The sequence below is a fragment of the Acinonyx jubatus genome, chromosome E1 (genome assembly GCF_027475565.1).
Source record: "Acinonyx jubatus isolate Ajub_Pintada_27869175 chromosome E1, VMU_Ajub_asm_v1.0, whole genome shotgun sequence".
Classification (NCBI taxonomy): domain Eukaryota; kingdom Metazoa; phylum Chordata; class Mammalia; order Carnivora; family Felidae; genus Acinonyx; species Acinonyx jubatus.
The window spans coordinates 56,178,232-56,422,759 of NC_069397.1; the positions used below are offsets into that span (position 1 = coordinate 56,178,232).

The 244,528-nt window shown below is 52.7% G+C and overlaps 3 protein-coding genes and 1 non-coding gene across 14 annotated transcripts; 3 read left to right on the forward strand and 1 right to left on the reverse strand.

Moving 5' to 3' along the window:
* Window positions 1–23,287: 23,287 nt before the first annotated feature.
* On the forward strand, window positions 23,288–23,372 carry TRNAQ-UUG (transfer RNA glutamine (anticodon UUG)). The gene has a single exon. It is a non-coding gene; the product is annotated as a tRNA-Gln (tRNA).
* Window positions 23,373–62,780: 39,408 nt separating this feature from the next.
* On the forward strand, window positions 62,781–203,419 carry TNRC6C (trinucleotide repeat containing adaptor 6C). Of its 3 annotated transcripts, none has more exons than XM_053211721.1 (23): window positions 62,781–62,922; window positions 107,436–107,535; window positions 108,310–108,331; window positions 127,424–127,750; window positions 148,816–151,434; window positions 162,938–163,153; window positions 164,894–165,060; window positions 168,460–168,540; window positions 169,873–169,930; window positions 177,562–177,704; window positions 179,123–179,272; window positions 180,704–180,850; window positions 182,382–182,501; window positions 185,454–185,537; window positions 185,770–186,001; window positions 189,162–189,329; window positions 190,459–190,650; window positions 191,120–191,263; window positions 193,441–193,557; window positions 195,488–195,682; window positions 196,460–196,530; window positions 197,008–197,147; window positions 201,658–203,419. In XM_053211721.1, exons 2-23 carry the CDS (start codon window positions 107,473–107,475, stop codon window positions 202,016–202,018), a joined length of 5,817 nt encoding a protein of 1,938 aa, XP_053067696.1. In that variant the 5' UTR covers window positions 62,781–62,922; window positions 107,436–107,472; the 3' UTR covers window positions 202,019–203,419. The 3 variants fall into 3 exon arrangements, with proteins under 3 accessions (XP_053067696.1, XP_053067697.1, XP_053067698.1); XM_053211722.1 differs by having other exon boundaries at window positions 127,424–127,735; XM_053211723.1 differs by lacking the exon at window positions 127,424–127,750.
* Window positions 203,420–206,786: 3,367 nt separating this feature from the next.
* On the reverse strand, window positions 206,787–224,526 carry TMC6 (transmembrane channel like 6). Of its 8 annotated transcripts, none has more exons than XM_053211734.1 (21): window positions 223,445–224,526; window positions 221,029–221,167; window positions 220,712–220,851; window positions 220,450–220,545; window positions 220,050–220,208; window positions 218,704–218,809; window positions 218,450–218,546; window positions 218,007–218,267; window positions 217,597–217,787; window positions 215,875–216,019; window positions 214,913–215,068; window positions 214,447–214,598; window positions 214,263–214,344; window positions 213,948–214,045; window positions 213,067–213,162; window positions 212,731–212,806; window positions 211,808–211,941; window positions 211,523–211,699; window positions 211,320–211,398; window positions 209,559–209,626; window positions 206,787–208,831 (listed from the first exon to the last, which is right to left on the reverse strand). In XM_053211734.1, exons 2-21 carry the CDS (start codon window positions 221,082–221,084, stop codon window positions 208,777–208,779), a joined length of 2,424 nt encoding a protein of 807 aa, XP_053067709.1. In that variant the 5' UTR covers window positions 221,085–221,167; window positions 223,445–224,526; the 3' UTR covers window positions 206,787–208,776. The 8 variants fall into 8 exon arrangements, with proteins under 8 accessions (XP_053067709.1, XP_053067706.1, XP_053067708.1 ...); XM_053211731.1 differs by lacking the exon at window positions 223,445–224,526 and adding an exon at window positions 222,971–223,205; XM_053211733.1 differs by lacking the exon at window positions 223,445–224,526 and adding an exon at window positions 222,921–223,205.
* Window positions 224,527–225,874: 1,348 nt separating this feature from the next.
* On the forward strand, window positions 225,875–233,641 carry TMC8 (transmembrane channel like 8). Of its 2 annotated transcripts, none has more exons than XM_027052179.2 (15): window positions 225,875–226,035; window positions 226,228–226,376; window positions 226,729–226,878; window positions 227,171–227,253; window positions 227,759–227,895; window positions 228,216–228,363; window positions 228,718–228,888; window positions 229,183–229,322; window positions 230,738–230,861; window positions 231,165–231,262; window positions 231,447–231,630; window positions 231,801–231,931; window positions 232,026–232,184; window positions 232,614–232,692; window positions 233,078–233,641. In XM_027052179.2, exons 1-15 carry the CDS (start codon window positions 225,875–225,877, stop codon window positions 233,333–233,335), a joined length of 2,172 nt encoding a protein of 723 aa, XP_026907980.1. In that variant the 3' UTR covers window positions 233,336–233,641. The 2 variants fall into 2 exon arrangements, with proteins under 2 accessions (XP_026907980.1, XP_026907982.1); XM_027052181.2 differs by having other exon boundaries at window positions 231,873–231,931.
* The last annotated feature ends 10,887 nt before the right edge of the window (window positions 233,642–244,528 follow it).

Below are 244,528 nucleotides of genomic sequence, written 5' to 3' on the forward strand. Positions count from 1 at the left end.
TCATTCTTTTTGATCGCCGAGTAATACCCCATTGTGTATAGATACACCACATCTTTATCGATTCATCCATCGACGGACATTCGGGCTCTTTCCATACTTTGCCTATTGTTGATGGTGCTGCTATAAACATGGGGGCTCCCTTTTGTTTTTTTAAACGACCTCTGAGTGTTTTCCCTGATTATCCAGGTGGTATGGGTTGTATGGCCCAGGAACACTGGTGGGAGGGTATGTTGTTGGGGGGGGGGGGTCAGAAGTCCAGGGCCAGGCGGTGGGCCTGCTCACCACGTTGGGGACTGCACAAGGAGAACTAAGCCTAGAGAAGGAAGACGCGTCCTCTCCAGGTGGGACCAGCAGGAACGCACTTTGGAATTCTTCATTCTGCCTCCGGCCAGGAACGTTGGGAAAGGGTTGAAGTCCCCAGGCCGGCTCTCGGGTCCTCGGCCCAAACGAGGCATCGGCCTCGGGGTAGACGTGACCTCCGGCCCAGCACGGAGCATGGCGAGAGGGAAGAGTCCTGGAAGGGAATGAACAGGAGGAAGAGAACGAGGAGAGAGGCAGGCCGCGGAGGCAGAGGAGGACCGTGGGCCAGCCACGTCCCGTGGCCACACAGGTCCTTAGAGGAGGCCTCCGCAGCTCACCGGACTTGCTACTCACGAAGTCACTGATCACCAAGACCCGCCGTGCAGTCCCGGGCCTAGTCTTTACGTGCACAGGCCCCCTCTACTTCCCCCTTCTCGAGATGACGTCGCCGGGGACGCTTGCAGAGGCAAGCCCCCACGCTTCCAGAAGCCCAGCCTGCGACACGTGCGGCCAGCCCGGAGCCCGCATCGAATGCCGGTTTTGTGAGCGAGGCGTCCTGGGGGCTCTGGCGAGGTCAGGCTCACACGGGACGGCCGCCCAGCCAGAAGGTCCACCCTGAGCCCAGTCAACTCCCAGAATCAGCAGATGAGCACACGTCTCCAGAGGCGTCATCCCAACAAGGCTGATAACGGTGTGGTGGGGACAGACCCCTTCCGAGGGGGATAAAGCGCGACAGGTGTGTGTGCGTGTGCAGGGAGTGGACGCCGTGTTTGAAAGCTCCCCACCGAGGAAGCTGACCATGAAGGGAAGAGAGGGAGGGGACCTGCGCGCTGCCCTTCCCCCGACTCCCAGTTTCTTTCCTCCGGGTCCCAGGCCACAAGCCCACCCCGGAGGCCCGCTCACAGCCTCAACAGGGGATCCATCATGGGGACTGGAGCCACCTCGGAGACGGAGCCTGGGGACGGCGTCCCAGCCCCAGCCAGCCCTGCCACGTAAACACCTGGGCCTCAGTCTCCACCTCCCTAAAATGGGGCTAGTGATTGATACTCGACCTGCCGTTGTTTCGGAGCTATCACTGGAAAGAAAATGAAGGATCTAGAAACTCTCAGGGCAAAGGCCACCGTGAGGGATTGTTATTATGACTGTCTAAGGGGAGGTGGGGCGGGGGTCCAGGAGCTCACATCTCCCCACAGCGAACACGACACATTTACACAAAAGCAGCTCGGGAAGATCAAGGTTGCCCGCAGGGCTCGGAGTCTCGGCACCAACGGGAAGAAACCCCTCCGGGGTGGCCCAGACTGTCTGCAGAGAGCCCGTCCGGCCTTTGGCCTCAGTGAGGGCTTCTCAGATTTGCAGGTAAACTGAGGACTGCTTCTGCGACCCAAAATGACAGCCTCTTCTAGAACATCTGCTAGAGGCACGGGCTCCTTCTCTGTTTATCATAATCCCATTTTCTGCCTCTTACCTCTGTAGCTGAAAATCAGTGCTGCCTCCTGGGGTGGAGGAGTGAGCGCCAGAAAACGAGGCTGAAAACATCATAAAGTAGGAAAAAAATCATTAGCACCTTTTTCCCGCTGACCTGCAGGCAGCCTGAGAGACGAAGGGAGAGGGGGGACGAGACCCATAAAGGGGGGAAAATAAATAAAAGTCACACATCGCGCTGGGAGAGAGTCCACACGGCCGACCAATGGCGGCGGAGCGGGCTCTCTTGATGGAGGCAGCTTTCGGGCTTTCCAGTGGTTTCCATGGTACCCGTGCCTTCATAATCCTCACCCAAACAGCGCTCCTTCAGCTCACCTTGTGTCACCGAGCCAGAGGAGATATGGAGTCAGTGTGACAAATACGCTGATATAGAGAAAGTCACGGGTGTGTGTGTGTGTGTGTGTGTGTGTGTGTGTCTGTGGGAAGGGAGACAGGCAGAGCCAGGGTTTTCCTCCAGAATAAGCGACCTCAGTCCTTGCCTGGGGCTCCGAGGGCATTTCTGGAGCCCAGCCCAAGCAGACTCTGATTTCAAGACATCCATGGACTTAAATACAGATGGGGTTTGGAGGGGAAGGTGGCCGGTGCCCCTCGCGGTGGATGGTCAGGTCCTACCCAGCGGGTGGCTTACGGGGGCGGAGCGCTGAGCCTTTCTCAGCCTCAGAACCCCCCAGAGAAGGAGGTGTGGAAGCCCCTCCCCCCCACCAGAAGAGTCTAACCACCCTCCGTCCGGTGATGTTTTTTCTGTCATTCGTTCAACCAGTACGTTGTGCCTTCATGGACCGGGCTCAGCACACTGGCCGGTTTGCAACGAAATCTCGTCCCTTGTGACATCCGCCACCTTCCCGCCATCAGATCAGCTGCTGGAAAGGATTCCGGGTTCTCGTTCCCCCTTTCATCCCGTGGCTCTCTCTCCCTTTTCTGGCTTCTTTTTAAAGATGCTCTTTAATGGTGGGAAAGAGGCCCTTCCTCTCTGAGCCCAACAGCTGGGACACGGGTGTCCCCTCGCCCCTCCTGATGGCAGAGGCAGGCGATGGGTCAGGGTGGGCACCCGGCCTCGTGGCACCAGGTGAGCACAGGACCGTGGGAGACGGGCATCTGCCACTGGGTCTCTGTGGACGTCTGATGCGGCCACGTTAGGGTCCCTGAGAGTCAAAGTCTCCATAAGGCATGCTCCTTCTCTACCCAGAGGTTCCGGCTGCAGCTGCCCCCTCCTTTCCACCTGGTGCCTGGCCACGTGTCCCACTGCCCTCTGGGAGAGCCAGTTGGGCACCTGCCATGGAATCCCCCGGGACCCCAACAGGGTAACCCCCTGGGAGACCCTCCTCCCACCCTCCCGTACCCACACCAGGACTCTTGTCTACAAAGGAGCCAGCTAGAGAAGGCCCACCGTGCGTCTCCCGCGTCCTGGAGAGGGGGCTGGCCGCCTACCGTGCAAAGCAGGGGTCTGGGCCAGAGTGCCCACAAGGGAGGGGGCTGCTGGAGCTTGTTTCTCTAGAAACACTGGAGGGTGTGATGCAGGCAAGCCTTGAGTCTCAGGAGAAAGGCTGGATTGCCCCGTGGTTAGGGCATGGGCTCCGGAGCCTTCTTGCCTGGGTTCAGATCGAATTGAGTCAGCTTCCCACTGACTAACCTGTGTGACCAGGAACACCCCCGTTTTCCCGTCCATACACTCACTGGGGGCAGAAATAGCGTCGTCTCTGTGAATCCGCACCGGAGGGACACGGGAGGTGAGCAGCAGAGACCTGGGGACAGACGCACGAAGCAGAGCTCTGAGTCCAGCCAGGCCCCGAATGAGCCCTCCCCTCCGCGCCGGGCACGGTAATCCCCGTCCCCGCTGGCAGAGTCCAAGGTTGGAAGATGGGTGTTCTCCCCACAGTCAGACCCAGGAAGGCACAACCTCCCAGGGGTGGCCCCGTCCCCTGGCCTCAGGTCCCTCCGCTGTGCCGGGCAGAGCTTGACTGAAGAACCAAAGCGGGCCGTGGGAACGGGGCTGAGCGGCCGCCTCGGGGCCACCCCACTCGGCACACCTCCGGGGCGTGCCACGTACATCAAGGGGACACGGTGCCCCCTGCCAGGCTGAGGGCAAACCCTACGGGAGCCAAGCGAAGGCTCGCTGGAGGCCATCGCAAGGCCCGGAGGACGAGCGCAAGAAGGGAGAGGCAGATGTGGGACAAGGAGTGCAGGGGGGGCCCCCGGCCTGGTGGGGGGGACACGGGTTTTCCCTTCTCCTGGGGCCTGGCTTTGTCCTTGGGACTGAAAAGGGACTGGGAGAAATGGCCTGCCATGTTCCTCGTCCACACCGTCTCACACCCGGCCCCTAAGACTGGTGACTCTCACGGCCGCAGCCCAGGGCAGGAGTCGCGGGCCCGCTGAGCGACGCTGCGGTTTCCTCTCAGCCTCTGCCCCTTGGAGACCTCCGCTGGGCAAAAGCGCCGGGGAGGGGTCAGCCCACCCTCACGAAGCCTCCCTGAACCGAGAGAAGACAGACGGACAGATGGGGGACAAGGCCATGCCCCTTCCGATGGGCGTGGGGGAGGCAGGGGACAGCAGGTGGGGAAATCACAGGGACAGAGCGGCCACTGGGGATACTCATATAGGGTGTGTGCAAACGTGCCCGCGTTTGTGTCCGTGCCCCCGCGCGTGGGGGAGGGTCCCAGGGAGAGAGGGAGGGAGCAGAGCACAGCATAAAGAGCCCCACGCGCCCACTGCCCAGCAGAGCTGGCACACAGGAAGCCCCAGGAAGCAGGACTCACTGGGCACACAGCCAGCTCCGTCCCAGAGCCCGGCACACAGCAGGTGCACGGTGGCTGGCTTTTGACGGCCCAACAGATCGCACAGGTCATAGATGCCTCCCGGTCCAGGATGTGCTCTCACGCTTCCTCCTAAGTCCGCTCCCCCTTTGCCCTCGTGTCACCAGGCAGTCACCCCAGGCCAGCAGCCCCTCCCCCCCCCCCCCCCCGGAGGGAGCCTTCTCCCAACGAGGGCTGGCTTCTCCTCACCCAGGAACAGGGGGGATTTCCTGCCTGTCTCTTCAGGCTGGGTGACGTAAGCTGTTTTTCTCGTGTTCAGCCAAAGAACCTTCCAGGCCTTCATTTGTCTAAATGCAGAGGTCTTTGGGGACTAGCTGAGCTGGCTTATTTCCATCCAGCGTCTTGGAGCCGTCCAGGCTCGTGCTGCATTTAGATCGCTGGGATGTAAGAAAACAGGGCCCGGCCAAAGGGCTGGAGGGACCAGATTCTTCCGCAGGCCAGATGCGCCTATAGAGGTGGACAGCTGGGGTGGGAACTGAGCCCAGTCGCACCTGAGGATGGGAGAGACCCCCGCCCCCCCCCCCCACACACAGACACAGCACCAGCCCCAGCCCTGGTCCGGGATCAGCGTCCCGAGCTGTGCAATGGTCCAGACACACAGAGAGAGGAGCAGAGAACTGACCTCACCACAGAAAACCCCCCGCGGGGCCTTCTCCTCTGGGATCTCCAAGGATCTCGCCAGCCCACTCCACGCATCATCGCCCTCAAGGTCAGGAAACCATCTGGGGCCCCCAGTTGTGGTGGGGATCACGGTACGGGGAAGTCCCCCGTGGAGCCAGCCGCCAGGATCAGGGCTGGGGTCCCCTTCCTGTCTCTCCAGCCGCACCTTTTTGAGCTTCGATTTCCTCACCTATAAGGTGAGAAGCAGAGGTGAGGATGCCCGGCTCAGGGCCTCGTGAAGGTCAGGTCCACCCTTCAGCCAGGGCCTGGCCTGAAGTAAACCCCTTTCCGTCCTAAATCTGGACCCCAGGACAGGCCTGCCTTCCCTCTCCACACCCCTCGCCTAACCTGGCTCCAGGCTCCAGGCACTGGGGGCCCTGCAGACCCCACTCTGTCTATCTCTGTCTCTCCCTCCCTCCTTTCCCTCTGCAAGGATCTCTCGCCCTCTCCCTCAGGAAGCCACAAAGCCATTCCTTCCTCCTGGATGCCTTTCCTGTTCCCAAGTCCTGGCTTGGCTGCCTCTCCTGGGGGCTTACATCGTGCCCCAAACATCCGCTACCATAGCACCGATCCCACTGGACAGGAATTACCTGATCACCTGCCTCACAGGATGCATAATCTCTCAGACAGCGAGATGGGCCCATAGCCAGTTGTGCACCTGTTACCCGGCACAGAGTAAAGGTCCATGAACTGCCCGTGGGATGGACAGATCTTCCCAGCACAGAGCAAAACCCCACCCTGGAGCCCGTGACCCAACAGATGGGACCAAGGTGGCACTAGGAACATCTTCCAAAGGGCTGCTGGGAGAGTGGCCCATCTCCCACCCCCACCCCCACCCTCCGGCTCCTGTCCCCCGCAGTCCCTGCCATCTCCCGTTGCAGACTCATCAGCTGTTGCCATGGAGACCAGCCAGCAATCAGCTCGGTGCCCTCCTGCTGCACGGGGCGGGCAGAGCAAAGGTGGCAGCCAGCTGTGCTGTGAGCAGAGAAAACCTGCCCGGCAAGGACGGGAGCCCGGGTCCGGACTCAGACGAGCCTGGGTTCGGGGCCGGCCCCCGCCCACCCCCACTGTCCTTCCCACGGCAGCGCGAGCTCGGGCAAGTCGCTTCACCTCCCTGAGACACGCAGGTTTTGAGGGATGGGGTGGACCACGCAGGGCAAGTGTCGCCAAGGGTCATTTTGGGGTGCCGGCCTCTACATCAGCTTTCCGGGGGATGCTTCCAGAGTTTTCTGTCCCTTTGGCCTTTGTGTCCAATTCTCCCCAACTCAGGTGGGGCTGGAGGAGGAAGAAGAAGGAGAGACTCCAGCCCTTGCCAGCAGTAAAAGATCAGGTGTGACATTCAAAGACTAAGAGGAAGTCTACAGGGCCACTAACGTGGTCTGGCCCCGGGGCCACCAATGTGGGTGCCACACCAGCCACGTGCTGGATAATGAGCAAACCCACCCAGGGCAGTGGCCTTTGCTCTCAAACAACTTCCGGTGGCCTCACACTTGCCTGACAGCCTCCGTGTCTCGCTAGAGCAGGGTTAGGGACCGTCACCCGGTGTCCTCATTGCTTCCGATGGTGCCTATTGCTGGGGACAGCTGAACGTCCCCACGCCCGCCGGGAACTTGGGGACAGGACATGGGGAAGAGCTGCAAGTGACCCGTGGCCCCGAGGAAGAGGGCTCCCCGCCCCCACCCGGACAGCCTGGGCCGGCTCAGACCCTGCTCGGAGCTGAACACCTGCATCTTGGGCCAGCCTGCACCTGACACAGAACGGGGCCACCCACCGCCATCCCCCGGGGAGTCAACCAGCCCAGCTGCTGGGGACAAGCTTGGCCTTGTTCCCCAAAGTGGGAGACAGGAAGTGGTCCTTTTGCTTAAATGATGGACGGATGGGTGGACGAATGGCTGCCTACAAGGACTGGAGGAAAGTAGTGAATAAAGGGGGCCTTCTTGGAGCAAAGGCCCACAGAAACCGTGAGAGCGGGCGGGAGCTGGTGGGGGGCTCTGAGAGCCAGGATCACAGAGCCACCAGATTCCAGAGTCCCGTTCTCTGAACGTTTCCAAAGAAGGGCGCGCACAGCTCTGCTCCTTAGTCTCATTCCCCTGGAGCTCTCTAAACCCTGAAAGGCAGGGCTATCCCCTCACCCCCAGACAGGGATCCCCACCCCAAACCAGCCTGTCACAGTGCCCCCGCCCCCGTGCCCACCGGCTACACTCGGACACTCACACCTGCCAGAACGGACGCAGAATGGTGTCCTGACCTCACTGCCAGGCCCACCGGGATGAGATGAAGGAAGGAAGGCGCCACACAGACTGCCCCAGATGTATCTCCCCGCGAGCACGCTTCAGCAAGGCCTTAAAACAGAGATAGAGGGTCAGAGGGCCTTTGTACGCTTCATCAGTCTGGAAAACGCGTAACAGTGTTGAAGACAAAAATGAGCCACTGGGACCTCATCAAGACAAAAAGCTTCTGCACAGCGGAGGAAACCATCAACAAAACTAAAAGGCAGCCGACGGAATGGGAGAAGGTATTTGCAAAGGACATATCTGATAAAGGGTTAGTGTCCAAAACCTATAAAGAACTTATGAAACTCAACACCCAAAAAAAGAAATAATCCAGTGAAGAGATGGGCAGAAGACATGAACAGGCACTTCTCCAAAGAAGACATCCGGATGGCCAACCGACACGTGAAAAGATGCTCAACACCGTTCATCATCAGGGAAATACAAATCAAAACCACAATGAGATACCACCTCCCACCAGTCAGAACGGCTCACATGAACACTTCAGGCAACAACAGATGTTGATGAAGACGCAGAGAAAGAGGCTCTCTTTTGCCCCGCTGGTGGGAATGCAAACTGGTGCGGCCACTCTGGAAAACAGTGTGGATGTTCCTCAAAAAATTAAATATAGAACTACCCTATGACCCAGCGATTACACTACTAGGTATTTATCCAAGGGATACAGGTGTGCTGTTTCGAAGGGACACATGCACCCCCATGTTTATAGCAGCACTATCGACAATAGGCAAAGTATGGAAAGAGCCCAAATGTCCATCGATGGATGAATGGATAAAGAAGATGTGGTATATCTATACAATGGAGTATTACTCGGAAATCAAAAAGAATGAAATCTTGCCACTTGCAACTATGTGGATGGAACTAGAGGATATTATGCTAAGCAAAATAAGTCAATCAAAGAAAGATAAATATCATATGACTGCACTTGTATGTGGAATTTAAGAAACCAAACAGATGAACACAGGGGAAGGGAAAGAAAAATAATATAAAAACAAGGAGGGGGATAAACCATAAGAGACTCTTAAAAACAGAGAACAAACTGAGGGTTGCTGGCAGGGTGTTGGATGGGGGGATGGGCTAAATGAGCGAGGGGCATTAAGGAGGGCACCTGTTGGGATGAGCACTGGGTGTTATGCATAAGTGATGAATCACTAAATTCTACTCCGGAAATCATTATCAAACTATATGTTAACTAACTTGGATTTAAATAAAATTCAAACATTCAAAAAAAAAACGAAAAGGAGGGGCGCCTGGGTGGCTCAGTCGGTTGAGCGTCCGACTTCGGCTCAGGTCATGATCTCACGGTTCATGGGTTCGAGCCCCACATCGGGCTCTGTGCTGACAGCTCGGAGCCTGGAGCCCATTTCGGATTCTGTGTCTCCCTCTCTCTCTCTGCCCCTCCCCTGCTGGCACTCTGTCTCTCTCTCTCTCTCTCTCTCTCTCTCTCAAAATAAATGAATAAATGTTTTAAAATTTAAAGAAAAAAGGAAAGTTAGAGAAAATTCCGAGAAAAAGCAGCTATTAACAGTTTTGGGTGAGAATAATAAAAAAAAAAATCATACAAAAAAAAGAATACCCTAAACTCCTAGAAGACCGGACCGTTCTCTAAGAGCTGTATTTAACCCTGCTGTGAGCCGTGAGCCACATCTAATCGCCCCATTTCACAGAGCGGGACACCGAGGCTCGAGCAAGTGCGACTTGCCTGCACGTAGGGCGCGTGAAAAGCAGCGGCGTCCGTCGGAGAATTGTGAGCCTGATTAAGTTATTCCCACAGAGCTCGGGGTCTCCACCGTTTTACGGGACGCTGTCGGGTCTGTTATACCATGAAAAACAACACCGAGGGCATCAGCGGGACCGACAGCCTGCGTTTGCTGTCCGCCTCCAGCTCCCAAAAAGCAGACGTTTGTGTCGTGATTCCCGAGGCGCTTGAAGACACGCTCACAGGAAAGGAGAGGTCGATGGAGTGAGAGGGGCCGTTCCTCTTGACGCCACCGCGTGTGGCTCTGGAAGAAGCCACGGGCCAGGTGAGACTCAGCTGATACGCCAAAGGGCTTCACACCAGCAAAGGGTGTGTGCGGCTTCGTCTCCCAGGACAAGGAGGAGGGCCGTGCATCCGGGGCGGGGACCGGGTCAACCGAGGCCAGGGGACCCTGGGCTGGTCTCCTGACCTCTCTCTCTTCAGAGGTGAACACGTGAAGAGCAAGGTGGGGCCTAAGATGTCGTCTGGATCTGGTATTTGAAGAAAGGGAGAAAGGAGAAAGACCACTGCTCACCCTGGGACCTCGGGTGGGGCCCGAATTCAGGGGCCAGGCGGTTGGGGAAATGGTTACTCTGGACCCGGATACGTGACACAGATGAGGAGAAGCAGTGCAGCTCTGGGTGAGCAGGGGGGCATTACTGCCCGCTGAGGGTCCCTTTCCCATCCTTTCCGGGCTTTAAACTCTAAAGACTCCCTCCTGTCCCAGACTTTATCTGGTCTCCCCACAGCTTGAAAGCCTTGCCTCTACTCTATTGCAGGGTCCTTGAGGCCAGGGACCATCTAGGGACACCGTCTTTCCATCCCCAGCACCGAGCAGCCTTCCTAACCAATGGCAGCCACTTGATGTTTGTTGAGTGAATGAATGACCTATGAACCAGTCAGCTATTGCTACAATAATACTGCGTAACAGATGGTCCCCAAAGTCTCCATAACTTACAAGAGCAAGCATGGACTTTTTTTTTTCTCATCCACGGTACAGGCCGGTGGGACAGTTCTGGGATCAAATGTCTCCTTTCTGGGATCAGCAGCTACAGGCAGCTCACGGTGAACAACAAAACACAAGAGCCCAGTCGTGCCTGCGCATTTGAAGCCACTGCCCGCGTCACATCCACAAACATTCCACGTGTGGCCACACCCAGCATCAACAGGGTGGGGCAAACTCCGCTCCCCTAGGGTGGGGGCTCTGCACAGTCACCCGGCAAAAGATCTGAGAGCCTATTTATTTTGAGAAAGAGAGAAAGCGTGAGCGTGTGCGCAAGCAAGGGGGGGGCAGAGGGGGGGGGAGAGAATCCCAAGCAGGCTCCGCGCTGTCATCTCGGCGCCCGACACGGGGCTCAAACCCACGCGCCGCGAGATCATGACCTGAGCTGAAATCAAGAGCCGGACGCTTAACCGACTGAGTCACCCAGGTGCCCCGCAAATGGGAAAGTCTATGCAGAGAGGGAAGGAAGGAAGAATTTTGGAACCAAGAATCCAATCCGCCACAGATGGGGGAATGAAAACAATAAAAAGGCATGTGTCCTGGGGCGCCTGGGTGGCTCATTCGGTTAAGCGTCCGACTTCGGCTCAGGTCATGATCTCACAGTTCATGGGTTCGAGCCCTGCATCAGGCTCTGTGCTGATGGCTCAGAGCCTGAAGCCTGCTTTGGATTCCGTGTCTCCCCCTCTCTCTGCCCCTCCCCCACTTGTGCTCTGTCTCTGTCTCTCAAAAATAAATAAACGTAAAAGAAAAAAAATTTTTCTTAAAAAAAGGCATGCGTCCTTTGCAGAGTCATTGAGCCGGGACATGTATAAGCGCTCTGTGGGCTACAAAGCACCAGTTAACGTTATCACCCTGCGATGTCACGACAAAACGTCCCCTCCACTGGACAACACGGGGACCATAAAGAGGCCTCATTCCTGAAGAGGGGCATGGGGTGCTGGGCAAAGGGATTCACCTCGCAGTGGGACTGAAGTGCCGTGTGGGGCTTGGTGACACGACTTTAACGAGCCCCCCGGGGCCATCGCTCCTCAGAGGGTGACCGCGGGCAGGACGGGGGAGCCCGCTGGGCTGGCATTTCAAAACCTGTTCAACTAGAGAAAATAGGGGGGTACCTGCAACCCTTCAGGGTCTGGGATACGTGTGGCTGGCACCAGATTCGGAAGGTTCCTGCCTCCCCCTCCCACGTGCACACAGGTCCACGCAGACACCCGCTCCCTGCGGGCTCCCCACACGGACTCATTTCACAGGGGTAAATACACCGAGTCGCAGACCTCAGAGCCACCGCGAGCATCCCCTGAGCAACTACCAGAATACTCTGGGGGAGGCCGGCTGCCTCGGATCCCGGGAGAGAAGGGAGCGCCTGTCAGCCCCGCTGATTTTCAGAAGTTGGTCCGTTTTCTGGTTTCCCGTTTGCCCTGCCTCCCTTTCCAAGGCTCCGCTCACCCAAGAGAAAAACGCAAACATTCAGGATGGCGTTTTAATAGTCCCAGGGGCATTGATCATTATTATGAATTTGACAATAGCCGTGTTACCAGCGCCCGACAGCGCAATCACGCAGCTCAACACGCGTCGTAAAATCGCAAACGCCCCGTGCTGCCTTGATTTTCCAAGCACTTTCTCATCTGTTGCCTCAAAGGGGAGGAGTTAACCTCCCAGTTAGGGGGATGGGGAAGACAGGGGGTCAGGAAGGGTGGGACCACTGGCCAACTGGGCAATGCTGCCAGAAGGGATCAGAACCCGGTGGCCGCCTCTTCTCCCGGTAGAATCTTCCAGGCTTCATCCTCAGCCCCTCCGACCACCTTCCCCTCTCCCTGCCTTCCAGGGTCCCGCCCCGGCCCCACCTGTGCCACCTCCCGGTCTCCCGGTCTCCTGCAGCCTTTCCCTGGCCAAAGCACCAGCCTACCTCTGTGCACAGATGTGTCCATGCCGAACCCCCACCCGCACCCCCGGACAGCCGGCTCCCCATCCGGGTCACCCTCCTGCAAACACACAGATGCCCCCTGTCCCCTCCCGAAAGCGGAGGCAGCCAGGCTGTCTAGCAGGTGACCCCAGGCAGGGCAAGGGGGGCCGAAGGGGGAGATAGGGAAGGAGAGAGGGCAAAGAGAGGGTGCTCGAGCCCGCGCAACCCGGATGCCTGGGGGACCATCCCGCCGGGGACCTCCTAAGGAACAAGTACAGTGAGTCTCAGAACCGGCCCTTGGAAAGAGCCGAGCACTGGGCAAAGCTACTCCACAAATGGCTTTTAGCTTTGCTGTTCCACGGGACAGTGAAGACGGGCGCTCCACACGTGGCTGGAGCCCTCAGCACCGGTCGTCTCCCTTAGACCCTGGCCGAGCCCTCAGCTTCAGGGCCTTCGCTGGGCAGCCTGGTCCACACCCGCCACGTGGGTGACACAAGGACGTGCTATGGGTCACCCTGGGGACCAAGCACCGATGCTGGATGTCTCAGGTACCCAGTCTGGCCTGGGGGTCAGGCGGTCAGGTGCATGTGCCTCCATCCACGCTTCCTGGGTGGGTGCCCTGCCCGAGCTGGGGCCTGGGCCTGGGCCTCGTGATGGGACCCCCCCTCCCAGCTCCACAGTGCCCCCCATCTCTCCGCCTGCCCCTGACCACTTCTTACTTCCCGACCTTCTCCGGCCACTGGCTCTTCCCCTCCATTTCCCCGGCACTGGGAACCAGCCTCCAGTGCCAAGGAGAGCGTTTAAGGTCAGACGAACCTCCTTCCGCTCCCAGCCCAGGAGAAGGGAGTGCTGGGGGGGTAAGCGTCCATAGTCCTTCAGCCCCTATCCCGAGTGGGGGTGGGGAGGCCGAGACGGGCGCTTTGCACACACGCACCTGTCAACTCACTGTCCTTGGATCCTAGGGAGCGGGGCTTATCATTCCCATTTTGCAGATGAGAAAACTGAGCCCCAGAGAGAGCAAGGAGTTTGCTCAAGGTTCCTCAGTGTCTCCGTGAGCTCGGGCTGCGTTAACGAAATACTATAAAGGGGGGCCTTAAACAGCAGGCGTGTATTTCTTGCAGCTCTTAGAGGCTGGACAGCCAAGATCAGGGTGCAAGGAGATCCAGCTCCTGGTCAGGGTTTTCTCCCCGGCTTGCAGACGGTCGCCTTCTCACCGTGTCCTCACGTGGCAGGAGAGCATCCGGTGTCTCTCGTCTTGTTGTAAGGGCACAAATCCCACCATGAGGGATCCAGCCTTATGACCTCATCCAAACCCAATGGCCTCCCAAAGGCCCCGTCTCCTAATATCACCTTGGAGGTGAGGGCTTCAACAAATTTGGGGTGGCACGGAATTCGGTTCACAGCACTCGGCTAATAATGGGTTTAGACCGAGGTCTAAACTCAGATCTGCCAGAGGACGCCCAGCTGGCCCGGTGGGTAGAACGTCTGACTCCTGATCTCGGCGTCATGAGTTCAAGCCCCATGTTGGGTGTAGAGATTACTTCAAAATCAGTAGGGGTGCTTGGGTGGCTCAGTCGTTGAGCATTCGACTCCCACTCAGGTCATGATCTCACGGTTCATAGGTTCGAGCCCCACATCGGGCTCACTGCTGTCAGCACGGAGCCTGCTTTGGATCCTCTGTCCCCCGCCCCCCCCCCCTTCCCTGCTTGCACTCTCTCTCTCAAAAATACATAAAACATTAAAAACACTTTTTTAAAGAAGTCAGTAAACTTCAAACTCAGGTCTGTCAACACAGAAGCTTTTCCCCCTCTTCACTCTGCTTCTCAAAAGACAACCAACACCCCCTCTGCTATAGACAGGCTCACCGCCCAGGACCCTGGGGATAGGGGCTCCGGAGGACTGGCCCGGAGACCGTGGCTGAGGACTTCCTTCTTGCTCTTCGTGCGCAGGCTGGCCAGGGCCGTCCCTTCCGGATGAGCCGTTTTCTCCAGCAACCCCTAATGCCTTGCTCGCTCTCAGGAACGCCCACCGGGGCATCATCTTCCAAGGTCGTTTGTCCAACCTGTACTAGAAGCCTTGCCCTTCCCACAAAGGGGGGTTTCTGAGCACTCAGCCCTGGGCTCCTTTCCCCCAAGTGCCTGGTTGCTGTAGAAACCTGAGAGCCCAGGGGACGGCTCCATGGTCTCCAGGACAGTTGAAAATTCCAGAGCAGTCATCGGACCAAGGCTAGCATGGGCCGGCCATCCTTGGAGGTGCCACATTGCTTGTCACCGCGCCCCGCTCCACTTGGCCGTGTCCCGGAGCGTGGGACTTGGGGGTCGAAGGTGGGCAAGAGAGCGACAACAAGAAGTCTGGTGGGTTGAATCGTTGTGGGCCGAACCCCCCGAAAGGTCATGGTCAAGCTCTAACCCCAAGCACCTGTGAATGTGAACGTCCCTGGGAATAGGGTCTTTGGAGATGGAATTCGTTAAGCAGAGGTCATACGGATTGGGCCCTAAAGCCAATGACCGGTGTCCTTCCAAGAGGGAAGTTCAGGCACAGACACACACAGGGGAGAAGTTCAAGCGACCACAGAGGCCGAGACTGGGTTGATGTGTCTCTGCAAGCCAAGGACCACCAAGCACTGCCTCCAGAAGCCTCCAGAAGCCAGGAGACAGGGAGGGACCGTCTCTCCCCTAGAGCCTCAGAGGGAACCGACTTTGCCAACACCTCGACTTTGGACTTCTGGCCTCCACAACTCTGAAGGAGTAAACACCTGTTGTCTTAAGTCCCCCAGTCTCTGGGGATTTATTCCAGCAGTCCCCGGCAACTAAGAGAGTGTCCATTTCCCTGAGGCCCCAGAAGCCCTCAAAAAGAAGCAGAGTTGGGGTTGCCGTCAACATACCCTTTCAGGGACACCACGCGATATTGTGATTTAGAATAAAAAATAGATACGTTTGGTTTTCATCCCTCTTTCTGGCCCAGAGCTCCTAAAGCCCTTGGAATTTCCTAAGTGGGGAGCACAGTAAGGGTGATGGGATGTTGGCTGAGGTCGGGGGCTGGTTGCCTTGTGCCCAGAGGATAGAAGCTGTCAGTCCCACCCCCGACCTCCGGGAGGGGACAGCGGCTGGAGGGTCAAGCAATCACCAATGGCCGATGATGTAACCCATCCTGCCTTTGTAGGGAAGCGTCCATAGAAACCCAAAGGAGCCTGTTCGGGGAGCCTCCAGGCTGGTGGACAGGACGGGTTGGTGGAGATTTGGGGACGGTGGCGTGCCTGGAAAGGGTGTGGAAGCCGCCCCCCTCCCCTTCCCCACACCTCGCTTTATGCACCTCTTCCCTCCGGCTGTTCTGAGATACATCCTGTTGTAAATAATCCAGTGACATCGAGTGGAAAGAGTTCCCTGAGTTCTGTGAGCCACTCTAGCAAATGAATCGAACCCAAGGGGGGAGTCGTCGGAACCTCCAAACTACAACCCGTCATTCTAAGGGGGGGGACAGTCTCGTGGGACTGAGCCCTCAACCTGGGGGATCTGACACTGTCTCCCGGCAGATGGTGTCAGGATTGAATTTCACCGTAGGACCCTGAGCCGGTGTCAGAGAATTGCCTGGTGGTGTGGGAGGGGGGGAAGCCACACGCACATTGGAATTGGGTCCCAGAGACTCGCGTACCACTACGGGGGCAGTCACCACCCAGCAGGGAAGGCAGGACTCGAGGTCCGAGACAGCTGGCGCTGCCCTTGGTGGGGCAGACCCTTCATGTCCTGTGTCCGGGGTTCTCCACACCCACCTCCCAGCGTCGATTATAACACCACTAAGGGTGCCAACTCGTTCTGGGCACCTGCTAGGCCCTCATGGACCTAATTTCTCACACCCTCCAAGACCAGTGTGGTCACTGCGGATGAGATGACAGGCCGTGGGGAAGCTTCTAGAACAGGCGTGGCACACAAGGGTGCTCGGTGTGGCTCCCGTCTTTCCTCATGGGGAGGCAGGGAGCCACAAGGCACTCTTTCAGGCAGGCTCCTAACAGAAAATCAACAAGGGGGCAGACACTGAAGACCGGGGCGTCAGGCCTTGCGGCTATGTGGCCCTTGCCCTCCCGGCTCCTCTCCCCGCAGGCCCACCCCTTCCCAGAGGTGAGGCAAGACCTCCTCACTCCCGGCCAAGGGTTCTGTTGTTGCCCCCGACACCCGGTTTCCCCTTAACTATGCCCTGGGAGCTACCTGCCCATCACCATTGACTAAGCCCCCACCACACACTCAAGCTGTGCCACACTGCACCACGGAGTCCCAAAGTGGCAGACGCTGTCCCTGACCTCGGGAAGCATGCCTGGCACGCTTCCGAAAGACACCCCAGGCCTTGAGCGATGGGAGAAGCCGCGGGCCATCCTGACTCCCCATGCCCGCAGCCACCACTGAGGGACCGCCCGGAAGCTCCGACTTCTCCAAGCGGGGGCCCCCCCACCCTAGGCCAGGGGCGAGGGGCGGGACCAGAAGTCCCAGGACACATTCCAGGAATCAGCTTACTCAAAACCACTGGGTGGGGAGGGGGGGAGGGGGAGTCAGATCATCCAAGCGGCCAACGATCTCAAACATAATGGTTCTACAAAGGCACAGTGGGGCAGGGAGCGGGCGCCGCACGGTGGCACCAGGGAGGCACCGAAGCTCCCCCCGTCCGGCAAGGGACACGCAGGGAGGACACTGGCGCTCATTCTTCTCCCGCCACCCTGTCAGGCCCGGTCCCCTCCCGTAGCCGCCACATAAATCCATTTAACCTTTAAAGGGCCGGGTGGCAGCCCCAGGGAGGGAGAGCTAAAACTCCCGGCCCGACGCCCCCTCCTCCGCTCCCGGACTCCCCCGTCACAGAGGGAAGGGGGTTTAGAAGACGAGGAAGAGCTCCCTGCCGGCCCTACCCATCCATCAGAGTGATGGGGCTCAGGCCGCCAAGCATCCAGGGAGGTTTCCCAAGCAGGGACAAAGGCCAAGGAATGATGTCGCTGTGAGCGAATGAGCCTATCTGTCTAACTTCCCTGGAGGGCAGCCGTGTCCCTGATGACAGGGCCTTTCCCACCAAGGGGGCAGGCGGCCCCGAGGCTCCCCCAGGGTCCTGAGGGCCTGGCGGCAGGGGCTCCGCCTGGGGCCTGACACCCTGGCGCTGTCTCCCCCCGCCCCTCACCTGGCACCGGCCCCACCATTCGCTCAGTGGAGCGTCTTCCGCATTCCGGGCAGGGCCGTGGGTACCCAGGAGGCGCGGAGGGGGCAAGCAAAGGTGTTTCTGACCCCGTGGTCTGTGGGGGCGGGAGGCAAGTTTGCAGGAAATCATTTTTATAGGCATGAGGGTAAATCCTAGGATGGGGTAGGGAGGAGGTGCCGGGGAGCCCCAGACGGCCAGAGAGAAGACAGAGGCAGCACCTCTGCAGAGGGGACACTTGGTCTGGGTCTCACTGCGTGAGTAGGAGTTCTCTGGGCAGACAAAGGGAACTTGGATGGAGTGGCTAGGACGTGGGTGGTGATGAGATGGACGCCCAGGCTGGGGTCCTAGGCCACCCCCGAGGGTCAGCGAGACTAGCCCAGAGCAATGCCACAAGCTGGCAGACGGTGGGCTAAGCCCCCCAGATCCCCTGTCAATGCTGGACGCACGCGCTCAGGGATGGCCTCGGCTGCAGAAAGGCCTCGCCCTTCCCTGGGGTGGGGGGCTGCATCCAAAGTCCCATCGATGGAGGGCACGAAGGACCGGCGGGCTCTGAGGGTCAGACTCTCCCTCCAACGGGCTCCTGCTTCCCTCCCTGCATTCGCTCTCTAATCAACATCCTGCAGGCTCCATATGCCTCCGGGGAAACCGTACCTGGAAGGCAACGTTAGGTGAAGGTAAGGGCCGTAATTTAGAAATCAGTGGTCGGGGCGCCTGGGTGGCTCAGTCGGTTAAGCGGCCGACTTCGGCTCAGGTCATGATCTCGCAGTCCGTGAGTTCGAGCCCCACGTCGGGCTCTGTGCTGACCGCTCAGGGCCTGGAGCCTGTTTCGGATTCTGTGTCTCCCTCTCTCTCTGACCCTCCCCCGTTCGTGCTCTGTCTCTCTCTGTCTCAAAAATAAATAAACGTTAAAAAAAAAAAAAATTGAAATCAGTGGTCAATAAACCAGATCAGAAATAAAAGCTCCCTACCAAGAGACAGCACAAAGTGATTTTAATCTCATAATCAAGACTCACTCTGCTCCTGAAACACCCTCCGAGAACCACGGAGTCGGCCCGGAGCCACACAGATGCTGGGTCCTCCGCGTCCCCGGCTCCCCGAACCAAGACTCGGCCCACGAAGGATGTTCATGTGTGGCGGAGAGAGTGCGTGCTAAAGAAGCACCGTAGCGTCAGAAGCAGCGCTGGAAATAGCGCGTAGCCAGACGGCGACACGGAAGGAGCAGAGGACGTGTTCCGGGACGGTCAGCAAGGGCGCCAGGATATCGGTGTTCCGAGCAGCTTGAAGCTGCTCCCGCAAGAACAGCAGAGCTGCTGGAAACCTCCGACGTGCGCACCACGGAGACGAGACGGGTCCGCACCCTGGCCGCCAGGCACTCCCCGCGCCAGGAGAAGGGGACCCCGAGGCGCCTGGCCGACAGATGAAGAAGGCACCTGGGCTCTTGGGAATGGCAAATCGGGAGGTAAGAAGCACAACCCACCTCCTCCCCTTCTCCTCCCCGGATCCCCTGGCTGAGAAGCTCAAGGTTGGAGACAAATTAATTTGCCTTAAGGTGCTTGAGTTTATCCATTAATTACACTCGTCCTCCCAAGCAATTTTCTACCTGCTTCCCACAAACATCCTCACGCCTCTGGTGCGAGTGCCAACCTCACACCCGGCCTCGAGTGGCTGCTGAATTGCCCTCGTTCATTTGTTTATTAGGAGGACGCTCCGTTGCCAGGGATTCGTTGAGGAAGACACTGAGGTGTGGCATTCATTTATTCTGACCTGCCTCGCTGTCTCTATCCGCAGCTTAGGGAGGGAGGCGTTCTGTCCTCTGCTTTTCGAATGTGCCTGGCCCATGCGACCTGGTCCCCTGCCGGACAGTGTGCGGGTGAGCGTGCATTTTCCCCTCTCACCTCCTCCCTGCCAGATCTCCGGGGACCTGCGGGCTGGGGGCTTGGGGCCGCTTGGGGTGGGGGAGGGGAGGACCCCCGAGCTGGAACCAGGGTGCAGACCCACCCCCTAAAGCATGAGGGTGGGGGGAGTGACCTGGGTGCCGGGCGAGGTTTGTGACTACGGCACAGCAGATGCCTTGGGCCTGGGGTGAGGCAGGGGTGAGGCAGGGGTGAGGCAGGTGCCCCCCTCCAGGGGCAGCCCTGAGTCAGAGGGCGCCTAGGAGCTGAGTGGACCCTGATTTCCTTAGAGCCGGAGAGTAAGGCCAAGTGGGAGCCTAGGAAATGCGGGGGACAACACAGAGGGGCCACAGAGGACCACGAGGGCCCGGGGGGGGGGACAGAGCGGGATAGGACAAGGTCCCTTGTGCGACAGGTGGCATGAGCTGCAGGTGCAGCAGCCCAGGGGACCGCTGTAGGAAGGACACAGGCGGGACTGGGCAGGTGGGGCAGAGTGAGGGCAGGGCCTGGCCAGCCGGGCCCACGCGTCAGACCTGAGTCTGGGCCGGGTCCCCATCCCCAAGGGGGCGGGGCCAGGCACGGCCACCAGGAGGCCCTGCGGCAGCAACACGGGTCTCCAGGGAGGCCACCTGCCAGTTCTTCTCACATAGCTTAGCCACCGGAGTTGCCGACCGCCCAGCCCTCTGCGCACTGGGGCCCTGTCCAGGTGGCCTTGGTACGCTAACCTCTGGGAACCAGCCGAGACCGGCCTGGGTTTCAGGGTTTCATCTAGGTCAAGTTCTCCGCCAGGCACTCAGAACTTATACATCTACTAAGCTGACCTGCGCCTCAGTTTCCTTGCATGTAAATGAGGAAGGATAATGATCGAAACTACCTCATAGGAGCGCTGCCGGAATTCTGACAATGTCACTAAAACCTTGGATTGTGAGTCACTTGTGCTGCGAGTATTTTGCAAGACAAGCAAACATTTCTAATAAATTTAAAAAAAAATTTTTTTTTTAACATTTATGTATTTTTGAGACAGAGGCAGAGTGTGAGCAGGGGAGGGGCAGAGAGAGAGGGAGACACAGAATCCGAAACAGGCTCCAGGCTCCGAGCTGTCAGCACAGAGCCCGACGCGGGGCTCGAACCCACGGACCGCGAGATCATGACCTGAGCCAAAGTCACGTGCTTAACTGACTGAGCCACCCAGGCACCCCTCTAATAAATTTTAACTTGATAAACGAGCGAGGCCTTGCAGTACGAGTAGTACGTGACATTGAATGTCACATGATCACAACTGAGTCCAATGATTCTCTCTCTCTCTGTCTCTCTCTCTCTCTTGCTAGCTTGCTCACTGCGGGATTGTGGGTAATCATCTCTCATGCTTGGATGCTTGGCCTCAGGCCGCGGTGTTTGGCAGAAATCAGTGATTTTTCAGAACATTGGAAGGTGCCCACAACTGGTACCAGTGTATTTTTGTCACTTCAAAGGACCTCTGGACAGTCCTTTGCTTTGCCAGACAAGAGTGAGCTTAGGAAGGCTTTGCTTCATTCTAGGGCATTGGATAGGCTCCTTGTTAAAGCTGCATGAAAAGAAAGAGATTCCATTGAGCCAACAGACAGCAGTGATTCCGAGAGTGACGGTGAGCTCCACCAAGCCCGGAATCTTCCAGACTCTGAGCACTCCTGCGGGAGGGGCCTTGATGACAGCTTCTGCCCCTCCCGCCACACTCAAGCAGGGGACTGGACTTTAGGCCAGCCCTGCCCCGACAGTGCCCCCCACCCCCACCCCGCTGCCCTGCCCTGAGCCAGCAGGCAGCATCCCCACCTGCTCTTCGGAGCCCCCTCCCCACCCCGCCTCCCCTGGGCGGCCCGTGCCGGGGACAGGGCTAGAACTTACGGCCTTCGTCATAGACCGCAGCACAAAAACACAATAAAATAAAATGAATGTTTTCTCGGTGGAAATCCATTAGATGAGTTACTGTTGTAATTTAATAATAGGATGGGAAGCTGTTGCAAATTATCGAAGTATGTAATTAAAGTAAATCTATTTTAAAGTCCTTTATTGCTGGGTGTTTCCCAGGTCTCAGCTCCCCTCCCCAACCCCCCTTCCCTCTCCGAGTGTGGGGAGGGGGACAGGTGCCATGGGCTTCTTTGGAGCCGTGGGCACCTGGTAGGAGGGAGGGCTGAGGCCCCAGCCTGGCCTCCCCTTTGGCAGAGCAAGGGGAGAATAAGTGACAGGCACCAGCTGAGGTCAGATCCCAGGACCCACCCCCTCTACAGCCTCTGGGTGAGGGTTGATTTTTGCCCTAAACGCTGAACCAGTTAAACCAGGAGGGGGTGGGGTAGGAAAGGGGGAGGCTTATGCCCTGAGAACACCCCGTCCGGAGGGGCAGTTGCCACTAACCCCTGGACCTCAGCTTTGCTAATAATTATCGATCTCAAGATGGTGTCGTGCTTATGGGGCAGCAGGAAGCTAAGACTCAGACGTTCAGGGGCCCCTGGGTGGCTCAGTTAGTTACATGTCTGGCTTCAGCTCAGGTCATGATCTTGTGGTCCGGGAGTTCAAGCCCCATGTCAGCCTCTGTGTTGACAGCTCAGAACCTGGAGCCCGCTTCAGATTCTGTGTGTCCCTCTCTCTGCCTCTCTCTCTCTCTCTCTCAAAAGTAAATAAATATATTTTTTTTAATTTTTAAGAAGACTCAGGGAGGTTCGGGACCGGCCCAGGGTCACAGAAGGGCAAGGGGCAGAGCTGGGATCTGCCCTTGTCAAGCCCTGGACGCAGGACCAGCCGCCTCCCCTAAAGCTCCAGGCAGAGATGGCTGTTTGCTGGGTGTCGAAGCCCTCTCTAGTCACCTTGCTCAGCTACTGTCCATTTTCCAAAGAGGAAAGACAGGTGACACACACAGCTGCCTCCATGGTTGTTTCCCACCTTCCAGGACTGAAGTGTCACACACAAAGTTCAGTCCCAGTCTCTCTCCGCGTTCGAAACCTGGAAAGGGTAAAAGCTTCAGACCCTCTGGGATGAATCTCCCCCATCAGGAAGCCCGGGGTAGGTCCTGGGGGGCTCCCAACGCCCCCAGACCCTGCGTTCTGCCTGGCCTGCCACAGGGAGGGGGCGTGCAAGCCGGCCAGCCTGGCACCGGAAGGGGCCGGCTGAGCCTTCTGTCACCTGTCGTGATGGTAACGAAAGAATTTCTCTAGAAAGAATTCCATTCAAACCCAGGACAATGCGTCTCCCCCTTTTCTAGAGCACTCAGGACCGCTGTGCCCCTGGCAGCCGCAGAAACCGAGTGACCCAGAGAGACATTAAGCCACAAGGGCCACTTCGTTAGCACAGTGAGCTCTTGGCTTAAGAGAGAAAATGATCCCCCGGAAAAAAGAGGAACTTCCTGCCCACTGGCAGTTTTCCAGGGAACTTCAGGAGGCCGATCCTTGCCCCTGCAGCCCTGGGCAGGGGCCCCGTCCTCCTCCTGCTGGCCTCCCTCCTCCTCCCCAGAGGACAGAGCACTGAGGAGCCCCCCACCGTCACCCCAAAGAGGATGAGCAGGAGGCATGGGCTAGGCAGGCTGCGGTCCTATGCAAATGAGATGCAAAGTGGATGCAAATCCGAGCTCTCTGAATCTCCTGTTGTCATCTGGTAGCTGAGCCCTCCCTGCGCTCTGAAGGCCACCGTCTCCTTCAAGTGCAACAAGGACAGGGTGCTCTGGCGATGGGACAGGGAACAGGGCTTCGTGGAAGGCAGGGGGCTGCCCACCCCCCACGGGCCTGACCGGCCCTCGGATGCCACGTTTCCCGGGGTTCTTCTAAGCACCTACATTCTCCTGCTCATGGAGCTGTAGACCAGGGTCGACTGCAGAGATTTGCAAGTTACCTTGATCATTTCTGGTCGTGATCTGCCTGTGCTGGGGCTCCACAGCAGATATCACCTTTATCCACTGCATAAGCACTCGGGATGCACGGTGACCACCGTTTGTTGAGGGCCCTCTATGTACCCCATGCTGTTCCAGGTGTTAAACAGCAGGCATGCCCCATGTCCATAGAAAATGCACAAGAGGGGCGCCTGGGTGGCTCAGTCGGTTGAGCGTCTGACTTTGGCTCAGGTCATGATCTCGCGGTTCGTGGGTTCGAGCCCCGCATCGGGCTCAAAGCTGTCAAGACTGTCCGCACAAAGCCTGCTTCAGATCTTCTGTCCCCCTCTCTCTGCCCCTCCCTCACCTGCACTCTCCAAAAATCTGTAAATATTTAAAAAAAGGAAAGAAAACATACAGGAAAGCATAGCTCTAGCTACATCAGTAAAAATGTAATCTGCATTACAGAGTTGCAAAGTATGATTTTTTTTTCCCTATCTTACACAGGAGGATACGGAAGTCCAGAGAGGTTGAGGGACAAATTCAAGGTCACACAGCTAAGCAAAGGACCACATCCCACCCCCCACCCACCCCCCACCGCCCTACAGGTACACACCCCAACTGGTTTATAATGGTGACAACCGTGGCATTCTCTGAGCCATCAAGTCGAGCAGGAAGGATTTCCAGGTGCTCCTCAGGGCGGAGCATCCCCTCAGGGCAGCGGGGAGCGTGGTTCGGACTTCCTTTGTTGGTTTTTTTTTTGTCTGCCTCCTACAGCCCAGAGCTGGCCAGGGCTGGAAAGCCCCGCGGGGCCGACCAAGGGCGCACCTGCTGGGCGGGCGGGCACCTGCGGGTTGAGCTGGGGGCCCCCAGGGGGCAGGCAGGCTAGGCAGGGTCGCCCAGGACTCACTGCGGCACCCCAGCCCTTAGGAGTGCATAACACCAGTGGGTACACCACGACCTTTACCAAAAGGAGGGACGGATGGGTTGATAGTACCAAGGGGGCTGTTCAGACTGGCTTCCACTCAATGGCTGTTTGTGGGGAGCGGGGCGAATGGGGTGCAGAACTCACTCTCCTCCCCAAGCCTGTCTCGTCGTCGCAAAGGGCTGTGTCAAGGAACACACGGTCCGACGGGCTGGGGGGCCGGGTGCGCTTGCCCCCCCCCCTTGGCCTTGCTTGGGAAGAGGCCGCGTCTACGGAAAAGGCCGGCGTGCTGGGGCTGTGAGCAAGGAGGGCGTTCAATTTCCCCTGGAGCCTAGACCAGCCTTCCAAGCCACAGCCCTTAGCTGTTAGGAAGAAAGAAAAGGCTTTTGTTATGAGAGCCCTCTTTAATGGGAAGGAAATGCAGTCTTGTCAAAAGCCCGGGATGGTAACACTTGCCTAACACAATACGAGCTGGTGACAACGTCTAATGAAGACTTTTATGATAGGAATGTAATTGTAAAAAAAAAAAAAAAAAAATGATTAAAAAATTGGTCTCGGTGCTTTGTGATCCAAGAGTTCATATGCGTCCTCATTCATGCACTAAATAAGCCCCTAATTAATCTTGAACCTTGAAGAAAGGAGACTAGATTGGCGTTTTCTCCATAAGGACGCACTTCACGTTTTGGGAAGTTTGAAGAGGCTCTTCAGCATTTTCCTTTAGTGGTATTTTATCAGCATTTTAGAGAGGTCTCATTAGGCTGCCGAGGTTGCTAATTGCATTACCATATTTTTAAGCCTCGTAGGTGAGGGTCAGGCTCTCAGGGCCCCGAGTTCTCCGGCTCATTCGCTGGTTTGACACGTCAGAGATCGGGCATTCATTTTGCCTCCTGGAAGAAGGGAAGACAGGCCCCGGGCTGTGGGCTGAGCGGGCCCCTCTCGGCCACTGGCTTGTGGTAGCAGAGGAGAGAGGCCACCTCTCCCACCTGCAGGGGCCAGGCTGCTTTCTCTTGGTGGAATATTTAGCTTCAGGAATCATTCTGATGCCATCATTTCTAGGGAGGAGGAAGGAACATCCAACTTGCCAGCCAAGAAAAGCAAAGCGAAAGGAATGTGTGTATGTGTGTGTATACATAGATAGATATGAATATATGCGGGGACAGATAGATATAAATATACATGCATATATAAATATATGTATATGTGTGCACGGATAGATATGAATATATGCACATATGAATATATATGTGTACATAAATAGACGTGAGTATGCTTGTGTGTATGTAAATGTATACATATGGAGGTAATATAAATATGTGTGTATGTAAATATATGTATATGTGCGTGAAGAGATAAGAATGTGTGTGAACGCGTGCTGAGTGATGCTGCTTATGTTTGCCTGGATAGCTCCCCTCTATTTAAAGGCAATTTTGATGGAAAAGTCATTCCCAAACCTAAACTCCTGGACGGATAAAAGCGTGCCCTCCACTGAGGGTTTCACGTATATTTGCTTAATCCTCACTACAACCCCAAGAAGACTTGACCGGTATTTCCCTCGTTTTACATAGCGGGTAATGGATTCTCAGAGATCCCAAGTCACAGGTCTCATAAGTGGAGGAATGACCATTTGAAGCAAGGCCAGCAGATTCGGAGGCGTGAATATCCCCCCACCCCCAGAGTCAGGAACCCAGGAGGCAAACGGAACTGGGTCCAAACCCCAGCTCTGCACCCCCGGGCAAGCGTCTTAACCCCTCTGAGCCTCTGGTAGCCATGTGTCCAAGAAGTGCAGAGATTAAAAAAAAAAAAAATGCAATGAGATCAGACACGTAGAGCAATAAATCCTGGCCTGGCCACTAGCCTCCCAGGCCACTGCAGGCCCGCGTGGGCAGCCGGACACGCCGAGCGGAGGCAGGGACCACGCGAGCAACTCGCAAACCCACGTCTCACCCACCAGAGCCACTCAGAGGCTTGGGATGGGGAAAAGACCTCCCTCATTTCTCCTCCCCTCCAACCTCATCAGCAAAGTTGAAATAGACCATGTGCTGGGTCAGTTTCTCCTGGACAGTGGGAGGCTTTCTCCTCTGGGCTCTGTGTTGCTGGCTTCCCATAGACTTTTCTTCTAAGCATGGCAAAGGGTTATTTATTTCCCGTGGCTGGCTATTTTTTTATTAAGTTTATTTATTTTGAGAGAGAGAGAGAGAGAGAGAGAGCGCGCATCTCAAGCAGGTTCTTTGCTGTCAGTGCAGAGCCCGACTCTGGGCTCGATCCCACAGAACTTGAGATCATGACCTGAGCTAAAATCAAGAATCACACACTTAACTGACAGAGCCACCCAGGCGCCCCATAGGCTTTTTTTTTTTTTTAACATGAGTGCCTGGGACCCAGCAGCCTCTTTTCATTAAGAGCCCCTCATATGCCTTCCCTCCCTCTCCCAGCCAGTCCTAACCCCACAACCCGGGGTCTCCCTGCAAGCTCATTCAGGCTTGGGGGGTCCTGCTCCCTGGTTGCCCCCTGGGAGGCCCCGGCAGCGACCAGGAGAGGGTTTTAATGCCCCCCAACAGGCCCTGGAGGGAGTGATGTGCCCCGCTCTGTGTTAGTACAAAGACAACCTCTGGAGATGAGCAGTCCCCTCCCGGCTGGGGATCCTGGCCTCCAGACCAATGCTGCTGAGGGGCCACCCGAGTCCTTGTTCAGCACAAAATAAGGAGACCCTTCACCTGGACCCCAGGCTGCCAGGCAAGGACCACCGGTGTGGAAGGAGGAAGTGGGGGAGAGTCTCCGGGACCAGACCCAGCTGGCTCCCTCCCGCTTGCGGCCAGGACACGCAGTGCCAGCCGTGGCCCCTCGCCAGCAGGCCATGGCCCCTGCTCAGGCTAGGGGGACTGTCTGCAACGGGCTCAACGCTCCGGCCGTGTCTACCTGAGCATCGTCTCAGACAGACTGGCAGTATCTGGCAGTAAAGTCGAGGGCTGTCCGGGCTGCTCTGTAGGGTCCCTCCGCGTCCCCAGGTTTTGGAGAAGGAGGGAGGCACATGGTGGGGGGGGGGGGGCGGGGGGGGTCAGGGAGGGCCCTGCTTGCGCAGCCAGGAGCCAGCCAGACATGGGCACGAGTGCGCCAGCCCGGCCGCATCCCACGTGCGTGGCCGTCAGCAGGTGACTCTCCGTCCAGACCTCTGTCTCCTCCTCTGCAAATGTAGCTTAAATCGTCACCACTTCTGGGGGCCTGGGAGGCCAGACGAAGACCAGTCCCTCAGCAAACATTTACGGAGCATCTGTCAGACACCAGCCTCCTCACGTCCAGCCGAGGAGACGTGGTGGGTGAACAGGAAAGAATGGATGGGGACCAGTGGCGTGGAGGGGAGGGAGGGCCCCGTGAGCGACAGGAAGGAGGCCTGGGGGTCTCTTTTCCACCAGGAAACCCTTTTTCATTCTAGAAACTCGGGCCAAAAGAGAATGGCTCACACGACCCGGCTAGGAAGTGTTTCCTGTCCCAGGTGGGCCATCCGTTCTCTCTCTCTCCATCTCTCCCTCCTCTCCCTCTCCTACCCTCTGTCTCTCTCCCTCTCTCTCTCTCCCTCCCCCTTCTCTCCCTCTCACCCTCTCTCTCTTTCTCTATTTCCTTGTCTCTCTTCCTCCCCCTCCCCTCCCTCTCTTCCCCTCCTCCTCCGTCCTCCCTCACACACACACACACACACACACACACACACACACACACACGGGCCAGACATAAGAAAAAAAACACAGGGTTGCATCCAACCCCAAAGATTCAGAATGACACAATCCACTCCCACACTTGTTACCACTCTGTTCTTCATCAGCGTGAAGGCAACACGCACACAAACAAAACCGTTAAAATGCTCACCATATAGATTTACCTGGAAAGCGCACACACATCCATACGTATATGTATACGTGTCCTGGCCAGTGGAACCAGCCAGCTGTTGTCCCGATCAGCAGAAGGGGGCTCAAGGCCCAGTCACTTGGTGACTTCTAGTCTTAGCGCAACCCCCACCTGAGGGCAGGGACCACGCAGTCTCCCCAGGACCCCCCTGGTGTCTCTCCTACGGCAGGTGCTCAGGCAACGTTTGTCGAAGGAATGCCCGCTCAACGCCCAGGTCGGAGGAGAGGGTTACTGGGGCGCTCGGGCCCTCCCACCTAATTCCGTCACTCTGCCTAGAAGCCCTGCTCACTTGGCCGCGACCCCCTCGAGTCCTCCACGTGGCAAAACGTCCAAACGGGAAAGTCCGGAATGAATCTGGGTGGCCAACTAACTGATTCTCTGAGTCGGCACAGTTTCTAAAGCGTGTGCCAGCCGAGGGCACTGTTATTTTATAAAATAAGGGATTTCTTAACACCACAAGGTGCAAAGGACATAATCCCAGCATAGAAGGTAGCTCTTTAACGGGACCACATGCAGCATTTGGAAGGACTCAGAACTCTTGAGTTTTGCCGCCTTGGAGAACCAGCATCAGACATCAGACCAGGAGGGCTTTGAGGGGGTTGGGAAGGGGCTGAGCCGGGACGACAGGAGGGAAGTGGGGACCCGTGGGGGGGGGGGGGGAGGGGCGTTCACGGTCAGCGTGAGACACACACACCGGGTTCCAGGCGGAGCCCGAGACCTTGGGAAGGAGATGCGGGGGGTCCCGACCAGGAAGCCCACCGGGCAGAGAGCGGAACTCCGGAGCTGGGAACCCGCCACGCTTGGATAGAGTTTCACCTGGAAAGCCGATCGGGGAAAGTCAAAGTCGTAACGATTCCCTCTGGACACTGAGATTCCTTCAGCTTCTCAGCTAAAGAGCCAGGGACAAATTGGGTTCAAGGCTGGCTCTCCGTCAAAGCTTTAATGGTCCAGAGACACGTCTTCGTTTCTCATGAACCTTCCCTGTGAAACCAGGGGCCAAAGTGAACAGAAGCCCCACTGCCTAAGCCCCACCTCCACCGCGCAGCCACACGGCGTGATAGCGTCACGCAGGAGGAGCTCGAGAGGCCCATCCCCCTCCGCCCCGCCCCCACACACGCCCTGCCCCCACCCACCCCCAGCCCCAACCTCCGCCCCACCCCCACCCACCCTCTACCCCCACCTCTGCCTGCCCCCACCCACGCTCTGCCCCCACCTCCGCCCCACCGCCATCCACCCCATATCCCCACCCACCCCCTACCCCCACCTCCGCCCCACCCCCTACCCACCCCTACCTCCACCCACCCTCTACCCCACCCCCACCCACCCTATATCCCCACCCACCCTATACCCCCACTTCCAACCCACCCCCACCCACCCCCTACCCCCACCTCTAGTCACCATCCACCCGTTTCACTCCACACCATCACTGAGCACCTTCTCTGTGCCCAGGCACAGGTAAGGTCCTCATCCACCGAAGATCCCCCAGCCTGTGGCCCTTTCGTCATCAAAGAGGAAGGAAAGAGAATTGTCTCTGAGGTGCCCCCCTAACCCTCCTGCCTCTCTCTCCCCCACCCTCCCGCCTGCCTCTTCTGTTTTGGTTCTCGCTGCTGCTCGAGCAAACCTGAGGTCCACGGTGTGGACGCACAGGGAAGGGTTAGCCCCAGGATCTCAGCTCTGGCTGCACAGTCGAGTGCCCAGGGGATTGTCAAACTGCTGAGGCCCAGGCCTCACCTAGAGACGGTGACCTCGCGTGTCTGGGATGGCCCAGCTTCCCTTCTGTGCTTCCAAAGCGTCCCGGGGGGGATGCTAACGCGTGGTCCAGTGATAACCTCCGGAGCGAACGGCCACGTAGGGCCGCCGGGTTAGCGAGTTCCCCCCCACCCCCAGGTCCTGTCACCTGGACGGAAGGAGGAATGAACGGCGAGGCTTTCCATGGCTTGGAGCGGAGCGGGGAGAAGCCAGGTCAACACACGAGGCAGGTGCGGAAGGGAGAAGACGCGGGCCCCTTCCTTCACCTACGCGTCCATCCCGGGCTCTTCCCTCCCTCCCTCCCCCGGTGGCTCAAAGCTGGGGCAGCGCTCCAAGCCATTTCTCCCAACCTGGGAGCCGTCTGAATGGCAGCTGGGCGCTGGCCAGCCTCCAGGGCCGCCTCCCCTGGTGCGGGTTGGGTTGTAAGGGCGGAGCCGCGGTCACCCTCTTCCTTCACCGGCAGGCCGGCCCTGCCCGGCGTGAGTGGGTGCACAGGGCATGTGTGACGACAGCGGGATTTCTCTTTGACTTCATCCCTCCCGCTCTACCCATCTCAGCTCCTCTTTCTCTGTCCCCCGCTGCAGTCGCCAGTGCTCCCCGCTGGCATGTCGGCTCTGGAAGCCACGTCCCCAGCGTGTCACTGCAGTGTCCCGGCGCCTCGCACAGAGGAGTGCTGGGCGGAAGACGGGGTACCCGGCCAACATGCAGGATGATGGTGTAGACACCTGCACGCAGGTGTTCATCCGCCTCTGCGAGGCACCCCCCTCCCCGGGGTCGGTCTGGCTGGACCCCTGGGCACAGCCCCTCACCCTTCCATTCCCCTCGCCAGGTCAAGGCAGGCGCTGTCCCTCCCATGACGGCTACCCCGGCCTCCTCCACTGGGCCATGCTCCCAGCTGGCCTTAGAAGCCAGAACACCCTGGTTCATCTTAACCGGCCGGACGATGGGCTCGTGCAATCATTTACTAATAATTGCATTTCCCCCGCATGATTTGCTTTTTAGAATACAAATTCGAATGGCGTCAGGGTTATTTATCCCTCTCCATGCGAGACATCCTCCCTCCGGGACCTCCTATCCAGCATGCATTCCTGGGGCGCCGAGAGAGGAAGGATACAACTCCACACCTGACCAGGAGAGTGTGGTCCGCGAGATAGATGCTCCCCTGTCGTGCAGGACCCTCTGCGTGTGCCTCGGTTTCCTCATCTGTAAAATGGGAGAATAACAGTATCTCCCTGATAGGGTTGCTGTGTGAAATGAGCGGCGACATATAAAACTTGGAGCCCACCTCCATTCGTTCTCCTCATTCCAATGCGCACGCACAGAAGGGGGCTGAGAACTGCCCTCCTGCACCGTAGGCGGTAATGGCTGTAAAGCTACACATCTGGTCACTTCTCTCCCCTCATAAAAACCTCTCCGTGGCTCCCCAGTGCCCTTGAGCGGAGCTCTTCGAAATGCGGTCCCCGCTGACCTCGACAGCATCACTTTGCAACCCCTTCACGCCCCCCCCCCCTTCCAGCTGTACCTACCAACTCATTGGAGGGGGTGGCGGTCAGGAAGCACAGCTCTAGCCCTGAAGAGGGCTTGTTCCCAAATCCATTCAAAGCCGCGGAGTGAGCTCGCGCTGCATCTGATCAGAATCCGCCTCCGGCGGCGTCCTCTGGTTTAAGGGCAAAATGCAAACGATAAATTCTGAAATTAACAGCCGCCAAGATTCCTTATCGGGTTCAGGAAGCTCCCCTTTCTGCAGCCAAATGCTGCTGGATGGTGTCTGCAGTGTTTCCCGACTGCCGTTTGTGTGTTCCTGCGGGGCCCTTATCTCTTCCCACGTTCTTAGTTTTTAGAGGATAAGAGAGCAAAGTCAGCTGTTCCCAGAATTATCAGCCTGCAGTGGCACCCACCTGTACTCAGTACTCACCACGGAGGCAGAAGAACCTTCTAAGACCTGTAAAACCAATCTGGAGGGGTGGGGGGGGGGGGCAGAGAATACAAAGGAAAGAAAACCAGCTGAAGAGCTGAGGAGTCAAATATTATCTTAATGAATTGGGAGGAGGGGGGAGTTAAGGCACTAAGGTTAACAAATGTTCCGGTGTTCTTCCCTTTCTTCCTTGCAAGTTGCGGTCTTGTGTGTTTCGTGACGCCTGGTGTCAGGGCGTCTCGGCTTTCAGAGCAAGGAAAGTCAGCAGGTTTCATCTGTTCCTTGGATGCCAACAGAAATAAATCTCAGCAGTCACGGAGAAGGCTGGTCACACTCCCAATGCCGTCTGGGGAACCCGGCCGGTCACATCCCCGGCGGGCAGGCAAAGCAGATTCAGGGTAAGATACACTTTGGCCTTATTGATCGCGAAGCTTCTTCATTACTTCTGTAGGGCTGCAGATCAATAGACGGGCCCACAGAAACAGAATAGATTTTTTTTTTTTTTTTTTTTTTAGAAAATCAATTAAACAGAATACTTCTTACAGAACTGAGTTTACGTGGCCGCTGTGTTTGGGGCACGACGTAACGTTGTGTGCTGGCTTCTTCCGAAGGGCTTCCTTCCAATGACCAAGTGTCAAAGCTTTGTTTGAAAGGTCAAATTTTGGGGCGCCTGGGTGGCTCAGTCTGTTGAGCCTCCGACTTCGGCTCGGGTCATGATCTCGCGGTCTGTGAGTTCGAGCCCCACGTCCGGCTCTGTGCTGACAGCTCGGAGCCTGGAGCCTGCTTCGGATTCTCTGTCTCCCTCTCTCTCTGCCCCTCCCTGCTCGTTCTCTCTCTCTCTCTCTCTCAAAAATAAACAAACATTAAAAAAATAAAAGGTTAAATTCTTTTAATGATTTTTAATTCAAAAGATTTAAAACAACAAAAAAATAAAAGGTCGAATTCGAAAGAAGAAAGGATTCTCTGGGAAAAAGCAGAAGCGCCCCGTTGAGCCCTGAACCCCTGGCCTGACACGACCAGTGTCGTTGCTAGAAAGCAGTGACGTTGGCCACCTCGGCCACTTCCCGCACATCGTCATATGGGCGATATCTGCCAGCATGCCTCCTCTCGGGCTGAAAACGTGGATCTGAAACTCCGTGGAAAGCTCGGGTTGATGTCTGAATTTCCCCATTCTGAAAGCGGAGGGAAGCTTGGCAGGCATACAGGTAAAAAATACGGCTGGGCTGCGGCTGCCCAGATCGGCCGGCACTGTGCACCCCCCTGTCCCCCAAGGACACGGAGGAGCCGCCTGAGGCTCAGGGACGCTGGGTTCAGGCTCCGGAACAACATCAAGAGGCAGCTACAGCCTGGAGCCTCTGCCAGCTGGCCACACACATTTGGGCTCCTATTTGGGGAGTGTGTGTGTGTGTGTGTGTGTGTGCGCGCGCGCGCGTTTTATTTTTTTAGTTCACAGATACACAAGCAAATTCCCACCCTGCCAGAGGGAGCCACTTGTAAATGGGCAGTGGCCCCCCCCCAAATCCTGATCTTAGCAGGTGGAGGCAGTCCCCAGCATCCCAGTCTCCCTGCATCTTTCGTTCTGGCCTGGCAACATCCCAGAGGACATCTATTTTTTTTTTTTTTTTTAATTCTCGGGGCACCTGGGTGGCTCAGTCGGTTAAGCATCCGACTTGGGCTCAGGTCACGATCTCACGGTTCAGGGGTTCGAGCCCCGCGTCGGGCTCTGTGCTGACAGCTCAGAGCCTGGAGCCTGCTTCCCATTCTGTGTCTCCCTCTCTGTCTGCCCCTCCCCGGCTCACTCTCTGTCTCTCAAAAAAATAACTAAACGTTAAAAAATCTTTTTCTAAAAATTATCCTTGCGCTGCTGGCACCTCTAGGAACCGACACAGTGGTGCGGTGTGGAGCCCAGCGGGACGACCGAGCTGAAAGTCTGCCCGCACCACCGAGCATAAGGAATTCTACGTTCCTGACACTACATAATAAATAATAAAGCTGTAATTCCATAGAGGAGCCTGGTGATGACATTTAAAAATCTCCCTTAGCTTTGTTCTTGTGGTTGGCGTCATCAGAACACCAGGATGGAATCTCAGCCTGAATTTATGTCCATTTCAGCAGATGGGTGGCAGGGGGGTGGGCGGGGGGAGTGTTATTTAACAACATTTCCTTTCCTCTGTGTCTTGTCTTGGGCTTGTCGATCAGTAACTCAGGGATTCCATCCGGGCCTCTGTTCCTCCCTGCTCCTCCCAAGGGCAGCCGGAACCATACTCCAAGAACCTAGGTTACTCCCCTCGCTAAAGGGGCATAAGGTGTTGGCTTTGAGATTCTGAACTGGATTAGGAAAGCGGAAGTATGATGCTCTGATCCTTTGTGGCAGGGTCACAAGAGAATCAGGAAGATCCCCAAATTCATCTAAAGTGGCAGGCTGCATCTCCCTGGGACCAACACCTGCCTGAAAACGGAGCCGCTGTTCCCTGCGACGCAGAGTTTCTGCCTCTCTGGTTCCTTAGCCTTCCTGTCTCTACGGAGAGCAGGGCTGGGGGACGGGGAGGCGGGAATTGGAGAATGCCGGAGCAGCGTGCCTTGCTGAGGCTGTCCCCAAATTGAACACGAGTGGCCGTCCCTGGGCTGGGAACCAGCAGCACGCCTGGGGTTTTCCAAACTGACTCCCACAGAGAATACGGGGTTTATCAAAAGTTAAGTCACAGAAAACGTGACTCCCCCTTAGAGAAGGGGGAGCATCGGAAGGCAAAGTTGGGGCGCCTGGGTGGCTCAGTGGGTTGAGTGTCCGACTCCTAATTTCGGCTCAGGTCATGATCTCACAGTCGTGGGATCGAGCCCCGCATCAGACTCCACACTGAGCGTGGAGTCTGCTTGGGATTCTCTCTCCCTGTCTCTCTCTCTGCCCCTCCCCACATGTGCTCTCTCTCCTTCTCAAATAAATAAATAAACATAAAGAAGAAGGAGGAGGAAGAGGAAGAGGAGAAGGCAGTGTAAAGTTAGCCAGAGGGAGGTTTTTTGCATCCAGTGAGTTGGGTCCTGTTAGATTTCATGGTACTTAATACGTGTCTCGGCAAAATCGTGAGTGACCGTGGAAGGATCACCTCTATACCTTCCAGATTTAGTTGTTCAGAAATTCACCTCAGATCCACAATAGACACTGAATTCTAAGACTTCTTTTTTTCATGTTTATTTATTTTTGAGAGAGACAGAGACAGAGTGCAAGCGGCAGAGGGGCAGAGAGAGAGAGAGAGAGAGGAAGACACAGAATCCCAAGCAGGCTCCAGGCTCCGAGCTGTCAGCACAGAGCCCGACGCAGGGCTCAAACTCACTGAGATCATGACCAGAACCGAAGTCAGACGCCTAACCGACTAAGCCACCCAGGTGCCCCCAAATCCTAAGACTTGAAGCAAACAGTGAAGGAGAAACAACAGCATTGGCCCAAGAAACAATGTGGAGGTGAGAAAATCCGTATACGTCACCTATTGGGACATTTGTACTTGAAAAGCCATAACTCCAAACTCGTGCTTCTCAGAGATGGACCCGACAGGACTTCAACTCATTTAATAAACGAGAAGAGTGCCAGCCCTCTTTCCGGGTAGTGCCTGATTACCAACTACAGGGCCTGCCCTCAGGGAGATGTGAGGCAGATGAACAAATACGGATGGATGGGATAGAAACTCCAGAAGCACAGGGATGGTCTGTGTGTTCACTGCCGGATCTCTAGAAGAGTGCCTGCGAATAGTAGGTCTTCAGTAAATCATGGACCAGAGTCAGTCCATATTATACACGTATATGTACGTCAGGTGGCAAAGACTGTGTGCCACGAACACATCCTAAGAATAAATCGTAAATGTCCTACAGGGGCTGAGCTCAAATATCCTTGACCCTGGGGCGAGACAGATGCACGGCCCTATAAGCAGCCCCACGTTCGCCCTTCACATACCATCCAATCAATCAAGCCCACGGGCCACACACACACACACACACACACACACACACACACACGGCTTCAATGCCCACGCGGAGTGGGTGATTTTTTAACCCTCCACGCCAGACAACAAAATGATTTTGGGTAACTGTGGTAGGCTGAAAAACAGCCCCCCAAAACATCCTACTCCCTAGAATCTGTAAAGGTTACCATGTATGGCGAGAAGGGCTCTGCAAACGTGACTAAGTTAAGGATCTGGAGACGGGGAGATGATCCTGGGTTAGCCGGGTGAGCCCTAAAAGTGATTGCATGGGTCCTTGTAAGAGGGAAGCGGAGGCAGATTTGAGAGAGGAGAAAAAGCTATAGAACAGGAGACTGGAGTGCTTTGAAGATGCTGGAAGGGGCCACGAGCCAAGGAATGCAGCAGGTCCTAGAAACGGGGAAAGGTAAGGCGAGGGGCCCTCTTCTGGAGCCTCCGCAGGGAGGGCGGGCCTGTCAACACCTTGATTTCGGCCAGTGACGCCCACTTCAGACTTCCGGCCTCCAGAGCTCTAAGGTGACAGACATGTATTGTAGTAAGCCACTATATTTTTTAAAATAAAATGTTAATGTTTACTTATTTTGAGAGAGAGAGAGAGAGAGAGAGAGAGAGAGAGAGCACGAGCCAGCCTGCTTGTGCGAGTAGAGAAGGGGCAGAGAGAGACAGAGAGAGAATCCCAAGCAGGATCCACACGGTCAACGCAGAGCCTGATGTGGGGCTCGAACTCACGAACGGTGAGATCATGACCGGAGCCGAGATCAAGAGTCGGACGCTTCACCGACGGAGCCCCAAGGCCACTGAATTTTTGGCAGTTTGTTACAACAGCTGCGGGCAACTCCGACAGAAATGGGATGTGTCCTCGTCGTTCTTTTCCTGATTTGTGCTTCAATGCGATCATTTTAAAAGAAGAAGTTTTCACCTTGAAAAGTCATTCGAATTCGGCGCGACGTTTCATACGTGCGCTGGAATGGGTACTCGCCAAACGTAAACAACATCTTGTCCCAGTTCCTACTGTGTCACTGCTTTAAATTTTAAACACAAACAAAAACTATACGGAGTCACCCAGGAGGACTGAGTCAAGTCAAGTTTTTTTCTTCATCCCTGCGATCAGCGAATTGCCAGGGTTTACTCCAAACCTGCTGTTTAAATGCAGGACAAAGCGGGGCGCGTGGGTGGCTCGGTGGGTGAAGTGTCCGACTTTTGATTTCCGCTCAGGTCATGATCTCACGGGTTTGTGAGCCCGAGCCCCTCAGAGCCTGCTTCACAGAGACTGCTTGCAATTTCTCCCTTTCCCTCTGTCCCTCTTTCCCTCTGTCCCTCTGCTGTTCACGCTCACATGCTCTCTGTCAAAATAAATACATAAACATTAAAACATAAATACATTGGGGCGCCTGGGTGGCTCAGTCGGTTGAGCGGCCGACTTCGGCTCAGGTCACGATCTCACGGTCCGTGAGTCCGAGCCCCGCGTCGGGCTCTGGGCCGACGGCTCGGAGCCTGGAGCCTGCTTCCGATTCTGTGTCTCCCTCTCTCTCTGCCCCTCCCCCGTTCATGCTCTGTCTCTCTCTGTCTTAAAAATAAATAAATGTTAAAAAAAAAAAACATAAATACATGAACTCTGTGGGGGTTGGATTCACAAACCGCCCCCAGCACGATCTTGAACCATCCCAGAGTCTTACAAACTACAACTATGTCCCCAAATTGAACACGAGTGGCCGTCCCTGGGCTGGGAACCAGCAGCACGCCTGGGGTTTTCCAAACTGACTCCCACAGAGAATACGGGGTTTATCAAAAGTTAAGTCACAGAAAACGTGCCGGTATGAAGCTTACAGATGCATTTTTAAAACCCCAAAGCGAAAACAATTGTTCAGAACTTAAACCAGCGAAAATATTTTTCAGGGACGTTGTTGTGAATTGCGGGTTGCCTGGTGTTAACAAAAAGCAGACCAACTTTTGCTGGTATTGTTGTTTTTAAATTCCTAGCGATGCTGGGCAACCTCATCGCCCGCACATGGGACAGACCACTCCCACCACCTCTCTCGGGTCCCTCACTATTCCTCACGGTCCAGGAAGAGGGAAAGCCAAGACTTCCTCGGACACCCCGGCTCCCTGACCCGGCACCCCACCCCATTCCAGGGGGCTGAGCCATATATCCGGGGCAGTGCATGGTGTGAAAAAAAGAGCTTGAGGGCAGAGGACCGGGAGAGGAGGGAAATCCACAAGAGACCCCAAACCCTGGCAATCATGCAGAAGGAGGATTCCCTCCATGCTAAGGCTTGCGAGAGAGTTCCAGAAAAGACTGACCTGGGCAAAATTGGCACATCGTGGGTGCCCTGGGCAGCCTCGTCTCTGATTTGGGAAACCTGTCCCGGGACACCCCAGCCCCACTGAACCTGGCCTCCCAGAGAGCCCTGCCCGGCCCTCCCCAGCCCTCAGGACCTCCCTACACTGGCCTCACACCCTCCATCAGGAACTCACCCACCAGGCCGGCCAGTGACTGTTGACATGGCCAGGTGCCACGCCCGGCTTGACCGGCCTGCAAATTGGGAGGACCTGGGAGTCTCCTGTGTCAGCCCGGTGGAGGGGTGAAGTCATCAGGAAGCAGAGGAGCAGCGGGAAGGAGGAAGCGGCCTGGATCTCAGCCACCCTGCCCAGTGCGTCCAGCCGGCCCTCGACCCGGTCACAGCCTCCGGGGGTGAGGCGGTGGCCTGTCTGGTCACCACGGCTCACCCCCATCTCCCCTGATGCCCCTGGGGTGCAGGCACCTCCTTGGGACCTATGCGTTTGGGAGTCAGCAGATCTGGATTCAAATGCTGCCAGTCACGGGCTGTTTGCCCAGACAAGGCCTCACCTGTACCTGGGACCAGGATTGGGGCGTCAGAGCAGCTGTAAGCACCAGACCCGAACATATAGAGGGGGCACCCGGCACAGGGGCAGGCGGGCGGCCTCGGCTTCCCCGTTCCTCCTCCCGGCCCAGTTTTTATCGGAACACCCACACGGGAGGGCTCAGTGTCGTCTGTCCCAGGCCCCCTTCCCTGCCCCGATGACCAGGAAAGGTCTCCCTTGCCCCTTAGAGCAGCAGCTTTGACTGATTTCAACGGGAGCCTTTTGGAAACTAAGCGATCATTTCCTGCGGGGCCAGTGGGGGCGGCGATCGAGGGCTTTAGGGCGCCACTCAAGGTGGCCGCGGGGCAGGCCGCCCCGCTCTGAGATGTGCTAGAGTGGGCGCAGGGGAGGAGAGGGGAGGGCTGAGCAGGGGAGGTGAGCTGAGAGGCACACTAGCCACCGTCAGTATGCAAATCACTCGCCTCCAAGATAAACGATCCGGCTGGAAGGCAGGCAGGGTTCCCAGCGGGAGCCATTTGTCATTTCTACTCCCTACCCGGGAACAAGCCCCAGAGAGCTTCCCCAACCCTCCCTCCCACCCAGGTAGCTCAGCCCCGGGCACAGGTGCCCAGAACAAATAGAACAAATAGCGGCCCTCCACCTCCCCACGGCCTTGGCCTTGGGTTGCCCCAGTAGGACGCTAGGGAAAGCGCTCCTCAGAGGCCGGAGGAGAGGACCCTTGGTCTCTTGGAAGGACGATGTGGCACCACAAAGCTTTCTCCCTGGGCAGTCAGCTCTCCGGCCAATTGACAAGTGGACGTCCTGCGCGTGAGCTGCTGAGATTTTCCATGACGTCAGCAGAGCCCAACGATATGTGGGGTTCACCCAGCAAGCCTGGCACCGAGGAGAGAAAGTGTGGGGCCGGGCTGTGTTCCAGCAAGAATTTGAGTCATGCTTGGAGCCATAGCCCCGTTCGTAAACGGTTGATGAGAGAAGAGATAGACCAGACAATCCTGGAGACTTTGAAGTTGCCAGAAACCCAATCCAAGTCAACCCACCCTTTCCTTTTGGGGCTCCTCATCTCGAGCGCAAAGGCTTGAGAACATCGCGCGGGGCAAGACTCAAAATGCCACCTGGGAGCAAACAGCCCCCAGGGTAGGGGCTGGCAAAGGAGACTGACTACAGGTCACGTGGACTGAGCGCGGGCTCCGTGCTGCGCTCGCCGTCTCGCAGGCGGGTCTTCTTCATCTTCACGGCCCCGCAAGGCAGTACTCTCCTTGCGCCCATTTCACAGATGACAAAGTTAAGACTCAGAGGCCGAGCCAGTTGCCCAGGGTCATGCAGGTAGGGAGTCCCGTTGACTTTAACTGAGCTCAGCTGCCTGAGAGTCCAGGTGGTTCTACTGACCCAGGTTGGGACACGGCAGGGCAAGGGAGCCAAGAAAGGGCGCCTGAGGATAAAGAGGGTGACCGAAGCCTCGCGAGAGAGGCCCAGGCTCTCCGGGACGGCTGGGGGGCCCTGGAAGCGGCCCCCCCACCCCGATCCTGGAGACAGTTGAGGAATCGGGGAGGAAGCGGAAAGGAGGAGGGGAGCCGTGGGGACGGTGAGTCCCAGCTGTGCTGCAGCCAGGTGGAGAAGGAGAAGGGGGAAGGGGGAAGTCAGGGAGTCGTCGGCAGGATCGCCAAACAAGGGCAGCGAGGTGGCAGACCACAACGATTTTCAGTCTGGAAGCATCCATGGGAGGGTCTGTCTGGGTGTCTCTTCCCAGCGGTGGGTCCGCGAGGAACAGAGGGGCAGGTGAAATCATGGGAGGCTGCCTGGAGGAGGCGTGGTGCACGTTGCTATCAGGGAGATCCAGGTTTCTGTGAGTTCAAGGGAGAGGATGGATGGGCCTTCCCAGGAAACACCGAAGGATGTGGCAGGAACCGGTCCGCTCAGAACGAAAGGGGATGGGATGGAATTGGCAGAAGGACCTGGTGGACAGGGGACAAAGGAAGCTCAGCTGCTCCCCAGGCATCACGCGCTGCCTGTGCACAACCTGCCCTTCGGCGCGGGCCCCAGAACCGGCATGCCCCCGGTTGTGCCTTGGCCACCTGCCCCCACGCCCCTGCCTGGCACCGTTCTATTCTCCAGGGGACCCACAGGGCACGGGACAGCCAGTCAGTGCTCTCTTGGAGCAAATAAACGTGATGCCTTCGTTGCTAGCGGTGATGAAGAAAAATAGGCAGGGGAGGGGAGGGAGGGGGGAGGTTCCTCAGGCCTCTCCCACCCCCAGCCAAGCAGTCTGACCCCCTGGGTTTTATTCTGAGCCTGGCCCCAGCAGGTAGCAGCAGGGCCCAGCAGGGCGACCTGAATCCCACGGAGAACTCTGTCTCTGATCCTGCCTCCCTCGCTGTGACTTTGGGGAAAAAAAAAAAAAAAAAAAAAGGCAACCAGAAAAAAAAGCAAGCTGGGGAAGCAAAGCTCCTTGTCATTTCCAAGTTTAACGGAGGTACCGAGACAGAATAGTTGTCTCAAGGATCCTGAGCTAGGAGGAAGCTGGGTGCACAGGCAGGGGGGCCGGCCAGGCTGTGCTGAATACAGGGGCCTCTCCAGTACATCCTGCCTCTGCCACCATCTGAGCGGGGCTTTTGCAGTTCTCAGAGAGGTTAAGTAGCCTACCCAAGGTCACACAGCTCCTGTGCACAACCCCTGGCTGATGGCCTTCACAGTCTGTGTTTACCCTTTGCAGGACACTCTACTGTCTTTCTGAGGCGGCCCCCTCCCTGTTCCGGCACCTTCCCGCAGTCCACAGGCCTCTCCTGTCGGCCTCCCAAGGCCTGAAGCTTTAGGCTGGACGGTCTGTCCTTCAGTGCCAGGAGTCTCTGCCCCTTGGGATTAGGAAAGGGGGTGGTGGTTCTGGGCAGGTTGCAGGGGTGGAGTCAGGGGGCTTTGGGGCTGGAAGTATTGAGACCAGGAGGGAGAACGGGAGCCCTTGTGAAGTCTGAGCACCTCCTTCCCTTCGGTTTGCGCCCCCCTCTCCGCCGCTCCCCCCTCCTGCCTGAGAGTCTGAGGTCTCTCATTGGGAACTTGGGAAGCTGTCACTTCCCAATGTCCCCACTGGCCTCCCTTCTCCAGGCCCCAAAGCTGATGTCTGCTTCTGCCTCCCCCTCCCAGGGTCCCCAGACCTCCCAGCGAACTGCTGGGTGGGGCCAGGTGCTCAGTTTTCACCTCCCCTGAAATCAGGCGGTTGGCAGCCACCCAGAGCTGTCCTCATGGCGACAGGGCCTGGCCTTCCTCCGCACTGAGAGTGGGGACCCGCAGGGGAAGGCTGTGGGCAAGGTGCTGCACGGTGGCCAGCAGCGGTGGGAGCCAGATTCCTGGGCAGGAGGCAGGGCCCCTCGCCATACCCCTTCCCAGGAGGAGCCCCAGCTGTGAGCCTTTCCATTGGTTCTTGGCGGGCCTCAGCCTAGGAAAAAATCCACCCAAGGCCAAGGTGTCTGGGAGCCACTGAGCATCTAGGCATCCACTGAGGAGTCAGGGAGTCGCTGTGGCTGATGACAGGCATTATGCTGAGCAGGAACCCCAAATGTATCACCAGGACATCAGAAGGGAGCCAGAGACCGGACTCTGTGTTTTATAAAAGGAAGGCTCTGGACCCAGGGCTGAAGACCCAATTTGGAAGCTTCTCTGCTCCTCACCCTTCTCTCTCCACCCCCAGCCCCCTTCCTGGAGCAAAGGGAAATCCCGGGTCAAGGGTAAAGTCCCCTGCCTTGCCTCAGACTCCTGTTTTGTCAAATAAACAGTCCTAAGGCCCACAATTAATGAAAAGCTTGGAATGTGGTGATTTCCTAGTCCCTGGATTTGAACCCTCCCAGCCCACGATCCTCTGCTAGAGGGAAGGCCTGCCAGGCTCCCTCCTCCCCTGCTCCCTCCTCCCTCCACCTCTCCCCCTCCTTCCATTGTCCCTCCTCCCCCCTCCCCCTCCCCTCTCCCTCCACCCATCCTCCCTCCCCCCTCCCCAACTCCCTCCTCCCGTCTCCCTCCTTCCCCCAAGCCTCACCGTGTTCTCTGGGCCTCCTAAAGTCTGGTCTTCTTACACGGTGGATGGCTACGGCCTGGGCTGGCGGAGATGATAATTACTGCGTTAGCCCAGTGGCCTGAAGAAAGATGGGGGGGGGGGGGGGGGCGGGGTGTGGACTGAGAACAGGAGGAAAAGAAGGTTCTTTATTAAATGCAGATGTTTTTAAATCACTGTAATTAACTGGAATGGATACCGAGAATCACAGGCAGAAAAGCTAAATGGGCTTTTGTTTTAACTGTTTGTCATATATTTGAAAGGGTCATTGGAGAATATAACACAGGGATGCCCTTGCCCTCTTCCTGTTTGCTTGTGCCCAGCACAGACTTTCTCTGGGCACACGTGTCGGTGTGCGCGCGCGCACACACACACGCACACATGCACTTGCCCAGAAACACACATACGCAGGCATATACACGTGCTCACACACACATACACAGGCACACGGTGCAGCCAGGCCTGAATGGGTCTCGGCTGGAGGGGCAAACGGGGCTCCACTCATGCAGCTGTGGAAGCTTCCTCAGGCCTGGGACTTCCTGCACGAACTCAGTGGACAGAGACAGGCTCGCACTGAGCTGTCTGCGTCCGGTCACCGCGGTGAAGGGGTGTGTCCGTGGACCCTTGCAGCCCTCAGGCCACAGAGCCAACCGGGCGCACAGTGAGTTTTCCCTTCTACGCCCTGTGCCTGTCCTTCTTCTCCAGTCCCATCACGAGAGCAAGGGACGGGGGATGGGGTAGGTGTCCCCAGATTGGGGGGGAGGCTGATGATCAAGAGGTTTCTGGAATGCTCTCCAGGAGCCAGAAATCCGCCCCCCCTTCCCAAAGAAACCGGGTTAGGGCACCAGGTTCCCCAGTGTTGTATCTTACATGGCAGTTTAGCTACACTGAGAGTCCAGCCAGGACCCAGCCTCACTGGGAACCAATGCCCCCATGGAGTGTCACCTCCCAGCACAGAGCCCTCTCGGATCCTCTGTCCCCCTCTCTCTGCCCCTTCTCCACTCTCTCTCTCTCTCTCTCAAAAATAAACATCTTTTTGATTTTTAAAAAGAGAAAGAAAAGAAACACTTTCTTCACCTTCTAATGTTCTCCAAATCGCAGCCCATCGTGTAATCAACCATCAGGAGAAACCTGCCAGCTGACCGTACATCTTATAATCACGGTGAATTAAAAGAGAGGAAAAAAACTATTGTGGTTCAAGGTGTTCCCCGAGGCTCTCAAGGTGAACACCGCCTGCAGCTCTCTAAATTTGGTACAGCCCGCACGCAGGTGTGGACTTCTGTGGTTTGCTGTCGGAAGGGCTTAACATAACCTGGTCACCATGCTCTTAACCACACTGATTTATGAGGAAGGAAACTGGGGGGCCACGGGTATATTCCTACTTGCACGGTCTCCTGTATCTGTTTTCAAAGACACGTTCCCAGCAGCAGCTGGGGGATTTCTTTGCACGTAGTTTTGTTTTGTTTTGCATTAGCAATGAACCCAATACACCCCCTTTTCTTGGCTCTGGTAGGTTGTTTTCAGTGTGCAATCCTGGTAATTACAGAGAAGAGGCCCCTCAGGTAACTGCTGAGAAAGGTCTCTTAATTTGACCCAATTTTCAATAAAATGCGGAACCTCAGCTCAGTCCCTTGGGAAATCACCGCAGGCCATAATCCCCAGATCTTTCTATTGGAAAGGCCTCGCTTCTGATCTGTTTGCATCTAGCCAGCAGCCCCTCTGTCTGCTGGGTATTTACCGACGGTGGAAACCAGAGGGCCTCCATACCCATGGCAGTATCAGTCAGGTGCAGGGATCGCTTCTTCCTTCAGCTTCCTCCTTCTGATAAGAAGCATTATTTGCATCGAGTTATTTGCGATGATCTGCTTGAACTTGCCTCTCCTCCCGACTGTCAGTGGAAACCCAAAGCAGGATTTGATGGTTTATTCATTATTTACTCATTTATTTATTGAGTGGTATTTCTGTTGCGAACACATTTTTACCGGAAGCAGAAAGAAAACACACTCCAGCCTCTCAGCCCCCAGCCCCCCTCCCCTGCCCAGCTCTTGAGATGCCGTACGTATTCTTAGGAATCCCAAACCCGCCTAGATTTCGCTGTGAAACTCCCTCCCCGGCTGCTTTAGTCCCAGCTTTGCCTTCTGTCCCCCGGTTTTCCAGCTTGAAGCTTGATCTGGCAGTCTGGAAGCAGACAACAGGAAAGCTCAGTCTTCCTTCAGGGAGAATTTCCTCCCATGGAGCATGAATGTTTCCACTCGGGTACCCAGGAAATGTGGGCGCTTTCTGGAGAGCCGCCACACAGACTTCAGCATTTGTGGTCCCACGCCTGGGCCCTGGAGCCACAGGGATTCAGCCCTGCCCCCGGCTGCTTTGCACCACGTGTTCAAACCACACTAAGATGCTAACAGCTCCCCACGCTTTGCCCTGTCCACTTGTGTGAAACTCAGCTCAGGCACCCGCTCCTCAAAACCCCAGGAGTGCAGGCCTGGCCCCCTAATTTCCCTCAGGTCCCTGTGCCAAACACCCCATGCTCATCTGAAGTCATCAATCTGTGTCCCCAACAGGACAGAAGGCTCTTCGGGTGTATTGGAGAGCACGCCTGAAGCGGTGAAGGACAGAAAACCAAGCCAATGAGATGAACCACAAAGAATGTGCTAGGTCCCGGGGCTGAAGGCAGGGCTGGCTTCAGGTGCGGCTTGATGCAGGAGCCCAGACAACGTTGTCAGAACTTGTTGCCGTCCTTCTCTCGGCTTCCCTCCTTTGGCTCCGTTCCCAGCCCCGCTCTCCCTGAGGTGCTCTCAGCAGCGTATCCAGGGGGGAGAAGTCTAGTTTCCCAGTAAGTCAGATCAAAATAGTGGAAGAGTGGCTCATTGGCCTCACTTGTCTTCCCTTGATCGAGTACCCATCTCCCGACCAGACCCTATGACTGGGAGGATGAGGTGTGTTGATTGAATCCAGGAGGTCATTGGAACGTCACTGTCATCATCATCAGCATCTCACTGTTAGGCATCTAAAAGGAATGGGTAGGTCCTTAAATAAAAGCTGGGATGGCTATTATCACAAAAAGGGAGAAGTAGAGCTGAGCCACCAAACCGCCAATGTCTGCTGGGGCTGGCAGGGGCTGTGCTCAGCCACACTTGCCCAGGAGAGAGAACATTCTAAGAATATAGGAAATTTTAAAAACCCAAAACACTTACCAAAAAAGAGCTCACCACTCAAAAGACAATTGTTAGCATTGGGGGGGGGGGGGGGCTTTTCTATATGTAGGCTTTTTAAACTTTCTAAAAATTATTTTAAACAATTTTTTTTAACATTGATTCATTTCTGAGAGACAGAGAGAGCACGATTGAGGGAGGGGCAGAGAGAGAGGGAGACACAGAATCCGAAGCAGGCTCCGGGCTCTGAGCTGTCAGCACAGAGCCCGACGCGGGGCTTGAACTCCCAAACTGCGAGATCATGACCTGAGCCAAAGTCGGACGCTTAACAGATTGAGCCCCCCAGGTGCCCCTTTTTAAAAATTATTTGAGAGAGAGAGAGAGAGAGAGAGAGAGAAAACGAGTGCAAGTGGGGGAGGGGCTGAGGGGGGTTGGACAGAGGATCCCAAGAGGGCTCCCAGCTGACAGCAGAGAGCCTGATGTAGGACTCAAACTCACGAGCTGCAAATCATGACCTGAGCCAGTCAGACGCTCAACCGACTGAACCACCCAGGCCCCCCTAAATGTATGCTTTTTTAATGTAGCTGTGGTCATATTATCGACGTGTTGGATGTCTTACTTTTTTTCACTTAACACTACAGCATTTGTGATACGTTGGAAATGATGCATTCTGATCTATTTGATCATTCTGGAACAGGTTGCTTTTTAAATATATGCTATGATAAAAATACAACCTGAAGCATTTTTAAATTTTGCCTTGGGTAGACGAGGTGATTCTTTAAAAAGTGGGTGATCTCTGGGGCGCCTGGGTGGCTCAGTCGGTTGAGCGTCCGATTTCGGCTCAGGTCACGATCTCGAGGTCTGTGAGTTCGAGCCCCGCGTCGGGCTCTGTGCTGACAGCTCAGAGCCCGGAGCCTGTTTCGGATTCTGTGTCTCCTTCTCTCTCTGACCCTCCCCCATTCACGCTCTGTCCCTCTCTGCCTCAAAAATAAATAAACGTTAAAAAAAAATTTTTTTTAATAAAAATTAAAAAAAAAAAGTGGGTGATCCGACCTCAGGAACCCATCCTGGTGACCCTCGATTTCCAAACCCTGCCTCGGTCCGCGCTCCCCAGCCGTGGTGGGCAGGGCATTCTGTTTGGCATCCCAGATACACCCAGCTTCACCCAGGGAACCACACTGGATTCTCTGGTGATAAATTCATCACTGGGATGTGGCCACCCTCCTAAAATTCTCTTCGGGGAACGATTTTCTGAGGTCTCACTTCGTGCCTAATTGACAACTTTCTTTAATGGGCTGGGATGATAACTCTTTCTTGACGCCACAAATGATGATTAATGGAGCTCCAACAGGACACGGGCTTCGCTTTATTCTCACCTTCATTATTTTAATCTCTCTCTGAATGACCGTCTAATGGATCTGTATTGCTGTCACACTGCGGGAATGGTGGGTGGGTGTCCATAAATCCTGCAAAACCACGAGAGGGCCCCCCGCTGGAATGCCGAGGCCACGGACAGACTCAGTGAAGAGCCTGCCCAGCCCTTGGCTGCAGGAGGGGTGAAGGCAACAGGCAGAAATTATTGTAAAGTGGCCGGGTGGCATCAGTGTCCCCAGAATGGCACTGAGAGTTCAATTATAGTCACTCCTTGAGGGAAGGGATGGAGAGGCAGAGGTTGAAATGGCAACTTGCAAACTATCCGGAACGCAAAGGATGGTGGGAAATTAAATAATGAAGCTGCGATTCATTCATTCAGTCCTTTGACATTTTACTGAGTTCATTGGTCGGTGCCGGGCGCCGGGAAATCAGCAAAATTGGAGTGGCCCAGCCCTCCAGAGGCTCACAGCCTCCATGTTGGAAAAGACCTACAATCCAACAATGGCCATGAGCAAAGTGTTTCGAAGTGACGTAGGTTAGCAGGGTGGGGTTCACAGGCACAGGACCTGTGCAGTCCCATGGGCCGCCCACGTAGAAGGACCTCGCACTTGGGTTAATGCTCTGCTTTTGTTAGCCTTTAAACTCATCCATTCTGGGGGCGCCTGGCTGGCTCAGTCGGTAGAGCATGCAACTCTCGATCTCGAGGTCGTGAGTTCAAGCCCCATGTTGGACGTGGAGCCCACTTTTTTTTTTTAATTTTTTTTAACGTTTATGCATTTTTTGATAGAGACAGAGCGTGAGTGGGGGAGGGGCAGAGAGAGAGGGAGACACAGAATCCGAAGCAGGGTGGAGCCTACTTAAAAAAAAAAAAAAATGCATTCATTCTGCAAAGACTTATTGAGTGCCTACTATGGGCCAGACACACCTCTGGGCGCTGAAGACGACACAGACACAAATCCAGGACAGGCAGCAGCAAATAATTATGGAAAACTTGTAAGATGCCAGATGGGAGTAGGTGCCCGGGAGGAGGGCAAGACTGGAGACAAGGTAAGGGCAATCCTAGGATGCTCGTTTGTGCAGTCTGCAAATACAGAATGACCGCCTACTATGTGCTATCACCTCGGGCACTTAGGCGGCTGGGATGGTTAATTTTACGTGTCAACTTGGCTTGGCTACACTACGATATTCACTTGTTGGTCAAACGCCAGTCTAGACGTTTGCTATGACATTTATCAGATTTTTTAGACGCAATTAGCATTTAAATCGATAGGCTTAGAGTAGAGCAGATTACCTTTCAAGATGTAGATGAGGCTTATCTAATCAGTTGAAGGCCTTATGAGGGAGAGAGAGAGAGAGAGAGAGAGAAACTGAGGTCCCCTTGAAGGAGAAGGAATTCTGCCTCCTTACTGCCTTTGGACCCATCAACCCTTCCTTCCCTGTGTCTCCAGCCTGCCGCCTCCCTGCAAATTTCAAACTTGCCAGCCCCGGCCAATTCCTTCACATCGCTCGTCCTCTCCCTCCCTCTCCCTCTCATTCTTGTTCTTTCTGTATACCTTTTTAACCTACCTCTCTCTCTCTCCCGTTGATTCTGTTTCTCTGCAGAACCTGAACCAATACCGCAAAGCACAAGGCACGGCTACTGGTTCCCCGTTGCTCCCTAGCTGCCAGGGTCAGAATGCAAAGGGACGGAGGTGCGTCCCGGCCCAGGGACGCGTCTCAGGACTCCCCTCCTTGAAGTCTCTACCGCAAAGAGCGTGGGAGCTGCCCCTACCCGTGCCAGTGGTCAGATCACAGGTGCCTTCCCATTTCCCCCTCCCGGGGGTCTGGGGGCGGGAGAGCCCCCCACCTTGCCCCTCGCCAAAGTGCCCAGCGGGCCCTTCGTGCAGAAGAGAGGCTTGCTTTCTTCCTGACGGCTGCTGTGTTCGGCCTGAGTTGAACCGACTCGGGATGCACTCACCTTGCGGCAGGTACGGCCCTTAAATCAAGCCCAATAAAATCTCGCAAAAGCCACTGATCACTGCAGTGGCTGGCACTGTGCACGCGGTCATCTGCACACACGGTCCCCACAGATGGACTGTGGCCTGCGAGTGGCCGGAGGCTGCTGCTGCAGCCATCTGGACGAGGTACAACAAGGTCTTTTAGTGAGAAGTACAGGATTCTCCGAAGAGATTTTTGCTGGAGTGCCAGGCTCTGCTCCTTTTTTTTTTTTTTTAACATTGAAACGCGTGTCATTGTTCCAGAACGCTGTTGTCTTCTGGGAACAAACACAGAGGCCCATTGTTTACACTGCCAATTAGGAGCGGTGATTGACCCCGACGCACAAAGGCCGGGTTGTGTCCCAACGGCTGAGGAGAGTGTCTCCGATTCACTGACACAGGTCCTGGGACGAAGGAGCCCGGGCTGGTCACTTACGGGATCCTGCCGAGCCATTTTCTCAGGCTCTGGAGCTGGCGGTGCAGCCTGGAGCTGGGGGAGGGCCTTCAAGCAGTTCCCCCCCCCCCCCCCCCCCCCCCCCCCCCCCGTGTGGCTGCAAGGCCCGATGGGGCTCTCCAAGGTCATATCTCACCCCGGGGGCAGCCGCTGACCCTGAGGGCATGGGGCAGTTCCTCCCTGAAGAGCTGAAGAAGAAAGGTGGATTAGAAGGAGGAGCTGGTAAACTGAGGCTTCCTTGGGTGGGGGGGGCGTGTGGATGCTCCCAATGGACGAAAATCCTTTGCCACCACACAGCCAACCCGGAGCCACCGTGAGCAAGCCACTTGGCGTCCGGGGGCTCCAGAAAGAAGCTCTGTTGGGGGGGGGGGCAGAGTCACCCAAAGGCAACGACCGTCTGCTTGAGTTTGACTTCTGTCAAGTAAGCCAACCCAACTCTTTCACCTGCTTTAAAACTAAGACCGGGGCGCCCGGGTGGCTCCGTCGGTTGAGCGTCCGACTTCATCTCAGGTCATGATCTTGAGGATGGTGAGTTTGAGCCCCGCCTCGGACTCTGTGCTGACGGCTCGGAGCCTGGAGCTTGCTTCGGATTCTGTGTCTCCCTCTCTCTCCGCCCGTCCCCTGCTCACGCTCTAACTTTCTGTCTCTCAAAAATAAACGTTAAAAAAATTTTTTTAAAGATAAGACTAACGGGGGGAGGGGTATCTGGGTGGCTCAGTCGGTCGGGTGCCAACTTCGGCTCAGGTCACCATCTCCCGGTTTGGGAGTTCGAGCCCCACGTCAGGCTCTGCACTGACCGTTCAGAACCTGCTTGGGATTCTCTCTCCTTCTCTCTGTCTGCTCCTCTCCCACTTACACTCTCTCCCAAAATAAATAAATAACTTCAAACAATAGAAGACTAAGCGGGGGGCAGCCAGCTGTCTCAGTCAGTGGAGCAAATGCCTCTTGATCTCAGGGCCACGAGTTCAAGCTCCACACTGAGCATAGACCTTATTTAAAAAAAAAAAGAAGAAGAAAAGGAACGGACATAAGACTTTCCCAAATAAATGCAGCAGTAACTAAAATCTGTTCTTCAGGGGTAAATATCAACGATCAAACAGGTGGAAGAAAGCAAGGGGAGCTGCTTTTTCTATAAACAGCACTGACCCCTCCACATGGCATCTTTCCCAGAGCGGCAGCCCCCAAACAAGACCGAGAGCCCCCAGGTCCCAGCAGAGACAAGGACCTAGATCCGAGACCCTTTTGTATCTAGTAGGAGATTTGTTACGCAAATTATGGCCTGTTCGTTTGATAAAATGGTGTGTCTGCCATTAAGATGGTTTTTATAGAGTTTGCTGTGATAACGTGAAAAATTACGTGAAAAAGTTTCTTCCTCCTAGACTAAACACGTTTCTTTTTTTCCCCAGAGAGTAATTCAAAAACAATTCGTGGACTGTGAACATGTCCACGGCTTTTTAAATTACGCTAAGATAGGAGTCTGGAAAGAAACACTTTTAAATGTGAACATAATCTCGGGGCGCCTGGGTGGCTCAGTCGGTTAAGCGTCCGACATCGGCTCAGGTCATGATCTTGCGGTTCCGGAGTTCGAGCCCCGCCTCGGGCTCTGGTGCTGACAGCTCGGAGCCTGGAGCCTGCTTCAGATTCTGTCTCCCCCTTTCTCTCCGCCCCACCCCTGCTTGGACTCTGTCTCCCTCCCTCTCTCAAAAATAAACATTAAAAAACAAAATGAAATGTGAACATAATCTTTGAGGACTGGGACAACGTGATATTTTTCTTCTTTCTACCTTTCTGTATTTTCTACCAGTTTTCATAAAGAGTGGGTATTATTTTATGTCTGCAAAGAATAAAATAAACATAAAGAAACAAACAAGTGGCTGCTGTGGGAGAACAGGGTGGCAAGTCTATTATCTAGCTTTTGCCTTGTTCCCGTATCACGTTTGCCCGTGGGCTGACAAGTGACAGCTGGGAGCCCTGCCCAGGCCTCCTGGTCAACTCCTGACCACACCACATGCCAAATTTAGAGGTTTGGCAACATCTGAATTTTATCAGGTTTGGGTTTGTTTTTTTTTCCCCTCACTCTGGCAACACACACACACACACACACACACACACACACACACACACAATCTACACATTTTGGCTCATGGGGCTCAAACACTGCTTTACAAGAAGCAGGTTCACAGGGTACTCAACACAGTCCCCTTACGGGAAGATGACCCCCTTTCATCGAGTCCTGCTTTCTGTTCTCCTCCAAGGGACACTGACCCTGGATGCCTGGCTGTGGGTGAGACAGATTCCCAGGGTCATGCTTTCCAACACAAAGGCTGCATTCCAGAGGTGACTTCTAGAGTCAACACGGGGTACCTCCCTGAGCTTCCTGCCCTGGGTCTAAGAGCAAGACCAGTCCCCATGGCGGCCAGAGTCATGTCTCTCTGGAAAATGCCTCTAAGTCTTTCATCACGGCCACCACCTTACTTAATCTCCACATCCTCAACGTCTGTCCTTCCTTCCTTCCACAAACATTTCCTCAACACCGTCTACAGGGTGCCAGACACTATCCAAGGGCCGGGGAAGATCAGCAAGCAAAGGAACAAGCACTCTCTGCTCTCGCAGAAAGGACAGTCTAGTGGAAGGAAGGAGCGCTACCAATGGTCCTTTTGTAAATGTAAATGAGGAAGTCGAAGGGATAAATGAGCGGATGAACGAATGCCTAAAAGGCCAAGGACCTGGACTGTCCTATGATCCTTACTCTGTTCCATTCCACTGTGGTGCTGCCTGGAGAAGTATCCCCTGGTCCTCCCGCTCCCTTCTTCTCACGTCACTCCCCTGCATAAAACTCTCAATGGCTCCCTACTGCACACCAGATTACATTCTAACTCCCAGCCTGGTGGCTCTCCGTGCTCTAGTTCCAAGCTACCTCTCTAGCTTCACTTCCTTTGAACCCTCCAGGATAACCTACGTACTATTATAACTGTTGCTGTGTTTATTTTGCCTGTCTAGAAAACTCACCTCTGCCGTTGAAATCTTACTAATGTGAGGGAGGGGAAGTATGCAGGATACAGGATTTGGTGAAGATCCAAATACTCATCTTCTAAAGTGGGAAGTCCAGGGGCGCCTGGGTGGCTCAGTCAGTTGAACGTCGGACTTCGGCTCGGGTCATGATCTCACGGTTCGTGAGTTCAAGCCCCGCGTCGGGCTCTGTGCTGACAGCTCAGAGCCTGGAGCCTGCTTCGGATTCTAGGTCTCCCTCTCTCTCTCTCTCTCTGCCCCTCCCCCATTTGTGCTCCGTCTCTCTCTCTCTCAAAAATAAATAAAATGTAAAAAAAAAAAATTTAAGGCATGGATTTGTCTGTTTTAAAGCATTTTTTAAAACCCTTTTTTAAAGTGAGCTCTATGCCCAACGTGTGGCTTGAACTCACGACCCCAAGATCAAGAGTCACATGCTCTACTGACCGAGCCCAGCCAGGCGCCCCTAGTTTGGTTTTTAAAAGTTGTTTTCTAAAAGAGATGTTATTCTTGACGTCTCTGGAACATAAGCCCTTTTCGTTTTGAGGCTCCTCCACCCCATGGAGCCCTGAGATCCTCTCCACCCAGGAAGGGGGGGGGGTGGGGGGAAGGAGCAAGGGAAGACATAACTGCTTCTCTGCTGTCTCCGTGTAGAAGTGAAGCACATCACTTCTGGTCACGTCCCATTGGCTAGAAGTAGTCACATGGCCTGACCTAGATGAGAAGGGGATGCTGGGGAATGTAGTCCCCGGCTTCACAGCCTCTGCTCAGGGGAGACTCACACTGCGGAGGGAGGGATGCATTTCGATGGAGGCATCTCGGCCACCTGCAGAATGACCTCCAGAATCTTCATTTACTTATCCAAACTGTGTGGGTCCTGCCTCCCAACAGGGCCCTTCTGTAGTCCCAGCTGCCAGTCTTGTTAACATCTCTCCCAGTTAGTTCTGTATGTTCATTCCATGGGGCCATTCCATCCTTCTAGGGGTTTTTTCAAATACAAACTCCCTCTCCTCTTTGAAGACTTTTTTATTTCTTTTTATTTTTTAATGTTTATTTATTTTTGAGAGAGGCAGAGACAGAGCATGAGCGGGGGAGGGGCAGAGAGAGAGGGAGACACAGAATGGGAAGCAGGCTCCAGGCTCCGAGCTGTCAGCACAGAGCCCGACGTGGGGCTCGAACTCACAAGCTGTGAGATCATGACCTGAGCCGAAGTCGGACACTCAACCGACTGAGCCACCCAGGCGCCCCGAAGACATTTTCATTTCTATAACCCTGCACTGACTCACTGAAACTGAATTTCTGAGTTATGGAGTTTGAGAGTTGGACAGTTGGCAATATGGTCCACCCGCCTGATATAAGAGAAGGGAAACGAGACCCAGGAAGGCTGAGGGAATCCCCAAAGCGTGGCATTCAGAGCAGACCTGTTTGCCCTGCATGTGAACCGTTCAGCAGGAACTTCGAAGGCAGCGACAAGTCACGATCTGAATTTTGCTGAGCCGGGAATTTGAATTATATATACGTACAGGGAATGAGCCTGGCTGACCTCCAAGCATTGTGTCTCCTTGTTGTGATGGGAGCCAGCCTCCAAGATGGCCCCATGGGCTCTGTCTCCTGATATTCACACCCCATGTAATCACTTCCCACACTGAGCCACGGTTGGTCTGTGTGACCTGCAACATCTGGCAGAAGACACGGGGTGGTTGCTTGTAATATTTGACTATAGAGGACTTTGGCTTCTGTCATGGTGCCCCCTCATTCTTGGATCACTCGCTTTGGGGGAAACCATGCCCTGAGCAGCCCTATGGAGAGGTCTATGCGACAAGAGAGCTGAAGCCTCCTGCCAACAGCAATGAGAGTGAGCTTGGGACAGATCCTCCGGCCCCCATCACAGACTCAGCCAGCACTCGCCCCAACCTCATGAAAGATTCTCAGCTAGGACCACCTTCTCGGCTGCTCCGGGGCTCCTGAGTCTCTGAAACTGTGCGACGCAGCACGGTTGCTGTTTTAAGCTGCTAAGTTTGGGGGTGATTTGTCACTCAGCAACAGATAACTAACACAGCCATTGTGGTTTTCTACTCAAAATCTCATATGCGTTTTGGTTTACCTGGGAGGGGGAGAAAATCGAAAATCATAAAATATATTAAAGGTCTCTCTTTTTTTAAATTTGGGTTCTACAAAGTTCTCATAAAATGCCAATTGTAAATGCCCAACACTCTGGTATTTCTTCTGTGTGCTGCCCTGAGTAACCAAATAAACGGAGAAAGAGAAAAAAAGAAAGAAAGGAAGGAGGAAGGGAGAGAGGGAAGGAGGGAGACTCCTATTCGTATTTATGGAGCACCCAGAGCCAGCACCCAGAGCCAGCTCTGCTCTGGGTGCTTAAGATTCATTAGTGAACAAACAACACAGAAGGATTTTGCACTAATGGAGCTCACATCCTAACCGGAAAGAAACAATAAACACAATAAAAAGTAAGCTGTGTACCACGGAAGGTGATAAATGCTGTAGAAAAGAGTAAACACAGAACAGGGAGATAAAAGTGCCTCCAGCTTGATCTTGTGTCCTCTGTTAGGGGCTCAGGAGGAGTTACCGGTGAACTTGAAACGTCTGCAGTGCTTTCCGTCTGCCAGGTGCTTGCAAATATTTGCTCAATTCGTGCAAGGTTGAAGGAGCTAGCCCCGGAATGAGGGGTTCCCGCAGATGGTAAATCCAAGAGTTACTGGCTGCTGAGACACTCCTAGGCGACCATCAGATCTGTGAGCAGATTTGGGCCACAGAGAAGCCCAGCTGGGGGACAGCCTGGGAGGGAAAGCTTGCTTCTGTCCCCAGTGACAAGAGTCTCCTTTCATTCATTTCAACATGAACCACCTTCTGGCTCTCCGGGACACCAGATTGCCAATTTGACAGAAGAGGACGGAAGAAACAGCAGCGCCCCCGGAAGACTTCTGCTCAGTATCACGGGACCCAGACAAACGAGGCTGTTTTACATCCCCGAGCCCCTTGCAGAGGTGACATCCTCCTCGTGACTTCATCAGTCTTATATTCTTATAGAACATCTTACATTCCATACTCAGGTGACCTCGCAGATTGTCACCCCTGAGTCTAGAAGGAACAGACACAAGTAGAAAGTGAGCATTTGTGAAGTGCCCAGGTGCTGGGCACATGCAAACCCAAGGCTTGCCTCCAGAACATTCCAAATGTCACATTATGATTCAGACCCAAAGAAACAAAGGCAAACAAAATATGCCTCCCATGGTTTAGGTATGCGGTCCCCTATAGCTTGGGGTTTGGGATTTGTTTTAATAACAGGCAAAGATAGGAGGAGTAGGTCTTCCTAAGGGCTTAATACACCACAGACAATAAATTAAAACACATTACTATTAATGTAGAATAAAACAGTAATTTGTGTTTAAATAGCTGTGGGTTCCAAAAGATCTAGAAAGAGAATTTTAGACCCATAAGGAATCTTAGGCTACTTTTAACTTTATTTAAAAAAAAAAAGAAAGAAAGAAAGAGGGGCGCCTGGGTGGCTCAGTCGGTTAGGCATCCGACTTCGGCTCAGGTCATGATCTCACAGTTTGTGAGATGCTGTGTCTCCTTCTCTCTCTGCCCCTCCCCAACTTGTGCTCTTTCTATGTCTCTCAAAAAATAAATAAATATTTTAAAAAATTGAAAGAAAGAAAGAAAGAAAGAAAGAAAGAAAGAAAGAAAGAAAGAAAGAAAGAGGGCTCCTGGGTGGCTCAGTCGGTTAAGCATCCGACTCCGGCTCAGGTTATGATCTCCCCACTCGTGAGTTTGAGCTCTGCGTCGGGCTCTGTGCTGATGGCTCAGAGCCTGGAGCCTGCTTGGGATTCTGTGGCTCCGTCTCCCTCTCTCTCTGCCCCTCCCCTGCTCATGTTCTGTCTCTCTCTTTCTCTCAAAAATAAGTAAACGTTAAAAAAATTAAAAAGAAAGAAAAAGGTGGCATGCCTTCCATTTTTGGCAAAACACACCCTACTCCAGTGCACACGTGCGTGCGTATACACACACACACACACACACACCACACACACACACACACACACACACACACACACACACACACCTCTAGTCTCAGTAACAGAAGTGCCCCCTCCCCTGCATCTGCCCAAGGCCCTTCTTACTCCAGGCTTAACCCTTTCCAAACAAACAAACATCCTCTTTACTGGCTCTTTCTTCTCGGCATAGTCACACACTTAAGTGTCTCCCTTTAAAAAAAAAAAAAAAAAAAAGCAAACAGAAACAAAATGACTGAAAAACCACTCTCTTGGCCTCAACTGCCTCTGTAAGTCACATTCTCCCTTCCACGGCTTTAGCAGCGTCCTGGCCCTGCAGATGTGGGGTAGCACGTACTTGGGTGGCTTAAGCAACGGAAATTTATTGTCTCCCAGTTCTGGAGGTCGGAAGTGCGGGATCCCGGGGTGCTGCTGGGGGGTTGCTGGCCACCTTTGCTGCTCTTTGGCTCAGGGATGCATCCCCCCCCAATCTCTGCCCTCATCTGCACATGACCTTCTCCCTGTGTTCACATCTGCGTCCACATGTCTTCTCGGGGTAGGGCCCACTCAAATGACCTCAACCTGACTGTATCTGAAAGACCCTGTCTCCCAAGAAGGTCCCATTCTGAGGGAGGTGGTGGGGTTAGGACTCCAGCAAATCTTTTGGGAGGGGAGACAATTCAACCCATAGAACCGCCAAACTTAAAAAAAGGGGTCCGCCCTTACTCTTCCCGCTCCCCGCTTGCCCCACAGCCTGCTGCCCCCTGGCTCCTGCACTGCCCTTGCTAAGGACTAAATGACCTCATGGTTGCCCAATTTGGTAGAACTTTCCTGACCCTAACAGGTGGACCTTACTGTCACACGGTGTCACACTCCTGCCTCCTTTGGCCCCTCCAGTTCCACCGGGATTCCATATGTCGGGCTGGCGTGTCCTCCTCCTGGGTGTTCCTGGGCTTGGCACCCAGCCACCCCAGCTTCTCTCCTAACCCCCGCCCCAAGCTAATCCTGTGTGCTCCTGCCTTTGACCTACACCCCGCCGAAGGCCATCCCTGACCTCGTCAGCCCAGATGGTTCTCCCAGCTTGCAGATCTGACCATCTTTCCTGGCTATTCCTCTGGTGCCTCTCAATCAAATGTACTCCACCTGATCCCCACCCCACCCCCGGGGGTCTCATCTAGGGCCTTCTGCAGCCCCTGTCTTACCATCTCCCGCCTCTAAGAAAACCAGGATCATCCTTTACCACCTCGCTCATGCCTCATATACATCAGTTCCAAGTCCCCAGGAGCGAAAACTCTTTCAAATGGACCCTTGCCGTGTGACCTCTGTTGCCACTCTGATCATTTCTCTAGGTTCTAACTTCCTGCCCCATGGCTTTGCTCCCACCCTGGGCCATCACCTTCTGTCCCACCTTCTGTCTCGTCCTCTTCTGTGTCATCTACCATGATGTCCCCACAGTGATCTCTTGGACAGCCAAACATGGTGTTTAGAATCATTCAAGGGCTCTCCATTGCCTTCAGGATGAAGTCCAAACTCCTAAACGTGACATGAGATGCTCCTTATAATCTGGCCCCTGGTCATTTCTCCCGCTTCCTTTCCATCCATTATATGAGGGCTGTTTCATCCCTGCTGACAACTTTGTTACCCCCTGAAAGTGCTGTACTGCTCTTTTATATTTCCTTCATACCCACTGTTCCCTCCGTCTTCCGTGCCCTTCCAACAGCTTGTGGCAATCTCCCCTCTGGCATCTTTCAAGAATCAAACCAGAGGTCCTTCTGGGGAGTCATTCTGAGCCCCCCAGAATGACCTAGGTCTTTCCTCCTGCCTTTCTTAAGCACCTTGTCACATATTATAATCCTGGCTCTCAGCTTTAAAGCCCTAGTCCACTGCCTGATGCATAATACAGCTTCAATAAACAAATAAATTGACGAGTTATATCTAACTCACTGACGGATACAAAGAAATCTGAAGTCCTCATTCATCTTTTGAGGTTCTTGTCTCTATTCTAGGATTTTCCTCAGTGTAGTGGGAGGACGATAGCACCAGAATCCCTTGGGGAGCTGATAAAACATGCAGCTTCATGGACAGCACCTTGAACGTGATGAATCCGTATTCTAAACAAGCTACCTTAGTAATTCATGTGAACAGGGTTTGAGAACCAAGGCTCTGGAAGGCCTTTCAAGCTTATCATATATATTTTTTTAAAGTAACCTCTATGTCCAACATGGGGCTTGAAGTCATGATCTGGAGATTAAGAGCCATGTGCCCTACCGACTGAGCCAGCCAGGTACCCCAAGCCTATCACATTTTAAAAAATGTTTATTTATTTTGAGAGAGAGAGAGAGAGAGAGAGAGAGAGAGAGAGAGAGAGAGAGAATCCCAAGCAGGCTCTGCACTGAGTGTGATGCAGGGCTCAAAATTTGCCCCCAAACCTTGCATCCACTGACCCTAAGTCTGCTTCCTAGGATCTCACAGAATTTACCTGTGCCTATTTGTACATGGGAGTTCTTTAAAAATTTGAGGACAATCACCCTGTCCTGCCTGCTTCTTCTTCCCTATGTCGACTTCTTCCACTACCTCAGCCCTGCTGCATGACCAGAGGATTTCCATCAACGACCTGCAGTCCCCCTGACTGTCTTTAAGCTTGCCCATTTCTTTTGCCTACCATATAGTTAGTGCTCAGAACTGGCCATGATACTCCATGTGGGATTTGGCCAGCTCAGAATACACTCTCTTGAACTGGACGCTATTTTTTAAAATTTTGTTTTTACGTTTATTCGCGTGTGAAAGAGAGAGACAGAGCACAAGCAGGGGTGGGGCAGAGAGAGAGGGGGACACAGAATCAGAAGCAGGTTCCAGGCTCTGAGCTGTCAGCACAGAGCCCGACGCGGGGCTCGAACTCACAAATTATGAGATGATGACCTGAGCCCAAGTCGGATGCTTAACCGATTGAGTCACCCAGGTGCTCCGACTGTATGTCTTGTAACAACCCATTTTACATGGTTAGCCATGTTGAGCATATGGTCACCTGAAACTAGAATTTCTTCTTTTTACATGAGCTTGTGTCTAGCCAGGTCTTCTCCAGATGTCATTAAGTGGCTGACTTTTTAACCCAAGAGCTACATTCAACATTTAATCGTCTTAAATGTGACCCTGGGGGTGCCTGAGTGGCTCAGTTGGTTGAGTATCTGACTCTCGATTTTGAAACATGAGGCATCTCACGTGTTGTGAGGTTAAAGCCCTGTGAGGTCAGGCTCCATGCTGATAGTGCAGAGCCTGTTTGGGATTCTCTTTCCCTCTCTCTCTGCCGGCCACCCCTGCCCCCTGGATTTCGTGCAAATGCACTCTGTCTCTTTGTCTCAAAATAAATAAACTAAGAAAAAACGTGATTCTGTGGGTTTTGCCCATTAGCATAGATTATTAACTCACATCTTAACTATGAGATGGTAATGACAGGGCCCCTCAGGGGATGGAGACCCCAGATAGGCACTTACTCATTTTATAACTTTGCTTGGGGTCTTTACTCATTCTTTACTCAGCTCAAACAGCCATGAATGAGTGACTGCGTTCTGCAATCTCCACACTCATGGCATATGCCTCAACGTTTCTGGGTCAACCCTCATTTTATTTTATTTTATCTTATTTTTAAAAAATGTTTATTTATTTTTGAGGCAGAGAGAGACAGAGCATGAACGGGGGAGGGTCAGAGAGAGAGGGAGACACAGAATCCGAAGCGGGCTCCAGGCTCCGAGTTTTCAGCACAGAGCCCGACGTGGGGCTCAAACTCACCAACTGTGAGATCATGACCTGAGCTGAAGTCGGACGCTTAACCGACTGAGCCATCCAGGCGCCCCATCATTTTATTTTATTTTAAAATGTTCATTTATTTTGAGAGAGAGAGAGAGAGAGAGAGAGAGAGAGAGAGAGAGAACACAAATTGGTGAGGGACAGGGAGAGAGGGGGAGAGGAATCTCAAGCAGGCTCCACACTGTCAGTGCAGAGCCTGACTCAGGGCTCAATCCCAAAAACTGTGAGGTCATGACTTGAGCTGAAATCAAGAGTCAGATGCTTAACGGACAGAGCCACCCAAGCACCCCTGGACCAACCCTAATTTTAAATATTCTTTCTGGTGCCACAGGTCCTCATGCCAAACTGCGAGTCTAATTTTTGGTTCAGAAAATATGGTCAATATAGTGCTGCCTCTCCACCAAGTGTTTATAGTCTAAGATAATAGGAGGAGACAATTGTTCTGTCTGGTTTAAGCTGAGGGAGGCAAGCAGTAAAGAGAACAAGACAGTGGAAAGGTGAGAAGTTACAGCACAAATTTCACATCAAGAACAAACACTAAATAATGTAACTTTGGTTCCATTTCCCCCAAATTTCTGCTTACTACAATGATTGATCTACCCAAGTACCTGGATTCCTCCATTGATTTAGCAGTCTTACTTAGTGGATGTTGCATATTTTGAAGATGTTATTATTTTGCACTCCCTCCTGGAGCATGTGGTAACACTTCTGTTTTTGAGAAAGACGAAAAAACGCAGGTTCCTCTGCAGTCAAGGATTAAATTAATGTAAATAAAATCTGACTTCAGATCCTTCTAAGGGATGTGGGTGTGGGGGAGGGGAAATCCACCACCCAGACATTTGAAGAAAGTGGTTTGTGAATCTGGCTCAAAATATGGCAGTAAGAAAGAGTGCATGACGCTCACGAGACCCTGATGGGAAACAAGAGCGGAGAGTTTGTTGTGTCTCTTTCATCCACGGACTTGCAAAGCATGACACTTGCGGTAACAAAATTGCATTGCCTGAGTACTGTGTCATTATCTGCTCTTCAAGATGGGGACACGTAGACAGGGAATGGCCTCTTCCAACGCGAGCAACTTTCAAGGAGCACCGCTGAGCTTCCTTCCACCCCCACGACGGGGAAAGCCGGCCTGCTACCACGACCCTGCGCGAAAACGGAGAAAATTCTTGGTTGTAAAAACAATTCCTCGTCATTGGTACCGAAAGTTGAAAAGAGACTTTTAAATTGCACATCGCTCCTGGCCCTACCTACGGTTAATCACTACTGTCTACGGAAGAGGAGCGGCGGCCTGGAGAACCACCACCCGGTACCCAGCGCCGGGGCGTCAGGGTCCCGCCCTGTCCCGGGTCGGCGCGGTGGGGGCGGAGTGTTCGCTCTCGAGGGCACTGCTGTCCTCCCCGGGAGGCTGTTTCGCGGGGAGGTTCGTTCGGCTCGCAGCAGGGAGCTCCCCGGGGGACTGCTGCGTGCAGGGGCAGGCTGGGAGGAGGGCGGCGAGCTGGATGCTCCGGGGCCCGGGTCGGCGCGCCTAAGTCTGTGCACGGTGGGGAGGTGTAGTGCGTGTGCACGGCACGGGCGGGACGCGCGCCGGAGCGGCCGCCGGTCGCCGCTGCACAGAGGGCCGGCGCCGCCGGGTGAAAATACCGCGCAAAACCGGGGCCCGGACGCCCCAGGGCGCCGGCGGGGGGGAACTGAGCGGCCTCGCAGGGTCGGGCCCGGGCCCCGCCGTCCAGTGCGCTGACACCGAGCCGCAGCGCCCACACATCTCGAAGGTCTCCAGGCACCGCAGGCGGAGCGCGGGCCCCCGAGACCTGCACGCGCCCGGACAGGGGGAGCGCGCGCACCCGCCGGCGCCCCGGCGCGCTCCCCGCGCGGTCTGCGGAACCACAACGCGAGCGGGTATTAAGGGGGAAGGACGGGGCGTGGCCTAGGCGGGATGAGCCAATGGGCCGGGGAGGGGCGCGTGGGGGCGGAGCTCCGGCGCGGAGCGCCGATTGGCCAGTTCGCCCTCCGGTATGCAGATGCGGCGGAGTCACGTGGCAGGGGCCGGGACGACTTCCTGTTGGAGGCCAACGCGGGGCGGGGAAGGGGGCGCGAGCGCCCCGTCTGGCTGGAGCGGGGGGAGGGGGGGTTCTTGTCAGTTAGAGCAACAAGATGGCCGCGGTGGCAGCTCCGCACCTCAGCGCGACGGCCCCGGGAGCCGCAGCCGCCGCCGCCCGCCCCGCCGCCCCGCAGCCCTGAGCGCCGCCCCGGCCGCCCCTGACAGGGCCGTCCCCGTGCCCGCCGCGCTCCTGCCGCCGCCGCCGCGGGCCCGCCCGAGCCGGAGGCGGAGGGAGCGGAGCCGGCCGAGCGCCGAGCGTCGCCGCCGCCACCTCGGATCCCGGGCCGCGCCGGAGCCGCCGTCCCGCTCGCGGGCGCGAGGAGGGCGCGTCGCGGCGTCGCCGGGGCCGGACCTGGACCTGCCGGGACGCGCCGCCGCCGCCGCCCACCCGCCCGCGTCGCCGCCGCCGCCGCCGCCGCCCGCGCCGGGACCTGAGCCCGCGGCGCCGGCGCCGAGCGGGCCCCTGCCGCCCGAGCGCCCCGCAGGCCCCGGGGCGGCCGCCCGGGTCGTCGTCGCCGTTGCTGTTGCCGCGGCCGCCGCCGCCGCCAGGCCCGCGCTGCCGGAGCCCCGCCGAGGAACCGCCGCCGCCGCCGCCGCCACCGCCGCCGCCGCCGCCGCCGCCGGGGACGGAGCCCAGGTGAGCGCGGGCCGGGCCTCCGAGCCGCCGCAGCTGGCCGAGCTGGCGGCGTCGCCTTTGTTCGGCCGGGCCTGGAGCGCGAGGGGCCCCGGCGGGTCCCGGGCGGGAAGGGATGCGCGGCGCGGGAGGAGCCGCGGGCGGCGCGGGGCCGGGGCGTGCGTGCGCGCGGGGAGAGAGGTTCGCGGAGCGCCGGGTGCGGGGGAGCCGGCGGGGTCGCGACGGGTGGCGCGGCCGCACGCCAGATGTGTGCGCGTTCCACTCGCGCGGTTGCTGGAGCCGGGTTCCCCCGGAACGGTCACCCGTGGGTTTTTGCATCTCTGATGGCACGCACGAGCCCGAGGCGTTTTCGGTGGAGGGCCTCCCGCGCCGTTGTTGGGGGGAAGAGCGAGCCCCGGGCGTGCTTTGGGGGGAGGGTGAGGGCTCCCCTCGGCCCTCTGCGGGTCTGGAGTCAGGTGGGCTGCTAGCGGTGCTGCACACTGCGGAGCCGTGCGCACGAGGAAGAGGAGCCGCGCCACGGCCGCCCTGCTAGCACATCACGTAACCCGAGCGCCCCAGTGCCACCTCCGCTCGAGCGACGCCTCGCTTGCACCTTTGCCTTGTGGATGACACTTAACCAGTTGATTCGTGGCCGTTCAAACGTGCGTGTGCGACTGGACGGGTTCCCTGCGTGTTAGCCGGGCCGGGGAACCGTCCGTTTGCAGGTCACACGGGGCTTTGGGAAGCTCCCCGAAGATGCGCGATCGGTGCCGCGGGGGGCGGCGGCGGAGGAGGAGCCGCACATCCCGGCTGCACCTTCCGCGTTTGAAGGCACTTGACCGCATCAGCGGTTCTGTACAAGATGAATGGAATTGCCGCGAACCTTTGCCTCCCTGTCGGATTAAACCTCCATTTGAGCCGTCTGCTCGGTGATGTCTAGGCATGAACTGCAGATTCGGAACTCAAAATGGTGCTCTGTGCGTGTCCAACTTGAGCGCCTGGAAGGAGTTGCGAGTTGGAGGCATCTGGCTGGGTTAATCCATTGTGTGGCCGACGGTCGGATTTTCCCCGGACACCGCGGTGCTGCGGTCGGTGTAGGTGGTCAGTGCGCGGTGATCGCTGTGTAGAGACGGCTGCGTCCCCGAACGTAATCTGACCCGCAGAAGGCTTATTGTATGCAACTTGTTTCCTGCGTTTAGAATCCAGTAACTGTGAGGATGCGTTGGAGACCCTGGAAACGAGGCTTGAGTGATCTCCGCGGACAGCGGACGGTTTGAAATATGTAGGGGTGTTGACAGTTCTGTGCATGGATTCCAGACTTCCTTCGGTCCTGGGAGACAGTGTAGAGGAAAAAAACTTAGCCCCGGGCCAGATGAACTTGGTTGGCTGAGGGCACCTTGAAGACATTTGCATTATCCGCCCCCCCCCCCAACCCGAACCATGGAGGTGGTTCGGGTCTTTGAAAGCCTTTCGGTGCAGCGCTCCCAGGATGCTTTGCTGGGGGGAAATGATGCTAAATGAGGTTTTAAAAATGAGCGGCCCAGTTATGTTACCCACGCTACTTTTATTGTTGGTATTTACAGAAGGTAATAATGGTCTAAGTAGCTGCTACTTTATTTACCTACCCTGAAAGTTAGTTTTTTCTACAGAAACTTTTTGATGTTTGCGTTTCATAAGAATAGAGGTTCTTAGTTAGAATCTGTTCTTTTCACACGTTGGGTCATGGGAAATTGATAGCTCAGAAAATGGTAAAAGTATTGGTTAAGTTAAACTTTACTTCCGGTGATGTAGAATAATTTCTTAAAGTTAGCATTTCCTTAAGCAAGAGAGAATGGACCCATGGGTCCCAGGTGTTTTGTACATATATGTTCAGACTTGATTTTATTACGAGGATCTAGTTTTCAAAGACTGATTCTAAGCCTTACGTGTTTCTTGTCCAAACGGAAGACCTTACCGATGGGCACCTCTGCTTTACTATTAAACCATTAAACTAAATAAGGTGGACACTGAGGCTGTCATAAGGCTTAATCCTCACTGTTTCATTTTGGAATCTGGCATTTAAATATTTTAGTAGTAACCTGGGTACATGTAAATGTTGACTTTAGGTTTTTCTTCTTACAATGTTTACTATTGTTCTTTTTCAAGTGGCATATGTTTTAACACTTTGACAAAGATTATTTTGTAGCAGGTTTATATTTATACTTAGCTCAGGAGTTTTGGAACAAATAGTTGCATTAGCGTGCTGATTATGAGGGAAAGTAGGGGTGCACGGTTTCATTGGACCCACGGGGATTAAAACAGAAGTAAGGCATGGGGGAAATCTCCTTTCAAATTACAGTATTTCTCACCACCACCACCACCACCACCTTTTGGTTAAACAGCCGGCTCTACTGAGATAAATTTGTGCTTTTCCAAATGCTGTCATCTGGCTCACTTCCAAAGCCAAGCTGGAGGAGGAGGAGGTCAGGGCTGGAGTGGGGCGGCCTTTTTCCTCAGTGAAGAGAGCTTTCAGTTGGAAAGAAATGGAAGATAAGATTCCTGGAGCACTGGCTGCAAATGCAATGTTTGCATTACTGCCCCAGCTTCAAGTGAGGGCCAGGAGGTCTGAGTGTAACCTTATTCTTGTTTGACTCAAGAAAATGATGCTAATCTTAAATTTTTAAAAATAGAGTACTGGTGGAGATTAGTTTATTTATCCATTATTGGATTGGAGTATACGGAATGTCTTGGCATCCTAGAACTTTCCTCACAACATTTTACGGCTTATGGGCCATTTTAAAGACTATTTGTGGGTCTCTAGGGCCTTCCCCAGTAAGCATTAGATCCATGAGATTACATCGCACGCGTATGTTTTAGATGACCCTACCACTCAGTCAGGGTTTATTGTGCAGAGGTTGCTGTCTGAGAAGATTTTATAAGGAAGAAAATGATTGTCAACTCTGAGACCGTTCCCCATATCAGAACAATGTATGAGATCATTAAGATTTGGGGATGCAGCAAACACAGATTATCTAGCCATCGCAACCGAAGCCCCAGGGGCGGGGGTGGGGGAGCATGAGAAACGGAGAGGAGACAAGGGACAGATTTATGGAAGGCCTTGGAACCAGGAGGAGGATGGGCTGAGGGAGCAGGAAGTGGAGCCTGGAGCAGGCAGAGCCTAGAAGGTCTAAGTAGGGGGAAAACCAGGCAACTTTGTTTTGTGTTTGTTTTCTTTGAAATTCTTACGGCTCCTTATTCATGGTTTTGAGAGAAGTGGGTTTTTACCTTTCGTGCCAGCTTTATTTCAGAGGGTCTCTTGGTGTTAAAGATGAGCTGTAAGGAAGTCTTTTGAAGGAGCATTGGTGCTGCAATCTGTTTTGTATGATGACTGGATTATTTGCTTAATTAAGACAGTTAGCATCTTAATTTTGTTTGGAGACGTCATGCATAGATGTAAGTAGAGAGAGCAGAATATCAAATGAGAACTGGCCCCTCCCCCCCTTTTTTTCCAGGTAGATTTTACAGATTTTCTTTAAGCCAGTCTAATCACGGATATCTAAGTTTTTACAGATTAGCTTTAAAATAATCGTGTAGTCAGTCATGAGGAGAGCATTCTTTGCTCTGCAAAATAATAGACCGTAAGCTTTCTTTGGATAAATTTTTAATGCAATAATGATGTTCTCAATTATAAACATCCAGCTTATAAACAACTTTTCAAGAATATAATTACTTAAAAGTGTAAAGATTACCTGTCAGAAAAAAACTATAACCTTGTGTAGAGATTGCACGTGTGATGTTGAAACCAAGAAATATGTAATCCTTGCCCAGTGAACTTGTTTGAATAACTTGATTAAGATAATCCTGTAAGTTTCCTATTGTGCAAAGCATGCGTTTCAACAGTAACTTACTTAATGAAAAGTAAAATACGTATTTTTAAATTCTCCAACTGGGATGTGACAAGGTTTGCATATTAAAAACGTGGTGAAAATTCATACCCTTTGTGCCATTTTTAGAGTTGACTAAAAATGAATTCTTTTCTTGGCCACGGATGCTTTCAGAGAATGAAGAAGCTCTTGCAGGGATGGAGAGCTGTTTGTTAAGAATGCCTTCTCCCTCTGTAGCCCTCCAAAGGCTGCAGAGCTGTGCGTGGAGCGAGACAATCTGGGCACCCAGCCATAAAACATCACTGCTGAAGCACAGATAGCTGTTCGCGCCCTCCTGAGCCCTCCTGGCTGCAACCACAGCAGAAGGAATGGCCTTGGCAAAGCAGTGTTCGCTGCTACTTTGAACTCTTAATACTCCATGTGGCTCTTTGGAGCTTTCGCCGTGCACTGGGACTTTGGTATTCGAAGATACAGTAATGATTAAGGATGGGCAAGAATACAGCTTCTGAGATCTGTCTCTTCTAGGCCAGTAGATTTACATATTTGCTCTAAGAAGTAGGAGTAGTGGGTTGTCTGTCCCGTGGTCTCCCTTTCTTTATTTGCCTCTTTGTCACAACACTCCTCTCCTGTGGGAAGAACAACCTGCCTGAAGACAGGTAGGGTCACTGGGCCACTGGGTCACAGCACCCAGGGCCCAGAGGGTCATCTGGAATCTGTCCTCCAGAGAGCTAACCAGAGGAATTGGTCTGTCATGGCCCGGTTCCCACTTTGCTTCCTCATAAGCCTTTTCACACACACACACACACACACACACACACACACACACAAAATTGAAAATTAAAAAAGTTTTTGTGCAAAAATATGACACTGGAAGAGTGTGCAGATATATCAGCTCATCGGCATTATAAGGTTACAGCATTTTCTGTGACCAACATCTGTTCATATAAATCCATGTGATCCCCTGTGATCCTCTAAAATACAAACACCTGAACAGCTCTTTTCTTCTTTAAAGACCCTCTCTGTTGCCGTTCTTTGGAGCGTTTGAGAAATTAATACTCTTAGGTCTTCATAATGCCCTTCCTGCAAAGGCCTGAACTGCAAACCTGCAGTATCACAGTGTCCAGCCGGATTATTCTCAGCAGGGGGGTGACCCCTGTCTGTGGTGGAGCCCCTTGCTAAGGTGCAGACTGGCCAGCGTCAAGGTGCTTTTTGGGGAATATGTGCTTTGCTGGGTTCATTTTATGTGTACAGCGTAGCTCATTAAGAAGAGTGTCTTTCTCGCAACTAAAATCAGTTGCTTGAGTTGAGCCTGGCAAAGGTATTGTTTACTTTCTATTCCCAAAGATAATTTCTTTTTAATTACTCTTTTAATAAGCAGGGAGAATCTAAGTTAAATTAGCAACTGGGAATTAAAGTTAAGATCTGCGATTGGGAAATGGCAGCGTTGGTACAATTTACCACCTTTCCAACCATTCGTGCTGTGAAAAGATGTTAACGGAGTTGTTCAGAAATAACGGGGGGGGGGGATGCGGAATTGCTCCTTTGCATTCTGTTTTCTCACACTGTGTACGAAATAAATGCGAAAAAGGAAGGGAAAGTGTGTAGGAAGGGAATTTAACAGGGTTTGTTCTTCAGGAGGGTGATGTTTTAAATGAGCGGGTTTGGGTGGGGAGACGATGAGGTGAGGGAGGAAGGTGATGGCTGTGTGGAAGGAAGGATGTTTGAGTCTCTGGGGGACAATGGAGAATTGGGGATGGGGAACAGGGGCATGTGCGGGTAACCAGGCCTCCACTTAAAATAATCTTCAGGGGCTGCTGGTGGCTTAGTCAGTTAAGCGTCCAGCTCTTGGTTCCGGCTCAGCTCATGATCTTGCGGTTTTGTGAGTTCGAGCCCTGTGTCAGAGCCTGCTTGGCATTCTCTCTCTCGGCCGCTCCCCCACTTGTGCTGTCTCTGTCCCTCTCAAAATAAATAAACTTTAAAAACATAATAATAATCTTCAAAAAGGTGCAATTAGTACTCGAGCGCTTATTGTGTGACACGTACCAAGGACAGGAGCGATCTCTTACTGAATTTTCACAACACAGCATTCCTGGAAAATGGTTGCTTTTATTGTTCCCAATTTACAGACCAGGAAAGGGAGGCCAGAGAAAGATCCTACAGCGTGTAGGAAGTAAAGCCAGAATTTAAACTCAGACGGTCCACTTTAAAGCCCTCACTCGCGGATAAATAACTGACTATTGGAATAGCTTTTTAATTGGTCTCTCTTCTGGTCTGTATCCTCCCAGTCCATCTGCTAATATTAACTGGATGCCTTTTGGGCACTTTGTGTGTGAGATCCATTCCTGCACAGTAAGTTGTAAGGTAGCTCATGTTACTGCGTACATTTTCTAGATGGGGAAGCTAAGGCCCACGGAGGTTGAATGACTTACCCAAAGGCAGGGCCTTAATGATGCGTTCAGTCCTTTGATGCAGGAGTCTGAGCTCTTTGTCACCATCCCCCGCCCCCCACGCTGCCTTCTAAACCCCAAGCCTGGGCACAGCATTTCTTTCTTTATTCCACAAAAACTTCATGTCTTTTCTGAGTGGTGGCCTTGGTAAGGATCAACATCTCCCTGCCCTCCTGGAGTTTGACTAGTGAGAGGGGCAGGCACCAAACAAAAAACAAAACAAAACAAAAACGGAAAAACAATTAAATGTTGTGACACGTCCTTAAGTTAACAAAAACTTCTGGCAGCATATAATTATACATATTCCATATCTGCCCTCTTGAAGATGCACGTGAACATGCTGGGTGCTCCGAGAAGCCCAGCAGAAAAAAATGATTTCCTTTGTTAGCCCAGTTTTCCCCAAATGTATGTGACCGCCAAACACTGTTTTCACTTCATACTGCCTTTTGCTTCAGTGGAACCAACTTCGGGAATGCAGAAATAAATAGAGTGCCCGGTCATTCAGAAGAGGGAGAGGACCCAGGAGTCCCAGTGATGAAGGCAAGACTTCACTGGAAACAGGTCCTGGAAAGTTGATAGAACTTGGCTGGATGGGGGAAAGTTTTAGCGAGTCCCTAACATAGCAGCTGGAACTCAGTATTTTTACTGAATAAGTGACACTAGGACCTTCTGTAAATGGGAGTTTTGTGTTGGCACGTAGGCTTAGAAGGGGCTGTATGGGTACAAACTCCGTTCTTCGGCTGCTTGGGAACTATCGATGGTTGTTGATGGGCATGACATAGACCAAGTGTTAGATTAGAAACTTCTTTTGAGGCCAAATGTAGCAGATGGTTGGAGGAGAAGTTGGAAGGGTGAGGACCATGGCTCTTGTAGTTGTCTGTGTAGGTGACGCAGGCTTGGACAAGCTTGATGGCAGGGTCATACTGAAAAGGTGCCAGGAAGAACCAGCAGGACAAAACAGTACAGAATGACTGGTGTGGACCTTTGGAAGGAGTAAGTTCTCAGAGGTAAGACATGCTTGCTGCTTTTCCTGGAAGTTGCAGAGAAGCTTTAAATTAAGTAAATAAAGAAGCTAAAGTTAAAATATTTGGTAAAATATATATAATGCATCCTTTTAAAACACTGATTGGGGAAAGATGACACATAAGATAGCAGCTTTAGGGGAGTTTATTATTTGAGGTTCTGGGGTATAGATTTGACTCACAGCATAAATCCCAGTATGGAATGAGCCATGTAATAATAGGGTTCTGCTGTTAATTAGGGTGAGTATTCTCAACGAAGTCGAATTTTCTTGGTATCATACCCATAAAAATATCTTAACTCAGACTTTATGTAACAGTCCTAGATATGTCATAAATTTTATGGGAATAGGATATTGACAGAAAAGAGAGACAACAAATCTTCAGTATTTCCAGGAAACATAAGATCAGATTATGACATAACAGATCAGTTTATAACATAAATAGCAGTGTTAGTAGTTAGGCTGTGTTGAAGTTACTAGAACTTTTTAAAGGTTAGATAAATGTAATAGAATCCTTAAACCAAAGTGATTGGAGATTCTGTTCTTTACAAATAAAACAACTAAAACAACAAAATGGGCTTTTTTTTTTAACTGTACACCCCTCGATAGAGTGGGGTGGGGAAGCCTTAAAGCAGACAAGAATCTTATTTATTTACCACAGTCAGGTGATGAGTAAGAACCTTAGCCACAGTCGTACTTTTGTATATATTATGGTTTTGTATTTAATTGATGAGCATGAGTCATTCTTGTTCATTTCAGACTCTAAACCCCAGCACAGCCCTTTACAGATTCATGCTTTACAAAGAAATGAAGGTTTCTTCATTACCATCATTTCTCTCTTAGATTTTGAGTTACTTGATAGCAGGGATGATGGCATGTTCATCTTTGTAATGTCTACAGTATTTTGGGGACACTAAGATCAGAATTTTTAGTTTTGTTTTGAGTCGTCTGTTTCTTCAGAGATGTTGCCCCCACCAGTGAGAGTAGGGAGAGAGAAGAGGCTGAGAAATGCGTACTTTTCCTCTGTGTTTAGTCTTTTTAGGATAGTGACCGACTGACCATATCTTCAGCTAGTCGGCCCAGCCTGTTGGTGTGTCTGTAGTTGTGGGGAGAGCTTCAGAAGTGAGTCCACCTCCATAGTCGGCCGTGGCTCACTTGCCCTGGATTTTCTTTCTTTCTTTTTTTTTTTTTTTTTTAATTTTTTTTTTAATGTTTATTCATTTTTGAAAGACAGAGAGACAGAGCACAAGCAGGGGTGGGGCAGAGAGAGAGGGGGACACAGGATCTGAAGCAGGCTCCAGGCTCCGAGCTGTCAGCACAGAGCCTGACGCGGGGCTCAGACTCACAAACCGCGAGATCGTGACCTGAGCCGAAGTCGGACGCTCAACCGGATGCGCCCCCCAGGCGCCCCTGCACCGTATGTTCTCTTGGCACCCATGGCAGCGGGCTGTTACCTTTCCCAGGGGCCCTTGGGCTCCTCCAGGAAAAGTACCGCCAACCAAATGATGATATTTCTTATGGGCATTTGAATTTTAGGAATGGTAGATAAATCACAAAATAACTCTGGGTTTACCTTTTACAGATTTAGTAACTATCTTCAGATACTAGCCCATTGTAAAAATGAGTATTTTAAGTAATGGACTCATTCTTGCCAACCCAGAATATGTGGTTAGTATATATTTAATGTATTATTTTATTCTCCATCAGGGGAACTCTGGAAATTAGATCAGATTTTAAAAGGATGTTGTCGAAATTCTTTCTCTTGAAATGAGTTTATGTTGACTCATAACTTAAATACTCCTTTGGCAGAATTATTGAATGTGGTTCTTAGGTTACATACATGCCTGATTTTACTTTCAATGGCAGAATTTTCATTGTGCAGATCCAATGGCCTAAAAAAGATGTCTTTTCTTTTTATTAAAAAAATTTTTTTTTAATGTTTATTTATTTTTGAGAGAGGCAGAGACAGAGCGTGAGCGGGGGAGGGGCAGAGAGAGAGAGGGAGGCACAGAATCCCAAGCGGGCTCCGGGTTCTGGGCTGCCAGCACAGAGCCCGACGCGGGGCTCGGACTCATGAGCTGTGAGATCATGACCTAAGCCGAAGTCAGACGCTCAACCGACTGAGCCACCCAGGTGCCCCTGTTTTTTCTTTTTAAATTGTGATTTTCTAACTACGTCTCAAGTCAGTGGACATCAATTTCAGAATTCAGCCTTTAAGATCACTCAGAAGTTTTTCTTTTGTTTTTCCCATAACCTCACCCCCGACCTTTTCATTTTATTTTTCATTTCTCTTTCCTGAAACTGCACTTTGGAAATGGGGGTAAGGCCTGGTTTGGCGATAGGGTGAAGAGTCCCCTTTTTTCCATTTCAGTGCACTTGTGTTGCTAAGCCTGTTTGCTCCGAAGGTATAAATTCACAGCTGGAGAAAGGATTCCAAACTTCATAATAGCTATGGTGTTTTGAGGGCTTATCACATGCTACGTATAGAAAGCCTACTATAATCTCATTTATTTTCATCGATAGCTGAAACCCCGAGGTACCTTGGAGAAGTCGGGTCTGTCTGACTGCAGTAACTGTGCACCTGACCATCCTGTTGCCCACTTCATTCAGATGGGCAGGGTGATTTTCAGTATTTTTAAAGATCTAAGAGATCCTTGGGGCCCCAAATTTGAACTGTGGCATCTGACCTATTTTAATAAAGCAGTTTTATTAAGTGTCACATAAATAACCTGTGTCTAATGGGTTTGTAGTTCCAGATAGTGTCATTGTGGGCTCTAAGAGTATACTAAGAGAAAACTGACATTGATGTGTTTATAAGAAATGTTGTTTATATTTGAAACGCTTGATGATGGATTCTCTTTTCTCTCTGATTTCTAACCCTGGCGTCTAGAATGAAGCTAGGCAAGAAGGGTGTCTGTGAGACAAACACACATCTCATGGATTATTTCTTTTTTCTGCCACAGCAGCAGGTTTTTCTTGAAACATTATTTGAAAGTTAACATCACTGGAAATTTTAAGCCTATTTAAAGGGATTCTAGTTTTGAGCCACATTATTAAAAGTGGGAAGACATTTCTGTAAAACTCTGTGTCACCTTGAAACTAGAATGGTTTAGTTAATGGGTAAGCTGGAAGTAAGCTGCCTTTGATATATAAGAGCAGCGTACAAATGGGTGATAACTGTCTTTCTTCTAATTCACCCACTTCCTATTCAATCTCAAATCTCAGTTGGAAAGCAATTTCCCTCACTTGACCCATTTTTCTTCAGTATTATATCTTTCTTCCGATTCTTCAACAAAAAAAGTTTGCAGGAATGGAGTGTTGTAAACCCTTGAAGACTTACATGGTAACAAGATTCAGACACTTGCTTTGGAATAAGCATGTTATCTTTTGTTTTGTCATGTGGTTGTCTGGCTGGAGGGATAACAATTTTGCTACTGCTTCTTTCTTTTTCTTTTTTTCTTTTTTTACTTTGCAATGGTTTACTTGCCAAATAGTTGGAAAGGACTGTTGGTTTAAGAAGAAGCCCCAAGTCAGTACAGCTTTTATTGCATCTTTTAAATATCTCAAGGGGCACCCAGGTGGCTCAGTCAGTTAAGCGTCCGACTCTTGATTTCGTCTCAGGCGATCGTAAGATCGAGCCCTGCGTCAGGCTCTGTGCTGACAGCGTGGGGCTGCTTGGGATTCTCTCTCTCCTCCTCTCTTCCTCTCTTTCTGCCCCTTACCCGCCGGTACTCTCTCTCTCAAATTTAAAACAAAAAGTTTAGAATAACACAAATAGGTCTGAAAAATCATCTGGCATCCTGCTGTTTCTGTACAACTGGGCACAACTTAGATCTTGGTCATTAGCCTACTGAACTGTTCCTTTTTCAGAAAAATCGATACCATCCAGAAATTTTCTGATACCCTTATTTTGAACTGTCGTGGCTTGCTGAATCAAAGCAGCTGAGTTTGTTACAAGTTCAATGTCATTTCCTTCAAGAATTAACCCATCTTTTGGGGCTTGAGATACTGAACAAGCAACACCTGGCCTCTTCCAGACCCTGCGGATGTCTTTTTCATCCAAGAAATTTCAGATTTCCACAAGAGGACCATTCTCCTGAGTAGCAACATTGACGGGGAAGTGAGCATCCACCGACCTCATCTCGTAGCAGAAGCCCAGGGTAACACCCTTGACCATGTTCTGTAGGTGACTGCAGGTAGTACGAGCAGCAGTCGTTCCGTTTCTTTTCTACTTCCCCATCATTTGTCAGCTCAGAGCCTCTCCGTTTTCTTTCCAAGGAGACTGAGTTCTACATCGATGTGATTGAAGTCCCTCTGGGGCCTTTCACAGTAACAGTGTGTCCCTTCAGAGTGACATTCCTGAGAATGGTCTTCATTACAGCAACAATTCTGCTCCTTTGATTTCACGGTTTTCAGAAGAGACATATGTTAAATGACTGGTAGAGATACGGACAGAAAAGTAAGTGTGTGAGGTGAAGACCTTGTTTTAGGAACATGGACAATTTAAGGGATGTTATCATTTTAGCAGACATACATACAGTAAGCCTGACGTATGTCTATTTATAGGAGATCTAGATCTCTTAGTATCATTATCTTCAGCGCCTCCATTAGTCACAGATGACGACGTGTTCTTATGTGACAACATTTATTTTACATCTGTGGCTTACAGAGTGCTTGAATTGCCTTGTCCTTGCTAGATCAAATTCTAAGTGTCCTAACATACCTAAGTTAACAACAGTCTCCTTCACGAAACTGTCTCAGACTTCACACATGGAAACTTTCTTTTCTCTGTGGACGTTCACACCTTTGGTAATTCAGTCCTGTGACTTTATATACCACACATGCCCTGAAGACTCCTAAGTTTTATATCACCAGCCTGGACTGCTCCCCAGACTCAGTATTTGCGTATCCAATTGTCCATATCCCCACATGACTGTTGCGTGAGAATATCCACCTCACATGTCCCGGACTGAACTGCTGCTCTTGCCCCTACGTCCACTGCACCTGCGCCTGCGCCCCCCCCCCCCCCATCTCCAACAGCACTTCCCTCCTTATAATTGCTCCGGTAAAAAGTTTTGGAATCCCTTTGGACTCTGCTCTTTGTCTCCATGTGTAGTCCATAAGAAATGACGCAAGAGATTTCTGAGTAATTGGGTCAAAGAAGAGATCACAAGGGAAAGTCAGAAAGTATTTTGAACTGAATTAAAAATAGAAAACACAACATATTAAAATTCATGAGGTGCAGCCAAACTGTACTAAGAGGGAAATTTATAGCTTTAAATATCTATATTAGAAAAGGAGAAAGATCTCAAATCAAAAATTAAGGTTCCACCTTATGAATCCAGAGAGTGAAAAACAAACTGAAAAAAGCAAAAGGAAGGAAATAAATATTAGAGTAGAAGTCAATGAAGTAGAAACAGAAAAGTAATAGAGAAGATCAACAAAACCAAAAGCTGGTTAATTGAAAAGATCCACAGAATGGACAAACCTGTGGCTAGATTGATGAAAACAGAGAAGATATAAATTACTAAAATCAAGAATGAGTGTTGATCTTACGGAAATTAAATAGGAACTATGAATAACTTTATACCAACAGATTACATAGCTTAGATGAAATGATAGTGATAGAAATGGACAAATCACCAAAACTTTCAAAAAGAGTGAAAAATCTGAATGGGCATATAACAAGAAAAGACATTTATTAGTAATTACAAATCTCTCTGTCTCTCTCTCTCTTTTAAAGTAAGCTCTATACCCAAGGGGGGCTTGAACTCATGACCCTGAGATCAAGAGTTGTGGGCTCCGCTGACAGAGCCAGCCAGGAGCCCCCATAATTACAAATCTTGCCACAAAGAAAAACCCAGGTCATCTTGGGTTCACTGGTGAATTCTAATTCAGAAGTAAAGAACTAATACCAGGACGTCACAAACATTTCCAGAAAATACAGGAGGAAGAAATGCTTCCTAACTGATTCAGTGGGGCCAGTATTGCCATGGTACCAAAGCCAAAGACATCACAAAAAAATAAAACTGCAGCCCAATATTTTTTGTGAATGTAAACACAAAAATCTTTAGCCAAATATAAGGAAGCTGAGTCCAGCAAGATATAAAAACGATTATGATCAGGTTCCCCTGGCTGGCTCATTCAGAAGAGCGTGCGACTCTTGATCCTTGGGGTCGTGAGTTTGAGCCCCATGTTGGATACAGAGATTACTGAAAATAAATAAATAAACTTAAAAAAAGGGTGGGGGGGATTATGACCAAGTGACATTTATTGCAGAACTGCAAGTTTAGGTTAACATCCCAAAATCACTTTATGTAGTACACCATATTGATTAGAATAAAGACTGGAACCACATGACCATCTCAATAGATTCAGAAAAAGCACTTGACAGAATCCAACACTCCCTCATGATAGAAACTCTCAGCAAATTAGATATTGAAGGGAACTTCTTTTTTTTTTTTCCAGATTTTATTTTTCTTAAGTAATCTCTACACCTAATGTGGGGCTCACACTTAGAACCCTGAGATCGAGAGTCAGGGGTTCTGACTGAGCCAGCCAGATGCCCTTAGTAGGGAACTTCTTTAACTTGATAAAGAGCATGTAAGAAAAACATACAGAACACAAGAAGTTAACATCATACTTAAGGGTGTGTAATGAATGCTTTCTTCCTAAAATAGGGAACAAGACATAGAATGTCCATCCTCTTAACGTCTACTCTACGTTGTGCTGGAGATTTTAGCATGTGCAGTCAGTTTATAAAGGAAATAGGGGCACCCGGGTGGCTCAGTTGGTTAAGCATCCGACTTTGGCTTGGGTCATGATCTCACCATTCGTGAGTTCGAGCCCTGCATCAGGCTCTCCGCTGTCAGGGCAGAGCCCACTTCAGACCTTCTGTTTCCCTCTCTTTTTGCCCCCCTCCCACTCACAGGTGCTCTCCCTGTCTCAAAAATAAAACAAAATGTTGAAAGGAAAAAAGAAAGAAAAGACATCTACATTGGAAAGGAAGCAGTAAAACTGTTCTTATCCACAGATAACATGACTCTGTATGTAGAAAACCCTAAGGAGTCTGTAAAAAAACAACAACAAACTGAGGGGCTCCTTGCTGGCTCAGTCAGTGGAGCATGCAGCTCTTGATCTTGGAGTTGTGAGTTCAAGCCCCACGGTGGGTGAAGAGATTACTTAAAAATACAATCTTAAAAAAAAAGCTACTAGAACTAGTAAACAAGTTCAGCAAAGTTGTAGGATACAAGATTAATATACAGAAATCATTTGTATTTCTATATACTAGCAGGAAACAGTTTGAAATCATTTTCTTAATTTCATTCACTATAACATCAAAAAGAAATACTTGAGAATAAATTTAACAAAAAAGTGAAGGATTTTTACACTGCAAATTGCAAAACATTGCTGAGAGAAATGATAGAAGATCCAGGTCATTGTAGGGATAGCCTACATTCATGGATAGGAAGACATGATGTTGTTAATGTAGCAATTCCCCTTAAATTGACCTATAAATTCAATGGAATCCCTATCAAAATTCCAAAAGGCTTTTTTTTTTTTTTTTTGCAGAAATTGACAGGCTGATTCTAAAATTTATATGGAAGTGCAAAAGACTTAGAATAGCCAAAGCCATTTACCAGATAAAAAGTTAAAGAAAGGACTTCAAATTCCCAATTTAAGAATATACCTTAAAGCTAAAGCAGTTAGGACAGTGTGGTATTGGCACACGGACAGACATCTTGACTAATGGAGCATAATTGAGTGTTCAGAAATAAACCTTTATATTTATGGTGAACTGATTTTTGACACTGTGCAAGGCATTTTAATGGGGAAAAAAATAGTTATTTCTTTTTTAAGATTTTACTTTTAAGTAATCTCCACATCCAACATGGGGCCCGAACCCACAACCTCGAGATCAAGAGTTGCACGCTCCACTGACTGAGCCAGCCAGTTTCCCCAAAATAGTCTTTTCGATACATGTTCTGGGACAGCTGGATATCTGTGAATCCACAGATACACCTTTTTTTTTTTTTTTTTTAAGAAGAAGGTGATTTAGACCCTTGTCTCACATCATACACAAAAATAAACTCAACATGGATCATAGACTAATGATTTAAAATGCTACAACTGTTAGAAACGTAGCAGAAGACCCTTGTGACCTTTGCTTAGAGTTCATAGATGTAACACCAAAAGCAAGATCCATCACTTCATCAGAATCTAAAACTTTGTACTTCAAAAGACACCATTAAGAGGCATTAAGAGCATGAAAAGACAGTCCACAGACTGGGAGAAAACATTTGCAAATCATAGAGCTGATAAAGGACTGGTATTCAGAATACATAAAAAGAACAACTCTCGTAAGTCAATAAAAGACAAAGTGCCCAGTTAAAAAATGGACAAAGGATTTCCATAGACATTTCACCAAAGAAGATAACACAGATTGCTAATAAGCACATACATAAGCGCTCAACATTGTTAATCATTCAGGAACTGAAAATTAAAACCAAGAGGTAACCACTCTGTACGCACTAGAATGGCTTTGGTTGAAAGGCCAGGTGAGAACACGGATGTGGAGAAATGGGGAACCTCACGCATTGCTGGTGGGAATTGCTTGGTATAGGTGCTTTGGAAAACAGTTTGGCGGTTTCTTAAGTTACATGTAAATTTACCATATGACCTGGCCATTCCTCCCTGAGTATCTATCTCTGCAGTGCAGACAAGAACGTCTGCTGACACAAAAACGTGACCATGAATGTTACTCAAAAGAGCCAACAAGTGGAAACAATCCCAGACCATCAACTGGTAAATAGATATTGGAAATGCGGATTAGCCGTACAGTGGAATATTATTCAGTAATAAAAAGAATGAAATTCCGATACATGCTGTAGTGTGGATGAATCTCAAAAACATCATACCAAGCGAAAATAGCTGTGCTTAATTTATGGGCTGTTTCCACAAAGGGCAAAACCATAGGATCCAAAAGCATGTTCGGAGCTGTCTGGAGCTAAGGGTGAGGCTACAGACTGGATCTTTGTGGGTGATGGAAGTGTTCAGAAACTGGATCGTGGTTCTTAAGGCTGCTCAACTCTAAATGTACTGACTCCTTAGAGAAGGAAAAGCTGTCCTTTTATCTGAAGGCTTTGATACGCATCAAATATGAATGTATTCTGTAGACATTTTTTTTTAATCTTGTTTTTTTTGAGAGACGGAGAGACAGAGCACGAGTGGGGGAGGGGAAGAGAGAGAGGGAAACATAGAATCGGAAGCTCCAGGCTCCGAACTGTCATGTCAGCAAAGAGCCTGACGTGCGCTCGAACCCACGAGCTGTGAGATCATGACCTGAGCCGAAGTCGGATGCCTAAACGACCGAGCCGCCCAGGTGCCCTTATTCTTCAGACACTCTTACTGTATTTTTCGTTAAAAGTATGAGGATTTTGTGTGTGTGTGTGTTGTGTTTGTTTTTTTTTTTTTTTGCTTAGTTTTATTCGGAGTTTATATTACTGTTGCTATTTAATGTTCTCTATAGTCAAGGTGATAATGCGTTAGCAACAGCAATATTATTATCAGCATTATATTTTGTGTGCCTGCTGTGTTTTTAGGAATAAGTCTTAATTAACGTAAACTACTTAAAATTCATGGATGTTTGGGGTTTCTAGGGGAGAAAACTGAGATCCAAAGAGGTGGTATGACATGCCGAGTATCAGACAGTCGTGGGTTCAAACCCAGCTCTTGGAGAAAACTAGTTTTTTTTTATGCCTTTTGGCACAGAAGAGCAAAAGGGAAGACAATTATGAAACAGGTCGGTGAGCAAACATATTGTAAAAATTAATCTTGCCAATAATCAGAGAAAAGCAAATTAAAGAAACCAGATTCGGAGGGAACATATTCAGCTGGCAAGGTTTAACTAGAATCCTCAGGACGATGAGAAGAGAAATTCTTCCACTCCTGTGCTGCTGGTAAGAATGTGGCCGTGAAGATGGTCATCCATGTCAGGGGACTGAAATACATTATTACCTGTGAGCGTGTCTGTTGAGATTGAGCGGTAGAAGTGGGGGGTGGGGGGAGCAGGGCAAGGAGATGAGACCCCGAGGGACCCCTGGAAAGACGGCAGTGCCAGGAACGGGGGTGCCTCCCTTAGAATTTTGCCCGTCAAGGAGGCTACACACAGCAGTTTTAAAAAATGTTTGTCATTCTTGTGGAGAAGTAGGTATCTCCTAAATATGATTTGATCAGACCTTTCTTTTTGAGGGCGAAATCTGTTCTTTTGAAAACACAGAAAGGCATTGTGGTTCAGACTTCGTACACCAGTACAGTTGCAACACAGAAGTGGAAGCCGGCCTTTGGTTGCCATCTTTTACGTGCCACGTGAGACACTCAAAAACCACTGCCATCCGCTCTTCTCATTATAAAGGAAAAGACACTCCCGTGCAAAGAACTACGAAGGACACCAGCTTCGAGGAGAGTCCTGTAGTGAGTGAATGTAGCTTTATGAAAAGTTTACCTGACGTCATCCTTCTTTTTTCCTTCTGTGGAGTTATCTTGAGTAGCGCGCGCATGTGTGCGTGAGTGAGTGTGACAGGGGTACACGTAGAACAAAATTCATTGAATGGTACACTTTAAATATGTGCAGGGTATTATTCTCGTCAACTGCTAACCAGCATTTGGGGACCACTGGGGGAAGTGTGGTCTTGGGAATTGTCGACACAATTCTAGGCTAGGTTTCTAGGGATGCTCCTTACAAGCTGAGTAACTTTGGGTTTATTTTTTAATTGCTCTGGGCCTTTGTTTTCTTATCTGGAAGGTGGGAATACTAATGCCTACTACAGGGTTATTATATGTTTTAAATGAGAGAGTGCGTAAATTTGACACCTTGTAGGTACACATTATCTTCTCTGTGTCCAGGCCTGCAAAGTCTGTTCCTCACTAGCACGTGTTTGCATTGTCATTATCTATTTGTGTGTGTGTGTGTGTGTTGCTGTAATTTCAGAGGAGTGATTCCGGTGTAGAGGGTGGCGTTATTTTAATCCTGCCACAGACATGGCCATGTAATCGCTTTGGCCTGATTTATAAGGTGTGTGGGGTGGTCAGGGCGCAGGGTGTGTTACTCTAAAAACTCCACATAAGCTGACATAAAATTATCGTGTGAGCAAAGACATGGGATAGAGATCGAATTTGTATTCTTTGTAGACTATTAGGATTTGTTCTTGTGACGATCATATTGTCGGTTTAATTTGCTGGATTTCACACAAAGAAGCCCCAGTCAGTGTCCCAGAAATGCTTATAAACTGGTCTCCTGTGGCATTTAATTACCATAATGCGTAAAGCTTTATTCACTAAGATGAGATACTTAAGAAATATACAGTCGCTTAGTCACTTACCTGTAAAGCGTGGTTTCCTCCTTCGTTTTAAAGGTATGTTAAAGAGGGAAAATAGAATGTTTAACTTGTTGCTACTTGGCATACAGATTGTATGAATTATTGAATGACAGGTGATTCTGGTTGGTAGCTATCTTATGGGACGTGGACTTTCTACTTTTTATGATGATTGTGTATGTATGCAAGTTTTCTTCTATTAGGTTATAAACTCCTTGAAGGCAAGATTCAGGTTTAACTTTTTTCATCTTTTATAAAACTGAGCTTATTATAGAGTATGCACTCAGTAAATAACTGCTTGGGCGAATAACTAAATCTTCATATGTGTTAGATTGCTGACTTCTAATGGCACCAGCTCTCTCCCCCCAAGTTCAATGAGATTCCCAGCAATAAGGAAAGTAAGGTGATACAGTTTCGCAGTATCTTTCCCACATCCGTGCTCTCCAGTAATGGTAAAGCTTCAGGTCATGAAAAGCAACTCCCTGACTCAAAATGGTAGATATTCATGACCTGGTGCAAAACAAAAAGAGAACTTTTTAGGTCAAAAGGAAACAGGAATTGTTGAGTCTTAGCTTTGTGCTAGGACAGGACCTTAACTTTTTAGGTAGTCACAGACCCTTGGAGAATCCAGAAAATCTAAGCAGAACAGGAAAGACATTTTAATTATAAAAGAATTTCTCTCCAGAAAATTTCTCCTTTTCAGATAATGTCAGTAAAAATTAATTCTTTCATATTTTTAATATTTACTGTGTGAATCGTCTAAGAACTTTATTACCTTTTTTATTTGAAAGAGAGAGAGAGACTGTGCACGTGTACGAGCAGGGGAGAGGAGCAGAAGGAGAGAGAGAATCTCAGGAAGGTGCCACACTCAGCATGGAGCCCGATCCCCCAACCCTGGGGTTATGACCTGAGCCAAAATCAAGAGTCAGACGCTTAACTGAGCCACCCAGGTGCCCCTGAGAACTTAAAAAGGAGGGAAAGGTGTCCTCTTTATGAAGCTAGCATAATTATGATACCAAATACTTGAAAGTGATAGCAACAAAGCTAACTTAAATTCCTGTTACAGAAATATAGTCTGAGAATCTTTTTTTTTTTTTAATTTTTTTTTTCAACGTTTATTTATTTTTGGGACAGAGAGAGACAGAGCATGAACGGGGGAGGGGCAGAGAGAGAGGGAGACACAGAATCGGAAACAGGCCCCAGGCTCTGAGCCATCAGCCCAGAGCCCGACGCGGGGCTCGAACTCACGGACCGCGAGATCGTGACCTGGTTGAAGTCGGACGCTTAACCGACTGCGCCACCCAGGCGCCCCTATAGTCTGAGAATCTTAAACAGTTTACCAACAAGTATAATTTGTCAGTATTCATACTGTTTCTTTAAAATCTCTAAAGAAAGTTTGAGATAAATGGAGCAGCATATTAATCAGGAGAATGGTAAGACCAAGTAAGGGTTACCTTGGGGATGCAAGAAATCTAACATTTCACTGCACTAGTAGATCAAGTAAGAAAACTCCCGAGGTGATCCTAATTGCTACCTGAAGAGTTACTGAGTAAAATCCAGTACGATTTGAGACTTCCATTTCTGGCTAGGGCAGACAAGTTGTGTCAGACCAGCACTGCTGCCAAGAACGAAAAGTACTAGGTAGACCAAAGAGCAATGCTTTGAAGGCATTAGAGGCGGCCAGGGCATTGAGGACTGTGAGGGGCCAACACCCCTAGAAGAAGAGAGGTCTGAGGAGGCAGGATCAACATTTGGTGCTATTTGACCCCCAGAGGCATTGCCAACACAGAAGCTGTGACTGAAAAGCTGAACAGAAGACAAGTTGAGACGCTGAGCAGAGTGTTCAGCAGACTTACGAGCATGGGAGACACAAAAACTGGAGTTCAGGAATGACAGCAGAGGAAGGACCCGGTGAACATCCCAGGCTTTTGGTTGGGACCTCTCCCCGCACCTCAAAAAAAGTTTCAGCATAGGAATAATGATGATCGTAAGGATGATCCTGAAATCCAGTTCTCAGAAAAACTAAAACTTAGTTTTTAATGGAAATACATTAAAATGATTTACCTCTTCTCTTTTTCTGTTTACTTATTTATTTTGAGAGAGCGCGCATGCACAAGCAGGAGAGGGGCAGAGAGAGGGAGAATCCCAAGCAGGCTCTGCACTGTCAGCACAGAGCCCAATGCGGGGCTCGCTCTCGCCCACCGTGAGATAATTACCTGAGCCGAAATGAAGAGTCGGACGCTTAACTGACTGAGCCCCCCACGTGCCCCTGTCTCTACTCTTGAGTGCCTGTAGAAGGAAAAGTAAATCCTCTCTGGAGGAAGATTCCATCTTTCAGAACCTCAGGTTAGCTCCACAAATTTTCACACACAATAACAGTCAAAACCCAGGCATATATAAAAGATTGAAAATCAGGAGGAAAGAGAGGCAACAAGGACACCCACAGAAGATCCAGATATAATGGTCATCAGCCTTGGACTTTAGAATAACATTGATGAGGAAAAAAAATAACTGATGAATATTCTCAGAAAATTAAAAATGGAGAGTTTCAGTAGAAAACTGGAACTATGACAAATACTGAGTAGAAATTCTAGAATTGAAAAGTACAGTAACAGAAGGGTTTCCTAGCAGATTAGTCACAGTTGAAAAGAGCATTAGTGAACTGGAAGATAGATCCGAAGAAGATATCCATGCTGGAGCACAAAGGTTGAAAGAGGAGAAAAAGAAAAACACACTAGAGACAAACGGGACACTATTAAAAGTCTAAAAAGAATTGGAGACTCAGAAGGAGAGGAGAAAGGACAGAGGCGATACTAAAAGAGATGGTGGCCGGGAATCTTCCCAAAGTGACAAAAGCTATCAAGCCACAGATTTAAGAATCACTGTGGACCTAAGCAGGATAAAAATAAAACAAAACAAAAAGAAGGGGAAGGGGGAGAAAAGGAAGAAAACAGAAAAGAAGGGAAGAAAAAGGGAAAATTGTTAAAAACCAAAGAAAGCCTTAAAATTAGCCAAAGGAAGAAACAGACGTTACCTTCAAAGGAGCAACTAACGCTTGACTTTGCAGGAGATGGAAATCTGAAGACCAAAGAACCAAATCTTGAAAGTGTTGCAAAACAACAACAAAAACTGCCAACCTCGAAATTTGTATCAAATGAATCAAAAAATGAAGGTAGAATATAGACATTTTCAGACAGACAAAAACTTGTGCGAATTCATCACTGACCGATTCGCACTAAATAAACTATAAAGAGAGTTCTCAAGGTAAGTGGAAGATTATCCAAGATGGAAGCGTGGAGATACAGGAAAGAAAGAACAGTGGAAAAAGGGTAAACGGTGAATAAATCTGAAGTAATATTAAATGCGTAGAACAGTAAAATTAATGACAACAGTAGCACAGAAAGCAGGAAGGGGCTAATTATAGTTTCAACATCCTAAGGTCCTTGTAATTTATATTTAGCAAGATTAAGGAGTCTGGGATAGAAGATACAATACCTAAGGCAGCCCGTCTCTACCGTGTTTAGTGAGAGAATCATGTCCTAATGCCCAAAGACAGGGGATTGACAAGCTTCTGCCTGTGGGCCAAATCCGGCCTGCTGCCTTTTTAATAAATAATATGTTTTTTAGAACACAGCCGTGCCTATTAGTTTATGTACTGTCTATGGCTGCTTTCACGCTCTCGTGCCTGAGTTGAGTAGTTGTTGTGGAGACCGCGCAGCCCACAAAGCTCAAAATATTTACTACCTGGCCCTTGCTAGGAAAAGTTTGCTAACTTCTATCTATGCTAAAGAATCCTTTGTATCTAATGAATTAGCTTATTTGCATCTAGAAGGGCACCGGTTATGTATCAACCTTGGAAAAATTAACAGAAGAGCCACTCAGATTGTTTTCTGTAAGACGGTTCTCTCATGGAGCTTTAATTGCGAGAAGCTGCTCTAGCATAACCACTAAAAGGATAGAAAGGATTTATAGCTACCATGTTAATAGAGGAGGAGAGGGGAAATGAGATAATAAAAACTACTTACTCGTCAAAAAAAAGACAAGAAAGGAGAGAAGAGAAAAAAAGAAATGTGGGACAGATAGATAGGTGAGACAAGTTACAAAATGAGTAGTAAGATGGTCAGTTGAAGTGATGTTAGGCCAAGTAGACTTCAAAGCAAAACATATTCATAGAAATGAAGAAGGAAATTTCATAATGAAAAATGAGTCAATCCACAAGGAAATTTGTATGCACATAATAACATAGCTTCAAAATGCAAACAGCAAAAATCAACAGGATCAAAAGGAGAAAAAGAGGGGCACCTGGGTGGCTCAGGTAAGCGTCCAGCTTTGGCTCAGTTCATGATCTCACGGTTCATGAGTTCGAGCCCTGCATTGGGCTCTGTGCTGACAGGGCAGAGCCTGCTTGGGAATCCTCTGTCTCCCTCTCACCTTGCCCCTCCCCTGCTCATTCTCTCTCCTCCCCACCCCCCTCAAAAAGAAATAAACATTTTTTAAAAAAGGAGTTGAGGTGTTTGGGTGGCTCAGTTTGTTAAGCAGCCAACTTTGGTTCAGGTCATGATCTCACGGTTTCTGAGTTCTGATCCTGTCTCCCTCTCTCTCTGCCCCTCCCCCACTTGCTTGCTTTCCCTCTCAAAAATAAGCATTAAAGATTTTTTTTTTTTTGAAAAGAAAAAGATAGATCTGCTATTGCTGTTTCTTCTATTAGACACAAGTTAGGAAGAGTAGGGTATTTGTTTAATGTGGTATAAATTCTCAGACCAGCTTTCCACATCATACTTAATGGTAAAACCCTAAAAGCAATCTCTCGCTCTTATTGTACCTAGTAACCCACTTGCAGAATTTCTGCTTTCCATCCTAGCAACTTTGAGCTTGTTGGTTTGGAGTTCTTATTTTCCCAGCTGGGGGGAGTGCTTCTCCCAGAGGATACAGGAGAGTTCCACTGAATTAGAATGCGAGGCTCCCACCCATTTGCGACTCTCTTACCACTGAACCGGAGGGGCTACTTTACTGCCTGGAGTGCTTGGTCCTGATACTAAAGGAAAATAGGGGTGATGCTACACAGTGGGGACAAGGAAGGCTATGCTAACTCAGGATTCTCTGGGGTGTCTCTCGGTAAGTATGCACTGTATTGAAGAGTAATGAACAACTGCAGTACCCCCAAAAAGGCAGGTCTGATGGGTCAGATCCTTTAAGAATGAGGGGTAGTGTAGGGCGCCTGGCTGAGCCAGTTGGTTAAGCATACAGCTCTTGGTTTCGTCTTAGATCATGATCTCATGGTTTGTGAGGTCGAGCCCCGTGTTGGGCTCTGCGATGATGGTGCGGAGCCTGCTTGGGATTCTCCCTCTCCCTCCTTCTCTCCCTCTCTCTCTCTCTCTCTCTCTCTCTGCCCCTTCCCTTGCTTCTCATGAGCTTGCTTTCTTGCTCTCTGTCTCAAAATAAATAAACTTAAAAAAGAATAAGGGTTAGGGTTATCCTGTCATGTTGAGAACTCTGACTACGTGAGGTTCTGATTGACGACACAGGAGATATGGGACAGGAAGTGGAAAAGGAAAGTTGTGGACACCATCAGTGACCTCATGACCAGGTGCAGAAATGAGAATTGTAGTGAATTAGCATTTTTTTCTTTGTTATATCTGTGTGTTGAACTTTTATTTTTCTTCTTCCCCGTATTTTATGTAGAAATTTGGGGGATTTAATTTGACAATTTAGTCTTTGGAGAGGAGACTGTTTAGTGGAGCTGTACAGAATTTAAGAAGTAATTAATATAGCCAGTGATGGATACAGTGGCTGTTAGGACTGTGGCTCCTTATTTTGGTGAGAAGGTGAAAGCATCTTCATTTATAGGAAGATAGCTGCGTGCTATTCAGTGGAAACAGTTGTTTGGTGCTGTATGTAAGTTCAGATGTGCGTAGAGGGCATATGTGGAAGCCGAGTAGCCAGAAGGATAGCGTGTGCCTATTACCAATTCATCCCGCATCTTCTAATCTGTGTAGATCCGACCCCCTCTTTGCCTGGCCTGTGATACTAGAGCTGGGCGCTGTGAACATTTCCCTTTGGCTGGCTGACATCATGTTAGTCTTTGTCGATAGAGGGCGCTGGAGAGTAGAAGTGGGGAGAGAGGGACAAAAGGGGCTCTGGTTCAGGCGTGCTTCCTTTTTTTTTTCTTTTTTTCTTTTTTGGTGCAACAGTCAGCAAGCCAGCATCTGTAGTCCTGGTAGTTCTCATCTCAGTGACGCTTATGGCAGCGTGGTCTACCTGTACCCTCGGGACCATTAGCCGCCACCCAGTAGGGCGCCTGCGTGGACCATCTCTGACCTGAGCCCTCTGTTAGGTCTCTTTGCTGCTGATCGCCCGTGTGTCCTAGGGCAGCCACATCCTTCATGGTCCTCGTGCAGAGCCCCGTCTCTCAATTCTTAGCCCATTATTTATATGCCCTCAGACCAGAGATAGATTTCTGCTTTCTGCTTTGCTTCTTCCAGACCACTTAAAGACTTTTCCCCTCTCTTAAAAGTTAGCCAACTTGTACTAGTTAACAGATCTTTCCGTTAAGTCCACCCTGTTCTCATGATCTCGTGGGCTCATGGGATCGAGCCTTACACTGTCGGCACAGAGCCTGCTTGGGATTCTCTCTCTCCCTCTCTCTCTTCCCCTCCTCCTGCTCACACGCACACTCTCTCCCTCTCTCTCTGTCTCTCTCAAAATAAATAAACATTAAAAAAAAAAAGTCCACTCTGTTCAAATTATTGGTGTGGTTTCTGACTCCAACTATTCCCTGACTGCTAGGACTCACTCACATTGTTATCTAGTCTTGTCTGACACTGCCATCTAAGTTCCTACCAATTAAGTAAGATAGGTGTGTTGGTTTTCTATTGCCGCGTAACAGGTTACCACAGACTTGGTGGCTTCGGAGAACGACCAGTGTTAGTTTAGTTCCGACCAGTTCTGCAGACTGGGAGTGCTGGGTCTCTACTTGGGGCCTCACAGGCTGAACTCAAGGTGTCAGCCAAGGCGAGTTCTCCTGCAAGGCTCTGGGGGGAAACATCTGCCTTCAGGTTCATGCTTGTTGTGGCAGAATCCAGTCCCTCGTCGTCGTCGTGGGACTTGCTGGCTGTCAGCAAGGGTTGCTGGCAGCTCTGAGAGGCTGCCGTGTTCCCCGCCGTGTGCCCTCCACTTCAGGCCAGCACCTGCGTGTTCTTTCCTTCTCATACTTTGAGCTTCTGACTTCCTGTGTCTCTGACCTCTAAACCTACAGGGTTCCTGCACCTGGATGTCTTAAGGCCAGCTGATTTGGGACTTCAGTTACATGTGCAGAACCCCTTCGTGACAGTGCCTGCACTCGTGCTTGACTGAGTAACTGGGAGAACATATGCATACGCCAGGGCCCAGAACCTTGGTGGTGGGGGCGGGGGGGAGGGAGTCTGAGAATTCTGCCCAGCACAGTATGAAATAGAAATAAGAAATAAAAAGGTGAAAAGATATTTTTGGTACATTTTATACCCAGGAAATCCAAGATGATCAGCTGAAAAGTGATTTGATGCAACAGAGATAAGTCAGTAAGCTGACTAGACCCCTACCATCGGTAACCATTTAGGCCACACGTGGAATGTTTGATCGTATTATATCCTACACAACAATAAAATAAAATACCGTAAAATACCTAGAAATGAGCTTAACATATATATAGGAAATAGGAAGAAAATGACAGTTTCACTGAAAGAGGAAAGAAGTAGATTTTCTCAAGCAGGAAAATTAAATCCTACAGAGCTTTCAGTTAATTTATAAGTTTAAAACAATTCTTTTTTTTTCTTTTTAAGATTTTATTTTTAAGTAATCTCTGTACCCAACATGGGGCTCGAACTCACAACCCTGACATCAAGAGTCACATGCTCTACCGACTGAGCCAGCCAGGTGACCTGAGTAACTTTAAAAAAAAAATTTTTTTTTAATCTTTATTTATTTTTGAGAGACAGAGAGAGACAGAGCACGAGCAGGGGAGGGGCAGAGAGAGGGAGACCCAGAATCCGAAGCAGGTTCCAGGCTCCGGCTGTCACCACGGAGCCCGATGCAGAGCTCGAACTCAACGAAACGCGAAATCATGACCTGGGCCGAAGTCGGACGCCCAACCAACTGAGCCATCCACGTGCCCCCTGAGTAATTTTTTTAAAAATAGAAATGAAGACAGGCACCTGGATGGCTCAGTTGGTTAAGTGTCCGACTTTGGCTCAGGTCATGATCTCACGTCGGGCTCCCCACTGATGGTGCAGAGCCCGCCTGGGATTCTCTCTCCCTCTCTCTGCCCCTCCCCCACTCATGCTCCCTCTCTCCCTCTCTCTAAAAGTAAATAAACTTAAAAGTATGAACAAAATGAGTGGTAGGTAACAAAGATTTTATGAAACTGGACTAAAATCGCGTGGTCCTAGCAGAAGCACCTACTTATTCATGGAGCAGGGTGGTCTTCAGGCCCATCTGTTACATGTGACTTTGATGTATAAAGATTCAGGGTCACAACTGAGTAGTGAAAGGAAGGGTCATTTAATCTGGGGCACTAAATGATGCCCATACATTCTGTTAGCTATTTGGTTCAAAAAGAAAGCAAGGTAAATCCTAATGTCTACCTTCCACCTAAATAAAATTTAAATAAAGCATCATCTATATAAAAAAAAATTGAGAAATCTAGAAAAGAAAATAGCAAACGTAAAATATGGAAGCTTTCTGTGGGATTTTATGGAAATTTAAAACTTCTGAATGTGAAAAATAATTAAAAGGCAAACCAAAAATAGTAGAAATGTTTATAGCAACGTGATAAATGGTTAATCACTGAACATATATAAACTCTTATAAAAGGATAGGGAAAAAGCCTACTGAGAACCCAAGGGATAGACCTAAATATAGAAACAGTTCATAGAAAATAAAATTTATGCAGGTTAACAAATATAGGGAAATATATTCATTAACAATCAAGGAATTGTAAATTAAGGCCAATGAGATACTTTTTCTATTTGATTATCAGCAAAGATTAAAAATTAAGATACTCAGTGCTTGAAATAAGCATCTTATACTCAGCTAATAAAAGTACAGATTATTAAAATACTTTTTGGGTAACAGGTTATAAGTATTCATACCCTTAATTATACCCTTTTGTTTTAGTAAGTCTGTTTCTGGATATCTCTCTTAAGGCAGGAATCACAAATTCAGAACAAACTACACAAGAGGGAATTAGTGATGAACATAGTATAAAATGGAAACTCCTGAATAAGCACGGGGGAATTGTTGAGAAAATTATGGTCTACGTACACAATGAAAGTATTGTGTTGTCTTTAAGAATGATATTTATGAAGCTTGTTTAGTGTGAGAATACCTTGTAAATGAAAACAGAATACAAAATCCTATATAAAGGATCATTTCAGCCATGTCCTTTTTATAAGTTTGGGAAATTCTCTAAACTGAACCGAGTACTTGTGAGAGCGTGAGTTCAGATGGTGGTCGGCGGTGGCTTGCTGCTTTACGCTCTGTTTTCCAGTATTTACCACTTGTTTATTCTTCGTTTGCATCTTCCCAACATCAGAATTTCTCTGCACTTGCCTGTCTGTGAATTCATTCTCACAGGAGATCGAGGTCGCTCCTGAACATGAATGGTTCCTTGGTGAGAAACTCACAGCTCCCGCCCTCACCCCAACCTTTGCTTTTCTCTTTTGAGCACATTTAGAGTCCAAAACGGCTCAGTTACAATTAGCATCTTTTCCACTAGGTGCTACTGTATGGTGTATATTTCTTCTTAGACTGTAAAAACTTCTTTGGTGGGATTTGAAACTACACAGTTGCTTTTCCAATGTTGGATGTCATTCGTGCTGAATGTTTAAATTTATGTTATGGCACGTGTCGATAAATGACCGTTTTAATGGGGAAAATAACATTACTTTTCAGAAAGCCGTTTATACTTTGCCCAAGAGATACAAGGTGCATAGATTCAAAATATAAGAGCCACACACATTCTGCACCATCTTCATTTCAAGTTGTTGTGTATATACTACAGTGTTCTAAACTGTGAGCTCTGTGAAGGCAGGAAGAACACCATCCGGCACGTAGAACACTCTCAGTAAGCCATGCCGAATGAAACAGTTGCCACTTGGTCACTTGGTGGAAATGTCTGGCGACTGTCACGTGTCGCAGATACCGTTTCTCAGAATTTGTGTCATTTAGCACAGTGTATACTTTGTTGCCTTAAAGCAGTAGTTCTCAACAGGGGTGGTACCGACCCCTTTGAGGGGCGTTTGGAAATATGGACATGTGGTTAGGGGTGCCACGTGATTGGCGTCAGCCACAGTGGCATTCAGCGGGTAGGAGCCAGAGATCCTGGATCTTTCCTAGTGCCCGGACCAGTCCCATATAATACAGACTCATACTGCGTCCTTCCTGACTCGGATATCCCTCTAGATGCATGTCTAGGTAGGTGAAAGTGAAAAACCAGTTTATTTTAGTGCAGAACCTATCTTATGTGTATACTGTACAGTTTTCTGTGCTGTTGTGATAATATACACTGAATTTCCCGGGAAAGCACCTCTGGTGTAAGTTGAGGAAAGATTGTACTCTGTGTGGGATTTTCTCAGTAGTCACTTATCATTTTGGAAATCTTATCACTGATTTAGTGCCATTCATAGTATTTGAGTTGCAAAGCCAGTTTTATTTTCTTCATAACACTTATCACAAACTGAAATTACCTTGGTCGTTGACTTGGGTTTTACACTAAACTGTAAGCTCCTTAATAAATGGGGATCTTACATATCCTGGGTATCCTAAGGATACCTAAAACAGAGTGGCACATTGTGGCCAGTTATTAATAATTGATGCATAAACAATGAATGGACGTTTGAATGACTGTCTCATCTATCTGAGCCTGACCTTTACATGCTGATGTTCCTTAAGCTTCTGCCCCAGGCCCTCCTTTCTGCTGCTCTAACCCCCTTCTCTACTGACCACAGCTATGAGCATGGCTTTGATTTGTATTTCTACACTGACATCTCTCTAGATTTTTCTCCAGCCCGAATCTTTGCTCTGAATCCAGAATTGCATATCTGTCTGCCAGCTCCCTTCCCAGCTTCATGCTCACACATCTCAAAGTCAACATGCCCTTCTCCAGTGTTTATCTCGGCGAACGACGCCATTATCTTACTTAGTCACCCTGGTGGGAAACCCAAGGGTTATCTTTGATGCTTCCCCTTCCCTTATGCCTATTTCTACTTAGTCACCAAGCCCCATTCATTCTTTCTCTTAAATAATTTTCAAACCCTGCTTTCTAGCCCCAAACCCCCTACCCCGAGACACCCCCTAATTTGGAAATCCTCAAATCTAAAGTACCAAGTCTAAACTCCCTCTGACTGACAGCAGGAGCCTACTCATTGGTTTCCACATGTCCATTCTTAGCCCCTTATAATCTGTTCTCCGTAGTAGCCGGAATTGTGCTAGCCATTTCTTCACTGCTCCCATGCTTTAAGCCTGCTAATCACTTGCTGTTTCCCCAACTTGTCTTATTCCTTCCCCGCTGTAGAGCTTCCATGGTCCATGCTGTGTCCCTTGCCGTGGCAGCTGGCTGTCCTCTGGAATTTCACTCACTTCCATAGGTGACCCTCCATACTCTCCTGACGAGGCCAGAAAGCCCTCCCATCCTGTGCTCTCACAGCACCCTGTGCTTCTTAGCAAATTGTAATGAGTGTGTTTGTTATAAAGGTAGCTGTTTGTCTTTCCCATAGAATTGGGTTTTGTTTTGTTTCTAATTCCTGATGTATAGGTATGGCCTCAGTATATTTATATTATCATCATAAAGGATGGCCTAATAGCAACTATAACAATTTGTCTTCTAAAATTTAATTGGTTTTTATCCAGTGATTTTATAGGGTAGATCAATTTGATACGTTTTTTCAGGGGCATACTCTATTTCAATGGTTCTAAGAAACGTTTTTCTCATTTTCACCACATCTGAAATAGGCACACATCTTGTAGATAACGGCATATTATGGTGCATTTGGCAGCATCTTTCTTAGTGGCACATAAATTAATGGTGCATCTTACATCTGAAGGCCTCTTAGATTAGACACAATTTGGTATTTTGTAACAAGTTCATTGTGGAAGATTTACTGAGAACCTTGACGTGCTCAGTCATTCCATGGAAGCATTGCTAGGATTTTCCTGTAGCCGCTAGCAGGTAACTGGTCACTGATCCGTTGGAAGAAGTTTCTGCCTATAGTCATTTTGGTCATACTCTGCCGAGTTGAATGTTGGGGACTTGATTTGTGTATCATTCGCTGCAAGTAACACACAGATTCAAATTTGTGTATGTGTGTGTGTACCTGTTTTTTGGAAGAACTTTTTTTGATCTCTGTGTAGAGGTGGGCCGGCCATCCGTCGGTTCCCGAGGCTGTCGATGATCCCTCTGGAATGCTTTCTGTCCTTCCTTTTGGAAGAAGTTGTAGCTGTGCTCAAAGAGACATTTTCCGCGGCCCTCCTTGGATCTAGGCACGGGCACGCGGGTAAGTTCTGACTGATCGGATGTCAGCAGAAATGAAGCGTGGGCTGCCTGGGAGTGAACGGAAAAGGAAATGGCTTGCTCTCCAGTTCCTCCTTTCCCCCTTCTAGTGAGAAGAACGTGGGTCCCTTGGTGACCTCATGCAACAGTGATGCCTGGCCAGCCTGTGGGCCGCGGGGGAGAAACATCTTGAGGACGTTGTGCTTGTGTTTGGGGGCCTCTTAATAGCAGCTTTCCCTGTGCTGCACCTGATGATCATCGAAGAGACCGTCCCGGTCGGGCTCTTCTGTTTCTAACAACATGAGGTCAGCCTCACCATCGGTGTGTCTCAGGTGTGAAGCAGGTGGCTCTCACTCTTGGACCACAGCGAAGAGTATATGTGCTCTTCGGGGACGCAGTGTGGCGTGATGGATGAAGCACATGCTTGAGATGCAGTCAGACCTCCGCTTGAATGGCAGCTGTCGCTTACTGTCAGTGTCACGGTGGGCTACTCACGGACGTCCTCTTCTTCTTGTTTCTTTAAGTAATCTCTGTGCCCAGTATGGGGCTCGAACTCACGACACCCCAAGGTTGAGAGTTGCGTGCTTTACCGACTGAGCCAGCCAGGTGCCCCTCAACGAGATTCTCTTGAGGAACGAATGAGATCATCTATTTAAAAGGCCTTCCTAGCCCAGTGCTTAGTAAATGACAGCTATTGTCATCGTTAGTTTTTCCAAAGACTACAACCCCAGGCTGTCTGCTGCCTTAGTATTTTTTCCGTTGGGCTTGGTATTTATGGAGGTTTGTCTGATCTTCTAGGTTATATCTTTGGATTAAGCAAAATCATCAGAAACCTTCACGTTTGGACCATGTTGCCTTGGTTCCCCAGAGAACTGCTGAGGTTTTGAGAGTTTCCTGAGATTTCCCATCATGCTTTTGGCTATGGGCAGGTTGTGAGAGATTGTTTGATCAAGCCTGCCCTGTGTGTGCCCCAGGGCACGAAAGAGGCTGTCCAGGCCTGGACTCTGTCACCTATGCGAGGTATCCCCTGAAAACCTTCTTTAGACCTGAGGGCCAGGGAAACTTTTTCTACCATTGTAGAACTGGTGTGTGTTGTCAGGGTTAATGAGAAGCCATAAAGGACAGAGAAAGGAGTTGAATCATAAATAGTAACATAATTTGGGAAATTGGCAGTTGCTTCCACTATAGGGCAAATTGTAGGTTAGCTCTGCATACCTGTATTAATCCTGACTAGCTGTGGTTCCATTAAAGTCCTTTAAGGAGGTAAATTCTAGGCTTTTTTTTTTTTTTTTTTAAATCAGAAAGCCAGAATGTTGGCAGCTAGCAGAAAGGTAACTTTATGAGCGTAATAGGAAATACTTGCTTTAAAAAAAATTTTTTTTAATTTTTAAGTTATCTCTACATTCATTGTGGGGCTCAAACATACAACCCTGAGATCAAGAGTTGCCTGCTCGACCCACTGAGCCAGCCAGGCATCCCAGAAACATTTGCTTTTAAAAATGGGTAGATGAACGTAGTGTTGGATACGCAGTTCATACCGTTTCTGAACTTTGAGTGTTAGAATTGGGGGGTTGTGACAGTAATTCCAAGATAGCAATTTAAAGTGCAGGGACAGCAGCCTGTGACTGGCAAATACTTGTTAATCTACAAAGCATGGGACTGAGCAGGTCAGGGCCTCAAACTGGCACAGTAAGCAGTTCACCTTGAACGACTAAAGACTAAACCTGGATATATAAGAATAGTACATACAGCAAATTATAGAATGCTTTCTTCCTTAACCTAGGTGGTAACCGTAGCATCTGTCTGGAGTGTTTGTTTGTTTGTTTGTTTGTTTCCATATGAACTTGGCATGCATTTAAAAACAAAATAGAAAATTAAAATTTCAGAGGCGCCTGGGTGGCTCAGTAGGTTAAGCCTCCGACTTCGGCTCAGGTCATGATCTCACGGTTTGTGAGTTCAGGCACCATGTCGGACTCTGCTGACAGCTCAGAGCCTGGAGCCTGCTTGGGATTCTGTGTCTCCCTTGCTCTCTACCCGTCCCTTGCTCTTGCTCGCTCGCTCTCTCTCTCTTTTTCTCAAAAATAAACATTAAAATTTTTTTAAGAAAATTAAAATTTGTTTATATAACTGAGATTTTCGGGTAGGTTTTCTTGTTCATCATTTCTGAAATACAAGTTTCTACATTTCACATTTTTGATGTGAAATATTAACAATCCTTTTAATACCTGTGGGATGGTTTTTTTTTTTTCTTTAGCACATATAATTGGTCATTTTTTTCTATCTTATGTTTCATTATGAAAACTGTTTAGGCGGCATTTGACTCCTTTACCAGCTTGTGAGTCCAGTGCATATCTGTGAACCCTTCTTTTCTGCTGTCCTTCCGTACAAACCCTGAACTTCACAGATGTTTCCAGATCAGAGGACTGGCTGAATGGTGGTATCATCTCTTTTTATATTTGACTTTCCCCGTGTGCAGATTGTCATAAAGCTATTTCTGCTCAGGTCTTGTGCACTTGCCTGCTCTCCCAAATTAGAATCCAACCCTGAGCACAAGTTAGCTTAATGGCTTCCAAAACTGAATCTACAGTGAACAGTCTTTTTAGTTCACAGAATTGCAGAATTTCCTAATAGAAAGTTACCCTGGAGATCATCTGCAGCCCAGAGCGCTCATTGATAAGTGCCCCAGGCGTCGGCTTCGTGGCTTCAGGGAGTGCCCCACAGTCGTATGGCGCTGGGACTTTGTCCTTTCTTTCATGATCATGAAGGAGAGCCTTTTCTGAATTTGCCCAGATGTACCACAAGTTTTAGAACACAGAGGTATAATGGAGTTTAAAAAAAAAGGAAAAAAAAACCAACACAAAACACTGGACAGATTGAGGCAAGTGGTCTTTTCCACCATCCATCTCTCAGGTTTCATATTTGAGGTTTGTGTTATTATTTGTTAACTTGTAGTTATATATTTCAGTGCCATTTATTTGTCATTTAGACACATCTGTGGTTTCTATTTGCTGGTGTGACCGTATCAAAAAGTCCAGTTTATTGACAGAATTGAAATAGGCTCTGATTTAAGGATTCTTCGATCAGTGAGGAGAGAGAAACCATGCAGCAGTGTGAACTGGGAAAGTTTAAGGAATCGCCAGCTATAGCAGGGGATTGAAGTAAAAGGGACTGGCTAGGTAGAAACAGAGTTTTTGAGAATGTGGGAATAGGGGGGAGAAGCAGGACCGCTGCCCCCAGGGCTGAGATGAGGCGCCCTGTGAGAGCCTCCCAGGCTGAGGTCCAGACCTCGTTGGAGAGGGCACAGCTGTGGCTCATGGGATAGAGGCGAACTCACTGAGCAGGGGGAGCAGGGGAGCAGCTAGGAAGGAGGTTGCTGGGTGGCCGGGAGCATTGCAAGGAGCCTGCCAAGGAGGGAAAAAGAAACAAAAACCCAAAAAAACCACCACTCTTCTTCTGCCGTATCTCTCCAGCGCCCTCTACTGAACAAGCGTAGCGTCATGCCAGCTGGCAAAGAAAAAACGTTGAAAGGCCCCAGATCAGTTTTCACAGAGCGGGCCAAAAGCTGAGTGTGGAGCTAAGAGGCAGGAAGTCAATAGCCAGCTTAGCTCCCTACCTCCAGATTCCTTAGTATTTGGAAGGAGACACTTGGGGAAAGCATGCTTATCACTGATTACACACAGGGCGTATTTTGAAAATTTGTAGCGAACAATGAAATCCTGATCATTAGTAACAACCACTTGGTAGGTACACACCAGGACGTGGCGGCAAGGACCACTGTGTCTGAGAGGCTGGTTGGAGATTCGCTTCTGTTATTTTAAGCATGTTTAAAGTACACATATTCAAGTGTCATTATATAAATTGACTCTGAAAACGGAGTAGCGTTAAAAATGGTAGTGTCGTTTTCATTTTGAGGCTGCTTTAACTCAGAAATGAAATAAAAGGTTTTACAAAATGGCACTTGTGACTCCTGTACCTGTAATTGACATGTTAATATGGTAATACGAAAGCAGCTTTTATAGTGGTTAAAATGTTTACTGAACCTGATTCGTTTTGAGACAAATCATAGTTAAATAGTGCTGAATCCAGTCAACACTTCCCTTTCTACGCAGGCCTAAATTAAATAGACTATTGAAAAGTTATTGTGTCTATCGGTTCTTTGATTTAAGGAGGGAAGGGAAGGGGGACTTCGGGGATGCTAGGAGGCAGCTGACATCACTGAAGGCAACACCAGAAAGCTCTCGGGACCTGGGTAGCCAGCGCCAGTGGACGGCTTTGCAGGAAGCAGCCGGTGAGACGCATCTGCCCCAGCTGTCTGCCACTCGGTGCAGGATTCACATTCCGAGGAGGGCCCAGGAGGGTCAGGCACGGGCAAGGCACTGGGGTGCCAGACCAAGGAACAAGCTGTTTCTGGGCTCCAGGGACATAGGTCCTGGTCCTGGAGACTCCATTGTCACTCCGTTTCTCAGCTTCTCTTCCTCGGTGTTGGTTTCATTTCCAGGCCTTCCGTGGTTGGGAGATGTTCCAGCAGCTTCCATTCCTCTGATCCTGTTAGGTCCATCCCTGAACCTTAGAGTCGTCCCTGAATCTAGCGGATGGCTCGGCAGTGTGGTACCTTTTGATTGGAGCCACTGCCCTAAAAAAGTCATTGGGGTTCAAGGAAGGGAGGGCCTGGTGCTCCAGGGGAAGTTGAGGGGTGCAGTTACCAGTGGAGAAGTAGAGGGAGCTGCCTGGCAAAAATAACAGACGGAGTAACCAGCCTGATGGTTCAGAGAAACGCCAGCCGAAATGAGGAACATCCTTTTGTTCTGTGATAAAAAGCCAGCGGAAGAAGATAACAGAATGTAGGAAAACATTGGTGAAACCAGGAAACGGATGTGCCTATGTGGTGGACAACCAGCACCCTGAAGGTGAGAAGCGGAAGAGGCTGTTTCTCAAGTCTCTGCTCGGTCAGACTTCAGTAGCCGCTGCTGAGGCGCTGTCGGGTGGTCTGGTTCGGTGTTGTAGACACAGCAGCACGTCTTGAGACCTGAATCCTGGGGCTGGAGGCCTGTTAGCACTAAGATGAAAATTAGGTCGGAGTTCCTTTGAAATGCCTTCAGGCCTACTGATTTTGCCATGGTGCTTCTCCATCCTTCCACAGTGCAGGTTCCTGCAGGATCTCTTCCGAGTCCGTTTCTTTGTCCTTTCCTCCAGAGCTTCCCTGTGTGCCTTGTGGCATTCTGGTCCTGTGGGAAGTGAAAACCCTTAACCCTGGCCCTTGTCCCCCCCTCCCCCCCCCCCAACCCCATCCGTTTACTTCAAACCCTTCCTCTCCTCAGACCAGGAATGGAGGGACAGGGGGACACATGAGGGAGGGATTCAGCATTCTCCAGAACCACACCCCCTGCCATGACCATTTCTAAATCATTATTTCTTTGCTTTCGCTTTTTTTTTTTTTTTTTGCTTTCGGTTTCGTTGTTCTTTTCGCTTTTTAAAAGTACATGCAGTAGAATTCACTCTCTGGTGTCCAGTTAATGTAAGTCCCAACAAATACATGCAGCGTATACGTAATACATACATGCACATAACCACCCCCACCGTCAAGATTTATTGGGAAATCCCGTCACCCTTCACAAACATTCCCTTGCTCCGCCCCTTCGTAGCCAGTGTCTCACTCCACCCCGGGCCCCAGGCAATCCCTGGTCTGTTTGCTGTTCCTATGATTTTTCTTTTCCCAGAGTGTCACATAAATGGACGATACACCGCATGGCCTTTTGAAACTGCCTGCTTGTACATGCTTAGTATATGCTATGCCCCAGTATGTACTTAGTATATGCTATGCCTGAGTGTGCTTTTCTTCTAGTTTATCCCTATTTGGAGTTCACAGAGCTTTTTGAATCTCACCAAATTGGGGAGGTTTCCCACCATTGTCTTCTCACACGAGTCTTTCTCTCCTACTTCTAGAGGTCCAATAACATGAATATTGGGCCTTTTGATGATATCTAAGGGTCTGTGAGGCTCTTCATTTTTTTTTTAATCTCTTATCTTTCTGTTCTTCTTCTATAGTTTCTCTTTATCTGCTGTGAACTCCTAAATTCCTATTTGTTTCAAATGTATGTGCCTTTATTGCCTCCTGGAGCAAAGTTACAATAACTGCTTTAAAGTTAATTCCAATCGCTTCTCGGCCTTTTGGCTAAGATCAAGTGTAAAGGTACTTCCAGCACCCGGGTCATCTGAGAGCCAGCTTGCTTTGTCTTTTGTCCTGGCGGTGGCTGCGTTTTCCTGGTTCTGTGTATAAGGAGTAATCTTGGATTCTATTCGGGACATTCTGAATGTGTTGTACAGATTTTGACCCCTATTATAAACTCCTCCAGAGTATGTTGGTTTTTGCTGCTGTTGTTTTCTCAAAGCCTTTACTCTGCTGTTCTGGATCTGTCCCACTCGTGGGTGACTCGCATGGGAGCCCAGAACTGGGAATGTTTATACACCGCATTTAGAGGTCTTCTCCGGCCAGTTCCTCTCTGGGATTCCCCCACACTGTCTTGCTCTCAAGAGCTCCTTTTCCTAATCCTCCGTTAGAAAGAAGAGGTTCTCTCAGGGCGCCTGGCGGGGCTCAGTCGGTTGAGTGTCTCAGTTCAGCTCAAGTCATGAGCTCCTGGTTTGTGAATTGGAGGCCTGCATCAGGCTCACTGCTGTCGGCACAGAGCTCGCCTCGGATTCCTGCCCCCTCCCCCCCGCCCCTCCTCGCGTGCACTCTCTTTCTCTCAAAAATAAAATAAATAAATAAACATTTTAAAAGGAAAGAAAGAAAGGTGGGGTTCTCTCAGTTTTAGCTGCCTGTGCCACCGCTGCCCCAGGACAGCTCTGTGACTGGGACCTACCCGTGGACAAAGTAACAGGCGCGAGAGAAAAGGGGAAGAGGAGAAACTCACCCCCATACGGGTCACCTCCCCAAGTTTGTTTGTTTGTTATTTTATTTTATGTTATCATTTATTTTTTGAGAGAGTGCGAGCAGGGGAGGGGCAGAGAGAGGGAGACATAGAATCCGGAGCAGGCTCCAGGCCCTGAGCTGTCAGCACAGAGCCCGACGCAGGGCTCAGACTCACAGATTGCGAGATCGTGACCTGAGCCGAAGTCGGACGCTTTACTGACCGAGCCACCCAGGCGCCCCTCTCCCCAAGTTTTAAGTCTGCTCCCTACCCCACCTGCTTTTCACTTTCTTTTCTTGCTGTGTTTTTGTATTTACATTGTACTTCATCCGGTTTTTTTATTATAATCAGCAGCTGAGAGAGGCTCTTGTGGGCTTCCTCCGTCTCGGCCAGCCCCAGAAGTCATAAATTACTACCTGCAGTGGTTTTCCATGCCGCATAACAGATCACCACAAACCTAGTTAGAGCCTAACACTATACATTCAGTATTTCACAATGTCTGTAGACAAGGAGGCTGGGCATGGCTTAGCTGGGCCTGCTCTAGGCTGCAGTCCAGGCCTGGGCTGGCTTTTCATTTTGGGGGGTTGGGGGGGGGGCTTGACTGGGGAAGGATGGGCTTCCAAGCTCACTAAGGCTGTTGACAGAATTCATTTCCTTGCAACAGTAGGATTCATGGCAGCTGTGTCTTCAAAGCCAGCACCCAAGAGGGAGACTAAAACCCGTCTGCTAAAAAAGGGGGAGTCTTAAATAACGTAGTCAAGGGAGCAGCATATCATCACCTCTGCTATATTCTAATGGTGAGAAGCAAGTCCTGGGTCCCTCCCACACTCACAGGAGGGCATTTATACAAAGGTGTGAACATCAGGAGACCTCAGAGTCTCTATCAACTACTTTATCCTTTGATCCTCAAATAAAAACTCTCCCTCTGCTCTTAACTCATCAGAGCCGTGGTTCTCTTTTCCACCCCTAGTCCTGGTGTAATGCCGAGTGACTTCCTGGTTCTTCTAGACAGTCCATCCAGCACCCGGACCTATGAGTTCTTGACCTCCTGTATGCTAGTGACCTTTACTTTAGAACCCTGTCCTGAAATCCCAAGCATATGCTCTTTGCTACATAATTCTGTTTATTTCCATCATCTATCACGTATTAAGGGTAATTCAGGTCTTAACTTCACTTTCCTATTTATTAGATTCTCTGTCCCTTGAGGTCCAAGTCTGTTTTTATGTCCCCTCCCTCTTGTATTGCCCACAGGATCTCCTGAGTATTTCCTGCACATAGCAGGTATTCAAACACATGTTGAAAAATTAAGAACCTTAAATATTTCAGTGACAGCTGGACAGGATACCACTTCCTTCTTCCCTTTTGAAATTTGTCTGATAACACCTTGTCAGCCCTTTCTAACCTAAACACTGCCAGGAAATTCTAATTGGATTAGCCAAACTTTGAAAATAATGGGATGAACACAAACACACGATGAATTGGTGAGTGCTTTAACAACTAGGCATTGGAGTCCAAGCGGGATAACTTCAGAGTATAGGCTGTGGTGGGTCTTGTAGGTTGAAACTCAGGATGAGGACTGACTGCAATTTCTGGAAACTAAACCTCCAAGGCAGAGACAGGCCCACCCTCTCTTACTGAAGCCTGCTCTTGTACAAAAAGAAGAGTAATCAACTAACAGAAAGGCTGGAAATTTGGAAGGTTTTGCAACCAGCATAGTTTTGCATGGGGTGGCTACATTCCCAGTTTCCCTACATAATTGTATCTTTTGAATCCTGGTGTCTCTGGGAAAATGTGAGTTTAACCAGGAATACTGAGATGATTGGTACACATGGAGGCTTCAATTATGGGGATTCCCCTACTTCCCAACTCTCCCTTCTGGCTGCTTTGAAAATAAGGGTGTTGCTCCTTCCTCCACCCAAGGCCCGCTAGTAAGCCAGTGATTGCTAAACTATTTGAGAATAAAAGAAAGGTTAGATTCTTAAAACCCAGATTATTAAAAATACTTTGTTTCTAATCCAACTCAGTATAGTGGAGGCCATTAGAATATGCCTTGTCATGCAGAGTATAGGTGATTTATTATCCAGTTTGGCCTTGGGTTCAGTTTGACATCCAGAAGTTGAGCCTCATATCAGATTTTCTCCTTATCCAGTTTTCACTGCTACTGAAACAAGCTGTACCACCAGTCAAAGCAATGCTGATTTCTTGAGCAGAAGCTGCACAGGAACGCGGGAGTTGCTGGTGGTGGTGGTAGTGAACCAGAGGGGAAGTGCAGGTGTACGAACAGAAAGGGATAGGATAATGTTCCCACCATGGCATATTATGTCGCCATTAGAAATAATAGATTTGGGGCACCCGGGTGTCTCAGTTGGTTAAGCGTCCGACTTCGGCTCAGGTCATGATCTCGCGGTTCTTGGGTTCGAGCCCCGCGTTCAGGCTCTGTGCTGACGGCCTGGAGCCTGCTTGGGATTCTGTGTCTCCCTCTCTCTGCCCCTCCCCCACTCATGCTCTGTCTCTCTGTCTCTCAAAAATAATACATGTTAAAAAAAAAAAAGGAATAGATTAGATCTATCCGTTGGGGGAGGGGATGAGGAGATTCACACATACGTACTGAATGAGAAAAGCAAGATGCGAAAAAGTTTGTACAATGTGTTCCCAGTTTTACAGAACTGACCAAATGAAATGCTTCATAAGAAATGTGTAGGTAGGTGTGTTTCCATACAGTCCCAGGAGAGTGGGGAAAGGCCCAGAAGGGTGCGAACTAGGTGGTTAATGGGGATTATCTGGAAGGGCAGTGAGGGCGAATGGAGCTTTGCTGTGGTTGTGGAGGGAGGAGGAAGGCCAAGCCAATGAGAAACTAAACCGCAGGGTACGCTGGGAACAGTATAGGATTACATTTACACACGTGTATACAGCTGTGTATTTACATGTAAGATTTAAAAGAAAAAATTGAAATTAAAAATTAAAGTTACGAATGAAGTCCTCCCAGCCTGGCCATCCCGTTTCTTTCTGCTGCTTGCAGCTTAATTTGTAAGTCCGGCTCGTACTTGTCCCACGGGAGAAAAATACCGAGCAACTCTATACGGTTGACCCTTGAACAACAGGAATTTCACCTGTGGGGCTCCACTTACACATGGGTTATTTTCTTTTGGTAAATACAGTACAGTCCCATAAATATATTTTTTCTTCCTTATGATTTTCTTCACATTTCATTTTCTCTAGCTTATTTTATTATGATAATACAGTATACAATATATATACAGATATGTGTTAATCGACTGTTGATGTGATCAGTGAGGCTTCTGGTCAACAGCAGACCCTTAGCAATTAAATCCGGGGGGAGTTAAAAGTTACATGTGCATTTCTGACTGCTTGGGTGTCCCTAAACTGCACGATATGCAAGGGTCAGCTGTATAGTCGATACTTGATACATGTTAGTTTTTTCCTCTTCCACTAGGTCAAGAAACTTACCAAATCTAAGGGTGGTTTTTCTTTTCTTTTTAAGTAATCTCTACACCCAACTTGGTACTCAAACCCATGACCCTGAGATCAAGAGTTCGTGCTCTTCTGTCTGAGCCAGCTGGGCGCCCCTCCAAATCTAAATTTATAATCTTCTCACTAGCCCTGAAAGGTAGATAGAATCTTATTAAGTATTGCTTGATCATTTCAGGTAGTAATAAGGTGTCCCTTGGAAAGAGAGTATACTTATGGAAGATGTCTTTTTAAAGTAAAAAATGTGATTTTTAAATCACATTTAAATCACATTTAAAACGTTGATTTAAAAAAAAAAAAAAGAAGATTTTTAGCGAGAAATGGCCGTGACTGTGTGTTGGAGTCAGAGGTAGAAGAAGTTACTGTTAATTGGGGGAAATTAGATAAAACTGTACTGAAGACCATATGTGTGAATTGCGCCTTGTCATACACACACGAGCTCTGGCAGGTAGGGATGGGATACCTCGTGGCTACTTGGGCTCTTTATTTACAACATTTTACTTTACTGTTACGGTGAAACCTTAACTGTGCAGCTGGGGGAGTAGCCGGCTCTAATTGCTTTAATTGTCAGAGCAGTAGAATTAAGCAATCGTTTTTTTTTCACTTCGGTTGAATACCTTTTACAAATGCACCCATACTTGCCTACCTTACTAAGTTTAGTATCTGAAGATAATTTAAGGCTTTCATTGTGCTGCAGATTAAGAAAGTGTAACAATAGAGGTAGGCAGCCACGACTCGGTGTTTATTTGTTCACTTTGTTCCAAGAAGTGTGGCAGGAGGCGCGACGATTAGAGCTCTGCACCCATCACTCACAGACTTGCCTGCGCCTTGCACGAATGTGTAGATGCAGGTTTCTTGGGGTCTCTGCACTTTTGAACGTCAAAATATTCCTGGGAAAATGAATAATAACCATTTCCCAGACTGGATAAATGTACTATCCTTCTTTAAAAGCAATATTCTCGGGGCGCCCGGGTGGCTCGGTGGGTTAATAAGCATCCGACTTCAGCTCAGGTCGTGATCTCACGGCTCAGGAGTTCGAGCCCACAAGTCGGGCTCTGTGCTGACAGCGTCTCCCTCTCTCTCTGCCCCTCCCCCGCTCACAGTCCGTCTCTGTTTCTCAAAAATGAATAAAAATTTAAAAAATAATAAAATAAAATAAAATAATAAAGAAGAATATTCTCTAAGGACACCCACCCACACGGTGCTGACTTGAATTATATTTATTATGGTAGTGTTTAAATAGGTGCACACGGACAGTAGGTTGAAACTCCTTATGCGTGTAACTGTATGTATATAAAACACACTTACGAATGAAACTCTCAAAACCAGTACTTTCAAAACAACATTAATGTATGCTTGGATGAGGTTTCCCTGAGGCTTCTGTGCCCGCTGCTCCCTGTTTGGTCTGGTGAATCCTCTTTCCCGCCAGCACCGGCGCGGGCGGCCCAGGCAGGAGACAGGAACGGCACGGTCACGCACAGGGCAAGTTTCCCCACAAAGAAGAAGGAAGCTGTGGTGGGAGAGGAGCCACTGTAGAAACTGCACGGTGCCTTGGCTTGAGGGAGAGTGCCCGAGCGAGGCCGGGGCCCAGGCTCCCCGAGGGAGGTGTAGCTGCGGCCCTCTGGTGGCAGAGCGCCTCCCTGGCGGCGCGGGTGCCGGGCCGCAGGAAGTGCCCCTCCGCGGCACGCGCCTGGCGTGGGAGAGCCATGGCCAGTAGCCAGGCGTGCGGCTGCACGGGAGCACTGAAAGCGCGGCCCTGGTGGCAGGCCGGCCGCGTGGACGTGCTGGGGAAGGAGTATCAGTGCGGCAGGAGATGGGGAGCACGCGGGGTCCCGGCGGGAGGGCCGTGTCATTGGCGGGACCATAAAAGACGAATGTAGGGGCAGGGTAATTGGCAGGAGGCCTGGAGCACACGGTGTCTGTGTACAAAGAGTCACGGGCAGGTGACACTAGACCACGTGCTGCAGGGTTGCCTGAGGGACCGCCCTTTCTGGCCCATGGCTGGGGTCCTCACTGGCGTCTTCACAGCGAGCTACATGCTCGGTTGTGCCCACTGGAAAGGAGAAGTATTGAAGGAACCCGCCCAGGTACGCACAGCAGTGTGTGTTGAAGGTTGAATTTGGAGCTGCCCAGCAGTAAGTTGGTACCTGACCCACCAGGCCGTGCCAGCCGGATGCTCCTGCAGTGTTCGAGGCCTAGCTTACGGGGCTCACCCTTCCGAGGGCCGTGACTCTGCGCTGTGTGTTCCCGTGTAGCCTTGTAGTGGCTCTCCACGCTGGGTAGGAATCTTTGCTTAACTGCCTTGGGGGTACCTGGGTGGCTCAGTCAGTTACGTGTGCAACCCTTGATTTCAGCTCGGGTCACGATCTCACGGTTGGAGACTTCAAGCCCCACGTCGGGCTCTGCGTTAACAGCACAGAGCTTGCTTGGGATTGATTCTCTGTCTCTCTCTCTCTCTCTCTCTCTCGGCTCCTGCCTTCCTGTCGCTCTCCCTCTCCCTCCTCCTCCCTCTCTCAAAAATAAAGAAAGAAAAACTTAAAAAAAGAATCCTCTCCGAAGGTTCTGATTCGGGCTAGGGTGGAACCCAGGAATTTGCGTTTTTGATCGGTGCCCTTGGGGGTGCTGACGGCGAGGCTCCTGAGCAGAGGGACGCAGGCCTGGGGCCGGGCTGTATGAGCAGTCTTACTGCAGGCCGTGCCCTTACCGCCTAACACACTGCCTTCTGGAAGCATGGCGTTTGACACGTGGGCTGAATGAACAGCCACGGAACCAGTAGTGCGCTCAGGACAACTGGCCGTGGCCCCAGAGAAGTGGCCCCGTTTTTAGTGCCTCTTCTCAGAGCGCCCTTCTGCATACCATTTGGTTTAAGAGGGACTTTATACTAATGCCGTCTTTTCTTTATGTTGAACAGGGAGAAAGAACAAGAAACACAAAAAGAGGAACGTTTGATGGAAGAAAAGAAAAAGAAAAAGCAGGAAGAAAAGAAAAAGAAGGAAGGTGCTCAGAAAAAGGTTTGGCCAGAACTACCACCCCATTGAGTGTAATCACCACGTGCCTCATTTGCCCCGTCACAGCCATTATGTTACAGAGTTTCGTTTGATGACCTCCAAAAAGCAATACGCCACATCTTTGATGAGCAAAAAATAGGTGTCATACTAGCGAAACGGAAATGGGGTGACAGCCACAGAGTATCTGTCTTCAGGGGCTAGAAGTGGCAGAGCGGCGTTTGAAAGGAGTCTGGTTTTCATTGTTGCCGCTAAAGAATGTGCTCGCTCATGGCGCCCCGTCCAGGGCAGTCGTGTCTGAGAAGTGAGGAAAGGGCCGCGTAACTGATTTGGTTAGGGAAGCTAGAAGTCAGTTTCGCAGATTTGGCCAAGGTTCTTTTATAAATCCTGTTAGTAAATGTTAAGAATTGAAAGTCCTACTGTAAATCTTTCGGTCGCACTTGAATTTTATGGCATTTAACACACCAAGTTATGCCATTTGTTGTTCTTGCCTAGTTTAATGTATCTTGTGATTTAAACTGTATCCTTTTTAGTCTGTATTAAAATACAGAGCTCGGATGAGCTTCCAGATAGGTGGTTGTTTTGGTCTTGAGATCACTGTTGGCATGTGATAGCATGTAGGCAATTACACATTTTTCTCATTAATAAATTTTAATAAATCACCCGGGCAAAAACTCATTTTTAAAATTTACAGTATTAAAGTCTGTGTATAAACTTTCATAGATGTGCACACTCTACACATTATTATTCCTAAAGAGTTTCTGATTTTTTCTTTTTCAGGCTGCTGATCAAAAAACCAAAGGTAAGTTTATTTTATTTGCGGGTGGTACATTTTACTGCAGCAGCAGACTTTTTATGATGAGGGTAACTCTCGTTTTAATTGGTAGTCAGAAACAAAGACTCTAACCCTTTGAATCTTTTGAATCTTCTTTTATTATTCACTGTGAAATTCTTCACTTATCACTCTTTTTCCATCTGTATTTCATTGGCATTTGTTTGACCTAAAAATGCTTAAAGAACGTTGTATTCGCTTTCTAAGAAATGCTTTTTCATTTTCCTTTGGTTTGCTTTCCACCAAACAAGGACTAAGCTGATAATGTTGATCCGGTTTGAATAAGACTGAAAGATACTGAAATTTTTGAAGCTTCCACTGTCTCTTTGCTGACTCTTTATAATAAAAAGAGGTCTATTCTTTTGTTATTCCCTCTTTGCTTACTGATACAGAAAAGATTTCTTTATTATTTTGAGTCCAGACTTTGCTTATGACTGCCTTGTGGGTGTTGCAAACGCACGTAGTTCCCTCAGGAACCTGGGCATCCCTGGGATCTGCTGGAAAGGGAGCGAAGCGGCAGCCACGCCACGAGCTTCACTCCGTGCGTACTCTCGTCGGGGACAGTCCGGTGGCGCGTGCGCGTGCGGGATCCGCACACACCAGCTCTGTAATTTGGGGCCGGCGACCTCACTTGTCAACCTCGAGCACCTCGTGTTTAAAATGAGAAAGCTGGTGAGCGCATGGTTCCCACCTCGTAAAGCTGCTTGTGCAGATCCAGTGAGACCATGTAGGGAACGGGCTCAGGGCCCGGCATACAGTTGGTGCTCAGTAAGGGTTAGCTGTAATGAATGGTTACGATTGTTAGAGTTTCTGTTGGACCGTCAACGTGTGCACAGTCACACACGCGAGCACACGCAAGCATGTACACACGCTGTAAACACTTAGCGGGGTGCCATTTCGGGTGATACCACTGTTAAGACCCTACTTTTGTTTGGCGTCTTAGCTTCCAAAGCAAAATCTGTGTGTATGACTTCACATTTGAACTGCATGCCTGAGCAGAGCAGGTGTTAGTTTACCGTGAAGAAACAGGCTGATGGCACGAGTTAAGTGGCCCGCACTTGGCCAGCAGTTCGTGGACAGAGCAGACCGGAGAGGGCCTGGGCTTCCGACCCCCGTGCAGCAGGCCTCCGAGTCCCTGCACCAGGGTCGCAGTACGCCTGGGACTTCCTATCGAGTCAATACTGAGCGGCAGCCTGGTTCTCAGAAAGGACATTTTTCTCTACTCTGAGAAGCAGTGGGAGTTTATATCACACTTTTCCAGAAGGTCCAAGGGGTTGTGGTGCATAGTTGTATTGGCAGTGACCATCTTGAATAAGAAACAGTGGTTTCTTAACACTCACCTCTTGCAACTACAGGATCGTTGTTCTGAATCCCCCCACTTCCCCCCTTTTTTTTCTTTTTTAAAACATTCTGGGAAGCTTTTATAACCCCACTCAATCTCGGCTGTATTCTGTTGTCATCGTTGTCTCTTCAGATAGTAACAAACCGCTTTTGGTTGTGCAGTGATCGTGAGTTACGTGGTCCTGCCACACTACACGGAGTTATCATTTCCCGTTACTGTTCTGATGAGTATTGCCATTGCATACTCCAAACTCCGCTGGTATTTTATGCTCTCCTTTTCTCTCCTCTAAATTACTGCTCCTTTGGGTCCAATTTGTCATCAGCTGTACTAACTATAACTAGCCTCGGCACACATAATAGTAATGGTTATTAATGTCTTCTAAACAACGAAAAAAGGCGTTTTAAATTATAAATAATCTAACAGTGCTGTTAGGTAATTCATTAATGAATATGAGCAGTATCAAGGTTTACATTTTTCTCAGGTGCTCCCCTATTACTGGTTCAAATGGAAATTAACTGCCTGCAGGAAGGTGGTTCTGAATCTCTGACTGGCCGTGCGTGTTGGGCACCACAGGCTGGGCCTGCCCTTTCCCTGATGAGCACTCCCCTCGGCCCCTGCCCCTCAAAGAACTGCACTCAGCACTTGGAAAACCTTCGTGTGAGCCTGCTCACAAGCAAAATTGTTTTTTGTAAATTCTGTGAAACGCTCTCTTTGCATTATTGGTGACTAGAGGGAGAGGGAGCGGAACACAGTGACTTGTTACGCCTCGGTGAGACTCGGGGTGCTCTCGTAGCTGGGGGCTGGCAGTCAGACATGACCCTGTCGTGAGATACCACCAACCTATGTATCGTATTTCTGCCATCTGAGCACCTGACGCTTTTTAATGGGTTTTGCTTCGGTAGTCAGTGATCTGTTTTCTTTATTTTGGGCGCTGCTCTTAATTTGGGCACAGATAACAATAGCTTTCTATGTGATGTGATGACTTTGTGAGCCCAAATTGTCTATTATTGTGTTCTGGGTCTTTTATGAATTTAATTTTTTTAGGATTAATTATAACATCCATAAATGTGAAGTAATTTAATTTATTGGTTTTAGCCAGATTTCGTAAAGTTCATAAAATAGATAAGTTTTCATACAAGAAGCTCAGTTAATTATATCATGTATGAAAGCGAGTATCTTGATGACCCAATATGGCTCAAACTCCATATGATTAATGCTTTATGGTTTTGAGTCATATACTGTAATAAATTCACACATTCTGATTAGTCTCCTAATCTTGCTTCAAAGGATGGACTATAATTTAAGTTTTGCGATCGGGTATTCAACTCTGCCATGCATTCAATTTGTAATGCTAATTTCACGAAAATCTTTATGAGCTCTTGTTAACGTAAATCAGTTGAAACCGTATGCTCTCGGCAGCCTTATGCGGAGTGACAGAGGTTTTGGGGGGGGGGGGTCACAGATGATACGCACTGTGCTGTAGTCCTGTTAAGGCTCGTTCTCAACGTGTGTTTCTCTCAGTACGAGTGCAGGTGAGAAGTGAAGCTGGAAGCGTGCCTTCCCAGGCTCGTAGTCGGGTGTAGATACGGACGAGTGGAAGTGAGAACCCAGCCTCTGCACCTCACCGGTTAGCTGGCCCTCCTCTTCGGCGGCGCTGGCCGATTGCGGTTCACTCGGTCCTGAGCTATTTGCTCAGCACAACACTCAGCGGTTTGTTTTTATCAGGCGTCATGTCCGTGTGTTCCTGAATTACACGGTGTGGTGAAATTGGCCAGGTTCCCTGAGTTCACGTGTATTCACGTTCACATCCACATAACCAAAGCAGATATTATTTTGAGTGTATGAGCTACTCTTAGAAGCAGTAGCTAAAAGTCTAGTTAGCGTGCTCGGCATAGTATGGTTTATAAAACATGGCGTTTTGTTTGCCTGTCTACAAAATTAATAAAATCTTAGGGGGTGAGGGATCCTTAGAGACTCTCCAGTTCCTTCATTGATTAGGAAATGAGGTTCAAAGAGGTTAAGCACTTAGTCTATGTCTGGACAGCTGTAATTAGGGGCAGAACACTAGAACCTCATCTTCCGGCTGCCAGTTATATATATATCGTACTGTCCTGTGAGGGACACATCAGCATCGTATATCCATGGTCAGTGTAATCGCTCATTTTAGGAAGTAACTTAGGGTCTTGTCAAGTGAGGCTGAAAGAAATTCCTAAGGGATTCAGTTTGTGAGGGATCTTTATGGGATGGTATCTTACAGGATTTTAAATATTAGATATCTCTCTTTAGCCATGTTACCGTGTTTAAGGTAATTGTTTAACTTTTCTGTTAAATCCCTGGAGAAGGAAGATATAATAAATGCATTCCTATTTTTTCCATGGGAATGAAAGAAAGTGTATTAAGGTGTGGTACTTTTCCCCTAATACGTAGGCAGCTTAAAAGGATAGAAATTATCGGGGGGAAGACAGCTAAGCGGGTACATGCGTAGAAGTTCCCCCTCAGACTTAGAAGGAAGGGAATATCCGCCGGTGGCTGGGAAGCCGCACGCTGCTTCTGTTACAGGCCCTTTGACAACATCTCCTTGCAGGCCCTTCTGATGAGTCTCCGACGAAATGAAAGTCCACATCCCCGTTTAGCTTAACTAAGCCAAACGTTAAACATAAAGGCAGTTCCAAGTTTAGCGAAAGTTACAGTTTATAGCTCCAAAGGAAGCTGACAGTCTGCTCTCGGAGAAATCACTTAACAGATTACTTTCTTTTTTTTTTTTTTCTTTTTTTTTTAAAACAGCTTTATTGATTTAAATTGGCACACAGTAAACTGCGCGTGTTTCGTAAGTTTCAGTGCGTGCGAGCCTGGAAACCATCCCCGCAATGAAACCACTCCTGAAGGTTTCCCCGGCCCTTCCTAGCCACTTCTCATGCCCTCCCCGCCTCCATCGGTCCGTAGGCAAACGTTTGCTGATTTGCTTCCCGTCACTACCGCGGGTTTTCTTTTCGAGACTCTCGTTAGGGAAACGGAATCACACGGGGTTCCCTCTTGGCTTCTTTCCCTCAGTTATGCTTTAGAGATTTCGTCCCTGTCGTGGATATCAGCAGTTCACACCTCTTCATTGCTGAGCAGAGTTCCTTTGTTTGGGTACATCACAGTGTGTCCATTTACCCATTCGTGGGCACGTTGAGTTGTTTCTAGTTTTTAGCTCCCGTGAATAAAGCCTCTACGAACTCTGATATCGAAGTCTCTGTATGGGCATCTGCTATGACTGCTTCTGTGGTCGATGTGTAGGAATAGAACGGCCGATCTCGGAGTAGATACGGCTTCACCCTCCGAGGAAACCGCAAAACGTTTCAAAGTGGTTACACCCCTTCCCGGTTCTACATCTTACCAACACTTGGAAAATCAGTCTCGATTCTGGTAGCCATTCTAATAGGTGGGTGGTGATCTCTCACTGTGCCCTTGATTGGATATCCGTAAGGGCTGATGGTGTTGAATGTCATTCCTGTGCTTTCTTGCTCTCCACGTGTCTTTGGCGAATTAGTCAAACATTCTGCTACCTTTTAAAAAGCTGAGTCATTTGCTCTCTTATTCCTGATTGGTTTCTAATATTAAATTGGCCTCTAGAGCTGGGCAGAGAGACTCATCATGGCAGCTTAGCTTTCTTCATGCCTCAGTCGTTGCCCTTTCTTTCTATGTGGGTGGTCATTTGTAATACAGTAATTTCAGAAAATACAGTAGTTGTGATCACGTTCTATCTAGCTTTTAACACGTCTACTAAAGATTGCATTAATAAAGGAGTGGTTAGTCACCTTTTGCTACCTAGAGTTGTCAAGTTAGTTCATTAATTAGACAGTGAACAAATATCCACCAGACAGAGATAAATTCTCTGCTCTCAAAGAGATAGGTTAGATATATAAGCAAATGAACTCAGTAAAATGTTCCGGGGTTGTGTTTTATTTATCCCACGTCTTGTTCCTGAAAGGATTTAAGTACATTCCACTTTTCATTCAATATTTATATCCCTGGAAGAAAAGATGGCCTGTTTTTAAAAATAAGTGGGAAAACTGGGGGAAAGGCAAATAGTGGTTTAGCATGAGATAAACACAGGCTGGGACTGGCCTCTCTCCCGGTTGTCCCCAAGTCAGCTGTGCACATGACACAAGGTGGGGGGGTGCCTTATCCCAGCCATCCTGAACCCACCCATGAGGCCCCTCTCACCAGCCTGCCCTACCACGAGCAGTGAGTTGAAACTAGAGAGGTGGAGGGCAGGGAGGCCCACAGGGCCCATGTTGGGACTCCAGGTGTGACCTTTTAGACCAGAGGGCGCCACTGGAGATCTTGAATGGGAGAGTGACATCATGAGGTTCACATTTTAGAAGGATCACGGAGCATGCCAGATTGAAGATGAATCCGACGGTGGCGAGAGAACTGGGGGCAGCGGGTCCATTTAGACCGCTGCCTACTTGATGACTGTGTGGCGCGGGGTGGGCAGAGAGGAAGGGTCGTGGTGCGGGGCAGACAGAGCCTGGAGACTGACCGGGCTAATCCGTTCCGGCGGATACTTTACCGAATACCTCCTGTGTGGCTGGCACTGTTCACTGTGCGGGGAGAGATTTAAAGACACAGATAGGCTTCCCACCCTCCTGGAGGGGAGAGTCTTACAGGGAACGGGCAGAAACCTCAGCCGCAGTGCTGTCCGTGTCGTTACTGACTGGGACGGCTGCTGTGATGGAAAGGAACGTTGTTTAATGAGAGCATAGAACAGAAGAATCAGAACCGGGCTGCGAGGGGCCGAGGCATCCTGAGTGAAGCTTGAATTGAGATCTGAAGGATGGAGAGAAGGCAGCTAGCTAGGCCGGGGAGAGCTGAGAGGGGACTCCAGGGCGCCCACAGAGAGAGGGAACGGCATTTGCAAAGGCTGGCCGGCTGGGGTGGCATTCTCCGGAACCAAACAAAGAGCTGGCACAGCAGGTGAATTGTCGGCCGCGGGGGAGAGTGGCGTCACTGAGGCTAAGGTGGATGGGGACCCGGTGTGCACAGGGCACGTGGAGGTGGGATATTCCTTTTCAAAACCCATGTGCAATATGGCCGGTTTGCCTCCCCTTCCCCAGCCTTCTCCCACTGAATGTTGGCATAGTCTGTCTCGGGCTCCCTCTTCTGGCAGGTTGTAGGATTCTGCACTTCTGGAGGATAAACGTCCCAGGATCGACGCTGTTCCACAATTTGTACATTTATTACAGAAAACACACACACGCAGGCACGCGCCCGCGTGTGGTCCTGCCACACGAGGCAGTAAGCATGCCCTAAGAGAATACATTTCAGACATAATTCCACTTAAACCTTCTGTGTTTCATGAGATTTAGGATCTGCTGTTTTTCAAGAGCTAGTTCAGTTCCAGATGATTGAGTATGGAAAGAGACGAGGTCAGGCTGGAGGTGAGAGAGCCGAGAATCTCTGTGCTCAGGGGACTCTGTTCACCCTTCATGTCTGTCCAGTGTGTTGCCTCATCTGGGGACATATTCATATCCCCAGTGTTCCCTATTAAAAGGTGATAGAAAAGCCAGTATATATTAATGCTGTATTGTTTACTTGGCTTTAACATATGCTGTTATCAAATTTTTCTACTTGGATCTTCTAAATCTGCTGGCTGTTGCTTAAAAGAGGTTGGAAATATTTGCCTGTATGATAATTGCCTGTATGTTCATTTCTTGAGAGTAGAAGAATCCAAGGACCAAAACAAAGTAATCTTCTAATAAAACGATTCTTACTGTTAGCAGTCATTATTAAAGCAAATTTACTTTAACATTCATATTATCCAGTCTGGTGTACTAAGAGTAGCATTTAATTTAATTTCATGCTTTTTTAGAGAGGTAACTGTAATACATTAGAATAGAAAATATCTCTAAACGGCATTCTCTCATTAGCAACAGGCACTAAGATAATGTAGTTAGTAGTTAATGAGTTTGTGCTCATTTTGAGTTGAGCTCCCCAAGTTGCCATGGTGACGGATCGGCCAGAAGCCGTCAACAGAACACACAGAAGGCCAGGGCTTGGTACCCTGCCGGGGCTGCCAATAAACACAGCAGATGGACCCTCCTGCACGTAGCGTCTTCCCCTCGCCTCTTGTTCTAAGGAACTTCTTGCTGCCGCGTTTGCTGCTGTGTAGGTTGCAGAAGAGATCGTAATAATGAAAATCTTCCTTGGAATCACAGATTCTTTTAGACCTGGAAAATAGTTCTCTTTTATATAGATTTCAGTAAATGTAAATTAAAATTTTTAAGAGCTCTACATCTTTGAGTATGGATTCTGAAATAGCTAGAATTAATGCATGATTTTTGAGTATTTTTCTTTTGCCATTATGTGGTATCTGTATGGAAGAGAAATTCTATGCTTTATCATGCAAAAAATTTCTATGTCTTGACTTCTTTTTTTTTTTTTTTTTTTTTTTTTTAATGTTTATTTTTGAGACAGAGCATACACATGCAAGCAAGCAGGGGAGGAGCAGAGAGAGAGAGAGGGAGACAGAGAATTCAAAGCAGGCTCCAGGCTCCAAGCTGTCAACCCAGAGCCTGACACGGGGCTCGAACCCACAGACTGTGAGTTCATGACCTGAGCCGAAGTCAGACGCTTAACCGACTGAGCCACCCAGGCGCCCTTATTTCTTAACTTCTAAGATGCCACCAGTTCTGGAACATCATTGATCTGATAATGTCTTCCATACGGGTGCAGTTGGAGGGCTAATGAAACTATATTAAATTTATACACTAATTGTAAGGTGCATCCAAATTTCAGAAATAAGGTATGTTAACATGTCCCTCTAGCTTGTTTATCTATAAAAGGTTACTTTCCATGCTCACCTGCCAGTGTGCTTTAGGGTGATTGTGGTAGCCCATGAGACTCTAACGGAGGGCGTGTGTAAGGAGGTCCCATTTCAGTAAATGCCGTTACAAGGAGACCACTGTGGAATATCTAGGTCATGACCACATACCATGACGTTGTCAAGGTGAGAGAGTTGCATATACTACTTGCTAAAAACAAAAATCAGGTCTTTTTTTTTTTTTTTTTTTTAACGTGCATTTATAGAGGGAGACAATCTAAAGCAGGCTGCAGGCTCTGAGCCGTCAGCACAGAGCCCAGTGCAGGGCTCGAACCCATGAACCGAGAGATTGTGACCTGAGTCAAAATCGGATGCTCAACTGACTGAGCCACCCAGTCACCCCCGCCAAAATCTGGTCTTAATCAGAGTTCAGTGAAGTGTATAGAAACCACTCTAGCTGTTTTTAAGTACAAGATGCTTGTAAAATCATTGTGAGGGGAGGGAGAGGGGCGCCCCCCCTAGGCTGGGCCTCCAGAGCAGATTCCCCACAGAGTCATCCCAGAGAGCTGCTCCCTGGGAGAGTCAGGAGGCCTCACGGGCACCGGCACCGTGTCACCACTGCAGCCCAGGGATCGGGAAGCCACCATCAACACTATCGCTTCCCTGCCTGAGGGGTCGTGATTGGGAACTAGGACCCGACACAGCAACAAACGTCCACCGTCCTCAGGGCTGTGCTTATGGCTGGAGCCGGTGCAGCAGGCAGAGAGCAGCCAGGTCACTGGCTGCCGGATCGCACGGGCACATGCATCTGACGGGCCTGATCCACAACTGAGGCCTCCTTGTAGCCATGAGCCAGACCCCTGTGAGTCCTGCTGCTGGTGTGCGTGTTGGAGAAGGGGGGCAGGCAGAGACGGCTCTGACGACCGCCCGGTAACATTTTTTAAAATGATGGGATGGGTGACTGTTGATTAACTTCTGTGTGGTGTTTGACACTTTCCAAACGGTGGAGATGTGAGACCCAAATGAAGTGGGAAATTTAGGGCCAGGCTAGAGATCTGACCCTGTAGTCAGGAGTACAGATGTCAGTACCTGTGCTAACTTACCATGGTCACTTCTGCCAGAGTCTCTGTCTACCTTCCTCCCTTCTTTAGTTCATTAATTGCAGTTCACGTCACGTGACTTTGCGTTTTTGTTCATCAGCCTAAAGTCCTTCCCGCTGCTTCCTTGAGGAGGAAGAGGAGTGAGAAGGATTATTAAGACTGACCAGGACTGGAGCGCCTGGGTGACTCAGTAGGTTAAGCGTCCGACTTTGGCTCAGGTCATGATCTCACGGTCTGTGGGTTTGAGCCACGCGTCGGGCTCTGTGCTGACAGCTCGGAGCCTGGAGCCTGCTTCGGATGCTGTGTCTCCCCCTCTCTTTGCCCCTCCCCCGCTCTTTGCCCCTCCCCCGCTCATGTTCACGCGCTCTCTCTCTCTCTCTCTCTCTCTCTCTCTCTGTCAAAAATAAACATAGGGGCGCCTGGGTGGCGCAGTCGGTTAAGCGTCCAACTTCAGCCAGGTCACGATCTCGCGGTCCGTGAGTTCGAGCCCCGCGTCAGGCTCTGGGCTGATGGCTCAGAGCCTGGAGCCTGTTTCCGATTCTGTGTCTCCCTCTCTCTCTGCCCCTCCCCCGTTCATGCTCTGTCTCTCTCTGTCCCAAAAAATAAATAAACGTTGAAAAAAAAATTAAAAATAAACAAACATTAAAAAAATAAAAAAGACTGACCAGGACTGCTGACCAAAACTTCATTCAGGCTCCTGAACCGTCTGGCAGCCCCATCCGCGAACTTCCTTGTCAAATCCAGTTTTAGCAAGAACCCTGCTGAGTGCTGAGTCAGTTTCACAGAACCACCCTCCGCTTCCCAGATACCTGACTGGGTTCCCCATCCTCCACCGGCCCCTGGGTGACCGCCGCCCCCCCCCCCCCCCCAGGCCAGAATCCTGCTGAGAATCCTGCTGGGTCGGATCAGACAGAAGCCCCCTGCCCTGTGATGTATTGTCCTCTTAGTGATTTTCCACCCGCTGCCCTCCTCCTGCTCCCTCACCGTAAATCCCCACCTGTCCCCGCTGCACTCGGGTATGAGCCCTGTCTGTCTCCCCCACTGCACATCCCCTCACATGGTCCCTACGCCCGCACGACGGTCCTGAGTGGAGTCTGCCTCAGTGTCCTTAAGTGTCACGTGGCATGTTTTTTGTTTAACATAATAAACACAGTGCACTTACTATATGCTAGACGTTCTGAACAGTTCTTTACCTATAGTAACATTCAGCCTTCAGAGAAGCCTCTCGAGGAGGTGCTCTGTTTTATCCTCCACTTACCCCCACTTCGCAGATGGCACAACTGAGTGACACAGAGGTTAAGTAACTTACCCAGGGTCACCCGCCGGTAAAGGGGCAGAGCTGAAGTTTAAACCCCAAGTCCGTGCTCGTAGCCACTACACTGTATCTCTGGAGAGGTGCGTGGGAATGGTAAATCCCAAATTGCTTGTGGTGAGAATCTCTTCAGGGTATACATCCAGGGAGGGGAAGATGGAGCTTTGGTGGAATCGGTGACATTTTATTTCTTAAACTGGAGATTGGATACATGAAGGTTTGTTGATTATTCAGTCTTTGTGCTTTTTTGTCCATCTGATAATTCCAAATTTTTTTAAATATTTATTTTTGAGAGAGGGAGAGAGAAAGTGTGTGTGTAAGTGGGGGAGGGGCAGAGAGAGGGGGGGAGACAGAGTCTGAGCTGTCAGCACGGAGCCGGACGCGTTTTTAAAGAAGAGAAGGTCTTGGTAGTATGACTTGGGCAGTAAGGTGGAAACGCCTTGGTGCCCTGGGTGCCCTGTGCTCTCATGCTCCCGGTTCTGTTGAGCCCCTGGTGAGGAGCGGAAGGTGGATGGCGGTGGGAACCTAACCTCCCAAGGGGGGCCCCGCAGAATTTCTAGAGTGGAGCAAGGAGGGGGCTGCTGCCGTGGGCACTGGCTGCTGTGTTGTCTCCCTTGCCTGTGAAGGCGACGCCGGCCAAGCAGACAGGATCCCCCGGCTCTGGAGCCTGCACAGACAGGGTCTTGATCAAGGTCACCTGCTTGTGGAGTTTAAATAGCTGTGAAAGAGTGTATCGAGACCCCGTGAACTTGTAACCGAAGGAGCCTTTCCCTGGAGAACTTCTCCCTGGAACTGGAGGCTGCAGCCGGAACAGAAACACCGCGGAGCAGCCTTCCGTCAGGCCGCCCCACGTGCTCTCCCAGCCATCGGTGGATGGATTCCAGAACCCTTGCAAAGCCTGCGCCTGCCTCTCCAGCCTCAGGCCCAGAAGCCCTCCCTTCGGGCACCGAGCTCCAGTCACCCTGGCCTCGTGTCAGTCCTTGAGAGCACAGAAGCCCCCTCTCCGGTCAGGACCTTTCCCTGCGCCGTGCCGGCCGGTAGGTGTGAGCCCGCAGACCCCACGGCCCCCGCAGACCCCACACCCACACACCGGCTCAGGCGCACACGTTTTACCCAGCCACCAGTTTTCCAGGCCTGGCCTGACTGTCACTGCCTCACAGGAGTTAGATCCTTTGTCCCACTGTTACTCGTATCGGGCTTCCCACGACTTGTGTGTCTGTGGAATCGTTACAATCTCTTACTAGATTATAAACTACAAGGACGGGAACTGTGTGTATTTTCCACGGTATACCCAGTATGCTCATTAAATTGTCCCAAGTAAATAAATATGGAGAGGGTACGACACAGTCTGTGGGGTAAAAAGAATGCTGGGCAGAGAAAGCGAACTGTGATTTGACCCCTTACTCCCCGCAGCACCTGCCCCCTGCTGCCGTGCATCTCACAGTGCAGCGCTTTCTGTCCTTGTCTTCTTGCCCTGCCACGGTGTCTGCTCCACGGGTGGGAGTCTGCCCTTTCTCTTCTCTGGCGTCCCCCCAGTGCCTGGAACAGTGGCTGGCTCTGGAAGGGCTTACCCGCACGTGTGAGTGAAAGGTCGGTCAGTGTCTCCGTGACCTGCAAGCCCCGCGTCACACACCGAGAGGGAGCTGGGTGGTGTCCGGGTTTGAAGAGTATTACAGAAGTTTGAACAGCCCTCCTGTCCCGAAGGGTCGGCCTGAACTCCCCACCCGTACTGCAGCTGGCTGTCCTGGGAAAGAAGTAGCGGGAACTTAGAACCCGTTTGGACCCCGTTGTGACAGTGCCCTCTGAAAACTGCCACTGAAGGCAGAAAACCGTTTCTTGGAAAGAAGATTGTTCTAAAGAAGCCCAACTTTCTGAGAGGATGGTTTTCTATCTGCCTTTTCCCCAGCAGGTGTCGCCGTCATTTAAAAGAAAAGGGGAAAGTTTATTAGGGCGAGGAAAGCTCAGGGAGAGAGTTCGGACAGACCAAAATTACTTGGCTGCTGTCTTCATGTTCTCTAAATCAGTGACTTGTCGACAGTCCCTAAATCAGGCTAAGATTCCCATCGCCTGGCTGGGTTCTGCTGCTGTATTGGAACAGTGATGTGTGGGGTAGACTCGTGCGTGAGCCTCTGTCATCGAGGGATAACCTTAGAGGCAGGTGAGTTTGAGAAGAGCAGTGTCGTGATACCCTACCCACTCTCTGGGTGGCGAGAGATGGAGAAGTTCGTATCTGAAGAGGGTGGATGGCTGGTCAGAAAATGCCCGTTTGATTCATCGATATCATAAGAACAGATCCAAAGGGGAAATAGTCCGTATTCAGATATGTCAGAATTGCTGTTTTATATTCAAAAATAGTTACCGATTGGTAGCATTCGTTCTTTGTACTTGTTCGAAACCAGGGACTGACAGCATTCACTTATTACATCACACTGCTTCGTTTCTGCAGCATGAATTCCTTTTCCTGGAAATATTTTGAAGAAAAATAGCCCCGAATTTGTCCCTTGATCTTTCCGGAAAGATACTAACAGTGTAGTTAGTGGCAGAGCTGTGGCTGGCTGTCAGAGATTAGAATTCTCTCGAGGATGCTGGTGTCATCTTGGTTGTTAGCTCACCTGGGCCCTGGGGGTCTGTGCGGGTGAACACGGTGACTTCTCAGGTTCCCGTCAGCTTGGGTTCTTTGCTTCTGAGCCCTTGCCAGTTGTCTCCATCAGGTTTCTTTGTTTTATTTTTTTCATATTTATTTATCTTGAGAGAGAGAGTGGGGGAGGGGCAGAGGGAGAGAGAGAGAGTCCCAAGCAGGCTCCACACTGTCAACGTAGAGCCTCCCGTGAGGTTTGAACCACAACCCGTAAGATCATGACGGGAGCCGAAATCAAGAGTCGGGTGCTTAACTGACCGAGCCACCTAGGCACCCCTCCATCAGGTTTTGAGTTCAGGTACGTTTTCTTCCATTTCCATCCTTTGAAGAGGCTGGATGACAGACAGAAGTACTGTGACGATTCAGCAATGCTGTGCATGACTCTGTGCTCGTCCTAAGTGTGCTCTTATTTTTTTTTTTTTTTTACGTTTATTTATTTTTTGAGAGACGTAGAGAGAGCACAGGTTGAGGAGGGAGCAGAGAGAGAGGGAGACACAGAATCCAAAGCAGCTCCAGGCTCTGAGCCATCAGCATAGAGCCCGACGCGGGGCTCGAACCCATAGACCGCGAGACCGTGACCTGGGCAGAAGTCGGACGCTTAACCAACTGAGCCCCCCAGGCGCCCCCTAAGTGTGCTCTTCATCCCCTTCACCTATTTCTCCCCAACCCCCCACCCTCATCCCCTCTGGGAGCCACCGGTTTGTTCTCTGTATTTAAGAGTCTCTTTGTCTCTGATTGTTTTGTTTCTTAAATTCCACATATGAGTGAAGTCATACGGTGTTTGTCTTTCTCTGACTTCTTTCATTTAGCATTATACCCCTAGGTCCACCCGTGTTGTCACAAACAGTAAGATCTCATTGTGTTCTGTGGCCGAGTGCTATTCCTCTGCGTGTGTGTGTGTGTGTGTGTGTGCATGTGTGTGCACGCGTGTATTCGTACCACATCATCTTTACCCATTCGCTTACCAGTGGGCCGAGTGCTATTCCTCTGCGTGTGTGTGTGTGTGTGTGCGTGTGTGTGCACGCGTGTATTCGTACCACATCATCTTTACCCATTCGCTTACCAGTGGACCCTGGGGCTGCTTCCGAATCTTGGCTATTGTAAATAACACTGCAGTCAGCGCAGCGTTCGCGTATCTTTTCAAGTTAATGTTTCCTTTTCTTTGGGCGTATGCCCACTAGTGGAATTAGCGGATCCTAGGGCGGTTCTGTCTTTCATTTTTCGAGGATGCCCCGTACTCTTTTCCACAGTGGTTGCACAGCTCGCATTGTCACCATCGATGCACGAGGGGTCCCAGTAGGCTTTGTTTTTTAGAGCAGTTTTGGGTTTATGGAAAGATTGAGCAGAAAGTACAGAGAGTTCCCGTAATGCTCCCTCCGCCCACCCCAGCACATCCTCAGTTTCTGCTGTGAGGAACGTCCGCCTCGGTGTGGGGCGTTCGTTGCAGTCGGTGAGCCAGCGTCGATGCGTTACTGGCGACTGAAGTCCGCAGTTTCCATTTGAGTGTTGGACGCTTCGAGTGGAATTAGGCAAGTGCATAATGTCACGTGTCCACGATGACTGTGTCATCCTGTTCCCTGCCCTGCAAGTCCCCTGTGCTCCGCCTCCTCATCCCTCCCACCCTCCTCAGGCCCTTGTCGCCCGCCCGCAGATATTTTACTGTCGCCATAGTTCTGCCTTTTGCAGAATGTCACCTAGTAGGCATCCTATAGTGCGAAGCCTTCTCAGGCCGGCTTCTTTTACTTGGCAATATGTGTGTATGATTCTCTTCAAGGTTTGGTAACTCATTTCTTTTTTTTTTTTTTTTTTTTTTTTTAAGTTTATTTCTTTTGAGAGAAAGAGAGCTTGTGCGTGACAGTGTGAGCGGGGGAGGGGCAGAGGGAGGGAGGGAGGGGGAAAGAGAGAGAGAGAGAGAGAGAGAGAAAATCCCAAGCAGGCTCCCATGTTGTCACTGCAGAACCCTACGTCTCATCCCAAGAACCAGGAGACTGTGGAGACCATGACCTAAGCAGAAATCAAGAGGCAAACTCTTAACTGACTGAGACAACCAGGCACCCCCATAGCTCATTTCCTTTAAATGCTAATTTTCCATTGTGTGGTTGTACCAGTTCGCTCATCCATCACCTATTGAAGGACATCTGGGTTGCTTCCCCTTTGGGGCAATTAGGAATAAAACTGCTCTGAACACTCCTGTGAATGTTTGTGTAGATAGAAGTTTTCCTCCTCTCATTGGGGTAAATACTTAGGAACTTCTGCTATTTTCATTGGCTAAAGACCCATGTCAGAAAAAAATACGTGTGAAGGCCCCTATGTTTAAAAATCAACCTATAATAGGTTTTATAGGTTTCTTTTCAAAAAAGGAAAGACAGAATGGATATTCATCTCCTGTGCCTTTGTGAATAATCTTCAGATCTAAATAATTATAAAAACATTCCAAGTCTGTACCAAGGCCAGGGAACTAACTAGGAGCAAAGAGGGGCCAGGCATCAGTAGAGACATTCAGTGGACTCTGAAGCAACAGTCCTCACAGACTAAAACCTTAGAGAGTCAGCTGGTCTAAACTTTTCATTTCCAGGTGAGGAAACTGAGCTCCAGGGATAGTAAACTTCTTGAGCAGGATCATACACACTATCGGGTAGCTGGCCTGAAATCCAGGGCTTTGGCGTTCCAGTTTGGCATTTTTTCCATTGCATGGTCTTTATATTCTGAATATTCTTTATATTCTGCGATTTCTACGTTGCTTTTTAACTTCAGTGTGTGTTCAAGAAAAACAGTCAAGTCCTTTAGTGTTTGTTGAGCACTTCCTGTGTGTCAGGCACCGTGCTGACATGAGATGCGGGGAGACAGGCCCAATAGTAAGCAGTCTAGAGGTGCCTGGGACGGCTCAGTCGGCTATGCACCTGACTTGATTTTGACTCAAGTCGTGATCTCACCGTTCATACGATCGAGCCCCACATCGGGCTCCACGCGGACGGTGCGGAAGCCTGCTTGGGATTCCCCCCCCCCCCTCTCTCTGCCCCTCCCCTCTCTAAATACGTGTATGTATACGTACATACTTATTTACTTAAAGAAAAAGAAACAGACAAGCTCTTGTAGTGTCCAGACGAGTCCTCCAGGCTCTGGTCAGGGCAGTAGGAACGGAAACAGGCAGATGAGCTTGATGGGCACTTAGAAGGAACATTTAAGATAAACTATGAATGTCAAGGTTTGGTGGTTGGCTCATGGTAGGTTGGGGTGGATTAAGGGAAGAACCAAGGGCGGAGCCCAGGTTTCCAGCACAGAGCCACAGGCCAAGAGCGTGATTGCAAAACTCCGAAGAAAAGTGAGTGAGGAAGCTGATGAATACCGGGAGCATGCTGAGTTTGAAGTGCCTGTAAGACCGCCAGGTGTAGATCTCTGGAAGTCACAGGGGGCTCGGATGGTGAGCACAGGGCTGATGGGTGCACACGGGGTGACCCACGATGAGTGTCTGAGCAGAGAGAGTCTGCAACAAAACCTTAAGGAAGGGCAGAAGAAGAAGCCCCCAGAGGGGAGCGGGAAGGAGTGGCCCGAGAGGCCAGCAGGAATCCAAGCGAGGACTTTGAGAGCCATGGAGGCCGAGGAGGAGGGTGTCTTCGGGTGGCCAAAGCGACCATCGCTGCAGAAGACAATGGAGAGGTGGAGAAGACAGCTCAGAACGTGGCATTGGATGTTAGCATCAAGGAAGTGCTGAATGATCGTCATTTCCGCAAAGTAGAGGGCAAGATGGGCTGGGGAAGGGCCAGCGGTGGGTGAGGAGGCAGCACGAGGAGGCTCCGACAGGCCCTCTGAGAAGTTTGGACAGAAGGGGAGGCAACAAATGGGGAGGTGGGATTGGGGCCGAGGAGGGTGGTGGTGGTCGCCGTCTTTGACAGTGGTGGAGATTTGGGACGAGGAGGAGTTCCTTGCAGAGAGCGGCCACACACACAATCCCTGGGCAACTTAGAAGTTGCACATGTGCTTTCCTCCACTCTCCACACAAACCCAAGTGGCTAGATCTCTTCTCTTGCCTACTTGTGTTTACAAAACAAAGAATCAATCAGAGGCTCACTCTTAAGCTTCGGGCCTTTGTGTTTGCTCTGGAGGGTGTCCGGGCCTTAAGACCCAAAGCACACGAAGTCCCCGAGATGGGAACCGCCGGAGGGCAGCATCTTGCAGTTGTCTCTCCAAAACCATTCGTTGTGGGATGCGCCAGTAGTCACGTACCAAGAAGGAAAAAACACTGCCAGTTGAGTGACCTGTCATCAACAGTAAGACACATCCCAGTGTAAATGCTTTTCACATCTGAAGACATTTAAGTCTTAAAATTGGTGAAATACAGTATTTGCCTCAGGTGGGAGCATCAGAAGCATGAGACGGAGAACAGTGTGATGCTCGTGTGTTTGTAGTGGCAGAAACTTGAAGGTTTTGCCTCACGGCGTTTATTTCTTCTGGAAAGTAAAGTCCGACTTCATCATCCACTACAGAGTGCAAGGTCTTTGAGTGAGTCATTGACAGCAGTGGGGCCAGGCAGACCCAGGAAATTGTAGGACGGCCAGGGAGCACTGAGGGTGTCCTCAGGGATGTAAACTCGTAATGACACCAGACTACCTGGCTGTGATCTGAGTCAGGAGTGGAGAGTGGACAGTGGCTTCATCTAGGATTAAGGGTTTGCTGGGCAGCACGACCGAAAAACAGTGGACCGAGGCCTTGTGGACACAGACGGTGCAGACGGCACAGGGCGCCGGGCGCACCCGTGGGAAGCCCCCCCCCCCCCCCCCCCCCGGTGTGGGTGGTGTAAAGGCCGACAGGAACGGCTTGTGTTCCCCGCAGTGTGGACCGGGCATCTTTTCATACTGTTACTCACACGCTTAAGATACACACCAAACTAGGTATAAACGCGTTTTGCACAAAGACATTTACAAATTATGTAGAAAAAAAAAATTTTTTTTTTTTTTTTTCAAGTAACAAGGTAAATGTAATGTCTCGGATATTAGCGTTTCAGGTTCAAGATGGGAATGACTTTTGAGGCCCAGATTCTTTGCATTTGATGCATCTGTGCTCCCTTAGGAGTGCAGGTGACTACGCAGATCTCCTTTGCATTTGGCCTGCTGGTTACTGTCAGGGTCACCACTCCGCTCCGCTCTCCCGCTCCTTGTTTCTGTTGAAATTACTGTGGAGCTTCTGTTTGTGCAACACCCAGATGGCATTTTGGCTTCCGCTTAATTCAAATGCATCATTTGCACGTTAGTCCACTTGCATTCTTTTCAAGTAAATCTTTAACGGAGTGCACTCAGTGCTGTTGATAGCTCCACCAATGCTTCAGTTATTCGGATAACGCAGGATGCGTGGGGGTGGGGGTGGGGGTGGGGGGTGGTCATCAGAATTAAAACAAAAATCCCTTAATTTTGAAAAAAACGCCAAGAGCAGTGGTTCTCAAAGAGTGGTCCCGGGACCACCAGCATCGGATCAGAGTTGCGCGGAACCTTGTCAGAAATGCAAAGTCCCCCTCCTCGCTCCACCCTGCTGAATTCCCTGGAAGGGGTGTGGGGGGCAGGTCTGGGGCCTTCATGGGCCCTGCGTGGAGTCTGACGAAGCCGAGGTGTGAGCCGCTGCTCCGGCCTAACGGGATCGCCCACGTCACAGACGAGGCACCCGGGGCCCAAAGCCTGCTGCTCCGAATTCCGGTTAGTCTGTAAGAAAACCGGGTCTCGCGCCTGACACCCTGGACTTCAGTCCAGTTCCGTTTCCTGGGCGCGACGTCGACCCTTTCCTTCTCGGTTTTTGCTTTGTCTTCCTTGGTTTGGGTTGGGGCTTCAGGAGGGCTACTAAAGTTCTGGGTTCTTTCCGTTTTGTCCTTTGCAGTGCCAGAACCTCCCAAGACCTGCTCGAGCCAGCCCCAGCCTGCCGGTACCGCCGCCAGCGTTTGCACCAGCGCCCTGCCGAGCGGCGGCAATGGCAAACGTGCGTCCGCCAGCAGCCAGCAGCCGGCTGCGCCCCGTTACCTGCCTCGCGAGGTGCCTCCACGCTTCCGCCAGCAAGAACAGAAGCAGCTGTTAAAGAGAGGCCAGCCGTTGCCTGCCGGGGCTCTGGCCAGCGTGAGCCCGACCCAGGGTGCTGGGCCCGCAGGCGTAAGCCCTCCTCCCCTCCCTGGAGCCGGAGCGCAGCAGCACCCCAGTAAGCTCCAAGCAGGTAAAATACTCAGAGGGAGGCATTCCTTTCACCTGACCACAGTGCGCCATTTCAGCCTTGCTGCCCGCTCGTCAGAGAGACGTGGTTTGGTCCCCGTTCACGGTGTACGTGTAACAGCGTGAGCCAGCCAGCTAGCCAGATGCGTTTGTATCGGACCTTAAAGTTGGGTTCTGTTTTCGCCTTCTTCTCCATATGGTTCCTCATATGTCTTGAGCTCCGTCAGCCGAGTTCGTTTCTCCCCAGAAGCCAAAGGTCTGCACGTGAGTCCCCGTAAGTCTGTGACAGCAGGTGTGGAGAAGGCCGCAGGGAGGGTCCTTCAGTAACCCTTCCTGCCCGGCCACCAGGCTGCCCCGGGGTGGGCCCGCTCTGTCGGGGGTGAGGCTCTCGAACTCGTTCAGACACTTTGAGCCAAAGCTGTCAGACCTCGGGCTCGGCCCCCGCGGCGTCCAGGGTCCCGCTCCTTGCCTGCAGTTGGACACCGGCTTTCTCTTGGCTCCGAGAGCAAGCGCCACTTGTCCGTTGGCTGTCCAGCCTTCAGACTGCTGACAGCTCTCATCGCCTCTCTCTCCTCGTCCCGCCTTCTTGACCTTACTGGTGGACTCAGACTTAAAACACTTCTTTACTGACGTTTTAGAAATTTTTGGAAGAGAGCAAAGTACATGTGCTCAATGGCCACATTTCTCGTTATTTTCTTGAATCTTTCCACTTCCAATGATTTAACGGTTGGCACTCGTTCTAGCATGGAAACCATATTTGCTGATGGCAGTGAAATTCACGTCTGTAATTAGAGAAGCAAGGAGGCTTCTTGTGCTAGATTGGAATTTAAAAGAAACATGTCACAAGTTATATTAATGTTTTCTTTCGTGTGCTGCCTTTTAACATGGAGAATAATTCCAACATGGCTTAAAAGTATCTCTAGGAGTATTTCACAAAACTCCGACGTTGTGATACATTTGAAACAAATCTTTTTAGACCACTTTGCCACGTCCCTTCAAATAGTCCCGACTCTTACCTGCTAAATTCCCGGGAGAGGGGATGTAGGTCAGTGATTGTCAGCAAAAAGCAAGGAGGAAAAGAAATGATCAAATATAGTCATTGGCCAGGAATATAGTCCCGTCTGCTTCGCCGCAAGCAATTATATAATCGAGTACCGTTCTTTCTACGCTGAAGGGTGGTCCTCTGGACAGTCTTAACACACACAGGGAGCGTGTGGCTGTCCCTAAACAGCTTGGTGTATCAATGAAGATGCTTAGTTTGAGAACCTGGACAAGAAGCGTAACACCTGCTGTCTTCAGGGCTTGTCCTGTTGCCACAGGATTCATTGGAAGTATTGCGTCCGGGTACTCTTCAAATGCCGTTGGTGCAAAAGCTGCCGCTGGTGTCTCCTTGGCTTATTTGCCTCTGCAAATACCCTTCTCCAGAAAGCTATTTCCAGTTTATTATGCTTTAGAAAAAAAGAGAAGACTCAGTAAATCCGCATTTTCTGTAAAACCGCTCAGAGCATGGAATCAGTCTGTACTCTGTCAGTAAGCTAAGAAATGGCAGCCTTATGGCTCCTGAGCAGAGGTCTTCCTTTTACACCGAGCGCATCTCTTTCCCGCCAGTTGCTGGTCCTGTAGCCAGACGAACCTTTCTGACTGGTTCGGGTCCCCTCAAAACCTGTCCTGCTTCCCCAGCTCCTGCTGCACAGGGTCTGGCTTTCCCGGGCTGCCACAGCCCTTCCCGTCTTGTCCAGTCCGTGCTGCCCCTCCTAGTCCGCGTGGCCGCTTCCCACCCTAACCAGCCCTGTGTCCGCCAGATCGCCTCTCGTCTCTTCCCTCCTTCCTTCCTGCCTGCCCAGGCCGCTGCCGCCCCGCCCCCACGAAGCCCCTTCCCAACCCCCACTCTCTCTGTTCCTCGTCTGCACGCACAGCCTCCCCTTCTGGCACACGGTGCAGCCCACATGGTTTGCTGGCTAATTGTAAGAGTCTCACCTCTCTATCAAATTGAAAGTACCCTCTAAAGAAACCTTGTTGAACATCTGGGTGGCTCAGTCGGTAAAGTGTCCGACTTCAGCTCAAGTCATGATCCCACGGTTCATGAGTTTGAGCCCCACATTGGGCTCTGCACTGACAGCACAGAGCCCGCTTGGGATTCTCTCTCTCTCTCTGTCTCTCTCTGTCTCTCTCTCTCTCTCTCTCAAAATATATAAACTTAAAAAAGTTTTTCTTTTTAAAAGAAAGCTTCTCACTTTCCTTTGGATGGAAAGAGCTCTGCACCAGGGGGAAGGCCTGGCAGCTGGCATGGGTCACACCCCCAGCTAGGACTTCATTTCCCCCCTAAAATCAGAAGTCTGAGACTCTCGGGACCTCTAGTTGCTAAGGTCCCTTCCCTTTAATCTCTGACTCAAACACTGGCTCCAGAGCGCTTGCTTGATTTTGTCAGCAGAGGCACCGCTGGCACCGTGCCCCGTGTTGCTCAGGCACCAGCACAGGGATTGGCCAGGAAGCAGCAGCAGCACGGTCAGGACACAGGCTTGCAGGCCCCGGGCCTGATAACGTTTCCAGACCTGTGACCTCCTGTGTGACTTCGACCAAGCCGCTTTCACTGCCTATTCGAGCCCTCACCTGTGACATGGGGGGACCCCTACTTCACAGGACTCTTGAGGGTGAGATATTTGCTTCACGTGCGGCACAGGGCCTTGTATACAGTAAGTGCTCCATAAGTGCAGCAAGTATGTGCCCATCTTTGAAACGCTACGATGGGGCAGCAGTCGTTTTTTAAACTCGCAAAATCTTTAAATGAGTAAATTCTGCAACAGCACAAGAAAGCTCTCTCGTCCCTCTGTGACCTGCGTACATTTTGAAATTTTAGCTGACCTTCCTAGAGATGAAGCGTTCTGTAAACTTTTCTTTTTCATGGTGCGTATTAGGCACTGAATTCATATCCAGGTGAAATCCAGAAGAGTGGCCACGTTTTCTTGGTGCATTTGAAACTTTCCTAGATACTGCTTCAAGTAAAAGTTCGTGTAACTTCTATTTTAAGTAACACGTAGATCGTCGTCGTCGTGTTTCGTTCTGGGTAAGCAGGTTTCCACTCCGCAGCCACACCTGCGTGAAAATGAAAAACGCGGTTTCACTCATTATTCCATTCCTCCAACTGTAAGTTAAGTTAAAACATAAAGAAGCTTCGGTCAGGGAACTAAGATTGAATTACCCAAGCAGGGAGTGGGTACGTGACTTATCCTTCAGATTTTAAGAGCAGACCGTTTCTCGTGAAAAGAAAAGTGGAAAGGGGTTATTTCAGCCCAGCACGTTAATTTTCAGCCCAGCACAAAAATTAATACACACATACAAGGTGTATCAGTATGTGGACCCTTCTTCCCCCAAAAGGTTTCGTGTGGGGGCACCCGGGTGACTCAGGCGGTTAAGCGTCCAACTCTTGATCTCGGCTCAGGATATGATCTCATGGTCGTGGGATCGAGCCCCGTGTCGGGCCCTGTGTTGATAGTGCAGAGCATGCTTAGGATTCTCTCTCCCTCTCTCTTACCTGTCCCCTGCTTGCGTGCGTGCATGTGCACACACAATCCCTCTCTCTCTCCCCCTCTCAAAATAGATTAAAAAAAAAAAAAAAAAAAAGGTTTAGTGTGATTGGCAAAGATTAGAGAAGGTTACATATCCCTGGAAGGAATTGGTGGACTTTGAATCACCTTTATCATAGCTCTTAGGTTTAAACAGTCACACGGTGCAAACCTGCCAGAATTCATGAGCATCCTGGTTGCCTCCCATCTGAGTGCTGCCTCCTCCATGGGGAGGGGACTGTTGCAGTCCTCGCTGGAGTAAGGGACAGTGATCGCATCCGTCCGGTACACAGAAAGGATTTACAGATACCAGTGAGCGGTGGAGGTGGAGACATGGGAGCGTTTTTGAAGAGTTGAAAGCCGAAGTCACACTTGTTTTAGCCCAGCAAGCGTAGATACATTTTCTCTACTGGTGTAGAAGGCGCTGGTAGCATATGGAGAGAGACCCAGCCTGACAGTGATTTTCTAATTCATTCGTGTCCTTTATGTTGCACTTGCTGCTGAAGAGGATATGTCAGTAGATGAGTCCAGCTCTGAAGTTTCGTTATGATTCACCTTGTAATTTACATTAATGTGTCACACTTGTTCATATGGAAAAATCGCAATGCCAGTTTTTGCCGTATTTTGACAAACCGATACACTGGCTTCGTCCTTTTTCACTGTCTCTTTCCTTTTGTTCCTCCCTCCGAATGCTTAGGCAGCAGTCCCACACGGCCGTTTGTATGCCTCTGACAAGGGAGAAGAGGCTGACCTTCCAGAGTTTCTTCTAGCGTTAAGTCATCGAGCAAAACACGTATTGAATGCCTACTAAGTATAGGGAGGCCCAGGTGGGGTGGGGTGCCCGGTCGGAGATAACGGCGGGATGTCACACGCGCAATAACCCAGACTGAGGATGGGCGCCCGCCAAGGAAGGCTTTCTGATGGAGGCGACACAAGCTGAGTTTGGGATTTGTCGGGAAGGCGATAGAGCAGCCTGCGCGCGGGGAGAGCCTCGTTGGGTAATGAAGGTGGTTCCGTGCGGCGGGGGGCAGCGTGCCGGGGTCAGCAAGAGGAGACAGGGCTGGAAAGGTGACTGCCAGGGAGTATAGCAATAAACTAGCAAACTTATGTGATGACCCAGTCCCATCAAATCCACATTCAGAGCTGTCCCAGCACATGACTTTTCGGACTTGATAGACTGATTTGGAAGTTCATCTAGGAGAGTAAACGTACATAAATAGAAAAGCCAAGAAATTCTTTTTTTTTTTTTTTTTAATGTTTTCATTTCTTTTTGAGAGAGAGAGAGAAGAGAGGGGTAGACAGAGAGAGAAAGAGAGAGACAGAGGATCTGGAGCGGGCTCTGTGCTGACAGCAGAGAGCCCGATGCAGGGCTCGAACTCACAAACCATGAGTTCATGACCTGAGGCCAAGTCGGATGCTTAACCGACTGAGCCATCCAGGTGCCCCCAAGAACATTTTTTAAAAGAATAATGAACCACCCAGTAGAGCTAATGATGCCCTAGTAATTGATTACAACTGTGTGTGGCTGGGGCAAGACAAAACAAACGAACAGAGGCGATGCAGTGGAGAGACTGCGGACAGACACGTGCATGCGTGGAGACCGAGGTGAGCATGACGTGGCCTTACAGACTCCTGGGAAACGGTGGCCCCGGTCAACGGAGCGCTAGAAAGCCACACGCAAAACGCACGGGAGAACCATCAGAGGCGACACAGGAGAATATTTCCACATCGTGGCCTGAAGGTTTGTGTCAAGCAAGAAGCCGTGCAAAGAAAGGCCGACAAAGTTACGTATAAAAAAGTTACAGATTTTTGTACGAACCCGTAAATAAAACCTGGGAGGAAATACCAAGCGTTCCCATAAATCGACGAGGAAAAAAACCAGTTCGGTAGGCGAGTGGGCAGAGATTGTTGGCCGGCAGATCATAAAGCTACTACAAGTGAGTCCTAAGCATTGAGAGATAATGTTACGTGTGGCCACGGGAAACATAAACGAAGATGAAAACAACAGGGCGACATCGTTCTTCAGGTACCAAGTTGCCAGAACTTGACAATCTATTGTAGTCACTGTGGCACCGGAGATTGAGGGAGCGCTCACTGTTTGCCGGATCCAAGTGCTTTCCACGTATTAGCTTGTTTATTAGTCTTCGCAGCGAGACTCCGGAACCGCCACACCCGGCAGGTGGAAGCGTGGGGAGGGGCAGTGGGCAGCTGGCCGCAGGTGGGGATGTGAACTGGTGCGGCCTCTGGGGAGGGCAGCTGGGGAGAACTGGTAAACACGCTAGGTGGCCCTGTCCCCTGACCCAGCGGTTCTAACTAGGAATGCATCTGTTCGCCGGCCCCGTCTCTGTTGGCTCGGCGCCCATCACCTGCCCAGTGGCCCGATCTGGTGGTCGGTGAGCGGCAGTCAAGAGGCAGTACGGACAAAGACCCCTTGGAACAGTTACACGTGTAGGGGACATTATGAACCTTCCAGAGGCAGACGCCGTGCTTTGCCATGTGGAGATAAAGAATGACCTGTGTTCAAGAACCAGCCGAGCTTTTGCTGGGTCTCCCTCCAGTCCTCCGTCGTGGGCGGTTTCCACAGAGATACAAGTTGCCGGGCTGGAGAGGGGCTCCTGCAAAACGAGACGAGACGGAGAAGCCAGGGTTCCCCAGCCTTGGTTCCGGGTTCCCTCTTTAAACAGCATGTGTCCTGAAATAAAACATTGGCCTTCTAAAAAAATAATGGGGGGGGGGGGATGGACTTTTTAATTCATGTATTAATTTGGAGGGGAGCTCATTTAGCCATTGGCAAAAGTTGTAACTGGTAAGATGAGTGGTAGTAGATAAATGCAGTGATTCACACCATCCAGGTTCCAGAAAGATGTCATTTTGTCATGTGGTTTTCTAGGCAGACTATGTTTTTGCAAGTCTGCCACATAACTGTAGCTCGAGACACTTGAGAGCTTGAAAAAAAAAGTCTTTTTCATTGTGCTAAAGGCAGAACAATGTATTGTTTTGGTGGCTGCTTTGTACACTTATAAACAGAGGCTTTGATTAATATGCAGTAGGGTAGTGTTTGCTACTTAGATCTTTTTTAGATAGAGGCAGGAAAGTAATTAAGAAGTTGGACCCTTGCCAGTTTACATATGGGACTCGTTTAGAATATTATCGCCAGTGTTGGTATGCCAAATGTTTCAGGGTTGTTTAGAGAAAGCGGGAAGGAGGAAGGAACGGAAAACAAAGGCACTATGAAAGAACAGCGTTTATTTGCACGCGGCCAGTAGGCGCTAGGCCTTATTCTTCTGGCTGCCTTTCAAAACAACAGAAGAGGGGCCCCCGGTGGTGCGCCCCGTAGTAGCCGTAGCCGGTCCTCAAGTGCAAACGTTGGGTGACAATCGAAAGAATTTAAAGAGGAAGGAAGATCGGTTTAGTGTCAGCTGCAATTAGATAATCAGAGCTTTCAAATCCCTCGGTGGGTGCCTCCCCCCTCGTGGCAGGGGATGAATCGGGTACCTCCCGGCGCGGAAAGGGCGCGGAAAGGGCATCGCCGGCCCCCGGCCCCGCGGGCGCCCGCAGGTTGCCCGGCCGCAGGCCTGCGCGGGAGGGTCCCGGCGGCGCGCGGCCGACATGGTGGAGCCGCGCGCCCCCGCCGGCTCGCGAGGCAGCGTCTCCGGGCCCGGGCGGGCCGCGCCTGCAGGTACCCCCCCCCCCCCCCGCCGGCGGCGCTCGGCGCGAGCGAGCGGGTAGAGCGGGGAGGCGAGCGGCGCGGCTCTGCGCCCGGGCCCCGAGTGGATAAAATGGCGTCGTGGCCACCCGCTGCGCCACCTGGGCCGTGGCCGTGCTGCGGGGGCGGGGGCGGAGGGCTCCCGCGGCTCTCTCCCCAGCGCTGCCGGCTCCCTCCCCCGAGCTGCTGAGCGCCCAGCGGCCTGCCCTGGGGCCTGCCGCGCCGATAGGTCCCTAACCTGCCCCCAAGCCATTTCTTTGCAGAAAGCACAGGCCCAAAAGCTGAGTGTTGTGGACACTTGGACTGTTGTTCTCAGTAAACCTTTTACTCTGTTCTGCATTTCATAATTCCTTGTATTTGTGGAAGCTGACAGATGAAATGTTTAGAGTTGTGCCCCGAGATGGAATTGTCGATTCAGAGCGCTTTCTCCACGACATCCTGGCGCACGGGAAAGGCGGTGGGAGGGGAGGCGGCTCTGGTTGTCAAAAGCTGAGCGTGGTTGTTCCGTTCATCCCGCTCCTGGAAGGACGAGTGGCAGGCGCCGTGTGTTATCAGTCAGCATTAGGAAACATTTTCAGCTATGGAGAGCGTTCGGAATTCCTTTCTATAATGTATGGTTTGCTGTTTGATCGTTTCAGTCCCGGGGGCTTTGGGGGTGAAGAACGAGCAGCGGGCTGTTTGTCAGTGGCTCAGTGCTAGTGCTGATGAAGCGTTCTGCACGTTGCTGGGTGAACCGTGTCGGCGCTTCCCTATCTGATGAATTTGATCCCTCATTAGGATGTTGCTTACTCCAGCTGCTGGAAGTTCTGAGTTAAATTCTTGAAGATCTTATGTGTGTGGGGTAACATTTTGGAATTTTTTTAAAAAAGGAGGCTTTTCTCTTTAAATCATGCTATTGTGTAACCCGTTTTAATTTAATCACTTAAGGCAGTTACGTTACTTAGATTTTTATAGAGACATGTATTTTTAGAATGTTAACGGCAGAAGAAAAGAGATTTTAACGTGATAGACAAACTTCATTCGATTTTTCTTTTTACAGCTCTTTTGGGAGAACTAGTTTGATAGAATGGTAGAGTGAGAGGGGGCACTAGATGCAGGGTTCAGTTCAGCCCTTACTGCTTGTTAGCCGAAACAGCTTTTCCAAGTGTGAGCTCTCTGAAACAGAGGTTTCCCCGTCTCTGAGGTGGACATTATTTGTTAAGGTTCAGTTAATTCAGTGTGTGTGGAGATGCTTGCAATTTCAAAGTGCTATGTGCTGTCTTATGGCTGTGACAACTCTGTACTCTCTCTCAGACTTATGATCGCAGGCATGGTAGCCTTCCAGAGCCCCTGGGCGATGCAGGAGAGTCTAGAATACCTGTAAGAGAATACGGTCTCGCTTCGCTTCACAGCTCTCATTCATTTCAAAATCCCGCTCCTAGGAAGTCAGTCACTTCACAAATTCTTCTTTGCATAATTCTCTCTGTGAACTTTGGTTTATGAGAAGCATGTTATTCAAATATTGTTGAAGTCAGAAAGTTTTCTTAGGAAGAGTGGTGTGCCTTCAACATAAAGAGAATGACGGCCTTTTTACATTTTCATTTTTGGAATAAATTATCAGAATATGTTGTGGGGGCACCTGGGTGGCTCAGTCGGTTGAGCGGTGGACTCTTGATTTCGGCTCAGGTCATGATCCCAGGGTTGTGGGATGGGGCCGCATGTAGGGCTCCGTGCTGAGCATGGAACCAGCTTAAGATTCTCTCTCTCGCTCCTCTAACCCCACCCCCGCTTGTGCACACACTTTCTCTCTCTCTGTCTCTCTCTAAAAAACTGAAAGAGAAAAAGAGTGCGTGGCAGCAGCGCTGGAGGTGGCAGGCTAGTGATAAAGACCGTGGCCGTGGTGACGGCAGGAGGACAGGGAGGGGAGACACAGTTAGGGATCCCTGGGACAGAGCTGCTCAAACTGTGCTCCTCAGAGGCCCACAGATTTCAGAGGCATCCTCGTGGGGAAGGGACAGCGGCGAGTGAGTCTGGCCTGATTTTCCAAAGTGGCTCAGGGCGTCGCACCTCGTGTGTTGGCGATGTTAGCTCTCCTGCTTGTGTCTGGGCGCTTGTGCTGTCTTTAGCGCTGCACTAAGAAGGCTGCGGTGCGTGGTGTTTTCAAAACAAGTCTTTAGTTGAAAACCGTAACCGTGGCGTTAAAATCATAACTTTTTGCTTTTTAGTTTTTGAGACCTTTCGGGCTTCTGAACACGTTTTTATGTTCGAACTGTTGGTGTTTTTTAACATTGAAGCAATAGGACATGATTCTCCTCGTAAAACTTCTTGAGCAGGGGGAAAAAAATGAGGAAACAAGATACAAGTGGAATAAGGAAAATAAGGGAAAAGTAGCGAAGGAATGGAGCCTGTGTGTCCTGTGCCTGCCTCTGTCACGGCACAAGGTCCTCTTCTTGAAGACACCAGGTCCGTTCACCTGAGGAGTCCCTGTAAGCCCATCAGGTGGGCCTGGGAAGCAGGTGTGCTCAGCTAGACGTGTCTGTCTAAGGGAGCAGTGGCTGAGGACACTGTGATGGGGGTTGCACGCAGACAGGTGTGATACGGGGCCCTGCCCTATACAGAGAGACGTTTGAAAGAACGCTCCCAGGATGGGGCGCCTGGGTGGCTCAGCCGGTTAAGCGTCCGACTTTGGCTCGGGTCACGATCTCGCAGTTCGTGGGTTCGAGCCCCGCGTCGGGCTCTGTGCTGACCACTGGGAGCCTGGAGCCTGCTGCGGATTCTGCGTCTCCCTCCCTCTCTGCTCCTCCCCTGCTCACACCGTGTCTTTCTGTCTCTCTCAAAAACAAGTAAACGTTAAAAAAAATCTTTTAGGGGCACCTGGGTGGCTTAGTCTGTTAACCTTCGGACTTGGGCTCAGGTCATGATCTCGTGGTTCGTGAGTTCAAGCCCCGTGTTGGGCCTGTGCTGACAGCTCAGAGCCTGGAGCCTGCTTCGGATTCTGTGTCTCCCTCTCTCTCTGCCCCTCCCCAGCTCTTGCTCTCTCTCTCTCATAAATAAATAAACATCAAAAAAAAAATTTTTTTTAATCTTTTAAAAAATAAGAACACTCCTAGGGCACTGGGAATGTACCAGAACTGGGAGCATCAAGGAATAGGGCCAAAAAATCAGAAGCGTAGCCCTACAGCATAGAGGGATTGTTACTACTTATCCTTAACTTCTTGGTTTTTATGTGTTTAATGTAAATCGTGCCCACAAAAGTACTTTTCTTAGATAAATACTTATATTAGTTTGGAGATCTGAAAGTTTAATTACAATGAAAAACATCATAATAATTGTCCCTTTCGTTTTGTTCCTTATCCACCGTTTTCATTACAACTAAAGACGTTTAAATAGAAACTATTTGTAGCAGCCTACGTAGTAAGTAATAACACCATTGATAACGAGTAGCACGTTAACTTGTTAGCCTCCTCTTCGGCCCCTCCAAGAGCTGCGTGTGTAAAGACCGCCGGTCTTTGCAGTGTTGGGGACAAAGGCCCTCGCTGCGAGTGGATGCAGGCTTTTCGGGCAGCGCTGGGGACCGAGCAGGCCCTCTCCTTTGTCCTCTCCGTGCGGGAGTGCAGGGCGTGCGCCGTTCTCTGGAACACTCTTCAAAGTCGCTTCTGAGACATCTCTTCACCTGCTTTCATCTCTCCCTTCCTCGTGCTCTTCTCCCCCGGCCTTCTCACTCTTTTCTGCCCCTTCCCGCTGTTCATGCCTGGTTCTGGAACGTTCGGCTCACCTCTGAGTCGCGAGCACTTGTCTCCTGGCGTGTGCCACCTGCGGACGTGTTCTCGCTGTTGAGGAAGAGGATACTGCTCAGGGACGGCGCCTGTTAGATGCGGCTCCCACTCGGCTGGGCTGTTGGGGAGGCTGACGGGCATGGAGAGGAGACAGGAGTGGCTCTGGTGGCCTTTTAAAGAGCTAGATAAAGCACCGGCAGCGTTGCCCCCGTCCACGCGGAGACAGAGGGGACAAGGACACGCCCTGTGCTGATGAGCTGAACCACGCACATCTGAGCTCCTGGCTGATTTCTCCCCGGACTTTGGGGCGGATCTGCCTGGATGTCTCGCGAGCGCCCCAGACTCCCTGCTGAGTCTGCACCGTCATCTCCCTTCCTCCTCCCCCTTCTCAGAACTGCTCTTACTCCAGTGCTCCCGAGCTCAGCGCCCAAACCCCAGATCTGGGCTTCACTCTTGAGTCCTCCTGTCCCGCTCCCCACATGTCCAGTCTTTCTGTAGGTCCTGTTAACTCTGCCAGCTAAATATCACTCCCTGTCCCCATCTCCCACGGCAAGGCCCTCAGGTTAGATTATCGTTACTGTCTTAGCCTCAGCTACGGCCACCAAAGTGGAGGATGGAGAAAAATTAGCATTTGGTTTTATTTTTTAGCATAGAAGGTAAGGAAGAAATCCCAGTGTTCTAGTTCTAATATTTGCTCTACAGCCTGACGCGTGTGTCCTCTACCGACGATCCAGGCCTGGGTCCCAGGTCTCACACGTGTGGTGGGTGTGGGCGGGGTGGGGTCTCACCTGCCGGAAGGGGCCGTCTCAGGGCCGCGGTCGTTCCTTCTTGCACTCCGGGTTTTGAGCCAGGTCAGCTCATGTGGGCTCGGTGAGGTTTCCATAGACCTGACGCCCCAAACAGGGCCGTCTCAGCAGTGCTGCCTCGGGAAACAGGGCCCAGGGCACCACCTTTGGTGCCGAACAGACTCCCGGCCCTCTCCTGGCAGAGTGGCTGGCATTCTGAAACTCACATGTCTTTGACAAGAGGCTGCGCGTTCCCAACTTGCTGATGTGCAGCAAACGAGAACTCTTGTTTATTTTTGATATAAAAAGTACAGGAGGAACGCGTTACTAATCTTTACTCTGTGGGTTAACGTTGGGCTTTCTGTTGGCCATCCTGCGTGGGTCTCGCTTCCCACATGTGCTCATTTATTTGTTTTGTTGGAGCAGCATTCGGAAGTAAACTGCAGGCATCACGGCCCTTCAATGGCTGCTGTGTACAGAGATGCTCTCTTCTACAGCCACAGTGTAATGATAGATTTAGGCATAACTTTAACTTTGGCATAATCCCATTAGCTAGTGTACCTGAATTTAATACACTTGAATTTCACCAATTGTCCCCATAATGCCCTTTATAGCAGTTGAACTCTGTGTATTTTTTTAAGTTTTATTTTATTTATTTCGTAATCTCTGTGCCCAGTGTGGGGCTCGAACTCACAACCCCAGGATGAAGAATCTCACGATCCACCGACTGAGCCGGCCACGCAGCCCTGTCTGTGTCTGTTGATGCCACTTCCTTGAATGGAAAGTAAAATGAGAGGGTTCGCTACTTCAGAATTGTTTCTGATAGTAAAACGATATAGCTCGGTGTGATGTTTAGTCCCGGCTTTTTTTTTTTTTTTTTTTTTTTTTTTTAATGAGAAAGTGAGAGACCATGCAAGCTGGGAGAGGGGCGGAGGGAGGGAGGGAGAAAGAGACAGAGAGAGACAGAGACAGAGAAAGAGAAAGAGAAAGAAAAAGAGAATCTCAAGCAGGTTCCATGCTCTTCGTGGAAGTTGGACACTCAGGGCACCTGGGTGCCTCGGCCGGTTACGCGTCCCAACTCTTGATTTTGGCGCAGGTCATGATCTTGCAGTTCATGAGACCGAGGTCCATCCACATCAGGCTCTGCACTGACCATGTGGAGTCTGCTTGGGACTCTCCCACCACCACCTCCCCCCTGAAAATAAATAAACAAGCTTTTTCCAAGAAAGTTAAAAAAAAAAAAAAAAGAGTCGGATGCTCAACCAACTGAGCCACCCAGAGACCCCTTTAGTTTTTTTATGTATTTATTTCTGCATTCGTAATTTTCAGAGAAATACCTAGAACCTGCCCTTGGAAACACAAGAATACCTTCTGTTTACTTTTTAAGTACTTTTTATGTACTTTCGGTCTCCACGTACTGCCACTGAATTAATTTTTGGAGACCTAGTTTATTCTGATGTTGTTGAAGGACCAAGAAGTAAGAAACGGAAGAGCCCCTGAACTAGAAGAAAGGAGGAGGAGGGAGGAGCAGTGTGCCCAGTGATGGCAGGCCAGACGTGAAATGTCAGCAGCTGCGGCTGAAACCGACATGGGGACGGGAGGTGTGCCAGGCCACAAGGTGCCCCAGAGCCCGCAGCTTGTCTGGGACCCAGGGGGACCCGGGGGGAGACCCTACAGGCGGCGGGGCGGTGGGGGAGGGCATACACGGCCCAGCAGTTTGCTTTGTTTTAAGTAGAACGGTGTTGCCCCAGACTTCTTCACTCCAGGACCCACCTTTGAAGGAAACTATGTGTCCGTTGTAGATGTCTACATTTGATCTTAGCCAAAAGGCCGAGAGGCGATCGATCGATCGTTGTAGATTTCTAATGTCAGTTACAACTTTTTGTAAATGTAAACTTTTTCACTGCTAATTGTAATCGTGTCAGATGCTCTGCCGAACACGGGAGGAAAAAACTTGGGCCGTCCTTGTCTTGTCAGAATCTACAGCCTAGAGGGAGAGACAGGCTGTCACACGGATGGATAACGCACACCAAGATGTACGCTCCATGAGAGAAGGAGCTTGTCTGTCTGGTTTAGCACTGTGTCCCCAGCATGATGCCCGCACGTAGGAGGCGCTCCGAGATAGTTCTCATCTAAATCAGGGCTTGGCAAGCGCGGCCCGCAAGCCAAATCTAGCCTGCCACCTGCTTTTGTAAATAAAGTTTTGTTGGGACACGGCCATACTCCTTCATTTACGTATTATCCACGGCGGCTTTTGCCACCCCGGTGACAGAGCGGAGTGGTTGTTTCAGAGGCCATATGGCCCACAGGGCCTAAAATATTTACTCTTTGGCCCTTCACAGAAAATGTTTGCCAGGCCCTGGTCTAAACGAATGAAAAGGAAAGCAGACTGTCAAGTTTAATGTGTCCGAGGGCCCCAGCGGCAAGGGAAGAACGCTTCTCGGCTGAGATGTCTGCGGAGCTGAGATGGGCGAGAAGAGGAGGCCTGGAGTCCGGGTCGGGGGCAGCTGCTAGCGAGGCCCTGCCCGTGGGGAGCAGAGCGCGGGTGGAGTCTGGTGGACCTGGCTTGAGCACAGAGGAGGGGAAGGGACGGTGTGAGATGGAGTCCCGAGAGACAACCAAGCCCGGTGGGTGACCCTCAGACTTGGGTCTTTACGTTAGGAGCCCTTTGAAGTGTTGCAGCGCGCAGTCGCGATGTGCTGGGTGTCCGTCTGGAAAGAACATGTGGTGTGGGGCTCCCTGCAGAGGAGCAGGGTGGCTTCGGGGGGCGGGGGGGCTCCTGGGGCGCTGTGACCCTAACCCAGTCGAGAAGTGGGGAGCTCGGCCAGGGGACGTTCGCAGGGAGGTTTTGTTTCTCTCTCTCTTTTGTTTAAGTTTTAATTTATTTATTTATTTTACGTAATCTCTGTACCCAACATGGGGCTCAAACTCACCACCCTGAGATCATTTTTAAGTGGAAGTTTCTAGAGATACTCACATCTAAACTCACAGGCATGACTTGATTGACTTGATCCTGCCCATCTGCTGTCTCATATGTCGGGCATGTCCGTAGAAGTGACTTTCCTTCCTGCCAGGACTGCCCTGCTCCTGCTTTTCTGGAGCTCTTTGCCTCAGACCCTGGGAAGGAACGAACGTCAGCGGGGGCCTTATTGTCACGGCGGTCATCTCTTCCCAAGATGGCCGTACTGACAGAGACAGCCGGCTGCCCCCGCGCCTCTGATACCCCGGCTGCACCTCGGTGCAGTTATCAGCCTTTTTTAGCCTAATGACTGGGGGTACTTCAAACTTTGAGATGTTTTCATTTTTGTTAATGAAAAGAATTATTTTTCTCACATGGTCATCTCCTTGAATCCAGCGTTAGCCTTTGGTCCTTGGCCCTTTGTTGGTGTTGGAAAGCTCTAAAGACAAAGAACTATCTGTGAAAGTACAGAATTTAAGTATTTGTCAGCCCTGGCCTCTTCCTGCCTCATAGAGAAGTTTATAAATTGCCTTTTCTTACAGAGTGTTAGCACATGTAAAGATCTGCATTTGTTTATTTTTCTCATAAGCGGTAACGGTGCCCCTATATTTTATCATCTCCTAATGTCTCAAATGTTCTGGCTCATTTTTGTGTTCATATTTATTATTTACAGTTTCATATTTTGATTATAAATATTTATAGCAAATTCCAAAACAAAATCATCTGAGCAACAGGATGGCATATGTTGGAATTGTTCTACGGTATTTACTGAAAATGCACTGGGTTTTGTGGTGTTTTCTTGCCAGACCGTGTAGCGTTTTGTCTTTGACTCTGTTTATTTTAAACAGAATAAGTAAGTTCGACTCTAAAAATATCCATTAGGATGGCTGTTTTTCCAACAGAAGGGAACAAGTGTTGTCAAGGATGTGGAGCAAATGGAACCCTGTGTCTTGCTGTTAGAAATGCTTAAAATGGTGCAGCCACTATGGGACACAGTGTGGCATTGCCTCAAGAAATTAAACATGGATTTACCCCGTGACCCCGCTGTCCCACTTCTGCGTGTGTACCCAAAAGAATTGAAAAGAGGGACTGGAACAGGTATTCGTCCACTCGTATTTATAGCAGCATTTTTCACCGAAGCCAAAAGGTAGAAACAACCCAGACCGTCCCTGGACGGATGAGTCGGTAAACACGATGTGGCGTATGCATACAGTGGAGCGTGGGTCAGCCTTAAAGAGGAAGGAAATTCTCGGGGCTCCTGGGGGGCTCAGTCGGTTAAGCGTCCGACTTCGGCTCACGTCATGATCTCATGGTTCCTGAGTTCAAGCCCTGCATCAGGCTCTATGCTGACAGCTCGGAGCCTGGAGCCTGCCTCCCTCTCTCTCTCTGCCCCTCCCCCGCTCACATTCTGTCTCTCTCTGTCTCTCTCTCTCAAAGATAAACGTTAAAGGAAAAAGGAAGGACATTGGGACACCTGCTACAACACAAATGAACCCGGAAAACATGCTGACTGAAATCAGCCAGACCAAAAGGACAAAGATTGCACGAATTCCATTTATAGGAAGTTCGTGGGATAGTCAGAGGCCCAGAGTGTGAAAGTCGAGTGGTGGTGACCAGAGCCTGGGGGCTGGGGGGGCGGGGCGGAAGGAGGAGCTGGTGTGGAACAGGTATACACTCCAGTGTGCTGATGCTTGTGCGGCGTGAATGTGCTTCAAGCCACCTCACTGTATACTCGAAAAGGGCGGAGATGGGAAATGTCTGTTTCACCACAAAAAATCTTTGCTTAAGATTGAATATGCCACACACGTCGCTTGCAACTTGTGTGTGTGTGTGTGTGTGTGTGTGTGTGTGTGTGTGTGTGTAGTATTTGTCAGTTCCAGAAATCGTCCAGTTTGGAGTTGAGAACCCTAGGGTTTATGTGGTCTGTCATCGTCTTTGTGGAGTGAAGGGACTTCACATTGTTGGGGTCACTTGCGCCTTTAGCTGGAACTCAGGTTCGCTACTCGACGCGTATGCTTTGGTTTGTCCAGGAAACCTTTATTGGTCGCCTGCCACGTGGCAGGCATGATGCCTCTAAAACTCAAAAGATACATCCGTGTCCTCGAGGAACTCACCTCCGGAATTAGACGTAACTCAGTGACCAGATTGGTGTTTTCATCACACTAAATCTCTTTGCATGCGTAAAGTTAGAACAGTTTTCGAACAGTAGAGGTTCGATCTTTTAATTGCATTCCTACTGTCTTAATAACAGTGGCCGCTCATCTTGGGTACCTTTTGGGATTCCAGCTATGTCACTTTTGTTATCACAATTAAGCATTTAATTTTTTGTTTTGTTTTGTTTTTATTTAGAAGGAGAGGGGACGTGCACACATACGCAGGGGAGGGGTAGAGGCAGAGTCTTAAGCAGGCTCCGCCATCAGCATGGAACAAGACGCAGGGCTCGATCCCACAACCCTGGGACCATGCGTGACCTGAGCTGAAACCGAGGGTCGGACACTGAACCGACTGAGCCACCCAGGCGCCCCTCAGCATTTAATTTTTTTTTTTTTTAACATTTGCAGTAGAAGAAAGTGTACAGAAAATGATACAACTATCTACAATACAGAGTTAACATAATCTTTTGCCGTGTTTGCTTCAGATCTCTGTTTTAGAAATGTTCCGGACGTTGCTCGATCCCATTCTCGTCTCTGCCGAAGGGAATCAGTCCTCATGTTTTTGTGTAAAATGACCAGAGTGTAAAATGGTGTCTCTTGGTGTTCAAGTGCGTTTCTTAATGATTGATGAGATTGGTTATTATTTCATGTTTTAGCAGCTATCGCGGGCATCCTCTAAATTGCGTCTTCCTTTTCCCATTTTTGTTGGGTTGTTGTCTTTTTCTTACTGAGTTTAGGAGTTCTTTATCCTGATAATCATCGTTTATCTGTTCTCTCTTCTTCCTGTCTGTGGCTCGTTTTTTAGCTTCCTTTGTATGATATCTTCTGTCATACAAGTGTTTTTAATATTAACTAGTCAGATTTATCAACTCTTTAAGAAGATGAATGCCCCAGGTCATGGCGACAGCTTTCTGTATTTACTTATTGAGCTTAAAAAAGTTTCACTGGGGCTCCTGGGTGGCTCAGTCGGATAAGCCTCTGACTCTTGATTTCGGCTCCGGTCACGATCTCATAGTTTGTGAGATCGAGACCTATATCAGGCTCTATGCTGACAGCGCGAAGCCTGCTTGGGATTCCTTCTCTCCTTCTCTCTCTGCTCCTTCCCCACTCGTGCACATGTGCGTGCTCTCCCCCTCTCTCCCTCTGTCTCTCTCTTTCTCTCTCTCTCTCTCTCTCTCAAAATAAATAAACATCTTTTAAAAAGTTTTACTTTTCGTAATTAGGTCTTTAATCCATCTAGAACTTATTTTAGTATATGAAACAAGGCAGGGATCTACTTTTATGTTTTCCATATGGCTCGCCACTTGTCCCAACAGCATTTGTTAGCTAGGCCTTCCTTTTTCCACTGGCCTGTGATGCTGTCCTTCGTACCCTCAAGGATGCAAACACCTTTTTCAAACCTGATGTATAACTGTGTGTGAGTCCATCAGATTGGGAGGTGAGCAGTAATCAGAAAGCATTTTGCCCAAACCCTCTGGACCATTAAGAGAGAACGGACTCTTACACTGTGACCTGTTACGGGATAGAAATGATAATACGATGTATCCAGAAGGTACTCCAGGTCTCGGAAGGGACACACTGGAAGCCAGGTTGTTTCTGTCCTGGCTTCTAGGTGTGGGTTGCAGTGAGGGCTAGCCTGGTCAGGAGGGGAGTGGTCTGCCTCCTGGTATATCCTGTCCCCGAAGGAAGCAGGACTGATGGGAGTGAACAGTGGGGGATTTGTTGATAATGAGCGATAATCCCCGTTTTTTAACTTGGTCTTATTTTCTGTGTTCAATGACAAGAGGCTCATTCATTTCTTTAAATTAGTTATTACAAAAGCTGGTTTTTGTAGCACACACAAAACCCGTGGGGGAAATTGTCACAAACCAGGGTTGCAAAGGGGCTCCTGGGTGGCTCAGTCGGTTGTGTCCGACTCTTGATATCGACTCTGGTCATGATCTCACAGTTTGTGAGATCAAGCCCCGCGTTGGGCTCTGTGCTGACAGCTCGGAGCCTGCCTGGGATTCTCACTCTGCCTCTCTCTCTCTCTGCCCCTCCCACACTCACTCACTCTCTCTCAAAATAAAGAAATAAACATTTTTTTAAAATAGCTTAAATTCATCACCTCCCAGTTAAATCAGACACCAAAACCTTTCTCTTTTCTTTTTTTTTTTTTAAGGTTGAAGTTGTCTCTAGGGTGTTCTTTGTGGCTGTAGTGATCATTCTTTGCACTCTCTCCTTTTCTTTTAGCTTCATTAAATTTTAAGGGGGAAGCCCAGTTTTACTGCCTAGGAGTAAGTTTTTTCTTACTAAAAAATTGAAGAAAACATAATGATGAAAAGATTGTAAAAGAGAAGAACTATTTATTGCAATTATCTGTCATACTATTTGAAGAAACTGTCAAAGATTTCTAAGTTGTGTGAGTTGTATGTATAAGTTAAATTAATTTTTTATATTAATTTTATTTACTTTTGAGTGATACATACGTACATACATCAGTTTTTTTTTTAATGCTAATTTATTTTTGAGAGAGAGCGAGCACAAGTGGGGCAGGGACAGAGAGAGAGAGAGAGGGAGACCCAGAATCTAAAGCAGGCTCCAAGCTCTGAGCTGTCAGATGTTTAACGGACTGAGCTACCCAGGTGCCCCGAGTGATACGTACTTGCAATGCAGTCTGCTGGAAAATCCGTTGGAGTAGAAGTTGGATTGCAATGTTAGAAATACTCGAATAACTAGGAAATAAAATGCAGATACCAAATGGTGGATTCTTTAAAAGCATTTCACCTTGGGGCACCTGGGTGGCTCAGTCGGCTAAGCGTCCGACTTCGGCTCAGGTCATGGTCTCATGATTCGTGAGTTCCAGCCCCGCATCGGGCTCTGGGCTGACAGCTCAGAGCCTGGAGCCTGCTTTGGATTCTGTGTCTCCCTCTCTCTCTGCCCTTACTTTACACGCGTGCTCATTCTCTCCCTCTCTCTCAAAAATAAACATTAAAAAAAACTTTTTAAATAAATGAAAGTAATTTTGAAAAAAAATAAATGCATTTCACCTTTAAATGCTTCTTTATTTTTTTTTAATTTTTTTTTAATGTTTTTATTTATTTTTGAGACAGAGGGAGACAGAGCATGAGCAGGGGAGGGGCAGAGAGAGAGGGAGACACAGAATCCTTATCAGCCTCCAGGCTCTGAGCGGTCAACACGGAGCCCGACGCGGGGCTCGAACTCACGGAGTGTGAGATCGTGACCTGAGCCGAAGCGGGACGCTCAACCGACTGAGCCACCCAGGCGCCCCATTAAATTCTTCTTTAAAAGCATTTCACCAAGAGTGAAATGATATAAATGCAATATAGGAAGACACTGTATAAAGTGATTCTGGGGGTCTCCAATGAGAAGGCTGCAGGTCAAGGAAATGGAAAGCAAGGGTGGAAGGAATCCTTGGAGAGCCTTCGAGACTTCTTATTTGTTGTTATTAACACAGAGGAAACAATGATAAGCCATAATTGCTGGTCATACTAGATAAATAGTGTAAATGTCATTACACATATAAATTAATAGTGTGACTAATCCTTGGTACCCCTGATAACAAGGTAGCATTTTCTGATGCCTCTTCTCTCTCTCCCTCTGTCCCCCACCCCCAAAATACTGGTTCTGTTCCGCACTTTCGCACCGTATTTACACTCGTTTTCTACTAAATGAGCGATGTAGCCTCTGTACTCTATGCTAGCTCCGGCTGGAGGTCTTGAAGAGAACTCCGGGCTGGACTCAAGGCCGCGTGTGGACACGTCGTCCCCGGCATTTCCAAAGTCTGAGTAGGTTTAGGTGTGCCACGGCCACCGAAATTTCCAGCGTGCTGCGTTTCAGCTATGCAGCTTCCTTTACTGCGGACGCCTTCCGAGACGCCCGCGTGCTCACGCGTCCTGTGAGGCTCCTCCAGAGGGATGACGCTGTGCTGTCGTGGTCAGAACGCATATAATTGTAGAAACGTCAGCCCTTTTTCAAATGGGAACTTAGGATGACGCCGAATAACTGTTTCCTTTGAGTCGTTTTTTAGCACGTGCCGCTCAGAATTGAAGCTGGAGATGAGGGGCCTCTCCCAAAGACTAGTTAACAGGGGCTCCGCTGACCCACGCGAGCAAGATCTAATTCCGCGTGTGTTTCATCTTTTGCAGATCTCAGTCACGGCGGATCGGCAGATCACTATGACAGTTCCCACCGGGGACAGCAGCCCACGCACAGAAGCGAAGCCAGCTGCAGCTGGGACCAAGTGATCACAGACAGGACCGACAAGGAGGCGTGGCCTTCCATCACAGGAACAGAGACTGAGTCTGCCTCAGAATGCACTACGGACACTGACTCTGCCTCCAACTGTGGCTCGGAGAACAGTAGCATGGCTACGGGGAGTGCCCAGGGCGCCTTCACCGGACACACCAAGAAGACGAACGGCAATAATGGCACCAATGGGGTGCCCGTCCAGAGCCCTTCTAACCAGAGTGCCCTGGGAGCAGGGGGCGCCAACGGGAACGGGAACGCGGCCCGAGTGTGGGGCGTAGCCGCGGGCCCCAGCTCGGGCCCAGCTCACTGCTCCCTCGGCGGCGGGGATGGGAAAATGGACAGCATGATCGGAGACGGGAGAAGTCAGAATTGCTGGGGTGCTTCCAACTCCAATGCCGGCATTAATCTTAACCTGAACCCTAATGCCAACCCAGCTGCCTGGCCCGTACTCGGACACGAAGGAACTGTGGCGACAGGCAACCCTTCCAGTATTTGCAGTCCGGTCAGTGCCATAGGTCAAAACGCGGGCAACCAGAACGGGAACCCGCCGGGCACTTTAGGTGCTTGGGGAAGCCTGCTGCCGCCGGAGAGCACAGAACCACAAACGTCCGCTTCTCAGAATGTGTCTTTCAGCGTACAACCTCAGAACCTTAACACTGATGGACCAAATAACACTAACCCCATGAACTCTTCGCCAAACCCTGTCAATGCAATGCAGACGAACGGACTGCCAAACTGGGGCATGGCCGTCGGCATGGGGGCCATCATCCCACCCCACCTGCAAGGCCTTCCTGGTGCTAACGGATCCTCGGTTTCTCAAGTCGGAGGGAGCGGCGGCGAAGGACTCGGCGGTTCCGTGTGGGGCCTGTCCCCGGGTAACCCTGCCGCGGGAAGCAGCAGCTCTGGCTTCAGTCAGGGGAATGGAGACACTGTGAACTCGGCGTTGAGTGCTAAACAGAACGGATCCAGCAGTGCGGCGCAGAAGGAAGGAAGTGGCGGTAACGCCTGGGACTCGGGCCCTCCTGCCGGCCCCGGGCTCCTCGCCTGGGGACGGGGCGGCGGCGGCAACAGCAGCGGCGTCGGTCACATCCATTCGGGGGCTTGGGGCCACCCCACCCGAAGCGCCTCTAACGGTGTGAATGGGGAGTGGGGGAAGCCCCCAAACCAGCATTCCAACGGTGACGGCAACGGGAAAGGATCGACAGGGTGGGACGGTCCGAGCGTCAGCGGCCAGAATGCTGCCGTGCAGCCCGGCAGCGAGCACGTGAACTCTTGGGCCAAAGCTGCGTCTTCTGGAACCACGGCAAGCGAAGGAAGTAGCGACAGTTCCGGCAGTCACCACGAAGGGGGCTCCGGGAGGGAAGGAGCAGAAGGCCGGAGGCGAGAGAAAGGGATCCTAGACCAAGGGCATATCCAGTTGCCAAGGAACGATCTGGACCCAAGAGTCTTGTCTAATACTGGTTGGGGACAGACTCCCGTAAAGCAAAACACTGCCTGGGAATTTGAGGAGTCCCCTAGGTCTGAGAGGAAAAATGACAACGGGACAGAGGCCTGGGGCTGTGCGGCTCCTCAGCCTTCACACTCAGGGGCGAAGAGTGATGGGTCCATCGTGAGCAGTACAAATACCTCTGCAGTATCCGGGTGGGTCAGCTCACCGCCTGCTGCTGCGCCGGCGAGCACAGGGTGGGGGGACGGCAGCAACAAAGCGCCAAATGGCCCAGGGGTCTGGGGGGACTCGATAAGCTCTACTGCTGTTAATAATGCTGCTGCTGCTGCTGTCGCCAAGAGCGGCCACGCTTGGAGTGGGACCGGAAACCAGGAGGACAAGTCGCCCACCTGGGGGGAGCCCCAGAAGCCCAAGTCTCAAACCTGGGGAGACGGACAAAAATCCAATCCGGCCTGGAGCGCTGGAGGGGGAGATTGGGCGGACTCGTCTTCCGTCCTCGGACACTTGGGGGACGGGAAAAAAAATGGCTCTGGATGGGATGCCGACAGTAATCGGCCAGGGTCTAGTTGGAACGACGCTACCAGGTCTGGGACCAGTGGCTGGGGTAATGGCACAAACGCAAAGGTGAATCCAGGGACAAACTGGGGAGAGTCTTTAAAACCTGGCCCCCAACAGAACTGGGCGGGCAAACCCCAAGACAGCAATGTGAGTAACTGGGGAGGAGCCGCTTCCGTTAAGCAGACGGGAACCGGGTGGATCGGGGGTCCGGTCCCTGTCAAACAGAAGGACAACAGTGAGGCCACGGGCTGGGAGGAGCCTTCTCCGCCATCCATTCGACGCAAAATGGAAATCGATGATGGTACCTCAGCTTGGGGCGACCCGAGCAACTACAATAATAAAACTGTAAACATGTGGGATAGAAACAACCCGGGCATGCAGAGCAGTACCACGGCCGCCGCCACCACCACCACCACCACCACCACCACGAGCAGCAGCACGGACGTGGTCGAGACGCCGCCGTCACACCAGGCCGGCGCCCACCTGAGTCGATCGCCGCTGCTCGGTCCAGGTATGGCGGGCCCTTTAGGTGACTCTCGAACTTACCCGAGATCGCTTGTTCCTAGCACGGGTGTGTACGTATCCCCGTGGCGTTTCGAGGTAGCAGAGGACGTTGATTTAAGTGCCCTTCGCCTTGTAGCATCGTACTTAAATATTATCCCCGGAGAATAAATAAAGTAGGATTCTCTGATAGCTTTCTACCCGAGAGAGACAGAGAGGTTCGGCACGTCCAGTGTTAAGGAGAGTAAAGAAGAAATACTCCCCGTTCGGGAAAAGACCGGGGACCGTTGTGTCAGCTGGTGTTTCCTTGCGACAGTCTTCGTTTCCTTACGGGATGAGCCAGTGGTCCTCCAGCCCGGCCTTGGTTAGAAGTGCTTGGGGGCTGGGGGACCAGTCAGCAGCGTCTCTGGTGACGTGGGTCTGCGGGAAGCCCGTTCACTGGTAGCTTTAGAGCTCCGCGGGCGTTCCTGATGCGTGGTTGCGCTGAGATGAAATCGTGCGTGTAGCGGGAGTGGCGTTATACAATACAAGGCACGTTGTGATTCCAGTCGGAAGAAAAATCCTAAAATTAGACTAAACCTTGGGTTTTGAGTTCCTGCTTTGCACAAGGCACTCTGCTGGACACGGGCAGACGGGAAGAAGGCCCAGACCAGAATCTTCCCCCCCAGGGAGCGGGAATTGTGGCAGGATGAACACACAGTACTCACCGCATGGGATCCAGATAAGATCCAGCCGGGCTTTGTGACGGGAGCGGGCAGCGGCCCCGCTTTCTAGCTGGGACGTCGGTGCGTGGAGCCTGCCTAAGCAGTGGCCCCTAACCGGGCCCCCGAATCACAGAGTCCCCAGGTACAGAAGAACCAGAAGGAGAGTACAGTCCAAGTCAGCCCCCCCCACCCCCCGCACGCTCCCCACACAGCTAGAAGCCTCTGCGTCAGGGCCCCCCCACGGTACCGGGGAGGCCCCCTCCCGCCGAGTGCCCTTCTCGCCTGCTGCTCTGGCTGTGTCATGTCTCCTCAGGCGGTGCCGTCACCAGCCTCCCTCTGGCTTCTGTAATTGCTCGCGTAGTGCCGTCCTTGGGGACTACCCAGCGCACGGCAGGCCCTCTTGTCCCATATCGCAGAATTTCGAGCGGCAGTGTGGCACATAGTCCTGTTCCGTCTACCCGTTCTCCGGGACGTCTTCCTGGCTCCTTAGAGCTCCTCCTCACGGTCATGGTTTTAACTCCTTTTTGTTTGTCCTCTGGATAAGCTGTTAGCTGGCGAGGAGGGTCTTTGTGCCCAGAACTGATGTCGTGGGTTTACGCGTGTGGCTCTAACGAGCGAGCGCAGAATCGGGTGAGGCTGTAACCTCCTTCCCTCCTCAGAATCCTACTCCTTGTGATGCGCTCTAAGTTTCCTTAGCCTTTTGGAGCCGCGTCACACTGTTTTTCTTACATTCAGCTTAAAGCCTGAAGTACCTCTTTTCGTTACGACTGCTCCGAAGCCCTTCCTTGCTCAGGACTGTTCCTTGTGCACTTGGCCCCTTGGTCCCAAGCGTAGAACTTTGCACCCAGTAAACGTTGGATTCCAGTCCCCTAGCCTGTTGGGATCTTATTGTTTCCTGATTCTGTAATCAGTGTCTCAGTGATTCCTTCCAGTTTTCTGCTGGAATCCCTAAATTTTCGTAAACGTGCCGTAAAGACAACACTAAACATAGAGTCCTTTCTTCACGGTCACTCAATCGGTCACCTTATATGTGGAACAGAACTTGCATCCAAAATCCGACACAAGGGAGTCTGGAAGGTGACGTGTTTGAACTGTGAGCCTCATAGAAGGCAGGGGAATGGATGCTGGGTGGCTGTTGACTCTGTCCCGTGCAGAGATGTGGGTTTACAAAACATCGCTCTGACCACCCGACATCGTCGAAACAGGTACCAAGGGAGAATCGTGGGTGCACCCCCACCGCCTGGTAGCACGCCCTCACACCCATCTACACGAATGCTTCCGGAGCTGTGCCTTTGTCCCTTTATTTGACCTACACTCACTGGAGATACATCGTTGAACACCCTGGCGTGCCAGGCACGTGACGGCGTGGAAGACAGGAGCTCTGCCCCCTTTGAACCTCCACGCGGGCCGCTTTACCACGGTGCCCGATAGTCAGGGCCAGCAAAGTATGGCACGTAGGATGGCATCCGACCAGGGCTTGGACCACGAGGGGTCGGGGCTGAGCAGACGTTGGGTAGCAGCGCAGAGGAGTGTTTCGGATGGAGGGGCGCGCGCTTGAGAAGGTCCACGCCGGAGAAGAGGCGGCGTGTGGGAGGAGCAGAAAGAAGCTCACGGGGATCTGGGGCTGGGGCAAGGGGTGGGGCGGCAGGCCTTGCCGAGAAGAGCTGGAGAGGGGCCAAGGCAAGACTGGGCCGGGCCTTCCAGGCCTCTGAAGGAGCCAGGTCGTGCCTAGGGGTTTCTGAGAGGCCGGTGAGAAGCTTCACAGATTGAATGATCAGACCTCTTTGCAGAACCGTCCCAACTACAAAAATCAGTGGGAAGCAAAGCAGGAGAGGAAGAGCCAAGCTCAGCCAGGGTCTTGATGGTGACGGTGGCCTGGGTTGGGACGGTGGCTGGAAAGCACCGTGGAGACAGAGGTGGCAACCGGGCTTGGAAACCAGGTGTGGGAACAAAGAGGAGAGGTGAGCACGGGGGGTTTGGAGTTCTGGCAAGCGGGCCGGTAGGCATGTCCCTCGCTGGCTCGCCCAGGAGCACGGCGGGACACATCTGTCCCGTGGAGGTGTGGCCGAGGCTGCTTGTGGAAGCCGGTCCCAGCCACAGCTTGGGCGGCAGGCACAGCGGGGGGAGAGCGGCAGGAGTCGAGGGCAGGGTCGGGAGCCGAGGTTGTGTTTAAGACGGTAGAACTCAGCGTGTTGTTTGAAGACTGACAGAAAGGAGGCAGTAGAGAGGGAGTAAATGCAAAGGGAGGGGCTCCCTGCATCCAGCCGGGAGGAGGCCCGAGTGTCTGTGGCCAGAGGGTGACAGACGCCTTCCGGGATTCTGTTTCTCTGAGGGTGTCAAGGACCCCGGCCTCAAGTGCAGACGGGGCGGGCAGGAGCAGAGGCGAGGGTCGCATTCGCCCACGTAGGAGACGGAGCAGAGGGCTCAGCAGGGGTCCCCAGAGGGCTGCTGGACAGCGTTTGGGACCCAGAGGTCGGTTTCACAGTAGATGGACGTTCATTTACTCAGCGTGTGTTCGTCGGGACCCACTGTGCGCCGGCTCGCGCTCTGCTTTGGGGGACAGCAGGGAACAGAACAGGCGGAACCTCTGCCCTGGTGGCGGTGTGATCCGGGAAGGAGGGCCGAGGCTCGCGGGTGAGCCAGCGACTGTGCGGGGTGTCGGCGGTGCGGAGGAAGAAGCCGGGCAGGGGCGAGGGGGGCAGAGATCGTCACCTCGGGCAGGGCCGCCGAGCACGTGACTAGCTGTTGGGTCTTCGCTGTAAGCATCCAGCAGCTAGAGCGTAAGGAGGGCTGTCTCCCCTTGTGCGGTCAGTTCAGTTCAGTTCAGTTCGCTGCCCTCCAGACCCCTCCCTGCGCCGGTCCACCCGCCGGACGTGGCCTCCGCAGCCTCCTGAGATTCCTTGGCGATTCAGTCTGCTCTGGGCCGCCGTGTGGGGAATCCCCTCTGGAGCTCAAGGCTCTTGTAGCCTCTGCCTGCACACACGCCTCCTTCCCCGAACCAAAGGTCAGAAACCCGGTGGGCCGCGGACTGCAACACGCCCACAGAGGTGCCTTCAGCGGCCCACGTTTTCGTATGAATCAGCACTTATAACGAAAACGTTTTATATAAAATTCCAGATCTCCGGCCTCTTGAAATCCCGGAAGCTCTGACATGTTGGATTGGGACGGCAGCGGTCAGCTAGAGCGGCTGCCTGGAAGCCCGTGAGCCTCGTCGCTTCCCACCCCGCCCCCCCCCCCCCCCCAGCCTCTCATGCCTCCCCGCTGAGAGGTCACGGGCGCTTTGCACGGGGGGGGGGGGGGGGGGGCTGTGTGCGTGAACCGGCTGGGGCGCTGGGGTTCGGGACTCCTGTTTTTTACCAGGTTATAACTAACATTTCTAAGCACTTTAAAATGTTATGTAAAGAACTTGAAGGGATGAGGAGAAGTGGGAAGCAAGAGAATTGAAGCCAGAAACGGAAGGATACGGACGTAGAGACGTGGTGCAGTCTGGGGGCAGAGGTGATGAGCTACGTCACGGGGACTGTGGTGTGATTAGCGCCCCAGGGGATGTTTGCACTCTGAGAAGAATTGATGGTTAAAAATAGCTGTCATGGGGCGCCTGGCTGGCTCAGTCCGTAGACCACGTGACTCTTGGTCCCAGGGTTGTGAGCTCGAGCCCCACGTGTGGCGTTGCGTGACACAACTGTCCTGTCCCGTCCGCCCAAGACTTCTTCTGGGAATCCTCACCCCAGTGCCACTCCTCCCAGGTCACGGTTTGAGTGTCTGTGTTTGCGCCCCCTCGTTCTGCTCAGGGTCTTCTGGAAAAAGCTCCCGCCGCAGCGTGCCCCTGGGCCGGGGGTTCCTGACGCGCGGTGCACCTGCGCACCCCCTCTCCTGGAACCTCGCGGCCCTGGGCCTCAATGTACAGGTGGAAAGTGGCCGACTGAGGGCCCGCGCGCGCGCGGCGAGGTCCCGGTGTGCGGTGTCCGCCTCGCCCGCTGCCGTTCTGCGAGCCTGCGTCCGAAACGGCCCCACAGACGTTGGAACCGTGTTGCGTTAGTGATTTTTTTCCTCTCTGGTACGTTCCCCTTAGGATCTACTCTTCCCGGGTGTTGTGGTAGACAGAGAATGAGACCTCTACCCCCGATAAAGACGCTCTCGCCCAAATCGTTCTCTTCTATGTGAAAAATATTTACCGGTGATTTTTCTTTAACAAATTGCACCTAATATCACCGAGTGGAAGGGAAGGGAAATGCGCTCCATGCAACCATAGCAGTGGTTTTCCACCTCCCTGGTGTCCCCTGCAGGTGTCAGGCCTGACGCGCGTGAGCGATCGCAGGGCCGCAGCAAGAGCGTGGGGGCGGTGCGGGCTGTGTTTGGCCGCCTGACAGAGACGGACAGAAAGTGAGACCGGTGTCTTCCGGGCAGAAACTCCCGAGCTCAGCGGATGGTGATGTGGGCCGGGGTCCTGCCCCACGTCTCCCCTCACGGCAGTGTCCCTCTCCATCCGGGCCACTGAGCTGTCACACGGAGGTATGATTCCTGCCCCACGTCACCCCAGGGACTCAAGTCCCAGGCCTGAAGCAGGCACTCTGTGCAGTGAGAGCAGAGCTCGTCGCCCTCAGGGGTTACAGGAGGTAGAAGCCTGTCACTTTCCCAGCCTGGCGCACCGAGCTGTTCTTGGAGGCTGTAGAAGGAGCAGTCCCCCCCGTCACACCAGCTGCCTCCTAGCGATGACAGCTCGCTCCTTCCTTTTGGCCCTCTGCATTCATCCACGCAAAGGTCAGCCCCGTGGCCCTCCTGGCGGGGACTGTGACATCACTCATGGCAGCAGCGGTCATAGCCCCCATCAGGCTGTGAGTCACCTTGTGGCTCGAAGCCTCGCCCCGACTGGTTTTCGTAAACCTTCCAGGCTTCTGCGCTCCCAGCAACTAACTGATGCACCCGACTAACTGACGAAATTTCTGCTCTTCATAAAGCTGGTCTTTTGCACGTTTTCGGCGGCTTGCTGTTGGCCTTGCTGGTTTCACACAGACTTGCACCTGTGTCAGAGCTTGGGTTCTAAGTTGTTGATCATGATCACTTGAGAGTATTGACCTCTTGTACAAGACATGTTTCCTCAATTACATTTGTGTGTGTCTGGTTTTACAGAAGGAAATGCTATACTTAGGACACTCCCGTTTGTCCCATTCTTGTTATGCGGGTATGAATTTGTTTTCTGATGAGCGTGAGGAAAATGGAAGGTAATTTAGGAAATGCAACAGAGCTTCATAAACCGGATTGTTTGGATCTGCTTCAAACCCTTCAGGAGATGGAACGTGGTAATACTCTGCACAAGTGTCCCCCTGCCTGTCTTGATCAGGGATGATAAGCTGCCGGAGTGGGACCCGTGGGGCAGTCGGGTCGTGTAAGACGGCACGACGCACAACCTGCTCCTTAACGTGCCCGTGACTTCACGAGAACGTGAGCCAGGTGTGCAGGACCTGCTCGCTTGTGCCCTAATGCGGCAAAGAGCTACCGAGTCTTTGGAGAGCCCGTCTGTTACTTTGACAGTCACTGGAGGTGTGGCCCAGAGTGGGGAAGTGCAAGCATAGCGTTGACTTCTGTTGCTAAGGGAAGGACGCGGATCCTGAAAATACTCCGCGGCCTGATTAATACACTTAGAAGTAAATGTTCTGGACACTTACAACTCAATTTGCAGACACAGGAGAACGTTGAATATCAGTTAATTAAACTTTTGATGTAAAGTAAACAAACCCTCACTGCAGACTCTGAATCTAACAATGAGATTGGGGGAGAATGTCAGGGTGAACTCTCAGGTTTCGCCCAAACCTTTAGATCGACGCTTTGAAAGGAACCGGGGGGTCAGGGAGTAGAGAGATCGCTAGTCATGGAATTAGTTTAGCGTCACATAGATAGGAAGGCCATTGTAGACTGGATCCGAGCTAAACCAGCAGCATAGTGTCGTCGTAAAACCTTGCTGGGGGCTGTGTTTTCCAGCAACGAATGGAAGTAAAATATTAATACCATAGGCCGATCGGTAAACTGGGACCGCACTGCTCATGTTGATCGAATCGCAGGATTTTTTTATCCGTTTTATACCTGTTCTCCCCAGCTCCTCCGGCGTGTCTCTCCACTGCCTTGGCGGGGCATTCCAGCAGGGAACCCACCCCCCCACACCCACACCCACCCCGCCCCAGGGTAATCACTGTGGCTGCCCCCAGCAGGTCGGAGAAGGCTCCGCCAGAGGCCCACTGCACTTTGCACTTGGGTACTTAATCCCCTGATACTACGTAGGTTTGTTTTATCACTTAGTTTTCCAGCACAAAATCATAACCAAAGGCAGAGGTTGTGCAAGCTAATCGTGGAAGAGGCTTATCACCCGTCCGATAAACTAAAACTTGGAACAAACTGGACTCAGGACCCCTCTGCCTAGGTTGACGAGACGCGTGTGTTGTTGCCCCCAGTCTCTTAAAGAGCAGAAGCTGGAGAACGCTGTCCTTCCTGCAGCTCCCCCGCCCCTTCATCATCCTTTGGTATAAGAATGATACCAAAACACGGACTCACCTGCAGAGAGCATCGGCAGGTGCTGCCAGGAGCGCACCTGTTGTCACACCGCGACCTCAGAGAGAGATCGCCAGGACCGCCCTGGCCAGAGTGATTCTGTTTTAAGCACCACACGGTAGTTACTAAGAGGAGTCATCTGAGCAGTCTGCTTTTTGTGGATATGGGATGGGGGGGGGGGGGGGGGAGTGGGGAGGGGGGGTGTTTGGTTGGGGCATCTTCACTTTCCTGTGTTTTGGGGGGCGTGGTAAGTGGGGCTGGAGCACAAGGAGAAACAGGGCATCAGAAGCGTCCTGCCGGAGAGGTGGGAGGGACAGTTCTCAGCGCACACCCTGGGGATACGGACACAGGTTTTTGCTGGAGGGACCTTCGGTTCAAAAGGAATGAATAAGACCATTAAAAGTACAATTTGGCTCCCCCTTGTATCAATGAAAAAGAGTGCATTTAAAATCTCTATTAGCGCACTCAAATGAAAACTAAAGAAACGTCCCCTTTCTAACATCTAGCTCTTCTGAGCAGCTCGAGGCCACGTGGCCAGTGAAAAAGGACCTTATCTGTAACCCTCACATAGAGTCCCTTGAGTCTGGAAGAGAAGTTTTAAATGAATGCTCTTGAAACGAGGCATTCAGAAAAGTAGGAGACTTTACCATCTGACTGAGCGAAAACTCCTGTATAGAGAGCTTCACTATGTAAATATGTCTTGATTTCAAGTATGAAAAATTAATTCTTGCCATAGCTACCAGCTATTTGTTGTCCCTCCGTAAGCCAGTAGCCAACCAAGCATTGTAATAAATTTATAGTAAGCAGGATGGCCACTGGTGTGAACAAAATCCCATCTCGTTAATATTCAAGTCGGTACCTAGAAATGCCAAGCACATAGCTGGCACTCAGGTGCTCAGTCGATGCAATTTCAGTCTTTTATCTTTCCTTCATTTAATTATAATTGGCCATTTTTTTAATTAAAAAAATATATTATTAGAGTGCACGAGCCGGGGAGAGGGGCGGGGGGGCGGGGGGGAAGGAGAACCTTAAGCAGGTTCCATGCTTGGCACGGAGCCCAACACGGGGCTCAATCCCACGACCCCGGGAGCACGACCTGAGCGGAACGCGAGTCGGGCGCTCAACCGACCCAGCCACCCAGGCGCCCCTAATCGGCCATTTTCTAACTGATCCTTTCTTCCCAATAAGGACTGCCTGTCATACTTACAAAACTATAGAGGTAGCACCCGTGGAACAAGCTAGAGTCGGTTTCTTATTTCACAAAAGGAAGAATGCACTCTGTGGACTTCACCGTCTGGAGCACGGAAGATGAGGGTCACTGGTCAGACAGAGTGTCTGTTCTGTTTCCCGGCCTTATGACTGCTTTGTGTTCGTTTTCTACCAGTCTGCTGTGTGTGTACCACACGGGCACTTTGCTTTCTCCGTTCTGATGAAGACCGTGCATGTAAAGTTGAACGAAAACTACATACTCCAGTGGCATTTCATTGTTACTGTTCTTTCAGTCCCAATACTGTAGGTGTTCAGTTGAAGAAGGGAGATAATTCGTGACCCCCACAGTACAGAAATGTTCTGTCAAAAGCAGTAGCATTTCGGGGCGCCTGGGTGGCGCGGTCGGTTAAGCGGCCGACTCCGGCTCAGGTCACGATCTCGCGGTCTGTGGGTTCGAGCCCCGCGTCGGGCTCTGGGCTGACGGCTCGGAGCCTGCAGCCTGCTTCCGATTCTGTGTCTCCCTCTCTCTCTGCCCCTCCCCCGCTCATGCTCTGTCTCTCTCTGTCCCAAAAATAAATAAACGTAAAAAAAAAAAAAAAAAAAAGGGCAGTAGCATTTGAAGGGCCATTTTGAAAAATCTAGTATCAGTGTTTCGAATGTAAAGCAGAAATTTATTCTGCCTCATTAAGCCCATCTGTGCAAAAGAAACTCTATGAAATTATTAACAAAAAGCGTACCAGAATTCCCTGCAGCAGTAGGCACTGAACAGTGGAGATTATTTTCGTAGTATGTGCCTAGAATTCTTTTCTGTCTACTGAACGTGTTTGCTTCGCATCACAGCTTGCCAGTGTGCCTTAAGGTTGTAGCACCTCTTTTTTCCAGGGCCTCTCGAGCGTCCGTGGTGCACCAGTTAACGATGTACGTGTCCGTTCGGCACTGTGAGCCGACTGTATTCTTGCCAGGGATCAACTCGAGATGGAAATATTGCTGGGGAGACGGTCTTTGAGAACTAGTCCGCTGTCTTCCTAGTGTTGGCATCGCTGAAATAAAGTCCTTTCTTGTTTGACCACTTAAAAAAAAAAAAAAAAAAAAAGGAAATCTTGTTCTCTTGATTCGAGGGTAAATAGCCATTCTTCCATTTGTAGGATTTTGAAACGTGCTTCTTATAGACCGTTAGCCTTGTGTACAGAAATGCTCTGTAGACCTTTGCACCGCTTTAACAGGGATTGAAAATTCTTGGTAAAAATCGATTAGCTATAATTAACATAGTCTTCATATTTATTCTTCATTTTGACTTCCTTAAGTAATTTGTCATAGTGCCTTTCTTTCAAAGAGATGGAAGCATAAGGGTGACAAATTTTAAATGAGTTTGTTATTTAATTACCCACAATAAATCAGCGTTTTTACAGCTGATTGCCCTTTAGCAACACCGAAATTATTTTATCTTCCTAAAACATCCATAATTTTTGTCAGCTATGTTAATTTTCCTGATTTAATTTTGTCCCTTCAATTTATAAAACTACTTTCCCCAATATACATGATTGTTTTCTGTGTAATTATAGGGAATAGTGTGGTTAGCAGTTGCTGACAATAACTGATTAGGGCTAACTTCCCTGTTATGGGCAATAATTTACATAATATATTGCTCAGCATGGAGCTTGTAATTTAAAATGATTCATAGGTTGCACGGCCTTTTGTCATTAATCAATATTACAGCGTCTTATTAGAATAAAGAGCATCAAGGGAGCTCATTCCATACTGTCTTTAGTCAGAAAATAAATACATTTCAGAATTGATAATATCACTTGCCACCAAATAACCTAAAGTTTACAGTTAACTGTCTGTATTGCATGCCTCCTGTTCTTTAGATAGTATTTAAACTGTCCGCATCTCCATCGCTGAGAAACCGCGTCCGTACGGAACTTCCAGCTGATGTGAGCTGCCAGGACTGGCGATCGGGAGCGTCAAGGAAGCTTTACAGGCAGAGGCAGAACGAAGTACGGGTTGAGTTGCAAGAACGCAGTTTACGTGTGTGACGTGGAGTGTTTCTCCTGGGGTACCTGAGCGGCTCAGTCAGTTAAGCGCCCCCCTCTTGACCTCGGCTCAGGTCACGACCTCAGTTCGCGGGATCGAGCCCCGCGTCTGGCTCTGCGCTGACAGCAAAGGAGCCTGCTTGAAATTCTCTCTCTGCCCCTCTCTCTCTCTCTGCTCCCCTCCCCGACTTGCGCACACACAGACACATGCACGCACACACACGCTCTCTCTCTCTCAAAATAAATGAATAAACTTTAAAAAAATAAAATAAAATAAGATGTTTACCTTACTGAAGCGTGAAGAGAGTAGGGAGATCCTTCTGGCCCCGTGACGCCTTCTGCACCTCTAGAGAGCAGTGCCGCGACCCTCAGGACTCAGTAGGGACCCCGTTTCCTCCGTGGCACGCCCGCAGGGTGCCAGCCTGATGCTCACAGCACTGGGCACACGGGGGAGGGAAGACCTCCCAGCGCGCCCGGGTGCTGCCGGGCGCTGTGCGGATTTTCCCCTGTTACTTTCTCTGCACGTTTCACCTGCCGTCGTCTCATTTCTCGGCCCACATCTGTGTCTTTGAGGGTGGGTCTTAAGGACCAGCAAGAGTGAAGACATATTTGCCACTTGTAAGTTTGTTTTCGAAGAGAGTAACGTGACGTGTGACGTAAAATTTCTTCTCGGCTGCTACCTGTAATACTGGAAGTGAAAAAGCTACTTCTTAAACGTCAGTTTCTTAACAATTCTTTTGAACCCTGTTATGCTGCAATGCCGAGGTCGGTGGTCTTTAATGTTATTTAAGGGACTCTCGATTCTAAGCACGTGGGGGCGGGAGTGGAAACACTGTGATTTTAAAAAGCGAAGCAAATCTGATTAGATGAGATACTGCCTCTTCTCCACTCTCCCCTGGCAGCCGTCCTAAAGATAGACCGTCTCGAAATGATTTTGAACTTGAAACTACCTTTTCTACTTCTTCCCTGTTTCACTTTTATCACATGAATAATCTCGTTCTCTCTCGGGCGGTGCCCTTTGCAGTCTCATCGGGCTGGGGAGAGATGCCTAACGTCCATTCGAAGGCTGAGAGCTCTTGGGGAGAGCCGTCCTCCCCCTCTGCCCTGGTTGACAACGGCACCGCAGCGTGGGGCAAGCCGCCCAGCAGTGGCAGCGGATGGGGGGACCAGCCCGCGGAGCCGCCCGTGACCTTCGGGAGAGCCGGCGCCCCCACTGCCGCCCCGGCCCTGTGCAAACCAGGTGAGTCCGACCGGCACTTTAGAAATGGGTCAGGATATTTTAGTTAGAGGGATACTTTTCATTGGATTTTAAGAATTAACGTTTCAGGACACCTTCCTCATTTTGTTTATGCTTTAAAACGAACGTCTATTTGCCGCGCCTGGTACACGGACACAGAGGAGCTCTTAACAGAAGCCCGTGCGCTCCTTTTTTAGAAAAATTAACGACCAGAATCCACACCATGGCGCATGGCTGCGGGATGCCGTCAGTGGCGTCTACACGGCAGCAGGACCCCCCGTGCCTGCCGTCTTCAACAGTGCTAGCTCACTAGCTCACTGAGCGACGAGGACGAGGTGAAGCACGCCGTCTCTCCTTTCTGAGAGTGGGTTTAAGCCCGACGTGACTTCACAGCACTCAGACCCTTCTGCCTTCTTCTCTCTTGGGAGCGCCGTTCTGCGTTGGGGCTCCAGGCTTACGCGTTCTCTTTTTGTTCTTTGGAAGATAGGAAAAATTAGGCCACGCTTTCCTCACGCCATCTGAAAGTGTAATAAGCATACGTGCACCGTGCGCGTTCTCACACACGTCCAGATCACGTTTACCGAGTGGCATTCTGTGACGCGTGGGGATTTTGCGGCACGATGCAAGTGACGTTGGCGTGGACCTAAGCGTGTGAGTTAGGTCCGGTATTAAGATCCGTCGTTCAGATGGCTGCGAGAGCTTCATATGTTCTTTGGCCATCGTTAAACCTGTTGGATCTTAAAACGCAACCTTATTTTTGTATTTTTACTACCATATTCTACATGAGTTTTGTGTGTGTTACTTAGCTAACGCTGGATAGTGTGCTGCCCATATCCACCGTTCTGCTGGGTTATTCCATTCCTGTGCCTTGTTGTTGCAAACCTAAAAGACAGGGAGGTCCTTAGATTCACCTGCCGTCCCGAGGCCGTATGTTTGCTCTTACAGTTTGTCCTCGGAGGCGCCATCGTACACGTGTCTACCTTGAAAAAGCGTCCTGTCCTCATGGTCTTACAGACTCCCGCTAACTGTATCATCACTTAATCTTTGGCCACCTTCTCCCTGGAAGTGAAAATTTGGGCTAACTTTTGTACCAGGAATCACTCTGTATCTTAAAAAAAAGTAGATGAAATAACATCCTGAAATCCAAACTCCGTAGTCAGCTCAAGGCTCCATCCGCCTACGGCCTCAACTGGCTCCACCCTGTTACTCTGGGAGCGTGTCCGAAACCTAGACCGTCAGGCCCAACCGCAGACCTGTGCGTTTCTCGTGATCCCCAGGTGACTCGGGTCTGGTCACGTGAGAGGGGCACTGGCCCACCTCTCACCACCCACCCACCCACCACTGGCTGCGGGTTCAAAAACCGCGTGGCGGACAGTGGTATTTCCGGGACTCTGCATATTACTAGCTACCTGCCATGCAGACAGTGCCACCCTCCCCCGTGGCCCCCAGGATCTGTTGTTAGGAAGCCCGTGCTTCAAAAGGACCTGTAGCCGGTTAGGGGAGTGGGTAACAGCACAGACTACAGACAGCTGGAGTTTGGAGAAAACAATACGTACACATCTGCGTGTGTATTGTGTAACTCCCGCAAGAAATTCAATTCTTCGGTCTTGGGAAATGAAGAGGTAAAGAGGCAGCTCCCAGGGCACCCCCCTCGTCCCACCTCCCCCTAAATGGCGCTATAATGCAGCACCGCCTCCCTGAGGAAGGGTGAGTTTGTGAAGTTCACGTGTGCTCTCCTTCTAGCTTCGAAATCTATGCAAGAAGGCTGGGGCAGTGGTGGGGACGACATGAACCTCGGTGCCAGTCAGTGGGAAGACGAAGAAGGGGGCATGTGGAACAGTGCTGCTTCCCAAGAAAGCGCGTCCTCCTGCGCCTCCTGGGGGAACGCCCCCAAAAAAGGACTCCCAAAGGTGCGTGCAGCCCTAAAGAAAAGAAACGCTAAAACCACCGGCACTTAGAACTACATTCGGGGTAGAGGGGGTTTCCAGTTAACGGTGACGGGTAGATCGGGAGTTCTCTGGGGCCCTCTGGGGATCCGGATGCTGCCCAGCACTGCTGTCACAGCAGAGTAAAGGCAGAGACGGACGTGAGAATCCAGGGGCTTCTAAGAAGCCAGACGGTAGAGACGTGCAGGCGCTCATGACAGTGCCACTCTTCACACTAAAGGGTTTCGTTTTTCAGAAAAGACGATTTTCCACTAAAACAGTGTTGTGCATGTTAACTGATGATGGGTTTGTTGTTGTAATTTTTAAACAAATTAATAAGTGGTTTTTTTCATTTCTCCTACGGTAAATATTGATAAGTACAATCAACATATCAACAGAACTTCTTTAGAATCCTCGATCTTGGGGCACCTGGGTGGCTCAGTCGGTTAAGCGTCCGACTTCGGCTCAGGTCGTGATCTCACGGTTTGTGGAATCAAGCCCCACATAGGGCTGTGTTGACAGCTCGGAGCCTCCAACCTGCTTCGGATTCTGTGTCTCCCTCCCTCTCTGCCCCTGCCACACTTGCGCTCTGTCTCTCTCCCTCAAAAATAAAAAATACACGTTAAAAAAAAAAAAAAAAAAAAAAAGAATCTTTAAGACAGAGTAAAGGGATTGGTCCTGGCACCATTAAGTGTGAAGACTCCTGAGGTACATCATTAAGTGGTTTTGCAGTAAATGGCAGCCATTTGGAAACCATGTAAGTGAGATCCACAACTCGTATAAGCACCGAGATGAATTCCAAGTAGATCACAAATTTAAATACGATAAATACAAATATAAAAATGTGAAAGAATGTTAAAAAACAATCTTAGAGCAGGAGTGAGCGGCCTTTCTAACTATGAGAAAAATCTAAAAATCATCAAATTTACAAAACTTTCAGTCCTGAAAGATTTACAGACTTCAGTAAAACCGTGCATGACAGGGGTGCATGGGGGGGAGGGGGGGGCTCAGTCGGTTAAGTGTCTGACTTCAGCTCAGGTCATGGCCTCGCAGTCCATGGGTTTAAGCCCCGCTTCGGGCTCTGTGCTGACGGCTCGGAGCCTGGAGCCTGCTTCGGATTCTGTGTCTCCCTCTGTCTCTGCCCTCCCTCCCCCTCTCAGAAATAAGTAAACATTTTTTTTTTTAAAGTGCACGGCAGAAAATACCATAAAATCAAAAGACAAGCTGGAAAAACATATTTGTATCCTATCGTGCAGAGGGCTGATCTCCCTGATATATACATAAAGAAAGGCCCTACAAACTGACGTGTTTTTTTAATCGATAAGTAGATTGCTCCCTAGAAAAATGAGCAAAGAATATAAATAGATGCTCCCTAGAAAACAAACACTGACAGCTCTTCAACACATGAAGGGACCTTCAGCCTGCCCTGCGGAAAGAGTTCAAGTTAAAACAACACTGGGAGATGCCACTTTTCATCTCTCAGACCAGCAAAACCCCCAGCGTTGAGTAAGCGGGTTCTGTCCGCAAAGCCGTGAGAAAAGCAGCCGTCTCCCACGTCACTGGCGGCACTTAAGTCGGTGGGGCCCCCGCGGAGGGCGGTTTGGCGTCATCTGTCACAGTTACAGATGGGCCAGCGCCGGGATGTGGTGCTTCTGCCTGTCACGGGCGTAGCAGGTGGCACCCGTACACCGTCTTCTCCTGTCGCGTTTTTGTAGGGAAAAAAGCGATGGTTTAAATGTACATTAATGGGGTGACTGAGTCACCCCACATCCATACCAGGGAAAGCTGAACAGATTTTTATAAAGGGAGTCTACCTATATTCATCTGAAAAGACCACCAAAATAGGCTGTCAAACGAGAAGGCAAGGGACAGAAAAGCGTGTGGTGCACACCTTTGCGGGGCCGGGGAGCGAAAGCGTGCGTGCACACACCTGCGCGTGCGAAGAGAGAGCAGGAGCTGAGCGGACGGAAGGTGAGGTAGGAAGAAGGCACTTTTGTGTGCACACCCTTTTTCTCCATCCGAATCCTACGAAGGTGTTAACTGTTCAGAAAAATGAATTCAGCAGAGCATTTAATTAGCAGTAGCAGAACCCAGAAACTAGAATCAGGGCTCGCGTCATCAGGAGTGGAGGTGATTACAGACATCAGACGAGGAGTCTTTTTTCGACTGGGCTGGCAAATAACCCAGTTAATGACGGCACCAGGAATACGAAATTGGTAAATTAAAACACTGTGCAATCTTGGCACCTCTGGCCCCGGCAGTGATTCCAGGCGCCTCCAAATAAGCACTTCCTCGAGGAAAGAGCGCCCGTTGGTTGGTTTAATATCGCCACGTAGACCCCGTTCTGCAGTTAACGGCAGGCTCCATTTTGACAAGCGCTGTGAGGAGTGATTTTAGAGGAGGCTGTTCTTTCCCCTGTGTGAACACATGGTTAGAACCTTTGTAGTTGTTGGAAGAGGAGGGACGTCACTGAGAAAACTTAACATCCTCGCCCAGCCCTTGTGGGCTGCCCCATGCTCCCCTCCTCCTCTGCCCTGCACTCCCCTCCTCTCCTCCGCTGCCCTGTGCTCCCCTTCTCTGCTGCCCTGTGCTCCTCTCCTCCGCTGCCCTGTGCTCCCCTCCCCTCCTCCGCTGACCTGTGCTCCCCTTCTCCCCTCCTCTGCTGCCCTGCGCTCCCCTCCCCTCCTCCACTGCCCTGTGCTCCCCTCCTCTGCTGCCCTGTGCTCCTCTCCTCCGATGCCCTGTGTTCCCCTTCTCCCCTCCCCCGCTGCCCTGTGCTCCCCTCCCCCTGCTCCCCTCCTCTGCTGCCCTAGCTTGCTTTTTGTGATCGCCTCTCCTTTTCTCTTCATCTTCTCCCTCGCTGACGTTTGCCATTTATGTCTTCTCTACCCCAAGGGCTGCAAGCAGTGAATAGTCAATAAAATTAACAGGCTTTTTGTTCCTTTCATCTTGTTGCCTTTTCATTCTGTTGGAATGAACCCCCTGCATTTTGTCATCTTTGACAGTAAAGCTTATAAAAGGGCAGAAAACATGTAATTTTTAGTAAACTTCACATAGTATTAGCATAGGGCCGTGTTCAAAGGAACGCTTAGGATTATTTGATAATGGAAGTGGCACACATTTGTGATGAACTAAATTAATTCTCTGGGGAAGAAAAATAATTGTCTTGCTTTTTTAAAGTCCATAAATTACACACGTACGCCAACTTGCACACGCACCCTAAAGCATTCTGTAGTACTAGCCACAAAGCAGTCAGGGACCCTGGAGCACAGCATCGCTTGACGTTAATACAGAAAGATTCTCTAACTTGAAATCACCATGACGTTTAGGCCACTCCCGTGTCTAGAAGAAACGTATTAACCCGTGACCCACACTTTGTCCTAGGGCATGAAAACGTCTGGCAAGCAGGACGAGGCCTGGATCATGAACCGGCTGATCAAACAACTCACGGACATGGGCTTCCCGGTGACTGGTGTCTTATTTTTACCGCTTCCGTCCGCGTGTGCTGCCATGCATGGCCCTGATTGTGTCCTCCCCGCGGTTGTCACACGTAACAAGCAAGACTTTTGAGGGAGGAGAGTGTTCATGCAGCCTAACTCGTAAATTCCCCTTTTACCCGAGTGCTTCTGTCTAGGGACCGTTGCTTTCAACCAGAGCGAGCATCCACACCATTCCGTCAAGTAGGGTGTGCGAGCCTTCTGGAATAAAACATGCCGCGTGATCGTTCCTTTCTTTGGCTTCTGCAGCTCTGCATTTTCTTTTAAATTATAATTAAAAGTGAATTTTCGTTAGTTTATGCGGTGGATTGACAGAGATCACAAGAGAAAACTCGGGATCAAGTACCAAAGCGCGGGTCCAGAAAAAAGAGTCCTAACCGGTCCTATTTATTGAGTGCCCGAGTCTCGGGTCACGTGTAGGGAGAGTTCAGATTGTACGGTGTCCCCCTGAAAATGTGCCATGAGGCATCCCGTTCCCGAGATCCTAACGCAGGAGTTCAGCTACTGAGGGATATCCCCTGGGTCTGTTCGGTCTTCCCTTCAAAGGTCTTCTTTCCAGATCGTTACTCAAGTGAACATGTGTCTTTGATTTCTGTGGATGTCCCTGAAGAATGGGTCCAGAACGGCCCGGTCCAGGAACGACATGCCTCGCGTCGGGCACACGCCCTCTGTCACTGGGCAGGGCGCAGACCCGGGGGTGGCCCAGCCCCTTCCCGCATGAGAGCGCGGGCGGGACACCGGAGGCCTGCCCGGGAGTCCCCATTTCCACCGTGGTGCTCACACACACTGACACGCATCTGTTCCGTTCGTAGGAACGTGAATAGTTATCAACGTGCATCTGCTTGTTTTGTTTTGGTCTTTTGTACGTTGCTTGGTGGCAAGTGGTCAACAGCAGGGCCCAGGGTCCGCGCAGTGGAGAGTGGAGCTCTGTGCTCTGACTGGCTGCCAGGACATTCCCAAAGTCGTTCTGGCAGAGAGTTCATCCTTGCCGAACCGTTGCTACTCACTGTGGTGTAGAGTCCACGACAAGATTCCACGGACCCCGCACGTTTTGTTTTTAAAGTGTTAGATGCAGGTTCTTTAAAAGTCAACGCGGCGCGTGTTCTTACTCGAAGTGCCTTTACTTAGAAGACGTTTGTGTCTAGCCTCGCCAACGAAGGGCAGTGTTTCCGGTTCCAAAACCCAGTAATGTTACGTCAGCCATAATCATTTCTCTAAGCTAATAGTGATCGAATTCTCTACTAGCTTTTTTGTTACTGTCGAAGCGTAATCTTCATTAAAGTTCTGTTTTCCCACACAGAGAGAACCAGCTGAAGAGGCCTTGAGGAGCAGCAATATGAATCTTGACCAGGCCATGAGTGAGTACTCTGATGCCCTTAACACATACTTTCTTAAAAGGTGCCAGTTTGTGGAGTTTGGGTTTCCAGAAGCATTTTGTCATAGTCTTGGGTTAATGGTTTCAATTTGTGCTGGGTAGACAGGACCAAGCTTCAGCCAAAGAGCAAGCGTGTGAAGCGTGGTAACCACACAGCAAGTCTCTGGAGGCTGGTGGACCCTGGGGACGGATGGCCAGAGCCCACGTCGAGGCACGTTCGCTTGTTTCATTTTTCTCTGTACTTCAGCCAAGAGATGAGTTTTTCCCATCTATTTTGAGGGGAGGTCATCGCAGCGTTCGTAGAGAAAGACACCGGGACCACAGGCCAGACTTCATGCGACACTGACTGAGCGTGTTCTTCGCACCTGGCCCCAGAACGGGCTTGCTCAGGGGCCCACAGAGACATCTCCGTGCCGGTGGAGCGCTTACTGGTGACAGATGAGATTTACCTCAAGGGACGAGCAGCCCTCATTGTGGAGCTGCTGTAAAAATAGTAATAACTAAAGGTGGTAAATAGAATCGGAATACTGTAGCTGTGTTTTAGGATGGTATATTAAACTCTTTTGAACGTTTCCTTTTTTTGAGAGAGGGAGCGTGCACACACAAGTGGGGGAGGGGCAGAGAGAGAGGGAGAGAGAAACCCAAGCAGGCCTCACACTCTCAGCACAGAGCTCGAAGCGGGGCTCGATCTCATGAACGATGAGATCACAACCTGGGCTGAAATCAAGAGTTGGACGCTCACCCACCTGAGCCACCCAGGCACGCCTAGAATGGTGTATTAAACTCTTAACTCATAAAGGGTAAAGAAAAAGAGAATTAAACATAACTTACGGCTATTACAACTTGGGAACAAAATCATAGCACCTTTAAAAAGAGATCATTTGTGACATCAAAAATATAAAAGGGGGAGAGCAAACGGATGGAACTTTTATAAGCCAATGAAGAGAAATTGTTTTCAGCAGAAAAGGGACTATTCCATCAATGTTTAACGTAAACCTCGTGGTAACCGTGAAGCAAAAATGTAGCGCAGACACACAAACCACACAAAGGGGGAGACCGAGAAAATGGAAGGCCGTCAACGTATGAAGGTAGACAGAGACAGAAGGAAAAACAGTAGCGAGACAGAATAACCAGAAGGCGAAAGATAAAAGGGCGCTAGTCTGTGCTCACATGTCCGTAATCTCTCTTAATGGGACTGAACTCACCAACCTAAAGGCACAGGGCTGCTGGATGGATGAAAGCCACAAGACCCAAGGTGCCTGGGTGGCTCACTTGGTTGAGCGTCCGTCCGACTTCGGCTCAGGTCATGATCTCACGGTTTGTGGGTTCAAGCTCAGAGCCTGGAGCCTGCCTCGGGTTCTGTGTCTCCCTCTCTCTCTGCCCCTCCCCCCCCCCCTTTCTGTCTGTCTCTCTCTCTCTCTCTCAAAAATAAACATTAAAAAAAATTTTTTTTATTAAAAATGTTTAAAGTAAATAAGGCCACAAGACCCAAGTCTGTGCTGCCCACCGGAGACTCATTGCAGCTCTAAGACACACACAGGCTCACGTTGAAAGCATGGAAAATGATATTCCAAGCAAACAGAAACGGAAAGAAGGCGAGCATAGCCATACTCAATATCAGACAAAATAGACGTGAAGCCAAAAAGAGTGACAAGAGTCCAAGAAGATCATTATATGCTGACAAAGGGGCTAATACGTCAAGAAGATGTAAGCAAATTATAAATATATCCATTCTCAACACCTGACCACCAAACTGCATTAAGTAATTAATAACAGATCATAAAGGAGAAATAATATAGTAATTTTATGGAAGATTTCAGATACCCCACTGTTAACCATGGATAGATCTTCCAGACTAGAAATCAATAAGGAAAAATGGAATTGAACCATACTTCAGAGCAAATGGACCTAAAAGATATACACAGAACATTCCACCCAGCAGCAGCAGAATATACACGTTTTTCAAGCACACAGGGAACATTCTCCAGGATAGATCTGATAGGCCACAAAACTATCTTAGGGGTTGTTTGGGGGTTTTTTTCTTTTTTTCTTTTTCTTTTTTTCATCTTTTTGATAGAGCATAAACAGGGGAAGGACGGAGGGGGAGGAGAGAGAGAGAATGACTCAAGCAGGCCCCACACTGAGTGTGGAGCCCAATGTGGGGCTCATTCTCACAAGCATGAGATCATGATCTGAGCCGAAGTCAAGAGTCAGACGCTTAACTGAGCCACCCAGGTGCCCCCAAACTATTCTTAGTTTTAAGAAGTTAGAAGTCCTACCAACCATCTTCCTCAACATGAGGAAAATGAGAAGATCCATAAACATGTGGAAACTAAACACACTTCTGAACAACCATTGGGTCAAAGAAGAAGTTGAAAGGAAAGTGAAAAATTATCCCGAAACAAGTGACAATGAAAACATGTCAAATGTGGTAGGAAGCAGCGAAGGCAGTTGTGAGAGGAAAGCGTATAGCAGTTAAACACAGATACTAAGAATTTAAAAAGAGGTAAGACAAACAACCTAACTTTACACCTCAAAACTCGCAAGAGAACACGTTAAGCCCAAAGTTAGCAGAAGGAAGGAAATAATAAGGATCAGAGCAGAAATAAATAAAATAGAGACTAGAAAAACAGTAGAAAGGATCTGTGAAACTAACAGCTGATTCGTCAAAAAGAAAAACACAATTGATAAACGTTCAGCCAGACCTAAAAAGGAAAGAAAGACTCAAAGAAATGAAATCAGAAGTGGAAGAGGAGACACTGCAACTAATAACCACTAAAATACATGGAACTGTGAGAGGCTGCTGTGAACAATTATATGCCAGCACATTACTTAACTTAGAAGAAATGAATACATTTCTAGAAACAACTTACCAAGACCGAATCAGGAAGAAATATAAAATCTGAACAGACCAGTGAGTTAAGAGATAGAGTCAGTTGCCAAAACACAGAAAACTTCAGGACCAGATGACTTCACTGAGAGAAATTCTACCAAATATTAGAGAAGAATTAACATCAGTCCTCAGACTCTTCCAAACTATCAAGGAGAAGGGAATACGTCCAGGCCCATTCTACAAGGCCAGCGTTACTCTGATACCAAAACCTAATAAGGATACCACAAGAAAACTGTAGACCAATATCCCCAATGAACGTACATGCAAAAATTCTCAACAAGATATTAGCAAACTGAGTTCAACAACACATGAATACGATTATATTCCGTGACCAGGTGGCGTTTGTACCTAGGATGCAAGGCTGGTTCGACATACACAAATCAGTAAATGTGATCTATCACATCAATAAACCGAAAGATAAAAATCATGTGATCATCTCGATAGATGCAGAAGAAATATTTGACAGCATACAGCATCCTTTCATGATTTGGGAGGGTGGGGAACCTTAAGCAGACTGGGTAGAGAAGGAGCGTACCTCAACCTAATAGAGGCCGTAGGTGACAAACCCACAGCTGACATTTTACTCAGTGGAGAGAAGTTGAAAGAGTTCATTAGATGAGGAACAAGGCAAGGATGCTGACTCTCTCCACTCCTGTCCAGTAAAGTGCTGGAAGTCCTGGCCAGGGCAGCTAGGCAAGGCAGAAGGGGGGAAAAGTCATCCCATATTGTCCGTATTGAAAAGGAAGAAGTCAAGTTCTCGTTATTTGCTGATGATACGATCCTGTATATAGAAAATTCCAAAGAATCAGTCAAAAAACCTAGAATCGGTCGACAATCTGCATAAAGCAGCAGAATACAGAATCGGCATACAGAAATCAATTGCATTCCTTTGCACTAATGATGAACCATCTGGAAAAGAATGAAAACCATCCCATTCACAATAACATCAAAAACAATATAATACTTAGGAATAAATTTAATCAAGGGAGTGAAAGATCTGCACAACGAAAACTGTAAGACTTTGTTAAAAGAAATTGAAAAAGACACAAACAAATGGAAAGGCATCCCATGTTCATGGGCCCAAAAAATTAATATTGTTAGTCTAGTTATATTACCCAAAGTGGTCCCCATCAAAAAACCAAAGGCATTCCCAGAAGTAGAAGAAACAAAAACAATCCTGGGGCACCTGTTTGGCTCAGTCAGTTAAGCACCCCAACTCTTGATTTCAGCTCAGGTCGTGGTCTCACAGTTTGTGGGATCGAGCCCCACGTCGGGTTCTGCCTGACAACGGGGGGCCTGCTTGAGATTCTCTCCCTCTCTCTTTACCCCTTCCCCCCTCAAAAATAAATATTAAAGGAAAGAAAGAAAGAAAAGAAAAAAAATCCTAACGTGTGTGAAACCACAAAATACTCCCAAGTAGCCGGAGCGGTCGTAAGGAAGAACAAAAGTGGAGGTATCACACTTCTGAATTTCAGACTGTACTACAAAGCCGCAGTAATCAAAACAGTGGTACTGGCACAAAAATAGACCGTCTGGGGCACCTGGCTGGCTCATTTGGTAGAACATGTGACTCGGTCTCAGAGTTGTGAGTTCAGGCCCCACGTTGGGTCTAAAACTTCCTTAAAAAAAAAAAAAAAAAAAATTAGACATATCGGCCAGTGGAACAGAATAGAGCCCACAATTAAACCCCAGCATATACAGTGAACTAGTATTTGACAAAGGAGCCAAAAGTACCGATTGGGGAACGGGTGGTATCTTCAACAAAAAAAAGGTTCTGGGAAAAATGGAGAGACGTGCAGAACAATGAAATTGGACCCCTATCTCACACTACTCACAAAAATTAATTCAAAATGGAGCAAAGGCTTAAACAACAAAACAAAAACAGAAGAAAATTAAAGAGGCCTGTCAGTATTGGTCTCGGCAATAACTGGGGGTGGACAGCAAAAGCACAGACAGCAAAAGAAAAGTCAACAAATGAGGACTACATCGAACTCAGAAGTTTCTGCACAGCAAGAGAAGCACCAAAATGAAAAACAACCTATAGAACAGGAGGAAAATTTTGCAAGCCATGTACTGGATAAGGGGTTAATATCCAAAATCTATGGATCTATCAGTCAAACTAATGACCCAAAAAAAGTTTGATTAAAATAACTAAATCGGGGGTGCCTGGGTGGCTCAGTCGGTTGAGTGTCCGACTTCGGCTCAGGTCGTGATCTCGCGGTCCGTGAGTTCGAGCCCCGCGTCGGGCTCTGTGCTGACAGCTCAGAGCCTGGAGCCTGTTTCAGATTCTGTGTCTCCCTCTCTCTGACCCTCCCCCGTTCATGCTCTGTCTCTCTCTGTCTCAAAAATAAATAAATGTTAAAAAAAAAATTTTTTTAATAAAATAACTAAATCGACATTTCTGCAAAGAGGACATCAGAGTGGCCAACAGACCCATGCAGATCATCAGGGAAATGGAAATCCAAACCACAGTGAGGTCTCCCCTCACATCTGTCAGAATGCCTTTTCTCAAGAAGATAAGAGACAGCAGGTGCCGGTGAGGACACAGGGAAAAGGGAACCCTTGTTGCAATGTCGGAGGGAGCGTAAATTTGTTCACCTGGCATGGAAAGCAATACGGAGGTACCTCCAAAAACGAAAAGTAGACTTACTGTACGACACAGCCATCCCAGTTCGGGCATCTACCCAAAGGAGGAAAACAGGATCTTGACAAGATAGTTGCTTCCATGTGCATCACATTATTCACAATAGCCAAGGAGTAGAAACCATCCAAACGCCCATCAACAGATGAATGCGTGGAAAAGATGCCACCGTATATACACAATGGAATATGATTCAGCCACGAGAAAGGGGAGTATCCTTCAGTCTGCAACATATCCTTCATTCTGACAGATCTTAAGCACATCAGAGGAAGACAGGTACTGTATGATATCACTTGTATGTGGCATCTAAAATGTTAATCCCCGTAGGAAACCGTGAATGACAATTACCGGGGAGCAGGGGTAGGGGGATGAGTAATGGTGTTTCAGGGTACGAATTTGTAACAAGGAGTGGATAAGCCGCAGAGATACAGTTCACGGCATGCTGAGCGCACAGTAATGGTGTAGTATAATTATGTAACAGGGTATAAAATATGGCTACGTGGACCATCGTATTACAGTATGTAGATCTATCCAGTAACATGTACACCTTAAGTTATACAGTGTTACATGCCAAATTGATTCGGTTAAAAAATAAATAAGTAAAACAATAATTATGTTAGATATCTACATGGAAAATGTAGCCGATTCTCATTATTCGTCTCCAGGAAATAATAGGGTCGAATTCCTGTAAGCCACCGCATTTTTGTCAACCAGTCCGTACATAACCTTCCTTTATGTGCGTTTCTGCCTAAAGATACCTTATTTAATATGTATTTCTCACAGAGATGCCGTATTTCTTGATAGTAAAACGTTGGCTAGAAGGAGTTAGCATTTTCCCGACCCTGGGTCCTGTGACCATAGATCTCTTCGGCCGTCCACACTGGATTCAGTGCTGTCGGCCACACCTTTCTAAAATCAGTCGTCATCTTGTGACTCCAAAAAGTTAGCCACTCTTCCATTCTTTCCATAGCTTCATCGCACACGGTAGATGTTGCTTTAGCTCTTTCTGGGCGGCCTTACATACAAATGGGTGACTGTTCTCTTCCTTTTGCTGGATGCACCGTGTCGTTCGTTCACTCACATTGAGCTTGAACCACAGCACCGCAGCTCCTGCCCGAACAACACTTAGCTGGCGTGTTTTCTCCACCAGGCACAGCGCAGCCTTATTGCGCCCACGAGCCCTACAGCATACATTAGCACTGTGCTTGGGGACCATTTCAAACACCGAAACCGCCAACAAAAAGAACGAAAGTGAAAAAAGTGGCACTAAATAGACCACAGAGGGACACTTGTTGCTGTAGGGGAGCTGAGTGAGAAGCAGAGCATCTTGCTTGGTCTGAGCTGGGAACGCGTGTGTCGGGCAGCCGAGATTCTTCGCCATCCCCTGCGTGTCCACAGATGACCACAGAAGTGCCACGGGTTCCGATTTGGGGGCTACAGATAAACGTAGCCAGTCGGTGAATGCACGAATGCGGAATCCGTGAATATGAAGCTCGACTTGATAATTACACGCAGCTGCCAAAATGTTCTGGTGCGAGCTGCCAGGACAGGAATGACCCATCAGTCATTCAGTGTGAGCTTGAAGAAGTTCATTGTACCCTGTTAGAATTGTAAGATGGCACAAAGTCAAAGGTAGCCACACGAAACCAGTCGCTGGCCAGAGAGCGCATGAGGACGAAAACCTTGTCTGTCTCGCATGACATGGTGCCCCCACCGTCTGGAAGAGCCCTCAGGGGGATGTGGGAAATGGAAACCGATGGCTGCAGGGGGTCAGCGGAGCCGTCTTAAACAGGATAATCAGGGCAGGGTCCTGAGGACACCACCGGGGAAGGCCGTGTGGAGAAGGGGGTGCCTCCCAGGAGGGGAAGGAAGGGCGGACTCGGAGTGGCCCGTGTGGGGGGAGGAGGGGCAGGAGCAGGGCCCGGTCGCAGACTGTCGGGGCTCACGAGAGCAAAACCACAGCCTCCCTGTTTTCCGGGAGGTTGAGAGGCTCCCACCGGCACCCATCTTAAGCTCGGCGCTCCTGACTGACGCTCCTCGGGCGTTTGGGTAAGTGTTGCCTCTGCTTGCTGTGCCCCAGGCGCCCTGCTGGAAAAGAAGGTGGACGTGGACAGGCGTGGACTGGGAGTGACCGACTACAATGGAGGGGTCACCAAAGCCCTTGGCTGCCGCCCACCAGTCTCCAAAGACTCTTCCGGGGACCGCCCCACCTTTCTTGACAAGGTATGAATTCAGGGGGTGTTTTGCTTGTTTGTTGTTAACACAAGGGACTTTTCATTTTAACCGTGTCCTTAATGCAAGCTGGATCAAATACTTGCTGGGCTGTAACGCTTAAGTGACTTTTACCCACTTTTTCAGATACGTATAAATGTGTACCTCAAAAGAGATGGCGTCGTGTTTCATACGATGTGACTAAGAAAAAATACTGAAATTGAAAACTGACTTTCATCGTAGTGGGTGAACTTGGCTGGCTTGTCTGCTTCCATTTGCCCAGTAACAAGGGTCTTCAAATCTCTGTTTTACTGTCTTATTTTATATGCACAGTTCTTCCCCTTGGAAATGATGTTATATGTGTTTACTCTCGGAAAAAGAGACTTGAAGTGGTTGTGCAGGTGCCCGTGTCCGGCCAGCTCAGCTCGGCCACTTGAGAGTTCGTGCAGGAGTCTGTCAGAAGCCCCTGGGGTGGGTCACGTGTCCAGACACCGGTTCGGTCCTTTCAGGACCACCCCATAGTGATGCCCCCTCTCCAGACTGGTGTGACTTCACAGGGAGACGAGGACAGCATCCCACGAAATTCAGTCAGAATGTTGAACCTTGGAAATAAAATTAAAGCAAGGAAGGACACGTTTAAAAACAAAACAAAAAACAGGCTCACAGGAGACAGAGGTGAGACTTCGCCTCCGTTCTTAAACAAACAGGGTCCCCTGCCGCACGCCCCCCTGCCGAACGCTGTGGCCAGGCTGGGCCCAGAGGGAGCGGTGCGCAATTCCAGTTTAATTTAGTATCTTGTATTTACACTTGGCTCAGGATGGGACGCTGACTTGTTTCCTTACCTTTAACATGTAGAATACTGCCACACGTTTGTTGGGAAGTTAGAAAAAATAGATCTGCAAAGGGCCTGGTCCGTAACGTGACCTTAATAAATGTAACAGGGTAAGAGTCTGTTTTGTAACCTACCCTATTATTGGCTCAAACGGCACAAAATCGCTGTTTGCGGGTCAAAAACAGCTGAGTGTCAGCAGAATCCAACCTAATGCACACCTAGAGCCTTGATGATGACTTCTCGGAAGGAGCGGGTTTACTTGAACACGGTTGTACACTGTTTTCTAAACGAGGCTTTTGCGAATGTTTGCGTCGTCCTCCTGACTCCTGCCCCTGGGCGGGGTCGGTTGTGTATGGGAGCGCCATAAGCTACCGTGTGTGCTTGTGGAATAATCGTTAACAATGAAAGCAGCATCTCAGTCTGGTTTCTCTTTTGCTTTTCCCCTCTTCCTTTGGCCCTTGTTCTCCAGTCTCTTGTTGCCCACACTGTTTTGACCTCCTAATTCTTTACCATCCACATCCCTCTACGCCCTTGGGAAATTGCTTTGTGCTCTGTGGATGGACACTGCACACAGCTCACCCTCTGTTTCTCCCATCAGGACGGCGGCCTGGTGGAAGAGCCCACGACTTCACCATTTTTGCCTTCACCAAGCCTGAAGCTCCCCCTTTCAAACAGTGCACTCCCTAATCAGGCCCTGGGTGGGATTGCCTCAGGGCTGGGCATGCAAAACTTGAATTCTTCTAGACAGGTAAGGCCGTGGGGAGAAAGCCAGCGCGGTCTCTGTTTCACCTGCCCGTAAAAAAATGTGTTTGAGCCACAAACTGTCCCATTTTTAATGAATGCCCATACTTCACGATACAATCACGTATGAAAAGGTAGCCGAGATAGTCGAAAGATCATCCTGCAGGTAATGTGCAGGTGTCAGGAGTGGAGTCCAGCTCTTGGGATTGAACCGTAGGAAGGGAAGTGCTTCCAGATTGTATTGTTACATGTAAGTAACACATGGTTCAGTGCCCTTGGTGCTGACCTACAGCTAGACTCCTTCATGGAGCCAGGCGGTGCCGTCCTTTCTCCCGGCCTCAAAACTGGAAATACATTGGTCTGTGAGAAAACACCACCTTTTCCCCTGCTTTGCCCCGAGGTCGAGGTGACATTTCGGTGGCTTCCAGAGAGTCGTGTTGGCATTCTCCCTCTCTGACGCTCAGGGAAGGTGAAAGTCCCTGTCAGGCGTCACAGAAGGGAAGACTGAGAGTTGCGTTGGCTGCTGCTCCCTGGCGCTTGTCTCTCCCTGTCCTTCTGGAAGACATGACCTGCTTTCCTGGCTTTCCTAGGACTTCCTTTTCCTGGGTTTCCTCACGCAGGAGGCTGACACGCACCCACCTCTGAGAGCCCTCTCTAGGTAGAGGCTAAGCTGCGTGAGGCGGCCACGTGCGCACCTGCTGTCCCCGGTGACGGCCAGCGGCGCCTCCTGCCACCAGCGTCCCTGTTTGTGTGGTCCTCGCGGCCGACGTCACTGATGCCGGTGGTAGTTCAGTGCAACGCCTGTTTCGGGTGTCCTGCCGTCTGACAAGTGACCACCCTGCAGGCGGGGTGATGGGAGTGAGCCCCCCCCCCCCCCCCCCGTGTCTGGCCGCTAACTCACCCCAGAGCAGCAGGAAGTACACCTAAAATGCATTGATTAGATCTCACACGCAGATACCTGCCAGGATCTGGCCTTTCACTCAGCTTCAGCTTTGGCTGTTGTTGAGATCATACTTGTGTTTCCTGTTTGAAAACGTCGCTGTCTTCGGCCCAGTGATCCCCGCCCTGACGACCCTGCGTCACCACACGTCTCCCGTGACAGAAGTAGAGCGACCCGGTGGCTCCGCGTGGCTGTGGTTCATAGCACCGTATTATCAGGGTTTGTCTGGACGGGATAGTCCTGTCCAGGGACGTTTTCCGGCTGGCACTGTTGTGTGGCTCCTGCGATTTGGAAACACAGGCAGGCCTCGTGGGCCGATCGGCCGTCGTCTGTAACCAGGCCGAACACAGCTTGCTGTGAAATTCACTTTGGTAGAAGTTCACAGTGCAAGGGGGAGTAGATACGCTTTGGCTCTCGGGGTCAGGCAGGCGGGGCCTCCCCCCGGAGCTCCCGCGGTGCCGGCGCCCTAACGCCCCGGTCCCTCCCGTGTCCCTGCAGATCCCGAGTGGCAATCTGGGTATGTTCGGCAGCAGCGGAGCAGCACAAGCCAGGACCATGCAACAGCCGCCGCAGCCACCCGTGCAGCCTCTGAGCTCCTCCCAGCCCAGCCTCCGCGCTCAAGTGCCTCCGTTTCTATCCCCTCAGGTGGGGCCCGCACCTGCGCTCCGGGCAAGGCCACGCACGCACGCACGCACGCACGCACGCCTGGGCCATAGCCATGTCGCCGCTGTAGAGTGAGGGCGGGCTCACCCCCGCCCGTCCGACAGGAGGCTGCGGGGGGGCCTCCTGTCGTGCCGGCTGGAAAGGCGCCTCCCACGCTACCAGGCTGCCATTTGTGTCCTGCTCTTGACAGCCGTTCAGACGAGCCCGATGCACTGTCCTAGCTGGGAGAGGAAGGTGACGAGCTGGCACTTGGCTTAGGACGTGAGGGGCCACGTGGGAGCAGTCAAGGACCGAGTAATGCTTTAGTGGCCGACGGAACGGGATCGTGTGTCAGCCCATATACGTCACAGACGTCTTAGTTAAGTCCGTTACTTCGTATGAGACCAGGCTTGCCCACAGAGATTCCTTAAGAATAAAAAAAGAAGTCAAGCAGAATCAGGAAGAGATTGTTACTGCTTTGTGTAGCTCAAAAGCATATGCATTCTTTCATTTTAACGTTGTTTACTTACTGAGTAACATTCCATAATCTTACTCTTTGCAGCGAATTTTTCATTACAATGATTACAATGTTTCAGTCTTTTCCCGTGTAAAAATATTCAATAATAGAGACTGATAATAAGTTGTAGAATTAGCTGGAAGTAATTACTTCCCCACAAATAATTGAACCCACGTTTGTGCCCTGAGCCGAGATGGCTGAAATGCAGGTCAAGTAACAGTTAAATTCATTAATCAGGACACGGGGTGAACGGCTCTGACAGAGACCCCAGAGGGCAGAAGCTCAGGCCAGACAGGCGTCTGCTTCTCTCGGGCGGCCGTGCAGGAGGCAGCGGCTCAGGGCTGTGGGGCGGCTCTCCCGACAGCAGGGAGCCCCACAGCCCCACCTGGGCCCGGGTGGCAGGCAGCAGGCTTCCCACACTCGGCCAAGCGCGTGTCACCACCCACCCCACCACCACCACCCCCCCCCCCGTGCCCATACACGCCGCCTAGTGGCAAACACTGAGATTCCCCAGTGCCGGGCCCCACCTGGTTCCCAGCCGCGGAGGTGCCCGTCCCGTTGAGAAGGGCGGATTGACGGTCCAGGCTCAGGCCGGCAGAGCCGGGGTGGACCACTTCCAGAGCCCATCCTGCGATGAGACCCTCCCGTGGGGTGGCGCGGTGCCCGCCAGTGGGTGTGACTTCTCTGAGATCCCACATCCACGGTCTCCAGTCCTACAATCGTGCCCGGCTGTTTTTGTGGTGACAGGACGTGAGATCCGATTGCAGGGGGGTCCCCCGGAGCCTGAGCAGCTCCACTCGTGACCGCGGCGTTTGGAGGAGGAGGGCTTTCTCTTCTTTGCCTGCCTGCCTCCCGTGCATCTTTCCCACAGAAGCACGTTAACTGCAACGGCAAAACGTCCAGGGGGTTGTCAATGGCTTTGGAGTTCATCCCTGAGACAAGTGTCGGTCATTGAGCAGTCTGCATCTTGAGAGACCACCTGCGCAGGCACCTGACGCCATCCTTTGTGTCCAACAGGTTCAAGCACAGCTTTTGCAGTTTGCAGCAAAAAACATTGGTCTCAACCCTGCACTATTGACCTCGCCGATCAATCCTCAGCATATGACGATGTTGAACCAGCTCTATCAGCTGCAGCTGGTGAGTGGACAGATCCGTTCAGCTCCTAGAACTAAGGAAGTGTGTGCCCCGACATTCACGTATCCCTGCCAGCCACACACCCTGACCCGTACAGGTAGTTGGTTCAACGCTTTCTCCTTGTCAGGGAAGCTCATTGAGACCCTCCTGAAATTTGTGGACTACTAAAAACATGAGGAAGTTTTTCACTTACGGGTGTTGTTCCTTAGCTTTGTAAATTCCCTGGTCCCTTCACGGAGTCGTCCAGACCTTACTGTCAGGCATGCCCTCTAACTTGGGGTCTCAGCTAGCTTTTCTCATCCAGAGTTTCCCGTCTGGACCACAGAACCCAAGAAACGCTTGACGATTTTCTAAATTCTTCAGGATGGTATACGCGAATACTCTTTTGGAAGCATAAAAGAGAAGTTACTTCATGACATACAGTAGAATGCCTTGGAGATTAGGATTTCATTCTCTCTCGAAACCCCTGTTGAGAAAGGTGGATGTAGCCTAATAATTCTGGGAGGCTTTACAGTTTAACATGTCTTAAATTTTTAATTGTCAACAGTCTTTCTACTTTTACTATAAAACGCCAGGTCACGTGTCACGTATGAAGGCATACTGCGTTGGTATATGCCCAGGGACCAAGTGCGTTCTTTCTTTCTTTGATATGTTGACACCTGGTTTATTTAGAATTCTCGTCCAACAGCTTCATCTCCTAGAAAATGACCAGGAATCATGAGGGACGGAAAAAAGGCCTCCGATAGACAAAGGCATTGATGCGAAACCTTTCCTCACAGGAGAGCCCTGGGCCCTCTCAGCCCTAAGCCTTTACTGTCTGTTAGACTCCCATCTAGCCAGCTTGAGTGTCGGCTTCCCAGTAAGAAGCAGCATGGGATGGGAGGAGACAAGTGCCCCGAGACAAATCGTGGTGTCGGGGAGGACACAGAGCTCTGGAAGGGGGTTCGTGACCATGACAGACCCTCGAGACAGTTTCTTTGTCCTTAAAATGGGAAACGGGGGCACCTTGCGGCGTGGGGGTGAGGCTTCTCAGGACCCGAAGGCACCAAGGGTGGGTGGTTCAGGCGCACAGGATTAGTGCTTTTACTACCAAGCTGACCTCAGATGACGGAGAAGGAAACAACCATAAAAATCGGGCACACACGTAAGAAGCGTATTATTTAGAACTCTTGCTGTAGAGGAAAATCGTGTTATGCTCCTTGGCAACACGGAAGACGTGGCTGTATTCTCACATGAGGCGTATCTGACTGTCGTACTGATGTTCTAGAGTCTCTTGTTCATACAGGCATTTTTATTGCCCCTTACGGTGTGAAAGACCTCAAGAGAATCTTTTCTTTTTTCCCATGGAGGCATTTTATTTACACGTATGTATCACATCTCTAGAAACAGAATCCCAGGATCTTCCCTCTGGTGCGTTTTCACCTTGCTTCTCTCTGGTCCACGATGCCCGCTGAGGCGGTCGGCACCGTGACACCAAACGGCAGGACGGGAGCAGAGTGCTTGGCCATCTTTCTAGATGCTGGGCTGCGCGTCACGTCTGGTGCTGGTCGCTCCGCCCGGGAGGCTCACAGCACTTTTCCGCGCTCTGTGAGCATCAGTGACTTCGAATTGGCCGCCGTCACCGTGCTTCGTCATCGCAGTCACACACCACACGGTGACTTTGGAGCAGGGCCTAGCCTGCTAAGCTAGGTGTTCGCCTCTCTTTCCGACGTCATTTGTGCTCCCGAGAGCATCTGCCAGGACATTCACTCACACTGCCGTGAGGGCATGGGAAGATGGCGGAAACTGCAGGAAAACCTTGAATTACGTTTCATGTATTCTGTTTTAACACCAAGCATGCTGTTTTTAATTTTTTTTTTTTTTTACTAATTTTTTTAAAGTTTATTTATTTTTGAGAGACGGAGCGTGAGTGGGGGAGGGGCAGAGAGAGAGGGAGACACAGAATCGGAAGCAGGCTCCCGGCTGCGAGCCGTCAGCCCAGAGCCCGACGCGGGGCTCGAACTCACGGACCGCGAGATCACGACCTGAGCCGAAGTCAGCGCTTAACCAACTGAGCCACCGGGGTCCCCCTTTAATTTTTTTTTTTGTTTGTTTTTTTTGGTTTTTTTCAAAATAATCGTTAAAAAGTTTTGGTGCACTCTGACGTTTTTAGGGCCTTTATGGATTCACTTAAGGGAAGTATTTTATTTTTCTATAATTCACAGATTAAGGAGGCACTTCTAAATATTTTTTAAATTTATTTGTTTTTGAAAGAGAGAGAGAGAGAGAGAGAGAGCATGTGCGTGTGCAAGTGGGGGAGGGCCAGAGGAGGGGGTGGGGGGAGAGACTCCCAGGCAGGACCTGCATTGTCAGTGCTCAGCCTGAGCCACCCAGACACCCCTAGTGTTTCATCTTGCCATCATTTGTTTTTATTTTTAGTTGGTAGGACTCAAGCAGAAGAATTTTGATCTTGGGGCACCTGGGTGGCTCGGTCAGTTGAGCATCTGACTCTTGATTTCAGCTCAGGTCATGATCTCAACGACTCGTGAGTTCCAAGCCCTATGTCGGGCCCCGGGCTGACAGTGCAGAGCCTGCTTGGGATTCTCCCTCTCCCTCTCTCTGCCCCTCCCCTTCTCTCTCCTTGTCTCTCAAAATAAATAAAGAAGCAAGAAGAATTTTGGTCTCTTGACCAACTAAAAACCATTTGCAGACAGACCTCACTGTCTACACTACACAGGGGCGGGGGGTGGGGGGTGGGTACTGGCTGAAGTACTTTGTAAAACTCCACGCACTGGAAGGATTTGGGGAAGACATTTCTCCTTTTAAAAACGCTCTGCCTCGGGGCGCCTGGGTGGCTCAGTCAGGGGACCAAGAATCTTGGCCGCTTTCTGCCTTTTTTTTTTTAAACCAATATGCGACGGCGGAACCGCTTGTTGACGACTTTCTTACAGGATCTTAACTGTGTTCTCTCGACAGGCATACCAACGTTTACAAATCCAGCAGCAGATGCTACAGGCTCAGCGCAGCGTTTCCGGACCCGTGAGACAACAGGAACAGCAAGTAGGTGCCAGCCGGAGGGCACGGCCGGACTCGCGGGCTCCCGTCTTCCCCGATCGGAAGACGCCAGGCGGCCGGCCGTTCCACTGTCGTTGACTTTCCGCCCGCCAGGCCGCCCCTGTTAGCGGGGCCGCGGTCCCCTGGGTTTGGGAGGAGGAGACCGGACGCCCCGGGTCTGCGGACGAGCGAGGGGCGCCACCTGGGGACCCCTTCGAATTCGCGTCTCTGCCACCAGGTCGCGCGCACAATCACTAACCTGCAACAGCAGATCCAGCAGCACCAGCGCCAGCTGGCCCAGGCCCTGCTCGTGAAGCCGCCGCCGCCCCCGCCGCACCTGTCTCTGCACCCCTCTGCAGGCAAATCGGCCATGGACAGCTTCCCCCCTCACCCCCAGGCCCCCGGCCTGCCTGACCTGCAGACCAAAGAGCCGCAGTCTTCACCCGGCACCTTTGCTCCCTACCCTCTCGGTGAGTCCCCGGCGTGGCCGCTCGGCGCCGGGTCCCGGGCCCGCTCGGTGGGGGAGCGGCGCTGGCTGTGCCGCAGAGCAAGGTCTCGCCACGGCCACGGATACCTTTAAGCATAAAATCTTTGAAGGCCGTCCCAGTGGAAGCCCCAGAATTCCCGCACTTCCACTGTCGAACCAGTTCTATCCCCGGTTTCCTCCTCTTTAGCAGCCGCCATCCTCCACCCTAACCACAGGGTGAGTTTCTAACAGTTTTGCCAGTAAAGGCGTCTAGGTTTTTACAAATCGGGCACTTCTGGGAAAGCCACGGGTGTCCCTACACGTCCTGTGGTGTAGAAAGGGGTTCGTGTCATCCACCCAATCACCATGCATGTGATGACCCGTTCGCCTGCAGGAGGCGTGCTCGTGAAGCCCACAGGTGAACAGAAGGCAGGGGCCGCCCTCCGGGTCTCACAAGCTAGCCAGGGGGCACAGGTCACGTAACCGGAGGCCGTACCGAGGAAATGTCGCAGGGAGGCATCTGTCCGTAAATTGATGGCGCATGAAACGTTTGCTAGAAGAAGCCAGAACCTGGTGAAAGTTCTCAGGTTCGTCTGTCAGGTGGCTGTTAGTCTGAGGCTACAGGACAAAGGGAATCAGTAACCCAGGAAATACACATCCGAACGAGCAAAAGCCAGTTCATGATACTGGATTTGCTCCCAGCCGATGGTGTCCCTTTCCATGGCACTACTCTGAAAGGAGCCATAAATCCCAATCGTGTGAGCACTGTCCACTTGACATACGATCGGTGTGGTGCGTCCTTATATGAAACTGATGAACGCCCACTGTGATCATTCCACCCCTTCCTCACTGTCCCGCGCTCACGGCCCTTTATCGCACGGAGCTGGGTAGTCTGGTAGCCAAGGCCTGGCCCGGGAGCTGGCCCACCCACCACCAGGGCTGGCTCAGCGCTTCTTGTGCGGCTTGCCCGACTGCTCTCTGCCTCAGGTCCTCATCTAAAGTGGGGGATATGGGGGCGCCTGGATGACTCAGTCGGTTAAGTGTCCAACCCCTGATTTCGGCTCAGGTCATGATCTCATGGTTTGTGAGATCCAGCCCCACGTCGGGCTCTGCGCTGACAGTGTGGAGCTTCCTTGGGATTCTCTCTCTCTCTCTCTCTCTCTCTCTCTCTCTCTCTCTGCCCCTCCCACGTTCTCTCTCTCAAAATAAATAAGTAAACTTAAAAAAAAAAAAGAAAGATCCTTTTCCTCCACTCCTCACCCCCAGCACACAGCTGCACACCCCTGCTCTCTCTTAAAAATCAACTTTAAAAAAAATAAAGTAGGGATACTTCTCTCCCGGGATCCTTTAAAGATTAAGTGAGTTAATACATGAAGTTCTCAGGACAGTGCCCAGCATGCAACAAGCCCGTCTGGAATGTGAGCTGGACAGAGGCACATCTGGTTCAGGAACTGTTATTTCACAACCAAACTCCACTCTGTCTGGTATCCCAGAATGCTTCAGCTTCAGCCTCCTAGTGTCCATGTGGCCTCCTGACCTTCTTTTTGGGGAACAAAGTACGTCAATCTTCACTCTTACGGATTCTTTCTCAGGGCAAATGAAAGAATTAGTACAGTGAATCTTCAAAATGAGATGAAAAATGATTTTGATGATATTGTATAAAATTGCCTATCTGGTTGGTTCTTGGCGTTTTTCTTCAGCGGTTGTATTTCCATCCACCTTCCTTCCCCCATCCACAGCGTCTCCTTGCTCCGGTGTTTGCTGACTGCTGGAATCTGTCGTCCACACGGGAAGATCGGGCATAGAGTAACAAAAACTAACCTTCCCGGACGGCGCTTCGGAGGAGGGAGGGCACGTGCTCACCTCATGGGGAAGGAGAGACCGGAGCAGGGTCTCAGCTTGGGTCTCAGAGGAGCGGGGACTTGAGTGATGAGGAAAGGGCACGCCCCGGGCGGTCATGCTGACTTGTGGGGCGTCCACAAGTGAGCGGGCATCCCCTCAGCCGACTAGATCTGTGCAAAGTGAAGGTGGCCTTCCAGCAGCCTCTGACGCACACAGGGGTTTTGTTCCATCCACAAAGTGTGTGCGTGTGTGTGTGTTAATTGCCAAAATTTCAAAATTGGAGGTTTTTAAATAAAGGTGACTTCTGGCTTCTCTTCAAGTGGCTCCACGCCACGGGGCTCCATGCCCGCCCCATGGCTGCCACTGGCTGGCACCAGCGGCAGGCACTTTAGGTGGGACGAGCCCTGTAGGGTTCGTCACCCTCCCCGGCAGGCCTGCCTCACACCCACCTGGCTCCCGTAGGCATGTGAGTTTGCAGACGCTGATTTCAAATTAAAACTAGAAGCGTTCGATACCTTGCTTGAGAGTCGAGATTCACTTCTGCCTGGTCTGGGAAGGAAACGGTCTGTATGTAACTGGGATGTGCTTCCGTTGGCTGTCCTCTCCCAGCCGCGCATTCAGTCCAGCCCATAACTGGTGTCCCCATCGGGGGCTCTTCACCACGGCCCCATTGCCATCCTCCTCACCTCTCTTTATTAACCTGGCACATCCGACCGCACGTGCTTTTAGCTCTACAGAAAAACCCAGAATCGGCATGCCTTTCCAGCTGGGGGCACGTGGCGGGGGCACGTGGCGGCCCCACACTCTCAAACAGGCCAGGTCCTTAAAGGGAGTTCGGTATTTAATTCCTAAACTCCTGAAGGGCAGACTTTTGTAGAGCAAGGTCACTAAAAGTGGAATTGAATCACCCCTACCAGCCTTGTTCTAGGTGGTCCTTTAGAGCCCCGTCTAGAACTCCGAAAGAGCTGTCCTGATCCGGGGAGCTTCCCTAAGATTGTCCTAATCGTCTGGACGCGTCCTGTCTCTCAGTGGGCTCTGAGGAGCTCCAGGACCATGTTCAGCTCTGAAGTGAGCAAAGTGGAAAGAGTCATTGGTCTTACTTAATCAGAGACTATTCGTTTCCACTTCACCTTAATTCAGGAATAATGTTCCTGGAAATAGATGTTGTTAGAAAGACAAATAGCTTTTCTCTCCACCAGCATTAAAAGTTGAAGTATTTGGCTACGAGTTGAGACTCGGATGGGTTCTCCAGGAGAGCGTTAGATCTGGTAGTGAAATTTAGAGGAAGAGCAGGCACATCCTAACAGCGTTTTTATTTTTAGCTGGACTGAACCCAAACATGAATGTCAGCAGCATGGACATGACTGGCGGTTTGTCAGTGAAGGACCCGTCTCAGTCCCAGTCCCGCCTCCCTCAGTGGACACACCCCAACCCGATGGACAACCTGCCCGGTGCTGCTCCTCCCCTCGACCAGAACCCCAGCAAGCATGGTACGTCCGAGCCGGTGCCCCCGCCGGCTGTCCGGTTGCAGAGCGTGCTTGTTTTCTAACTCACGCTGCAGCTCTTTCCTGAGAATTCCTTTAGAACGGAATACTCTGTCCGTGGGTGCGTAAGACCCCAGCCGGTCTGCAGTCAGGCCTCCTGAAACCCCAACCGCCACCCGCTCGCCACAAACCCAGTTGTTGAAGATGCCCCAGAGCAGTGAGAACATGGACCGTAGCCTAAATATTTGTTTATTTTTATCTGTATCCTTCAGGAAGAAAACTTGTCTATCTACCGAGAAAAATTTTTTTCAATAAAATAAAACACAGTAGACTTCCAACTTGACAAACTTCATGGTTCTTAAAGAATTTCAGTCTTGGGGCACCTGGCTGGCTCAGTTGATGGAGACTACAACTCTTAATTTTTTTTTTTTTACATTTATTTATTTTTGATAGAGAGACAGAGCACAAGTGGGGGAGGGGAAGAGAGAGACAAAGACACAGGCTCCGAAGCAGGCTCCAGGCTCCGAGCTGTCAGCACAGAGCCTGACGTGGGGCTCAAACTCCCAAACCGCGAGATCGTGACCTGAGCCGGAGTCGGACGCTCAACCCACTGAGCCACCCAGGTGCCCCTGGAGCCTATAGCTCTTGATCTCAGGGTTGTGGCTTCAAGCCCCACGGTGGATGTAGAGATTACTTAAAAATAAAATCTTCAGGGGCACCTGTGTGGCGCAGTCGGTTGAGCATCCAACGTCAGCTCAGGTCGTGATCTCATGGTTCGGGAGTTCAAGCCCCACGTTGGGCTCGCTGCTGTCAGCGCAGAGCCCGCTTCAGATCTGTCTTCTGTCCCTGTCTCTTTTTGTCCCTCCCCGCCTTGCGCTCTCTCAAAACTAAGTAAAATAAAATAAATTTTTAAAATGATAATTATAAAGGAAAATCTTTAAAAAAACAAAACAATTTCAGTCTTTCACAGACGCACTAACCGAAACAGTCACTTATCCTTAGAGAGTGCTGGACAAATCGAGTGTGCTTGTTCCTGTACCTCTGAAAGGGACAGGGCCCGGCGCCCAGCCGCGAGGGCCCAGAGGCCCAAGAACGCCCTGTTCACTGGGCTCTTTGCTTCCCGCTGTCCTCACAGGTGCTATCCCTGGAGGCCTGAGCATTGGGCCTCCAGCTAAGTCCTCCATTGACGACTCCTATGGCCGGTACGATTTAATCCAGAACAGTGAGTCACCAGCCAGTCCTCCGGTCGCTGTTCCCCATAGCTGGTCACGTGCCAAATCTGACGGTGATAAAATCTCGAATGGCTCCAGCATCAACTGGCCCCCAGGTAAGTGCGCACGAGACCTGCGTGCAGTGGCAGAGCAGAACTGTGCCAAGCCCCGGGAGAGCGATTCCGCCCCGGAGAAGCCGGGATCTGAGCTGAGAGTCCTGGAGGCGTGAGCTCCTGCTTTGGCTTTTCCACTGGAAATCCAGACTTGGGAAGTGGTTAGCCCCCAGCGCTTTCCCGAAGCCCCTTAGTTCGGTGGAAGGAGGGTGGGCGCTGGGTTGCGTCTGGTCAAACGGTTGCTAGGCTTTACACCTTCCGAACACTCTCTGAACGGGGCAGCTACGGTACCTGCTTCTAGCTGGTTCCCGAGGATTGAGGATTCCCTGGAAGAAATTGATGATTCCCTGAAAGGATGTGTCTCCTGTTTTGACTCCTAGATTATAAGAATGTGCATAAATTCTCATGAGGCGACGTGAAGGTGCTGTGATTCTCACGTGTCTTGATTTCCATTTCGTGTGGCATTTTCCAGAATTCCATCCTGGAGTCCCGTGGAAAGGACTTCAGAACATAGACCCTGAGAACGACCCCGACGTCACTCCTGGGAGTGTCCCCACCGGGCCCACCATCAACACCACCATACAGGACGTCAACCGCTACCTCCTCAAGAGTGGAGGTGAGGTGTCGGGCGCCGTGCGGGCCGTGAGGCAGGGACGCTGGGAGACGCGTTTATGTGCACTTGTCACCACCCAGAGGTAGTGCTGAAGGTGAAAATGGAGCCTGATTGCGACCCAGTGGGCTCTCTGGATTTATTAACGCACCGTTTTAGAGCACTATGTCGCGAACTGCCGATATTAAGGATTAGGCCTTTTAGTGAAAAAGTCCCCACTTAGGATCTATTTAAACTGCAGGTGAATTGACCCCTTACTGCCCTATCTCCGTCCACTTCCTTCCACGAAGTCTGGTAAAAAGCCTAAAGCCCGCCCCCCGGCACCGTGTTCCCAGCAGAACTCAGGATGCTGGATTCTGGCACGCCCTGTGTCAGACGTTAGGATCCAGCAGGAGGAAGTGAGGAGCTGGCTGTGAAGTTCAAATCGTAAGTGTAGCTTCCGGGCGTGGCGCCGAGAAGGGCAGACGGCGCAGCTCCGGTGAAGTCGTGGCGTCACCGTCAGAACGGTGTGTGGGAATAGCCGGGCTGCCGTGGGGGCTCGTCCCCAGTGAGGCAGAACATTAATTCAGTTTTCCTGCTGTGGGGGAGACTGTGGGAGAGGTGCAGTTCTTTTCAGCGGTTCCTTAAAGTGACGGGCTTCTAGGCGTTCCTGTGGTTTGGGTAGAAAACCAGCAGAAGTTCAGATCCCGCTGTTCAGGGCTGTGCATCCCTCGCGCCTCGATGCAGCTTCTGCTTAGACCCTGCCGTCGGGGACAGAGGAGTGGTACAGGGGACACGAAATGGAGCCTGTGTGAGACGGCAGGGGACAGGGAGAGGCACAAGCCGGAAGTCAGACTCTGCTCTCACAGCTCGTCACCCTGAGTGTGCGGCAGGGCTGTGTCTGAGCAGGAATGGCCATCAGTGTATTTTGAGGCTCGTGGCAGGTGTGAAGAGGGAGCACTGACCCGGTGCCGAAAGACCTCAGAAGGAGTCGAGGTGGCTTGGTGTAGCACAGAGCTTCTGCCAGTGCCCCGTGCGTCCTCCAGTGGTCCATTGGCCGCTGAATGGCCCTCGGAGCACCGCGGGCGACACACGAGTGTGACGTGACAAAGGTGCCCTGCAGAAGTAGGTAAATTCTGAGGACGGGGCTAAGCAGCCGTCCTCCGGTCCAGAGTGGCTGAGGCGGAGGCAGACAGGAAAATCTAGAAGCCTCAGAAGTGTCGGCATCAGGATAAGATGAGAAAACCGAACCTCCAACTCCGGGATAAAGAATCAGGCAGCCGTCCAACCTGGGCACCTCGGAGCTTCCCGTGATGTGTACTTCGGGGGGTGACTTCAGGGGGTGGGTGGTCAGTGGACGTTTCGAGTCTCAGGCAGCTCCCGCCAGGCTCCCCCTGCACGCGCCAGAGGACCCTCTCCCCTGCTCCTGAGCCCCTCGTGGTTTGCTCTTTGGGAGAAGGGAACCTACAGAACTCCTCTGTATGTAAATGGTTTGCATAGTCTGACGCAGGGGGGACTGCCAGGGCCGGACCTGCTGAGCTAGTTCAGCCACCACCGCCACCGCCCAGGTGGGGCCCCGGGAAGGTCAGCCTGTGGAAGGAAATGTGACAAGCCGATTGTGCTCGTTCATGTCCCCCCGCCCCGTGGTGCTCGGTGCTCGAGCAGGTATTGTCACACAAGGGCACCCAGCCCTCCAGCTCCCCACACGGCTCTCCGCCACACGCCCGTGTCACGAGGGAGCGGGAGCGGCACGGACGGGAGCCAGAAGACACACGGAGACATTTGGAGTCGGAGCAGAGTGCTGGTCTTTAATGGCCAAATGGATAACCAAGAACTTGGAGGGTTTTCTTAGTTTTGTGGGTATTGTTTGAGGTGTGAACAGCTGGAGACTGCCCGTACTGTTAGTTTTCTCCTACTTGGGGGGGAATCAGTGTGACCCCTTCCCACGCAGGGCGCTGTTCTCGACACCCTGCTGGTGATGCCCTTCTCTCGGGCCCTGACGCCCCGCGTACCCTCCGGAGCGCCCCGGCCTCTCCGCGTGGCTGTGGGACCCCACGTGGGGGGCGAGCGTCGGCGGCCTGCCCTGGCCGCGTGTCGCTCACGCTGTCAGCCTCCCACCAAAGCCCCCTTGGGAGACCCCCCTCCTGGTTGCTAGCGCGGTCACACCGCTAGGCACCCTCTTAGCGCCTCCTCTGCTCCTGCAGGGTCCTCCCCACCGTCATCTCAGAGTGCCGCGCTGCCTTCCTCGAGTGCCTGGCCGCTCAGTGCCTCCGGCTACGGTCGCTCCTTCAGCAGCATCGCGCCGGCGCCTAGCATTGCAGGTACGCCCCCGCTCTCCCCAGGCGGCACCGGCTGGCCCTGCTGTCCCTGCCGCCCGCCCGCCCGCCCGCTCCAGACACCCCGGGGCGCGCCCTGGGGTGAGGCCAAAGGCGGGGAAGGCGGGGCCCGGGCACCTCCGCCCCCTTCCGTGTGCGGTGGGCGTGGGAACATTGCGTCTGCGGGGTTGCCGCAAAGGGCACGTGGTTGTGGGACGCAGCACACCTGTCCCCTGAATGTACCTCCTCCCTCCCTCCCCCGCAGCTACAGGACAGGGGGTGCACGGGGATTAGGGACACACAGGCGCAGCTGCTCAGACTTTGCCGTTACCTTTGCCATCACGGATGGAGGAGACGAGAGCGGGTCCCATAAAGTGCGGCTGCTTCCTGTCACTCGGATAAGTGCAGCGCCTGGATTATTTCTCTGTTTCGCTAGACGCTTACGTCTTTGAAGTGAGCGCTTTTCTTGTAGGCTTACATGAGAATGGAGAGTTGTGTGTCAGGAAAACCTCAGAAGAATTTGTACCTGGAAACTTTAAGACAAGGCTGTAACGAGACGTGGGTACACACGCTCACGGAATGTGTATCAGGGTTGTAAATAGAAAACGTGCATGAGAAGGTTCATTGCTTCTAAGCGTCTTCGAGTACACGCCGTGTCCCTTCAAACCTTGTCGTCCGGACTCAGTTAGACTCACTTAAAGCAGCGCCGTAGGGATTCCTTTTAGTACTCGTACCTGAGGGAAAAAGTAGTTTTGATATTAGTTAGCATTTTTTCCCCTCACTCCGAAGCCCGTTTATTTACTTTTTTAATTTTAATCCCAACGTAACAGACGTACAGTCTTCTGTTAGTTCCCGGTGCACAATACAGTGATTCAGCACGCAGTTTAGCGTCTTACTGAAAAGCGTCTGGCTGACTCTCTTCCTTCTAACGCTTATTCTTTCTGACGTTTACAGAGACGTGCGTAGACCTTTAATGCTTCCAAAATCATTTAGCTGAAGAAAAGGGGCAGAATCAAATCATTTTCCCCGGATGAGGCAGTTTTTAGGGCACTTTTGTTTTTCTCATCAAGGACACCTTTGCTGAGATTAGCGTGCGTTTGTTTGTTTGTTTGTTTGTTTGTTTGTTTGAAGTCACACTCAATGCCAGTAGGCAGGGGTGGAAGGGAGCTGCGCACACAGTCCGCATCGGCCTGGTCGCTGCCATGCTGCCCAGGGACCACGGCGACGCGACGACCGCGCCAGCAGCTCTTCCCGTCCTTGCCACACTGGCCGAGCGAGGCAGGCCCGGCCCTCGTCCGGGTGTCTGCGCATCGCAGCCGGGCCCTGGGTGCGGGAGAAGCTGGGGCCGGGAGTCATTGCCAGTTTGGTTTTTTCTCCCAAAGAGCCTTGAAACGCCCTTCCCCCGGCTGAGGTTCCAAGATGCCGAACACTCGGCCGCCAGCACCCGGGGGCCACAAGCATCCGTGTGCGCAGCGCGGCCCTGCCAGCGGGTCTCGAAGCTGTGGGCGGTCAGGGCAGAGCCCTGGCAAGGGGCTGGTGCCTAAAGACATAGCTTGAAGGATCTACGGCTTAGGCTTTTGACCTCAATTAGTTTGTTACGTTAACGAGCTCGTCCCAGTGGAATATGTTGGTAAATTAGCCTTAACATTGAACTACAAAAATGCCATTTTTTGGTGGCCAATCTGGTTCTGGCACATTTTGCGAATTAGCGTAGAACCGGCAGGGTCTCTGCTGGGCGCAGGCCGCCTGTGTTTCCGGGCAGAGATCCAAGAGCGAGCGCACCCCGTGGTTCTCGGGTGGGGGTGCCTTGCCTCGCTGTTCCTTGCTCATGATGCTTCTGCCGGCACCGGAGAGCACTTTGTGCGGCGCCCCACACCCCGCGGTGACTTTTCTTCCGTCTCAAGAACGCCTGTGCTCCGTCTCTCTGCCTTTCTAGGTAAACTGTCAGACATTAAATCGACGTGGTCCTCTGGCCCTGCCTCCCACACGCAAGCCTCTCTGTCTCACGAACTGTGGAAGGTGCCCAGAAACACTACTGCACCCACGAGGCCGCCCCCAGGGTTAACCAATCCCAAGCCTTCCTCCACCTGGGGAGCCAGCCCCCTCGGCTGGACCAGCTCTTACTCCTCGGGTACGAATCCGTCCTCTGTGCAAGTGGGGTGGGGGTGGGGGAGCACGGGGGCTGTGCACCTGCTCCACTTACCCTTCAGGGAACGTGCCTGTCGCGTTGTCCCGGGACCCCTTCACAGGGACCCTTCGCTGTGACCCCGCCCCCCAGGTCCCAGGGCGGGCTGCGGAGGAGGCGCCCCAGACTCTTGGGGCGTGTCTGGGCCCGGCAGCTCCGGCTGCCCTGATGTCGGCGTCTGCCCTGGGCCCCGGCGGTCACGGCGCCCCTCGAGGGGCCTCGCTGGGCCCGGGGAGGAAGCCCGTTCGTGCACGAGGGGCTCCGCTGCCACGTGCACATTTGCTTCTCCACAATATTTCTCTGGGGCAGATGGCCCCCGGCGTGAGGCAGCTCCTGTATCCTGATGTGCCCTCCACCAGCTGTGCGGGTGGGAGAAACGGGTGCACTGGGAGTTTAAGAAGCTGAGATCAGAACCCACCGCAGATAGTTTGGCAATGGCTGTCGGCCCCTTGAGAGCAGCCCGGTGGGTCTGCGGTACTAACAAGGGGGATTTCAGAGCGTTGATTCCAAGGAGCATGGGGGCCGAGGAGGAGTCCCTCGTCACACCTGCCCCCAGGAGTCTGCAGGGATCGTGGGCTTGGGTTCCTCAAAGCCAAACGACGGCGTGGGTTTTCAAAGGTTGAGAAAGGCTTAGAGCACGCGGCGGCGCTCTGGGCCACCAAGCGTTGGCGAGATGAGAAGCCTCCGGAGGCCGTGCTGACTGCTCTTCCCTGGCTCATGCAGGTTCCGCGTGGAGCACCGACACCTCAGGAAGGACAAGCAGCTGGCTCGTTCTCCGCAACCTCACGCCCCAGGTACAGGCACCTGCCGTGGGGGTCACCGTGCGGGGACCCCGCCGCCTGCCGGTCTCTGTGCCGGGGGCCCTCGTGTTCCTGGTGAATTGTGTATTTTTTAGGCTTAAGGACTCTACCCTTTATACAGTTGCTTGCCTTTAATTACAGCCCCTCGAGAGCGATTTTGTCCTGTGCTCACCTTTTCTGGGGTCAGGGGCCACAAGGCCACCAGGACCACGGGCTCTGTGCGATGTGCCCTGGCTGGGGGTGGGCGGGGAGGCCAGAACCAAAATGGGGTCTTTTCTTTCTCCTGATTTACTTAACTTATATTGAAAACTACATGGTAAGTTACAAGGCATAAAAGGTAAAACCATAAAGTCGTATAGGACAGACATTCGCCCAGTGCTTAGTACACAGGGTGACGTACATTTCCTTTGAAGAATGTCACGGAAGAAGCCCCAGGAAGCTCGTTACTGCCCCCTTTGCTTCCTCAATCAGATCGACGGCTCTACCCTACGGACGCTGTGTTTGCAGCACGGGCCTCTCGTCACATTCCACCTGAACCTGACCCAAGGCAACGCTGTGGTCCGCTACAGCTCCAAGGAGGAAGCCGCCAAGGCCCAGAAGTCCCTGCACATGTACGTCTCTCGGTCGCCGCTCGGCTGCCCAGTGGCTGTGGCTGCGGCCCCGGCAGCGCTGGGTTTGGGGGTCGTAGGTGTGTCTGGGGCTGCTGTGACAAAGCACGTGGGCACAGGACGTCGATTGCCCCGGTTCTGTGGAGCACCCACACCTCAGGAAGGTGTCGCAGGCTCCGTTCCCTCCGAGGCTCCTCTCTTCAGCCTGCAGACGGCTGCCTTGTCCCCATGTCCTCACGGGGTCGCCTCTGAGTCTGAGCGTGTGTGTCCTGATTGCCCGTTCTTAGAAGGACACAGTCATAGTGGATTAGGCCCCATTTTCATCCCCACTTTATTTTTTTCTTTTAATTTTATCTTCAGTGTCTTTATTTTTGAAGGAGAGAGAGAGAGAGAGACAGAGCACGAGCGGGGGAGGAGCAGAGAGAGAGGGAGACACGGAATTCGAAGCAGGCTCCAGGCTCTAAGCTGTCAGCACAGAGCCCGAACCCACAAACTGCGAGGTCGTGACCTGAGCCGAAGTCGGACGCTTAGCCGACTGAGCCACCCAGGCGCCCCTCATCCCCACTTGCAAGTCCCATCTCCCAATACAGGCCTAGCCAAGGTGCTGGGGGTCAGGGCTCCAACATAGGAATTTGGAGGGCCAGGCCCTAGCAGGTGTCCTATGACACATCTCCTTCTGCTGCAGGGTTGCTGTGGCCGCACCGTCCACGAGGGAAAGCCCCCTCCCCCCCTCCCCCCCCCCCCCCCCCCCAGAGAGCACGTAGGACACAGAAGGAAACGCTGTCTCCACCGGGTAGCCCCAGGCAGGTGACACATCCTAGCAGCCACCTCCCTCCCCCAATTACAGGATGCTCTTGATAAGATGTGTGAATGGACCTGCTCGGTCACTGGAGCTGCAGGGCCCGGAAATTAGTCGTTCCCATTTTTAGCCCAGGATGTAAGTTAACAGATTCTAGATGGTGCCCAAGTTGAGGGGCACCTTCACGTACCTCCTGAAGAATATACTGTCACCGACACAGTATCGCTGCTAAAGGTGTCAGATGAGGAAAGCAGCTCGTAATCTGGGGTTGGAAACAGCAGAAGCAAAACGCGAGCCGTGGGCTCTTTCCGGGTGACCTGTGACGCCCCCAGCTGCGCTTTTTCCGTGAAAGCAGGGAGGTGGGCACAGGAAGGCGCGGGGTTGTTCCACCCACGTGACTGCTGTCCTGCTCCTTCTTGCTGTTTGTTTTGAGGGTTTTGGTGGCTTTTTCGAGCTGTAGTTGGCACACGGCGTTGCGTCCGTTTAAGGTGAGCACGTGTGGATTTAACGCGTTTGTATCCCGCCCGGGTGTGATCGCTGCGCAGCATTAGCTCACGCCTCCGCTGGCCCAGAATTACCGTTTCGTGTTTGTCGCGAGCACGTGGCAGATCTGCCCTCTTAGCAGCTCTGCCGTGTAGAGCGTTGCCAGTTGTCGTCAGCGCACGGTGTGTTAGGTCCTCAGGACTCACTCCTCTTCTAACCGGAAGTCCGTACCCTTGTGCCAACACCACCCCACTTCCCAGCCCTCGGCGACCACCTGTCTCCTCTCTGTGTCTGCAGGCGTGGATCTTTTAGACTCCGCACCCAAGCGAGACCACGCGGGATTTGTCTTTCCCTGACTTCCCTCCCTCAGCTTAAGGCCACCAGCATCCGTGCGTGTTTGTCACAAATGGCGGGGTCCTCTTTCCCACAGCTGAGTGACGTTCCGTGGTGGGGGCAGGGGCTGTAAACCATCTCGATCCGTTCGTCCATCGACAGGCACTCAGGTTCTTTCCATGTCTTGGTTACTTTGGACAACACTGCAGGAATGCTTTCCTTCGGATATGTGGCCAGAAGTGAGATTGCTGGATCGTACGATTCTTCCGTTTTTTAACTTTCTGAGAAACCTCTCTAGCGGCTGGACTAACTCACATTCCCCCAGCAGTACAGAAGGGCTCCCTATTCTCAGCATCCTTACCAACGGTTGTTATCTCTTGTCTCTTTGAGGACAGCCATTCCGACGGATGTGAGGTGATTTCTCATTGGGCTTTGATTTGCATTTCCCTGATGATGAGTGATGTGAATATTTTTGTGAATATTTTCCTCCATTCCGTAGAGTGTCTTTTCATTCGATTGACAGTTTCCTTTGCTGTGCAGAAGATTTTTAGTTTGATGCAGTCCTGCTTATTCACTTTTTTCTTTATTGCTTGTGCTTTTTTTTAAAGTTTTGTTTATTTAAGTAATCTCTATACCCAACATGGGGCTCAGACTCACAACCTTGAGATCAAGAGTCGCACACTCCACCGACTGAGTTAGCCGGCCCCCCATGTGCTTTTAGTGTCGTATCAAAAAATCATTGCCAGGGGGGCGCCTGGGTGGCTCACTTGGTTGAGCGTCTGACTCTTGATTTCGGCTCAGGTCGTGATCTCACAGTTTGTGGCCTCGAGCCCCGTGTCCAGCTCTGCACTGACGGCACAGAGCCTTCTTGGGATTCTCTCGCCCGCTCTCTCTGCTCCTCTCCCCTGCTTGCAATCTCGCTCTTGCTCACTCTCTCTAAAATTTAAAAAAAAAAAAAAAAAAATCATCGCCAAGACCAACGTCAAGGAGCTTTTTTCCCTGTGTGTTCTCCCAGGAGTTTTACAGTTCCAGAATCTTACGTTTAAGTCTTGAATCCATTTCAAGTTAATTTTTGTGAGTGGCGTGAGATAGGCGTCCACTTTTCATGGTTCTGCACGTGTTTTCCAGTTTTTCCAGCACATTTGTTGAAGAGACTATCCTTTCCCCTTTCCCCACTGAGTACTCTTGATGCCCTGGCCAAATACTAATCGATTGTCTACGTGGGGATCTCTTTCTGGCTTTCTGTTCTGTTCCACTGGTCTATGTGTCTGTGACTGTCTGGGTGGTGGTGGTGGTGGTTGTTGTTGTTGTTGTTGTTGTTGTTGTTGTTGATTGTTTTGGTTTTGTTACCATACTGATTTGAATACCGTAGCTTTGTAGTCTGGTTTGGAATCAGCAAGTGTGATGCCTCCTGCTGTGTTACTCTTTCTCAGCATTGCTTTGGCCATTTGGAGTCTTCCGTGGTTCCATACAAATTTCCATGAAGAATGCCACTGGGGTTTTTATAGGGACTACACTGAAGGTATAGATGGCGTCGAGTCGTCTGGACTTTTAATAGTGTTGATTCTTCTGATGCGTGAACGAACACAGGACATTCTTCCATTTGTACCTTCTTCGGTTTCTTTACTTAAAATTATTTTCGTTTTCATTGCACGAAAAGTGTTCACTTGCTTGCATCAATTTACTCCTAAGTGTTTTGTTGCTTTTGATGCTGGTGCAAATGAGGTTTTTTTATTTCCCTTTCAGGTGTTTCACTTTTGGTGTGTACGAATGCACTTGTTTTCTGTATGTTGGTTGTGTATCCTGCAACTTTACTGAATTCATCAGTAGTTTTTGGGTTGAGCCTTTAGAGTTTTCTCTACGTAAGATCATGTCATCTGCAAATAATGCCACTTTTATCCCTTCCATTCCAGTTTGGATGCCTTTTACTTCTTGGTCTTGCCCGATTACTCTGGCCGAGACTCCAGTCCTATGTTGAAAAGAAGTGGCAAGAGCAGGCATCCTTGTTTTGTTCCTGATCTTAGAGAAGATGCTTCCAGCCTCTCACCGCTGAGTATATTGGCTGTGTGTCTGTCTTGTGTGGGTGGCCTTTATTACCCGGAGGCGTGCCCCTTCTGTCCCCTGTCGTGGAGGGTCTTTGTCGTGAAAGGTCGTTGTGTTTGGTCAGATGCCATTTCTGCATCTGCTGAGACGTTCGGATTTTGACCTTTGACTCCGTCAACGTGACGTATCACACTTGTTGATCTGCGGGTGTCGAACCGTCGTTGCATCTCCGGGATAAATCCTACTTACTAACGATGTATGGTCCTTTTAATGTGCTGTTGAATTCAGTCTCCTAATATTGTGTTGAGAATGTTTACATCTGTGTTCATCAGGAATACTGTTCTGTAGTTTCTCGCCTCCTGGTCTGGTTTTGGTGTCAAGATGACACGGCCTCATAAAACGAGGGTGGGAGCGTCCCCTTCTCTCGGTTTTTCTGAAGGCGTTTGAGAAGGATCGCTGTTGAATTCTAGGTAGAAATCCCCAGGAAAGCCATGTCGTGGTCCCGGGCTTTTCTGTCCTGGGAGGTCTCTGGTCACTGATTCAGTCCCCTTGCTCATTATTGGTCTGTTGAGACTTTCTGTTTCCTCACGAGTCAGTCCTGCCAGGTTATCTGTCTCCAGGGATTTGTCCGTCTCTTCTAAGCTGTCCCCGGTTTGTCGGCATGGGATCGTTCCTAGGAGTCTCTCCCGATCCCGTGTGTTTCTGTGGTATCAGTCGTCGTGTCTCCTCTTTCATTTCTGATCTTACGGACTTGAGTCTTTGTGGTTCCGTTTCTTCGTCCGGCTGAAGCTCTGTCAAGTTTTGTATCTTCCCAAAAGACCAGCTCTTAATTTTGTTGCCGTCCTGCCCTTTCAGGTGTGTTCTGGGAAACACTACCATCCTGGCCGAGTTTGCCGGCGAAGAAGAGGTAAATCGTTTCCTGGCCCAAGGCCAGGCGGTGCCGTCCACCTCCGGCTGGCAGTCCGGCACCGGGGCCGGCCAGGCGCGGCTGGGCGCCTCGGGCGGCTCCCACGGCCTGGTGCGGAGCGACACCGGCCACTGGAGCGCCCCGTGTCTGGCCGGCAAAGGGAGCAGCGACCTGCTGTGGGGCGGGGTCCCCCAGTACTCAAGCAGCCTCTGGGGCCCTCCCAGCAGTGACGACGGCAGGGTGATCGGAAGCCCCACCCCGCTGAACACCCTGCTGCCCGGCGACCTTCTCAGTGGGGAATCCATCTAGGACTGAGAGGACCCCACGGGCACCACAGTCAGCAGCGCTGGGAAGAGAAGGCTGACCCTTTCCAGTCCGGGCGGCGCTGAGGACCCCGCTTGGCCCGGAGCAGCCCGGCAGCCCTTGAGTACCTCCGTCCAGTACTGGGGACGCATGTCCGCCGCGGTCCTTGCGAACTGTCCACAGGACAGTGCGGGCTGCGCTTGGTCAGTGTCACACGCTAATGACAGGATGTTCCTCATAGCTTTTTATTTTGTGTCGTCTTATGTTCGTATGGTGTGTCGTCATTTTGATTTTTTAAGTATAAAAGCTGCTTAGACTAGTTCTATCATGAAGGGCACTTTTCAGATCGTGGGCTGGAAAGGGTTATTTTATCAAGGGGGGGCGGGAGGGAGGGAGACGAGAAAGCCTATGTAAAACGAGCCTGTGACGATTATGCACATTACCAGAGGCGGCCCGTAGTCAGGGCGGCTGGTGTCCATCCCTGGGCACAGAGCGCGGGCTCCACGCGGCCGCCTGCGCTCTGCCCTCCGCTCCCACGGGCCCGCCTATGCACATTACCCTTGTTTCATTACTTTTTCCTGTCATTTTTTTTAATCCCAAAAAATATTTTTTAAAAGTTAAAAAAAAAGACATATCGAACATGCAAATACTTGAATCCAGCAGGCCAACAAGGAGACGCGTGCGCTCGCCGCGTCCAGTTCTGCACTCCCAAGCTGACACCAGTGCGCAGAGACAGGCTCCAGGAAACATTTCTGAGTTCACAGCCTATGTGCGTGTGTGCGCGTGTGTGTGCGTGCGCGCGTGTGCGCACCCCTCTGTGTTTGTGTGTTAAGCGTGTGAGGATTTAACTGTGGGTTTTCCCTTTTATTCAGTATATGCTTTTTTTTTTTTTTTTTTTTGGCGCATTGGTCCAACGTTTGTTACTATTATTAGCTTCTAACTTTGCACTGAGTGTCCCTGCTCTTCCTTTCGCTAATCCTATACGTTAAAGAGAATTCATAGGACAGGGCCGGTGACAATTCACGTGTAAATGTTTACTCAAGGACTCTGTTACTGCGTTTAAAAATTACAGTGTATATCTCTGGATAAATAATATGTATACCTACGTTTAGCAGCTTTTTATTGTGGACTAATGCAAGAGAATTATTACCAGAGTATTGCACCATGTTTCCATTTGGAATATAAAGCGAAAGAGAAAACAGCTGGTGCTGGACCGTGGCCATAGATACTGGTGAGAGCCACCGGCCCCGCACGAGGAGCGGGGCCAAGCACTTGGACCTGGGTGGTGACCGCTTTCGGAGGGGCCCGTGCTCAGGGCTCCCACCTGTTTACAGACCCTTTTTTCTCCTTCAGACTTTAAAATTAAAAAAAAAAAAAAAAAAAAAAAAAAAAAAAAAAATTTAAAAAGGAATTTAAAAAGAAAAAAAGAAAAAAAAAAGAGACTTCCGTGGTAAAGAAACCTATTTTCCGAATGCAGATTCGCTACTTCAGAGCTCTGGGATTGAACAAGTGTCGTCGCTTCCCTCCGGCCATCGTTGTGGACTGTCGAGTGTCCCCTTCGTCGAGGTGACGAGACGTTGTGGTCACTGTCTTGCACATGTGGACGCGCTCTCAGGAAAGCCAGGGTTCCCGAGGGGCAGCTCCACACCATTTCATGTATTTTGTAACCCGACTCCTAGCACTGAAGATGTTATTAAAAAACAAACAAAAAAAAATAAAAAGAAAGAAAAAAAAAGAAAAAAGGAAAAAAAAAACCACAAAGAAGAAAAATACCTAATCTCTAATGTGTAGCAGTTACATATTTACCAAATAACGGACTCAAAAGAAATAGATGTTTGAAGAGTGCTTTATATATTAAAAATTGCTTTATGTTTTAAAAATGATCAATGTTTTGATTGTTTTGCAAGAAAGAAAGACAATGGAGTAACATACCCTCAAGTATGTTTTAAAAATATATGAACATTGTGCTCCCTGCCTGCTTGATCAGGAAACTTGTGCATTACATTTTTTTTAATTAGCTTTTTAATGGTTTTATCAAAACAAAACAAAACAAAAAAAGAACAAAAAACAAAAAATTTAAAAAAAAAACAAAAAAAAAAGAGAAAGTCCTGCAAAATTGCAGATCGACAAAAGCTGGTTTTATAGAGGATCATGAACTATGCACAAACCGGGTTCAAGACTTGTTTTCTGAAGTTTAGTCGTGTATTTAGCTAAACAAACCTTCCTCAGAGTAAGTGCATCTCATTGCCGTTACCTGCGTCCTATGTATTTGACGTACACGTACTTAGGCGTGTACGGCAAATATATGTGCGAGCGCGCGTGCGTGCATGCGTGTGCGTCCAGACAGCGGGCCGTGCTGCCGCCTAGCATCGGGTTGTAGAAAAACGGAGTTTTTAAAATTGGGGATGGAAGTGAAGACGCTTTATTTGTTTGTTTTTGTTTTTTGTTAATTTTTTTTGACCTTTTCTTTTGAATTAAAGATGTCTGTAACTCTGAGATTAAAAAACAAGTTTGTGGCTTTTAATGTTTTTTCCTCATAGAATGTGATCGTTAAAGAACACGCACCGAGAGTTGCTTTCAAAAGGACAACGCTTTGTTGAATCTTAATAAATTGCAATTTTTTTCTTGGCTGTTCAAATAAATGTGGTTTTTGTTTTTGTTTTTGTTTTTGTTTTCCCAAGGACAGGTATCCTCGATTTTCACTTTGTATGTGCTGGGGGAGAGAGCACGCCCCTCTCTGATGGCCTCTGAGCCGACGACGCGAGTAAGGAGACGGAGCTCCGGATGCCGGCTGGGTGGCGGATAATGTTCTCATTTGTCTCGTACCTTTGCAGTTCGCACTGAAGCCCCACCACGGATGGTCGAGAGCCTGAGACGCAGCCAGGGCCTGCGGCCCCCCCCCCGGCGCCCGCGACCCGGTTTGGGCGTCAGAAATATTTGAACAGAAGCGCATGATGGAGGTCTTCTGTGTTTCCTAGACGTTTCCTCGTTTATCCTTGTAAAACAACCCAAAATAAGCCGTGGAAGGTACGTTTCACGAAGCACTGGGCACGAGCAGAGCGGGAGTCCAGGCACGGCCAGGACACGGTTGTTTTCTCGGGTCCGCGCCGAACACCATGACCTTAGAACGGTTCCGGAAGCATCGGCGCCTCCCTCCAACCATCAGGATGGTGAAGACGGTCTCTGGGAGACAAGCCGGCACGTCCGCCTCTGTGACCACTTGCCCAGAGACTGGCAGGACGAGGGTCTGTCTCCGCTCCCCTTCCGCGGCGGGAAGGCAGGCCCCTGGGCTCCTGGCTCCGCCCCACCTCTTTGCAAAGCTGCGCAGGACCGCGCCGCCGAGGGGCTCACGGTCCATCTCACGGCCGGCCGGCCGGGAGAAGCACAAGACCAGAAGGGATGGAAGCCGGAAGCCGGGCAAAGCGCACCCGGCACTCCCAGCAAGCAGGTGCAGCGTCCAGGGTTTCTGCGAGAGAGCAAACGCAGCGCCTGCTCCCCAGGGCGACGGGCTCAGCGCCCCGAAAACATCCAAGGGGCGCGCCAGGCTGGAGGTGGGGCCGCCCCGGGCCCGGGAGGCCGGATCAGATTTTAACGGGCTGCGGAAAGCTGGGGACGGAGTGGGCGACCCAACGTAAGCCCAGGTCGGGAGTGACTGCTCGTGGGCCAGGAGTGGGCAGCGGGGGTCCTGGTGCCCACAGTACAAGAGGAGGCTCGGCGTCTGGAATCGAGAAGAGGGCAGGTGCGGAGCTGCGCTTTTTAAAACGTCCTGGCAACACCTGGGGAGAATGGCAGACAAAAGACCGGATGCCCGGTGGGTGGTAGCAGAGTATGCAGAGAAGGGGCTGTTCCAACAGCCAGGAGGCCCGAGGAGGGGGCATCAGGGGGAGGGGGAGGGGGAGGGGCGAGCACGGATTCCAGCGACGGAGAGGAGACGGGAGATGCTGAGCAGCTGAGCCCATGTTCGTTGACCAGAGCGAAACGCAGAGCAGCATTTCAACAAGATTCTTCCCTGGTGCGGTACGCTCGGGACGGATCGAGGGAAACCCCCAAGGAAGCGTGACCGGAGTCATAATTAATTTGCCAGCTTTGCGCATCGCATCTCGGTGCAAACGCAGTTGATGAGCTCCCCTTGCGTGACGCTGTCTGACCAGGACCCCGGATAAGCAGCAGGCCCGGCCGGCGCCCCGGTTTGGGAAACGGAAGCACGTTTCCCAACACCCCCTCCCTGGGCACTTCTGCCTTGGGCTTAAGAGACCGTGTCAGATGCTACACAAAGCTGCGTTAGAATTCTCTGGAAACTTTTTTTAAACCCCAGTGCCAGGACACCTCCCAAACTAAGCAAGCAGAATCCCTGGGGGCGGGCCCCGGCCCCCGAGTTTTAGTCTCCCCATTTGGCTCCATTGAGCAGCCAGAGCCGAGCAGCAATGGCCTGGAGGAATCTTTTCATCAGCCCAAAAGCTCCATCAACCTCCTGGCCCCTGGAAGAGCAATTTCTTTCTTTTCTTTTTTTTTTTTTTTTTTTTTTTTTTTTGCGTTTATTTTATTTTTGAGGGACAGAGACAGAGGGTGAGCGGGGGAGGGGCAGAGAGACAGAATGTGAAGCAGGCTCCAGGCTCCGAGCTGTCAGCACAGAGCCCGATGCGGGGCTTGAACCCATGAACCGCGAGATCATGACCTGAGCTGCAGTCAGACATTCAGCTGACTGAGCCACCCAGGCGCCCCTGAAAGCAATTTCTAAGTGCTCAGTTGGTCTCTTTTGGCAATTATAGATCACTTTTATTATTATTATTTTTTTTTTTGGCAAAATCCCCGTGCCAAGCGTGGTGCTAAGCACCGTACAGGACCTGTCATTTGCTCCAGCAGCCCCACGAGGTGAGGAACCCGGCTGGGCAAGGTCACAGAGCAGGCGCGAGGCTATCAGCTCAGAAGGGTCAGGATCCGGGCCCGTCCGACACCCCAGCCCTTGCGCAGGCCCGATCCCCCGGGGGCTCCGGCGCGGGAGGAACGTGGTGAGATGCGCTGACCCGAGGATGCTGAGGCCGCACGCTGTCGGAAACAGCACGACGGGAGGCGGGTGTCCAGGAGGAGAGTGGGCTCACGTGGGAGCCGGGCCGGCAGGAGTCAGCGCTGCAGTCCTGGGGCAGAATTTCTTCAGAAAACCTGTGTTTTGCTCGTAAGGTCTTTCAACTGATTGGGTAAGGCCCACACACATCATTGGGGATAATCTCCCTAAAGTCGGCTGGCTGTACGTGCTAAACACACCCGCGAAACGCCCTAACGGCAGCGCCCGAGTTAGTTAGTGCTCGAGTGAGTGAGGGACACACACAGCCGTCACACGAGGTAGTTCTACAGAAACCTGGGCAGGCCTTTGACTTGTCAGAGCAGTTTGGCCTGACCTCACAGGGGCCATGAGGCAGCTCAAACTGGGAGTGGTCTGTCTGTGCCCGTTTAGAGGCCGGTGTCAGGAAGGGCGTGTCGCAGAGTCCTTGGCCAGCCTCCCTCCATCTGGACGCCCGTCCAACTTCACCCCGACGTGCTCGTGCCCAGGATGAGCACCAGCCATCTGCAGGGATCCCTAAGCCCCGTGTTGGCACTGGCCACGGCAAGCCAGGAATCGAGCTGTCGGGGGCATCGAGGGCACCGCCCCCCACCTACAGAGAGTGCCAGGTGAGCCTCCGGGGCCACATCAGCGGATGGACCTGTCCCCGCACATCTGCGAACAGTCATACGCGCCCCCACCCTCCGTGAGACCGTCCTCGGAGAGGGGACGGTTCGGGTGGGCGTGGGCCCGGCTGGGGGCACTGCTGGTGGTGGTGTCTCCGCCGTGGGTTTGATTGGCGCTCCCCACTGCCTCGCCCAGGCCCGAGCTGTGCTCTTCTGGATTCCCCTGTGGGATGAGGAGTCGTGGGGCCATCTCCCCGGCTGCCACAGACCAGGGACACGGGGGCCTGTGACGGCCTCTCCCCACCTTCCCTTACTCTCGGGCTTATGGCATCCCCACAGGATCGCCAGGCCGTCCCGGCCTGCGTGCTGGCTGCCCCTCTGCCTGGCAGGCTCCTGTCCCCGTGGCCCGCTGCTAACTGGGACGCCGTCCCCCAGCCTCCCTAACTGTGCTCTCCACACCCCCGGCCCTGTAACCGCGGGATACCACCGCTGAGCGCTCTGTCACCCTGGATACCCCCCACACTTGCTCCTTGCCTGCCTGGCTGCCCGCACAGGTGCCAGCCACCTGGCACAGGCTGGCCAGGGGCACCTGTCAAGCTGTGGGTTGGCCCACCTGCCATCTGAGGCTCTGCCAGCAGAGGGCGCCCTGTGCCTAGCGCCAGACCCTCGCACCCCTGCGGAGGGAGGGAAGAGAAGCCTCCAGCCAGAAAGAGGAAATAAAGGGGCCCTAGGTTCCCACGCCCTCCGCCTGGACGTCATCCGCAGGCGAGGGGAGGGGACACAGCACAGTGGTGCTTGGGCGCCCGGCTGGCTCGGCTCTGAGCACAGACTCCCAAGAGAGGCCCACTCTGCAAAATATTTTTACCAGAATAAATAGAGTCCCGAGCAGGATCTAGTCCACGGGGGGGGGCTCCAGCCCCACTCGCCCACCCTCCAGCTCCAGCCTCGATGGGCTGCAGAGTCCTATCACCCTCCCCGTGGCCCAGTGGGGTTGTCCGGTGCGTGCACCGTCTCAGGTTGGCTGGCGTCTCTGCCTGCGGGGCCGTGGAAACGGAGGGTGACGGGCACGGGCGGTACTTGTGAGCCGATGCAGGGCTGTCCTAGCGGGCGTCCGGATCCTCCTCGAGCCTCTCGGCCTCCTGGGTTCTACCACCCCTGCCAGAAGGGGGAGTCAGCAAGGGGCCCCTCTGTCCTGGGGGCAGCAGCGGGTCACCCACCCAGGAGGCTGAGGAGTCAGACACCCAGCAGCCCTTGTCCAGGGGCTGCACTCAGACACACACACACACACACACACACACCCCCGCCCCAGCCAAGGGTAAAGAAGCTTCTGGAGAGCCTGAAAGGGGCTGGACAGACCTCCAGTGTGTCTGTAGGCTGGGCGGGGCTGTCAGATGGCTCAGTCTACAGGTTCCTGCTGCCCAGGGATGAGCCCCGGGGCCTGGATTGCCCTCCTCAGCCTGCCCAGCCTGCCCGGGCGGGGCGGGAGTCTGTCCCCAGGTGTCTGTCTGTCTGTCCGGGCAGCAGGAAGACGGGTGGGCCTCCCCACACGTAAGAGAGGAGCAAGGAGAAGGGAGGCTACAGCAAGCTGCACCACCCCGCCCGGAGCGTGCACCCCCCGGGAACTGAGGGGCCAGCTCTCGGGCACCCCAACTTAGAAAGAAAAGGGCGTGGCAGGGAGGACAGGAGGGGAGGGGAAGGGAGGGCCTCAGAGCCCAGCTCGACCCCACCCCTGCACACGCTTCTCCTCTGCCTTCCTTTGCCCACCAGACTTCACCACGCCTGAGCAGGGAAGGTAGGAAGGAGAGCAGCCGGGGAGGCCAGCACCCCCGCCCTCCTCACCCCTGCTCTGCACCAAGTGCCCGGCCCCGCCATGGCCCCTCACCTGCTCCTCTCCTTCTTCTCGTAGACAGAGTGAAGCTTGTTGATCAAGAAGATTTTGTCTTCCCCCTCCTAGAAAGGCCAGAACACAAAGAGTGAGGGAACAGTTGTCCATCCGTCTGTTCAGAACGGTCCGTAGGGAGCTCACAAGGACTGCTGGACAGGACAAGCACAAAAGGTTTAAGGGGAAAAGAGGCACCAAACAAGGATGGAAAAACCAAGAGCCAGGCAATGGGCATACATAGAGATCTAAGCTTCCTAGCGGCCAAGGTGAAAAGGGAAATGTAATCGGGGGCCCAGTGAAGGCCAGAGAGTCAGCCTGACCCAATCTAAAACTGGTCCTGCCACTTACTAACTCTGCACTGGGCAAATTACCTCCTCTCTGACCTCAGAGTCACCGCCTGTAAAAGGGAGATAAGAATGTCTGCCTCAGAGGGCTTGTGTCCCTTTCTACTGTTGTTCTGACCAATTACCACAAACTTAGCAGCTGAAGACAACACAAATTCATCCTTCGGTTCTGGAGATCGGAAGTCCAAAATGGGTCTCACTGGGCCTAGGATCAAGGTGTCGGCCAAACCGGCTCCTTCCACAGACTCTGGGGAGCATCCTGGCTTGCCTTCTCCAGCTTCTGCAACCCGCCCACAGCCCTGGGCTCGGGGCCCTTTCCGTCCCAACTGGTGGATCTGGAGGGCTGTGCGCTCAGTCAGCCACCCAGTTTCCCAGGCCCCGGGAAAAGCCACTCGGGGAGCTAGCTGAGCTCAGACCTGCAGCCCCCAAGGCCGCAGACCTGGGGCGGGGCCTGGCCTTGGGCAGACGCGGTCTGCAGCAAGGGCCCGCCTGGAGACCCGTCCTTCCGCTGGCCCCGCTGGCCGCGAACTAGCAGGTGGAGCTGTGCGGCCCCCACCCCCACCCCCACCCCCACCCCCAGCACTCGCCTGGACGAGGCGCGGCCCCCAGCCCCACGTGGATGCCGGGCCACAGGCACAGCTGGCCCCAAAGTGGCCCGAGCATTGGGTGCACGAGTGAAAAACCCCAGAAAGAAAACAGCCCTGGGAGGGCGGCATCTGTGCAGGGACCCGCTGTCGCCGGCCGGTCCCGCCAAGCACCCAGCCCGGACCCGGGCAAGACACCTTCCCCAGCTGGGAAAATGCCACCCAAGCGACCCAGATGCCACAGCCACGTGCTTTTAACATGACAGGAGGTCCAGTAACCCAGCGGGGAAAGAGCCACGCTCGGGGCAGGAGGGACGGTCCGCAGGGCAGGGCCGGGCGGCCTCTCCACGTGGGCTTGGGTGGCAGGGGATGGGCGGATCCCGAGGGGGTCCCAGGAGGGAGCCGCGCCCCGGGCTTCCGGGCCCACCCTGCCTCTCACACTTTCCCGACAAACTGCAACGTGCTTCGTAAAAGTGTTTTAAATCCCGACCCGCTTTCAACCTCACTCCCCTGGTTTGTGAAACGGAGGCACGGAACGGGGTCCGCGTCCTGACATGAGTCCCCTAGGGAGTCCAGCAGCTGTTTCCATGTCTCAGAGATCCTCACAGAGACTCCCCGCCCCGCAGGGCCGCACACCCTGTCCCCGGGGGGTCTCTGCCACCCGCCCGCCTCCCTCCTCGCCTCCCTCCTCACCTCCGCTTAGTACAGACCACACACAGTCCCCGGTGGTGTCACGTGTTTGGCAAATAGACCCTTTCAGCAGCCTGGGCGGGTGGGGGGTGGGGCTCAGCGAGCAGGTGGCCCGCAGGGCAGGGGGTGGGAGGGGCACTCACATTGCTGATCTGCTCCCGGAGGAGGCAGATGACCTTCCGCTGGCCCTTCACCACCTGGATGTTGAGGTAGATCACAGCCCTGCAGGAAATGGGGGAGTCGGTTGGGGTCGGGGTTGGGGGGGGCGGGACGGACAGGATGGGGCCTCCCCCCCTCCCCCCGCGGGCCGGTCCTTCCCCCGGAAACCCCGCCCACCCGCACTCACAGCAGCAGGGCCGACACCAGGTAGACGGGGAAGGTGTTTTCCACCAGGTACCGGTGGACCCAGGGCAGCCAGGAGACCCTAGGGCCCGCCTTCTCCAGGCGCCGCACCCACACCTTGCCCGCCTCGTACATGGTGTCCAGGGTCCGGAAGGGGCCGCAGGTGCTGGAGGGCTTCACCCTGGGGGAGGACGGCGGCCGGCGCGTCACCCCACACCCCCACACCGCAGCGCCTCCCGAATCCAGGGCCGACCGCGCCCCCGCCCCCAGGCGGCAAGCGCCCACTCACTGCCACACGGCGTAGCAGAGGAAGACGGCGGCTCCCAGGAAGGACGGGAAGCAGAGCAGCGAGATGAAGACGGTGCTCATGTGGGAGGCCAGCCAGGGCCTGCGGGGCGCCTGGCAGTTGGCCATCAGGCTCGTCTGGGGGCAGAGGGACAAAGGCTGCGCTCTGCCACTGCCCTGCCGCCTCGGCGGCCCCCCCCCTCCCCCAGGCCCGGCAGGGGGCCTCCCGCGGGGGAGGGGCCCTGAGCCCAGACCCCAGGACGGGACGGGCTCCCCTCCCCCAGGAAGCAGACCCTCTGCGTGTGAGCGTGCGGGGTGGGGAGAGCCGGCCAGGCCAGCCTCCTGCTTTACAGGGGGGAGACCGAGGCACAGGACGGTGGGGGGGGCTCGTCCACCGTCCCTCATGTGCGGAAGAGTCCATAGAAACAACCGCCCGACTGACTGAAGGTCTCTGCTGGGGCGGGCACCGTGCCCGGTGCTTTATGAACGTCGCCTCCAGCAGGGCACTGTCCCCATCGCCCAGACGAGGAAACGGAGAGCCAGAGAGAACCTGGTTCCCAACCCCAACCCGCTTCCCTCGGCCCAGGTCGAGGCCTCCGCTCAGAGCAGCTCCCAGCGCCAGGCCCTGAGGCCCGGCGCGCTCGAGTGCCCAGCAACGCCCAGGGACCCGACAGGATGCCACCCAGCCTGTGAAAGGCAGTGAGGCAGTGGGGGGGAGGGGGGGGGAGGGGGGGGAGCAGTCGGCTGTTCCCCGGGGACCATGGGACTGACCCCAGAAGGAGCCCGGGGATGCCGGCCCCCGACCACTCGGGCCGAGGGGAGGGTTCCAAAGCCGGGGCTCCAGGTCCAGCAGCCCGGGGACCCGCCCTGGCTGCACACTCTCCCGAGGCCCTGCCACCCTCCTGGGGGCCCAGCGGGCACCTTTACCTTCTTGATGTAGAAGAGAAACACCAGCTTGATGATCTGGACGGCAGGGAGGAGGGGAGCAAAGAGGACCCCCAGCCTGGGGAGACAGGGGGGGGGGGCTGCAGTCCAGAGGCTGGGGTCACGACCCCTGTGCCGCACCCCAGGGCTACCGTGGCCCGGCCCGGGGTCAGACCTCCCGGCCGCACCCCAAGGCCGGGCCGGGCTCAGGAGCCTGGGAGGGGAGGGGTCGGGGCCCGCGTCAGTCCAGAGTCCCACGGCGGGGCCCCGCGATGGTCCCGAGCGGGGAAGGGGGCTCCGCCTTGGCCGGGCAGTGGCAGGCCGGCGGAAGATGCTCACCAGGTCAGGGTCTGCCCGTAAATCAGCTCCAGAACGTTCCCGGCAATGTCGAACTCCGGCTTCTCCTTCCTCTTAAGCTTCCTCTCAGAGATGAGCCTGGGGCAGAGGAGCCCCTGAGGGTCACTTAGGAGGCCCAGGCCCAGAGACGGGTCCCCGCAGGCAGGCACCCCGGCCGGTGACCCTCCCCTCGGGCCGAGCCGCCCACCCTGCCCGCCCCCCTCAGGCGCCCAGCTGATGTCAGGGCACACGGCGGGCCGAGGCCCCCAACCTCAGGGGCTCCAGGCTGCAGCTGACTTCCTCCCAGTCTTTTTTCTGTTTTTGTTTCTGTTTTTTTTTTTAAGGAAACTCCACACCCAGCGTGGGGCTTGAACCCACGACCCCAAGATGATGAGTCGCACGTTCCACTGACCCAGCCCGCCGGGCGCACCATCCCCCCTCCCCCCTCAGTCTCTGTTCAACGTCCAGGCTTCACACGCTTCACTGTTAAACATCCCTTTTTTTTAATTACTATCAAATGCATATGTTCCCGGAAAAGAAACACACAGAAGAAAATAAAAACACTTCCAGCGTCAGCACCTGCAGCCCCCTGAAAACGTCCCTCTCCTTCCTTCCTTCCCTTTTTTCCCCTTTGCACAAGACTGAGATCATACATCATTTTGAAAACTCTTCCCCCACCCCCGATCTAAAAAGAAAACGGGGGTGGGGGGTATATCCTGTCTTGTGCTTTTCTCGGTTTGATGATGTACCGAAGAGGCGTCGTGGGTGCGGATCGACGGCCCCGATCCGGGAGGCGAGGCCCGGTTTCCAGGGGATCCCTGCCTGCCCTGCCCTGCCAGCGGGGGGTGGGGGGAGGGAGGCAGGTGCCGGGACCGGGGCCTCACCTCCACACCAGCTCCCCGAAAAGCGTGTCCAGCAGTACAAAGATGAAATCCAGCACCATTAGCCGGTACAGCTCCTGGCCCACAAAGTTCTCCCAGCACTGAAACAGACCGGGCCTCAGCCCCCTGTGCCCCTGGTGCCCCCGCCACCCTGCCCGCCCCAGCAGCCCGGCTGGGGGCCCTCCCATCGGCCGCAGACCAGGCCAGAGGCGCCACACGGCGGGTGCCCCCCAGCCCTCGCAGCAGGGCCGCCCCCCCCCCCCCCGCGACGGGCCCGCGGCCTCACGCCTCCCCAGCGCCACCCAGGTCCCCCCTCACCTGGTCCCTCAGGGCGCCCACCCTGCGGCCCAGCCAGTGGTAGCAAAGAATCCCCAGGATGACCATCTTGAGGATGAGGTTCCTGGACAGGACGGGGGAGGCGGGGGCGGTGCTGAGACGGGGTGCGGGGGGGGGGGGGGGGTCATGCCCCAGGAAGCTCCGCCCGCCCCGCCTGCACACACACCTGCAGACGGCCACGTACACCTGCAGCACTGGGGAGTCGTGTCGCTCCAGGGCCGCCAGGCTGCGGTACAGGTAGGGGGCCCCCAGGTTGAGGAGGCAGACCACCACCGGCAGGGCCAGCAGCGCCCCCCCCTGCTCAGCAGACACGGGGCTCTGCGGGAGGGGAGGAGGGGGCGGCCGTCTGGGCAGGTGCGCCGGCGGAAGGAGGGGCCCAACCGCCCCGCAGCACCTCCCTCCCTCCCTCCCCCGGAATACGCCCACCCCAGTCCTCAAGTTCAACCCACACGGGAAGGGGGTGGGGACACAGGTGCGGGGGGGGGGGGGGGGGAGAAAGAAAAGAAGAAACTAAAAGATCAGAAGGCGGGGGAGAAGGCGCAGGGGCCCGGTCACCGAGGACCCATCCCTAATGAAGCAGGGGTCTGACCCCCTGCCCAGAGCTCCCGGGGCCGCCCGCTCCCTGCCCGTACCTGGATCATGAGCTCGGAGAAGGCGTAGACGGCCACGGTGCAGCCCAGCGTGATCGCCAGGCACAGCAGCCACACGAGGCCCAGCACCGCCACCTGCCTCAGCCGCCCGCACACGCTCCGGGGACCCTGCCGCAGCTGCCCCTCGGCCAGCAGCTCCTGCGGGCGGCAGCCAGCCCGTCACAAACCCCGTGACAGACGCGCGGAGACAGGCAGATGCGTGGGCGACACACGCGGGGACAAAGAGGGACCTGAGCCCCCCTGCCACCTGCCCTGGGGGGGGGGGGGGGGGGCCCGGCTGACCGGGAGCCCTGGGGTGTGAAGGCCGCCGGGCCACCCATGGGAGCTCCCTGAGGGGCGAGGGCCCATCAGCCGGGTCAAAGCTGGGGGATCCCCGGACACGAACCCCGGGAAGGCGGAGAACCCACAAGGCCCAGCTGGGCTACCGGCCTCGGACAAGGAACCAAACCTCGCCTCTCAGTTTGCTCACTGACAGCACAGGAAGAGAACAGTCCCTGCGTGCCCCGGGCCACAGGGGCGGGGCGGGGCTGCGTGCCGGCTGGAGCCCCGGGGCCTCTTCCCACTGGGGGACCAGAGAACACGGGGACTCCTGGCCCAGGGCCCCAAGAGCAGCCTCGAGGACAGGCCGACAGCAACGACCCACCCTGAGCACGCCTGCCCACCAAAACCCGCTGTGAGCGGCGCGTCCCGGCTACGTGGGCTCCTGCACATTCGAGGACCGGGGACACTAGCCCCTGCCAGCAGACAGCCCCGAGAGAGAGGCGTGCACGGGAGGAAAATCCAGGATGATTCCCGGGGCCACCCCGTGTCCGGAACCCACTGTGAGCAGGGCCAAGACCCGCCCCCTGCCCGCCACACGCAGGAGACACAGGCCAGGACTGGCATTGCAGGGACACAGGGACGCAGGGTTGGGGCAGCAGCCCCAGGGCCCCGGAGCAGCTCACCTTCAGATGGGTTCGGATGTTGTCGTGCTGGAGGCGGGAGGCCCGTCTCTGAGTCACCTTGTGGTCCCAGGAGCAGAACACGGTGATGGCATGAACCCCCGAGGTGCTGCCCACCCGGTAGCTCTCCCCAAAAGAGTGTGACATGCTGGGAGGAGCAGAGCCAGGCGGAGAGGTGACGAGGGGCACAGAGGGCGGGAGAAGGCAGTCAGGACACTCCCTGCAGCCGAAACCCACCACCCACTCAGAGGAGCCCTCCCAGCGCTACGTGGGCCTCCCGCCACCCACCCCCCTCTCCTCCAGCCCTGCGCTCCGGGCATCCCGCTGCAGACCGCTGGCCACCCTCGATCAAGCCTGTCATCGGGCCTGTCCCATACGGTACCCGCCAGCCATACGCAGCTAGACGAGGGCTGCGGCTCCAGGACCCACTGATGTGGCCGGCTGCAGAATATGCCGGCTGACCCCAGGGCCTTTGCACTGCCTGTGCCGAGAACCAAAACACTTTCCTCTGCTTCTCCCCTGCCTGCTCGTGTTTAACCTCCCTGTCTGACACGCCCCTCGGAAGCCAGCCTGACTCGTTCTCCCACGCTCCATAACAGTCGGCAAAGGCCTCTAAGACTCTGGATTTTCCCAGCTTCCTCACTGGTCTGTCTGCTCCCCTAGACAGCAGGTTCCTCAAGGGCAGACCCTGTGCTCATTCACTTTCCTGCCCCGAGCTGAGCACAGCGAGTGTTTGTGGGGTAGACGAAGTGTTGAGTGGGTGGGCAGAAGGAGGGAAGGAGGGAAGGGAGGGAGGGAGGGAGGGAGGGAGGAAGGAAGGGAGGGAGGGAGGGAGGAAGGAAGGAGGGAGGGAGGGAGGAGGAGGGAGGGAGGAAGGAAGGAAGGAAGGAGGGAGGGAGGGAGGGAAGAAGGAAGGAGGGAGGGAGGGAGGGAGAAAGGAGGGGAGGGAGGAGGAGAGAGGGAGGAGGAGGGAGGGAGGGAGGAAGGAAGGAAGGAAGGAAGGAAGGAAGGAAGGAAGAAGGAGGGAGGAAGGAAGGAGGGAGGGAGGGAGGGAGGAGGGAAGGAGGGAGGGAGGAGGGAGGGAGGGAGGAGGGAGGAGGAGGGAGGGAGGAGGAGGAGGGAGGGAGGAAGGAAGGAGGAGGGAGGGAGGAAGGAAGGAGGGAGGGAGGGAGGAGGAAGGAAGGAGGGAGGGAAGGAAGGAAGGAGGGAGGGAGGGAAGGAGGGACGGAGGGAGGGAGGGAGGGAGGAGGGACGGAGGGAGGGAGGGAGGAAGGAAGGAGGGAGGGGAGGAAGGAAGGAAGGAGGGAGGGGAGGGAGGGAAGGAGGGAGGGAGGGAGGGAGGGAGGGAGGAGGGAAGGAGGGAAGGAGGGAGGGAGGGAGGAGGGACGGAGGGAGGGAGGGAGGAGGGACGGAGGGAGGAAGGGAGGAAGGAAGGGAGGGAGGGAGGGAAGGAAGGAGGGAGGGAGGGAGGGAGGGGAAGGAGGGAGGGAAGGAGGAAGGGAGGAAGGAAGGAAGGAGGGAGGGAGGGAGGAAGGAAGGAAGGAGGGAGGGAGGAAGGAAGGAGGGAGGGAGGGAGAAAGGAGGGAGGAAGGAGGGAGGAGGAAAGGAAAGAAGGATGGATGGATGGACGGACAGATGGACGGATGGAAGGAAGGATCCCCGAATGAACGGACGGGCGGCTGACGAGTTGTACTCAGAGCAGGTCATTGGGTGCGGGGCCCTCACCTGTACACCAGGGTGATGCAGGTGATAAAGAAGGCTCCGCCCACAGTGAAGAGGTAGGCCAGGGGCATGTTGTAGGGCAGGCCGTCGGTCTCGCGGCCACACTGACCGCCATCCGAGGTGGGCACGCACGGCGGGTTCAGCGTGCTGTTGCTGTAGTAGCCGTAGTACATGACGGTGTGGGTGAGACGGCCCTGCAGGCAGGAGGCCCCGCCGCGTCAGGGACGTTCCCACGCCCGACCGGGCCCCGGGCTTCGCGAGGCAGAGGAGGGCACCCGTGGGGGCAGGGCGAGGAGAAAGGCAGAGCAGGGGAAGGGCCGGGGCCGGGGTGGGGGGAGAGCAGGGAGGTGGGCCAAGGGCCACAGCCGAGTCGGGCCCCCCCCCAGCCGCGGACGCCCCAACCGAGCCCTCACCCCGCCCGTGAGCAGCTCCAGGCCCGTGAAGGCGGGGACCGGGCCCGGGGAGGCTGGTGGCGGGAAGGCGGCCTGCACGCCCACGACAAAGGCCAGCACGGGCAGCAGCAGGAGGGCGTTGAAGGCCAGCAGGGTCTTGAGGAAGAGGAAGTAGGAGAGCACGCTGGAGCCGAACTGGCCTCCGATCCGCTTCAGGGCGTAGCGCCAGGGCTTCAGGCCGTGCAGACCCGCCAGCAGCCAGAGCCCCAGGCCGTGCAGGGCCTGTGGGCACCAAGGTGAGAAGGGAAGCAGGGTCAGCCCCCAGCTCCCGGGTTGGGCGGGGGGGGGGGGGGGGGGAGCAGGCCTGCAGGCATGGGGAGACCCCACCAAGAGGACAGCAGGGGACGAAAGCCCCCCCCCCCCACCTGGCTGCCCTGGGCCCATCCCAGACCGGAGGCTCCTACCAGGACGCAGGTGTCTCGGAGCCAACCGCAGCAGGGGAAGAGCCCACGCCGGCCCCGCTGCTCCCTGTGCTTCCCCGTCAGGGTCCGGCTCTCCTCTCTGGGCGCGGAGGCAACATCACGGTTGGACCAGGGATGGACCCAGCTCCCTCCCCGCCTGCTGCAAGCTGGGGGGGATGGGGGGGGCCTTCTCACCGACCACCCAGCCCGGCCAGGGAAGCGGGTGCGGGGGCCGCCCGGGCCCGATGGGCACTGACCGCAGGCTGCGTTTCTCAGCCAGGCCCAAGGGCATTCCCTTCAGCATGTGGCCCCGCTGGGCCACCGTCAGGCTCTGGAGCTCCTTCACCAGCAGGGACCGCTTCTCTGCAGGAGGACGGAGGACGGACTGGGGTCGGTTCCCGCCGTACCCCTCCCGCACCTGTGGCCGTGACCCCGGACAAGCCTGTCCGCCCCCGCGGCCCCACCCCAACACACACCTCTGCCCGCCCAGGCCCAGGAGGCCCGCTCCCCTCTGCTCGTGCCGCCCAAGCCAGGCCCGGCCATGCCCCCCTGTGTTCCCGCACCAGCCGTCTTCACTCTCCCCCACCTCGGCCAACGGGCCCCTCCTCCTCGACCCTGACTCTCCTCCTGAGCCCCCACAAGCACCTTGCTCTGACCCCCGTTGCGCCTGAGCCCCGCCCCCCATCCCCGCCCTGGTCAGCAGCGATGAGGTCCAACCCCAGCCCCGACCACTGCCCACGACACCAGCTCTCGTGGGGTGACGGGGGAGGGCGCCGCCTGGAGACCCGCCCCTCCCTCTTTCATCTCCACCACCACCCTGGGAGGGGGCAGCCCTCCAACCCCAAGTTCCCAGACAAGAGGTGACACTCGGAAAGCTGACGGACACCCGGCCCGGTTTGCAAAGTGAAGCTGGAAAGTTCACCCTGACCCTGGAGCCCGCGCCTCCCTGCGCTGTCCGTCCCCTGCCGCAGGGCCTCGAGCAAACTGGGGAGGAGACAGGCGGGGCCCCAACACAGTGCCTGAGCTCTGGGCACCTGAACGCCAGAGGATACCAGGTTGAAGGCCAACCCGTGACACTGGCCCTGCTACAACCACCGTCCCTTGCCCTCTAGTCCCTCCACACTGGCCTCCCACCTCAGGGCCTTTGCACATGCCCCTCTGCTCTAGTGTCACTGCTTCCAGGAAGCCTCCCTGAATCCCCCTCCTGCAGCGTGCCTTTCCTCCGTCGCCCTTCTCTGTGCTTTAATCACCTGCTTTTCCATTGAGTTGGTTCGGTCTGTTTCACTGCCGGTGAGCCAGACCCGGTCAGGGACTTTCCCACACTTGACCCAGCCCCAGGTTCATCGCACCCCAAAGCCAAGACCGGCATATGCGATGGGTGCTCAGCGTGGGAGTGTGTGGGCCAGGCGTTTCCGACCGCTACCCGCCCCGGGCCAAACCCTTCTCGGCCCGAAGGCCCCGCTTCTCGGCCGCCCCTGACCCCCCCCCCCCCCCCCCACCGTGGCAAGGCCTCACGAGGCCTGGCAGCCTTCGGGCAGCCCCGCGGCAGGAGGGGAGCCGGCCTGGGCTCCGACCCACCGAGGCGCGCGGCCCACTCACTCACCCTCCTCCTCGAGGGCCGCGGGGTCCAGCTCCAGGTCATAGAGGCGGAGGCTGGGCCGGGCCGAGCGCCCCACGCCCCCGAGCTGGGGCCGGCTGACTCTGCGCCGAAGCCGCACCGTGCGGTTGTAGTACTGGGAGATGATGGCCCCACGGCTGCGGCCTGCAGGGGGGGCGGCAGGTCAGGGGGCCGCGCCGCTGTGCCTCCTCGCCCCTCGCCTCTCCCGGGACCCAGGCACCACCGGCTGGCTTCCCAAGAGCCTATCTTTTAGCCTCTTTTTATCCGTGCGGTCGTTTCTGGGACCCAGCGAGGCCGCACGGGGGCTCCAGGCGGTGGCCGGGAGGGGGCGGGGCGGGTACTCACAGCGCCACCCGCAGCCCCGGCTGCCCAGGGTCCCACTCACCGATGGTGCGACTAGGCATGCTGGCCAGGATGCGGAGCGTGGCCGTGCTGTGGGCAGCAGCATCCTCGGGCCCCACGAGGGCCTGGCGGCCACTGCCTGTACACAAAAAAGACTCGTCCGGAGGTCCCGGCTGGCCAGCGGCCTCCGCCACCCGGTCCCCACCTCGGGCCCGCACGCAGCCGGGAGGGGTGTCCTGAGAGGCCAGGGAGGCTCAGCGCCCGGCCCACAGCAGCAGCCGGGCGCCTGGGCCAGGACGGCTCACCCGAGGTCCCCGGGGCTGCGGCCCCCAGCCCCCTCTGCTGTAACTCAAGTCCCTCCTCAGCCACGCACTGGCTCTGCTCCTGGATGAGCTGGTGGAAGGAGTCATGGACTTCACTCTCGTCGTACGGGCTGGGCTCCTGGCTGCGGGGGCAAGAAGGGGGCAGGCGTCCAGGACTCAGCTGCCCCGGTCCCGCCCCAGCGGCCGCCCCTTCCCCGGGCCCTGGTCCAGATGGCCTCTCCCTGGCAGGGAGTTTGGGGACGTCCCTGCCCTCCAGCCCGCCGCCCAGCCCCTACCCCCGCCAGGCCCAGACCACTTACTCATGGTCCTCCGGGATCTCAGGGACATTGAGGACAAAGGGCAACGGCTGGGCCATGTCTAGGGCCCACGCCCAGCCAGTCTGCAGCCCTAGGGCAGCTCAGAGCCTGGGTGCAGCCCCCGAAGCCTCCCGCTGCCCATCTGATGAGACAGAATATTGCACCAAGGTCAGCCTCCCATGCCTGGTGCCCGGCCGAACCACCCGCTCCCTGGGGACCGCGGGAGGTGGCACTCGCAGCCTGGGCCGCCCGAGCCCCTGCCCGCCCCCCATCCACAGCCCGATACGCGGTCAGGCTAGTGACCCCGAAGAAAACTCATGCCAGAAGGGGGCGAGGGGGATCCCGTTCCACTGCCTGAGGGAGAGAGGAAGGAAGGGAGGGGGGTCTGGGCAGTCCCCGTCGGTTTCCTCTATGGCGCCAGTCCCTGGAAAGGGAAGGGTGGGTGTCTGTGCACACGGCTCGCCTTCCCAAGGGCTCTGCCCCGGGCACACCCCCAATCCCTTGGTGGAAAGGGTCAGGGCGACTCCGAGCCCTCCTTGCTGGGCCTGCCCATAACCCCAGACCACTTCCTCTCCCAGGAAACCCCTCCCACAGCTAGCCCCCACCCCCCACCAACATTGCTCTCCCCACTGGGCGGGGCCGGGGCGGGCGCTGCAAGGTCACCAGACCTACTCCCCTACATTCATCACCCCACGGGCCGGCCAGGGCAGCTGCCTGGGAGAAGGGGGGCCGGGCGTTAAACAGGCTGCCTTTGTGCAGCCTGTGTCCAGGCAGAGGGCTCTGCGGTCGGCTGGGGCCAACTGGAACCAGCGTGACCTTGTGTGGGCTCTTCACTCTGTGCCCTGCGTCTGCTCGGTGCCCGGTCCTCCCTACACTCACCCCCAGGGAACGCGGCGCTCAGAAAAGTTGGCTCAACTCAAGGGGACTTCCTTGGGTGAGGCCACGGTGCCCAGACAGTGTCCTCACTTAGGGGCCTCAAGGACTTCCGTTTCTCAGCCCAGCCCCCCCCCCCCCACACACACACACATACACACACAGGCCAAGCCCCTTCCCCTCCCTCCAGCAGGAGCTCAGCTGGGAACCAGCAGAGCTGGAGGTGGGGCCGACCATGTGCCCCCCAATCCTGTCCCTAGAGCTAGAATCCCCTCCTCCACAGACAGACCCTTTGCAGGCTCAGACCCACAGGGCTCGCCCACACACCCCTTCTCCCCGGGAGGAGGGGGAGTTGGGGGGAGGGGGTTGGGGAGGGAGTGGGAGGTGCTCAGAGGCCTGGATCCCGGAGGCCTGCCTGGGGTAGAGGCTCACCTGGGCTCCCCGTCACTGCCTAGGACTTCTGCCAGCGGACACCCAGCGCCCGGGCACCCCGCCCCAGGCCCGGGCAGGTCCGGCAGAGTTTCCGGGGCACCCCATTCCTGAGCCCTGAGCCAGGTGAGGAGGGGCAGGGGTGGGGCCGGTTTCCAGGAGCCCCACCCCAGCCGGACAGCGAGTCCCCTGGGAGCAGCAGCAGCCCAGCCTGGAGCCCAGGGACAGCAGCAACTCCGGGAACCCCTCGACCCCCCCCCCCCGCCGGCCCCGCCAGTCTCCCAGCCCCCGCCCCCCCCTCCCCCGCCGCCTGGGGCCAGTGATACCTGCGTGCGCGACCCGGCGCCCTCCCCGCCCCTCCGCGTCCCAGTCGCGGGCACCAACACTGCCCTCTCCCCCGGTGCGGCCCGCGGGGGGGGGGGGGGGGGGGCTGGATACGGGGGGGAAGCAACCGGCTTGGAACCCCCTGCCCGGGGACCCCGGGGGCCCCAAGGGACTGGGAGCGGGTCCACGGCGGGGGGAAGCAGCCGGGCGGGGAGGACCCGGGCGCCGCCCCCAAGCCCCGGCCCGGTCCCCGGGTCCCCGCCGCTCACCTGGGACGCGCGGGGTGGGGGAGGAGGGGCCCTGCGCGCGCGCCGCTCACCTGTCCCCTGAAAGCGCCGCCGGGAGCTGCTGTCGGGGCTCCGCCTCCGGGGGGGGGCGGGCACCTCGGGGTCAGGGGGAGGGAGTGACCGCGGGCCCGGGGGGACGACCCGGGGCCGTCGCAGGACCCGCGGGGCCCAAGGGAGCTGCGCCGCCCAGCCCGGCCCACGTGGTGGCGGGCCTCCGGCGTCACGTGACCCGGCCCGCCCGCCGGCTCGCCCCGCGCCCTGCGGCGACCGTGCCCTCGCCCGGCCACCTTCCAACCCCGCCCCCGCCCCCGCCCCCGCCCCACCGCCGGGCCTGAGCAGAGTGCGGGCGGCGGAGCGCCCAGGTCTACTCCGACCTCAGCCTAGGTCCACAGCGGCAGTGGGACTCAGTTTCCCCGAGTTTCAAACAATCGGGGCTGTAATTCCCAGCCGCCCCTTTCCCCCTCCCCGGGCAGTTATCCAACCAGCACGATGCTGCAAAGCCCCACCGAGGCAGCGCCTTTCGACACCAGATTGGGTAACCGTGCCCTCCAGCGCGACCTCCTGCTGACAAACGACTTTCCGAAGCTGGCGTGTGGGGAACCCGGGTTGTCACCCCCCTCTGGTCTGGGCGTGGTTTCTGCCTCGTTTGTCAGCCCACAGTTCTGGGTCACTTCCTGTGTGCTAGGTGGGGAGGAGGGGGTGAGACCCAGGGAAGACGGCCAGGCCACTGTGACTGTCCCCGTCGCTCTTCCCCATAAGCCAGGGAGGTGGGCACCCATGTCCCTTCTTCACAGATGAGGAAACTGAGGCTCAGGGGTTCATCAGTCCCCCCTCCCCCCATGCCACCTGCCAGGGCGCGAGTCTAGTCCACCCCAGAGCCCCGCTGAGAAACCTGACTTTGAGAAAGGCTGGCAGGTCAGAGGGCAGGCTCCCAAGGATTGGAGGGAGGATGGGCGGGATTTGGAGAGTGGTGGGGGGACATTCCCGGTCCGGAGAAGCCTTGAGAGGCCGGGAGGGTGGGAGGCAGAAAGGAAGGAGAGGGGAGGGGGGAGAACGGGTGGGCCAAGCCAGGATTCCCGGATGAAAAGATGCAGTGCACCAGGCAAAGGGGCCCGCAGGCCTGAAGTTGGACAAAGAGGGAGGGGCCAGGGTTGGGGCTTTTTTGCAGCTGTCAGTGTGGACCTCGGGTGGATTACTGCCGGCAGGATCTTGGCACAAGGCAGGTGGCCATGAAGACCCAGGCCTGCCCAGGCCCCTGCCTCTCCTCCCACTACTACCCACCCCCCACGCACACCCACGCTCCAGCCCCATGTTACTTGCATGACCCTGGCCCAACTTGAAAGTCACCTCTTCAAGGAAGCCTCCCTGGATTGAACCCCTGTTGGAGCACTTGTCACTTCCTGTTGACATGATCTTTTGCCGGTCTGTCACCCCTGCCCCCGCTCTCTGAGCCCACTGCGCCCTGGGAGCCAGCACCCAGCTTGGAGGCTGGCATAGCAGAGGGGCTCAGAAATTGAAGGGGTCTAGGCAGGGGTGCAGAAAAGCCACCAGAGCTCAGCTATGAGATGGACTGGGCCCTAAGGGAGGTGTAGAGGGAGCAAGGAGGAAGGGCATGACCCCAGGGGATCCTGGGAGAGAGAAATGGCCGAGATGGCTCTTAGACGATTTGCTGGCAGAAGATTCAGCCGCCCCAAAGGTGCCAATTCCTGAGCCCTCACTATAGGCCAGGCTCTAGGTCCCTGCCTTGTCCTCATTGCCAGGAACGCCAAGGGCTTCTGGAAACTGAGCAGCCCTAAGTGATGGGGCCCACCCGTTAGGCCACTATCGCGCTCTCCCGAGAGGACAAACTGGGACCCGCAGATAAGAAGCCACCCCCCCCCCCCACCTTCCCGGGTGTAAAGGGAGCGGGTCCGGGCGAGCACCCAGGAGCGCCCTCGCTTCGGGGCGGGGGCGAGGAAGGCGGCAACCGCAGGAGCCGCGGGGAGGGGAGGGCGCGACCCCAACCCAGGGCGCAGCCGAGCCGCCCGCCGGGAGGCTGCCCCACCACGCTTCCCACCTGCTCGCCCGCCCCACCCCTCCCCGCGCGCCGCAGGAAGTGGCGGCCCCAGCGAAAGCGGAGGAAACTGCCGAGGTGGGGGCGAGGAGTGGAGGGGGGAGGAGACGGCGGGAGAGCTGGGGTTCCTGTCATGTGACCCCTCTCCCCTCGGCTCCCTCACAGTCCCGCCTGGCTTGGCGGGACCCGGTCGAAGGAGGGGGCTCCTCCGGAGAGGTGGTCCCTTGTCCCCAGGTGAGCTGGGCCCACACTGGGGGGAAGGAGGCAGAGCGTGAGGGGGTGAAAGAGAAAACCGAGGTCGAGGGCTGCTGAAGGGGTGGGGGTCAGAGCCTGCTTATTAGGGTCCGGTTCCCAAGTCTGAGACCATAGCCACGCCCCCTCATCTGGGGTCCCTGGGGGCACCCGGCAGACCCAGTCCCAGCACATCCCAATCGGTGCTGCCACAGGATGCCGGATCCTTGGACCCGTCAGGGTTTGGGGCCCGTTCCCAATGGGAGAATTAGCACCCCGAGAACAGGAATGGTCTTGCCAAAGGGTGACCCCACGGGCAGCAGGTGTAACTGGGGTACAGCAGGCCTTGGGCCCCCTCGCACTTATCTGTGGCCACACCTGGCTTTGTCTGTGTCTGTGACAGTCCCATCTTTCTGTGCCCTTTGGACCTTTCTCCCCCGTGGACAAACAGGGAAACGGAGGCCTCTGGCTGTGTGTCGCTTTGAGATGTGGATGGGGACTGAGTCCAGGCCTGCTCCGGCTGAGTTCTTTCTCTTCATCTCTGGCCATGCCAGGGCCACGACCCTGAAGCCCGCCCGACAGGCAGCCCCCAGCCCTTCTGGGAGGAGGGGCGGGGCGGCCCGGCGCCCCCAACCCCAACCCCACCGCGGAGATGCTGCGGAGGCCGGCAGCGCGGTCCGGCCAGGACCCCGGGGAGCCAGCGCCTGAGCCAGGGGTGGAGGAGCTGGGGGAGCAAGAGATTGGGCGGCTGTGGTCCTCCCAGGCACAAGTCCGGGGGCTGCCGTATGCCATGGTGGACAAGCGCTTCATCCGGTGGGTACACGCGGACCCACACGGCTGGAGATCAGACGGTGGGGGAGGGGGAGCCCCGAGAGGAAGCACCTGTTGAATGAGGGTACGAGTCACCGGCAGTGGGAAAAGTCCTCTGCCCCGTGGCCCTGCTCTGCCTGGCCCGGTGGGCACAGCGGGTGACTCAAGGGCGCCCCCATCGCCACCCCGTCCCAGGCAGCTGCGGGAGCCCCGGGGGGTGAAGACCCCTCGCTGGCAGCGATGGCGGCGCAGGGGGCAGACAGCGGGCCGGCGCCTAGGGGAGGCAGCGCGGAGGCTGGTCGGGGGCTTCGGCCTCTGGGAAGACGCCCTCTACGAGATCGGGGGTAGGACCCGCGCGCCCTCACCCCCACCTCCCCTCTCTGGAGTCTCCGTGTCCAGTTTAGAAGCCCAAGGAGGGCACCAGCCCGTTTGCCATTCCCCCCTCACCGACCCCCCCCCCCCACCAACAACCATCGCCCCCCATCCCATCATCCGCATCAGTTCCGCCCCAAGCGGGGCGCAAAACTCGATAGATGGCAGCACCCCCTGGTGGCCATCAGAGGTACTGCTAGGGCAGCCTCCAGGGCAGGGCCCTTAAACCGAGGTCCCCGCGAGGCTGGCCACCCACAGCCCTCGGATTCTCAGGGGGGCCCCTGGCTCGGTGCGGCCCTGAAGGACCCCCTCCTCTCCTCATAGGCCTCTTTGGCACCGGAATCCAGTCCTATTTCACCTTCCTTCGCTTCCTGCTGCTGCTCAACTTGCTGACCGTGCTCCTGACTGCAGGCTTCGTGCTGCTGCCCCTGGTCTGGCTCCGCCCCCCTGACACAGGCCCCTCCCTTAACTTCAGTGAGTGCCATACCCGCCGAGGGAATAGTGTCCCGGAGCCCACAGGCACCCCCGGGGACGCTGAGGGGCTGGTCCGGGGCTCAGGGTGTTGGGACAGCCCTACCCTCTGTGTCCCGGTCCCAGGCATCCTCCTGCATGAGTCCAGCCCTGGGACCCTCCCTGCCGGGCCGTGTTCATGACATACCTCCCAACATATCCTCAGGGCCCCGCTCGGGCCTCCCCAGGACTGGGGGCTATGGAGTAGATGTCCCTTGGGGACACTTCCCTATTGGTTTCCTCTCCCTCCCGACAGCCCTCCAGTGCCCTGGTGGCCTCCAGCCCCAGACTGGTGTTCCCAGATTCCACAATCAACTTTGGAATGTTTTAACCGGCAGGGTGAGTGGATTCTGCCTTCACTATGGGCCAGGGGGGCTGGGGGACCTGGAGAACTGGCCCCGGGGACCGCAGTCTAAGAGGACCCCAGTCCCTCCAAAGGCATTTTGGCTTCTAGAGAAATGGTTCTACACAAACAGGCTGGCGGGGACAGTGACAGGGTCAGAGAAAGGCTGAGGCCAGTATGCACAGCCCAGGCCCCTGGACACTTGCCCATGGCCCTCAGAGCCCAGCTGGGGGAGCGTCCAGGCCTGTGGACTAAGCACCACCCCACCGTCACCCCTGGGTGCCACTGAGGGGTTACCGTATAGACTCCCATGTGCCAATGTCTCTTCCTCGAAGCTGTGTGGCCTTGGGCAAGTTGCCTAACTGCTCTGAGACTGTAACATAGGGAGGCTCTCACTCCCTACCTGATGCGGGTGCTGTGAGTGTTAAAGAGCCGAGACCTGGAAAACACTTAGCACACACCTGCACGACCCGACCCGGTCCTTGTCATCCGCATCCCCAGGCCTTCAACACCACCTACCTCTTCTATGGCGCATACCGGGCAGGCCCGGAGAGCAGCTCGGCCTACAGCATCCGCCTGGCCTACCTCCTGAGCCCACTGGCCTGCCTGTTCCTCTGCTTCTGTGGGACTCTGCAGCGGTGAGAGCGGAGCCCCGGCCTCTACCTCCTTCCCGGGGGGGGGGGGGGTCTTCCCTGATCGCCCCTCCCCTGGCATGGCACCCCCAAGTTAGCAGGAGGGCCCGGCCCCTGTTCCCTAAGGCTCATCTATGGCTCCAGGGCCTGAACTCCGTGTCCCCAGCTGCAGAGCTCAGGGACAGGGGACACCGCCCCTGTCTCCCCACCCCCAATGATAGCTGAGGCCACAGGCTGCCCCCAGGACTGTCGGGGGCCTCCCACCCCAGACCTGAGCCAGGGCAGAGGCCCCTCCCCCATGAGCCCTGGCCTCCGGCCCCCTCCAGGATGGTAAAGGAGCTGCCACAGAGGCTGTTTCTGGGCCAAGACTACAGGTCACCTGTCAGTGTCAAAGTCTTCTCCTCCTGGGACTTCTGTATCCGGGGACAGGAAGCAGCCACCATCAAGAAGCACGAGATCAGCAACGAGTTCAAGGTGTGTGCAAGCGTGTGGTGCGCGTACGACTGGGTCTGTGAGCGGCCGTGGTTTGGAAGCGTGTGTCGGGGGTGTGTGCACACGCGCGTGCGTAGGGCGTTCCAGCCGGAGGTGGGGCTGTGCCGCTGTTTGGATGTGAGCAGACGCACACGGTGCGAGGTGCGGCGGTCTAGATAAGACCGGCCACCAGCCCTCAGCCTGCCCCCGCCCCAGGGTCGCCCCAACCTTGCCTGGATGCTGGCGGCCTGTCTCCTGACCAACACGGACCTGGGCCTGCGCTGTTTGAGGGCACCCGCCCCTTCCACGCACGCAGCACCCAGCCCCCACCTGTCTGTGTCCCCGCCCCCATGACAGGTGGAGCTGGAGGAAGGGCGTCGATTCCTGCTGATGCAGCAGCAGACCCGGACCCAGAGGGCCTGCCACCTGCTCACCTACCTGCGGGTCAATGTCCTCATCGGGCTCCTGGTGGTCGGGGCCATCAGCGCCATCTTCTGGGCCACCAAGTACTCACAGGACAACAAAGAGGTGCCTGGCAACTGACGCGCATGCATTTAATCCCGGCTAGAACTTGGCGGGGAGACGGGGCGGTCCCACTTTGCAGATGAGCAAGCTGAGGCTCAGAGAGGTTGAAAACAATCCGCCTGAGGCCACGACCAGGCCAGAGCGCCTGTCCCCGCGATAGCCTCCAGCCGCGAATAGCCCGCGGGCTTCCAGACGCCAGGCCCGCACCAGTTACATCTGAGGGGGTTGTAGGGCCCGAGGGAGCCGCTGGGGACCCCCCCAGCCCGTGCGCACCCCCTTACCTGCTTTTCCCCGCAGGAGTCTCTGTTCGTGCTGCTACAGTACCTGCCCCCGGGGGTCATCGCCCTGGTCAACTTTGTGGGTCCCCTGCTCTTTGTTTTCCTCATCCAGCTGGAGAACTACCCTCCCAACACTGAGGTCAACCTCACCCTTATCTGGTGAGTGCCATCCTTGGGGGTGACAGGGGGAACAGCGTGTGGAGGGGAAGGAACGGAGGGCCCGGGGGCACTTGAGGACGCCGCGTCCTGCTGCCCGTGTTGGTTACCGCCTGGCACCAGTGGTCCCGAGCAAGGGAAGGTATGCAGAAGCTTCCAGAAACATCTCAAGAGCCTCCGTCTAAAGCTTTCCAGTCCCTTCCTTCTAAAGTAAGCCAGCTGCCTGGACCAAGCACCAGCCATTCGGAGGGGCCAGTGACAAAACAGCCAGGAGGGGTTGGGAACCAGCCTCTTGCCCGGGAAAACCAGGAAGGTGGGAGGCACACAGCACCCACATGCCCCGAGGGTTTCCACCCCTCACCTTGACAACCTTCACCTGTGAAGTCGGGACCATCCTCATTCCCGTGCGAGCCTCAGTTTCCTCATCTGTCAAATGGGAATTGACAGATGAGGAAACTGAGGCTCGCACGGGTCAAGTGCCTCAGCCAAAGGCAAGCTCACCATGTCCGTTGGGTGCAGGTTCAAATGCAAGCCCCCCCCCTCGACCCCCATGCTCTGCTCTGTCTCCCCACTCAGGACGAGGATCTCGCCTTGGACCCCAAGCCCCTCCTTGAGCCCCTGCAGACTCCAGCTCAGCATTTCCGTCTCCCCCTCCACCCCCCTGCTTGGCTCTGCCGGCTTTCTCTCCTGCTTCCCCTGTGCAGAAGCTGTCTGGAGCCCATCCAGCTTTCCTCCAAGGCTGACTGTGGCTTGAAACTTTATTTTTGGAATAGGTAATAGCACACGCACGTGGTAAAAAAAAAAAAAAAAAAACTTCAAAATGCTGACAAAAAGCAAAGATAAAAAATAAGCCCCCACCCGCCCTGCCTCCCAGCCTCCCTCAACAGAACCACTGTTCGCAGCCAAACTCGTGTCACATGTCAGCTGAGAGTCTACACTTAGCTATAATGCGCATGAGACGGTTTGGGGTTAAAAGCCATCCTGCCTGTGTGATCCAGTCATGCAACACTCAGGAGTGCCCGTGGGCATGTTTGTGCTACGTGAGACCGTGTAAGCGGGCTAGGGTAGGAACGGAGCTCTCACCTGCTGCGAGAATATTAAACTCTAAACCAAGTGTGACAGCGGGGGGGGGGGGGGGGGGGCAGCTGGGCTACACAGTGTCTCCCACGCTGATTTAAAAACAGAACCCTTGCCTCATGAATCATCTGGAGACCACGATTCTGGGGAACACACCTTGGGCGACGTTGCCACCGGACAGAGTAGGCTGGAAGTCGGCCGGGCTCTGGAATCAGAGTGCGCCGGACCCCGGAGAGACATGATCTCCAACGGAGCTCAACCGCACATGTAACCTGGGTGGCTTGTGCCCACGTACCCGAGCCCCTTCCCCTGACACGGTCCCCCCCGCCCCCCCCCCCCAGGTGCGTGGTGCTGAAGCTGGCCAGCCTGGGAATGTTCTCCTTCTCTCTGGGCCAGACTGTGCTGTGCCTTGGCAGAAACAAGACCAGCTGTGAGTCCTTCGGCTACAACGCCTGTGATTACCAGGTGGCTGGTGGCTCCATCCAGGCCTGTCCCTTCTGTCCTCGTCCCTCTCCGGTCTCACCTTTGGGAGAGAGCGCGCTGCACTCCTCCAGGGGGCACTGTTCACAGCACGCTGGGCAGGGCGGCAGCCCTAGCTGGGGGGGGGGGGGGCGGAGGGGGGTCCCTGCTCAGCTCTTCCCCTGGAGGCCCCCGTTCTAACTTAGCAATCCTATTGGGTCCAGGCAGGGCTCCTACAACACAGAGGCCCCCAGTGGGTGGGCGAGGGGCGGCCGGGGACCCTGGGTGACACGTGCCCCTCTGCTCCAGTGCTGGGAGAACGCGGTCGGGGAAGAGCTGTACAAGCTGAGCATCTTCAACTTCCTCCTCACGGTGGCCTTTGCCTTCTTTGTCAGCCTGCCTAGGAGGTGAGCCCCGGGGACACCATGGGGAGACCTGGGGGCGGCGGGGGTGACCCGGGCGTGTCTGGGGGATGGCCGGTGGCCACAGCCAAGGGTGAGCAGTTCTTCCCACCACACGCTCGGCGCGACTGAGTGTGTGACGGTCAGTGGTCACGACTGCTGTGGGTATCTGGACGCTCCCCTCCCCCAGGCTGCTGGTGGAGCGGTTCTCAGGCTCTTTCTGGGTCTGGCTGGACCGGGAAGAGTTCCTGGTGCCCAAGAATGTCCTGGACATTGTGGCCGGCCAGACGATCACCTGGATGGGCCTCTTCTACTGTCCCCTGCTGCCTCTGCTCAACAGTGTCTTCATCTTCCTCACCTTCTACATCAAGAAGGTGAGGGCTCGTGGGCTGGGAGGGGGCCGGAGGGGCACTGCGTGGGCGCCTGAGCCAGCGGCAGCGGAGCCCGGCTCCCGTCCCGCTTCCGCCCAGCCCCCCAGTGGCACTGCCCTGGGCCTCGGGCTCCCCCGGCTCACAGCCTCCCCACCTGCTGCCGCCTCCCCCAGTACACCCTGATGAGGAACTCCAAGGCCTCTCCCCGAAGATTCCGCGCCTCCAGCTCCACCTTCTTCTTCCAGCTGGTGCTCATCCTGGGCCTGCTCCTGGCCGTCGTGCCTCTGGGCTATGTGGTCAGCAGGTGAGGGCAGCAGAGGTGCCCGAGGCTGGGGGGCAGGCAGCCCCTCCTCGCCCGGGGCCCTGACGCCAGCCCCACCCTGGCTGTCTCTCCCCAGCATCCACTCCTCCTGGGACTGCGGCCTCTTCGCCAACTACGCGGCCCCCTGGCAGGTGGTCCCAGAGCTGATGGCCCTCCGGCTCCCGCCCTCTGGCCAGCGTGCCCTCCGCTACCTGGGCTCCCACGCCTTCAGCTTCCCCGTCCTCATCCTGCTCAGGTGCCTCTCAGGCCAGCAGGGGCCAAGAGGGGGCACACCTGGGAGGGCGTCCGTCCTTCGATGAGCACCCCCAGACACTCTCATGGGATCTGGGAGCAAGACAAGGAGAGGCAGGGGGGCAGGGTCCTAGAGGACAGAGCTTGGGCCCAAAGGCAGGTAGCCCTGGGCAGCCCCCTCGAGCAGGTACCTTGTGTGACCCACGGAGACACATGATCCCTCCTGCAGGCACACTAAAAACCTGCAGTTGAGGTATTCTTACGGCCCTTTAGAGGAAAGAGGCTGCCAGGGGGAGGAAGGACAGGAGAGAGAAAGGTGTCTGCAGACAGAAGAACCCCGGAAGGCGTTAAGACACTGGGGTGGGGAGAGAGGAAGTAGGGGAGGCACCTGCCCTCCAGGGATAGCTGACCTTGGATTCCTGTCTGTCCAAAGCCTTGTCCTGACCGTCTGCGTCTCCCAGTCCCAGGCCAATGCGAGGGCCATCCAGCGGATCCGGAAGCAACTGGTGTGGGTGAGTGTCCGCTGGGCTGGGGAGGGGTCACACCTCGCCCCGGAGCGTGGCCTCAGGCCGGGAGCCAGATGACAGGCCTATGGCCTTAGGCTTGGGAACGCGGGGTTGATAGAATGTGGCTCTGGTTGAGGGAGGGGCGGGGCCCTGGTGGGGGGCGTGGCTTCTTTCTGGAGGCGGTACTACTGGGGGCGTGGTCTCTGGCTTCACGGAGGCGTGGGGCGTGGCCTCTGGGTGGGGCGAGGCTTGGGCGGGGCAGGGGCGGGGCAGGGGACCCGGCACGGCGGATTTCGTAGGTGCAGCTGCGGGGCCGGCTGCTCGTCCCGGCCGGCTCCGGGGTGAAGGCGCCGCTCGTTACCGGCCGCTCGCTCTCCCCCAACCCCCGCAGCAAGTCCAGGAAAAGTGGCACCTGGTGGAGGACCTGTCGCGGCTGCTGCCGGAACCGGGCTCCGGCGACTCTGTGGGGCCCGAGGCCCTTCACTCCCGAGCTTCGCGCCCGCGATCCTTCTGCCCTGGATTCCCGTGCCCCGGCTCCCCGGGCCCCAGGACCCCCAGGCCCGGACCTTGCCTCGAGGATCCCCCTGGGCTCTTCGGTGACCCGGGCCCCGCGCGTAGATTCCGCCTTCCCAGCGGCTCAGAGCTGTAGCGTCGACCCCTGCCTCGGGCCCGGAGCCTCCCCGGGGCTCAACCCACCTCCCCCACCAGAGTCCCCCTGGCCCCAAGCTCCTGCCCCTCCCCGTGCCGGACAACACTGCCCCTCTCAGTGGGCCTTCCAGCAGGACGCAGGAGAGCCCCCGGGCAGCAGGAAAATATGGTAACTTGTATTTCTATTTTTAGCCCGGTCCTGTAAAGTTTCTCTTTTTGTTGGATGGTTTATAACGTACATAATACATTAGCATAGTAACCCACGAATGCGATCTATAAATACACACCCACCGGAAGTGCTCAGAAAGTGTTTCCTGTGGGGAGCGCCGCTGACATCTACGCGAAGGGCAAGACCGGGCCGCCGCTGAGCACGCCTGCACTAGGGGCTTGCTGTGCTCTGAGTGCACATTGCTGCCCCCTGCGCCCCTCACCCCCAACCAGCCTCCTGCTATCCCTTCTCCACCTATGAGAGTACTGAGACCCACAAGTGATGCTGGAGTCACCAAGCAGCAGAGCTGGGCCCAGAGCCACACTACACCAGCATGGTGCATTCCTGCCCCCTGACCGGGGTGGAGGGGGGGGGGGGGCAGGGGTGCTTCCAGACCTTACCCGAGTCTGAGTAACAGATGGTCCACGGCCAGCCTCTCCCTGGCAGGATTCTTCAGGGTCTTCTATTCTGACCCAGGACCCCACATCAACAAAGTGGGCCTCCTCAGGAACCCGGAACAGAGGTCCCTTGGCCCTAGCTTCTACAGAACCTGTTCTCTAACTCTCCTCCATGCCCCCCAAGACCCCCGCCCTCACGTTCAGTTGACCTCGAGGAGTGGCGGGGCTGGTGGCAGGGCGGCGCCCCACAAGAGCTGTGAGACAAGTGCAGACCTGCATTGTTGGACACACCCGAGAGTCAGCCTGGGGAGGGGGTGGAGCCAGTGGGCCATGGAGCAGGGAGGCAGCCCAGGGCCTCCACCCCCACCCCTGCAGTGACTCTCAGCCTTAGAGAACTGGCCCTGTGCCAGGACTGCTGATGTGCTCGGCCCAGGTGCAGACAGCGGCCGGGCATCGGGACTTTCTAAAGCTGCCCGATGACTCTCCCCCGCAGCCAGGGCTGAGAATGCTGGCCCCAAGAACTTTCAGGAGGGAGGGTCAGGAGAAACCCCATGACGTGCTTGGAAAACCTCTACTTCCTCCGGCAGCCTGGCACCCGGCAGGACTCCCAGGCTGGAGGCGGCTCTGGCCCACTGCCCTCGGGCCCAGGCCCTCACGTGGGCATTGGAGGTTGGACCGGTTCACCTCCTCCCGTCGCTGTCCTCTCTCACCCACCCGGTGCCACATGACCCGTCAGTCTGTCAACAACTGCAGGGCCCTGTTCCGGGGAAACACGTGGTGCTGTGTGCTCGGTCAGGGGAGGGCCATTGGCCTGTCTCGGGTGAAAGTGACACATGTTATTAACAAGACCGAGAGTGGCCCTGACCTGCAGCGATAGTATCCCGTGGGAGCTTGGTAGAAATGCATCTTCTCAGGCTCCACGGATCCGGAACAGAAACTCAGGGTGGAGCCCAGCACCGTCTGGTGATGAGCCTCCGGGGGTGATGCTCTTCTGGCCCAGAGTGGTAGAAGGCTGCACCGAAACACCAGGGCCCTTTCCTTATCACTTTCTCATGCTTCAGCAAACCTTTGCTGAGAATCGGGCAAGTGCAACACCAGGGAGAAGACAATCAAAGTCTGGGCCCGTTTGCTCAGCCACAACGTGGGGCTCACGGCACCCTCCTCTGAGGGTTAAATGAGCAATTACTTATCAAGTGTCCTGATGTGTGCCTTGAGTAACTGAGGTTGTATTATAGCCCCAGCTCCACACACTCTAGGTGACCTGGGTCCTGATGAGTCCCGTCCTACATGCAGCCTGCAGAGAGAAGAGACAGAAGAGCTCAGAGGACCAGCCTCCTCTGAAAACACCGACACAGGTGGTCGCTGGAGAGGGCTCCTGGCTGGGGCAGGAGAGATGCCCTAGCCATCAAAGTCCTGGGGGGAATGTTCCTCGGGTCCGCCCACCACCTCTCCTCCGACCTGGATGGAAGGAGGAGGCTTCTCATGAATTGCCTGAGCTCAGACCCCATCCCCGGAGCACAACATGGAGGAAAAGACGTGAGCTTCGGGGCCTCCCCGGGAGACAGGTGGGCAGCAACCTAGACCATCCTTCTGTCCTTCTGCAATCATTAATTCCTTCGATTCCTTCCCCCAACCATGTCAGCAGAGTGAGGACAGGCTTTGTGAAAGGGAATTTGGCTAGGAAACTGAGGGGAGGTACCCTTGCTCCCCAAATGCAGGGAGGTAGGTGATCCCACGGGGCACATCCTCGAGGAACGAGCCACGATCTGGGGGGCAAGTGACAGATGCTGGTTCTGGCCTGCTGGGGAGAAGGGGAGCCACCAAGGCGCTGACCCATCTAGTCCCCAGGTGAGCTCCAAGCCATCTGCCCCCTGGGCTCTGGCTACAGGCCCCTCATCCTTCCTGCTGCTCACAGGTGGCAGGGTCATCCGTTAGACCAGCTTCTCAACGTGCCCAGATGTCACAGGCCCCAGTGGCTTTCCCTGAGCAGGGCCGGGGTACCCAGAGGCAGCTGTCCCTGCCTTCCTTGGGTCAGGTGCTCACCCCTGGGCTGTATGGGGCATGGGCATGTGGTCAGCCTGTGAAGCTTGGTAGGAAGAACAGCTCCCACCAGAAGCAAATGGTCCGCTGGGGGCGGGACATCTTCCCTGAGGAAGGCTGTCACAATGGGGCACCCTAATTGAACACCCTAATTGAACGTGGCTATAAAGAGGTCCCGCCGGCCCAGCAGCCCCAGGTTTGGCTCAGGAGGAGCCCGGCTGCCACACCTTACCTGCTCCCTCGCTCCAGGCGGCCCTGAGCCCCCTGCCCTGAGCACCCCCAGCCCTGGTCTGGCCTTAGTGTTCTCTGTTTTCCTGGCTCACTCCCACCCTTCTCCCCAGATCCGGTGAGCTCTGTTGCACACTGCTAAAAAGGCCATGCATGCCACCCGTACGTGATGTGGTTTGGCCTCCTTTTAGACTGGCTGGCATCGGTCCTGGGGAATGACCACTGTCCGCAGGTGTGAGAAAGGGCCCCCATGCCACTCTGAGTTCAAGGGCAGTCCTGGAGCACCGTGCCTGCCACACTGCATCACCGTCCGGGGGTGACCAGGGGCCTCATCCAGTCTGAGCTCTAATTTGGGGGCTGAGCCCAGTGTCAGCCACCCAGCAGGTGCCCGACAGGGGGTCACTAACGAACTGGTGTGACATGAGCAGAGATGGCCTCTCCTGCCTGTGTCTCCAGCGGGTTCATCCCACCAGATACCCTGCCCGTAAGTCAGACTCCCCTGGGTGGGGGGGGGGGGGGGGTTGGGGAAAGAATAACAGCCCATCCCCATCATCCAGAATAATGACCCCATCTCAAATCAGAAGATTAGCAACCTTGGGGCACCTGGGTGGCTCAGTTAAGTATCAGACTCTTGATTTTGGCTCAGGTCATGATCGTGCAGTTTGTGGGTTCTGGCCCCGCATCTTGGGATTCTCTCTCCCTCCCTCTCTCTCTGCCTCTGTCTCTCTCTCTCTCCCAAAATAAATAAATACACTGAAAAATATATACTAACAACCTTAATACCCCTCTGCCAGTAACATACATATTCCAGGGTTTACGACGCCAACATCTACCTACCAAACAGGCCCAGGCCCCTACAGCCCAGCAATGGCAGCTGAGTGTAAGCCCTGGTTTAGTTCCCAGGCCCAGGGGCCTACTAATTCCCCGGGGGGGCGGTGCGGGGGCCTAGCTGTTCTGGGCCCAGCCCTGGTTGCTGAGCCCATGGGGTGCTGTGGCCTCCGGGTTATCTCCTTGTTGCAGGAACCCACCCTGGGAGCCTCCTAGGGGCCCCAGAGTGGAGGTGGCCCTGTTGAGGGAGCTCTCGTGAGCCTGAGCAGAGGGTCCTCTGCCAGCAGAGGCATGAGGCTCCTTCAGCTGCTCTGCTTGGCCCTGCTGGGTGAGCCACTGGGGACATCGCGCGGGGGGCAGAAGGGAGCCCTGCCAGGGCCTCGGGGAAGCAGGCTCGTGCAGGGGTGCCAGTGAGCACAGGAGAGGGACCTGGAGGCACAGACACTTCTGGAAGCGCAGGAGAGAGGGAGAGACGTGGGCTTGGGTCTCAGACCAGCCCCTTGTGGCCCCGTTACCGATCGCGGCATCATTCTGGGCCCGCTATGTACTCATCCACAAAATGACTGATGACACCAAATGTTGAGGCCTCGAAAGAGCTTTGGTGAGTGAAGACGCTTGCTGAGTCCTAGGCTTCCCTTCTGGCCTCGGCAGGAGGCTCTCGGGGTGGCCTCTGCGTCCTGGGCTCTCTGCTTACTCCCCTATCACCCTCGCCTCTGGAAGCCACCAGCAGCTTCTCTGCGGAGCAGGAGGAGGGCGAGTGGCCCCCGTGAAGGAGACGGCTGGTGGAGGTTGCTGATAGAGAGGGGGTGTTTGTTGGCAGACAGCTGGACGATTCTGGAACTTGGCCTCAACTCCTGCGGGGTCTTGGGGGGGGTGCGGAGAGGAGCGGGGTGAGCAGGCCGGTGTGGGACCTCCAGGGGCTATGGGGCCAGGAGAGTGCTGGCTTCCACCTGGGCTGTGGTGGGGGAGGGAGAGGGAGCAGCGCGCATGTCCCTGGGCAGGCGTGTCCAGTCTTTTTACCCCAGGGGCCCGATCTGGAACAGGAGCCCTTCCTGGAGCCCCCCAGCTCTGCCAGGTGGGGGTGGCCCCAGAGAGGGCTGGGGGCATTCCAGTGGGGCGTCTCTGCCCAGAGGAAGAGGAAGTCCAGGCTTCCTCAGAGGTCCGGCCAAGGGAGTCTGACTTACTCTCAGAGGCAGCCGGAGGGTGGCAGGGTCCCCGCTCTCCACCAGGGGGCGGTACAGAACCACAGAACCGGGGGGGGGGGGGGGGGGGGACACGCTCCTGGGCCCGCCTCCGCGCCTGCCTCCCGCCCTGCTCTGCCCCCGCCCCCATTTCTAGCCCTGTGACCCTTAAGGTCAAGGTGGTGGGTCACCTCCTCCTCTCCACCAGGCTGGGGGCTGGCGCGCCTCCCTGACTTATCTCAACCGTTACCTTCCCTGGGTCACTGGGTCACAGAATTGGCACCTGCCCCTATTCCACTGAAGGGTGGGCCTCGCGCGAAGGCGGCAGAGGCAGAACTATCATTTCCTCATTCGCTTTAAAAACAAACGCGTCAGTTGTGGTGTTTCTGCTAAAAAGAGACAGCAGCTTGAGGCGGCAGACATTCCTGTCCCCGACCCCGGGAAGTACCTGTCCCCCCCCTCCCCCTCCCCCCCCCCCCCCCGTCTGCCCCCCCTGCCCCGCCCCTGCCTTCTGCTCAGAGTCTTACCCAACAACCCTTGCTAACCCAACTCCTGAGAGACCAGCTGCTAAATCATTCATTCATTCAGCACAGCCTGTTGGAGCACCTGTTCAGTGCCAGGCACTGTTCTAGGCCCCAAGATGGATACACAGGTGCAGAAGCAAAACAGAGGTCTCCTGTCCTCACAAAGCTTACTTTCCAGTGGGGCTGGGAGGGGGGACACAGACAACAGCGAAAATAAGCGATTTGCACAGTGTGCTGGGATGTGGTACGTTCTAGAGAAAAGCAAGCAGGTAAGAGAAGGGAGTATGGGGTGGGGCGGGGCGGGGGCAGCAGCATTTACTGGGAGATCGTCACTGAGAAGGAGACACCCAAGCTGGAGGAGGAAATGGCCGGTGAGGCCTGAACGCAGGAAGCAGTAGGGAGGGGAGAGCTTGATGGGGAGGAGGGTTGAGCAGTTACAGGGGCAGGGTTTGCGCCGAAGACCTGGGCCGCTTTCCCCTTCGTGGGTTCTGTGTTGAGAAGAGACGGGATGGGAACCACGGGGGCGTCCCAGGGGCCTTCGGGCTGCTCCCCGGATCCAGAGGCGAGATTTGGTGATAGCCAGAGCCCTGGGGGGGGGGGGGGGGAGCGATCAAGACATTCTGGAGGTCAGGCCAGTGGCACGTGCTGAGGATACTAGGTGATGTGCTGCGAAAGAGCCGCGGGAGACGATCCCGAGGTTTTTGGCCCGAGCGACTCAGAGGACTGGCTAAGTGAAGTGGAGTCTTGTGCGGCTAAACGCCTCAGTGGGAGCAAGAAAGTTGGACACGAGAGATTGGAAGTGAAGGAACCGAAGAACCAAGATACTGGAAAGAGTATCTCTGTGTGTTTTGAAATCCCCAAGAGGGGGGTGGGAGGGAGGGGAGGGTGGGTGATGGGTACTGAGGAGGGCACCTTTTGGGATGAGCACTGGGTGTTGTATGGAAACCAGTTTGACAGTAAACTTCATATACTGAAAAAAAAAAATGAAATCCCCAAGAATTCGGGCAAGTGTGGTACCGTGGGAACCGGGGGCAAGAATCTTCAGGGAGTGATGGGCGTTTCTAGGTAATGGTAGCCCAGGGGAGCAGGGCAGAATACGTCTGAAGATACGAGGTTCCAGGATGGTGTTTAGGGAGGAAGGAGGGAGACTAGTCCAGAAGTGTCGAGGGGAAGTCCACCCCTGTCCTCCCAGGTCAGTGCTGGGGAGGCTGTGGGGGACCCCCAGCACCAGGGACAACAGCTAGGGTAGGCGGAGCTGGGGGCCTGGGGGTCCCCGTGGGGCTGCCATGAACACAGGACAATGTTCTCATCCAGCAGGTGGGGGGAGGGGGATCTGGTTGAAGCATAGATCCAAGCTAGATCGTAACTCCCTCCCCGAGCGAGAGCAAAGGAACCTCGGATTGTCCCCCATTCGTTCCTAAAACCTGTTTGGAATTTTTGAGTGACGTTCTAGACCACTTCATAAGAGCCACATTGGAGGGGGTGCTGTATTAATTCCTTGGGGCTGCAGCCAATTACCCCCGGAGGTGGGGGCAGGGTAGGGCTGGAAGGTATGTTTTGGGAAGACACAATTCAACCCTCAAAGGTGGGCTGGCTGTTCAGCATCAGATCCCTGGGCCCCACCTTAGGTCTAAGAAATTGGATCTTTGGGTTTGGGACTCAAATCTCCAAGCCTCCGGTTATGACACACACACAAGTCTGGAGAGCGGCCTAGACACAGGGGCGGCGGCAGCTCCGCTCTCCCCGCTTACACCCCAAGGGGCTTCCTTCTTCCCTTAGCAACAGAAGGAGGCTCTGCGCGGCCACCCACTCAGCCCAGCGCAGCCTGGCTCTGCTTCGGGTCTGAGCGTGGGCTTGTCTCCACTCCACCGCATCATTCCAGTGCTCTGACGCGGTGATGAATTTTTAAGTGCGTGCCGGAGCACTCACTACCCGTGGGTTAAATGCATCAACTAAACAATCAAAAGACGAAGACCACGCCGCCCGCCGGTCCTGAAAAGTGACCCCCCCCCCCTGCACCCCACCCCCACCCCCCTTACAGAGCTCACGGGACTCTGGTCTGTGAGCTTATGTAAATCAAGCTTCTATTAATGGCCATCGAAATGGAAACAAAGGCGGCCAGCTTTTCCTTTGAACTTTTATAGGTCCTCCTTCCGTTGAAGGGAGCAAAAAAAAAAAAAAAAAAAAAAAATGTCTCCAGACACAAAGGTCCCCTGGAAGCAAGGCCACCTCTGGTGGAGAACCTCTGATCTAGAAAGAACTATGCTTAGGGGTCAGAAACTTCAGGACTCCTGGGAAATGTCTCTGGAGGAAGAACATTCTGGTTGGTTCCAGTTCTCTGCTCGGTGAGCAGTTTTCTGATGGCGGTGCGATTTCCAGAGCGAGTGTGCCCAGCGGGGCAAGGGTGGTGCACAAGGTATATATTTCGATTTGGTAAACCCTCTTCTCTACGCCCCCAAGCACTGCCCCCGCACACTATTTTTTTAATGTTTATTATTTATTTTGAGAGAGAGAGAGAGAGTCATATATGTCTTCCAGTTTGCTTCTTCCTCCTTTTTATATGTTTATTTTTGAGAGAGAGACAGACAGAGCACGAGTGGGGGAGGGGCAGAGAGAGAGGGAGACCCAGAATCCCAAGCTGGCTCCAGGCTCTGAGCTGTCAGCACAGAGCCCAACGGGGGGGCTCGAACTCACGAGCCCTGAGGTCATGACCTGACCCGAAGTCATACACTCAACCGACTGAGCCCCCCAGGCGCCCTTCCCGCCCCCCCCCCCACTATTCTTCAACAGGCACCATTAACATGAACAATCCGACCCTCCCCCGCAAACCCCCATTCCGAAAGCAGTTCTGTTTCCTCCTGGCCTCTCTGCCTTGGAGAATTCACTATTGGCAGCGAGAGGGCCAGCCAGTAGGAAGCTCTTAGAAATGTCTTCTGCATCAGGTCCATTCCAGGATCCGCCTACAAAACAAAGAAGTTACTTCCAAGTTCCGCGTCTTGATGGACGAGCGCCTTCGGGGCGTGGCCGGGCAATGGGTCTGGTCCTGGGTTTTCCAGGGGCTGGGAGCGTCCCGTCTCCTTCCGGAATCCTGCTTTCCCAAGTGGCATCTTTCTCTCTGGCTCAGCTGGTCCCTGTGGATCTGGGTCATACCCTTTACCCTCGCCTTCCGAGGGTCCCTTTAAACCAGACATTGACCCCTCTGGGAGCAGGGGCCGGGCATCCCAGGCACCCTGGTGGGTCTGGCAGAGGAGGCCTCTGATACCAGGCGGCAGACAGGCCTTCCCGGTCTCAGGTCTCAGCTCCCCCTTCCCTCCCCCGTCCAGCATCAGGTCCGAGCTCGGGGCCAGCCGACTTGGCACCTAACTTGTCTCTATCTCGGTGAGGAAATCCCCAGCTCGGCGCGTCCTCGAAGCGCGCACTTTATCGCATTAGGAGATGCCTGGACCGCGCATGCGCTCCCGGCTGGACATGCGCACTAGGAGCTGCCGTCTCCTGTAGCGGGTGGTTCAGCCAACCAACCCGAGATGGGTGGTGTCACCATGAGGCACACCAACGCCTGTCCTGCGAGTTCCAGTCGACAGACTTGTTGAATCTAGAAGTTGAATCCAGCGTCCGCTCTCCCGACCTCTGTTCAAACCTCTCCGTGCTTCCTACTCACATCCTGATTTCATTTTGTTTTTGTAGTAAAATATTCTGGACAAAAAAGAGTCTAAGTCCCAGAGGTAGACTTTTATCCAGTAGGGTTTCTTTCCTTCCTTCCTTCCTTCCTTCCTTCCTTCCTTCCTTCCTTCCTTCCTTCCTTCCTTCCTTCCTTCCTCCTTTCTTCTTCTTTTTCTCTCTTCCTCCTTCCCTCCCTCTATCTTTTCCCTCCCCCCTCCCCTCCCCTACTTTTCTCCTTTCTAAATTGAGGTGAGGTGAATTTCACTTAGCACAAAATTAACCATTTTAAAGTGACGATTCACAGCATCTGATGCATTCACAATGTTGTGCAACCACACTTCTATCTAGTTCCAGAACATTTCCATCACCCCGAAAGGAAAGCCGCTACACAACTAGCGGTCACTTCCCATTTCCCCCTCCGCCGGCCCCTGGCCACTACCAGTCTGCTTTCTGTCTCAGGATTTTCCTATTCTGGACATTTCCCACGAGCGGAATAGAACAGATGTTGCCTTTTTTGTCTGACTTCCTTCCCCGGGCATAACGTTTTTAAGGTTCGTCTGTGCCGTAGCATGGATCGGAACGTCACTCCCTTTTTATTTTTTTATTTTTATTTTATTTTATTTTTGAGAGAGAGAGAGAGACAGAGTCCGAGCAGAGGAGGGGCACAGAGAGAGGGAGACACAGAATCCGAAGCAGGCTCCAGGCTCCGAGCTGTCAGCACAGACCCTGACGCGGGGCTCAAACTCACAAACCGTGAGATCATGACCTGAGCCGGTTGGGCGCCCAACCGACTAGCCACCCAGGAGCTCCTAGAATCCAGATTCTTCTAAGTGACAGTTCTTGTTCTGAAGGAACATGTATTCCAGTAAAAGGGTCAATACTGAAAAAATATAAATAGGGGCTGCCAGATAAATTTTGCACAGGACATACTCATACCGAAAAATTATTCATTATTTACCTGAAACTCAAATTTAACTGGGCATCCTGTATTTTTATTTGGTAAGTCTGGCAACCCAGAATGTACCATAAGAACAAAACCAAATGTGAAATTGTGTGGTACACACTACAAGTAGGGTTGAAACCCAGACATAAGACAGATGGAAGGGCGCCTGGGTGGCTCAGTCGGTTAAGCGTCCGACTTCAGCTCAGGTCGTGATCTCACAGTCTGTGAGTTCGAGCCCCATGTCGGGCTCTGTGGTGACAGCTCGGAGCCTGGAGCCTGCTTTGGATTCTGCGTCTCCCTCTCTCTCCGCCCCTCCCCTGCTCATGCTCTGTCTCTCTCTGTCTCAAAAATATAAATAAATAAATAAATAGATAAATAAATAAATAAATATTAAAAAAAAAAAGACAGATGGAGTAATCCAGAAGGCTGCCTGGAGGAGGCAGCAATGACAGGCCTCCAAGCCCAGCAGGCACTTTGAAACGAGGGAATTTGCTGGGGAGAGGGTGTTAAAGTCACGCAGCCATGCCTTGCTAACCTCTTCCACCCTATTGGAGCCCATGTCTCAGCTACAGGCTAACTCCACCTTGCTGGACGGAGACACAGGCCCCAGGGTGGAGATTTCCTGCCAGGTGCCCTCAGGCAGCCCACCCATCACCTCTAGCCTTGTCGGGAAGGACCCACAGGTCCACGTGCAGCGGGGACCGAACTACAGGCAGTCTGCCAACTTCTTCCCACTTACCCCGATGTCAGCCTGGCATTGGAGCCAGGCTGAAAACGACTTCCGTGGCCACCCCAGCCCGTTCAAGCTGGTGTCCCCAGGTGAGAGGCCCCTTGGCTTCCAGAGGGGCGGTTGGCACTTCTGGGTGGGTCAGCGGGAGGTAGGAGAGCCCTGCCCTGGCCCTGCCTAAGGGAGGCCAGCTCAGCCACCCCTGCCTCCCTCACGGGGCAGCTGCCCCTGGTACCCACCTCTGTGCTGGCTGGTTGGTAGCCTCACCTCCATTGCCGCTGTTGCCTCTGGGTTGCTGGGCAACCCTACCGCGGATCGGGTAGGAAATGGGTGCAGGATGTGGGGGGCAGCGAGAAGGAGGCCGGGTGGCGGGTTTGGAGGACAGGGCTGCCTCCAGGGCAAACGAAGGGCCATGTGGCTCATGCATCACCTGCAAGAGTTTATGAAGGGCCTACTG

What these genes read in the sequence shown, in the direction of transcription:
- TNRC6C (XM_053211721.1), top strand. Translation starts at nt 107,473, where the DNA reads ATGGAAGAAAAGAAAAAGAAAAAGCAGGAAGAAAAGAAAAAGAAGGAA. An exon ending in CTTTGCTCCCTACCCTCTCG is followed by an intron (nt 186,002 to 189,161) that starts GTGAGTCCCCGG and finishes TTTTATTTTTAG; the next exon opens with CTGGACTGAACCCAAACATG. An exon ending in GCCCAGAAGTCCCTGCACAT is followed by an intron (nt 197,148 to 201,657) that starts GTACGTCTCTCG and finishes CTGCCCTTTCAG; the next exon opens with GTGTGTTCTGGGAAACACTA.
- TMC6 (XM_053211734.1), bottom strand. Translation starts at nt 221,084, where the DNA reads ATGGCCCAGCCGTTGCCCTTTGTCCTCAATGTCCCTGAGATCCCGGAG. An exon ending in TGCATCACCCTGGTGTACAG is followed by an intron (nt 216,020 to 217,596) that starts GTGAGGGCCCCG and finishes TGCTCCTCCCAG; the next exon opens with CATGTCACACTCTTTTGGGG. An exon ending in GTGTACGTGGCCGTCTGCAG is followed by an intron (nt 214,345 to 214,446) that starts GTGTGTGTGCAG and finishes CGTCCTGTCCAG; the next exon opens with GAACCTCATCCTCAAGATGG.
- TMC8 (XM_027052179.2), top strand. Translation starts at nt 225,875, where the DNA reads ATGCTGCGGAGGCCGGCAGCGCGGTCCGGCCAGGACCCCGGGGAGCCA. An exon ending in GTCAACCTCACCCTTATCTG is followed by an intron (nt 229,323 to 230,737) that starts GTGAGTGCCATC and finishes CCCCCCCCCCAG; the next exon opens with GTGCGTGGTGCTGAAGCTGG. An exon ending in TTTGTCAGCCTGCCTAGGAG is followed by an intron (nt 231,263 to 231,446) that starts GTGAGCCCCGGG and finishes CCCCTCCCCCAG; the next exon opens with GCTGCTGGTGGAGCGGTTCT.